Source organism: Aulostomus chinensis, chromosome 3 (genome assembly GCF_037954235.1).
Source record: "Aulostomus chinensis isolate RoL2024-O1b breed Wild chromosome 3, RoL_Achi_v1.0, whole genome shotgun sequence".
NCBI lineage: Eukaryota > Metazoa > Chordata > Actinopteri > Syngnathiformes > Aulostomidae > Aulostomus > Aulostomus chinensis.
In genome coordinates this window covers 18325223-18596469 of record NC_141322.1, presented here as the reverse complement: position 1 = coordinate 18596469, position 271247 = coordinate 18325223, and the positions used below count along the sequence as shown (strand labels likewise).

Here is a 271247-nt window from a genome sequence, read left to right as displayed (position 1 = left end):
AGATCAAATACAGGTGAGATTGATTCATACAGTTATATACAATATGTGGATTGTGTCAGTCAGTCAATCAACTGATCGATCAGAATGTAAAAAACCATGGATTTGACAAAATTCTTTATCCAAGCACTGAGGACGGACGTCTTGCTGGACATATTGTGTGGCAATAAGAATTACATTACATTTCTTCAATGTAATAAATAAAATATAAATCAGTTCTGTTTAAATCAAACATGCAGGTATGACGACCAGAGGGCTGGCTCAGAAGCAGTAACATTTCAGATATTTATCAATAAAAGAATCAATAAAGGCTTACGTACAGTCCACGAAGAACAGACTGAAAAAAGGAAAACAGAAAAAAGGAGAAATAACTCACAAGCAAAGGCAAAAAGAGACATTCAAGTATGTCCAATAAATAAAATCTGAAGGAGGCAGGCCGGTACATCCAAAACAGGGGCTGGTCTGGACAGAGGAAAGAGAAAACCAGGACTGGAGGACAGGATCAGAACAACATCCAACCAAAGGGACATTTAAATAGTTTAAAGGGAAAGAGGGAAAACAGCAGGAGAAAAACAAAAGAGGTGGTTAGGGAGCCACTGTTGGGACATCAACTCTTGGTAGTATCCCACCTGGTTTGTTATGCTCACTGTAATATGGCATACTATCACAATGATTGCCTCAGAATAAATTATAATTTCTCACTTTTCAATTTCTACAACCTCATCTCATAAATAACAAAAGGACACAGTCAGAACACTTCATTTTTTTGACGTACTCCTGTACTTGTCCAGTTCCTTCTTTTGCTTCAACACACCTTAGAAAGTTGGTGATGGGTTACTGTGACGACATGAATTTTCATGAAATTCCATCACTATGTAGTAGTGGCCAACTGTGATATTTCTCCAGGGAACATCAAACTGTGTAAACGGACACCACACGGTCAGATCCTTCCCAGCTTTCACACATCTGGTGAGAGTCCCAGTGTGAAGATATCTAAAAGCTGAAGTCAGCCCCCCCCCCCCCTAAAAAAAAAACAACGCACCGTGACAAAACAAAATTGCACTGTGTTGTCTTAAAATGATGTACCACAACATCACCAAGTAGTATTTTGTGCTAAATGAGTCTTCTCTATGCAGGAAGTGATATTTGGATCACCGTGCAGCACTGGTCTGCTACTTCATCCAAAATACAAATGTCATCAGTTTTACAGGACAGCTGCGCTCTCCTGCGTGCGTTGGGGTGTGAAGGCTCGCTCCTTTGGTTTTGCTCACCTTGGTGGTGGTATTCACTCTCCCAGTACCTTCTAGTCTAGCCAACAACACAACACATGAAAAAATAATCATGAACTTGAACGCACTCACAGATAGGATGTACTGTATACCTTTGCCAAGGAGGCTTTGCTGGTACATAATATGAAAATAGTTTAATTTTGGAAGATATCAACTCTATAGGTCCAGAATGTGATCAAATGGATTTCTAAAATCAAAATCGTTGCAAACCATTTCACATGGACTCAGGGGGTACAACATAGCCAGAAATACCTCTAATAGTTACAGCCTGCCAATTTCCTAGACATTTCTTCAGGATCCAGGATGCAAAATTTGATCCAAATCGCCTCTGACCTCTAATCACATGTTCCTTGTAATATTAAATATATTTCCACTAAATTTTGTGAAAATCCATCCATTTGTTTTTGAGATATCCTACAAACACAAACACACACAAACTGGTGATTACATTACCTCCTTGACGGAGGTAATTAATCACACATGAGGGGACAACAAGGCAATATGACAAGCTGATCTGGCCTTTAACACCAGATGCATCTCCAGCTTCATCTGTTTTCTTCGTTTTGTGTTGTTGAGGCCAGGCTCCAGACAGGCCACCCCTGTGCACTGCATCACACTGGGATGGATGACTTACCAGCTCGAGGCCTCATTAGATGGAGATGTACATGTGGCGAATAGCTAACAGTGCTACGCTAATATGACAAATCACAGAGCTGTCAGCATGCACGTCAAACAGCAGATGTTCTCAGACGAAGCCCAGTCAAGGATAATACTGTTAATATGTACATATGATCAGCAGATTTCCCCTCTTTTTATTGGTTGAATGTGAAGCTTTGCAACTTGACGTGCCGGGATTTATCTTCACATGCAACTACTGTGAATTTGAAAAATACTTTTAGGGGGAAAACTAATGCTGCCTGGATTTAGTTTCACATGAATGCACGTATTCCCCCAGGCATCGGGGAGTTAATGAATTTGCTACACTGATCTATGGTGTGTTGGAACTTGCTTTAGGCGCACGCTTAAGTCAAAAAAGGCAATACAGATTTCCTCACTGTCTGCCACTGCAATGCTCTCATCATTCAAACCATATTTTAATAGCAACAACAGGTAACCGCAAATCTGCTTTGCATAAAATCATGAAACTGGAACTTTGGCTGTGGTTTTGTTAAAGTATTTCTTATGCGTGTTGCTTGTTTTAATTCACATCAAAGAGCAACAAAAGCCACACTTCACCAAGGAAAAGTTAAAGAAGATTTCCCCACAGATGTCTTCCTCTTTTTTACATGCTATTCGTGGAAGCTCTGTGTCGTCTCCGAGACTGGGCGGATAGAGGGTTGTTTTTTTCTATCAAAAAAATGTAAATAAAATAACATGATGGGTATGCCTGTTCTATCCAAGTAGTTCTCAAAAGTATGCTATTAGATAGCTGTAAAAAAAAAAAAAACAGAAAAAATAACAGAAAAAAAAGTGCCTCGTGTTTTCAGAGAAGCCAGAAGTGACGACAGGAAAGCAGTCAATTTGTGTATGTTTCTATGGTCTGACTGCCTTCGATATGCGATAACTGCTGCCATGTTGACCTGGCATCGCAGGATCATCACAAATATAATTACTGTGTGGCGGTATTTCATTTATGTGGGCCAGGACCCTGGTACTGTAGGTATTGGCTCGCTAGAATGACAGCGGCACTATAGAACAGAATCATCATTCAGTTATTATCAGTCGCACCCGTGCTAACTTGTTACCTGTCAAAATGGCTGCTGCTGCTGCTGCTGAGCTCCTCTCAAATTACATTTCAATTTAAACCCAAATTTTGTGTGCTGTCTTAATTCAGTGATTAGATTGGGTCAGGTTGGGTTACGTTAGATCAGATGAGATTAGATTAGAAAGTCTTCACTGTCCCCGAAGTGCAATTTGGTTTGCAGCAGTTTTCAATACAACCAACAAACAATCAACAACAGAAATAATACAAGAAATACACATACTGTGGATATAAGTTGAAAATATATAAAACCTTCTAAAAGTCCCAAAAATCCTTTTTGATTAAAAACAAATTGATTCAAAGATCTCATTGCTGATGGGACAGAAGGCTTAAGAAACCTTGATGCGGCCCCTTGAGAAATTATACATCTGCTGCCAGGTAGAAGCTGAAATTCATCTTGGAAGGGTGGCTCTGCTCCGATGACCCCTGAACTCTTGCCCTGACCTGGAAAGTATGAGGTCTCTAAAGTCAGAGCCGATCCTGACAGGACCAGGCAACTAGATATGTTACAAATGTTACTAAGCACTCTGACAATGTCTGACTAGATATTGGTTTGATATGATCGATAGCACGATAGCTTTTCTGCCATGTGATTAAAAATTTAAAAACAAACCATAAAAGGTGAGTAATCTTATTCAGTGACAGGTTTAGTCGAATACAACACCAGACATCTCATGTACTGTCAATTATCTTTAAAGACTTGGTAATATGATACGACTCTGGAAAGTACACTACATTTAAATATTGACTGAAACCCTCGGTAGAATACCTGCTAATGGATTTAATCTGCAGCATAATACCCGAAAACGGGAAACAGAAAGTCTCCCCGGGATCCAGTTGCTACATCGTGCCATCCTACTAATGTAAGCCTGTAATTACAGCTCACAGAGCATCCACTAATTGAACATTCCTAGTTTCCAAACCCATCAGAATGTCTCAGCTGAGTGCTGGAAGGGGATAGTGTTTGTTCAAACTCCAGTTTAAATGATCTGATATGAATCAGCTTTTAAACCCATTCAACATGAAGTACAAAACATTCAACAAGTGTGTATTACGGTGCATCGGTTCTAGTGATTGTTGGTTCATTTGTCGTTTGTCTTGTTTTAAACAGCTTCTTGGTATATACCACCCCCATACACACATAAATATGCTGCAGTGCTTCCTTTGCTTTTGCAGACATCGCTTGGCTTTACCTTAAAATGTTATGATTTAAAAGAGGGGCCATGCAGACACACACGCGCACACACACACACACTACTCAAGATATTTTTTCAATATTGACTTCAGTCAGGACAAGCCAAAGTAAAGCTCCATTATATTATCTTTGGCTGAATTAAATCACTTCTCCTGACGCAGTAAGTTGAAATGAGAAGCCTGACTGGCCTTGACATTTATAATTTCATTGATGTCTGACATATGATGAGGCACGACATAGAACAGGAGAGAAAAAAAAAAAAGAACGGTAGCAAAAAGATCTTTTCATAATTTTCATCCATGAAAAATGTGATAATACATAATTACGTCTGACAAAAACCTGCGGCGATTCGTGTGATAAATGTCAAACAACAGCACCGTTTCAGCAGTCGCTTCTTTTTCTACAGGGAGGCAAAGCAAATTGTTTAGTAAAAACTATAGATGCCATGTGGAAAGAGTTATTAATGTAAAGTGATTTAACTGGCTAACAGCTCTGAGGATGGAGTCTTCCAAACCACTAGAAAATTTGATCACAGCACATCAGCGTCGCTGGATATTCATGTGACTGAAAACACTCGTGATATGGTTCAACACGAACGCAACTGCATGACATTTCATCGGTTTCATAACTTAATGAACATATGATACAACAAACGTTGCATTTACATGTCTGCGATGTAAACAATAGCTGTGCTGCTCCTGGAAGTCTGAATAAATATCTGAGTGTCAACAGGGACTGATAATGGAGAGTTTACCCATCATTGTTTTTCAATCCATTATCTCCTGATGTGGAAAAAATACACGTTAACAAAACTTATCCTCGCTGTTATTATTTCAAATTGCACTCTGTTATCATCCATGAATTGATTGCTAGGTATTTCATTCATAGACCAACCAATGAAGCAATTAATATTGTATGAAGGTTTGTTTATGTCAGTAATGTTTGTATTCGGATGTTTCAATCTGCCGTGAATTGCAGGTGGAGAGTAAGAAAGAACAGAGAGAATTCACATGTCCATCAAAGAGAAAAAGACCTTTCTGCATTCCAGAAACGTCCAGATCCAGATCGCCTCCAAGAAAAAGTCTCTTGTTTCTTGGAACATTATCTGTCTTTTCAAATTTAAGCAAAAATCTTGCAATTTGACAAGCTTGGTGATTATCTCCTTGGAAAAGGTCAAATCGACCTCTGTTAGATATGGCACATTTACATGATGGACAAAAGTGCAGAAATACAACACAAAATAGTCTCTTGATATATTTTGATAAACATAGATGTTTATTTTCCTGTCTTTTTCCACCAAGTTATATGCTGATGTACTTTATTTAGTTTAATCAATATGTGTCTGATTGGGCCTTGAAGTTGGAGTAAAATTGATTGAAACTCACAGGAATTTTTTCTCTGTGTGCTGATTCCTGTCTGTCTAGTTTTGAACATAACAACATTAAAGAGATTATTCCCTAATAATTATTCCCTAATTCCCTAACCATGCAAACCTTAGAGTCCAAAGCTGTTGCATAAAAAGATATTCTGAGTTTACAAAAATCAGCATTTCTCAAGGAAGTTGTCATGGTGGCCATTTTCATATGAAGTACGTTCTTTTACATACTCAATATTACACACTTCGTAACATATATGCACGTCAAGGGAACAATACAGCCAAAGTGCAGCGGTGCAGCCCACTTAGAGCCTTTGTGGCTTACGTGATTGACAATAATGAGGACTGTCATGGCTGCAACCTGTGTGCTGTCAGATGTTAGTTTGAATACACCATTTCTTTTGCCACAGATAAAACTGAACCTGCACAGACAGAGTGTCTTTCCCTTCAAGGTCAGCATCTCCTCTGAGGGCACACTGCTATCCATGAAACAGTTGCTTTGCATTTCTTGTCTGTTCTGAGAATTTCACTTGATGTTATTTTCAAGCTGAAGTTGTCAGAAGTGAGGCCTTTTTTTTCTTCTCTTGTTCCTCTGACAGCACAGAGCACCCTTCGCAGGCGAAGTACTGCAGAATGAAGTGGCACACATATGTACTGTTTGTGAAGCTTGCAAAGCATTTTCTGCAGTATAAGAACAAAATGTAAGGATCATTCACAGCATCTTAAAACTGGAAAACAACAAAATGTTGCATATTCTTTTACACATTCTTGTCTTGGTTCATTTGTGTCCTTATGTAACTGAAATGAAAGCTAGCAAGGCTGTCACAGTTTTTTACATAATTCTTACTTTCCAGTCTCAGATTTCCTGGTTTCAGTCATGGTCCCAATTAGCAGTTTAAATTTTGATGAGGACTTGGCTAAAAGGGGGAACAGCATCTGGTAAAGTCTTGTCATTTGTTATACCTCCTTTATTCAACCTTGTGACCTCAAGTGGTAAGTTAACATTGACACAATGTTTCAGGCTTTTACATGCCAAATTTAAAAAAAACTAAGGTGTGTATATGTATGACATGTTAGCCCCCAATTTTGTCTGATAGGTAGGAAGCAAGACCTTATGCAGATCACTACTGCAATTTTTGTGAATAGCTGTCACCCAGGCCTGCAAAGTCAGTACAATAGGTACACAATACACATCAAAGGAAGGATTTACAAACTGTCATCAGGCTTTGCTTCCTGTCTGTAAGACGTTTGAAGTTATAGACATATTTATTTTTTAGTAATTGAAAACTGTACGAAACAGGCTTTTGTTTTGTCATTTTTTAGCCGTTTATTTCACCCGATCATTGCATTTAAAAGAGATTATATCGTTTCCCGATATATACACGTCACACATATTGAGGTTCGGCTTCTGGTTCAAACAAGCAAAAGATCTGTTATTAGTTCCTGAGGTGTCTTTTTGCCTCAAATCACTGATATTATATATATCTGGTACAGACCAAGAAATTATGTAAAGAATGTGTTGTAACGTAAGTGTGTCATAAATCTGGAACACGCACTCAGCGGAAGGCGTCAAATGACGCTAGAAAAGGTACATCCTGTTTATGTATGTTTCGAGCGGGACAATTTTGCTGATGACTAGTGCAACTAAAAGTTTTACAACTCTTGAGAACCTGCTTAATGCTTCTCAGCCATGGAGTTAAAAATTGAAGCAGATTTGCCTCCCGCTTTAGCGTCACTAAAAGTAAGTTTATTTATTTTAAAGGTATCCGTTTGGCTGTGTGGTTGGCTCATGTTATGCTAGCCGTAAGCCAATGGAGCGAGTCTTTAGCTAAGGGGTAACATTAGCTTGAAAGCACAAGCTTAAAATTCCCATTGTCAAGCAGAGAAATGTTGAGCTAGTTCTCCTGCTAACATATAATTGGTGTGTTATCGAACTTCCTATGTAACTTTGGGTCGTGAACATAAATTTAAGAATGTAGATTTGTGTGGTTTACGTACCACGTTTATGTCGGTAATAAAAGAAAGAAAGAAGCTGTAGTTGCCAGAATAATACTTGTCAACCAGTGTTCATGTCGATCATAGTACGAGATCTAAAATTGATATGCTGTCCGTTCAGATTGTTTAACATCGATGTTAAAACGTACTAATATTAAATAAAGGAACAACGGTATGTAGGTAACGCTCCCATGGAAACAAACAGACTTCAGGACAGTACAACTGATGTACCATGACAGTTAAAGTGCTAAATGTTGACCCACATTCCACCATATTTACAGATGCTCACATGAGAAAGTCCTTGTTCCACTTAGGTGCACATTTGCTCATATTGAATACTCTTGTTGCGATTGACGCTGTCCTAGCTGTTTTGGGGATTTTGTTAGATAAATGTGAAATTTATTACAGTAATTAACATGGCACTTTGTGTTTAGAGCAACGACAATAAACATAAATGCACAAATGCATTAACCCTGAATGTATTCCACAGGAGTTTATATTAACTGTAGGTGTGCATGGGTGTGTGTGTTCTGTGATTAACAGTCCTGTGGTGTGATGAGTTTAGAAAAACTATGAAAAAATCCTCCCTTCCCATTTAGTCCAAAATTCACCATGGCCATCAAAACACCTTATGTGGAGTTAACTTGTTGAAGGATGGTGGTATTCAAGTTACACAGACTCTCAGAATCTTTGCAAGGGCTCATTAAAGCTCCTCTGGTGGCTCATGTTGGCCCGCCATCTTGCCAAGAAACAATATGCTGGGCTTCCTTTAATTTGTCATCGATCAGTGAGATATTGTGCAAAACTCTTTGCTAATTTTCCTGATGAAAGGAAGCCGGCAAATCATCAAGTAATGTTTTGATTACAATTGTGGAGTTACATTGACATAAATATCATTTTAGTTTTAAAATGTTTGAATAAAGTACAGGATTTTTGATAGTTTTTTCATCATTTGATCTTTATTTTTGAGTACATCCTGCCTGTCCTGCTCTAAACAGATGCATGTATTATTACCAAGATGTATGTGTCAGGTAATGACAGTCAACTGCTGAGTTATCTCCTGTGTAACCTTGGAACCTTGTGTTTCTCATCTAGTCTTTTGACACCCTGCTACGTTGCCCCATATGTTTTGACTTCCTCAGTATTTCGATGATGACAAAATGCTCTCACAACTGTAAGTAGTACCATTTAACAGTTATGATTCTAATTATTCAACACCTCACAACTATCCCTGCAAAATGGCAGCAATGAACCTGGCTAGATTTTCTTTTTATGTTTTCAGGCAGTTTTATCTAATATGTAATTAATTATAGTATTGTTTTACAACATTGATGCAAGAAAGGAGGTGATTTACATGTTGATTAGGGATTTAACAACCTATTAATATTGTTGTTTACTTTATTCCACAGTTTGCTCCTTGTGCATCAGACGATTTTTCTCTTACAAGTTGCAATGTCCGGTTTGCAATATCGTACGTATGATACAATAACACAACAGTGATTCATATTCAATTGTGTCATCTTGTCATCATCAATTCATTTTATGAAGAGAGCAAGATTTGACCTATTTGTCCTTTTTTATAGCAAGCAACGGAACAAGATCTGAGAAATAATCGTTTATTGGATGAATTGGTGGTAAACTTTCAAGCTGCACGGTAATCAGTCATTCATTAGCTTGCATATGACGAGTAAGCACACTCACTCAGTCACTCAGGTCTTAAAAGTGCCAGAACTTCTTCTCTGCTAATAGTTGTCTGATAGGGTTCAGCAGCACTTGCTTGTAAAAGAAGGAGGCATGACTCAGTTGGGGATTCGTGATACTGGATATAGTTAGTCTGTGTCGATATTAACTGTGTAGAACGTGGATGTCATGAACCGATCTCAAGGATCGGTACGGAGCCCGTCTAGGAATCGTCTTGAGGGATCTCATCGCTTGTAGCAAGAAATATGAGTGATCTTTTGTTATGCTTTGAAAAAAAAGCACCAATCAGTCCACTCTCACTCAACACAGCAGGACACCGACACTCATCTCTGAACTGGGACACATTGCATTAGCAACAGGAGAAAGTGAAGATGTACAGACATCATCAGAGGAACATGCTGAGTGTCTCTACAGCCACTGGCATCAAAGGCCAGATTTCCCTCGTAGGAAATAGTGAAAGGTCAATGTGGATGTCCCTATCGCAGAGCTATTTCTGTCAGGTATATACACGACATTGGTTTTAATAGCTTAAATTTAGGCTGCCTTGACGTGTGCACATTGGCGGACACTCAGTGATGAAGGATCAGAATGGGATTGGGGGTAAAGTAACTGGATTTTGTCATCCCTAGTATGAAAACAAGTTTTTGATATTGACATGTTATCTAATGCAATTTAAATAGCTTATCTTTATTTCCAAAGTCTTTGTAAACGCCCATAAATGATATATTCACCGCGTTGTCTCCTTGTGATGAACAACTGTTGATTAGCAATGAAGAAGAAAAATAAGCGAAACTGACCAATTGTTTTTACAGAATGACCAATATCTACCGGTACTGATAATGTGCTGATATTATTGTGCATCCCTTCATTCAACAAACATAGAAGTAGGATGATTTGGTATATGTTTTCAATTCGGAGTTCATCTAGTTGTCAGCAAACAAAGACGCTTTATGCAAACTGAGTAGCTATTAATTCAGGTAGAACACAGAGGTCACATTCAGCTGTCACATCATAATAAAGTGATGCATCAGTGAGCTTCTAATATCCAGCCACATTCATACAAATGTTTTAGAGAACTGCTCTATTTTTCCTGATCACTGTCACAGCTCCCTCTACTTCTCCTGTGTCTTCCTGGTGTCGTAAGTATTTAGGAAGATGAGTTTTCCGCGCTGCATCCTCTTTTTTTTTCTTCTTTTTTTTAAATTTTAAACAGAGCAGAGCCCCTTTCTGCTGTCTTAACTGTGTAACCATTTGCAATAAATGGCCTGTTATTTCATGCAAATGTCCATGACTGAACTGCCTCGTTGCTCCTTAATGAGCGATGGCATTTTTATTCCAAATTGAATAAGCCAAGTATTTTTATGGCTTTCTGCCGGTCAGCACACATAGAGAAATGGTTTCATGCAATTCATTTTGTTGCAGTCATCTTGATTGTACAATAGTTAGTTTAGGGTAATTTATTTCTAGTGCTTTTTCCCCCTGAAGATCTATCGTAGTGGAATATTGAAAATGGCAGATTAGGAAATAAGACACAATCCTGTAGCATGAACGCAGGTGCACATCTTTAGAGTTTGTATCATTGTTCTGAGAATTCAAGACAATTATTACTTCAGTGATTTCAGGGGCTCCCACAGTTATTGATAAGATTACAGTCTCAATACAAGGAGACGATCTTCAGTTTATTTCAATTTAGCAACGTTAGAGAAACACTTGTAATTGCCTTCCAGTAATCTACTTTTGAATTAAGGATTTTCTGCAAATCCAGTGAGGGATTTTCTTTTCATTAGTGGAGGTCATCCAACATTGTATTGTTGTTATGTGTGTTATGTAGCTTTAGGGCGGATATTTATTTTTTATTATCAAAGCTGACTGTAGGCATTGAGAGAAGTAGCCGTTGCATGTCTAAAGGAAATTCACTGGGACTTAAACAATTTATTGCTGTCTTTTTTTTTTTTCACCACTCAAACAATGCAGGGAAACCTTCTTGCATTTGAGCATGTTATTATTGGGAGCACTGGCCACCCGGGTGCCATTTAAAGAATAATGAGGCAAAAATACAAACCTAAAGGCTGTTACATATAAGCTGGTAAAATACTTACATATGAAAAAAGCAAACTTCACCTCTCACCTCGAAAATAAATTATTGGAAAACATAAAGAATTTAAAATCGGATTGAGTGGTGCTCGTAGGGAAGGGGAATATCTCTTTAGGGTCTTTGTGAAGGACTGAAAGCATGTCATCATAGCTGTGTGTAGAGACAGTAATGGACTCAATAAAGCCCTCATATAAAGCTAAATATGGAAAGCAGAACATTGCACACCTCATTGGTTCCATTTTATTGCCACGTAATGGCTCTGCTGCATTTTGTTTGCTTTCCACATTTCTAAGACTGAAGACAAAGTGGCTACTTTTTCCCTTCTCAGTCAAAGAAAAAGGAGGAAGGTATTGAGTGCAGTCTGTAGTCGAAGTGCAGCTGTGAACATAATCTGTTTGTACCTAATTCCTTTTCATGGGCTCGATGTTCTTTAGAAAACCCTGATTTTGTACATTTGCATTTGAAACTGATAAAATATTTAAATAGCGCTGTAGCTGCATATATAAATTGCATACAGCATGTGTTTTCTCTCACTTACCTTTTGTTCCTCTTTTTTTTTTAACCCAGGCAGAAATTGTCAAAAGTCCATTTTGACTCTCCTCCGATGTCACCAAAGACCCCAGCCTCAGTTGTCAAGAGAAAAACTCCCAGAGACAGGGGCCAGAAGTCTAACAGCTCTACTTTGACTCACTTTTTCCAGATGAAACCTAAAACATCTCCCACTAAAGACACCCAGCAGGATGGTTTAGCTGCTTGCTATGTTCATTTGGGGAAGCTAGCTACTGCACGTACGCACAATGCAAATGATACTGACCTACTTTCAGTAAATACTCAACCTCCAGTCAAAGTGAAGGAAGAGCCAATGGATGTGGGGGAGAGCTTGGACAGTGGACATCAATCGGCTCATTCCTCCTCCCCATCAAAAGACATAAAGCCTGTAATCAAAGGTAAGCCCTTTGCACTGATAAAGGTGAAGGAAGCATCAGTCAGTATTGATGTGTTCACTGCATCTAATTAGATTTATTCTCAGAAAGAGTCTCTCTCCAGTAGCCTCCCACAGAATCTCCACAAGGGAGAGCTATTAAGTCACTTGTATATCTGCCAAACTTCCACACCTAAGTGGAAGAGGAATAAAAATTAACTGCCGTGGAGAAAACTCGTTGAGCACAGCCTGGATGGAGTCAGAGCTGGTGTGGTAATAACTATTCTAGCAACAGACAGACATGCATCGGGATGCATATTAATATATGTTCAGTGCCAGTTACAGAACTTGCTTTTATTGTTTTCATTTGGCTTCTGTGTCACACATACACACACAAACACACACACATAAAATAAAACCAGAATGGGACCCCTACCGTCCTAGTAACCACGTCCTCACCTTTAATTTTGCATCACAGTTTTTTGATTTATCACCTTGTGTATGAATGTCTCTTATCTTTTTTGCAGTGCCGTGCCCTGTGTGTTCTGTAAATGTGTCTCAGCAGTTTATCAACAAGCATCTAGATGTCTGTCTCTCCAGAGGAGAGAAGATGGAAAGCTTGAGGAGGTAAGATTGCCTCTCACATCGTAGAGAAGTCATGATATATAGGCTGGTTGCTGAACGTAAAATTATTTAATAGATTTTCCTCAAAGATTGTTGCTTCCAATTCAAGTGAAATATGTAAAAACTATGAATTATGGGTTTAGCAGCAGTAATTTCTTTGTCCATTTTGCTCACAAGGGTTGCCACATCTAGACTGTTAAATGGAAATCTATTAAACTCGCTAGAAAAGCAATAATTAATAATTGCACTGTGTCTGTGTAAGGGTTGGATGACGTGTTGGTTGGATCCAGTGACGTGGGGAATGGGGATTGTCTGACAGTAATGTGTATAAAATTGACTTTTGATTGATCTTTGCCACAGTTTTTCTCCTATGCCCAGCAGTTTTGCTAAGCCTGGGTGTACTCAACATATCCCGGATTTACAGGGTGGCAGTCTGCAGACAGAAATCCTGATATAGGTCTTTGTAATCTGTTAGCCCAGATTTAGTTTTGACTGTTGTGTTTAAAGACATCTTTTAGGAACATTCTGATATTGCTTGTACTACAAATCTTCACAAAAATATACAAACTGCACACAGTGGAATTAAGGGAGTTCCTACAGTCTGTTCTTTCCACTACCTGAAATTTTTCCACAGTATGTAATCGTATGTGTGCTTTTGGGATGTGTGAGAATTTGTCACAACTTAGAAACTAAACTTAGACACTAAAGACTTTTGCCTTTTTTTTTTAGAATTGTTGCAATGGTTACAAGAAGTATATCGTTACATCCACGTGTGTACATCCTCTCCTACTTCGGTCATCTTTGGTTTGATGATGACTCCTACTCCTTCTTTCATTTGTTATGAGTCCTTTGGTGGTTGTTAAGTCCCACGCAAGATTAGATGATGATGGTGTGTTTTTACAATTTCCAGATGTGACACTGAAACCTACCAGGTCACTTTGAATATGTGCTCGAGGCCAATTATTGGAAAGGCATGAAGTTGTGGTCGGTGGTGCATTGATATTTTACATTTAAAAAGATTGAGTTTTTTTCAACATTCTAATATTGTGCAACATGCATTCCGAAATTTCAGTCCCTCGTTTTTTGAGAAACTAATGTAGTAGGTGTAATGTTGTAACGTACCTACAGAGGGAGATAGTAATCTGTGCCATAGACTGGATCACCAGGCTAACACATTTTTCTGTGTTATGACTGAGTGCATGCAAGTCCAATTTCAGACCTCCAGGAAATGTTCTGGTGCTGAGGTGCTGACGCGCATGTTTCACACTGTTCTACTGATCTACTTTGAAAATAATGAAATTCAAAGTGCAAAAGACACAACATCTTAACAACCTCTCAGGTCTACTCATCACTTTTTATGACATTCTGAAGCAGCGGCAGGCCGTCATTGCGTAAGTAGCGGGAAAATTCTGTCCATAGATCTTCAGTTCTGCCTGAAGCTACAATCCTAGAAGGAGCCTCCAGTGACGTTGTTAACCAGCCTGCAGAGCCTGACCTTTGTCAGTGTTTTACCAGCCAATGTAAGGAGTCATATTTCCCCCAGTTGTTGCTGCAAACAGATTTATCATGTGGCCATGAACAAATGATCTGTTCATGTGAAGAACTGGCTTCCCGAGGTGATGGTCAGGGATGAGATTCTTTAAAAAAAAGAGTCATAGGCATCTGTGCGTGGAAGATGATCAGCAGAACATGTAGATTGTGCTACTTTTATGTTCTCGACATGATAGAGATGATCACCATAGCCCCCGTGTTGCCTCAGAGCTTGCTGCAACAACTTGCTTTTTGCACACAATGATGGCCCCTGTTGTCATGACCCTGGAGGCTGCTGCATGTCCCAGATCCCCTGCCAGTTAACTGTGTGTTGCTGCAAAGCGGAATCTTAGTCCTGATGAAGGAGGAGCTGTGTACAGATCTCAGAAGCCCTCTGATTCGTTTACCAAGGACTGTGTTGGCCTGTGGCAATGCCTTACTTGACGTATCACTCGGCAACACACACATCCGCACATGTTTACATATTTGGTTGTGGACATTCGATTCTTGTTTGACCTTTGCATTTTTCTTTTTCAGGGTGATTAATAACTTGGCCAGCAATTTGAATTTCACTTAATGATTTGTCATATTTATGTACGGGCATCACTGGACTGGAGTAGACCTTCGTGTCACAATGATAAATGGCAGAGGCTTTTAATATTCTGGCCTTACTGTGTGTAGCCTGCCAGTCTGTACAGGAAGGCCTCTTCTTGCTACCAACCTTAATAATTCAGGTGATCTGTATTCTAAACAAAATGGAAACAGTATAACTGGAATATTTTAAGCTTTTAGTTTCTGGTTGTACCTGAATATATTAATTATTTACCTGGTTAAAAAAATCCTGTCTCACATCCCATAATGTTTTGTCATCTCAAGCTAAGTTATGTACGATAATAAATATAATCAAGTTACATACATCCTTCTCTGATTTTGTTGTTCAATGCTATCAATGTATCTACTGCAGCCATAGGAGTTTATTCCAGTAGCGCACAGAAATACAGAAAACCAGGAATGAACTGGGCTGTTTGTCTGTTACAGCTCCATTAGCAAAGCGAGGCGTCCGATGGCGAAGGTGGTGTACAACCTGCTTTCCCTGCAGGAACTCAAGAGGAGGCTGAAAGAGTGTCATCTTTCAGTGCAAGGGTCTCGAGAACAGATGATCAAAAGACACAAGGAGTTTTTCCACCTTTACAACGCCCAGTGTGACTCCCTAAACCCTAAATCAGGTGAGGGATGGTGCAGCGTACTGTAAGGGCGGGACTATATTCAACTTACATATTTGCTATCTGTTATACTGTAGGGCACTGTGAAATCTGTGGTTTTAGGTCTTGCTGCAGGGGAACGAGGGTCAGGTTTTAAAAATGACTGTGCCATTATAGTGCTTTGTGTATTTAGAACCACATAAAGCTGGTGTAAAGGCCCCTGCACCAGAACGTGTGAGGCTCTCTGCTCTGATTCTAATTCTGGGTGTATCTGTTGCTCGGTGCAAGAGCAGGTCTATGCTGCGCTGGCAGAGCGTCGTGAGAGTGTCCCGGTATCTACATGTTGAAAAATATCAAACTTGGGTGCTGTACTCTGTGACAGCGTGTCCAAAAGCAAGTAATTGGTCAGCGGGGAATCACAGATCACAGCAATGGCAGTGGAGGAAAAGATTATTCTGGCTGTGTTCAGCCTGAATAAAACAGGGAAGCGATTGTCATGAAGCTATAGCCGCTGAACAAGCCGAAACTCCTCCAACTACAGTCTTGTCCCGAGGATTTCATGAACATATACACACACGCGCGCGCACTTTGCTGCTCACTTCAGAATACCAAGTACAAACAACCAGTGCTTGAGTCTCTTGTCTTTTCTTCTGCTGATGGAAAATTTAGGGAAACGTTCTGGCACGTGTCTAGGTCATGTAGCGGATGGCCATTTGAGCTGTGCTTGGCACCCAGCGGCGAGCTCGGTGCACACCGCATCTTATGTGTATTGGCCTTAATGATGACACAGGGTGTTAATTTATACAACATCTCGATGTTCTGCAACGGATGGCCCAGATGCAAACGAGACAGCGTCAGTGTTGTAAATGAGCTGTTCCCATCATCCCTTTCACATCACCCTTGATCGCTCTTATTACTTCCACTGGTGGGTCAGACGTGCACCAAACTGTTCCCCCGTTCTGTCTCAGTCTACTTTTATACAGATATCAAGGCCTAAAAGCTGCACAATATCCCCATATTTAAATCCTGTTTTTTCTCAAAGCAGGGGTCAGTCAACAGAAGCACCATGAATACAATGGTGGTAGAAAATCTGCATTGTTTTTTTTTTTTTCTCCTTTCTGTTTTCGGCACTGTGAAAAACTTGGCTAGGTGAGGTGGCAAAAGCCTGATTTTCTTTTTATGATGCATCCACGTTGGAGCAAATTCTGCAATGCCCCTTTTTTGTAGTTTTTTTATTGTTCAATTCCTTCTGCAATGTGGAGGTCAGGGGTCGCTAGTTTAGGTGGACTGCTGCTCACTGCGTTGATGACTTGTACAGTGTGTCACTGCGGTGAATGAAAACAATCTCAGAATGAAAACTCCTTTCAGATGTGTATGTTCTTACGTGTTATGAGATCACTGCAACAAGCAATATTTTCCCTTTTTAATGTTAAATACCTTTCTTGTCAAGCTGTGAACATACAGTATGTCACCCTCACGTTACAATTCTTAGGTTGCATCCTCTTAAATGCTTCAGTTTTGGACGGTGATCTTTCGCGAGCCAAAACGTTTATGCTCTCAAAGACCAAATTGATTAAACAGGCAGTATTTTGGATCTCAGGAGATAGAAAGAAGTCTGTCTGCTCTGTCAACAGCTGAAGAAATTGCCAAAGAGGTGGAAGCCAATGAGAAGATGAGAAATCAGCTGCAGGGGAGAGCCAAACCTGTGAGTGCTAACTTCTTAATGGAATATCTTTTTTTATTTAACTGAACCCTGTGGATTCCCTGACCTCTTGTGGGGCAGTGGAAATTCATTCAGTGTGCTTTTAGAAAAAAAAAAAAGGTTTTCTGCTAATGTTTTTGTGATATTTTGCCACTGATGATTATTAATGTGAACGCGTTGTTTTATCATTTCAAATCTGTTGCAGGTCGTGGTTATATCAAAAACTGCAACTGAGACGGAGATTGATGAGTGGCAGTCAAATTATAGTAAGTCTTTTTTTTTTTTTTGTTGGACACTGATTTTTTTTAACTATTAATGTGTTCATGCATTAAGGCTATGACAGCTTAAGACACCCATATGCTCTGCTGCTGCCTGCCTTAGCAAGAGACTTGACAGTCTGATATGTAGCATGTAATTATGTGATAAGATACAATGACCGGATCACGCTGACTGATGAGGTAAACTGGAAACACAAAGGTTGTTCCATTTCAGTACAGCTGCTCAACACACCAGTCCTAGCAGATCACTTCCATTTGAATCAGCTGACGTAGCTACCCTAACCGAGGGAGTCCCGAGGAACCTGCCATCTCTGTTTTTGTAAGGCCAATCTTTATTTAATTCTGTCTGCAATGACATGGTCTTTCTGGCAAATGAAATGTCAAAAACCCCACAGAATTCACGTATCGCTATGGTCTTCCCTTAGAGTCTCTGCTCTTCTACAGCTCACCATACAGTCAGTATGGTGAGCCGAGAACCATATCAGTGTCAGAACCGTAGCCACAGAGAGTCTACACAGCTTTTGGAGACAGCTGAGTTGACTATGTGGCCTTATCCACCAGTCGCAATTGGTTCTTTTGAGATGTGGTTTTGGAAAAAGGATGAAATGTATTCCATGAGCCAACCTCTCAGGACTTTGTATCGGAGTTACATTTTCCCATGTACATTGTTTTAAAGTCTGTATTTACAGTTGGCGTCACAGATCCACAGACCCACTCCACTCTGCACTCTGTCAACCTGCTGTATGTGCTCAGTGTTTTTAAAACCACACGCAGAAGGCAACATACCATAGTGAACTGCAGTAAATGTAAAAGGCTGATAGCTCAGAGAGAAGCCCCACTTCTCTTCGAGATATGGATTTATTTTTTTAAGCCCAGAAAATTGACCACTTTTGTGTTTACTGTAAAGGACTTGACATTTTCTCCTTTTTTGTGCTGTCCATTATTTTACTGCACATGGAAAAGCTAATATCATTGAACACTTTGATGTGCTTTTCCTCCGGAGTGGTACTCACTCACTTGACGTGAGGAGGGCTTCTCTTTTGAGTCCTCCTGACAGAGTGTGTAATGATGAATCACTACTTCCAAAGATAGCTAATCAATTGCAGCAGGAAATACAGCAAGTCTCTCTGGCATTTTCTTTGAGTCAGCTTTTTAGAGAGATGTTCCAATAACAAACCCTTGTCTTTTCTACTTTACTTTAATTTCACCTCATTGTAGTCTTTTTTTTTTTGGTTGTCATTGACTCTGTGCACTGCCTCTTGTTTGAAAAGGTCAATACAAATAGAAGATGTCATGTCATCCCTCATACCCTCGAGTTAAGATAGGACTTGATTTAATCATGTTTTCCCCTAAGCAATTCCCAAGCAAGCGCGATAAGTATTGAAATTGTGACTTTGCTCTTTCTCCTCTTCAAGACTTGTGCTTTATTGATAGGTTTTCCGAACATTAGCACCTTTATTTTGAAGGCGATTCACCTCTTCTGAAGAACGTGTCTGAGTATTTGAATCTTATCTTTGAATACTTCAAATAGAACAATGAAGCTCTGACCACAAATCTTCCAGTCACTTTAAATGTTTAATGATTAGATATGTTTGTTCTCTGAGGCGTATTTTCTCCATTCCTTCTTGCCAGCTGGTTCAGTTTGAAAATCCACAGGTAAAGACCAGAATCTTGCTTGGAGGAAGTAAAAAGATACCTATGTTTGACTGAGATATGGTGACATCACTTGTGATATTAGAAGGAATGCTAATTTTTACGTTATTCTCCAAAAAACTAAAAGGATACTGGTGAGATTTTTTTTTTTTTTTTTTTTTGCGAGGAGGTAGGACAGTGCTGCAGCACCACTATATTTAATTTGAAATGGTAGTTTGACACACACAATTGGCTTTTAACACATATTAGGCCTACCTGTGATTTGAAAACTGCACGGAGGCCATATTGGGATTTTGATTAAATTCTGATTAATCGTGCAGCCCTAATGGTAAACAATATTGTGAAGAGGTGGACTCCTCTGGAAACTCAATAGGCACCATTCACAATATTGCAGATGTTTGTTCCTCACATAAAAGGATTGCAATTTTGAATGTTAACTGTGTCACCCTAGTCATAATTGCAACTCTTATTGAGTCTTCTGTTGGGAGCCAGACTCATTTCTACTACAGCTCATTACTAGAAACAGAAATGAGCAGAAGTGATGTGTCTACAGCGAATAATTTAGAGGTGGGGGGTGCAATGAAAATGTAAAACATTGTCTGTTGGTATATTTTGTGACAATGTGTCAGTCAGAGCTTCTTTTGTCCTGTTCAATGAACTGAGAGACGTCCAGGTTCCCTCTAGACTTGGGTCACTCTGGCAGCGCAGCATGAGAAAATGTTTTTCCCATGAACAGTCATGTTGAAATGGTTGAATGAAATTAAAAAAAAAAAAAAGACTTGTTGGAAATAACTATAGTTCTATCTCCGAAAGTGTTCAAAAAAAAATGGATGTGACTCACAGGAGGTGGGTTCTATAAATAGCTGCGCTGCTGTGATAACCTCTAGATTTATCAGAGGAGGATGTGGATGACTCATGCTGCCAGCATGGTGAATGAGCAGACTGGAAGGTGACAAGAGACAGCTCACTAAAATCTACTAGGAACCTGCAGCCTTTTGTTCATGTGTCAGAATGTTAATTTATTAATAGAATCAGATGTTGTTATCCCAAAAATTGTCCCTAATCTGAATTGACTTGAAAGACACAAGCTGGAATTCCTGCTCTGCATAAACGTCCTCTTAGGTCCTTGTATTTCCATCCCAGCTATCACTTCAGTGCGGAATAACATTGTCTTATGACTGGACATCATTGCTGATGAATAGATTCTCCACTACCTGTGTTCAGATTCATGACCAAGGACACATCAATAAAAAAATGCATACACACTGTTCTGTTGTCAGATGAATAAATCGGTGTATAAAAAAAATACCATCTGTTTTATAAATCTTAATCGTCATGGCACGTGCACGAGTCTCACACACAGTCTCTCCACTCACGCTAAAGTCTATAAGAGAGGTTAACACACCTCATTAGTCAATTTCCATGTAAGTAGTTGTTGCTTCACATTCATTCTGTAGATATGAAAACGGATGAGGAAAAATGCAATTTCACCAAGTGTGAAATGGAAATGCTGGTTTGTGAGGAGAGGAGTTAAATTTGTTTCGTGGACTTCGCTGTGCTACACAATCAACATGAAATATGTAGAGTGGTTAAAGGTGAGTGAAGCAATCAGTTCAGTTAGTTCTGAACTCCAGAATCTGGAAGAGGGGAAAAAAAACAAAAACAGATGGTGTGACGTCAAGCTGGAGGCGTAGAAGCACATCGGTGGGCATAATTCAAGTGTGTGAGCCTCAGGTTGGGTTGGGGGGGGGGGGGGGGGGGAAGAGACAAGCTCTCTCTAAAATGTGCAGCAGAATGTCAGGAGGAACAAAATTAAGCACATTTTGGCCCTTTATAACACTTACAATGACTGCTCATTGATCACAGTCAGAACAGAAATACTTTCACTCACAGTACAGGATTAATAATCATGTACAAGTAGAAATAAGCAACTGAACAGAATATTAAGGACACTTAGTATGTTGAGGTAATATTGGATGTCACATAAGTCCCTGCTGTCGTGTACTTTTCTACGTAAGTGTAGCAGTACAGTACCACACGTGAAGGATGTATGGAGGTATTTGCTCAGCAGGATATCACCAGCAGGGATGGATAATTGTATGTGTCACATTTGTCTCATACAGTGTGGTGTCAGTGATGGAGTATCTGCAGTAGGAGTTGTAATCTGACTTTATTACTGCAGTGAATACATTTGCTGGTAATTGTTAGCTATGCTGCAGACTCGTCTGTTCAAGAGGATTTTGGCGTGTGTATGGATCTTATTTGTGGGCTGAGTTCTCTTTTTTGATGCTACTTAAAAAAATAAAGTACCCCTGAATTTGTTAGTATTTGTAACCTGTTGTCGAAGTTACTACATTAAGAAAATCCATTGTGCCTGTCAGCAGTGCTGTACTGTTTGTATGCAAACCTTATGGCCTCATGTGATGTAGTTTTGCATCACATTGCACAGATCTCACCACCGTTACAGAAGATTGAATGGGTTACAACCTCTATGGCCTCCCGACACGATACCCTGGATGCTATTTTTGTTTCCTTTTTTTTCTGCAGGGAAGCAGCACAGCAGTGACTTCAGCCGTCTGATTGCACAGGTCCGGGGGCGCTTGGATACCGCCAGGCAGACTCAAGTCAAGGAGGAAGTCATTGATGAAGGACGCGGTGCACATGAAACACACTCCACTGGTACGGCACACCTTGATTCCTTCCTCACAGAATTACGTATACACACAGCACAGGAAACGTTTAAAGCCCTCTCTCGAGCATTAATCACCTGCTGCGACAAGTTTACCTGGTGTCCTCTGTATCTTTCACGAAGATTCCTTTAGTAAAACTCATTCATCATGTGAGACAAATATATAAATTCTGCCTCGTAATGCAGTTTGACAGGGTTATCATGTCTCTGGGGGTAGATTTGTCAACAACTGTAATTAATGTGTAAATTCATGTGTTGTGGGAAAAGAGTGAAAATGCAACAGTATGCAGTATCTAGTGTAAACACAGCAGGAATGTGCTGTAGGTTTGGGAAAGCTAAGAGGATCCTTGTCATGTCATATACTATAATGGTTCTTTGCAGTCTTAAATATCAGTAACATTGTCGTGTGAGTCTCATGATTTCAGTCATGTCCTCATACTAATAGACTAAGTTACCCTGCATGTGAATTCATTTGTACGCCACAAAAACACATACAAAAATAAGGAAATCCTGCTCCATATTTTAGCGGCAAGGTCAATTTGATGTTACAAACAGGACCTTAAATCAGCCAAGGGAAATAGCTTGTCGGGGGGAATTCACTGTGTGCATACACCTTGTGACAGAACATTTCTCTACCCATCCATGTTTCCTGGATGTCTCCCATGATAACATTTCTTTCTCCTGCTTCACATCAAACTGCAGAATCAAAGAGTTGCATAGATATCAAAGTAGAAGAGGCGGAGGTCGATGAGGAGCCGTCGGTGAGAGGGGTGCTGTTGTCATCCAGCCCTACTAGTAGTGATGTGTCCATCAGCAGGTGAGTTAGGACATCTGGATTTACTACAGGTGGGAGTCAAGGTCGGCTCTCTTTGTGATAGAAGACATATTTGTTTTCATATAGTTTGGATCTGATTAGTTTCACTGATGATCAAAGATGACTTTTAGCCTTGATCGCCCTTCAGAGTGCTTTCTCCTCTTAAGTGCCCTAATTCACAGAAGTCCTTCCAATGTCCACGGATGTTATTCAGTATCTGAAACGTGTTGCATCCGCATGACAGCAATGAATTAAACTGTGTGATTCGTTTATCACTCTCCTAACATTTCTTATGATTCCCATCATGGTCATGTCAGTCATCAGGTATCTGATGCAAACACTGAAGGGAGAAGGGAGACATCCATCTTGGACGGCTTCAGCCTCAGAAGTCAGATCTTCAGTTATAATCTACATGAAATATTTTATCGAGCAACAACAAAAAAAAAGTGAAAGTGGTGCAATACAACCATTAATTTCAGGGATTAAGCTACACACTGTAGGGACTTAAAAGCGATCTATAAGATGTCAAAACTAGATCCCTTGTCATGTTCTGCTGAATGTCTTTTTCCTTTAACTTTTGCTGTCTATTTCCCGTTTCAAATTAAACTGTGAAACGTAACTTTTTTTCAGTGACAAGTCAGTTGTGTGTATTATAACATAAAAGCACGTTACTGAGCATTAACCGTCTTTTTCTTTCTGTAATTTAGCAGAAAGCTCAAAAATTCTTCTCTCTAAGCTTTTTGTCTGGAGTTGGTCCATTGTGCTCAGTCACACATGCAAAGGACAGAGAAGCTCAGCAAACATCAGTCACTGCAAAAAACATCGAAGAACCTTCAGTTCATTTTTTTCATCATATTCAGCGAAGGTGGTGTGAAATAACGCCTGCATGCTGCACAGTACTCCAGGTCTCACGGTCTCATATAGCCGCTAGGCTCACGATGTCCCAGACATCGGCCCTCGCCCTTCTGCCCTTCAGATCAGCACTGATCTCATGCATGGAATCCTACTGACAGAAATCTAATCCCTGGATGAGATTAGATAAAATTAATAAAAAACAAACAAAACCAATGAGGGTATGTTCACTAGTCAGTCTTGCGGGTCTAAAATATATTTGCATGACCTCCAAAAATGGTCACGAAATGTGACTGATTGTGGGAATCTGGAGCTCTGCCATGAAAATGTAAATCCTGTGTAAAAATGACAAGGTTGTTTCTTTCTGCCTTTCAGTTCACTTTCAGACATCTTTGGCCCAGAGCCCACCAGTGACTACGAGTAAGTGATTTAGCTATTTGCAGTCTTCATTTTACAGACAGTGTATATGTTAGCATAACTGTGCCAGCAGGGCCAGTAGCCAGTCGTCCAGTGGTAGCCAACAAGGTGTCTGTGAGCACCTGGTAGCCCACAGGGTACAAATGAGATGCCCACAGAAGACATTCTAAAAAAGGCACTACAGAGCTTAGTCTTAATTTTTTTTTTTCAATAAGTGACACTTTTATATTTTAATATGGAATACAGGAAGTATGAATATGGAATACAACAAGTTTAACATGCATGGAACATTTTGAAAATGTCAATCTGTTTTCATAAACAGTGACTTTTCTGTGTTTAAATGGTGTTGATGTGACAGCATCGACCCAGGAAGATGGGTATCTTCCCCTGGGTGCCATGTTTACATCTCAGGGTATTGGAGGTTGGGCTGATAAAGAATAGTTTGACCTGGGATTGGGCGTCAATTGAACCCTTCGCTGAAGACGAAACCTAGATGTTATCTTTTGCTAAGTGTTAAAAGGAGTAGTCAATGCTCTTCCCCTTTGCTCTCATCATTGTTTTCTTTAACTTGGTTTCTAACGAGGTCCAGAGGATATAACGATGTATTGGGCTCATCATGCCTGAGCAGAAATATTCTGCAGAGAGATGCAAACCCACTAGTGAACTGCATCTCACCTCGCTTGTCTTGCTACCTTTCCAGCATGTGCATCAATGATTTGTGAAAAGGGTGATTTTAGCCATCAGGTGTGCCATAAATCACTGCACGTGGAGCCTAAATGAGGGCCCAACCTGGAGTCTTTCAGGTGCATATTTACAACCTCCAGGGGGGTTGTCTGTAGTTGTCTGCCTTTCCTGGTTTCATGTAGCTGTATGTACTACAGGTAGGAGTTTGGAAATGTAAGAAGCACAAGGGCTGAAGAAGCCTGTTATAATGATAAACTCATAGATGTCACTGACTGACAGCAGGAGAGGAAATCTGCTCTTGACACTTATTGTTTGACCTCTGAAGAAGGGTTTTCCCCCAGTGGAGGCGTGCAACTGTAGGCTTTAGCTTGAAGTCAGGCAGAGCAATGAGGAATAGTCTTGGAATTAGCGGGTGTCAAAAATCTGGCATTTCAGTCTCTCCATTTGAAGTCACATTCTGGGCCTTAACATTGAAGAGCCAAACAACTGAGTCTGGAAACCTATCTGTTTTTAAAGCCAGTTCTCTTTTCAAGAAGCTTTATATATAGCTAAATACCTGTACAGGTAGTTTGTATTGATTGAAATATTACAACATTTGTTCAAATTAGTATCATATTGCATATATTGCATCAGTAAAAAGTGACTTTCTTTGTCCCTTGCATTACCTTTTCAGACGTTTGTGACGCAGAGCCCCTGAAAGTAATTTTAGTACCACGGTTGCGGTATGTTTTCAGTAAACCCGAGAACTGGACGTGACAAGATTTCCTTGTAAATCATGATGAATTAGCTCATGAGCTGTTGGATGAGCAGTGGGAACTGTTTGAGGCCTCCAGCCAGTGTTACCCTGTGCCCTAGTCAACCTTGTTCAGAAGAGGTCGGTGGGTCTGTGGATCACTACATTGATATTCTTGGAGCATTTTTTTTTAATATGAATTTGAAAATTCTACCTGTGTGTGTGTGTGTGTGTGTGTGTGTGTTTGTGTGTGTGTGTGTGTGTGTGTGTGTGTGTAAGTGGTGTTATGCTGATTTTTATCTTTTTTATGTAGGATTTAAGTTAGAAATGAGAAATCCCCTTTTTCGGGTGTAGGGCCTGGGTTTATCGTGTGATCTGTGTAAAGCCAAATTAAGGTTCTTGCTTATTTAAAGAAAAAGACAAAGTCTAAACATCTGATAGATTGTCATTGTTGCTGTTTTTTCTACAGTTCCTGCTTTTCTGATTGAAAAAAAAAATCCTCTCTTCTCTGCAGTATTATCATTGCTTATTAAGAGGTGCTTTACTGTGGCATTAATACCGTAGTAAAATCAGAACAGCCTGCAGCTCCGTTTCTCCTTAAGCCTGCTTTCGTAATTGTTGGTTTGTACTGAGAACTTTAAGTTGTCCCTCTGGGACCTGAACTGTTTTGCACAGCTTGAGAAATTGTTGGCAGTGATGCATGTCCTCCTCTGGTTTTGGTCTTCCCTCAGTTGACAAGTACCCACCAGTTTTCATTGGGATTTAAATCGAGTGAGGAAGGGGGCCATGCCATTATTCGGTTATCCTTGAGGCTTTTGCTGGCTAGCTGGGCAGTGGAGCTTTGTCCTGGTCCTCTGGAATGCTGCAGGCTTAATGAATTTTATGACTGTGTAATGTAACCCTTGTTTCAAATTTTATCAATGAGTGTGTTTATGTGTGTAGGTTTTAGAGGATGGCTGCTGTTACTAAAAACAAATGTTAGTTAGCAGGCCATGCTAGCTACCATTTAAAAGCCTGCTAACGTAAACTTTTTTTCCTCTTCGTTACGGCCTGTGTTGTGTCTGTGTTAATATTTCACAAAAATTCTATGTTCATGGACAAAAAGTGGAGTTATGACTAAGAAATCAACTTCTATTGTGACCAAAATCAACTGCTCCTGTGACACTAGCCAACCTAATTGTTCCAGAATTAGAGTTTGATCAGTTCTGACACTAGCTTAGACGTTAGCTTGCATAGAGTATAAGCTGATGGTGCACTCATGGAAATGGATACAGCTGGAGTGCGTGTTATTGTTTATCAGTGACTTTGTCAAAGTTCAGTGTTCCTGGAGGGTGAGTGATTCACGTGGATGACCTAGCGTAACATTCATGCTGTGGAATAGAGTTGGAGTTCAGCCATAATACAAGATGTTGACACGTTACACAAGTCAGTGTGAAAGGGACATTACTGAAAGGGTGGGATCAGAATTAGCACTGTCAAGTCTCTGACGCAGGCATTCTTGCAATTGAACTCATTGCAAATGTAATGGAGTGAATCTGTGCAAAACAGGTGGAACTCTCTTGCAACCCCCTGCCAACCTGTGCTGGTCATTAATCAGGCCTGAATCTCCATATACCGACTGTCAAAGATGGCAGGTCTATTGTTTTGGTCACACTTGCATGGTTGCCAACTGTCGACTTACCAGCTAGCTAATATATCTTACATCTCCCTGATACTTCTACAAGACACATGTGGACTTCTGACCCAAATTCCAGTGCTGGAATTTTGTTTTTCCTGTCCATACAGTTATGATAAAGAGATACAGGACCTTGTCACTGGCTGGAGGCTGATATCCATCTTTAGTGTAATCAGCTTGAAGAGAGCATTTCGTGTGAAGCCTTAAGGGGTTCCACATGTGAGACACTGGTTTTAGGGCTCCTCTGTGGTTTCTCTGTTATGTTATCTGGAGGTTTTCTCTGGGGGGGATCGGAGTGTCCCCCCAGGTTATGTCCAGTGATTCAGTTATTGTGCTGTAACCTAAAACTAGATGCTCAGTTGCAGAGCAACAGCGTTGATGTGGCAATAGCTAGCGTGTAAGGAAATACAAGCTTACTTAGAGACGTGGAGGTCTTCAAACCATATGTGTTTCTGTCGTAAAAGTAAAATTTCACCCTTAATAAATATGTGTGAGAGGAGAACACTAACTCACTCCTATAAATAAATATGAAGAAAATGTGTCAGCACTCGTTCACTTGAAATTGATCCCATTCAGTGTCAGGCTGATGCAAAAAAAAAAACCTCGTCCAAGTCAGTGACAATCTAGTTTAAGTTGACCTCATTTTTAAAAACGGTAGACGTATCAACACTGCAGAGGGGAAAAAAAAACTTCCAATGTTCTGGAAAGAATTCTGACTTTTCAGCCGCCCACGTTACTGGAAGGGTGAGAAGTTATTTGCTGTCACTGTGCTGGCTGGACAGGTGTTATTGCAAGAACCTTAAGTTCACAAAAACATGATTTATTCTTTAATAGGTTGGTAGTGTCAGTTATGGAAGTGGGTTGTCCTGTGTGAGGAACCGCTAAGTCTTGAGGAACCTGTTGTTGAAGAGATAGTCAAATACTTTTATATCGCCCAACAGCTTTTATGCTCCTTGGCGTCTGCAGCATTCTGCATAATTTATCATGTCCACTGGCCAAAGTAAAGGCTCTTTCATGTTTATTGCCTGAATAAAAATCTAGTTAGAGAGGAAACGGCAAGAAAATAGGCAATTAGATATGTGCCAGAGCTATTATTTAGTCTCAGTACACGTAATCCACAGAAATGTTCTTTGTTTAGTAATTATTTGTCACCGCTCTCTGAAAGGTTCCCTTTGCTGTTTGTAGTTTTGCTGAATTTTGTTGCTATGAGTGATTGAAATACAGGAAAGTGCTGGATTCAGATCTGTTCATTGGTGATTTAGCTATTTTTGCAATTTGATTGAGGTGAAATGCATTGTTGATGTTTCTCTGCCTTTCCTTTCCTAAATGACTAAAGACATGTCTTTGAAAACGTTCTTTTATAGACTCACTGACAAGGTGGGTGTTAGAAACCAGGCTTCCAGCTCCAGAGACTCGAAGGCAGCTGCTTCGCCATCCGTCCGAAAACGCCGTAGAACATGAGGAGAATGGCGATGGCAAACGGAGGAGACGGAGATGTGATGTCGTCGATATCCAGGAGCGTTAGACTGAATTTGAAGTAGCTGGAGAGGGAAACCTTAGACTCGTGATTAATGATGAGCTGTGTCCAGGTAACCTCAGGATGATGTCACTATTTAATGTATTTTGTTTTCTTTTGCTGCTTGAGGTTTTTATCTTTTTTTCTTCCCATAAAACCGTCTTCACACCAAAAACTGAGGTGTTTTTTTTTTTTTTTTGCATAGATACCTTTATTAACAGTAAACAGACAGGAAAGGGGGTGGGGGGGGGGGGGGGGGGACATGCAGCGAAGGATCTCCAGCTGGGATTTGAACTGTTGAACTGGGGTCAGCTGCATTTGTGACATGCACTCTAACCGCCCGACCACCTGAGTGAGTCAATGACATTTTACATTGCTTCATTCGCAGGAGTTTAGTCACTCGATACTTTGTTTATCTTCAGCGGGAGTCTGCTGATGTGCTGGCGCTCGCTGATATGGCATCGCTGCTGCTGTTGTACTTCAACTGTTTACGTACATTTTAAGCATCTTTTATGCAAGAATCAGGAATTGTAGACATTTAATTTACTTTAAACCAATTCTTGGTCAGAAGTTCAATATTCTAAACTGAGTATGCTGAGATGCAAAGATGCATCATTCACCACACGGTGCCATGTGATGGCGCTGTGATACTTGTGACCTCCCTGCCACCCGACCCAAACCAGCCCACATTTGTGTCTATTTGTGTGTTGACATTTTCACTTGTACTGTAATCACGCGAACATTTCCCTTCACCTTTGGTGTGAAAACAGCTTTGTCCCACAGTGTTTGAATCTGTTTATGTTTAAGATGGAGTGGTCCACCTTCTTTGAACTGAAATAAACCATCTTGTACTGATCTTATTTTTGTGTATTTTGTGTGGATGATGATTTTTGCACACCCATGACATTTGGGGACTTGTGAGTAGTTACTGATTAAACAGCTGAACAAGTGATCCCCAAAAAGCTCTGAGATTTGAGTTATTGTCTGGCTCAACTCAGATTAGAGTTTAATCTCTCGGGATTCCACTATCCTTTTGTTTATAAATTGATTGTTTTCTTTGAAAGAAAAGTAACCAGCCTCATTTTAATTCAATGAACCCAATGCTGGTGGAAAGCCTAGGGTCATAGCAAGCAGGTACTTTAGTAAAAATAGTGTTTGTTTGTGTTTATGTGTGTGGATTAGGGGAGTGTGTAGGGACCTCGAACTCGATTCAAAGCAGAGATTGCCTGCAGCCTGTTTGGGACACACACTCACACACACACACACACACACACAACTGAAATGAGCACCTCTGATTCACTAAAACCTGTCCCACATAGTGAAGCTGTTGGTTCCCCTGCAGTGACAATAGCAGTGAAGGTGTGTGTGACACAGGCAGTGGCGACAGTTAAAGATGTGTGTAAAATCAGGAATTCACGTCATCTGTACCTGGTTAGGGCCATACCTGCACTTCGAGCTCAGCAAACCCAAATAACCTTAACCTTGGGCAAATAATCTGAAAGTCCTACTGAAGGTTGAATCCTGAGGCAAAGTTCAGACATGTCCTGCACGACCTTATGTGACCTTGTCTGTCACTGACACCTCGGCCTTCAGGGCCAATGTTGAAAGGATTTTCTGATACAGGGATCACCCAGAGGTAAGTATAACAACTAATATCTACAGTATTTGCTACTGGCTGTTTCTTTTACTAAATTTGAAATGTTTAGTTCTTTTTACAATAACTTGAAAAATGATTTGCTTTGAATTTTGTACTGAGATTTATTTCTACAATTCCACAGTTTTTTCTGGCAGACCCGTTTGTCTGAAGCGTCGCACAGCGCAAGCAAGAATTTAGACTGGAGGGAAAGCCTCAGTAAGTACAACGAAACACTTTAAGTTCATGTCAAAAAAGGACAGATGTGATATGGTTGGAGCCTTTTGGTGTGTGGGTGTGTGTGTGTGTGAGAGAGACTCAATTGAAACAAACACTCAGGACAAATGACTTGCAAATTGTCTTGTGTGCTTCCTGCTAACGATGGATAGATAGACAACACCTAGAGAGATGTGTCTGGTCGACTCATCCCCTGAAGTCTGACTGCTGGTTTTATCGTAGTGTACTGGCTTAATGTCAGAGTTGTGGCTGCTGATACATTCGTGTCCCCGGGCAGTTAGGATCCTGAAATATCACCAAAACCAGTAGGGAAGAATGACATGAAGTACAAAAAAAACGCTCCGAACATAAGCAGGTATTCCATTAGGACCCTGGTCCTCGTGTGGCTTATTTCACCAGCACATTTTCTTTTCTAAACTTGCGATACATCCAAGACTTCAATTAGGCACAGAGATCTAATCTGATCAAGATGAGACTGAGAGTCTCCGTCAAACTTTCCTGCGGTAATATTTATGTAAATCAATAGTTTGTAACGTCATTGTTCCCAGTGGATGGCAATTAACTGCCTGGTGGGATGACACACCAACAGCACTTCATGTATTGACTTTAATACACTCAAGGAGACAGATGAAGGAAAATGTGTGAAGTCCAGAATAATTCTATAATTAAATGAATCAAATCAGACCGAGGTCATAATAACTATCCTTCTAGGATTTATTATGTCTCCACTATTTTATTCTATCCAGAGAAAAATGTTCCCATATTTTCTTTGACATCTCACTATTCTGGAAGGACACTTTTACAGCTTGTACACTGAACTTAGGCACTAGTGATCTATTGGACTGCTGGCAGCATTCTTGTTCACGAATGGTTTCACCGCTAAAATGACAATGAAAAGTTTGAAGATGGCTCAGGAGGGGACTTGTCCGGTCTCAGCTTCGGGGGTTTTTGAGCTTTTTGACGGATGCTAAACTTTCCTAATCTCTCATTTACTTGTGTGGAAGACCGACGATGAAAAAAAACAACCAAATTATAGATGATACATTTAAGATTTGATCAAATATGTCATGTTCTTGTGGTTAAAAAAAAAAAGTTAACGAAGGAACACAAAATCGACATCGTGCATCAACAACCAGAAATGTTCACCAGTGTTGTAATCCATTGCATCTCCTCCTCGTGGCGTGAATTAGATTATTGACTGCTGCTTGTGGAATGTCGTCGCATTCCTCCATGAGAGCTGTGCAGAGTTCACAGATATTCTCCAGATGCAGGCCAGAGGTTCACTGTCAGGAATCATTTGCTACAAAAGTGCAAAAGTTGTCGTCAGAGAACTTCTGGCTTCTTGATAAGTAGACACGATGGCGGAGGTCCATTATTGACCTGCGCACCGTAGATGTAGAGTTTCATTAAATGATGTATTTGCTTTTAATTGTTAAATATGGTTAATTTCATCAAGCGTTATCACTGGCTGGAGGGTGATATCTATCTGTAGTGTATTAAGGAAAGTCAATGTAACAATAAAATCTAATCGACTAAAATGTAATTAAAACTAGAGATATCATTGACTGAACTTAACAATAATCAAATTTATCTAAAATAATAATTTAGCCATAAGTTTCAGGCCAAATTTAAATCAGAATCAGCTCCCCTGAAACTTCTGAAGGCTCAGTCAGTTTTCAATGACTGGAAACTAAATTAAGGTTAAAAATAAACAAAGGTTTCTTTGCAGTTGAATACTCAAACTAAAACTTGACTTGTGATGATTAAACACGATGAAAACCAACAAGGACATTTAAGACAGAACGAACCAGTTTGTGGTTTGAACTTTGTAAGAAATGATGTGGTTCTGTCCCTTCGTCTTTCTGCTCTGATGTCCGTAACTCCACCGACAGCTCCTCGCCCCCTTAAATATGAAAGATATTTGAATACATTTATGATGGGTATGATGTCTGAAAAAACATCCGTCGCTGAGCACTTTAAAGCCAACAATTCATTTCATAAGATGGTAATTATGGCGTCTAATGGAGAAATCCGTTTTTTCAAATAATTTCACAGGTTTACGGTTGGTATCGATTGCGTTTCATTACCTGGCCAGATGGGAGCGCGGTGATTGAGTTCATTTGTTCCGAAGATAAGAGTTGAATCCCATTTGTGGTCTAATTCCTACACCAACATATTCCGCCGTTTATACGGGTTGGCTGCATTAAAGCAAAACCTTGGAAAAAAAGTCAGTCAGGCCGTGATGATGATATCAGTCTGGTGTTGCAGCTTTTAGAGGAAGAGCAACCTGATTGTTCCAGAATTAGAGTTTGATCAGTTCTGATTTGACATCAGGTTTTTGATAACTGTAAAGGTTTTATTTTTTCCTGTTTAATATTCGGGTGTCTTTGTATCAGTTTGAACAGATGGACCAGTTAATTTCCTGTGTCAGTTGTTCAGAGATTTCAGGGGGGGGGCAGCAGATTGAACAGGCCCAATATTGAGATATTTGCATACACACTGGAGGGTCTGGTATGTGTTAACTCAGCCTTCTCTCAAAAACACCTTCTTGGTTGAAAAAAGAAGATCGTTGTAGTTAAAGTGTATTAGCACAGGAAGTTAATACACTTTAAATTCATTTTGTCACTAGAATAAATACATAAAATTGACTTTGACATGACCGAATACTGTAGGTCCGCAGGTAATGTCCTTTATCTGCTCTCCTTACCTTTTTTTTTTTTTTTTTTTCTTTTTTCTTGTGTGCCCATTGAATATAATGAACCCTCTGGGAGGAGTAAAAGTTTATTGAATTACAAGACCATATTATTCAGTATGGCTTCTTTGACATTGTGAGACGTGAAGGGGTTTGTGCAGCGGCAGCGGGCTCGGTAATGATGAGGGAGGGGGTGAGAGAGCGAGAGAGACGGAGAGCATCTGGAAAAACACAAGCATCTTACCAAACTTCTTTATCACTGGGAAAGACCATCCATCTGCACGTGTGAGGTTCTTCTGTGCGTTGACCTTCTTGTGACGGATGGCAAGCACGAAGCGAAATATCAGGGATCAATACAACCACAAATCACCTTTGTTCCTTTTATGCCCGGAGCGCTGAGTGTGACCCAGTCGCACGCGTGCACACGTTCATGTGCGCGTTAGAATGACCAAGGTTAATAACCTGTTGAGGCGTGTGGAAAGAACAGGTTAATTTGAGGTGAAATACATTTTCACAACTTTTACTACTTCTTATAATTCATTTTGAAACGAGATCCTCGTCACGCTTTTTCAATCTGAGTACGTGACGTCCTCCCTGCTTCTAGCCAGCTGCTGCAAAGTACCGAAGTTGATTCTTGATTCAGAGAGTCCAAGACTGAGGGGTGGGGGGATCATGGGTTTTTTGTTGTTGTTGTTTTTTAGCAAGTGGTCCCTTCAAAGGGATCTGATTGGTCAACAAGACAATTAGGGTGCATTCAAAATAGCATATCAGGCGTCTACGATCCTGACTAAAAAACAACGTCTCGACAGAATGATGAGTTTCTTGTCAGTTTTAATTTATTTGGTGGTGCATGACGACTCTGAATTTGGACAGGAAGTAGAAGGTCAAACACGAACAAACATGGACTGATGCTGAATATTTTATCAGATAATCTCCAGTTGTGACTTTTTGAAGTTATGACGTCATTCTTTTTTCACTTAAATCTGACTTTTGGGCGCCAAGACTAGACATCCTCTCTAGCTCACTCCTGGGTGGGACAGCTGGGTCGCAGGGGGTGTAGCTGACATTGGGTGAAAGGCGGGGTGGGGGGGGGGGGGGTTCACCCTGGAGGGGTCACCAGCCGTCACAGGGCCAAAGGGGTTCAATATCTTGCTCAAGGACACTTCGACATGGTCACGGGGGGAAGTGAGGATCGAACCAGCGACCCTTCGGTTGCTAGAGCGGCCACTCTACCTCCGAGCCATGCCGCGTCCCAATGTAATGTACTTTAAAATAGCATCAGAAGTGAAATGATCCCGCTTGATCGGCAGACATTAAAAGGATGAATACAAGTCCCATCAGTCAACGCAGCAGTCGTTCATCTCAGTGTTTGTGTTCTCCATTATCCTCCCTACGTGAGTCAGTTAGCACACAGTCGTCCCAGCTTTATCTGGGAGCAGTCGCTGCTCTAAAATCATTGCAATTATGGTTTTGACAAAACATCTACTGCCGAAGACGCTTCCTCAATGTATATTTACACGTGTATCCTTCAATACTGAACTATTGTCATCATAATACTCAGAATTAAGCTCAGTTTAATACATATAATAGTATTTTGGCACCTTCCCCTGTTTTATTCACCCTGTTTCGGTTACTGAGTGGGTTGCGTGTAATATGATATCCCCCTTAACCACCACATTTAAATATTATTCTGTCTGCATGCTCCGATGTGCAGAATTAATACCACCATTGTCCTCAGTCTTGAGCTTCTCAATTTATTGGCTTTTTAATTATGTAGAATTGCTTCCAGTCTGTCTTTACACCTGCAGAGGAAGTCAGTAGATTTTTCACAGGATCAGTTTGAAGCCCATTTCAGTCCTTTGAGCTTCTTATTTAAAATAGGAGGGAGGATTGCGTTGAAAATGGAGCTGTCCTACATTTTAGTTTCTAAGTTTTGTTCTTTTTCTGTTTCATGGCTTATTTTGACTCAAGGGAAAGAAGAAGGGAAACCACTGGAAGGAGAAGTGGGTTTCCAACAGCTGTCAGTTTTATGAGTGGATTATGAAGTCGACTTATATGATCAACATCTGCAAATGAGGAAAAATGTTGCTTCCCTTCCTGTGTTTTCATGCCAGGGTTGTTATGGACTGACTTGGTGTTCTCATCGGGTACATGTAGAACCCGCAGCATCGTTACGCTTCCCTTTGGCCTGAGCCACCACGGTTCTCTCGCACTGCCTGGAAGGAGTTGCAAAAGAATTTGTAATTTGACAATTTCATTTCCATCCCTGCCTGCCTCTCAGCTCTCGAGACATGCTGGCATGCATACAGCTGTTGGTCAAAAAGTCTTTGAAAAATCTGTGATATAAGGCTTTCATATATTTAACATGCCTTCATCCCCCCCCCCCCCTCCCTAATGAGGTTAAATGAAGATAAATATTAGGAAACACAGCTGGAGATTAACAACGCCGCTCTGCCACATCTCCTCCCACATCTCCTCCCACTCCTATAGGGGACTTTTGTTTTTGTCTCATGATTTGTTTGTCCAAACACTCGGATGGATGATTAAGGCATGAATTTGTTTTTATCAAGCAAAGAAGGATTAACGACTCTGGAGATGTTGTGAAATTGGTCGTGATGATTTGTTATTTAAATGCTGCAGCCTACCTGAGTATTGTTGCTGATCACGTCCATCCCGGCGTCACCACGGTGTCCCCGTCTTCTGGTGCCTCCTTCCAGCAGGATAATTCCTTCCACCATCTCACAAAGCCCAAATCATCTCAAACTCTTTTTTTTTTTCACCATGACACTGAGCTCGCTGTGCTCCAGTGGCCTCCACAGTCACCACATCTCTGTCCGATAGAGCACCTTTGGGATGCGGTGGGACAGGAGAATGGCGTCATGGATGTGCGGCCAACAAATCTGCAGCAACTGGGTGACGCTATTGTGTCAATTTGGACCAAAATATCTGAGGATTGTTTCCACCTCCTTGTTGAAAGTATGTCAGGAAGAATTGAGGTAATTCTGAGGGCAAAGGTGGGCCCAGCCTGGTACGAACAAGGTCTACCTAATAAAGTGGCTGGTGAGTGTATATAAACACATATGAATCATAAACTGAAATAATTTAAAGATTTTTTTGGAATGTTTTTGCCATGTGTGTAGTTCCTGAATGTTAAACGTGTGATATCTGCAATGATGAGTCCAAATTTACCACTAAAAAGTATCATAGTATCGGCCGATGTACCCTGATATCAAATATTTCCAGCCAACATCAGACTGTGCTCATCCTATTCTGATCTAATCTCCACCAGGTGGATTTTAAAGAGTAAAAAGCTGCTGATTTCTTTATCCTATTTGGATTGACCGGTTCATTTAGGGTTGTTTTTTTTTTTTTTTTTGCATCAAATGTGGATATTGAAGATTCAGGTGATGATGTAACATCTAAGAATAAAATAAGAGATTGAATGTTATCGGCTACAATCTTTTAGCAGCTGTGGTGATTCCTCTGGTGCGTTAATTATCTTGATGAACAATCTTCAAATGAACTGTGATTGCGTCTGGAAAATGTAACTTTGAAGGCATTTTCTTATGAGTTTATCTTGTAAAAGGTCAGAAGAGCCAATTTGTGTTTGATGAGTCCCAGTGGGATGTTTTATTTTCTTAGAATTTGTCCTCTTAATACTTTTGTTTTTCTAACATACTCCAGCAGCGTAATCCCTTTCTATTCCATTATTGTAAGGATGAAGGCAAGCAGCAAGGCATGTTAAATCTACTGATGTTTCCCTCCATCTCCAATATCCTCCCAGAGGGCATAATTTAATTTGCTCTCTTCTTGTCTGTCGATGTGCCACAAACAAATTCATTTGTCTTCATTGATAGTTGTCCAAGACTCGGCTGGATGCAGGACTCACGCAGCTGCTGGGTGGTGGCGAAAACTGTCAAATGATTAAAATCAATTTATTTCAGGATTGTTATAATAAACAGAAAAGGTAAAAACAATTTTTTTTTTAAAAAAAGTGTTAAGAATCTTGCTTCATCAACAGGTGGAGAACAAAGATGATGAGATGGAAATGGAGTTACATGAATCTTTACCACCCTCTTTGAATGATCTCTGTCAGAGTGTGAAATGTGTCTTAATCAAGGCCGATCGCAGCACTTTTAGGTACCGAGGAGATTTTAAATAACATATTAGGACGGGAAGAAAGGAGACAGCTGCGGCTCAATAGGTTCAGAACATTGTCTGTGTAATCACAACCGCTTGTAAATAAAGTGCTCCTTGGAGACAGCACACGGCGTTCATGCTGTCAAATCTATTATCTGCAATAAGCCTGTCACTGGTGGGGGACAAACCACATAAGGGTGCGAATTGACACATACACACACACACACGTACAGTAGCTGGTGTGTGTATTTATATTCATGTTACAGGTCGTTCAAGAAACATTTCAAGCAGGAGAAATTCAGCCGTCATGGAGTGCCAAGATTGATGCTTCACACTGACAGACGTCATTTCCATCCTCCCTTTGCAGATGCTTCGCCCTGATTGCTCCTACAACGCTGCTGGAACGTTCTCCCGCCGCCCAGCTTACATGTAGTATTTATAACAATGAATTCCTTCCCTGTTAGGAAAAAATGAGACATTTCTCTTCTGCAGATGTATAATGCATGGCTGTGAGAATTGCCATGCTGCTTATCTAGAAGATTTACTTTCAATATTTATTAAAAATGAATAACATCAAAGATGAATATAATAGCAATAAATTTATGAAGGAGCTACTCCACCACTGCCGATTTCCCCACCGTGGGACGAGTAAAGGATTATCTTATACTGTAGCCAGTTCACAGTTTTATTCTCTCATAACAGTTGATTACTGTTAAATATTGTTTTGAACATTTCGTATACAAATAGTTGTTTGGGCTTCTATGATCATCAAACGACACTCTACTGAAGAACATTTGTATTCTCTGTTGGTCTCTCTTAGCATTAAATCTGCTTTCAAATGAGGTTAATTTGTCTTCCCTGGTGGTGTTTTAATTCCTACAAACTCTCCCCAGAGAAACCTCCTTTGACTGTAGCGCCTGCACCGTTTTAATTAAGGTGCACAAGGCTACAGTGCTGTGGGATTCCTGGATGGGCTGAACTACGACGACGGCAATTTATTATCTGACTTCCTGTTGTGTGATACGCCGATTCCTCTATGGTACAAGAAGCCTCTGGGCTGACTGAAGTAGTCTGAGTAGAAAAGAGCCTAAATATACCATATACAGGCTCCAGCCTCCAAGGAATACAAGAAACACTTCAGAAATACAAAATTCTGTGTGGGAAGCAATAAACATAAATCAGTATTACAACAAATCAAATCTGACCTCAAATGAAAAAGGCTGTGGTTGTCGTAGTCACAACACAACTAAGCTACAAAGGAAGTTTTGTTTTATATTATTTATACTTTAGGTACTCTTTTCATGGAAATTTTAAGCAAATGCCCCTAATTAGCTTAAGTCGTCTGGCTGGCAGAACAGGAAGGAGATGATGAATGTCGTCCTTGCTCAGGTGTTAGAGGTACGGCGTACTTGCAGGAGTAGCAAATGAAGTTTCATTGTATAGGAGCCTGCAGCATGACTGATATTAGAAAAACACTCATTGTAGTGGAGAATGAGGGAACAGTAGCATATTTTATTTCAGAATAAATTGCTCAGGGTACACTTACAACTTTGACTTTGTTGATATCGGTTGTATAATTGCGGTATCCATGATGCTAAGAGAACATGGAAGTTTCTCATTCCTGGAGACTGTGGACAATCATGACCTTTTCCTTTAGCGTTATTGCTACAGCTTCAAAACCTGATCGGACAGCAAACATTTCATAAAGATTTTTAACATCATTTTAATATTTGTTTGTATTTCTTTGCATATCTTTGTGTCAACCCGTTTAGTAGAAAATTAATTAATTAAAAAAAAAAAAAGCTACAACACCCTAACATTATCCCTGCAGTACAGTACAGGTTAGCCTGCAACCTTCCTCTCTATCCGACATTGGTAAACCAACAATCAGCTGCTTTTAGCTGCACGGTTACAATTCAGTTGAAAGAAGAAAGCACTCGCTCCTCTGTCTGTTTGGCAAATGCAGCTATTTGCTTTCATCTTGTTTGGGGTGGGTAATATTGTGGTATACAGTGTTAGTTACTGAATTATATAAATATATATGAACAACGGGCAGCATGGTTCAGAGGTTGAGTGGCCGTCTAACAGCTGAAGGGTCAGGGGTTCGATCCTCACTTCCCCCGGTGACCATGTCGAAGTGTCCTTGAGCAAGATACTGAACCCCAAATTGCTCCTGATGACCCTGCGATTGACTGGTGACCCGTCCAGGGTGAACGACGTCTCTCGGCCAATGTAAGCGGGGATACCCTTAACCTTTAACAGAATGAGTGGTATAGAAAATGGATTGATGGATGACTGGTTGATGGATGGATGGATGGATATACAGTATATGAGCAGTTTTGGAAATATCTTATGAATGCAGGATTGAACAAAAAAATAGAATAAACACCAAGGTAGAAAAAAATTATTCCATTCTTTTGGGAGGCCAAAAATAGTGTTGTAATATCCTCCTATCTGCTCTCCACAGTATCTGAACCTCGGTGGAGCTAATTACTGTAGGACCTCACATCACACCGGCCTGTTGCAGTCTACAGTGGCAGCTCCAAACAAAGTCTGTCACTGTGCCTCTAAAGTGGCCTCAATGACTCACACAGGTTACAGGATAAAATGCTTCTTCAGTTAAATTGCTGCGTAGAAAATTCCTGGCTGTGACGCAAGTTATTTTGCTAAACCATGATGACTGCTTTCCTTTTTGGAGTCAGGTCTGTGTGCAGGGGTATGTATGCCAGGGTTCTTTGTCTACATGCTTAGGATGGATGATATCACTCCTCCTCGGCACAGTCTAGCACACCCTGCACCATCGAGGCACAGTAATGGAATAGCTTAGAAATCAGCCCCACTCATCCATCACTGCAGGCTCTGGGGAAACGTCTTAACCGTACTATCTTCAAAAAAAAATGAATGACCAGTTATGTCTTTAAGGTCCTTGTCTTCCATATGAGGAAGTCATATATCTGCTTCTGTGTCATTGCTCTAAGCTGGTTTTTATTTTAGTCTTGTCTTGTGTCAGCTATTGTGACCAACCCAGAGAAACCTTTGACCTCTATTCCAGTGTGTTCTACTGCTATTGAGTGATTGCATATGAAGAATCTAATAAAGCTGCACAAGAATTTACTTTGGTGCAACATATTAGGATTCCAAATAGATTTCCATTTTTGGGCATCAATATTGGCTTTTTTGTACACATCTCTGTGAACGTGTGATATCATATATTAATAATAATAAAAATCAAAATTAATAACGACTTTCCTTACATTGGCTCTTTAATTTTGCTGCATAATTCTAGCGTATAGAGGGAGGTTTTTTTCCGTATCTTTTCCATTTTGAAGTGCCATTTTAATCAAGCTGTGTTGAACCACATTTTGATAGCATGTCAAAACACGTTAAAAAAAAGATTTTCCACTGCGCTAACAGGCTCTCGAAGAAAAAATATTTTCCACCTCTTATACTCACAGCCTCTAATGTCTGAATGACAGTCCAAGGAATGAATAAGAACCATCAGCTGTTTCTGTTAAAAAGAACTCAGCGCGTGCTCTCCATATTTGAACGGTTACATTCAAGCAAGATTATTAATCTGTAGGTTGCATTTTGTAGATTGTAATATAGTTTTGTACATTCAGACATCATATATTTAATCATGTGCAATCATTTTTGTCAGTCTTTTGAACCTGTAATACACAAATTCAGTATATATGATGCGTTATTAAATCATTGAGCAGAAATTTACTTGGTGGGTCCCGAGAGGCCACCTTTACGAACACAATTATTTGTAAATTGTATGATCGTGGCAGCTGAGATCACGACTGCACAAAATGATCTCAAGCTGAGAAACAAACGCCTTTGAGATAAGAGAAAGAGAACGTTGCTCCTGACAAACTCTTTAAGAAAATAAATATTTAATGGGATAAATGAAATTGATTCAGTTGGATTTCTCACCATTTGGCTCATCTATGTAAAAAAGATGCACTCCTTTTACACAGTGTTATTTCTGTTTTAATCAGAATGATATTCCTGGCAATAATTTATTCAGTCCAGTGATGCATGTGACTGCTCCAGACGAGACTAGTGAATGTTTGTAGTGCTGCTTAACGCGGATAAGACAGGAAATTGAATAACAAAGTAGAAGGGCACTCAGAGTGTGCCGACCTCCCCCAGGTCTTATTATATGCAAAGTAGTAATTGAAGCATAAACAGAAATTATCCATTATCTTAAAAGAAAACAAAAGAGAGTTGTCCCCCTTAAGAGGTTTTTTAGATTCAAAAGATTGTATAACCCCTCATTCCTTAACATGGTTTGTTCTACTTCCTGGTACAAGAATGTGTGGAACAATCCCTGGAAGTGTGCGCACAAAGGAGAAGTTTGCCCTGGGGATTTCTGGCAGAGAGCCCCTCTTTGACTCTCTCTGTCAAAAAGGAAAGTGTCATGGTTGAGGTTAAACAAGAACATTTCCACAACGTCTTTCTGTTAGAAGGCAACGTGTGCTGGAGTTAGCCACTGGAATTTATTTGATTTAAACAAAGATGTATACAAATGGAAAATGCTGGTGGGAACAATTCACAGCAATCCCCTCCCCACTACTTCTACTGTAAATTACATCCGTGCTCACACTGTTTCTGAGAACAAGTACAACCATTTATTTTTTGACAAAATAAAAGCCAGTATTTTGTGCTTTGCCAGAGCAATCAGGCTAGGAAGAGATGCCCAACAAATTGCGAATTAGAGCCTTTTTTAATTGAAAGGATAAATAATGTGGACTTGAACGAGGAAGCGCGAGATGAGTGGATGCAGCGCTGAAGTAACTCTCAGCCACACAAAAGCAGGTGAGCCTCTTAATTGTTCCCACTCAAATCATTAATGTCGAAATTCCACTATCAATAAACCAACAGATGTTCAAGCTCCAGGTTGCATTTGCTCCCCTGTCAGAGCTCTTCAGTACCATCCATAGTTACAACAATATTAGCAAAACTTGTCAAAGAAGGTGCGAGATACATATGGTGGATCAAATATGGTCAATGTTAAGCCCAAAACGTGTTTTTCTTCTCAGTGATTTATTATATACTGACATAAAGAGATTTTTAGATACTCATTATTAGTGACGATGGCAGCGGCTCTACCGGATGCAAAGAGCGACCTGCCGGCAGCCTGCTACCGTTGCATCTGGTTGCTCAGAAGCTGTTAACTTTGCTTTTAGCCTCGTTTAGACTCAAGGAGGATGTGGGAACATTTTGTTGGTCAAAGGTCAGGGTCAGTGCAACAGGCAGACATTCCTGAGGTGATCCTGTTTACCGGTGCTCAAGCCCACCCAAGTTTCATCTCAGCAACCCCCCCCCCCCCCCCAAAAAAAGCAGAGGTTGCCACATTCACTTTGACTGCTTACAAGAAATAAATAGACTTAGTTTGTTTTTTTCATCACTTCATGCTATAATTAATTAGAGGCATTGTACCACTGGATCCCTGGTGGGGAAACACTACCCACAGGAAGTAGTTGCTGCTAATAGCATATCAATGAATGTTGTGAACTGTTGTTTGCAGTATGGAAGATTATTATTGGCTAATATTTGCTCTCTGAATGAGCTGCTGACGTATTATCATTATTCATATTTTGCATTTATTCTTCATCTGATATAATGATGAATTTTTATAGATTTTATATACGACACTGTTTATCCATTTAGATTGATATGCAGGTTTTTCCATCTTCAGCCAAGAAATCGTGTTACTTGACAGAAGTGATCAAATATTAACTTAGAATAATTTCATACATTTGTATGGATTCAGTGAAGTCGGTCTACCTTTTATTATATTAATATTCTGTTTCATTGTTATGTTTGATTTTTGGTTTGCAGCACTGAGAGACGATGGGATGATTGAGAGGAGGAGGAGGAGGAGAGAGGGAGAGAGAGAACAAATTGAGAAAGCGAACAAGTAGTTCAGAAAATAGTGATAACAGTTTGTTTTACCATGGAATTTGTTGACAATATTATCTTATGTGTGGTATTATATTACATTATTATCATTAGAGAGACAGAGAGAGAGAAAGAGAGAGAGAGGGGACGAGTGAGGGCAGGAAGTAGCAGGTATGAAAGTGGCCAAATAATTAAATCAAGAGTGTTATGCTGACAAAACATTAAAAAAAAAGAAGTGTTAAGCAGAATTAACTTTTTTTTTTTGAAAGGCACCAAAACCGCCCCTGAAGTGAAGGAAAAGTGATGTGAAATTAATCTCCGTGCACATTAGACGCTTGGCTGTTTTAGTAAATCAGATGTTTGACACTAATACATTGTGAGCTTAATCCTCAGTCTTCCTCATAACGTGGTGAGAGACGACTGACCAATAAAATAAGTTTCACTTGCTAAGGGGATTATGTTTTGTTTCAACTAAATAAGATTATGATCCCCTGAATCCATTCTCTTTGGTGTTGGCTGGTCAGAAGTTCACTTTCGTGAATATCACCCACCATCTAAAAATAACATTATTACACTCAAACAGCTGCTGGAGCATGAAGCTGGAAACTCAGGTGCAGTACCAAGCGTCCTTTGTTGGAACAAGTTCTTTAAATCAACGTACACCAAAAACAAGAAACCGTTCTTATTTCCGAATGGAAGTCATGTGGATCGGAGGAGTTTTAGTAGATCACTTGTCAATTTACTCTCATTTTTATGGCCATCTTTGATGTTTGAATAGAGACTGTCCTCCCTAGACAGGGTTATAAATAAAACTGACAAAAAAAACCTATATTGACATTTAAATGACAGCAGGTGCCATATTTATAACCAGGAAAGTGTTCGATCGGATGACATCAACATCACGCCAAAATATTTGTGTACTTATGTGGGTTGGGTTGCCTCAGACAAAATCAGTCCCATGTTTGAGTCTCATTGTTGCTGCTGGGTATTGCTACTGACTTCCTGATTTAATTTGGTTCACAAGGTCCCGACTTGATGACTAGTTACTAGTGCTGCTGCTGATGGGACCGTCTAATACGGATTACTGGACTTAGTGTGTCCACACGCATGCACACATGGTTAGAGACACATGCATATGATGTACAGACAAACTGACACACACATACACACACACACACACACACACATACACACACACACACACACACACACACACACACACACACACACACACCCAGCTACCAAAAGTCAAGTCTTTGGAAGTTGGAGGCAAGATTAAATATAAATCTTTCTTTCCCCCACCTGAAGATAGCAGGTTACTCTATCCCATGTTTTAGCTTTTCTATCAAATTGTTTTGGTCCAATGGTTGAAATGGCAGACAAACAGTGGTAGCAACTCGCTGGCTGTCGCTGTATATATATATATATATAAATATATATACACACACACACACACACACACACACACACACACACACACACACACACATACACACACACACACACACACACACACACATGCATTTCAGTTCCTTCACACGTCCTCCACAACCTTGTATTTCCAACACAGAGAAATTTTATGGTAATGCCATCAAAGTTGCACCACGATTTTTTAAACAGAACAGGAAAATCCCTCTCCAGGTGGATATGTAGCCTGAGGGCCGAGGACAATGACAGTCATCCTCCTCTGTGGTTGCAAGCCCTTGTCATTGCCTCATAATTAGATTCACGGTAGCAGGATATCTAAATCTTGCCCAGATACAACAATGCTATTTTCCTATTGGCTGTTTGGTAGCTATATTTTATTTGATTAGCTGGTGTGAGGTAAGGAGGGCCATCTGAACTCTATGGAAGGGATTTTCTTTTCAGCCCCTAAACTATATCTGATGATACAGGAAGTCATGTCATCATTGATTTCCATTGCTGGGGGATATCTGTGTCCAGGCAGCTGGTGTGTTAGTTAACAGTTGAATAACTGCTAGCTAATTTCAGCAGCTATTCTGATGCCTGTTTTGTTAGGAAATTTGTGCCTATTAATAATAGGCACATCCTCTCTATTGTGAAGCTATTTCCTTATATTTTATCCAGAAACACTGATCTCTCACACACACACACACACACACACACACACACACACACACACACACACACACACACACACACACACACACACACAAGCTTTTATTTAGAATAAAATAATCATATTTGTGTCATTTATCAGATAAGACCACATCCCCACCCTAACCCCCACCGCCGCACCAAAATCTCAATCTGAACTCTGTTAAAACTTGAGATATACATATATATGTATATATATACTGTATACTGTATATAATATGTATGTATGTATGTATGTATAGATAGATAGATAGATGTGTGTGTGTGTGTGTGTGTTTTTAGTGTCTATTATGAATTACAACTCATTTGTGCGCACCGGTTCATTTCAATTAGTGCTATAGACATGATTTGGTGGTATGTGCTAATAAGTTCATTAAGGTGTGCTCTTGATCTACTCAGGAACATGACTCATTACAAAGCAGCTGGGACGGTGACATGTGGACACAGTTGGATCAGAGTGTTCTGGCAGTTAAGCTCAGCACCTTGTTATCTTTGACTCAGTGCTCTTAAACGTATTTTACAACTGACTGTTTCAGCCTAGTAAATCTGATGATACTGTAAATGTCAAGCAGCTCATAAAATCTAGACTTGTGTCTTCTCCAACCATAAATTTACTCCTCCAACTGACTGAATGGTTTTTCTCCAAAGGTCCTTGCAGCTCTCCCCAGGGTACTGGTTGAAATATATTCAATATATCAAAAGAAATCTTTTGTAATTCATGCATACAAATAATTATGTTGAGAGTGGAATTAAAATTAATCTTAAATTATTAGCTCCAATAGGACAACATAACCAACTGCTTTTATCGGTATTTCCTTTTTCCTTTTCCTTTTTCCTTTATCAGTCAGCCTCGTCCACTGGTGACCTGTCCAGGGTGAACCCTGCCTCTCGCCCGTAGACGCTGGGATAGGCTCCAGCCCCCCCGTGACCCTTAACAGGAATAAGCGGAAGACAATGGATGGATGGATGGATGGATGGATCAGCCTCGTCCCCTCTTGATGTCTTTGGACTGTGGGAGGAAGCTGGAGTACCAGGACAGAACCCACACAGGCACAGGGAGAACATGCAGACTCCAGCCGGGGCTTGAAACTGGAACCTTCTAGCAGTGAGGCAACAATGCTAATCACTGCTTGTATCAGCATGTGTTGTTTTAATAGAATTTGACATTCTCAGTAATATTTCTATGCAAGGCAGCACGGTGGTGCAGTGGTTCGCACTGTCGCCTCACAGCGAGAAGGTTCTGGGTTTGAGTCCTGGCTCGGGTACGGGATCTTTCTGTGTGGAGTCTGCATGTTCTCCCTGTGCCTGCGTGTGTTCTCATTTCTCAAATTTTAAAGACTTAACTACTAATCAGTTAATCATGATAATAAATGGCAGATTAATCAGTCATTAAAATAATTTTTGGACGCATCACTATTTGATTAAATGACGCTCATAAATTACATCATTAGAATCATTCAGGATTCATTTTTCCACTAAACATACGTAGCTTTCTCCATCAAGTGTTTTATATACTGCTGAGTGTGCAGCTTTGTTCCTCAGGTGACTATTTTCATTTTTTATCAATGAATATTTCTCACAATAATTCTGGTCATAATACAAGAGCTGACGCAGAGTTCACGCAGCTCAAATGGACCTTGTCAAACTCTTCCAAAGGAGGAGAGCTCAAGATTGCTCTGATTGCAGTTATGTAACTATTTGCCCTCATTTGAATATCGATTTGTCCACCGGGTTTTCCTTCTGTGCTTAAGTGTTGATTTTTTTTTTTAAATCAACTTGTAGAACAATAAATGTACTTTTTAAACAAGGAAGTGATTCTAAGTTGTTTTTCATTATCCCGATGAAATTGAGCTCTTCTGCTGTAGGAAAGCAAAATAAACCAAAGTCTTTAACTACAGCTTCAAAATGCGCAGGCACATTCCCCAGAAAGGAGCACGTCTGGGCTCGCTGACGGCAGCGTCTAAGTGCTCTGATAAATTGCCGTGACTTAGTGCCTGGTGGCGAACATCATCTGACACTGTGAGTTACTGAGTTACACGTGAAACGGTCTATTACTGGATATATATATATATATATATATATATATATATATATATATATATATATATATATATATATATATATATATATATATATATATTACACTCAGAGATGCACTTCACTTTTTCAGGTGTATATAATAATGTATAATCTTAACTCCAGAGCGTCCCTCCCAGAATACAGAAAGACACACACACACACACACACACACACACACACACACACACACACACACACACACACACACACACACACACACACAGGAACAAACAGTCCAACGGTCAGCAGTTAACTGGTGTATTTGGAGGTAATGGTCCGAGAGGCGAGTGCTAATTATCCTGGCTCACGTACAGCTCAGTGCCATGACTGCACGTCTCGATAAAAAATGTAAAGTTCAATGACAAAGTGTCCCTTCTTCTTCTATGTCTAATGTAGTATGATAATCTCAAAAGCACTCACTTCACCTCATGCTTATATAAGCTGTAGCTTGTTCACAGCACTTCATTTTGAAGTCACAATACAGAGGAAGTGTGGTCTGTTCTTTTAAATACATCCTTTACTGTTGTAAACAAGGCTAGGATGTAAAGGTGAGTACGTTCAATGACCAAGGAGAAATTCGGCATAAATGAAGGGCTTGTTTTGCTTCTCATAAACCAAATTTTTGTGTGTAAAGCTTCCATTTTCATAAACTCTCCTGGTGACCAAATGTAAAACAAGACAAAAAATTTGAAAAAGAATATTTAGCAATATTAAATTGGATAGAACTCTTAAAGACTCATGCAACCCCTGCAGCAAGTTTGGTGAACATGAATCCGATCATTTTTATATCATCTTGCTAATAATCAGACAGAAAGATCTCTTTACCCCGTTGATGGAAATTTAAATGATGAATGCATCAACGGCTTTCAATGTTCCATGTTGTGTTAAAGGTGACTCTGCATATACAAAGATGTCAGATTGTGTTTTTCATGTGTTTATTACAACTTGATATTAAGCACATTTAGACATTTTGACATTTATTAGAAGTTGTATCTTATCTGCATCCAGTTGTTATTTAAGTTGTTTAGATGCAAATGGTAAATGCTTCAACAGTATAAACCGTTTGCTTTAAATGCCACAGTGCGCTAGAACGGTTGGGCAATGTTTACGGCTGGTTTGGCAGGTACTTGTGTCTGCACCCGCCTCCATATATAGACACTGCTGAGGCTCTGATATATTGTTCATACGTGTTTACCTCCCTCACACACACTGATGTCCTTGGCTGAAGCTCTGTCTAACCTGTGTCAACTATCCAAACAAACCTCTGCCCATCGGTCTGCCTGTTAGCCCATTATCACACGGCCATTCTGTGTTTGCTCCCATCAAGACCTTGAATTACAAGGTCAAGGGATCATGAAAGAATCACTTGTGTTCTAATTTTATCTTTTATTATCCTTTTCTCTGTCGGATTGAGGCTGGAGCATTTCTCTGGAAGTACGGACTGAACTCATCACGCTCATATTTAGATTTGTCAAGCATGAAATGACATTAGGCAAATAAAAAACGGGGAAGAAGAACAGAAATGTAACCGTTATCCCAGTTTTTAGTGAAAACTATTGTAGCCGAATATGAGGCAAAGCTAGTGAACCCATTAGAGGAGCAGTAATTAGAGTTGGCAATGAGAGGGTTGTTATTCTGATGAGGGCAGCTTGTTGATGAATGGCACAAGCCAAGCCAGGGAAATATCCGGGGAAGAGCAGAGCCGGGTAAGAATCTAAAGGTGGAGTCACCGCCATGCAGAAATGGAGGAGACTGGGAGAGACACAGCAGACAGAACAGTTAGAGGAGACTCAGAGTTACAGGCAACACCTCAAAGTGCAGCTTGATGGTAGAGACAGACAAAGCGGGTGGCTGTATGATCTGCCAGGCTGGACGTGGCGAGGCGGCATGCGAAAGTGTCTTGATAGATGCGGTGCAGATGCTGGGGTTCTGCTTTGGCTACAGCACACGTTTCCACTCCAGCAATCAAGGCCAAAGACAGAGAGAAAGAAGGAGAGACAATGGGGGGGGGGGGCAACAGATTAGAGAGAAAACAAGGAAGAAGAAGAGAGCATGGCAGAGGAGACAGGACGAATATAAACATCATATATATCAAATAATCATCCGCCTTCACAGAGCACAACCACACTCACCACAACAGATCAAAGCGAACAGAGAACAAACGAGGCGAGACTACATTTTTAATCTACTCTACTTTTACGCTTGGAATATCATTCCATATTTGAATAATTACACATTTCTTTCTTTTTTTTTTTTTTTTTGAGTGACAAAAATCGGGGCTTGTTGAGTTTATTCAGTGATTTAGTTTTTACGTGCTCCTGAAGATATTATTCATCTGCCTGCCTTGCAATAATGGCTTTTCATTCCCACTCTGAAGGTCTTGTTTTGCTTCCACATCATTCCAGAGTAGCTAGGTAGACGTAAACACAAAAACACTGACAACACTCAGGCCCACGGCTCTGAGTGTTCGGACGGGAACTATTGTATATCCAGTCACTTGTATGCATTAGACAGTCATTTCTCAATCATCAACATAACACGATGTTCATGGACAGAAAGAGATGATGTCGATTATTTATAGCGATGCTCGACTTGATTTATCACACCGGTAAAAGCGAAAGGGAGTGTTGTATACTGGTCATAAAACAATAATAAGCTCAGCATCCTTTGCTTTTATAAGCTAACATAATGTGAATGTCAAACATGCAGCTGATTCTTTCTGACGTGATCGCCACGGACAAAGTGAATGACATCAATACGCTTCTAATCACAATGGTCTATCAAGCCTCTGATCTTTTTGTTGCATGTCTCATATAATGTTTTTTTTTCTTTCCTCTTCCCAGCAAACAGCTCAAAGATGATTTGTGTGATTCTATCGCACGTACATAAGAAACATCAGGTTATTGTTGCTGAACTCACTGTCACTTCCTTCAAATGCCCCTCAGAGTTGGCAAACTCACATGTCAATAACAATCCCCTATCAGCACCAGGAGATCATATCCTGTTATTCTTTTGGAGGCAGATGTCCTGGCAGTGCGGAAACTCAGGAGGCTTCGGTAATGAAGTGGGAGGGTATTCTCTCAGACGTGAGGCCCACCTGAAGAACTCAGAGGAGAACGAGATATTGCATCTGCCAAGTTGCTGCTCCTGCAACTCTGAGTGAGATATGTCTCAAGCTGGTGTGATGTATGACTTAAGTTCTTGTTTACGCTGACAACTTTAAAGCTGCTAAAATGTGCGGCCGTAAACGAAGAAGTCACCAAACTTTAGATGACGTCAGACTGAGAAGACATCGTTCATTCACTTTTTTGCATGCACCTCATGACGGAGGATCAAAAGAGGAAAATAGTAGGCTGAGAACTTCATGTACTGAAAGATTACATAAGCTCTGGGAGCCGGGAGTATTAGCGTGCGAAACCTTTGTCTCGTACTTCATCAGGGGCTTGCGTCCGAACCTTGTCTCTAATTAGATCTGTCAACTCAAAGCCCCAATATCTGTGGGAACGGCAGAAAGAACTGCTGAGCTACTGGAATCACTGTGTGTGTGTGTGTGGGGGGGGGGGGGGGGGGGGCACAGAGGTGCAACACTGGTTTCAGCTGCTGGATGAGTGGGGGGAGGTATGGATTATTTTTATATGTATTTATTTATTGGGTTATGATACTGAATGTAATCACCGCAAAATCCCAGCAAACGTATTTGTGACAAAAATGACTAAGAGTTACTTAAACAAACAGCAGCTGGACTTTTAATTTCAGCAACTAATACACACTGTTGAATACAATATTGATTTGACCCCAATTTTTCTGGTTTTCGTCGTGTCGACTGTCACTCATTAATCACATCTTTCGAATCAAATCTCAATACTTTAATACTTCTCAACATTACATATCTTCAGTCCTAATTAAAAATCATCTTTTTCATCTGGAACCCTGAACTGTGCCTGACCTTCTGTAAATCTCTTTCAGTATTTTCATGAATATATTCACCGGTGGTGTCATTAGTATCAGGATGATCCTACTCTGACATCATTTTTTCCATCTGTAATCTTTCTTACTCCATGACAGTTAATCCTCGCCGCATCTATCAGCCTTGTCATCTTCATTTTCTTCATGGCAGGAAAAACCTTCCATATGCCTCTCTGCTTAAGCGTTCAAGTGTTCGAGCCCTCTTCTGTCTGAGCTTCCCATCTTCTGTGGTTTGCTGAAATGTCAAGATGTAATTCATGCTGTTAACCTGCTCACCTGAATTCCTCAGCCAAACTTGTCTAAGTCCTCATACTACACACTGAGATATTATTATTATCTATAGACCAAACCGCAGTCTATAGTGGGCTTGTGTCATAATTCAGAAAATTTAAAGACTGACCGTGAAGATGGGACCTATTGAGGCCAGGCTAATCCAGCACCACCTCTACAAATGGATAAGATTTAAGTTTTATCCTCATGGAGACCAGAACCAATGGTGCATTCATTCACTCCCATTGCTCTTAAAGTCAACATTTTCCAGGTTTATCCCTGAGAAAGCTGCCCTCAAACCCTCAAAAAAAAGAAGGAAGGGAAACAAATTTCGACATGTATCTTTGACATATGCTGGACACAATGTACCAGATTTATGTAAAATTATCATAAGTGTAGTGAGCCATGAGCTTGAAACTAAATATGAATCAGGAAAGCTAGATAATGTGACAATAAGAAATATTTCTTTTTCTTCAGAATAATTCAAATGATCATCCAAATTTTTTTCCATATCTGCAGCGATGTGTCATGGACCCATCAGGACCATGTCCAGTTTAGCTGTGGACATTTGGACAAATAGTTGGCATCCTTCATGGACTCTGGTTCTGTTCTTTGAGATCCCTCAGTGTCTTAGTTTCTTGTTTATGGTTTGAATTTTGATCGCTGAAGTCAGCTCCTGCTTTGTTGCAAACCCCCCCCCCCCCCCCCCCCACCAAAAAAAAAAATCCTCCAGTACAAACCACACCTCCCTTTCTGGTCTGTTCTCCAAACACTGATGGACAGTAGACACATTTATTGCAGCCCATGACTCCTCCAGCTGAGGGTTTGTTTTCCTGTAAGAAATGGAAATCCCTGTTCTGACTTCAAAAGACCGGTGTAGACAAAAAGCAGAATTCCTCAGAGGCTGAGTATGAGTTATATAGAAGTACATACAAAATGGACGCACAGCAAGTGAGGAACCTGCAATACCTGCTTCATAGACTGGAGATAAAGTGACGCCAAAGTGACTCCATTGCACCGTCTGTCCACTAATCAGTCAGTGGTAACAGGGAGCGCGCGCAGGTGTCCGTCTTTCGAACTTGAGGAATGAGACAGAAAGATCAAGTGAGTAAGACATATGGTGCCCTGCACTTCCTTGGATACCAGTTGGGAATCTTGGTGTCCCTGGTTATGTTACTGACCTTCGTCAGCTGGTTAGCATCGATTCCATCCAGGTTTGGGAGTTCCTTTTCAGTGATGTGCTGGGCCGCCTTCCTTCACCACCAGAACCAGATCCTCATTCCACACAGTGATGCAGTTCTGATGCTCTCAGTTGTGCTCCGGCAGCACTGTAGCATATTCTGTTGGAGCGTTGGTTCTGCAGATCTGTGGTCTGTTAGCTGGGATCAGACATATGGAAATCTGGTCAGATTGTTCTAGCTGTGCTTAACCTGTAATGCTCCTGGGAACATTTTTATCTGCCTTTGGGAAATTCACTTTTTTTCAAAGAAATTTGAGGTCCGTGCGGTTTTATGACTGCAGCTTCAATGATCACACCCTCCGGGTACACCATCTGTTGCTTGTTAATACTGTCATGTAGCTTCTGCAGGACAGTGTGGTTCAGCCAAATGTTTGTGATGGGTGTCACACACTGAGGTGTAGTCTGATCTCATTTCTCTTGTTGGTTACAGACGTGGAGTTGGCAGGAAATGCTCGTCTGTGCAGGTTAGCCTTTAGCCTGCTGGGTCCTCTGCCATCTGCCTCTTTGCTCTGATGGAATGGCAAATCCGATGGGCTTTGAGTGCCAGGAGATATGAAAGTTGCATCAATTTTTTTGAGCAGATTAAAAGCAAGATTGGAAAACAGACCAGCAATGACAACAATACTAACAAAGTAAAATTAACAGAGATTGACCTGGACTATTCTGTATGGAGCCTGTATTTGGGTCAACGCATCCAGGTGTAACGGCCATCCTCCCAGGAGAGACCCAGAATGTCATTGATCCTGTTCACTGGACCAGGGAGGTTGACCACTCTCAGAGAGGTCAGTTAAAGCCATATGTGAAGCTTCTAGCCACTTGGGCGCATCTGAAAAATCTAAATTTGGCTCCAGTCGTGTCTGTGATGAGTACTTAAGTCATTCTAAGGAACCTCTACCTTCACATCTGTGCAAGCATCCCTCTACATCTGAAAGCAACACCGTAGATTGTGAAATACTGAAAGCTTAAAACGCAGGTTGTCAGGCTGGACCGCATTTGGAAGGACTGAGACACAGACCATGCCAACTTTTTCTGAAATATTTAGTCTAGAAATGAATTGAAATGACTCTGGAAGATTCATCCCTGAAAACATCACACAGTTTATCTTTAACAAGACTCCCAAAACTTCAACCTAAATCCAGCTGTTCTTAATATCCACACTACTCAGTACGGATTGCGCATCATGAAAAAAGTCAGATTAGTCTTATTTGACATATTTGAGTAACTTGACACAAAGTTGTGTATCAGCAGGCTTACTTACTTAGTCGAATTGTTCATCTTTCTACATCCTGCACCAGCGAAAATGGCCTAAGACTTGAATCACTCGGTCATGAAATAAATGTCTGGACTCACTTTTCTCTGCTATTATGATAAAACCCTGGAAAACACATCACGTTAATCTGTGTTCTCATCTGCCATGAAACCTTGAGCATTTATGAATCCACTTGTTATTTTGTTATTTTTTTTTTTCATTCACAACCCTATCCAGTTCCATCATAACCCACTTGCTGGCTCATTTCATGTGGCTCACCAAAAATGTAGTTAATGAGGTCAGAAAATATTTTCATTTCAGCTTGGTTAAGTCACATCATTAGTTTTAATCAATCATTATTATTCTTTTTTTTTCCATTCTCTCTTATACTTTCCAGGTAGTGCTAAATCATCTTGTTACTGCTTTCAAATTCCAGTGGAATCTTCCATTTTCCAAACCCAAAGCCACAAGGCGGGGGGGGGGGGGGGGTGGTCGACTCTCTGGCGAAGGTAGAACCAGAAGCCTTTCCAAAAGAGTTTGCATCTGCGTGAAGCTGGAAATTGAAGGAGCTGCACAGTAGCAGAGCGGTCTCACATTTCAGTACCTCCAACTCTGATTATTTGTTTATCTTTTGCCGGGAGGAATTTCTCAAAATGTCTTGTGTTTTTTGTTGTTGTTGTTGTTGTTTTTTTGACGGTTACGTGTCACAGTTTTTATTTTGTTCAAATTGCCTCTGTTGATAATTTAGTCTCTAAATTCCACGGGTCTTTTGGCAGCAAAAGTGTAGCGAGGACGATAGCACAGCGAAGCTGATCAAGTTTATGTTGCATGCATTTGTATTTATTCCAGTGGATCAGAGGGTAACAGCACACCAGTGTTGTCTATCAGTATCTGGATAATATGCCTCTTAAAAGAACAAGCTTTCGTATGTCGTCTTTGACTTTTTGATTGAATCCTCAGCACAAGAGACATCCTAAAACTAAAAGCAAGCCAGTCGTGAATCCCGTCTAGGATTTCTTTTGTCACGGACAATAAAAAGCACATGTTGACAGCACCCAGAGTGATTTTTTAAGACATGTGTGCAGAGCTGCTGCTGCTGGTCTTCTCCTAAAAAGCATCTGGCTTGAATATTCTTTGTTCAACAGACTCATCCTCCCATTTGTAATCAGTATATCAGTGTGTGTTGTGTGTGTGTGTGTGTGTGCGCGCGCATGTGTGTGTTGCCTCGGCGATGTCACAGTTGAGTCAATTCCCTTGAAAAATATCATTAATCATGAAAAAGGTTCTGCTAACATTCTTTTAAATGTCCGATTATATTCATATATGATGTATTTTTACTTGAATTCAGCTCTAAAATGAAAGAGCAACTGTGTCCATGAATATTTCAGAAATGAATTAATTCACTTTGGCAGTAGATTTAAACATCTTAACTCAACCTTTGCATCGCAATGATTTTGGTAATTAGGTTGTTTTTGGTTTTTAACCATTCATCATCCCAAACAGATGTCAGAATACCTTCAGGGCAGAAAAAAAGAGTTTTGTTTGTTCCCAAAATTTTTACCACAATAGGAAAATATCTCAATTAGGGTAAACAGATTTTGTTTTATCACCGGCCTCGCAGGAACTGCTCTCTCTGTCTGTCTGTCTGTCTGTCTGTCTGTCTGTCTGTCTGTCCCTTAAAAAAACATGGAATTCTATTCTAAGTTACTTTTGATGATGAAAATCTCAGATTTTGATCGAATGAAGAAGAAGACAAAGATGTGGAGACTGATAATGGCTCTGCCTCCTCTCAAGTGCTACTGATGATGCTACTACACGGCTTACATGTCCACCTAGTGGCGGTGACGGGTAAGACTATTTACTGTGTGAGCTGAGACATATAACAAGAGCTTGAGTGCTGTACTGCTGCCCATATCCCTTCTTACCAGTGGGGAAGATGGAGCTTTCACTATCTGCAGCATCTATTTACAATTTTTCCCTTAATTTTTGTTTTTGAAGGTAAATAGTTTCTCAGCAATATCCCTCCATTTATATTTACTTTATTTTTTTATTTATTTTTTTTTACAGGGGTTTATTTCCTTCACCTGTGATTTGGTTGACCAGACCAGTGAGACCTTTTCTTCTATCGTTCCCTAATTCGATAGAATTCTCTAATTCTGTTTTTTTTTTTTCCTGGTCTTTGTGCCAATGCTTTATTTTTGCGCCCATATTAAAATGTTTCATGTTTTTTAAAAGCTGAGGCAACATCTCTGGACTATTTCATCCTCTGTTTTATGGGTGATTGAGGAATCAATGACGACGAGAATCGTATTGTGCCACTGAGGAAACATGTTTTGAAGTGCACTGTCTTAACCCTCCGTGTTGCCACCTGTCAGGACGCAAGGAAGACATTGCCACTCTTCCAGTTAACTGTTCCAGCGATTGCAGACAACACGACGGCGGCAATGGAGAGAATTTCCAACGAAAGTGACTTTTGGCAGTTCAACGGATCCTGGCAGAACACGAGTGTCATTAACGGAACCGCTGGGCTGAATCAGACAAACCCTCTGAAGCGTAATGAGGAGGTGGCGAAGGTAGAGGTGACTGTGCTCGCCCTGGTGCTCTTTCTGGCGCTGACAGGGAACTTGTGCGTCCTGCTGGCCATCCACACCGCCAAACACAGCCAGTCTCGTATGTATTACTTCATGAAACACCTGAGTATCGCCGATCTTGTTGTGGCGATATTTCAAGTTCTCCCTCAACTTATCTGGGACATTACATTTCGATTCTATGGACCGGACATTTTGTGCCGGTTTGTGAAATACCTGCAAGTCGTTGGGATGTTCGCCTCCACTTACATGTTAGTTCTGATGTCCGTAGACAGGTGTTTGGCCATATGTCAGCCTCTCCGCTCTTTGCACAAGAGGAAGGACCGTTTCTATGTTGTGTTCTCATGGGTCCTAAGTATGATCTTCAGTATCCCGCAGATGTTCATTTTCTCCCTGAGAGAGGTTGGGGCTGTCGGATCAAGAGTCTATGACTGCTGGGGGGACTTCGTAATGCCATGGGGAGCCAAAGCTTACATCACATGGATCAGTCTTACCATATATATCATCCCAGTGGCCATACTGAGCATTTGCTACGGCTTGATAAGTTTTAAAATATGGCAAAATTTTAAAATGAAAACCAGGCGGGAGCAGTGTATAAGCCTGACGCCCAAAACCTCCAAAGACAACACGCTGGCTCGGGTGAGCAGCATCAAACTCATCTCCAAGGCGAAGATAACTACAGTCAAAATGACTTTTGTCATAGTCGTGGCTTACATCGTCTGCTGGACGCCCTTTTTCTCTGTTCAGATGTGGTCTGCCTGGGATCCAGCGGCGCCCCGTGAGGGTAGGTTGGGTTTTGATATACCAAGGACGAGCAGGCGCTGCGTAAGGGCAGATGTGCTGAATACACATCTTTAAACCACACAATACCCACATTTGCACTACATTTCCTGCTTATATTTCCACGTAGATATATTTTTTGTTGTTTTTGTTTCTTTGGTTGGTTGTTTTTTTTTTAAAGTTTTGTACCATTTGGAATCTTTCTCGCTATGTGCTATGCGAGCTTTACGCACGACGCTGTGAATGAGCTCACTGAACTGTGGCAAACTGAGACAACAAAACCCGATTTTGATGTGTGTTTACTCAGTTTGCGTGTGTGTTTTCATCGTCTGCGTGGGTCAGACACCAGGTTGGCTCAATGAGAGCCGCTGTTTGTGTGAGGTTAAGGGATGTAATCATCAAAACTCATTGTTGCACGCTGCTCTGAGGTGTCTATCAGCACCTAATACGATTAATAAACACATTGCACAACTTGCTATCACTTCAAAAATGCCAAACAGGGGTTTTAAACTAACTACTTAACACTGTATATTTTCTGAATTGATGACGTGTAATAATTCTGATCGTTGTCATAAGGGCTATTCGTTCCATAACTGATTATAAACACCCATTTCTCTTGTGGCCAAATGATGCTCTCAGCCTGCGTATCTATTTGGCAACAAAAGATAAGTGACTGGCCACTTAGTGCTCGAGCAGCAAGCAGAATCCTCCAAGTTTCCCTCCTCGCGCTGCAGAGAGCCACTGACGGCTAATCATTAATCAAATTAGTGTGCACCAGCGCGCGCCCGTTGTTTGTGCCTGTGGGGTACGCTGAAGTGCATCTTTGACATTTGGCAACAATAGGCTACTAAGCAGACATCGGCTGTATAATAGTCGTCGATCATGCAGGGCCACACCCAGGCAACCACGGAGGCCTGTTCTTATGTACAATTTGTTCTTACACACTGTAGGACCTGTTTTCATCCACGATTTAGTCTCATAGGCAGGAAGCAAAACCCGATGGTAGTTTGTAAGTTCGTGCTCCTGACAGCTACCTCTTGTAAAATTAAAGTTTTTGCAAGCCTGGGTGATTGGCAAAAAGTATAGAAGAGGCGTCAAAGGGCGTTGCTCCCCTCCTGTCAGACTAAATTGAGGGATAAAGAGGGAATTGTTTGGAAGAACACGTTTAAGCATTTAATGAATTAAGTCGGTTATAATGTTTGTACCCTCATTAGAAACGACTGGTATTTCTCTTCTGTGAGAGGTGATGATGTGTCAGTTTGTCATTCTGATCCAAACAGATCCATTAATTTGAAGACCTGAAGCTTTTACCACCAGGTGATTTCAAAGCTGCCAATGACCGGAAATGTTTGGCTACTGGAATTTCCTCAAACAAGATGTAAACAAACAAAATTTAAAAAAACAAAACAAAAAACAGACTAAACTTACAATAGAAATGCTAAAAATAAAACAGGAATGTCAGGAAGTTTCTCGGTGAGGAGACAGAGAACATGCTTTGATGTGCCAGGCCATTCTTCTTCTTCTTCTTCTTCTTCTTCTTCTTCTTCTTCTTCTTCTTCTTCTTCTTCTTCTTCTTCTTTCTTGTTTCTGTGGGTTTGCAGGTTCCAGCTGACTGATTTGGGCTGTGCTGTTCACACCACGCCTCTGACACTTTGGACATGAGCCATTAGAAAATAATGCGCCAACACTGACATCTTGCAAGAAAATGCACACTGCTTAATGCGCTGATGAAAAATTGGCTGTGAGGTTACAATGAATGAGAAATTATGTGAGCCAAGGCACACACACACACACAAAAACTGCTGAATTTTGCTCTGTTTGTCGAGGCTGCATCGATGCAGAGGGTGGAGCCACTGATGGCTTTGGTCCACGTGAACGACACTGAGAGGGGTTATAATTGACGGTTACACGTGGCAGTGTTTGTGTACAAAAGATACTGCCACCTGTGTGTGTGTGTGTGTGTGTGTGTGTGTGTGTGTGTGTGTGTGTGTGTGTGTGTGTGTGTGTAATGTGCCCATTAGAGTCAGGCTCAACAAAGTGACTTCAGACCAGAGAGCACTGATAGATAGATAGACAGATAGATAGACAGATAGATAGAAAGATAGATTGATAGATAGATAGATAGATACTGTAGATGGATAAAAACTCATAATTAAATATATTGTGTGAAACTAAATGTAATAAGACCACCATCATAAAATTGGAAAAGACTCCATTGTTCGTTACACTGGTTGCCATTTAAATTCACCCCTGCAGGCATCTTTTTTTCTATTTTAACCACCAATCAAGCTGGCATCTTAACATAAAATGGAAGTTTACTTCTTAAGGTTTGTTTTTTAAAAAGGTCACTCTCGATGGCTACATGATCTACAAGCAGCTTTTTCTTTTCTGAACGCATAAATTCTCCACCAAACGAAATTAAACAAAACACGAGCGATGCGGGAAACTTTTTGGGAGCGTAAGAAACAGGAGGTAAAATCAATGTCAGAGTGCTAAAATGTTAGTGTGCTGTTTGTTTGAAATGTTTGACATTTGAAATATTCCCAAATCAGAGGCATCTTTTTAAAAGTATGGGCGAAGTTTAAGTCCTGGTGCAATGTATCATTTTCCAGTGTTGATGTACCATGTAGGAGCACATTAGACCTACAGTATCACTGCTATTTTTGGAAGTGTCAGAGAACAGCAAATGCATGTCTAAAAACCCCATTTATCTACAAATAATGATCCAAGTGACATCACTGCTACCTGCTGTTTTCACATTTCACAACCAGACAGCTTTTATAATGTAGAAGACAAAAGCAACTGAAGGTTAAACCCAGACTTAGACTGCACACATGCGTGCACCCACACACACACACACACACACACACACACACACACACACACACACACACACACACACACACACACACACACACACACACACACACACACACACACAAACGCCTGCTGAGCCTTGTGCCCCTGATGGTGACTCACACTCTGTGTACTATTGATTTGCTTTAAGTACCTGATGGGAGGAAACTCAGTCTTAGTTCCTAAGTGTTACTTTAAAAAAAAGTTACTCCCTATCAAGTCCTTAGATAAATGTATGAGGAAGTTCTCTGCCAAGAAAAATAACTCCAAACAATTTTACTTCTCCAGTTTGGGTTGGAACAGTGTGAAATAGTTGAGGTACTTTGTCATGACTGTTTCAGAAAATACTGTGGGGGTTTTTTTCTGCAGTGTCAGTTGAAGAAGTACACAAATCCTTTGAGAGTAGCTGTAACCATTTAAATATACTACTCTGGTAAAAGTAAAATTCTTTGTTTAAAAAAAAGGAATTTTGAATCTAAGTTTCTGAACTTACGTTAGAGAAGTGTTTAACTTTGAGTTTATTTCAGTATGAATTTCAGAATTCAATCATGAGACAGTCTGATTAAGCCCTTTTGAAGTATACAGTTAAAGTACTGCACATCTACTACTACTACTAACTATAATCATGTTCATAAGGTTATATGCTAAATCCTTAACTAGTCACTGAAGTTGACAGATAAATATAGTGGAGTCCAACGTGTAATAGTTCCTTTGTTATGTAGTGGAGTCAAGACTCTCCTAAAATGCCAATACTCTACAAGATGGTACTCTGTGGATAAAAAATACCTCCACTAATGATTGCCATTCAAAGGTAAAAACATTCTTAAATGTCTAATTTTAAGTTTTTTTTTTTAATTTTATGGTATAATGGTGAGTTTCTCTGTCCAACTGCAGTATTTATACTGAGGATAAGTAGTAATAAGTGCACAGTATGACAACAAGTAAAATTGGACTATTAAATATCAGATCTCTGATGCCAAAAACTGAATTGGTAAATGAACTCAGTAAAACTTGTAAACAGTATACCACTGCAACTAATCTCGAAGGAAAAATCAACCTTCACGGGACTGTAGTAAAAATTTTCCGTACTGGCTGTATCTTCCCAATCAACTAAACATTGACTGAGCAATTTGCATGCCTGGGAAGTAAAACCTCAGCCCTCAGCTCATACATCATCACAAAAGATTATTGGGATTCAGGAATGCACAGCCTTGTGAATGCAAAGGTATCCCTTGGAGGTGACGCCAGGAAACAAGACCGTCACCCCTTGCAGTGTGAGACACACGTCATTGATGAGATCAGAGGACAGTGGGGTGAGGACCAAGGTTTTATTCATCTTGGGCAGAAAAGTTGGAGTTGAGTTTGTGTGGATGTCACTCAGCCGTGTGTTTTGTGCTCTACGGATGCCCCCGGCCATCAAAATCTCGAGTTGCCACTTCTCAGTTGAGCCGTTTACCGCTTGTTGATTTTTTGCACGTCAGGACATTTTTATGTTGTGAGGGAGACAGAATGTGTTGTTGATAATGATGTCCTGTGACAGAAGTAGCATCAATGGAAGATTGGTCTTTCTTTTCATTTGCTGCGTGATCAAATGTTCCCTGGTGTAACTCACTAAAGATGGTTTGATGATTATTCTGAATCAGATCCAGGATCTGCACCTTCATCCACGCTGCTCACACACAACAAGTTGTTCTTTTGTACATTTGTCTGTGGGGATCTACATTCTCTTTCTCATGTCTGCAGGTTTCTATTATAATCACTGCTGTCTGTGCCACATCTCTACTTGCTTTTATGGGCAACACTCCATTAATTTGCATTCATATCAAAATAGTGACACTGCATTCGAAGGGTTACTTACTGAATCATCTTCACACAGTTGATCTCGTGTTTTGGTCTCAAACCTTTTAATGGCTGATGATCAATTCTTATTAATCATACCAGTGACTGTCATGGCCTTTCAGATGTAATTTATGCTCTGCAATTTTGGAGTTGGAGCTGGGGAACTGCCATTATAGAGACAACAGGAGAACAGAAGACAAGCAGACAGACTCGGAGAACCAGGAGTAATCATTACACAGAGGTTAAATACAGGATGCCAGCCTTATACATGAGTTTGAAACTCATTTGCAAAATGTCAGCTGGACGGTGGACTTGACGTTACGTAAATGTCATCCAGTTTTGGCGTTGCCAGCGACCTGCTGTGATGTGTCACCGTGTTTCTATAGTGTCCATTTTATAGTGATTGCAGGGAATTTGCTTGATTTGAAAGACTTGTTTTTGCTCCTCTCAAGCGTCACTTCCACTGCAGTCTCCTTCACGGAGGAATTATATATATATATATACATTGAATTTTATTGACAGTTTATGGTCTATAGCTTTATACTTTTACTTGTTTTAAAACTAAATATGAAGATCAACCTCCTAACATGTTCATTTTGACAACTTAAACTTTCCCTTATAAAAAAAAAATCACTGTGTTGTCTTGTGTTATTGGTATAGTGTTGTTGGAGTGTATTATTCATGTTCATTAGTACTCTAGTCCTCGGTCTGATCTTCAGCTGCAAGTCATTCACTAATCTTTCCCGGGTTTCCCATCTCTCGCTATTCTTTCAAATAAATGTTGAAAATACTGGTAAACAAACAAAATTGTACTTAATAACCTGCTAACATGAAGTTTAATAGTCGACTAACAGTATATCTCTAAGTTTTATAGCAGTACACTTCAAACTGTACATTTGTGAATGAAAAAGCAGGCAAGAGGTATTTTTGCACAACGGTTGCTGATATCTGAAAAAAAACAGTGTCGCTCAAAATGTACTTCTTTTACTTAAAAAGTATTCAAAGATATATTTTTATAACTTAAAGTAGTGCCGTGCACCAGTATGTCGATAAAAGTAGGAGACTCTGGAACTTGGTAATTCTGGGATCTAATACTTTGAGAGAGAAAAAAGGTTTGAATGTAAAAAGTAAAAAATGTAAAAGTATTAGGATTATTTTTTGTGCATTGTGAATATCTGCAGCACAGTTTTGTAGTAACGGATCAGACATTTTCGGTCTAAAATAACAACAAATAAAAACAAATGTGCAAAAATGTATAAAAGTGAGTTCTTTGAGATAAGCATTCAACCACCAAGGAGGGTTATTTATCTATTTATCTGTGTGCAACGGCCATAATAACTGTATCAATGTCTCCTGCAGCCATGCCCTTCATCATCTCCATGCTGCTGGCCAGCCTCAACAGCTGTTGCAACCCCTGGATCTACATGTGCTTTGCGGGGCACTTGTTCCAGGATCTGAGGCAGAACTTCCTGTGCTGCTCTGCACGCTACCTCAAGTCCTCCCAAAGTCACTGTGAGTGTGACTTTGACTCCAGTCACAAGAGCAACTCCTCAACCTTCGTCATTAAGAGCAGCAGCATTCAAAGGAGCTTCACGCAGACTTCCAGCACGTGAAGCAACCGACCCACGTCCTGTCCCTGGAGGCCCCACCCACCCTGCCTTTCACCACATGCCACCACCCTCATAGGTCTCATCCACCCCTGCCTTCAAGATCAGAGAGGGGGAAATAAAACCTTAATACTTTACAGTGTAAAGTATGAAGTGGAACAGAAAAAAAAAGCTGTACATAATATTTTGGTGCAATATTTTGTTAATGAATATTTTCCAGAGATTGAACTGAACTGAGCAAGTAACTGAATTCTTTTGCTTCATCATTTGATGTTTTTTTTTATTTGCCCATTTGTTGTACCTTGTTGTTTCTGGTTGAGATGTACAGTACATATTTACATATTCGCAGGGGAAAGTAAAAGATGTGAGAATATTAACATGGTTTTAAATCAATCTGTTATTGCCACCAGCAAGAATTATGGATCTTGTTTGTCTGTGTTATGACGAGAATTACTTATCTGTTATAGATACTCTGTGCCATGTTGCTACATTTGTACTCTGTTCCATACATGTAAACTGTAAATGTGAGAAGTGTCACTGGTAATGATTTTTAAAAATCTTCTGAAACAAATAAAGCGTCAAGAGAAACAATGTGAAGAGGGACTATGTTTGTATTCACACCAAGCAAACACTCACATTTTTTTTTGCTTCTCCTGAGCAGTGGAGAGAAATCTTAAGTGATTGTCTTTTATTGTCCATTTTAACACTGAACATCCTGTTCCACTGCAGACTCAAAATGCATTATTCACTCGAGCTCTCGAGCTCTGGAGACTGTGCAGACTGCTGGAGTGAATTGAAGGGACATGTGTTTGTGGAGGTATCTTGAGGCCAGTTGCTGCATGCTTGCTGCATAATTCTGCAGAATGTGAGAGTAAAGGTACAAGTCATGAATTTACTGCTGTTACAGAGTTCCCTGTTGGAAGTCTGAGGCTGCTCCTTTGTTCTTCCATTTATGATTTCTTAAAACATTTCAAGCATTTGAATCCCTGAGGTCAGCTGTGACTCATTTGGTTTTTCCTTGATTTTAATCAAAGCACAGCAATTCCCTGTTAATGACAATTTAAACAACCAGCACAATAAAGCTGCAGTAAGATCTCAAGAGTATGTCAAGGACTTAAACTTTGAAATCAGTGAGACTGGTAATGACTCTAAATTTCATTTGATGCTTGAATTTAATTTGGCTAATTTATTTCTATTTTGTCTCTGCAAAATCACACATATTATAATGTATTATATTATATTATCCATCCATCCTTCCGCTTATCCTGTTAGGGTCATGGGAGGCTGGAGCCTATCCCAGCAGCCCTCAGGTGAGAGGCGGGGTTCACCCTGGACAGGTCACCAGTCCATCACATAGAGACACACAACCATTCACACTCACAGTCACACCTACAGTCAATTTAGAGTATCAATCAGCCTCGTCCTCTCTTGATGTCTTTGGACTGTAGGAGGAAGCTGGAGTACCAGAGAGAACCCACGCAGGAACAGGGAGAACATGCAGACTCACACAGAGAGATCCTGTGATGGAATTATATTATTCTATTCTATTCTATTCTATTCTATTCTATTCTATTCTATTATGTAGGTACAGTTATAAATATTATATATATATATATATATATATTTATTTATTTATATATATTTGACCTCAACAACAATACTGCCACTGTAACTGAGATTTTTATTTCAGAATTTCTTTGTTCCTTAGATGTCTTTAAAAGTCATAAACTAGAGACATAGCAGATCTAATCAAAGCCATGATCAGGATCAGGATCAAAGTTCCATCTCAAATTACAGCATAGATTACTTTCACATGTTCTACATATTAACTGTTTCTGCATCATTCCTGAGCTTAGAAATCTAAAAATAACTCAATTAGTATTACAGGTCAAATCTTTAGTCTATAATGTGTGTGTGTGTGTGTGTGTGTGTGTGTGTGTGTGTGTGTGTGTGTGTGTGGAATCTGCCTTCATGTTCATGTAACTTATTGTCTTCTTCTGAGCTGAACAGCAATTAAAGCTCCCATCGTCGTTGAATTAAAAACCGCTGAATAAATAATCCTCACTAATCACAGAGTTCATTAATCACAGTGCTACATGACGAGAGTGAGCTAATTCTGCTGCGGCGAACTCTTTTTGTAGATTAATGGTCTTGAATCTATCAAGGTTACACAGAAATTGACGAACGTAGTGGACAACAGCAGCCTCTAGTGGTCCACTGGCTGACTGACGGCATCAATAACAGGGATTTATATGCAAATGTCTCATTTATTGTCTCACATTTTCCACAACAGGGAATGGGTTCCTTCAATCATGGTTCCATTTAGAATACTAGCCCACATTTCTGCGTGTTTTAAATGTAAATTATTGCAGTCAGGGATGTGTCATTGACGGTAGATGTCGCCTAAAGCACAGGAAACCTGAAGAATCACACTGAAAAAAAGATGTACGTTGATTCCGGCTGGAACCTGACTATTCAGGTTATGAACAGAATTTATTTTTGGTGAAATGTTGTGACAGGTTCCGAATGTGATGCACAAACCAGAACGTTGGTAGAAAAGGGGTAATAATATATTTTTAATCACTGTACAAGTTGTGAAATGTTTATAACTTCATCATTAGAAAGTGTCCAACAATTCGTTACTACACATTCAAAATGACAAAAAAAAAATCGCTTTATACTTTCAAACCAACTATTTTTCTTGCTTTAGTAGTCAGGTTCAGACTTATTTGGTAAAATTCCACTCGCTTACTAAAGGAAGTAGTAGATCTACGTTATTGGTTCCAAACACATCGCTCACATCCACAAGTCTCCAAAAAAAAGGTTTTACTGATTACGACGTTGTCTCAAGATGAAATAAATCAGTATATGTTTTTGAACACAGAATTAGGACAACGTGTGGCAAAAAAAAGAAGGAAACTACAATGGTAGAAAACACTTTCATTTACTTTCTTTCTGTTAGCGAGAAGTTTAGTCTCATGTATGTTTCTGAAGTTCAATCAATATGAAGTTAAAAATAAATCAGGCGCAGCAACATACAACGTGAATATAACTGAGAAGGAGCAAATTTAATGCATGCGGGCAGGCAGCCAGGCAGCCAGGCAGCCAGGCAGCGACGTCCACAGGTGCAGCAGCATGTGGGAGTTCATTTCACTTGATGAATGAGTAGTCTGAGATTTCTTTGCAGTATAAACAAATGAGGGCAGACGGATCATCCTCATGGCAGGCGGCCCTCCTCTCCCTCAGTGAGGAGCAATGAGCCCTCCAGGATTGCCAGAGCTGTCAGAGAACCATCCTGTCCACTGCAGCTGTCACAGAGCTTCTGGTGGCACACCGGCCATGTCAGGACTCAGAGCTCTCTGAGCTTTAGGACCGGAGGGTGGGGAACAGTGAGAGGGAAGGTAGAGGAGAGACAGGGAGCAAGCAAGAGGCCTGAACTTTGGGTGTATAAAAAGATACCGCACTTCATCCCATCATACTATCAACACCGCTGAGTGAGTTCCTAGACTTCTTTACGCAGTGCCACGCGCACACTACTGAAGACTTTGCCCAGAGCTTCGAAGAAGGGATCACAGAAGGTCTGAATGATGAGGGAGTAGATGCGGCTGATGCACTGAGACTCAATCAGGCAGCTCTTGATGCAGGGAACCACAGCCCAGATGTGGCAGAAGGAGATGCAGGCAAACAGGAAGCCCCAGAGCAGAGCCACTGGGATACCAAAGACAGCAGACAGAATACGGTAGCACCAGTATTTGGACACAGTGAAGGTGGTGTAGCTGAGCTTCCATACGCCATCCAGGCTGTGTGTACCATCAGGCTCGGCGATGACATCCTCAAACTCCACCTAATAAGAAATTTTCAAGAAGCTTTCATCATTATACATCCCGAAGGGCGCACTGGTATTAAATGTAAAGGTTTATGGCAGAGTGTGTCAAATTTATGCAGGGAAGCCAATTATCTGTTGCAGAACACAGAATAAAAATGCTAATACACTACTTTTACAGAAGAGCTTTTAGCACTTTCTTGTGATGGTTTTTTTTAAAGTTTTAGTCTGACATTGTTGAGTATCAAATAAAATGATTTGGTCCTTAAGACAGCAAAAGGCTGTGGCATCTTGACAAAAGTGTACAAAAAGCATTCAAGTAATATATAAATACCAGTGAAGGGAAATATAGCTACAATATGTGCAGGGGGAAATGAATACATTAAGATATATGCAGCATGTGCAGCACTTCGCGAGTGTAAGTATACAGCATAGTTGAGCTATAAGAACATATTGATATATATGAGCTATATATATGACACAGGAGTCAAATCTGACTATGCTATAGGCTGCAGATATGTACAGCGGTGCGACACACAGATGGGAGGAAGCCAAAGTTTCCCTCATGTAAAATGCATGAGAGCAACTGTACATTTGGCTCAATTTGTTTTCAATTTTCTGTATTGGCCAGCTGGTATTATAGAAAAAGCTGCATTCTCAGCTATAAAATGTTAATTAGCTTGTCAGTAATCACAGCAGGCAGATGCTCTGCACATCTGAAATATGTTCTTTTCTTCCTGAACACAGGATAGGATCAGTATGGGACGTAATGAGTGTGTGTCCGTTTCACATAACAGCCTGAGATGATCCTCTGAATGAATGGCTGGGCATGAACCGCTTTATATTTTCTCTGCTCTGGTGTCTTTCTGCTCTGAGGAGCATTGCTACAGTCAGATCGTGCATAACACAACACCGGTGTTCTTTCCAGCAGTAATAGATGGACTTGAGTGTGATCCAAAGATCTGATTCTAATCTAATAGACCATTTTCTCATATATTTTAGCAGTCTGCTCTTTTTATGGTAAGATAAATAAAATAAAAACAGAAATGCAAACAGAAGATGATTTCATATCTCAGAAATGTGTCACTTATCTCCAGACCAAACAGTAAGGTTAAAAAAACTTGTCTTTCTAAGCCTCTTTATTAAGATTCATGTTTATCTATCTCACATCAGCTGTGATAGCAGACATGAGCAGGCCTGGGTGTGTTATTCCCAAGTGAACCATGCAGACACTGAGCATATGCTCCACTCATAAGAGATGATTTACATTCTCAGGAGCCAAGTTTACATGAAATCCTCTCAGTCAAACTAAATCTCATCCATACATATATTCACTTCTCACCTTTGGGAAAATCGTGGCTGGTGATTCATAGTGACAAGCACAGAATAAATACTCTTCAAAACTAAATAAAACTTGATAGCACAGTATATCAGTTTCACACATGATTCCAAAAATAAACATTATATTATGCACAGGTGACAGGAATAGCTTGGGAGCTGTGACAGGGGGGTGGGGGGTGGTGGGGTTTTCCAGCCACTGTAATAACCTGTTCTCTTATCTCTGTTTCTTTAGCAGCAACTTTATGCATTTTCTCCACATGCATCCATACATGCTAAAACTGGGATTATAATCTCAATCCAAGCAGTGACAGGGTGGTGTCTCCATGCAGCACAAACCTTCACCACGTCCTCATTGATCTGTTTGGGGTCTCTGTTAATGAGATCGATCTCCTTGGTGTGGCTGTCCTTGGCAATCTTCTCCTCATTGATGTTGTACTGGTACTGATCCGCCATGGTGGGCTACAGGACCTGGACGGGCCGGAGACACTGAGACTAAACCTTCCTGGATCAAACTGCACACACAGACCCCCTCGGTTCACTTGTGAACCCCTGTATCACCACTGTGACGCTCCTGCTGACATGCCAGTGGACAGCTGCTGCAGACGTCCTGGTAAAAATGGAGGCTTGACCCCCACCCTGCACACACACACACACACACACACACACACACACACACACACACACACACAAACACACGCACGCACGCACGCACGCACGCACGCACGCACGCACGCATACGCATGCACGGTAACTGAAAGTGTACACACAAACACACAATGTAACACACAGACAGAGAAGGCATGCCTTAATGAAGAGCCCAGGGTTGTGTCACATTTCACATTGAGTTGTGGGGCTGGCTGGGCAGGGTTTACACCGCGGCACGAACTTCCACCACAGAGTGAAGCTTAGTACCACACTAACACACCCTCCTGCTCCGGGTAGATTTGGAATGCAGAGTTGTGTGTCTTAATATTGACTCTAATTTGCGAATAACGAGAGTTATTAGGGTTGTATTTGCTTTTATTTTCTCTTTAAATTTCTTGTTTAGCTGTACCATGCAGGCATCACTCAAAGATTTTTGGTACTTTTAACGTCACTGATGCATTGACTTTGACACTGATTCCTGAACAATTCTTCTCTTTTCCATTTTAACACATTTGAAGAGTAATATCAAGTTATGTTGAAGCGGCTTTACAAATCTTTGGTTTGAGTTTGGATTTGTACATTTCAACGCGCAGTCTGTCAAATTGTGGTTTAACAATCCATCTATTTTAACTTTTCTTTTTTGTAGTTCTCAGTGATTTGGCATTTTTCCATTCAAAGCCATTTTGCAACATCAAAAGATAGGTTGTAGGGGGTACTGATATTTGGTGTTTTTCAATTTTCTATCATCTTGAATTAATTGGGTCTTCGCCATAACCCTATATTGATTGGATCTTTTTTTTCAAACTCTCATTTAAACACCCCACCCTCACTGTACTGCCTGTCCGCAAATGAATGTGTGAACTGCTGCAGCAGGTCAGTCGGGAGGATCTTAGGTAAGAAGAGACCCAAGCTTGAAGTGTGTGCACGCCTCTGTCCCGCACCCCTTGTTGGAGGCCCACATGAGATCTAAAACACACACAGCAATTTTTCAAGTTTTGTGTGTAAAGTTTACAGGGCAATTTAGATTCTCACAGAGAGCTGATTTAACCCAGACCTCTTGACTCCCGAGCGTTCTTGCGAAGCCCTGGTATACTGATGTCCCTCTGCTGAAGTCATTACACTCCAAATGTTCTTTCTTCTGCTGATGCTATAAAAGGTCAGAGTTACTGATTGTATCAAGACAGTTAAGCCTCAGCTGGCGGATCGGTATTTATTTTTAAAAAATTGTCATGAAATATAACCATTTTCTGTTTATGTGCTCCAGTTGATTTGTTTGTCTTTTTGGTGCGAGTTCAAACACTGTTGCAAGCAGTTTTATTACATCTTAAAACTATTATAAATAGAAATGTATCTTTTGTTCCAATTGAGCTGGAGGGGAAGCAGAATTATACACTAAAGATGGATGGTATGCAAGACTAACTTCAGTGCTACAACCATAATACACCAAACTAAACGCGCACAGGGAAACCTTTTCAAAAAAGAGACAGAAAAAGCGCTAGTTCTTTAATCTAAAGGTAATCTCTGAAGCATCACAAACTGAGCTGCTTTCACACAAAAAAATGCCAAATGGATGATAATTGGCCTTGACTGGAATTGAAAAGACAAAGCTAGCTTCAGTGTGATTGAATAGAATCTCTATGGGAGGAGGAAGGTAAAACGAGGGTCATTACGGTCACGTAAGAGACAAAAAATAGATTTATTGTCACCATGAGTACAAGGGTTACACCACTCTGTTCCGTTAATGTAGCCTCACAAGCTGTGACTATAATTCCCCAGCTAGAATAACTATTATTCACATTAAAATCCACCTCACTGAAGAAGAGCGAATAAGTTCATCATGGATAGAGCAAGTGAGATTAATGGAAAATTGACCCTGTGGTTTGTGAGCTGCTTCTCTCCACTCATGAGCGTTGAAATCAAATCTGGCCTTTCTGAGCCACTGCAAATGTTTCAGATTTTAGCATCTAGAATGGAACTAAATAAAACATAATAGTGGCCAAAAATACAACTCTGATTTAGTATTTCTAAAGCTGTGCAGTTGTTGCTATCAGTCATTGCTTTTCATATCCGCAGTTGCGTGATCAAATTCAGTGTCATGCTACTAAAAAAGAAGAGGTGGAGCTAAGGAGAAACAAGGCCTCAGCTGGATGTAAGCAGGGGTGTGGCTGCATACTTCAGCCCCTATTTACCATCTAATATCATGGTCTCATCCGTTTGGAGGACTCCTGTGAGAATCCCTCCTTGTTCCCTGTCTTTACGTCTGTGTTTAAGAAGAGCACAGGAAGTGTGACTTTAGAGAATGGATTGGCATTCTCTGGTTCCCTGGTGACCCAGACAGGGCAGGGAGCACGGGTGGGGGGTGGGTGGGTGGAATGGGATCAGAGTGCATGTGATCAGGACCCAACCCAATTAGAGGAGTATTCTCGGCATTGCGGTAGAGGGAGTAGAGGCCAGCGGAGGCAGATGGACAGAAATAGCTCAGCTGAGAGTCATGGTGGGCATACCTTCGTCTCCAAGGGTGTTTATCTGAGCCTGCACCAGTTCCTGTCTTCCATTTAATGCAGACAGACACGCAGGCCCAAATTTAGAGCCGTATAGATGCTGTTGGAGGTGTGGATATCAATAAATGGAGTTTCAAGCTTGAAAAAATGTGGAAAATGATTTTATGCTTTTTCTAGTTTATTTTATTTGCAGGACAATCAAAAACAAACACGACATAGGAATCCATTGAATTTCATTTATCATATTTACAGTGTCATCACACAGGAGCACCTCCATCATCATAAACGACATTAATATGACATGTTTTTGCATTCATCCTACATGCATCCTCACAGTTGTATCGAAACCTCTTTACATCATCTTCAACAACACAAATGGACAACCTGACATAAAGCTAAGCAAATATGACAACCAGTAGGCAGAGGTGTTTATCGGTCTCGATGCAGATCATAATGCACCTTCATGGAATTAGCCTGCAGTTCATCCTTGTCTCCGTCTCTCAAACAGCTCTCGTTCCCTCTTCATCTTCACCCAGATGAACAGTGATTCTACTGCAGCACTTGCCAGCGCTGGTGAAGAAGGGGCTGACGAGAATATTGAGGACGCTGCCCCACACAGTCTGGACCCAGTGCATGTTGATAAGAAGGAGCTGCACGCAGGGCATAATAACCCTGGAGAAATTCAGATAAGTGGACAAAACATGAGCTCAGCGTAACAAAATAAGAGAAAATAACTTGATAACACACTAAAATAATGAACCAGCGAAAAACCATGTTTGATATTTAAATGTTCTTTGCTTGGTTATAACACAAAATCAAATATAACTAAATGAGTTAATCATGTCGTATAAAAATGAATATGAGAACCATAAGACAAGTTTAAAATGAAATAAAAATGAAAAAGAAATGTGGAAGTAAATACAAATTCACATCTCATTGAATGAATGCCATTTATTTAATACATTGGACGCATTAAATAGCATCTTATTATTGAATTATCATTGCTGGATTCATTTTTGTGTTTTTTAGGATTTATGCAGGTTCAGTCCTCTGTACTGGTCTACTTCATCCGTAGTGTAACAGAGTCCTATTTACCTACCAGATGTGGAGGCAGCTGAGCACAGCAAACAGGAGCCCTGCAGTCAGTGAGAGCGGCACCGCCAGCAGGAGGGTGATGACGCGGTAGCACCACAGCCTGGTCACCTCGAACAGGGCGTGACTCCACAGCCACACTTTATCAAAGCTCCGCACTGAGGGAGGCTCCGCAATCACATCCTCAAACGTGACCTCAACACAAACACACACACACACACACACACACACACACACACACACACACACACACACACACACACACAGAAAAATGCACAGACTTTATATGAGCTGTGAGCATTATTGCAATGTCATGACATAGTGTGCAGGAAGAAGACCAGAGGTTCTCCAGGAGAGGACTTTTTTTATTGCAAACATTTCTTTAAAAATATTTGATTTAACATTTAATAGGAACCATAATAGAACTGTGTGAATATCTGTGTCCACCTGAGGTCAGTATTGTGCAACACATTGATACTCAAATCTTATACCACATGAGTGTATTTGCCAGGAACAAAAGTCAAATAAAGCTTTTACTTTTTACTTGCTTCAGAGATGACAGGTGTCACTTTCTAGGTAGCATTTCTAATTATTCATCTCCAAAAGAAATCTCCTCTGTAAGCTAAATCCATGCAGATACTGGGCTCCAGGTTCTACATGCTGTCAGAGAGAATAGAGTGAACTATTCAAAGCATGTGTTGTTTATTTATTCTACTGTTCTGCCTGGTTCTCTGTCTCACACTTGAAATGATGTACTGTGCCTCAGCTGGTGTCCCCTGCTCTGTGTTCTTTGTTAAGGTTCATGTGTGTTGATATAAAGCCTGCCAATGGTCACATGATTAGTTACCTTTAGATTCTTGTTGACTCTTTTGGGGTCCCTGTCATGGATCTGAGGTCTTGTGCCACCATGGGTGGAATCCAGACCTTCAGATTGTACTCCCAACGTCACGTCCATGCGTTCCCTTGCAGCTTTCTTGTTTTTAAATTCCAGTTCACCAAGTTGAGCCTGTTTGGCTGGTCTTGTCTTAAGAAAGTTGGAGGATGTGCAAGGCGTAGCTGTAGCTGGAGGACGACTATTAGCAAGACTAGCCTCGCTGCGAGCTTGTCACTGACACCCAGGTGGAACATAGCGAACCACTGACTGCCTGGCCCCTGCTTGAGGAATGCCTTTATTGAGTTTAATATCTGGCTGAGTGCTACTTAAACCTTCAAAAAGAGACTTCAAAAAGATGTATCACTCCCTGACACACAGGGAAAAATGCAGATGTACACACACACACACACACACACACACACACACACACACACACACACACACACACACTCTTTAAAACAATGTATTAATGTATCCACACATTAATTACCACCTAGACCACTTGAATAAACCCCAAATGGAAGACAACCTTGAACACAATGTAATAATAATGATGCATAGCTATAATTTAGAATATCCTTTTGACGTTGACCTTTTTTTTGGGGGGGGGGGGCACTTGGGAGTTAGGTGGTCCCGTGAGATATTTTTCATTTGGTCCTTGGCCTGAAAACGTTTGACAAACATTGATCTCAAACAATGTAGCAGATCAGCAGCCAAGAGCAGACCATTGAGATGCTGCCTGACAGAAGGTTCACACCACACCGTGGGGGTGCGGCCATTCATCTGCCTGAACTGCTTAATACTATTGTGTCAGTATCCACCAACATGTCTGAGAAATTATTCTAGCCCCTTGTTGAGTCTGTGCACAAAACATTTAGGCGGTTCAGAGGGTAAAAATGGTTTGAGTAAAATCTATTCACTAATGTAGCTGGTGAGTCTATCGCAGGGTTGGGAAGACCTAACAAATGGACTCCTGTAAAAGATGTTACCAATTCCTCAGCAATCATTTGCACTTTGACTTGCTGCCTATCATTTTTTTATGAGTTGAATTGGTTGTGTTCACTTTTGAAATGATCTTAAACTACGTTGGCCAGAAAAAGAGTTGGTATCGGCGGCCTGCTAGCATTTAGCTGGGCTAGAGCGCCCACCCGCTTCCCCCTCTTATGTTGCCGGACACACCGTTTCCTCTTGCCCACTGCTCACCCTACTCTGCTGCACCCCTGTCTTCCGAGAGTTGATTTCAGCTTCGGTGAGTGGTTTTACGTTACAGAACATAACTATTTTGCATTGTAGGCCATATCAAGTCTCATATTAGGATCTATTTTTGCTTCATCCAAAAAATGTGCAACGAATCAAATAACCGAAAATTAAATAACACAAACTGATGCAATGTCTTGAGACAGCCTTATTTGATCTTTAGGTTGATATAATTTACTTTTTATTGCATCCCCGCCATACTATTCATTCAAGTTTGATTTGAGCCTTGATTTTACCTCAGTCTAAAATGTCAACATGGTTAAAAAAATCAATTCATAAGTTTTTATTTAAGAGAGATGAACTTAGGAGATGTTTGCAAGAAACTGATAAAAGTCCCTTTGCTTTAGAATTATTTTTTCCCGAACATACAGTGGGATATGTGACTTTTGAGGGTTTTTTTCTGTTGGAAAAGATACTATTTCAAAATTTCGATGGATTCTACGTATTGAGAGAGAGAACATGTAGTCCTGAAACTACAGTTCGAATATCACCCTTAGAATGTTCCAGCCAGGAAAAAAGAAGTCTTGACCCACGGAGTTAGATCAAATTGGGCCCCCTAGCAATTTCTCTGTATTTTGCACACGTGTTCCACTCTGTCTCTGGATGACTTTCCTGAATATGATCAGGATACTGTCCGAAAAATGATCCTTCAAGCGCCTTCCTCTCTGGAGTTATGATACGATTTGCGTCAGGCTCCAAGCTCCCCAAAGGCCACCCTTAAGGGTCCTTGAGAAGGATATCAAACACTAATTTGCTTCTGCTGAGGCACCTTGAACAATGCCCTGCAACGGCAGTGTTGACAAATGTGCGTATGAAGAGTGGACTGAGGCAGCAAAGAGGTCAAGTCAAGTCAATTTTATTTTTATTGCAGCAAATCACAACACTTTGCAAGTAGAGCAGGTCCAGCACCACACGCCTTCAATGAATTTACAACCAAAAATTCTTGATGAGCAAGCACATCCTGCAACAGCGGTGATGAAATCCTTCCTTTTAACAGGCAGGAACAACGAGCAGATCCAGGCTCAATGGGGACGGCCATCTGCTTTTACCAGTTGGGGGGGGGGGGGGGCAGGAAAGCAGGGCAGAGACAGAGACAGACAATGGAGAAAGACAGATATACAGAAGGAAAGAGAGGGGCAGAGATAAAGAGGGAGAGAAAGGGGAAGCGAATGATGGACAGATTGGGACGTGAGCAGGTGATGCTAAGGTTGGCAGCTTGAGCCTCTTCAGGTCTGTAGCCTCCTCCAGCAGCAGCAGCAGTCAGGGATCAGGGAAGTGGGGAAGCACAAAGGCTCCGGAGAAGAAGACAAGTTAGTTACACATACGTGTATAAGAGGACAGAGAGGAGAGACAGGAGGAGAGAAAAACCCAGTGCACCATGGGAGATCCCCCAGCAGTCTAAGCCTACAGCAGCATATCTAAGGGCTAGACTAAGGTAGCCCTAACTATAAGCTTTATCAAAAAGGAAGGTCTTAAGTCTGCTCTTAAACATAGAGAGGGTGTCCCTCACTGGGACTGGGAGACATATGATATTATTATCATGGCCAATATAGTGGAACACCATAGCTGACTGTAGCTGACAGAGCTGTTTACCAATTGCCTTCTCCAGAATTTGGGAGAGATCAGGAAGATTTGATACTGGTCTGAAAGTGGCCAAACCTTCTTGCTCCAGGTTGTTTTCTGAGAAGGGGTTTAAATACTGCTATTCTCAAGGACTGTGGAGCGTAACCAGAAACAGTGACACATTGATTATACTGTATCTAAGAGAGAGGGGCTAACTTGAAGTCAAGAGTCTCTATGCAGCTTAGTTGGGATGGGGTCTAGGAGACAGGTGGATGATTTAGAGGGGGAAATTATTGTACTAAGTTCATGAAGGTCAATGGGAGAAAAACTATTCAGGTGTTTGTCTGGGCCTACAGCTGCCTCTAAGCTTTCTGGGGTTAAAGATGACGTGGTGGCAGCTGATGGCAAGAATTTTCTCCCTAATAAGTAGAATTTTGTCACCAAGAGAAAAGCTTTAACAACCACTAAAGAGAGGGTGTCATGTAGGTGAGGGGTATTTGTTGCTGGGGCTGCTACATAAACACTATTGGATTTGAAATGATATGTAGAATATCTAGTTCTAAGAAAAAGTCCGCTCCAGCAGTGTTGTTAGTACCACCAGAGAGAAAGAGAGCACTGGTGCTCATCATAATCATCTTAAAGAACCACAGAACAGATATTTAATACTTAAAAAAACAAATTTCTAATGTTGTGGGCATCAACGTTGTAGTTTCCACATAGTTTTAATGTGTAAAATTGCTGTAGTGAACATGAACTGTCAAGCATGCACCTGCACCATCACCACACACCCTTCACCAAAATTCAGATGGATGATAACTATTAAGAGGGAGAACATGCTGTCATGAATCTACAGTAAAGCTATATGAACATATAACCTCATGCTCTCATTTGTGTTTTCTCATGCACAGCAAACTTCCCTCCTTCACCCATCAAACTCTGTTTCCTCTTTGAACCATCACACGGATGTAATTGTGCAGAAATACTGCACATATTTCATGTACTTCTTCCTTGTAGCTAGCACTTGTTAACCCACTGTCTATGTACGCTGGTCACCAATACACCGCCAGTCATTTAACACTCCACAGACAGATCTGACTCCAACATCTTATGTACCTAGAGACTTTCTTCACATTTTGAAAAGAACATGAGCAGACACTTGGCAAACAACACATATCTCACTGTTGGTCGTAAATTCTCTGAAGCCCCTTGTCACAGACAAACAAGGCGGAGGTCAGAAAGGACAAGATTGATTGTGGGTAAATGGCACCCTCTGGTGGTAATGATCTGTCTGTGCTTATTTTTGGACGCAGCTTCACTATTAAATTGAATCATTTCCACCCACATGTGTCCATCTAAGTCATTTTCTCAGAGTGCTGCACTTATACCAAATGACATAAGTTCCAAATGGCTCTGATGAGCTGATGATGAACGAGGTGTGTGGAAACTATGATGATGAAGAGCTGTGTTGTGATTGTGTCTGAGGCCAGTAGATCCTATTCTGATCAGGTGCTAATTTAGTTTCACCCGACACGTCAACTGGTTTTTAAGAACAATCATTGTAATCCAAAGGGATTTCGAGAAATGGTCAGACAGAAACGACCACAGGCGCGGCTGCCAGTTACAATGTGGCAGGATTAATGAGACGGGAGGAAATTCAGGCAAAACAGGCAACACAAAGGAAACTTGCTGCTTTGCATTTATATTAAAGTCTGTAAATGCAGGGAATCTGTCAAGGATAACTGAGCGGTAGTTGCTAAAAAAATTATTTTCCCTGTAACAGGCCGAAAAGATTTTTTGCTACAGCAGTTAAAACATGTCAACCCCCCCCCCCCCCCCCCCACATACTGTATAGTTTCTTGTGGCCGTAAGCAGTAGACTATTCAAATACTGAAGTTAATCAGTTTCACCACTACCAATATGACACTAGTACACAGCATGTCGTCTTGAAACTGTCAAGCTATGCACAGATTTTACAGCACAGCGATGATTCTGGATGGGTCGTGTGTTTCATGAGCGTTTAGGACACAAGTCCTGCTGAAGCGGACTGTGGTTTTGTTCGTTATACGATCCTTTTTTGTAAACCTTAGTAAACAACAACCTCAATGTCATTTGCTCCATGTTCCTTTATCCGCTTTCTTGTTCAAGCAATCAGCATTTTCTGGCTGGACACACCCTGAAGACTCGCGTCTCTTTTTCAACAATGTCGTCATAAATAAATCTTACTTATGCTGTATCTGAATTCATATGAGGCCTTTAACATGTGTAGACTTGGAAATTGTTTCTGTGTTCGCACCTGTTGGTTCCATTGATATTAAATTACTCATGTAACACAAGACAACAATCAGAAATATGCAGCATAATCAGAGATCTTCGCTCTGGCTGCCCTCTAAAAGCAATATTAGGAGTACCCAATCACTTTATAGGTACTAAACAGGTCTTTTTCAATCGAAAATTAGAAGAAAGCAACAAATTTCTCTCTTGAACAGATTGATTAAAGCTTGCTTCATTTATCCACACGTAAGTTGAACTCTGAAATCATCGCTGTCCTTACTGCATCTTCAATCATTTTCAATTCAGCATGATATCTGAAATCATGTTGGAAATTACTAATATCAATGGATTTTATGACTCAATTGGGGCTGTGAAGCAAAGAGTAACTCCCTTTAAAATACTACCTCAAAACTCTGCCCATGATAATAATATCATTACCGTGCAGCCATTATGGCATAATCAATAAATTATGAGAGAATCTTTGACACATTATCATATTGTGACAAAAAAAAATGCTCCCAAAAAGGCAGAAATTATTTAATTTCATTTTAACAGAATTTGGAAACTGACATAAAACAATGAACAACAAAGTGTACCTTCAACACAAATGGTAGAAATCTGTTTATAACACCAGCTACTTTAGTGAGAATGTTGATATTTGGTGCCAATGTATTAATATCATGTAGCAAAAAGAAATATTGTGATATATATATATATATATATATATATATATATATATATATATATATATGAGTTTCATGATGTTATTACATCAACTTGATGTTTTGTCAGAAGTTGGTTCATCACTATATGAACACAAGGTTCATGGAATCTCTGAACATCACCTTGCCATGATGTTTCTACTGCACAGTGTACATATTTGCCAGCTGAGATCTCCTCAATTCTGAAATGCAGTGTCTGATAATGTACTTTTACTACTTGGCGGAAACGAAAGTGCGCAATTCAGAGTATTAGCTCAACAGCCACAGTTATGTAAGTGTGATATTGCAGCTGGTTACAGTCGTGCAGCAAAATGTTGTTTGAGGTTATTTGCTGTGACCACACGTTTCGGTCGTTTTCCTAGGGTTGTGATGGACTAATACAAACAGCAGTAGCCATAAAATAGCACTTTGCTGCCCCTCTCAGAGCTATATCAGCGGCCAATAATGATTTCCATTGTCAACTCTGCCTGGCTGTACCCATGTCACTGTTATCCTCATTAGCAGGGAATCGTGCTACCTACCTACCTACCCTTCGCCGCATGTTACCAAGCCTGAACGTATTGACCTTGTGTTACCACTCTGCATGAGAAAAGAAGGCACAAGCAAGAATTAGTAGACTCCAATCAGGATCTAAAGCTTCCATCCAGCCGAAAGGTCCTTGTTGCTATGTGAATCATCGGCTCACTCGATTTCCATGACGACAGGGTTAGATGACATTCACCGTCTATCAGCATATCTGTTGCACACAGGAACTCGACGGTATTGTCCCTCAGATTCATGAGCGTTCCTCACAGTCTGGAGACCACCATGTTAAAGCTGTGATAGGATGATTTATTTATATGTGGGAGTCACGGTTCTGTTTATCAAGTGACAACACTGCCAGGCAACATTTACATCCAGTATTATAATATTTAAGAGAGTGGGTTATCGGAATGAATAAAATAACACTGTTGAACCAACCCATACTCATTTGGAATAAAACCAGTCCCTGATTAAATAGTTACATTTCAGATTCATACATGTAAAAAGACACAACACATTTCCCATGAACATTACATTTAAATCTGACATTTTTAATAAAGTGTTGTTTTTTTTGTTTGTCGCAATTTCTGTTGCAGTACAGCACCTAGACTTGAACAGCCCTCCTGTATGTAGTACTGCAAATAGACAACAAAAGACAATGGACACTTAAAAATATGAGGTAAAAATGTCTGAGGAGATTAAAGGCTTCACAGTCAGTGTGTTAGTATGGTATTCCGTGACATATCCTGCTCAGATTCTAAGCATTCTCCTCAGGTATTTGTCCAGGGATCTTAACTCCATGGTCCATAGTGTTTCTGGGACTTGTGTTGACACAGCTGGAGCGAGTTTCAGCTGTGCTACTGGTTCTCTGGATGAACTGGAGGAAGTTCTCTTGCAGTGAGCCCTCATGGCTTGAAGCCCCAAACTCCACAGGCTGGGTCAGGCAGCAGCGTCGAAACTTTACAAGCTCCTCTCTGATCTGCCTGTTCAGCAGGCCGTAGAAGAAGGGGTTGACTGCAAAAGAGGAGAAGGCGAGCCAGTTGACTGCCTCTTCTAAATCCCCGGGACTCTGCATGGAGCCAGTCAGAGACATTTGCAAGTGAAAGACGAAGTAGGGCAGCCAACAAACCAAAAACTGACCCACAATGAAGACCAAGGTGAGGGCAGCCTTGCCTCCACTGAAGGCTCTCTCTGGAGACAGTCTCTGGGGCAGAGTACGGGTGGTGACAATCATAGTGGTCTGGCTGTTGATAGAGTCTGAGCGGTTCTTAGCTGGACTTGTATTCGCCCATGTTGGCACAGCTGGGACTTGCTGTAGGGCAGCTGAACGGGCTACCTTGTACACAGCACAATAAACCGCAAAGATAATCACTGCAGGAACCAGGAAACAAACCACGCTGAAGAGCACAGCAAATACTTTTCTTAGACGACTGTGGCTGGCGTGGAGAGAGCAGTGAGCTGCAGCAATAGAGCTCTGGTTCCCATAAGCTGGCCATCCAAACAAGGTGACCAGAGCTAGGATGACTGATTTAACCCAGATAAGGAGCATCACGCCGATAGCGAGGTTGATGGTCATCTTGACTTCATAACGCATTGGATGTACAATATAGAAGTAACGCTCCACACTGATGGCCGTGATGGTAAGAATGGACAAACAGATGAGAAAAACATTAAGAAAGATGTAAACCTGACACTCCAGGATAGTGAACACCACAGTACCAAAAAATGGTGAACTGGATATTATACCCAGAGGCATAAGGAGAATAGCACACAGGAGGTCCACTGCACAAAGGTGACACACAAAAGCAAACCTCTTCAGGTGAGGAGCACGGGCAATGGCGACCATCACACCGATGTTGGCCAACAAAGCAATGAGGTTAAGGGTCACCATACAGAACAACCCAAAAAGGTCTTTAAGCTGAGATTGGGAGCTTGTGACTACACCCACATCGGCAGGGACTGTAGGTGGTGGCTCCCAAAGGACAGTTGTTAGATTCGGCACTGACTGACCATTCGAGGATATCATGGGACCAGACTTCTCAGCCATTATTCTGTCACAACTTGCTCCATTTGTATCTCAGTTGTCATCATGACTGGATGTCCTGTGTTGAAAAGATAGAAACTGTTTAGAATATATGTACATAAATATGTACATATACTATATATATATATATATATATATATATATATATATATATATGTAGTAAGTGAATAGGAAACTGTTCTCAGTACATAACTCTAAGTAGTCATGTATACATAAGGAGGTCTTGCACTGTTTGTATAGGAGAAGATAACAACTGTGAGGACACTAATGGGCTGCCACCAGTGATCGCGGTTGAGTGGATGTTCTTGGACATTCTGTCTCTCAATCTGGATGTGAGTTTGTACATAATATTTTTTGCATAAGAGCTGAGTTGGCGACGACTGTCACCTTCTTTTGGAACGCTGCACTCTGGCAATCAAAGTTTTCACACTGCATTTTCAAGATTTTTGTCACTTTGTATGATATTATACTGTTGAAAGATGAGTGAAATTATTTTATTGGATATAAATACAAATGCCAAATATACTCAGCCACAAACAATTGTTGAACCCTTCTCAGTAATGCAATATGGGTGCCCCAGGAAATGAGATGTTCGAACATTTTCAACAATGGACTAAAATAAGAGGTAAATCCATCGAGGTAAAAAAGAACGTCAGTAAAAGGGAGTATTTAATAGTGTTTTAAAAACAAAACAAAACAAGATGGCTGCTAAAGGAAGTTAGCAACCAAGAAATAAAAGGATCCCTTTAATAGCGAACATGTGGGACAAAAACATGTTTTTCTTGAAACAAATTTCAACAAGTCAGTTTGGTGTATTAATTCACATGGTGCGTCTCTCCAACAACTGTAAATAAATGTATTAAACTAGCAGGAAGAAGTATCTGCTAACATTTCAAATTATATGAAAATAACTCATCCAATATGGCTGCCACAGAAGGTCAACCAACGGTGACCAGAAACGATAGAGATCTAGTTTAGACTGTATCAAAAAAGCGGCAAGTTACACAGTGAAAGAGTTTGGAAGTTACAGCAAAGACGTGAATGGGATGTTGGGATGCTGAGCATGGCGGCAGTGGCAGTTGCAGGAAAAAAGCATACGGTCTGTAAATGATATACTTCATACCAATCATACATTTTACATTTTTGATAAAAATGTAATTAATCCCTCAATGTTGGACATTCAGAACTTTAAAAAAAAAAAATCTATCATCCAATGTGGCTGCCACAGGAAGTTAGCAACAGCAATCAAAACCAGGACTGAGTTTTATATCTTATGGAAAAATGCAAAGCTTGGCTGAATGAGGCAAAACGGTTCCCGGGTTACATTGCAGACATGAACAGCTTGAACCATAAATTATGGTTCGGCTCATTAATTATTAACACTCTCATATCTTCATAAGATGTAAAACTGATTATTGATGGAAGTAAAATAATCCAGTGGATCTCAAAGCCTCAAAATAGAAAATAAATTCAACATTAATAGCAGAGACTGAATAATGACTTACCCATGATCCACTGCCTGTATTTGAGGCACAGGTCAGACCAAACAGGTTAATCAGGTTTCTTACTTGCCAAAGCTGCATTTGAAATGCCGGATGATGTTTATATAGATCCAAGACAGAGATAGCAAGGCTTTCCTTCCACAGTCAGTGTTGCAGCTGTACATCCATGACATCAGGCCCGGTTCTCCGGCAAAGACACTCCAAAGGTCCAGACTCATCACATATGTATATTTCCAATTAAAGTGCCACTGATCTCTGATTGCACTCTTGGCTTTAGATGGTAAATGATGCGTCCTTCTCTCCTCACCCCTCCTTCTGTGACACTCTCATTTCTGTCCTGTGCTGTGTATGGCAGTGACAGTCACACATTGTATTTTGTGTGATTGTGATGGTTTTCCCCCCTTCTTCTTCTTTCAAATAGACACACACTCCACTGTCCCCCTCCAGAGCGCTCTCTTCCCTAGGTCCTAATTGCCTCCATTTTAGAGGGCACATGTTCTCGAAATAATAAGAAACTGAAGCATCAGTGGAGCTGCCCAACAAATAATACTTGAGGAATTAAATGTGTGTGAAATAAACTGCACTGTAGAAAAAATGCATAATTATACGGTATAGTCTATATATTTTTGTATATAATGAACAACAATCCCTTTATATACATCCATCCATTTGCTATACCGCTTATCTGTTGAGGGTGGCAGAGGGGTTGGAGCCTATCCCAGCAAACACTGACATTGGACAAGAGGCAGAGTTCACCCTGGATGGGTCACCAGTCCGTCACAGGACCATCAGGAGTTCGGTATGTTGCTCAAGGATTCTTCAACATGGTCACTGGGGGGAAGTAGGGATTGAACCAGCGACCCTTCGGTTTGCTAGACGGCCACTTTTCCTCTGAGCCATGCCTCCCTGTATCTAAATATGACTGTCCTGCACAGTTCTTTTCTTATTAATTATAGCTCAGTACAGCAGGAGCACAAAGTAGGCGACATTAACATATTTCAGGTTACACAGCAAACGCAAACAGATCTTCAAAACAAAGCGGAAACACATCCATCTTACCAATCTATTTTGGACATGAGAAACAATCATGCTAATGTTTCAGCCTGGTGATGTTCACTGGGGAATGACAGAAACTGGACGTCATGTCATTTATACAGGGACCTGTCAGGCATTTGGCTTCAAGAGTCACACATTAAGTTCATTCAATTTCAAATTGACTCACCGATACAATGGTGACTAAAAATACGTGAAATGGCAGATATCTCACTCAGAAGTTCTGAAGTGATGGATTCTGTGATAGCTTTGCATCTGTAACTGAAGTCGTCATTTGGTCCAGCTGGCTTCTAAACGTTGAGGCAACGTTTCTCACTGAGAAAGGAGTTTTGGTTACGTGAGGCATGTTCTTGTTGCGTTCTTCTCGCACTAATAGCTGAAGGAAGCAGTGATATTGTGTAGTAACTGTACATCAATCACACTGATTAAGGAACCTTCAATTCTTAAAATAAGATTCAACTGAATTAAATGTATACAGCACCATATAACAGAATGTAGGGCAGGTTACATAGTGCACATCTAGACTCTTAAATAATTTCTTATAATTAAAAACTTTGGTCTATCCATCTGACATTATTTTCAGAGATACCTTTTAATAAAAAAAAAGGAAAACACAAAGAGTATGTTGATTTCTTGATCCATCCACCACCACCACCTTTTTTCTCTGTAACATTACTGATTAATTAATAAATCTTACAGCTCGCTGTGATTCCATATTATATGAAAAACAATCCATTGCATCTATTTTTCGGAATACTGGAAAAATAAACTTTTCAAGGAAAGACACTGCAAAAACTTAAAGAGGAAAACTTCCGTTTATTGACCAATCGATGGGTCATGTTGTCATAGTGCAAAATGCTAAGGCAGTTTCATTCCAGTAGGGTGTTGCTCATCCTACTTATCTAAAGGACAAACTCTTACACAGCGCTTTGCGTAACAGCGACACTTTCAGGCTGTTTTCTTAGCAGCTCAATAAAAGACCATTCTGTCATTGCAAGACAAGTTTATAGTCGCATCAACACTTGGAATAAATGCAGCATGTAAGCTACACAAATGACAAGCAAAACAGAACATAAGGTGCTGAATGTAAGAACAACAAACCTGTGCAAATACTTAAGAGGCCATTTAGACATCTACTGAAGAGCACTTGTAAATCATACAACCAAGAGATTTGTACATTCGTCAAAGAAAAGTGACATTAGTATTTTAAGGGTTTTGACTGAAGTATGATCTTATACTCAGGAGTAATCACATCTGTTAGAATAAAGAGAGTTATACATTGAATGATAAAAATAAAAGCAAATTCAAGCATTTTAGGAAGCCCTGTTTCTTCTTTCCTTGAGCTGAATACGTTCTACATGTGCAGCTCCAGCAGGTAGCGAAGGCGGCACTGGCTCTCCTTGTAGATGAGATACTCGCTGTTGCTGAAGTGGCTGTCAGAGAACTGGCGCTGCGCGATGGCCTTACCCTGTGGCACAGCCACCTTCTTGTCCTCCAGGGTTACAAGGATGTCCTTAGAGGGATCTGAAAACAGAATTACCACACAAGGGCTGCTGAACAACAGGCTTTAAAGCAACAGAACAGCATTTTTGTCTCCACTGACTCCACCATGGAATCCACTGTTGTTTCAATCATTCATATAAAAATAAGATGCACTATCTAGAATCTGAAGACACTATGAGACACCCACTTTTGACTGTACCACTGCTCTCAGACCAGCTGGTGTGTTATTCCAAGAAAATGTAACCATATAAATATGAAAGCTTTTCAGCCCTCAACCATCTGACTGGCTTCAGTGCCTGCGATGAGGCCGTACAGTCCCAGGTAAGGCTTCCCACAGCACCAATCAAGCTACCAACACATCAGTCAACTCTGGTCTGATCAGATCAAACCAGTCGTTCCTAAAAGAGCTTTTAAAACAGCAACAGTCACTATGATCGCATATTGACTGAGTTACTTTAGTAATTTATCGTGAGATATTTCTGGAGGAATTTAGTTAGAAAACTAAATTCTTAATCATTTTTTCAAACCTAAAATCTCATATTGGTGGTTTACACAACAAAGGATTTATCTTTAAAGGGTACAATGATGCCTGGTCTGTTTCTAAAAGCTTATTAACACTATAACTTCTACTAGTGGTTCGATCCATCCACGAACTGGAAAACCCAATGTTCACACACACATACTCAGAAATAGTTCTTGTGACTAGTTTACAAATGAAGCAGTGCAATCCCTTTTTCAGTTTGGTAGACATCCTAACCAGTCATCGATATGGGGTACATCGTCATATAGACAGGCATTATGTAGACGCTGAATAAAACCTGCAGTGCGGTTGAAGTACTGTACCTGGTTCCACTGATCCTCGAGCCACCACACTATCATACCCAGCAGGAGCCTTCTTCAGGGAGCTGTTGTCTTTGGTGATAGTACATTCTTTTCCCAAGGCTACCTCGCTCAGAAACATCACTCCAGTATTTTTAGAGGGGCGCACTAAAAACATGGACGAGTTGTTTTTTGTTTTTTTTTTAAACATTGTTGTAACTGCAATCTGTATATTTGTCTCATTTCCCCGTCTGTTCATGCAGCCTCACCATAACATGCAGATTTGCAGTTTTCTGATGCAAAATAGATTCCACAGCCAACACGTCCACCTGAATGAGGCATTATCCTCAGGCCGCTCTTCAGAATAGCAGCCACCACTGCTATGTTTGTACCGTGCCAGAGCAGACGGCGGTTCTCCAGATTTTCATGCTCTTTAAACCGCTCTCCCTGCAATGTGCAGCACATGCGTTAGCTCACAGGACTTCTCTCTTCTCTAACACAGTACATACGCTGACTGCTGGACCTACCTCCTTCTCTCGGTTGACTTCCCAGACATCGATGATCTTTGGTTTATGATAATCATCTGAAGTTTCTTCCAAGTAGTTTTCTATGATCTTCAAGTAAGAAAAACTCAATAAAAATTGGTGGACAGCTGCTTTGTATTTAACAAACTTAATCATCAACAGTGATGAAGCAGTACCTTGAATGTTTCTGTGTTCTTCTCCATCAGAGTGAGGCTGCACTTGAGGGAACTATAGTCCTGGTCTAGAGGGTGGGGGACCGTCTCTATCATCTCTTCCTGAGCTCTCTCGGTTTCTGACTTCAGTGTTTGAGCAAACTCAATATCGGCCAGCACCTTGGGAGGGAACATGAAAGGAAGGTAAACTCACTGGAAGGACAGCTCAGTACAACTTCCAACTCCCAGCAAATCTTACCATAAGCATCTCCTTCTTCTGGTCCACAATCTCTTTATTGTCGATTGTAGGTGGTCTGTTGCGGCCAAAGTTATGTGGGATTGTAGTGAAGAATTTAGACGACAGTTCTTCCAGACGTGCTTTTTTGCTTCTTTGGTTCATTGCTGCTTCAATCTCTTCCAGCACTTCAAAGCCCTTTGCAATCTGCATCTTGCTGAGTTTGCCTAAAGGCATCTTCTTGATGTCTGCATAACATTGATGCAAACAGAACCAGAAAACCAATTGTGAATAGTTGGTACAAGTCATCTTTGTTTTTGCTCCAAAAAGAATGCATTTAGATTTGTTCATGCAGTGACCATCTTCAGAAAAACCGGAGACACCGGTAAGACATTATTAGCATCCCTCAACAGAGATACGCTTTGTAAATGCAGACCTCAACCTTGTGTCTGTTCAATCATTTACACGTCACATTCTGCTGGCCTTGTCCAACTACCGTATTTTCCGCACTATAACGCATCGGATTATAAGGCGCACCCTCAATAAATGGTCTATTTTAAAACTTTTTTATATATAGGGCGCACCGCAATATAAGGCGCATAGAATATAAACGACTGCAGTGGCTGGGGTTACGCTATGCATCCACTAGATGAAGCTGCGCAAAAGGGAACGTCAACAAAACAATCAGAGAAGTCAGTCGGTCAAACTTTAATAGAATACAAACCAACGTTCTGACAACTCCGTTCACTCCCAAAACAAGTTAGTGCATTCACAAACGTGGAGGGGAACTTTTCCCTGATTCAGTAAACACGTAAAAGAAACAGTCTGATACCGCTACGGTAAATCAAACATGAGCGCAATCACAATATCGTAACTCTCGAAATAGTAAAAAACAATAACAATACAACAATAACTAAATAACGCAACGTTGTTCAAATGTTAATGTCCATATTCACAATATCTCCCAGCCTCGTTCAGTTGTAAACACGTGAAAGAAACACGTAAAATTCACTCTTTCAGTTCATTCCTCATCCACGAATCCATCGAAATCTTCCTCTTCAGTGTCCGAGTTGAACAGTTGGGCGAGTACGGCATCCAACGTGCCCGGTTCCGTCTCGTCAAAGTCGTCATTATCCGAGTCAGTTTTGCTGTTGTTGTATGGCAGTTCAGTGACAATACCGTTTTTACCGCCGTTACTTCGGCGACGCCGCCTGACTACGGTAGCCATAATGAACCAATATTTATCCATACATAAGACGCATCGGGTTATAAGGCGCACTGTCGGTTTTTGAGAAAATTCAAGGTTTTGGGTGCGCCTTATAGTGTGGAAAATACGGTAGTTTTCAAGAACACTGATGCGCACGTTGCATGAGGCAGTGTGTATTGAAGGCTATTTTACTGACACACCCACCTAAGTTCATACATTCCATTGCCTCCTTGAACATGTCGTTGCTGAAAATAAGCTCAATGAGCTTCCTTGTAGCGTCATCGAGGGTGCAAGGTAGGACGTTCTTGCAGACTTTGACAGTCTTCCCATCCACACTGTCCACCTGCAACATGACAAAATCAAAGATTTAAAAGGTTTTCACTGTTGCTGATTAAACTAGTTACGGTTCTACAATATGTTGTGTTTAAGGTACGACATATTTTGGAGGCCAATGAAGAAGTTAGCATCGCCAGCGATTCCCTGAACTAAAAAGTCAGAGAGATTTCTTGTTTTGGATTATTGGAGAGCATTAGTTTTAAGAAAAAAAACAAGTTTATGAGACTTGCACATTCAGTTCAGCAAGATGACCATCGCAAATGAACGCCGCTTTTATGATTTTCCAAGCATGCAGTCAAATCACTGCATGTATAAATAACTACACACACCCTACACCACTCACGTCACTGCAGTTCAACTTTGTACTGCTTCTCACTTGAAGGCCCTGATTTTTAGCGCCGCTAACTCTTTAAAAAAAAACAAAATCATGTCGACTTTGAGGTGAGTGAACAAGACTTCAAACAGCAAGCTTATTTCCAGGTTTAAAGACCCGTTCTTTGACTACTCTACGGTGCCTCTAAAGCTTATGGACATTGCTCTGTGAGCCAGTTCAATTTACATTTACATCACCTTGACCTCGACATCTTGATCTCCATCCACCTCAATCAAGGTGTACTTCCCCGGGTGAGACACAAAATTCACCCGATCGCTCCAGTTGTTCTTTGTCTTGTCCTTGAACTTTTTCTCAAAATCCTTGACAGCCTTCTCCACCTCATCAAAGGTATTAAGCTTGGATTGTCCCACTTCCCCCTGAATCAAAAGTGAGGCAGAATAAAATATGCACGAATGTGATTTTAAGAAAAGTCAGAAAATGATGATGATGATAATAATAATGAAATTCAACGTATTCATTAGTAAATTACTTTGCATAAATGTAACTTTAAAGGACATGAATAATAGCAATTCCAAATCTATCTACTTACTGAACTTTTTTTCAAAAAGCAAACATTTAGAATAAAATGTGACTGTGTCTAAGTTCAGTACCTGCTTATATATGAGACAGGAACAGAACTGAATTCAATAAAATCCATTTACTGATGTCAGAATGTGTTGCTTGCACAGGGGAAAACTTACCACTCTACCCCATCTGTTCCATGAATAGTATTTTTTGTTTAATTTAATAACTTGAATGACATAAAACTTATTATTATTGTGTCCAATGTTGGTCTGATTGAGCATGCAGTCGTAGTCCTCGTGTACCTGATGGAGACAAAGCAGAGAATAATTCAAAACATGACTTCATTTGTCATGATGTGAACAAATAACGCCTGCTCTCTTACCTCTCCAGAGCCTGACAGTGAGCAGTGCTCATCCACCTTCCTGTTGCCTTTCACCTGTGGCCCTGCAGCCAAAAGGGCCTCCTTTGTAGAGGTGTAGGCATCTTTAGGCTTCGCTTCCTCAGGCTCCTCTTTCACCTTCTTACCACCTGCCTTGACAGCGGAAGCAGCTCGTCTCTTTGGTGGCATGGCGCTGGCTGAACCCTGCACAGAAGCCTGCCATGTTGGATATCTGGGCATGATGCCTGGACAAGCTCAGACATGTCTACACTGGCCTGTCAGTCCTCTCTGGCTTCTCGTCAAAACAAATGAATGAATCCGTTGAATATGTATTAAGTGCGTAACTACCAGCACTGAGCTGCTGGATACCACCGTAAATCCAACTAACATTTATATAATAGAAGTTTTGTTCTGAAATGAAGAAGCCAACGCCCTGAAACATTTCTCCCTAAGAGAAGAGCTGAATCTCCTCAGCTGACAACTCACCTTGAGATTTGGCTGGAGTCAGACAGGAGTGCAGGGGGACTGCGAAGCAGGAAGGCACATAGATTGACTGTTTGGGTGGAGCTGTTGTTGGGCTACCGGGAGGTAACTCTTTGGCTCAGGTTTATGGGAAGTTGGCCGTGTTTACTTTCGGAGGAAGAGGCGGAGCTGAACTGTTATTCCTCCCACTGCTGCTGGAGTCCTGCATGGGACATCAGACCTCCGCGAGCTAGCTAACAGCTGAAGAATTACTGCCACCTAGCGGCTGTTAGCGACTGCCCCGGTGAGTGTTCCGGTTTTAAACGTTTTAAATGAAGTTATTAACAGATAACACGAATTATACTGACACGTGTTTCACGGTTTTAACGTTTTTAAAATCACATTTTAACACATAAGCAACCACTGTATCATGAGGTGAAAGGTCTTCCACGCCAAAGGGAGACCAGTTCCCTGCGCATAACTCTGAGCCTATCATAACCTGGAGAACTGAGAGCCTTCACCGACAATACAATACTCTGTGTACTTTAATAATAATAATAATAATAATAATAATAATAATAATAATAATAATAATAATAAATTATGGGTCTAAGTCATTAACAACTGGGCTCCATCTTAAAACTACAATTTCCCCAGTGTATACAATGGAGAAATGGAGCAGTGGTAGAATGAGTTTCTTGAAAAAGACTTAAACAGCTAAGAAAAAGTGTTAAAATGCAAGTTGAGGTCATGCATTTTGAATTCCACAGCTGTGAAAGTACATAACCAGCAAGTGTCTTATTAAATGTGACATGTTATTTTATATAATGAAGCATCAGTATGCAACAGCATATTACAGCTGCCTTAAGTAGCGCTAGTTTGAATTACAGAGACAAGAGAGAGGGGAGAGAAGAAGATGGTAATTAGTTCTAATACACAAACCTGTTTTTTTTTTCTCGTCTGTGGGGTTTTTTGTGAGGTACTGAAATTAATGAATGTGTGAAGATTATAGTTGGAAAAATTACTTTTTGCTGTAGCTGTTAAACTTATAGGATTCTGACATGTGCTCCAAGTGTCTATGCTTTTGTAATGATGTGGGTGACTAAAAATGTTCAAAACTAAAATGGTTCAACGTTAATGCTCTTGTATTTGAAAATGTGGTGTTAAATCTTAATCTTTTGTAACTTGTATCGCCCCACCTAAATATTTAGTCACAATGATGACTTAATAAAAAAAAGTTTGCCATCAATAATGTCATTCCTCCAATTAAATAACAAACAATCCCAGCTCAACTTTCTCTGCAGCTGTAGCAGTAAATTTACCTGGGTAACATAATGAGAGTTATTTCATGGTAGAAAATGAGTAGAACTGATAAAGTAGATCCGTACTTCCTCCACATGCTGGTTCTCTATTCCAGCAAACCCCAATCCTGCCCGCCTTCATGCTCTCATGTGCAAGATGAGCCCAAACAATGTGGACACAAGATGGCAGTATTAAATCACTGCTTCGATTCTGTTCTTTAAAGTGTCATGTACACAAGGGTCCTGGCTGCTGTGTGCAGTTGTAGGACAGCTTTGGTGGATTTGATCCCACATCAGCAGAGGATGATATCTGTGCTGGTAATTTTCATGCCGCGACTGTCTGGTCTTTCCAGATTCCGTAGATTGAAGCTGATACACGTCTCACTGCTCCAGTTTAATCCCACCAAGATCATTCTTTTTAACAGTCAAACAACATGACTATCGTGCACTTCCTCTCAGGATAGATTTACAGACACATTATTTTAAGGCTGTCACTTGGGAGGAGGAGCAGGTTCTCCATTAATCACAGGGTTGATGGCTTGATCCCTAGCTCTTCCTGCCCACGCATCACTGGAACCTCAGAGCTACATCAGTCCAAACCATTTCTCCTGATTTTTAGGTGGTTGCAGCAGCAGGCAAGGGTGGAAATGACATGTAATACGATGGCAGAGTTATGTGCGTGACCAAGATGATGATGATGGTTATGCAGTGTATATCTGTGTTTACATTTGGTCAAACGGACGACTCAACAAAATCATTTTTTCACGTCTTATCCTCTGGAATTTGTGTCTCATGACGCAAAGAAATAGACTACATCCTTTTGTTTTGTATTAATAAAAAACACATTTTATTTACATAAATTACAAGAAAGCACAAACTGGTTCACCAAAATCTACATTAAAAACATCTTGTATATATTACATTTAACAGATTTACTATAATTTACTCCATTGTTGCAAGTAGAATCTTCAATAAAAACAAGGGCAATACTGTATGTAGCTTTATTGGCATCTCGTTAAAAATCGCTTTGAGTCAAAGAACAAAATAAAATAATTGGGACATTGTACTCACAGCACTTTGAGGACAACAAAGTCAGGACGATCATCCTCTGTAATATCTGAGACACCTGATTCAGGACTAGTGATTATATAACTCTGTTTACAATGCTTGGCAGAAAAACTCAGCTGATCCTCACAAGGAGGACGTTGTGGAGTCCACCACCTCTCGTCCATTACACACCGTTGGAACAATATTGGAGGCTGACGCTAAAAATATAAAAAGGAAATTCTGAGATATTCAGATTATACAAATAAATAAAGATAAAGCATGTAACCTGTCACAATTCAGAGTAAAACTAGGGGTCATACATTAAGATTTGATTTCATCAGGGAAATTTCTTGAAAGCTCAAATACACTTCTGAACTCCTGTAAATGTGTGACAGGGAGCAGTGCAACAGGATTGCTGAATCCAGTCAACCGGTATAATCATCACATTTCTACTGATTCTATTAATTACTGTAAAAAAAAATACTCCTAGCTATATTAACCTAGAATTGTAGCTTGTTCCCATAATTTGTTCCTGATTCAGTCAAAGCACCTCAGTCAGGTTTTCTCTGTATTATCTTACGTTAGACAGCTTTCGGATTTCTTGATGGGGTAAAGCTGTCTTTTTTTGGCAACAAGGAAACTAGGGCTGAGCAATTTTTAGGATTCTGTGAGATATATCAATATTTTGTTTCCCCAGAGAGTATCAATACATTAAGCCCCATTCAAATCCCCTGTGTTCCGCACTTTGCAGGAAGAGCAATTAGGTCTGCCGACCGCTAGTGTCGCTGTAGAGCATTTCTAGTTACCCAGACACATCATTAGGTAAGAGATGAGAGATTAAACAGAATGGTGGTGAGCATTGATCCCTGGAATTTTTCATGTGTCTGGGGATCAACTCAAGCTCCCCGATCACACTGAGGATCAATGTGAGCAACATCAGTTCTGCAGGATGTGACCACACACCTGTTCAACACCTGGGAGAATAGCAAGGTACATGACTTATTAAAAGAATCAGCAGCAATTTATATAAATTTAGTTTTAATATTTTCGTGGGTTTACAACTCAACCGCTGGGCTACCGTCGCCATATCTTACCTCTGCCGCACTGTTGTTAGCTAGCTAGCCTGCGCGGTGCGATGGCGCGTAGGGGCAGAGTACATACGTCATCACTGTCAGTGCTATGATTGGCTGCGTAGTCTAGGTGAACCGTATCACATCACTCACCGAGTCTATGCGCGGCATAGATTTTCTTGTGCGCTGAGAATGTGCGAGCGGTGCGCGATTGCCCATCTTCTTTACTGAGGTCGCAGAAAATTACGAAGTCCATTGCCTACTTTATTTGTCAGGATTTGAGACCTTATTGGGTGGTGGAAAACAGGTTCTAGGCGCATGGTGAATGGATGGAGCCCCTCTATGATACAGTCACCTGCGAATTGAGTTATTGGCTGCCATGGTTTAGTTTTAGTTAACCTGGTGGCTAGACTGGCTAGTGGCTACCTCATATGTTCAGTATCAAGCTAAAAAAGCTGCCAAAACAGGCCACTTGCTGCACTTAAACTCTCCATTGCTCACTTTCCTTTTCAAAAGCTTGCAAGCTACAATTTGCGCTCAGTTTCAATAAATGAAACAAATTTTCTCACCACATCTTTGATTCATTTTGTCCAGCATTTGCAAGCTGCCAGTCAGAGCCATATGTTGTGTAATTGAAGCTTTCAGTTCAATTAATTCAATCCAAGTCAATGGAACACTCACAAGATGTCACCAAAGTCACTTTGTCCCTTTAAAATCTTTCATAAAAGGATGGAAGTGTATTGAATTGTATCGTGAGCTGAATATCGTGTATCGTATCTTGAGATTAGTGTATCGCTACAGCCCAAAAGGAAATAAACTAAGCCAATGTGTGAACAAATATCTTACATTACTTAAATAGTGTTAGACGAACCAAACACAGCTGACAAACAACTTACAGTGTCAGTGCAGCAATTCCTTGGAACCTTTTGCAATGTGACCGAAAAAACTGAATACATTAACGCCTGTTGGATATCTCAGAAATTGTATCAGTTACTGCATATTTCCTGTCTGTGAATGTTTGTAATTATTATGCATCTTAATATTTTTTCCTTTTGCAGTGGTTGTTTGCTCTCATCCGTATAATTTTGGCATCACTGCAAGTGAGGATGCTCTTCAATGGTTTTTCAAGAATTTAAAAAGGTCGAATGAATGAACATATTGTTAAGTTACATTCATGTCAAGTCGTGATAATGGCAGTAAGAGTGAGGTACATCCTCATGTGCTTTTTGCAGGTGATAGGGGAGATTGTTGTACCTTGAGAGAAGCTGGAGCCTGGGCCAGTGGTGACACTGAAGCGGGTAGTGGCCACCCTGAGGGTGCTGACATTCTTCTGGGGCTGGAACAGGATTATGTGGACCTTGGGAGCGAAGAGGCAGCCCAGCACCACTGACCCACTCAGACTGACAGAGATACACATGGTGGTGGTCTGTACCTGGAGCAGGAAAGAGAGGTGAGCAATTCATTTGGTAGTCTGGATTGTTCAGTCACAGTCCAGTGTGGACTGCTTCATTCAGATTTTTTTGGTGTTGGACTAGTCAATTAAGTTTAGAGCTTCCGACTTGAGTTTTGATCTTTTGGATTGGTTTTTTTGTTTAACTCTGTGTGTCTTTTGCAGATTATATTCCCAGTCTTACATTGGTCAAGCACTTTGTTGTTAGTTCCTGCTTTATTTTGAAATCACTTCCCTCTTGTGTGCTGGTTGCTTTACTTCCCGCTTTGTGTTTCCCTCTTTTTTAGATGATCAGCTGTGTTTTGTCCATAGTATCATTCGGCTTTTTTGTTCTAACACTTATATCTTGTTGCTTCATGAGTTCTGTTGTGGTTTAGTTCAGTTGTTTGTGTCAGTTCTTGTCATGTATGCTTTAGTTCGTCCACTTCACCTGTTACTTTTTCAGTGAAGTCTATTATTTATTTCCTGGATTCCTTCTTATTTCCTTCTTTATATATATATATATATATATATATATATATATATATATATATATATATATCTTTAATAAATATCCATGTCAGAGATTTAACTCGCTGCTGACTGCATCTACCTCCTCGCTTCATTAGATGTAAAGACTAGGCAAGCATTAACAGTGTATTACTCTCTATAACTGGTGGATTGCGAAGCGATAGTAAATTGTTATCATTCATTTTCCTTTACAGCACATAGTAGGTGTTTATCTTGAGGTACACTCGATGTCTCAGTGGTAATTCATTTAGATTTTCAGTGACATTTTAAGTGTTGTTTGCTCACCCATGGAGCTGATCTTGCTCTGTTGAGAAGATCCACACAGCCAAAGAATACATTCACGCCCCATGAGTGCTGACATTTTGTTAAGGTGCATTTTACTGTCCAAAATATTTGGTATAATAATAAAAAGATTAAAAATTCAGGAAGGAAACGATAAAGACATCTTTAAAAATTCACAATCAAAGCCAGGTGCAAGCTGAGGAGGAATGAAGCCGTTATCATCTGGGACTGCTAAGAGAGGTGTTAAACGCACTGTTTATTTACTTGTCAATCAAATTCTTGAACCTCGCTCCATTTTCTCCTCACACCATTCTCACGTGTTGCCACATGTCATCGCACCTTCATTTCATTTCCAGTGCTCTCCCAGCATTCGTTTTGTTACGTCTGGATATGAGGATGCAGATAAGCATTGGGGGCTGAGTGGCAGGCGCGTCTCTTTCCAAGAAACAGCACATGGCGGCCAATATACCCTGAATATTGTTAATGTTGATATTAAACTAATGTGGGCATCAAGTATTGTCCTTTGTGCACTGTTAAGCAACAAATATGACAACTTAGTTAAAATCATCAGGTATGAATGTAAGAAATATCAGTTTCTAGCACTGATAGTATCTTATAAGTACTCATCCATTGATGATACATTATATTGTTGAGTCTAGGACATTTATTCGATCACATTTTACTGAGAATATATTTATGTGTCTAACGTAGTCATAGTGTACTGAGAAATGTACAATTCTATTCTAAAAACATCTCCATCTGGTGATCTGCTGTGGGCTTTTATGTTCCATGAATTCAAAATTAGGATTCACCACATGCAATCTCTGGTGTACCGTGCACATACTAACAGGCTCAGTCTCTGGGTCGAAATTTTATTTCATGCTAATCTACCGTCACTACCACAGGGTATGAATGAATACAACAGTAACTGTACAATACTGATGGTATACAATGGCTAAATGCCCTCTGCTTACTTCAGAATAAAACTAGGGGACAGACGTGCCAAGGAATGACCTGTTAAGTGGATTTAATAATTCACAAGTGTTGCATTGGAAGAGCTGTGGACAAGGAACCTGTCTATGCGGTAATATTCTACCAGATGTCTCCTGCTCAGGTCCAAAGGACAGCATGCAAAGCATGGCTGCTATAGCTTTTACTTGTCTGTTCTTGCTAATGTTTTACCATGGTAACCTCTATATGATGATGTGGTTCTGTCTGTTGGCAGGATTACGCAAAAGCTGCCCAGTCGATGAAATCTGATTGTGGGTTAGAGCATGGGTCAAGAAAGATCTCCTTGCTGCTGCTGCTGCATTCAAACAGTGGCCCATGATATGTTAATTTGAACACAAATATATTTATGATGTTTCATGAATTTATCTAGAAGTATTACACTGACTCTTCAAGTTCCTTTTTGCACATTGTTATCCCTGTAACTAGAAATGCAATCCAACAACAAAAAGAAATCACAAAAACTCCTGCAAAGGGCACATTTGATTACTGCATAACTCTGACCTTGTTCTGTTTTTTAGGGCCTGTAATGTAATGAATGTCATAACTTTACCAAGTCATTGCTCTAAACATAACTATACTGCGTTTACGGGGAAAAACTTGGCCGCAAAGAAAGGATATTTCGGAATCTGGTGCTTCATGGTGATATATGGGATCGTATCATTATTCAGATATTACTGGCGGGTTTATCAAAGTCATGATTTCGGTATCATGACAACATTATTGCTTGTATATGATTTCACCTAGCGTGAAGGTGTGGTATGTTTCTGTCTCTGCTGCAGGTAACTGTTGTGTGGTGTCAGACTCACGCTACAATGGTCATATCTACAGTCTTCATTTTCAGGTATGTCCCATTCCCTCTTCTTCTGATGCTTGGGACTATGTCACGATCTTTTGTTGCTGAGCTTTTACCATTTCACATAGTCACGCACAATTAAGCCTGTGTTGTGTGTTTTGTTTATATAAGGAATTGGGTTTCGGCTGCTGCAGGTCAACTATGCATTCATATTTCACCTTTTCCTTGCTGTTGTTCAGTAGAAAAGAAAGGAAAGAGCTTCCCAGTTTTAGTTGGATGTGGTTAAACATTCCTAGCCGCAGATTACATAAGGATATATTTGAAGTATGGCTACAGGTCTGCATGTTATTCATAATTTGGCTTCCTCTGGACTTAAAGGGGACCCACTATCCTCATTACCGTCTTACTTTACTCTGCCAGATTAGTTGCATGATTCAGATTTAATAGTGTGCTGCTCAGGTGCATTTTTGTGTCCAAATCCATTCTGACCTGAATGGCAGCACTGAGATTATGCTCTTGTGTCACATAACTGTTTTACATCATTAATATCGTCAGCCAGAAATGAAAGAATCAGAACCCAAAGCAGAAAACACAGAGATGCAGAAACAATAGACAATAATAGCCACAGTGTCTGCAGGAGTATTGTGAAATAAATGTATTGCCAAGTTGTCACGAACACTGTTCAGCTCATCTGACAGATATCATAAGTGGCAGGCTCTAACAATTCAACGGGCAGATGATGCAACTCTGCTGCATGTCATATTTAATTGATGTCTCTTTAAAATGAGGGCTCCGAGGCATGGATAACTCATTTTGTTAAAACTCCTCTCTCCTTATGTTTCCTCTTTACCTCCTTTATTTGCATCTCAGGAGGAGGGGACTGAGACACAATGGCAGAGGAAAGGAACAGAGAGAGTACAAAGAGAGAAATGATGAAGGGGCAACGTTTCTTTTAATTAGAAAGAAACTTTGGGATCTGAGTGTTCAGAGCAGATCCAAGCCTGAATTTTCCCTCAGAGCAAGTGCTTGTACATACATTTGTGTCATAATTTAAATTGCTGGCTGTAATTAATATGAACATACAACATTGTAACACTATGATAGAAAATAAACGATGGATCAGCCCAGGAGATCCCTTTGGTTATACCAAAATGAATTATTAAGGAAAGTACAAATGTTTGTAAGTCTCATAGGGTGGTTTGCACTTAATTGAGTTTTTAATTTAGTTTATTGGCCTGTTTATAATCAGTATGATGTGAGCTATGGGTTTTGTTCAGCTACTCTAAACATGCCGCATTGTCAAGGGGATATAATTGGCTGTTGATGAGCCAGAGAGGGAGGACACTTAGGGTGTATTTGTGCAACTGAACTTATCATATTATGTGTTCTCTGTGACACTATATTCTACCTGTAAATTTTATTATTGCTATTAATGAACGGTCTATTGCTGCCTTCTTGCCCTGGCCCATATATGTTTGCTTTTGCTTTATTGGCTGGACCTGTTAGTGATTTGAGTATTTCACATGTGGAATGAAAGAAACAAACAAAACTAACGTGCTGGATTGTACCATAGTAATTGTACTTTCCTGTACAAATGCTAAATTGCTGGGCGGATTCCTGTATTCCCTGTAAGGATTATGAATCCCCTAGAGAGGGATTTCCTGGTGCAGCACTACAAGAGCTGACGCCTGAATTCTGTCTAGTGTGTGTAATACAATAACATCAACGGCCAAAGGTGATCAGCAGATGTAAGACAGGTCAGTTCCACAACAGCTCTCGAAAGGATCAATTAATGTGATGAGCAGCTGCTGACAAGACTTTTCTGTCTCACACTTGCGTCTGTAGCCTTCAGTGTTTTCAGAGAGGTGCTAGGATGGGGTGTTTAATCAGTTGTGTTTGCTGTTGAGATGAGATGACCAGCACTGGCACATGAGGAGAGTCCTCTCCTTCGGGGAGCACAGAACATGTTCAATATTTCATGTTGTAATCAAATGTGTTATTCATGGTTCAGTAGATTGTATTTAGTTTACTTTAACATTTAATGACAGACCAAAATCATATTTGGATTTTTTTTTTTTAGCTGGTTTGTGGCAGCAATTTGAGATGCGGTGTTAAACCAGGAGAACACTAGTAGTATGTCCCTGACTGTGAAAACTAGAGACATTGTGCCAACTCGGTTGCGTCAGTAATTATTTATTGGTCAAAGGAGAGTTTTGTGTCTATCTGATGAACACGCTCTGGCTGTGAATTGCTTGTTTTGCCTGGAGGGCCTGGAGGAGGGGTTCCTCTGAGCATCACCAGAGTCCCAGGACGGAGGGCACAGCTGGGACTCACCCTTGTCTTTCACACTCCATTCCACACAACTACGCAAAGGGACATACAGGGACATCCAGTTCCCTTTTCAACATCATGGTCTTGCCTGCCGTCTCCATGTTTCAGCAGAGACAGTTGTATCAGGGGATTCATCTGTCTATTTCTCCCTTCTGCCTCTCTCATGCTGCAATGTGTTTGGATCTCAGAGGGATTAACCCCCGCAACACAGGTCATTGTTTTCTCAGATGTTAAATTCTTTGTATGAGGGCATCATGCTAGATTGAGTAGTGTACAACCAGGTATTTAGGTGGGGATTGGTTTACTGTAGGTGTGGAAAAGATAAGTTAGCATCTTTGTCTTCCATCTATTTCCCTTGTTGACAATCTAATGCACATTTGACTGTGTGCCTTCTGTTCATACAACACCAAGACAACCTTGTGACAGCACACCATACTACCCCTAGACCTCAGGTTTTGTTTTGGAACATTGACCGTGTATTAAAAGTAAATGCAGCAACTGTTTTGAAGCATCAGACATTTTTTTATTTTAGCCACTGCCATCGTAGCTTTTTGAAGCCTGAGGTGACCGCACTGAAGTTGAGCTGGTAAGAGCTGTAGTGAGGGATGGATCTAACCGAGACATAGAGAGGGTATCATGGAGGTGGCTTGTCAGTAGCCACACCTGAAAGCATACTCTACTTTATTGTTTATTTTACTTTAAATGGGACCCTCATTTACTAAATGAAGATGATGCTGTGTTGAAGAAACACTTGGCACAAATGATTAAAACCGTGAACTCATTAAGAGCGTGTTTACTGATAGTGTGAGACCCCAGGGGGCCTCTGACTGAGCTCACGCTTGTTGGTCTTGGGGTGTTGTCTGTGTGTCTCCTTGTCAAAAGCCTATTTGCGCTAAGCTGGAGGTCATCAGGAAAGTGGAGAGAGCTGGCCACTGCCTCCATAGAGACTATTCAGGATCTGCTTTCCCAACAATTGGAGGCTCAATCTCCCTACTAGATTGTGGATACTTGACCTGAGCCCAGCAGGATACACATGCACCTGATTGTCCAAAATTTAGAAACCATATTTGTGTTTGGGTTGGGTTCATGAAGAAACAAAGGTCTCCTTTGCATTGTCTTCATTGTTAAGGCCTATGTGCTCCATCCAACTTTTATGTAGTCCATGTTTTTCTGTCACATTTAAAATATTTAGCTTTAACAGCAAATTATTAGCAAATTAAGGGAGTTGACTTCTAACCTTGAATAAGCAATTAGTTAAGAATCAAGCCACAAGCAACATAGGAACAAATGTTAGCTGAATCAGTAACTGACATTTGTTTGTGTTTTCAGGCATTTAAAATCCCAGTCCAACCCTAGGAGAAGTCATTATCTGCTCTGTACACTGCCCAGAGTTCTGTATAGACCTAAAGCTATCTGAACAAATTATTTAAGCTGGGAGGAGAAACATAAGCAATAGGTTATAAACTTTTCAACATGACTGCATGTAGATACTCATTATGGAGGTATTACCACTTTAGAAACTTTGCAACTCACCCTGTAGTCACTGGCAGTAACGTAGAAAATGGGTTGGAAAGCCAGCCAGATGATGCAGGTTGTGTACATGGTGAACCCAATGAACTTGGCTTCGTTGAAGTTCTCAGGGCATTTGCGGGTCTTGAAGGCGTAAACCGTGCAGAGGATAATGAGGATGCAGTTGTAGGTGAGAGACATGAGCATGCTGGAGTCCTTGCTGTTACACTTAAGGGTGACCACATCTCTCCTCTCTGGGCTTACTTCCTTTCTTACCCCTGGAGCTTCCACCAGCAACCAGACCACTACCACTACCAGTTGGCAGGAGATCAGAGCACCACAGATGGCAACCTGGGAGGCTGGGCTGATAAATCGAGGCCGCTGAGCACCATCTTTAACCCCGCTAAAGATTCGAGCGATGCGATTTGTCTTGGTCAGTAGGGCTGAGTAGCAGACAGCAAAGGAGGTGCCTAAGCCTAGCCGGCGCAGTGTACAAACTGCTGTGGAAGGTTTTGCGATGTAGATGAAGGTCATGGTATAACACATCAGCACTCCAAGAAGGAGAATGTAGGAAAGCTCGCGTCCACTGGCCTTCACCACGGGGGTCTCATTGTGTTTGAGGAAGAGGCCAATGACAAAGAGTGTACACATCATCCCTAGACAGGAGATGGTGACAGGTCCAATGGCCCAGGCATCTTCCCAGCGGATGTAGTCCTCAGGCAGGTCGTAGCAACCTGTCAGATTTGCCAGCGGCCACTGTCCAAAGCTACAGTCAGCACATGTGAACTCATCTTGCAAGTACTGGAAGGGCTGACAAGGGATACAGATCCAGCAGCACACATCCCCTGGCTGCATGCTCTTCACCTCGTTCTTCCTGCAGGGGTCACTACACTGGGAGGTAGGTGCAACCTGGCCAGCCCAGGGGATTAGGGTGGTGTTCAGGGTGAGACTCTGAGCCCAGTAACCGACCTTACGATAGACGTAGCGTCCTCCTTCTTTGTGGTAGTGGAAAATGTTGTATCGGCCAAGGCTGTCGCCAAAGGCATCAAAACGAACTACATTCTCTGTGTCTGGTGGGCGAAATGGTGCTGATGGGAAAAAGAAATGAAGAGAGCATTACAATGTGTTAAAATCGAACAAAAGAGAAACCATAACACGTAAGTGGCTTCATGGGACACAGAAACATATAGGAAGGCACATTTAAGAGTCTAGAACACTAGAATGGAATTCCAGGTATATTATTTAAAGTAATGCTGTTTATGAAATGAATTAAGATATTAACTACTTTTCCAACATTGTCTAAATTACCACTAATGATCTTGTCTAAGTTCTTAAGGTCTTTCCAGTCATCAGTCAGTGATTTATATAGAGACCGCATTTTTTTTGTATTGAAAATGAATGATATACAGGTATCATACAGAAAGTTCAAACTGTATACTGTATGAGTTTTCAATCAACTTCTATTTATGAATAAATAAATTGCACATTAAATCAATACCTTCAGCTGCTATTCAAAGATATGTAGAATTACTCTCGCACTAGTTCAACAATTTATATGAATTGGTACAATGGAACTAAATTAAAAGGGCCACATTTGGTATACATGAAGATGCTTGAGGGGTGCTTGAATATCAAATTAAGATGAGTGAAAATTATTAAAATCAGTAAGATTATCTTTTAAACAGTAGTTCTTAAAGGTTTTACTCACCCTCAAACTTGACCTTGAGAATGTAGTCTCGGTAAAACTTTCTGCCATTGCCAGGTTTAAGAGCGTCGCAGACCCTGGTGGAGTTGGGGCATAAGGCCTGCCTCATGTTGTGCAAGGCAGTGGCCATTGCATAAACAGCATTCACTACAAACATGATCTTGGACTCAGGTTGAAACGGAACCTCGCGCAGCGAGTGCTTCCCACAGCCCAGATCATGGAGGCTGCACTGGAATTGGTTCTCCCAAAACTCTCTGAACCAGGGGTTTCTGGTGTTGTTGTACGGGTGCAAGGCAGTGAAGTAATCATTAAACTGTGAGATTTGATAGGATGCCAGTTCAATGGTGAATGCTCCATCAGCAACAGCTTCACTGCCTCTCACCACGCTTTCCTGTGCTCCCCAGCCGTCACTGGCCACCCAGGTGAAGGTGACGTTCATGCGGTTGGCCGCCACCAGCAGCTCGCGGGCATCTTCACTGCGAGTGAACAGGATGACCACCTTGGCGTTGGACTTCTGCTGCAGAGAGCGGATCACGTTCTCGTAACTCCAGCGGCTCATAGATCGGCTCACCTTGGCTGAAGTAGCAATGCAGATCTGATGGGCACGAGCCTCCTGCTGGAAGGCATCGATGCCAGTCTCGCCATAGTCACCTTCTGACGCCACTGTTGATACATAGGTCCAGTTGAAGTAGCGCAGAATCTCAGCCATGGCCTTTGCCTGGTAGAAGTCAGGGGGGACGGTGCGGGCGAAATAGTCATAGCGGGTCTTGTCACTTAGTTTGGCACTGGTGGAAGCATAGCTGATCTGAGGGATCTGGAAGAGTCGTAGCAGGTTGGCCACCTGGAGGAAGGAAGAGACACCATGTTGAGTATGTTTATTCATCAGTGATTACACAATATCAGTAACCCTTCATTAACAGTAACACAAATATGCAATCTGGTTTGCTTTATTTAGTCAGAATTGTGGTAATTAACTGATTACAGTTGTCACAGAAAACACACACCTGCTAGCTGTGGGAATTGTTTTAATTGTTCATCATTGAATGAATTAATGAAATTGGCTACACTACATGTTTTTCCCCTGCAGATGCAATTAGTTTCACTCCATTCAGTCTGACGTCTCTTGTCTGCATCCCTACCGGGCCACAGCTTAACTATCCTGCCGGTTGAGTGGCGAGATCCCGAATTTACCAGATGAGAGAGCTGCCTGCCTGAGTCATAATATCTAATTTGTTTAGCTGTTAATTTTACAGATAAACACATACAGAACACTGAGTGGCTATGGCAGCTCGTCACAGCAACGAGGGTTTGGAAAGTGAAAGAGAATCCAAAGAGGGGATGAAACTGCATTTAGGGAGTGATGTATGAACACAGTGTGCTAAAACAGCAACTGTATCAGCAAGTATAAGCTCAAAAAGAAAAAAAAAATCTGTCTTTTATTCACAAATAATAAATCATGTTCATATTAGCCTGTATTATTTACACTGAATAAATGATGTCTATTTTTCACAAACAATATTGTACCAGTAAGTGGCCAAGAGTTGTTTTTGAAAACATTTCAAGTTCTTATACTTCTAGCATATGTGAGGTTTACTGCGTGCATTTATTTCTGCTCATGTTTCATATGTATATTTACATTGAAATAAATATCTATCCACTTTTATATTGCTGTCAACATCATGTCAGCGAATTGGGCATTTGAGCCGCTTTAAGATATGACCATATTGCCAGTAGAGCCCCTGAAATAAGTAATATAACCCAAGTTATTTGCTAAGTAGTTTGCCAAGATTCTACAGTTTCCAGTTGTCTGGGGTGAACGTAGTCCCGAAAACAGAAATATGTGACTCACTTTTGAAAGTTGATTCAGAATTTTACAGATTTCTGTAAAGCTCAAGCTTTTGCTTGAGGCACCTCCGCGGAGGCCTAAGGGGAGTGAGTCTGATTAGTGAAAAGAATGTCAACACATATCTGGTTGACTTTAATGTTGTCTCTCTCACACCAGCACACTAACACCGCAGCATCCTGAGCGTCAATGAATCATTCAGGAGGAAAATTGTAATGTATTCACTTTGAATTCAAGTTTTCATGCTTACTGTATACTGTCACATTATAGCAGCTCAGAAAAACATGTATCTAACTGTAAAACTGAGGCTTTTCATGTCCTTGTGACTAAACTGTGTTCGAATTTGAGCCCACACGGCAAATATTTCATAGTGAACAGTCTTTCATACATCTTTACAGCCTTCCCTGCATAGTTGCTGTCGTGTGTAAATGAAAGTATTCATATGTGGTGGAAAATTGGGAGTAGAGACTTCCCAGAAAATCGATTCTGGCTCTAATTCACACGTGACCCCTTCCAGGGAAAATACTGGAACATGTCAGGGAAATTGTGCTCGTGCGAATGAGGCTTGAGAACACAGATTGACTAAAAAAGCGGGCGCGCTGGAACATTACAGTAAATCTGGTGTGATGTGCCTTGGTAGACTTTAATCATGAGATCTTTATTATTCTGCAGGATCAGAGGGATGAATGTTAAATGAGCCAATGGCAGTGATTTCCAGACCTCAAGATTTATTGGAATTAATGAGCAAATTTTTCATTAAAATTAAATGCAACAGCACAATCAAGAACTATGGCCTCTGATTTTTAATCGCCACTCAAAGATTATCACACAGAGGGAACTAATTTAACGGTTCCAGACGTATCTGTCTCGTCTAAGGTGTAGCAACTTGAAAACTGAAATGAAAATCTAGATTGTTGAAACGCACGAGTGAACATTTCATATCAATTCAAAGGTTTGTCTCCCCCACTGAGATTTCCAGGTCAGCTGGAGAACGCAGACAGGCTAATAATTACATTTCTACATAAATTTCCTCTCTCTTTAAACAGCTTTGACATTCTTTCACAACATGTGGTGAAACAGCTGTCAGCGGTGTGCTTGCGCTCTTAGGAATAAATCCGACGGTGATTTATTGTGGCAAGAAATACATAAGCAGTATCTGACAAGTAATTTCCACATTATTTCTTGATATTTTTTTACTTCATCCCTTCATATAGTTTCACGTGAATTTTCATAAAATTGATACAAATATTACAAATACATAAATACACACTATTTCTAACCTGTGAGGTAACTTCTGCATGTTGCTGGCTATGAGTATTCTACTTGTCACAACAACAGATAAAGTGGAACCTGAAAAGAAGGAAAGAAAGCGAACATGAACCATTCAAAGCCTGTTCTGTTTCCTTGTGGGTGATTCGTTAGATAGATGCTGACTGAACTGTGGGAGGCTTTAAATAAGTTAATAACTACCCATAAGTTGCTGTGGAAGACATTTCCGTTCACTTGAAGAAGTGTGGACACATCCTAGTTCCCGTTAGTGTGTTTTTACACAAAGGCAGTCGGAAAGGCTGAGGGGGCTCCTGGAGGGAAGTTACAGAATGTTCTGGTGGGATTTGAATCCAGGCCAGTAAGACTACAAGTGATTCATAAGCGGTCTCGTTGTTCTAGACAAAGCAGACACAGAACACATGTGGCTACATGAATAAATCAGTAGATGTACTTTTAAGTTTAGGTAGGGCGTAGTATTCATTCACATATTAGACAGGGGAGCCCTTGAAAATTGTAGTAACGAGGGGGTTTTTGGAAAGGAAACCAAAATGCTAAAATTAGTGCTGGGTTCAAATCCCGGACGAGGCCCCATTTCTTCTGTTCAACCCTTGGTTGACTCTGTTGGGGTGAACCAAAACATGGCTGGAGCTGCTCCACTGAGAGCACTAGGGGCCTGACGGCAGATGTCTGGCAGCATTTTTTGGTTTAAATATACGACAACATATCAATGTTCATCATATGCAAGGATATACACCCACACAGCACTGTTGGTAATTATGGTTGTGTAGTTGCTATCCCTGACGTTTATGCACGAGTCAAAGGTGTCGTTGCAACTTCACCTAAATTGGCACCTAGTAGTGTTATTGTTATGTTTGTAGCCACCTTTAAACTGGCGGGCTGCTGATATGATCTAAACTCTAAAGTTGATGATGATACAGTAGAGTTGCTCTGTGTGTGTCATGTTTAATAAAAAGGTATCAATGTAACTGCTTGTGACCTTTTTTTTTAAATGTAGACATCTATATTCTTAAAAATGCTCCAGATCAGTGAGTTCCATTTTTGTATAATTTGCAGGTCCGGCAAAATATCTCTTCAAAACCAGGCAAAATCAGTATTAGATATGTAATATCCCAGGATGAGTCCAAATTGAATGGAATCAGATCATATCAGGATCTTGTGAGTCAGAATCAAATCAAAGGAAATCAGTAGCAGTACCCATCCCTGTATTGGATGCATTCCAAAGTCTTATGGATTGTTCCTCAATGTAAATTCTATCACGGTGAACTTGAAACCCTTCATCCACATTAGGTGACACGGCGTAATTTATTTTTAAGTCATAATTGTCTTTAAACGCGTATCAAAATCAAAATGAGACCAAAAATATTCATTCTGTTGAAATTTCTCTCTGTGAATGAGTAACTCTCTGCAGGGTATTAAAGGGAGCTCTTTGCCAGTTTAGTAATCCGCTTACATGTGGATTCTGGAAGATTACAAAGCACAAACGTGTCACTAATAGAATGAGCTTTTTGGACGCCATTATATAAGTGCTTATATAGCTTGTATCAAAAGCTAAGACCCCTCCACCTGCAAGAGCCTGACACCTCTTCATAATTTGTAGACTGTGAACAGATATCAAAGAACATGAGCGCTATGGAGAACACGATCGAGATGATGGCATCTTTTTGTTTGCTTCAGTTCTTCTATAATCATTTTTGATAGATTATTTGATTTTTTTTACATCCTAATATGAGCGATCTCTTCCTGTGGGGAGCCACCTACTAAGCCAAAACTACATAATGTTTTTTTGTTGTTGTTGTTGTTGTCTTGTCAGAAATCTCTTCTTTTGTTTCAAAGAAGTATGAGATTTTAGAGTTTAAGATGAGTAGAGAACAAGGAAAGCAGATGTAAAGACCTTGAAGACTGAGACCACATGACGCCACAAAAGCTGTGCCAAAACTGGAAGGATTATATGTTTATAAAGACTTCTGTGGGGAGTTTTTAATCCTGCAGATTTGCAAGATAAATTGTTACGTCCCATTTTTTTTTAAGGATGTTTGCAACTCGCAGTAACTCAATACACTGGAAAAGTTAGTGGATGTAATTTTAGCACAGTTCAGTTTTGATATTGGCAATGAAAAATGAGTTTGTATCTTAAAGTTGATTTACACTCATTTAAAAAACACAAGATACTGTGCTTTTTTCTTTCTTTTGAAAAGATAAATTTATGTAATCCCAGGTAATCTTTAAGACAGTTAAAGCAAACAACAATCTTGTTAGCAACTCTTTTCCAGTGAAGTTGCAAAGTGGGCAGAGCTGCCACCTCAAGAAACTATTCCTATTAATTTTCCAAACACGGAATTTAACACAGTATTACTGAATGCAGGTATATGAACACTAATATTGAATATTCCAACAACATTTCTGATCAAATTTCAATATGGCACTTGACACGACAAATAGCCATGACAATTTTTCGTACATTTACATTTTTACTGAACCCGTAATTACTCTAGTGATCAGTCAAAGCTCATATTTCTCTAATTAATTTCTCTAGTTTCATTTTTGAATGACATTTTTGGAGAATGAAAACAGATGTGCTCCAAAAATACCATTTCACATCAGAATACAAGACTCAAAGTGAAGTACTTCATAAATATCTACAGTTATTCGATAAAATATTTGCACCCTACAGGAAATCCTACTGTCTCTCATACGTTTGTACTGCAACTTAAATCATCTTGTATAAGACATGATTTAAAGTCATTAGGAAAATTAAGACTGCAGCCTCTATAGTGCAATGAGAGCATGCAGGACCTGGTTGCTGCTCTTGACACAGCAACATGATTATTCTTCTCAGCTGTCATATACTGTTTCCATACGAATACCCCGAGGCTCCAGTGAACACCATGACCTAAAATAATTCCGACTGCCCAAGTAAGATGTCAAAACACAGTTGTATAACACAGTAAAAAGCTTTTTATACTTGGTATAAGTTAACTTGGTTACATCACATCAAATCTAGAAGTATCTTGGCATTTTAAAAATAGCGGTGTTATGTTTAGCATGATTTAAAATCTTTTTGCACATCTTTGCAATGTCTAGATCACCTGTATTCAGAACCATGTCTGCCGCATCAACTTCATATTATTTGTGAACAAACCGCTGAATGAGTAAGAAACTTTAAAGAGAAGAGGAAAAAGAGAAGGAAAGGTGGAAGAAAGGATTGTGGGAAGTGTCACAGTAAACAAATAACTGAGCCAGAAATACAGAGCACAGAAATAGAGAGAGGGAGAGAGAGAGAGAGAGAGAGAGAGAGGGAGAGAGAGAGAGAGCGAGTCTCCTAGTCCAGGAAATATCAGGCCTACTTTGTAGAGTTGTCATGATTTTTTTTCTACATGAAAAGCCCATCTGCTCTTCCCAGTAGACTGTCTCAGTGTGCTTCTACAGCAATAACACTGTATTCACAGGGCAGCAGTCCTTAGCTCCACTTAGCATCACACATACAAGGCCCAGCGCAGAGCTCAGAAAAATACACACATACAATACACAAGGAGTGGACATTTGTTGATTTCTTAATTAAAAGCTAAAACACAGTGAAACTCTGAAAACTCTGGAACTTTTTGATCTGATAGCAAACCCCCCCCCCCTCCAACAAACACACACACACACACACACACACACACACACACACACACACACACGCTGGGTAATATGAATCTCATTTATGCGACGCAAGTCTTTCAGAGCCCCAAAGTGCTGCAGCCACTACAACACATGCTACAGTTTCTCCTCTGATCAGAATTGAAACAGTCAATCCTACTTGCTCAGCCTCCACATCATCCCGTCACTTGTGCACGCTGTAAAAGGAGTTTCTCATTCCTTTGAACACATTGCAAATGTTTTGACATATTTATGCAAATGATTCTGTGAGCTGTTTCCTTACGCACCCTTCAGCCAAAGCATTAAAATCACTAACAGGTTTTGTATAATGTAACAGCTCTGCAATGAATCCCCTTCATGAGGATCATCATGTTCTGTTTTTATTGGATCTGTTTGAGATGGAGGGGTGTTGATTTATTTTAATGGTCATTCTGAAGGCTGTTATATTTTGTCTTTGCAGGGTGCTGATATATTATGCAATATGAAACCTGTCAGTATCAGTAAAAAAAAAATTCTTTTTGCTGTCCAGACAGTAAAAGCATTAATGTGAATCCTGTCCAATCTCTTGAGATTTCCCACGCAGCTAATGAGTACCTGTGAATTGAAATATTGTAATTTCAATCACTGTCATCAAGTCTGAAGATGTTTAGCAGGTTTCAGACTTTTTCAAGTCACTCATCATTTTGTGCTGTTGCAGGAAATGAACCTACGTTTTTGCAAATATTAAGGATGCTTTTCGGAAGGGTGTTATTTTTTTCTCCTCTGACTGGGCATTATTATATTTAAATAATAGGAAGTGATTTACTAAAGGGTAGCACGGTGGTTCAGTGGTCAGCACAGCTGCCTCACAGCAAGACGGTTCTGGGTTCGAGCCCTGGCTCCAGCACAGGATCTTTCTGTGTGAGTCTCCATGTTCTCCCTGTTCCTGTGTGGGTTCTCTCTGGTACTCCAGCTTCCTCCCACAGTCCAAAGACATCAAGAGGGGACGAGGCTGATTGATACTCTAAATTGACCGTAGGTGTGACTGTGAGTGTGAATGGCTGTCTATGTGTGTTGGTCCTGTGATGGACTTGTGACCCGTCCAGGGTGAAGCCCTCCTCTCGCCCGCAGGCAGCTAGGATAGGCTCCAGCCCCCCCGTGACCCTTAACAGGACAAGCAGTTGAAAATGGATGAATTGATGGATGTGATTTATTACCAATAATCACTGTTGTGCTCATTTGTGCTCATCATGTTCATTCCCTCAAGAAACCAACCAAACCAAAGGGGAGATTCCGATTAGTCATGTGTGATAGGGGCAACATTCAATTCAGTATGTGGGAAGAACGTGATATGTATTGCAACTGCATAAATAGTGGGCTCCGTCATTCCACTGAATAATCCAATCACGTGAATTATTTACGATTTCAGGAGCACATTCTTTACTTTTACTCCATGAATAATGAATTTTCTCTGCATGGCTTTCCTGATAAGTTTCATCATTATTGTTCTTTCCGCCATGAATTCTGGCATGTGCTTATCCATGTTCAAATCCTTTTGTATGACTCATGTATGCTCCAGAGATTGGCACTGTCTACCTGCACAAAGATATTTCTATAAATAGGGTTGCTTCTGGTTGATAGAAATGAGAATCTTGAGCTTCCTTATTATTCTGCTCACACAGTTTAGTCTGCAAATGTCAAGCAGTGTGTTCATATCAGGATCTTTTTCTTTAAAAACCAGCATGCATCCTTGCGAGTGTGTCATCTCCTCCCTCATTAGTCTGTGAAAATAATCAGTTCTCTCAAAATGTGCAAAAAAGAAGATGAAGTAATTAATTCACGAAGGTACCATTACACGAGCTGTAGATGTCGTTTTTTTTTTTTCTTCTTTTTGCAGATTGGTGCAAGACTTTTTCAGTATGTGCTCTTTTTGGAGTGTTTGACATTCCAGCAGTGTTGTTCTTCTAATGCACCCTGGTCATTATGATGTTTTGCCTGGGGGATGCTCTCGTACTCGTGAGTCATATTTAGCAGCACAGACTGCGATGAGCGTTACAGAAGTAGAGTCCCTTGCATGTATTAATCAGAAGCCGGCCCTCAGGCTAGATGTTCCTGGACTGTAATTGTAGAATATATCATACATCTCTGATTTGCCCATGTCTGTTAAACACTGAAGAGCAGCAAGGTTGTTATTCCTCGATGAAGGAACGACACTAAAAATACACACTACGGGTGTGCAGTGACTGTCTTGGATACTGGAAGTGATTTAAGTCATTTTTGCATTCAGTATTTATATGCAAAATTTGCACGCCAGCTTTTCACAGGCGAGTGAAGATGCTGAACGGTCGTAACACGTCGTTACAAAGTTATTTCTCCCCTTGTCTGTGAAGATAGACCCCAGGGAGGATGTTCTTGGCAAAGTCTTGCATCCCATTAATGGGAGATTCATTGGAACTGTCCAGATGGCATCACGGATGCCTTTGTGACAGCTTAAGTTGCAGCAACCTTTCATTGTCAAATGGTTTAATGCCATGATGACATGTGATGCACTCACATTGCTTCCATATCTGCCTGTCACTGTCTCAGTGTTTGCGTGAAACATGATCTCTCATTGATCCTTTTACATCTTCTGTGCAAGCACACCTCTGCCAAACCACCAGACTGCCTGGCTGTAACCACAGATGGGGAAGGAACTAGCCTCCAAGTGTCAGAGAATTGCGCCTCCACACTTAACTCAGTCTGTGCCTATGTAACGCCAGCATGGCTAGGCCTCCAGCCAGATCCACCCCCATATCTGTGATTGTCACACCACAACCCCAGCAGCACAGCAACATGCTCCTTCGCTGTGACAGTTTTAGACAGCACTCAGTGTCCTCAGCACCTGTCACTTCACCATGTTCCACCATGTCTCCATGGAGATAACCATCTTTAAACTAATAGTTAAGTTATAACTTCGTTTTCCTTGCCTTAGGGGCAACATAAACACGTCTGACTTGAACACAGAGACACAGGAGCCTCGAACACAGCCCAATCCATTCACTCACAGGACTGAGATTATGAACAAACATGCATGTGGAGGGGGTCGCAACTTTGTGAGGACACACTATCTTCTAGCAGCAGCCAGCAGCAGGAGGAAATACCACATATCCACATGCTACTAATGCATATTTTTGTGTAAAAACACAGTCCCTAAAATATGAGGAGAGTTGCATATGGCACAATGACTAAGTCACATTCTCCTTGTGCTGCAAGTAGTAGTTCGCCCTTATTTTAAGGTAACACCCTCTCCAATGTCAGTTAAAGGGCATGAGACTCCAGGATGAGTGCACACATGCAAGTCACACAAAAGTTGAGAGAGAAGTCAAGAATGCCCCGAGGAAATCAAACACAAAACATCACAGGCTCCGAACACAAAAACCTTCAGTGGGGAAGGTGCTGCTGCAGGAAGTGAACAGCAAACTGGCTGCCATATTTATTAGCATGGATGCAAAATAGCAAAAAACAAGAATATGCATGAAATGGTCCTGGATGTTCACGAATGCAGTACCCAGAATAAAGTGCAACAACTTCATACTTCAATGTTAATAAAGGGTAAAATTTGTGTTTATCTACCTGTAACCCGCTGTGGTTGAACCTTACATCTCTAGACTCTGACCCCCTTTCCAGAATGTTGTGAGCTGTACCATCAGGGCCATGCTTTCAAAAATAATAAATATAATTACTAAAAATATTACACATGATTAAAGAATATACTATCTATTATATATATATATATATATATATATATATATATATATATATATTTATATATATATATATTATTTATATATATTTATATATATATATATATATTTATATATATATGTACATCACGAATGCTTTATAGAAAATTGTTATATTGTAGACCTAATTAAAATCTTTTAATATCAAGCACCTGCAGAACTGAAGCAGCTACTAGTTGTTCTCCCACACACCTCAGCACCCACATCTGCACAAGTGTGTGTAAACTTTAAACATCAATCCAAAACAGAAAAGCATCGGTGAATATCAGAATCTTTGTGGCAACCGCGTAACTGAGTTTTCAGAGGAAATTTCCGCTGGTTGCTTTAACTGTGCAACAGTAGAGATGTAAGCTAAAAACCAGCGCAGAGAAAATTAACTAAATAATAGAAAAAGAAAATGTTCATTTAAGCAGTGTAAATAGCAGTGTTCAGCCCGTCAAAGAGTACATAGCTAAAGGAGTTAGATGTTTTTTGTAGCAGTGGTGCAGTCTCTCATTCCTTTATGAGAATTTAATCTATTTCTAAATTGTCACCTGTATAATGTGACCGTAGGAATAGTTGCAGATATTTCCTTTTCACAAGAGCTAAATATTTGCCAGCTCCTGACTGTGCACCTCTTGTTACTATCAAAGAGCACATTCCATTTGATAAAGCTTGAAATGTTACAATGATTAAGTAAGCTGAAGAACGGAAGGTGTATGAGCACATGAGAAGTTCCAGAGTGACCTACAGGCTCATTGTCCACCACCATTGGATGCCCAGTAACCAGCCGTGAGAAAGAGCGAGCACTGGCAAGCCTCCCGATTCAAATGCATTACGGTACAATGAAGAGGGTTATTCATGGTGAGAAAGGGAATTTTGTCCTGTGGCGCACTGAGAAGCTAGGGCAGACCTCAGGCTTGTTATAGTACATCCATAAATTACCACAAGACAAGGCCATTCTCGAAGGAACCCAGATAGAGGATTCCTCTAAAATTACAGCTCGTTCATCAAATCCTTTATTTCCAAACTGTCCCTTTCACTATGAGTCCATTTATAGGTGCTCTGAATCCTCCTGTTACATCATGTCCCAGGAGCTATCTACCTGTGTAATGCATCAACGTGCTGCTGCGCTGCATGTTGGTAAGCATGGACACTCAAACATTTGTTCTGCAACTCCAGGAAACTGCAGTTTTTGCTGAGCTGCAGAGAAATTATGAGGAATGAACCTCTTTTTATAGTCGCCTATTAATTTTACACCAGCCGACAAAGTATGGAAAGATGTCTGCAGAGGTTGTAGGTTTCCATGGTCAATCCAGGAAACGTGTTTGTGGCAGCGGATGGATGCTGAAGCAGTTTCACCCTGATCTATTTACTGTTGATAAAGTTGTCCTGATGTGTCCTCTGTCAGCTGCTTGACTGACTACTCTAAGATTATCACCTTGTGATCAAGATTACAATTTCACTGTGACCTTTGACCCTGGGTATATTCATCAAAAGTTCATCACGTTATCATTTTGTTCTCCCAAACATTTATGTCCGATTTTTTTGTAGGTAAAAATATGTTTTGTGACGAAGAGTAGGGCTGCACAATAATATCTGCACATCATCAGAACCAGCAGATATTGGTCTTTTTTTTTTCAATATAACTCATTTGGTTTCGTGACTGATATTAATATCAGCCTAGCAAATCAGGATTCGTGTCTGATGAAGCAACAATAAACACTGGACTCTTAAAAATGTTCCAGAAATACCAAAAAAATAAAAAATAAACTAAGAGTCTTTTTCAGTATGAACAAAATGTTAATATCATATAGACTTGTTTAGTATACAGATAATATCTACATTAGCAAGCACTGGCTATCAGCCACATCACTTGTAAAACATCAGCATATAAAATATCAGCAAAACCTCCAATATTTTGCATCTGTAACTTTCGGGACAAAAGAGTGCATAGCTAAAGGAGTTTGATTTATTTTACATTTCAAGAAATTCCCTCAAGGCATTAATGAGAGAGAGAGAGAGAGAGAGAGAGAGAGAGAGAGAGAGAGAGACGTTATGTACAGAAAACATTGTATGTCTCCTCGTCTGTCACCGCGAGGACGCGTGAATATTGCCACAAACAGCCAATTGTCCAAAGACTTCCAGGCCCTGTCTGCTTTATCAGTTGTTATTTGTGGATGGGCTACTTCCCTTTTGAACACAGATATCCGACACATAGGACAGCCTGTCTCAAGTGAGGCGAAGCATGGATGATACAGTGAAGTTAATGCTTTCAGGCATATGTATTTGTGCATATTTACAAACTCATCCCCACGTGACTCACTATCTTTTTTAAATTCTTGACTGTGAGTTGAAATTATATTGATGAGGCAGCTGAATATTTGGAGACACAATTAGCAGAGCTTTTCAGTGCATTGAGTAAGCCGAAAGTAACGCCGCCGCCGCTGCTGCTGCCACCGCTGCTGGGAGTAATCATGCCGTCACTAGTCATCCTGTCAGCACATCCCCAGCACAACATCTGTAGCTTGTCTGCCTCTGACAGGGCCACCGCTGAAGTGTGAATTACCAGGAAAGAGATCTTCTAAATTAGATCATCCAAGCATATGGGCATACAGGTAAACAGATCCTCTTGCGGAAGCGATACTCATTAAGTTGCCGTGTTAACATCTCGGAATGGGTAATTGCACATGGTACTTAAGTCTGAATGGACAGACATATGATCATCCATCATGGTCTTTTGTTGTGCTCCCACCTTTCTCAGTCCTCCTCTTGAGCCCACGCTAACGGCTCATACTTACATACAGTGTTTACAACATTGGATGGCGTTTAAAACAAACGTGATTATCATTAGCACATTTACTTGTACAACCATCTCCCACCCAGACACGTTCATGTCGATTTACCTGAATGGAGACATCACTGTAGGAGCCTCCTATTACTCCAGAGATGGCCAGAGGGACGTCATCATGGATGGCGTAGGAACCATCGGGGCACGTGTACTCACTGTCATCCACTTTGGTGAGGGAGGCCCTGACAAACTCCAGAGATTGCTCTAAAGCGTAGGTGTCCTTAGAGCATGTGTCCAATATATGAGCTCCCAAACTGATCCCAGGCAGGATCCGCTCATCCTTGTTGATTTCATCGAGAGCCAGCAGCATGGCCTCCAGTCTCTGGATCCCTCTCTGAGCATTGATCTTCCCACAGTCCTCTGCCCCCTCGCCCTTCTGGTGCACAGGAAACAGGCCGCCAATCATCAAATCTCCCTCGAGTGTGATCTCTCTTTTTGAGTCAGTGTTATAACCTACCACAGGCAGACCCTGGGGAGCCTGGGCAAAGAGAGAGACACATAAGAAGAGCAGGCTGAGATGGGGCAGCAAGAGGGGTCGGGGCACAGGGCGCACCCCTAACACAGGGGATTTCCCCAATGACATATCCCCTGGAGAAACAAGGTCGTTGTCCTGCCTGTGGTTGTTTTTCTGGTCAGCTTTTGATGACGAGGACACTGAAGAGAAGAACAGTAAGGCGCAGCGGCACCAGATCTCAAAGCAGCAGTTTTTTTATTCTGACAGAGGCCATTTAAAGTATCAGTGCCATCATCGTGGTCGGCCGCTTCTTCAGAGCGTTGGTAGATTACAGCCTGCAGATCAAACAGAGAGAAATTCAGTCACAGCCTTTGAGATGCACTACAATGATTCCTTTGTCTCTCATACTTTGTGTCTGCCACGGACTGACAGCAATACTACAAGTGAGTAAATATTTGTATCCTTCAATGTTTATCGGTGACGGATGTGATTGGAAATACAGAAAAAAAAAATCGGCATTTATTTCGTTTTACACAGATGATTAAAGGCCAGGTGTGATGCCACACTGCAAGAACCAAAAGCTTTTCAAATGTGTGCATTATGTGGAAGAAATACTGCAATATTCAAGGAGTACACCATATACTTTAGGGGCATATTACGAATAAAGTTCTGACATAAGGCCATAAGACAATACAAGCATCCCTCTAAATTGTTTTCCTCAGTAGACACACTGTTCGAGGTTTCATTTAAAGTGTCCCAAGTTTTATATTTTGAATTTTACTTTTTCCCTCATCCTCATCATTTCGTGTTGTTGCCCTCAAGTTTCGTCCCCCTCACGGCGAATGATGTTTTTACATTTTCTTTGCAATCACATTTTCAGCCTCAGATGTTTTTGCTCTACCAAAGGGCTGTGACTGGCATGCAAGAATTGAAGTGCTTTTTTGAATTTATATACCGTGTCTACTCAGGCAACTCTGTAAAAAAAAAAAAAAGAATACAAAGAGGAATCACAAAGAGAGGCTACCTGCGTAATCTCACTGATACGACAGCGGCTTTGCTCGGACCCGGGTCATCGATTAAAACATCCAGGAGCATGCGTCTACAGTGCATCGCTCAAAATGATTCTTCAGACAAGAATGTATCAGTGCAACTTTCCCTGTAGCTTTTTCCCATCCACACATGCAGACAGACATGCTGAGGGTATAAGGGTTGACATGAGCTGTCCATGGTGCAGAGAGAGCGTGAAGCTCTATTTGTTGGAAACTTCCAGTAGTTTCCAACATTTTTCATTAACTACACTGCAGATTTTCATCAAATATGGCATTGCTTTTGTTGTTTTTGAATCAGAGGGAATTATTTAAGCTGTTTTTATTGCAGTCTAATACATAACACATTGGCTACTGTTTATTTAACAACATATACAATGACACATCGTGCCGTTAAAATGTAGACAAGTAAAATAAGATACCATATAGATGCAAATGAACTTGAATCCTTGCTTTCTCTCTCTTTTACTCTCTCTTTCTCTCTCTTTTTTTTCAGGGATTGGGGATAGAGCCTCAAATTAGCTCTTGAAACAAGGCTCCCAGATGTGCACATGGCCCTGTACAGTCTTCACCGTTAAATCATGCCTCAAAGGAATTCTTCATAAATCACATTAACTAGACACAGAGTCTTGCAAAACACAATTGACAACAAAAAATAAAATAAAACCCCAGTCAAGTCAAATGCGATTACACATTCATTCAGATTGAGTTCATGTGAGCTGTAAACATATTCACTTGATCTGAAATGTGGTACATTATTTATTTCTCATATGAACTGAGATGTAACTCCCAAATAATGTCAGAATTTGTTATCCCCAGAATAAGCGTGACTCATGCCGAGATAAACAGTGCATGAGGGGGTTTCAGTTCTCTTTGACAAAGGCAGCAGCTTCAACCTTGGTGTCGGCTCTCTGGTGAGTTTTACAGGTGTTGGCTCTGGTATGTGCTCATTTCCTCTAATGATGCTGTAATACGGAGCAGCAAGGTTAGAGGCTAGGGTCAGCCGCGCTATAGATTTCTCTAGCTAGAACAGCGATGAGAGACTCACGACTGAGATCTGTTCAGCCAGTGTGTTAAGGGAAGAGGTTTTAATTTTTTTTACTTACAGAAGGTTTTCGTGGCGCATGATGCTACAGCCAGCGAGTTATCATAGAAACAACACTACTGGCACAGCATGCCTGTTACCTACCTCCTGTTTTTCTCTCTTCACTCTCAACTGTTTTCCCTCCAGGTGAAAAACAACCTGCTTGCATTTCCCCCACGCGGTTCAGTGTTTTGCTCACTGGTTCTCTCGGACCTTGAGCTGGCCTAACTGTGGTCAGTCCATCAATTTGTTGACCTCCTCACATTGACTTGTTTCTCAGCCAAAATTCAACCACATATCAATGTCTGACCCTGTCGGAGGGCAGGTTGTCTGCTGTGAGGATGGACTCTGCGCTACTTTGAAAGAGAAACAAACCGGTGTCTTTAGCTCTAACCAAAGTGTTTGTGGATTATTCAGCACATGCAGCTGGACGAACGTGCTTGAGATTTTGGGAACAGATATTTTGAGAGAGTGTTGTTGTTCATTTGTTGCCTTTAATTTTAAGCTAAAACTATACATAGCTGGCTCTTCCTGCATGTTTTAAGTCACAAATACAGGAGTCAACACATTTAGGCTGAAGACACCTCTTTGTGCGTCACTGAAAGATAAAAAGCACATTTTTTTTGAGTGAAGTATTGCTTGATCACATCTTATCATACAAAAGCCATATTATAAAAACAACAAGATTTGGTTTGTGCAGGCCTTCGGCACTGTGACCTCCTGAGCCAAGCTAATGGTCTCCTGACTGAATGTAGTCATGTAGAAGTAGACGTACTCCATTCAGTAATGACCTGAAAGTTTAGGAATCACTAAAAATGAACATGCTTTTCCTCCATTGTTATGAACTCATATTGAAAAATTGCTTGAAAAAGAAAAAAGAGAGCGCAATCATGTCCGAAAAAAAGGCTGCCTTTCACCATGCGACCTGCCCCAAAATGTCGTGGGTTCTGCTATTGCGACACCTTGTTTTGTGAAAATTGGTTTTGTATTTTATTTTATATGTAATCCTGCAGACAAACAAAGCACGCTGGCAACCTCCTCGGCGAAGGTAATAACACAATATTGGAATACTGAGGCGATTGTATCAGTAGAGTGCTGAACCACATCGAGCTTTAATGGGACACTTCCACACGAGGAGTTAAAGCCAATCTGATTCATGCATCAGCTAGCAAGAGCAGAGATGGAGGGTTATTGTTCAGTCCCCTCAAATCCTGCAGGCTTAATTAAGCAGGAGGTTGAAAGTGAGTGAAGTTTATTGGAGTTAATTATTGAGCCAGAATGATTTGTCTCATATCCATTGTCTCAACAAATCAAGAGAGTGACGCACAGTAATTAAATGTATTGAAGGAAGATTATGAAACCCAAGAAAGGGGATATTATTGTTCTGATGTGTGTGTTTCATTGATAACAATGTTTTAAAGTGACGTACCAATTAAACAACATAAAGCTCTCAACAGGACTGCAGACTGCAGACAACATTCTTTTGGGGTTTCCTCTGTTTCTCTGTCTCTTTCTGTATCTCTTTACTCTCTCTCTTGCCCTGTTGTTTCCATGGAAACGTGCTAGTAGGTGGAGAGGGTGAAGAGGAAGTGGAATACAGACCAGGACAAGTGGGCCTGTCTGGTCATGCATGGTGCTTGGTCTTCTGGGAGAACTGGGATGCATGCACTGTGAACTGACCAAACTCGGGTAGGAGCGTTTCATGTCCTGCCTTTTAAAGAGCCTTTTCTTGCATTGATTTCAAGCTCAAAACCCATCTCTCTTCATCAAAATTACATGTTTAGCTGTTTTTCCAAGAGAATAAAGTAAATCCATTCATGTCTTAAACTAGCTAAGACTCTCCACATTTGCCTTCATTTAGTATGATCTATTAATATTCCAGTAGCCCCTGCCTCTGTTCAGCGCACCCCCCTCCTCTCTGCCACTCGCTCACAGCTTGATGCTTGCTTACCTGCTCAACGTAGCTTCTGCTTAATAAACACATTAACCTCTGACAGGTTTACTGCTGGTAATATAGATGTAATTCAGCTGTACAAACCAAAAACTGATTCAGAGGAGTAAAAGAAAAAATATCTAAGTGTGGGTGAGAATTTGCAGTGGGGTTCAAACTAAGGTTCGCAGACAGGCACCGGGCCCGTTCCATGTCAGTGGGAAGGCCTATCAGTAGGGGTTCATTTGGACAACTGTGAAACCAGTAATCCCCCTTAAGTGTGGACCAGTTCAACCGTGCCCAGACTCGGCTGAAGAGGCCATGACCCAGTTGAGAATCAACAACTGTGGCAGACAACGCCATCCAACCAGCAGCGCATCTCTGCCAGTTCGAAGGCTCCTGTAACCACTTGTGTTCGCACTATTGGACGCAGCATAGTTCGCATGCAAAGTATATGCAATTTTTTAAGTAGAAACAAGCTGAAGATAGATTAAGAAAGCAGTAGTAATATGTAGCGGTCCAGATCATAGGAAGCTCCTGCTGTGTTGCTCAAATGGGCATTCTCATGGGATTAAGTAGCGATGCGTTTTGGTTCGCCTGATTTTTTTGAACGGGAAAACACTTCAAGTTTCCTAACTCATCAACTGAGTTGGACTAAAGCAAACTGCCTATGTCTTGAATACATGTATTTGAGACCGTCCTTGGCACACTACAGTTCCAAGAGAGAAATATTTAGTTAGACTGCTTTTTTTAAAGCCTGCTACGTCTTGTAGGGAATGAAAAACACCACACTGACATGATATCAAGGTTAGAGCTTGATTTTCACAGGAAGTTAACTTTTAAAAAAATGATGCACACCCCCCCCCCCCCCATGAAAAGAACGGCTGACTAAAATAAACCTGTTTCAAACCACTAATGTTTTTATTGCTATAATATCTTTGATATATTAGTATCATACCAGCCATCATTTCATGAAGAAGTATTTCCTCAGAGACTCCTTTGGCGCAAACACTGCAGTCTTTTAATAAGATATAAGATGTGACATGTTGCATTACTTTTTATGAACTGTGGGAGGAACAAAATAAGTGTGTGGATGTCAGACCTTCCATTTGCTCGTTCAGCAGCTTGTCAACAAGTGGAAGTCCACTGCAACAGCCTCCGCAAATGGGCCGAGTCACCACTTCCCTCGAACACAAAAGCAACAGCAGACAAGAGAAAGAATGTGCAATTAAGAACATTTCTAGAGTTGAGGGAGGGAGGCGATGCTTCAGCTCTACAATGTGTGAAACACCACTGCACGAGCCAAATTGCCAAGGAAACTACACATCGGAGATGTAGACTGTCTAAATGTGTTTATTATGAATAGATTTCTGCAGTTAAAATGCCTCCAATAACACTGGTGAAGCACTTAAGCACACAGCCACAAGAGAGAATGGCGACAAAAGGATTTCTGGCTGTCACATTGTCAGTCTCCTCCCTGATAGTGAATTCCCACAGGAGGCGTCCATCTCAACTGTGGACCGCCTTTGTCTTTGCTGACATCACTCTGCTGTCCATCCTGTTATGATTAATAAAATATTAATATTCTGTTGTGATGAAGAAAAAACAAACAAAAATCACCGTGATCACATCGTTGAAATACTTCGGAAACAAAAGGGAGTAATTCTGTTGCTTGTGATAACAGCAGTAACGTAAAACTGTATTTTGTCTTTTTTTTTATCAGTTCTATTTAAAACTTTGTAAAGAAATAAGATTTGGCAAGAAAAAGAGGATGAGTTGTCCAGTTTTGGCAGACTTGGAAACAGAAAAACCCAAATTACTTTACACACTCAACCTATATTTGAGCAATTTGTCAATGATAAGTCATGAGCAGAAGAAGTCGGCAGTTTTCAATTTAATTTCATGTCTATTTACTTATTTCAGTTACACCAAATGGGAATATTACTATTCCTCCTGTTGCTGTCACTGCACTATGATGAGCTTAGCTTTGTTTCGATTATTTTAGATAAGACTACTTTAGCTGAAAGCATGCAGACACATGAAAAGCTTGACTTGCTTTGACAAAATGTAACAATATCGAAATATGTTAATGAGTCCTCTGTCCATTATAACTTTAAACTGTTGTATACGGAGTCTTTGATGTTCTCTTGACAAGATGAGAGCACTATTGAGTCCAAGACTACTTCGATGAGCTTAGTCCAGATTGTGCGTTAAGGACAAATATTCAGAGCGTTATTTTCACTTCAGATGAAAAAAACCCGCCCAAGATTCTGTCTACACTCGTCTCTCCTCGCTCTCCTTCCATGCAGCCATCCCTGTTTCTTTCTCCAGATGGCCTTTTTTAATTCAAGAGCATAAAACCTGCCAGCAGCTTACACACTTCAAACCAGTCTGTGTGAAGGAACGATGGGAGGGGTGGGTGAGGAATACAAAAAAAAAAAAAAAAATGAAAAGAGTAGCAGATGCGAGAGGGCAGAGATAAGATAAAGGAGAGAGGATGATGGTGGTGTGGGCAATAGAGAAGAGCAGGGTGTGGTTAGGAAGATGCTATCCAGGCAGATTTTTATTATGACACAGGTTTGCCCCAGGAGTGGAGAGTGGAGAGCAGCATTAATATGGTAATATCCACCCAGGTGATATCTAGAGCTCAGGAGTGGAGGTCATCCACTCTATATGCAGCCAGCAGGAGGAGGAGGGGGAGGGAGGGAGGAAGCAAAGGTAATGGGAGTCAGGCTTCCCTAAAATCACATTTCCAGCTGATGAGGAGGCGGGGTCCCGGCTGAAGATGGTCTTACAATGGAAGATTAGAGTCTAGCGAGGTCACACACACCTCATTCTTCCACTGTGACTCCCTATTAGTAAAATATTGAATGTTTAATCGTAACTGTTGGAGACATTATTTCATAATAATTTGTGTTACATACAACATCAAACAACACAAATACAAACATGTTAAAAGGTTAAAAAAAGGTTAATAAATAAGTATAAGTCCATCCATCCATTGTCTTCCGCTTATTCCTGTTAAGGGTGGCGGGGGGGCTGGAGCCTATCCCAGCGGCTACGGGTGAGAGGAGGGGTTCACCCTGGACGGGTCACCAGTCCATCACAGGGCCAACACATAGAGACAGACAACCATTCACACTCACAGTCACACCTACGGTCAATTTAGAGTATCAATCAGCCTCGTCCCCTCTTGATGTCTTTGGACTGTGGGAGGAAGCTGGAGTACCAGAGAGAACCCACACAGGAACAGGGAGAACATGGAGACTCCACACAGAAAGATCCTGTGCTGGAGCTGGGACTCGAACCCGGAACCTTCTTGCTGTGAGGGGACAGTGCTGACCACTGCACCTCCGTGCCGCCTAAGTATAAGTCCATGACACCAATTTAGATAGTTAAAATGAGCTTTGTTGAGAATAACTTGTGTGAGAAAGTGTAAAGCTGAAAGCGCTTAACATGAGGATATTTTATTTTGAAAGCACACTTGGCACTGTTACATGAGGAAATGTGGGTAAACCGCGCTCACAGGGTCGGACACATTGTTAGAGTTTACCAAACAGACAATCTACACGACGTTCCAGAGGCGCACACGGTAACTGCACTTTGTTTTCTGGGTTTCATTTTTGGTTTGTTTTCAATGTGATCAGGTCAGTATTCTGTTCATTCTTTGGTGCTGCATCAGCCTCACACAGACTTTTATGCTTAAATCCACAGTTTTCACAGATTTAATGTGTCATCGTTGGAGAGGGAGGAGAATTAAAAGATAAATCTGGACGTCAGAATGATTCGTGGCCATTTTTGAAGAACAGGTGTAGCTACGTTACTGTTGGACCTCCATTCCTGCGACGTCTCAGCGACGCCCCTGTCTCAAATCTATTAAAACCACATCAGTGAGCCACACCGCTGTACCGGGAGCGCTGCTACTCAAGTTTATCCATCAGAGTACACTGGATACTTTCAAATCATATATTTTTCTCCCAGAGCCATGGAGCACCTCCCTCACTCATTCCAACCATGACAAGGACAACAATGACACGATGTGTGTTTCCATCGTCAGCCGTCCTCCTTTTTAAACTCATGTTTTAAAGGATGGATGCAAATCCATCAAATATGCAGGTGCTCGTGCATGAATAAAAAATGCTGGCTTTTCTTAAATTTTACAGCCAAACCGCCAACCTTTTGCCAGATAACGGTGGGAAATTGGAAGCTTCTGCATATTCTGTGGATTTTGGCTGGTTTTTTTCATTAATTTATGCAATTGCACAGAAAAGATTTGTTTGAAAGGGTGAGTTTGTTCACTTTCGCCCAAGACTACTGCAGAAGCATCAACAGTTCTACATGGATTATCTTTGAGAAGCGTTTAGAGGCCAATAGATTCGGAGCCAGTTACAGCAGGATGATGGACTGGATCAATGATAAGCAGTGAGGTTACAGCTAAAGAATGAAGTGCCTCTCTGAAACAAAACGCTAACCTTTTCTAATAAGGTCATTTATATAATTAGCAGCTCAGGAGAGAGGTAGACCTTGAAATTTAAATTATATCAGCTCGGGCAATTTGAGCTTGTTATTTTGAAAGCGTGATTGAGACGAGACCGCAAATAAACAGAAAGCGAGCCTCAGACTGGCCTCCTGACCGTCAGGCTCCTGCTGCTCACTCTTACGAACAGCGCCGTACCTCCATCTCCTCCTCCTCCTCCTCCTCCTGCTCCAGCAGCTCTCCCACCTGTAAAGGGGGGATTCCCTTGCTTGTATTCAACCCTCCCTCCAGCTCCCAGGAGCCTCGTTCTGCCTCCCTCATCAAACATTCAGCCCTTCTCTTTGTCTCCCAGAGATCATTACTGCCAGACCTATGATTGGGCTCAACTCAGTGATGGATGGAGGCCACTTCTGGTTCTGGAGGGCTACTCCTGCTTTTTATTGTGTTTTTGCATTATTCATAAACACACCACCACACTGTTAAAAAAATACTGATGGCTTTTTTTTTGGGGGGGGGGTGTATGTAATGGCTGCTTGATGTGTGTGAGGAAATTGGAGTTCCACAGTGAATACGACAAGGTGAGAGCAAGCCTTTGCTGCTTTTTTGTTTGTCTGTGAATCCCATAAAGTCAGCATTTGAAAGATGAGCACATACACATTACTATACTCACTTGTACTCTGAAAGCTACAAATTCTTGAGCTGATGCAGCTTTGGAAGGCGACGCTGTTTTGATGTAAGACGCCTCACAGCTTGTAGAGGTTGAAGGAAGTATATCGAGGGTTAGAACAGCAAAGGTCCATTTGTCACTTGTTCAGCTCACGTCACAGACGTTCGTCCCTGTGAGGATGAGGCGTCAAGCTGCAGGTCGTCACCGGTTCAATCAGGGTCGCAGCTGCTGCTTTTTATGCAAAGCTCCTCCTTCAGGAACAAGAGTTTCCTCTCTTACCGAATCTAAATATGAATGATTTCATTTGCAAAAAGTAAAGTCTCATTCATTTCATTCATCTTATTCATTTCAGACAGCACATTGAAACAACATAAGCTAAACAGGGCGCTTCCCAGACGCTCTGCTGGATGATTGGTGATAGAAGAAGGACCAAACCAAGCCTATAACCTCTGCTGGAATCAGCGTTTGCCCCTCACACTACCACGCGCTTACGGCTGCACGATTTTGAAGCAGCACCAAATGGTTTTGACTGGTACTGCTCTACCTGTGACAATATCAGAGGGAGGAACTACATGGTTTGGTACTTGTGAGTGTGTACTGTATCACACAAAGTTTTCTTTGTTTTAAATGGTATTTTGAGGCACAATTAGGCGACCCTCGAATACAAAATCCTGCAATGGGAATATTTCATTAAACCACCACTTTTCAATTCAATTCTGATTCATCATGCAGCCTTAGTTTAGCTTAATTTCAGGACATTATTTGCGTGTCACGTTTCTTTTCGGGCACGAAGTGATCAGTACAACAACACCGCTTCCTCAAACCCTGACAGTAAATAAACAGCAGGAAACTGGTTTTATCTTCCCAATGAGTTGTGGTTATGAGATGACGACCAAGATAGGAACTTTAAAAAAAAAAAAAGTTTTCTACAGTTTTAAGATCCCTAAAGATTTTTAAAATCGTCAGTGTGATAGTCGATAAGGGACGAAATCCTAGCCGAATAGCAGAAGACGAGATGAAGCCAGACTGTAACTGTGTTTCATCCACATGACCGGACACATCCTGAGTAATCTTTATTAACTCTTCCTGGGGCTCCTAATCTCCTTAACATAATTGATTATTTTAGTAAGGAAGTTCATTGTTGCTCACATTATTGACGTCGCTCCCTCAGGAACCCCTCGCACACGCAGAAAGAGAGTTTAATATGAGTGAGGCATCGACTCTCGGTCGTCGCAAATTATTAATTAATTGAACGCTTCGCTCTACTATCACTCAAGTCCGCCTTTAAATCTTTCTACTTGAGTAGAATCAACTCGAGATCATCTGACGGGTCATGATTTTATCAAGACTGCACCGTCTGAACGCTGACACGTGGTGTATATATATATATATATATATATATATATATATATATATATATATATATCCTTATTCCCATTCAGTTTGTCTGCAAGTGCTCATCTGGGATTTAATCTAGGATTGCTTCCTGGCTTGTTTTTAATCCTTCAAGGTCACTTTACCTTCACCTTGGAGGGAATATGCTCCCAGGTGTGTCTAATTAACACTCTCAACTTACAGAATACAAATTAGAACATAAATAGCTACATTTATAATAGTGGGGGGCATTAATTATTCAATTCAGCAGATGTTGTGGGCATTAGGGTGTATAGTATAGACGTTAGAGGCATTATGTTGGAGGCTCATTTCGCCCGAGTGTCTTATAAGAAGTCAGACGTCAAACATAAAGATCCAGCAAGAAAAAGTGGATACAAATCCTTGATTACTGTGTTAAAACCTTCATATTTCAAAATAAAATTCCTCTAACGATGGAAGCGAGTCCTCTTACAGCATGGAGCCAGCAGTAACAGGTGAAAGGGGACGGAGCCGTGAAGAGACCGCCGCCCCCTTAGTTATGATGAGGGCAGCGGTCTCCTCCAAGCTTCTGAATCTTTTAAAACCATCAGCTGCGAGGCTCTCGTTGCGTAAAAGGAGGGTTTGGTTAATAATAATAAAAAAAAAACGTGAGAAACGAAGACATATGAAGCGTCTAACAATGAAACGGGGAATGCGTGTTGACTCAACTGATTGTTGTGGTTTTGTTGAGCTGGACGCGCAGCACAACAAATTCCCAGTGGGAGACAAGCGGCTCCAGTATGGAGTGACACTACATATCACAGCTCGGGGCTCTTCCGCCTCCGTCTGAATGTGTCAGGAGTTCTGCTTAAATCACTGAGTTCCATGACGTGAGCTGATAGTCAGATTATAACAAATCAAGACTGGAAAGTGAGAGAAAAATGACATTTGTGTTCATCCCTCGCACAGAATGAAACGCGATAATGGCTCTGTGGAAACCGGGCTTCAACTCCGTGACACGCAAACTTTTGAAGGGACTCTCTTTAAGTGATGTTCGGGACTTTTCGAAATGGCGTCAAGTGTTTGATTGAATGAGACTGATTAGGAGACGTGGAGGTGGCGCAGCGCTGCTCCAGTAGTTGTTTTCTCCCGCGTGTGGACGCTTGTGCAGCAAGTAGACAGGATGGAGATATGGCAGATCGTCACATGGTGATTTTTTTTTGTACATTACAATTATTCAAGCTTATAACCCCCCCCACCCCCCCAAAAAAGAAGAAAAAGACACGCACACTATAATTTCCCGGACTTTAGAAAATATTTTAAACGCCAGAAGTGTTACAAGTCTCATTAGGATGCAGCTTTGACAACATAAACCTATGCATCACTTCGTTAACCGAAACCGATCTACTTTTGATGATTCGCGGTCTCTACAGACCAGGTGGGGAAAACTTCACTAAAAAGCAGCCTCAGGCGCTCCAAAAAAAAAAAAGAAGGAAAAAAAGAAAAGGACAGAAAGACGCATATCCTACCTGTGCAGGTTCCTCAGTTTCCCAGCGCTGCCGTGCGGGTGAATGGGATGGGTTCTCCCTGCGTATATCCTTTACACCAGTGAGAGTTTCCAGACTAAAACCTTCGCAGGAGCTGATGGAGGAAGAGGAGGAGGCGGCAGAAGTTTTGGTACAGCGGGCCAGGAGCTGTCCTCGGTGCTGAAGAGACAACCAGCATTGCACGACGAGCCGGCGGATCTCCGTGATCCTGCTGTCACATCTCCTGAACACGCTCAGGATGTGAACTCGCACATGGAACTGACACCCACTTCATTCAGCGGATATTCAGGGGAAAAAAGGGCGTTTTTTGGAGCATCAAGTGAGATAATAAAGCTAAATCTAAAAGAAAGGAGGGGGGGAAAACGAAATGATCTTATTGATATTCTGCTCTAACGCACAAAAAAGTTGATAATCTACCTGTTACTCGAGTAAACTATAAAAATCTCGAGTAAAACGTTTTAGAGAATATCAGCTGACAAGCGGCTGCTGCAGATAAACGCACCAAGCAGAAGCTGTGGACTCTTGAAGCGTAAAGAAAGGCGCTCCCAGCTAGAAGAGTCATGGAGATAGTCTGCCTCATCGCTAATGCATGGCACACTAACATGGTGTGTTTCTCTTTACTACAAATGTCCAAATGCTTTGTTCTGGTTTGAGAGCCCGCAGCTTCAGACCGCATGTGAATAACAACAAGGAGAAGCTCCAAGAGTCGCCCCCTATTTGTTCAGGGTGTCAGGGCGGCGGTATATTAAATAAGGAACCTTTGGAGACTGCTTATCTTCATTTTATTTGGGATCTGCAAACACGTTGTGACACGGCTAGGGAGAGTGTGAGGTCAGTCCCAGATGGCACTGATGCGCGCAGGGGACATGCGCTCTGAGAGCGACGTGCGTTTCCTCTCCTGCCAAAAAAGCAGCTCCAGACACGCAACGGGCGGCATATAAAATAATGTTGATACGTGTCGTTCTGTTTCTCCATCTAATGAGATTAATATTTAACATCACGGGATGGCAATAATCTCCGTGCCCTGAACGCAGCATGACACCCCAGTGGGCTTCACTATTAATTAAATCAGTTGCTGACCCAGTGTGTCATCACTGTCTCTCCCGGACTGATTTTCATTTTTGCCTTCGGACAAAGGTTGGGGTGCCAGGATTAAAAGTGCAAGTGCAACAGACGTGCGGTGAGGGCATCTGTCCCTGGAGACACGTCACACCTCCGTGGGCGCTAATCCCTCCGTGGGCTGAGATATTTGAAAGTTTGATCACTTTTCCAATGAACTGCTTCAATAGTGGTGAATCGTTCTATCACGCAAACACGCAGATAGTTGACATATGTCAAAGTAGATTTTTTGGGGGGGGGGGTTGAGGGTGGGGGGGGGGGTGATGATCAATAGAATAATTATAGAAGTGGGAAATTTACCCCACGTGTTTATATATACATTTAACACATTCACTCCATGTAGTTAAGATAATTTCATTTTACTTTAATAAGAGCTGTGAACCCTAACCTGAGTCAGACAGAGACCTGCACAAGAAGAGCCACTGGAACTCTGATAAAATCATCTGTTCCATTGTTCTCCTCCCTGTTGTAATCAGACGTTCTAGTGACACATTTTAAGTGACATGATCATTTTATAGCTCATAAAAACCGAGGAGTCTAAATATAAGGGTGACATGAGTACAACATCTCACTGAGATGTCTGATAGATGAGAAACGGAGTTCGAAATAAGACTTCAGTCTGAAGAATACAGACCAAAAACTTGATCTTGACATGACTGATTGTAAACTAAATAACTGACACTTGTGATGGTGCAGTTAATTTAAGAGCCACTGCCTTTCATGAGGCCTGTTTTGCCTAAAATTGAAACGTCTTCTTGATCAAGTGTGGATCTGAGAGTGCAGCACACCGGCAGCTGTTGTGGTCAGAGATGTGCTAATCAGTTTGTGAGACCTGGTGATCATTTTATCTAAGCGTGAGGGTCACCTGACAATCACTGGGGTTGGAGGGGTCATTCTATCAGATGAGCTCAACAATTTGTCAGTTTGATTGCTTCTGATGAGGATCGGGGAGTGAGAGCGTCTCCCTGTGTTAGCTTAGCATTGGCGCTGCTTCTCTCGTTAGGTCCTTTTGACCGGCCAAACCGTGTGAACCTCCTTTTTAGTCCAACTTTCCTACAGGGAACTTTTAGATGTTCTTATTCAGTGGTGTCCTTTTCCTCCCTCCTGACAGTGAGTTTGCTGCCCAGTAGTTACACATCAATACCAACTTCAAAACGCGTCACTACTGACTTGTTAAGGCAAGTATCAGATTCAGGCAGCCTAGAAAAATCAGGCTTCTCTGAGGTCACGTTTACTTCCTAAAAAACCTTCCGGAGTCCAACATGCCCCAAAACACAGGAGGTGTATCTGCTAAATATATCAAGAGATCATCTGTAAAGGTGAAATATGGAATGAAACACTACCATATGACCGTGATCCTCTGTGTTAATAACCTCTGCTTTAACCACTACGAACTAAACAGAGCAGAGCAGGAACAGTACCAGTACCTCTTAGTTCTCACTCTAGAACCTTCAGTGAAAGTAGCAGAGGAGCTTTTCTCCTTGGACGACGGCGTTAGGCAGCTGCTTCCATGACGTTACGTCAAGGAAGAAGCTGCAGAATCGTGTTTTCCGCCACGTTACCGTTTCCCATGGTGTGAAATGAGAAAGAAAACATTCACATTTATAGGTCACCATGCTCATTAAGAACATTCATGCCCTCCAAATATCAATAGATGGTTATTTGACAATGTCACAGCTCTCATTCCAACACTGGGCCTCCTGCCTTGGTGACAAAATCTGAATAGGATCAAATGTTATATATTATTCGTAAAAATGTTCATTCTTGTCATTTGTATTGTTCTGCACGTTGATTACACATTTTCAGCGCGTGGAAGGGGAAATTCTCCCCCACAGGAACGTCTGCACTCAACAACGCTGTGCTTAACGTGCATAAAAAAACAGATTTGCCCTCCAGCGTATGTTTCGTCTTCATCCAGATTTGTAAAGCATCTACTTTTATAAAAGATGACGTGGACCGGATGTCATGACATTGTGAAACCATAAAAAGCCAACTAAACCGATCAGTTCTTGGGTTTTCGACAGTAGTTTGTGATCTGGCAACACAAAGCCTCTTACCTGCGTACAGCCGGGTACAGGTCAGCAGTCTAGCTAGTCAGAATGTTAGCGGCTACGTGCAGGAAAACTCATTTTCTTTAGCCAGGTAAACACCTTAGTCATCATACTGTCAAGTCAAGTCAAAAAAAAAAGTGGAATGTTAGCATACATGGAAAAGTGGCCCACCAGCACAGGTATGATGGGGAGCTGAGTGAGTTTTCGACAATCTCACCACACCCGCATACAGCGTTTACTTCACATTCTTCAGTTCAGAAATTCTCCCAAATTCCTGTCAAGTGAACTTCTCATTTAATTTGTGTCTTTTATAACAGACAAACAGAAACAACCATCGCTGTACATTATTTCCAACTATCAATTCCAACAAACGAACTTGTCACAACTCGTCTGTGGAAGTGAGTGAACTTTGGCTACAACATGACAGACAGACCTGCAGAGCAGTTCTAACCAACTACAGAAAAAGAATATGTTTGGTTTGGTTTTGTTTTTTTTTTTAAAAAAAGGACAGATTTACATTGAATTGTTCTGTACAGCGTCCCGGCGAAAAGTTGTCTTTAAATTGCATTAATTAGATAAATCCAGGCTCAGGCAGTGTCATGTCTTTTTCTGTGCCTTAGATTTCTGAATTACCCTGTTTGATAGAAAGACAAGTTAAAATCGGCTAGAATGTTAATAACTTTAGCTCCTGCACATTTTCACCCGCTGATCACAACGTATCAAGACATCTTCAAAACAACCACGAACACATCAAAAGTGGGACACGATATCAACCGTCATTCATGGATAAAACGATACTCTGTGATGATCCTGGATCAGCTCATCTCCCAGAGTGTCACTTCTTAACTTGGAACAGGAACGATGACTCGAACAGGATTACAGTCAGAAAGGAATGATTGAATTAAACAATTATAACATTTGCTGCACGCGGTGAACACTGAAAATTAGGGTTTTACTCAAAGACTTTGGGTTGCTCTGTCCTGCGGAAGTTGAAATAAAACATCAGGATTTATTCCTTTAAAAACGAGATTAATGAAAAGGTACAGGCTTCGAGTAGAGAAGGAGAAGGTGCAAAAATGTGATGTGTTGTTGTGGCATGAACAGCTTTAGATTACATGACAGATAACCAGCAACAACAACTCTGGAGCATGCCGGTGTTACATGGCTACATCCCTTATCTCCCCAGCATCCTCACTCCTTTCCATCCCCTAAAGGCTCTTTCTCTTCAGCCGGCAGTTTAACAGTTTCTTTTTCTCCGTCCTCACCCCCAGGGACCCTCTCCTCCTCCTCTGCCTCCTCCTCTGCCTCCTCCTCTTCTCCGTCCTCCTTCTCCTCCCTCTCCCCTCCTCCCTCCCCCTGTGCCTCCTGATCCATGTCGAGCTCTTCGAAGGACGAGCCGCTGCCCATAGACTCGTCTGAGCCTCTGTCGCTATGGCCCCTGTGCTTAATGTCTTCGTTTGCATCCATTACGTCCCTGAGAGGCAGGGAGGAGGCGAGGGAGGCGGCTGTGGAGGCGGCCAGGGACGTCTCCCTGCTGTCCCAGGGCACGCCGCCGCTCACCGAGCTCACGTCGCTGTGAGAGTCTGCACCTGCAGCAAGACCACAACCAGACACGGACACAGGTTAGGCTACGTGTCAACACAGATAGCACAAATGAAAGATTATTACACATGAAGAAAAAAATACTATGTGAGAAAGCTACAGAGCCCCTGAGGGGACAAAGAGAGGGAGAAGAGAAATGCAAGATGCTGGAGGGGCAGCGAGCAGGACATCGTGCTGCATCAGCTAGCTCTCCATGTGTCCACTGACAGCATCTTTCAACAAATATGAGTGGACCAGTGAGGAGACCAAAATATTCCTGCCTCTCATCCATGAAAAAATACGCATAATAATAATAATAATAATGTGAACGTTACCAGGGCGACCACTTGTTTTGTTTCCACTGTGTAACTCTGCTTCTACATGTTATTACAGCCGTGTTGCGATGCCCATACAACTGTTTTCCCACAGAGCAGAAAAAAGTGTAATTTTAGTGGAAAATGTGAAAAAGAGGTCAGAGTAGTTTGAATCCTATGTGTCTCTAAGTAAAGATCACTTCGAAAATAAAAGAAAGAGTGCCCAATCTTTCTTTCTCTTCCCTGCGCATGAGCACGCTGCCGCAGTTTTATCAGAGTATCCTCAAAACAGTGGGTTAGAATATGTCAGTGTTCATAAAAGTATTAGAACTGAGGTGAACCTCCATGAACCTTCAGGTCCTGACAAGAAGAAACACTCTAAATCAGGAAATCCCTGAAATTCTCTCTGATGATTAAAAAAAAAAAAAAAAAACACCTCGTGCTGTTTGGGTTAAAGATGCCAAAACAACAACAACAAAAAAAACCTAAATTGAGATAAAAGAGACAAATTAAAGATATGAAACGTTTCTCTGCCAAATAACAACTGAAAACAGGCACATCACACCTCCGTCCTACACATCTATTAGTCAGTCAGCTTTGGGCTTCCAGAGGAGACTTCAGCAGATAAAGAACGTGTGATGAAGGAGAAAAACAAACTTCAGGACTGAATAACAACACCTGTTGAACAGCCAAATAAAATCCATCCTTCTGCTGTAGGATTTCATACTTTGCAGCTTTTTTATTTTTCAATATGATCCTCCATTATCTTTTTGGGGTTTTTTTGTAAATGAAAAATCTAAGTGGTCTCGCAGGACACTTAAACGACTATTGTCCAAGCCATTTTCCTTATGCCTTCACACTCCAAAGAAATTTCATCTACACATCAAAGTCTGTTTGCGCTAAAAGTGTCATCGGGGACCAAAATGCAATAAACAGAGAGTCTCCGCGCTCCTTGCTGAGGTCAGTGTTTCCGTTTCATTCATTTCAATCTCAACATCACTCAGCAATCTAATTATCACATCCAGCAGATCTGATCCTGCCTCCACTGCACACCATCATATATGAGAAGTCCACTTAGGTTATTTATAATAGCTATGGAAGGTCTGAAAATATCCTGTTGATTAACTAGCGGACCAAACACAACCCTGAGCGACGGCGGACTTCCTGGTGTGAATGGGATTTGACGCAGGGGTATTGCTTTAAGATGAGGAGCTTATTCTTCCTGATTTAGATTTCATTTCCATGTTGCTATTAAGGGATGTTCCCAGAGAGACCAGATCGAAAATACCAGGAACTTTACAGGAAATAATGGGTCTGTTTAGGATAATTGGGTGGACAGCACCCAAAGGAGGACACCCTGGACAACTTTCAGCCCCTCTACAACTGCAGGCAAGCCTTGAAATCGGTAGCCCTGGCTGGTTGAAGCCAGCTGTGCCTCTGAACGTCTTTTAGATAACATTTGCCGAAATTAGTTGCTAAATTGGGCCCACTGGGATTATTAGCAGAGGATCAAGGTCTTGTTCTTCAAACTGTTAGAAACAGAGGAGAGGACTTTTAAGGAGGTGGTGAGACACAGACAGGGTGAAGGCATGAGGAGAATTAGGGATGCTGCTGAGAGAGCTGTGACAGAAATACAAAAACAGGAGTTAAGAAGGAATAAAGTCCATGGATTGTCTTGTTTACAAGTGCAGGCTGGGAGGAATGAGATGTTTGGGATACGTAGGTTTGCTCCAAAGATGCTCATATATTTTGTTGCTAAGTGATTAAGGGCAAAAATAGGACTGTTAACATGATGTAGTAATACTACAAGAGTTCTTTTGCAGCAGCCTCATCATACAGGTGACATTTTTAGATAGTTAAGAGTCTCAGTGTCTCAGGTGATAATTGTTTAGATTGTGGATACACTCGTACAACCCCTTCTTCTCAAGCAGTGTAGTGAGTCTCCCTGCTTTGGTAGTGAAATTAAAGCACATGCTCATTTCATTTGTATGTTTGCTACTTAAGCTGCATCTTTTACAACTTCATGTGATACAAAAGTCTGGCCTGCTTCATCGCCTGAAAACATTAACTAGCTTCCCGTAGTCCTTACAGTGTGTGAGGTCCCTGGATGATCATAAAGGCGTTTCTGAGGGCTTACTGCTCTCAGCCCTGCAGCAGCTCCAGAGTTTACGGTCAGAGCGCTCTACATAACCTGAGCGGAGGAGGTGAAGGATGAGACGTCGAAGACAATCTCCCAGGTGGTGGAGTGGGATTTCTACAACTGGCTTGTCAGACGAAGCTTAGCTTTACCTGATTGATCGGCTCTCACAGTGGAAGCTTAACTGTCTCTGGAACCAAAGAACCAAACACACCACCTGAAAACAGCTCCTGAAGCTCTAAAACCCAAGTAATACACTGAGATTAATTCAAAAACATGGCACAGATTCTTTTCCATGTTTTACAGACACCTAATGTTATTGGTATCCATAATATATTCATTCATACGATTGCTTCAATAGACCTTAGGACTGCAGAAACTTTGTTGAAAACATCAACAAAGAAAATTTTTCAAAGTTGAGCTTAAAAAAAGGTCACACAGGAAAATTGTTTTGTATTGCATTTTTGACGTGGGACATTGCAAAACTGCAGTATGGAGTTGAAGTAACACTCAAGCTCCGCGTGCCACCAACAGACACAAACGCTTCCTCTCGGCCCTCGCCGGAACAATAAAAGAGGGTCAGGGTGTTTAAAAAAAACCACTGTTGCATTCCGTAAACATGTCAGAGTTCTTAAAGAACGTGTAGTCACTACCAGCTGCCAGACCACCTCTCCTAAGATATAAGACTTTTAAAATTGTGTTTTAAATAAAGCAGTGAAAATCTTCAAGAGGCAGAACCATATAGTACTCTTGTTGTTACAATGAAGTTGCTAGGCAACCAGAAGCAAGTCCGTGAAGATCATTGTGAGTGTGTGTGTTTGTGTGTGTGTGTTTTTAACATTTCTATTTCTGCACATATTAAACAAAGGAAGTTCAATGTGTTAATTAGTGAGTTTTACAGGTGCTGGTGGGCCTATATTTTTTAAGTTTGGACACATCCAGACTTGCTGCTTCTACACTTGATAGAAAGTGAACTACAATTTCATTGTTCAAAGCAGATAAAAAGAACAGATAGAAAAGCGTTGTTCACTTGATTTTCCTGCACAATCCACATCTATAGACACTGTCAACAGGGTGTTTCTGCTCCTCATCATTTTAGCTCATCATCCATCACGTTTGCCTGAAGCTCTACTATGCTTAAAGCCTTGTGGCAATCTGCAAAATTACTTCCACTTAAGTTGTGCGTTTCTTTAATGACCAAATCGCACTATTCCAGATGGTTATAAGTGTGGGCTTTAAAAAAATAAAAGATAAAAAGTTTAGTGGACGTGTGTGTGTGTGTGTGTGTGTGTGTGTGTGTGTGTGTGTGTGTGTGCGTGTGCGTGTAGGTGGTTTATTAGCAGGATATCTCAGAAAATTAATACGCTGATTTTGACGTCTAGTTTAAAGTTGTGAAGATCTCAGTTCTTCACGATGACTCCAGCGCAGTTGGAAGGTTCTCAGGTCAGGCCACTGCGCTTTGACCCAAACATGTCCAGCTCTCTCCTCCTCTCCTTCTCTGTTCATGGTGGACTGCTCCGTCGGATGTAAATCAGCCCACCTCGCCCAACTCTGTCCCATCAGACCAACACTGTTGTCTCCATCTATTGATTTGTACCATGATAAAGTCAATACCAGTGTGGACATACAGGTCCAGCAGGTAATAAGAGTAATAGCAGCTGAGAGGACACACACTCACAGTGACAGAGCAATTACACAGTTCCATATATTCACATGTTGTCAGTGATCAAGGCCGGAAGGGCCAACTTAGTAAAAGTCTCCACTTTGTCCTCTTTTATGGCCTCCGACACAAGCAGAAAGAGTCATGTGATGAATCTGGTGAAACTTTTATTTGTTCCTCAGTGAAACAAATATGTCTCACAGTGTCTTCGATGAGCTTGTATCCCAGAGCTTTTAAGCTCCATCGTAAATTCCATCACAATGTGACCGTTCTTCAGTTCTGTGTCCCAGAACTTAATATACTGTCAACAATAACATGGACACACGCCTGCCAGCACAGTACACCGCACGCCACCACCTACAGCGTAAGAGTGCACACTACAGAGATCATGTTGGAGAGAAACACACTTTGATTGATACCTTGATACGCTGATTATTTCCTGACGAGGGCTCACAACGTTACCTGTGATGTCGGTTCCTCTATCCTCATCAGAGTCCTCGTCTTTCACATCAGTTTTGACCTCGTCCTTCATCTCTGGAACGAAGAAATCGGTCTGGCGGGACAGTGGCACCATGTAGTTGATGACATCAGTAGTACAGATCTCAATCATTGGGAAGGCGCTCAGCTTCCTCTCCTGGTGACATGGAGGAAAACAAGAGAAAATATGACATCACCGAAGAGTAGTTGTGGAAGAAGTGCACTGTTTCTTGACTTAAGGTACTTGAAATAGTATTCTACTAAAAGTCTCCTTTCAAAATTCTGCTTAAGTAAAAGTAGAGATGACTCTGACATTGAGTTCACTTCAGTATCAAAAGTAAAGGAAACACTTGATTTCTGTGTGTATTCCTGCCTGGGAGCGTTAACTCCTCAGGTCACTGACCTCTAAAGGTCACGTTAAAGTTGGGCTGCTCTGACTGTGTCCTGATGGAGATGGCCAGCAGCATCTTCATCAGCTTTTGTCATGTTTTCTAAATTAGTATAAGTAGCTAGTTAATGATGGGCACAGATAAACAAAGCAAAGTAAAATATATAATATATTCTTTGAAACGTACTGTAGTGTGATGCAAATACAAATACTCAAGCACAGACACCTCCAGATAGTACTCAAGTACAGTAGTTAAGTACAAATATTTAAATACTTTCCAGCACTGCAGAAGAGTGGTTCTGTGTGAAGATGATACTTTTTCATAAATGACAATCATGTCAGGAATGGAAGAATAAGTACTATAACTATGAAATAAACTGTTACTGGGGTAGAAATCCTGCCATACAGCGGCTCTGCTATGTTGCTATGCACACTGCTCTAATTTAACACACGTAGAATGACAGAACGTATTCATCTTTGGGGGATTTTTCATGGCAGAAATGTTCTCTGGTGATCATCAGAGAGTAATAACATGCTGAGTGAGACGTAGGGCCAGCCTGCACAATATCGAACCCACACCTGGAATCTGAAGCTGCAAAATGGAATTCAGTCGTTATTATCTTTTCGATACGCGGCCGTGTTTTCAGACAGACACATTCCAGCTCTGTGAAATAGTACTTACTTCCCTTGCCAAGCGCAATAGCAGTCACCTTTCACGCATAACCAGGAGAAACCTGACCAACATTAAAAACTGTAAAATGATTTATTTAGCACGGAACATCTGCACCTGCAGTATGCTGCAAACTTGTTTCCATTAATTGCTTGTTTCTTTTGACCGTCATGTTTTATTGTACCGGATTGCTTCGAGTAGCTTTCATGCCAAACGTTCATCTCACTTACAGCAAAGATCTTGACCAACCGCTGCTAAAACTCAACTGTCAACTCTGCCCATATATACTCTCTCAGACAGAATATCTGATAGAAACATGTAGCTTCAAAATGCCCTCACTTTGCTCACATAACACAATATAAGCCCTCCCATGTTGAGTCCATTAAAGTTGTATTACCATCCACATTTATGTGTCTAAATTTACACTCTCTCGCGGTGTGTAGATTGTGGAGACTTTATAAATATTATACCAGATTTTATCTAAAGAGGACATTAGCCCTGCATAATTTTTTCCTTTATGCTTTTATATAGTTCTCAGGAGACAGCAGGGAAGTGAGCACTAAGGGGCCATCAGAGTACGGCAGGGAGGAGGTTGAGGAGGAGGAGGCACAGGCGAGCTGCGCACGAAGGATTCATATAATATGACGGTTTTGCAGAGTGACAGGTGAAAGTTTTATTGGGAGACACCCACGTGGATTAAATGACATAACCAAGGTCCATTTAGGTGGAGTTACCAATCGTTCAGGAGGTTTCATGCTAATAAGCAATGTTAGCTGAAGGGGGTGAACACAGCCAACATTATTTCAACATCAGCATGTAAACGTTGACACTGTGAGCTTGTTAGCATGCTACGTCAGCATTTAGCTCTAAATGCAACTACGCACTAAGTGTTGCCATGATATACAGTAGCGGACCTTGATAAGTTCCTTTTTTTGGCAAAGTATAGTCAAACTTTATTTAGCGAAATGGCCTGGACATCAGTCTTGCCCTGAAAGAGTATTGATGCACTTTTTTTAGACTACTTGCACGGTATTTCTGCTTGTTAAAGTAAAAATCCAAACTTGAAGAAAATGCCACTCAAATACTATCAGACTGTGCGGAGGTACAAGAAAAAATAAAGAACAGAGTAAATGAAAACACATCCTCACGCTTGCAGTCTATGCAATAAAGAAAGAAAGAAAGGATTTTTCTTTATTCATCAACTTGTAAAAGCAGGTTTTCCCATTAAAGGCATAAACGCCTGTATTCCAGTGAGTTAGCGAGCCAGTTCCCAAGCTCCCAAATATGGGGCCACTGTAAATGTTATTTACACCAGAGGGTTCTTTCTCTTTGCAAAGTCAAAATGTCTGCTATGGAAAGTGTCTGTTCCCATCTGAAGGTTTCATTTCTGTCAAGCTGCCTCTTGATTGCATTGGCTTCTACATTTGTGTTACACTTGCCTTTGTTTGAGTTCTCCTGTGGTTTCCTGAACTTACCATGACCTACATGGCCTTGTTAACAGATGGATCGCTCCCTCTTTACTGCACAATATAACTCCTTTATATGAACTTTTATGTTCACACCAGTCTGTCCCTGGCTCTGTTAACGTTTTCCAAAACTCATAAATCTCTCATTTTAAGTGAATGTTCAGACATGCAATATTGCCATGTGCTGTGCGACGGAACAGCATCTTCTGGGCTGTTCAGGGAGGGTGAGTAGTGTGTTGGAGGTTTTACCAGCAGTCACCTGACTTGCTCTCCTCTGGGTCAGGGTGATCCGGGCTGATTGATTGGTTTTAATCTAATTTTCTGCAAAATAAGACTGTAGGAGCTGGTATGAATCACCTGGCTGCTGCACACAGGGGCTCCAGCCCTGGGGCTGCCTATGCAAATGAGTACCCATCTCCTTGAACCTGTCTCCATAATGAGCAGAAAATCTAGACAAAGACAGTTCACTATACTATACTATACACACACGTCGCCAAGGGATCCTGTCACAGATAAGAGGAGGGAAACAATATGAGGAAGATGTGTACCAATATATGGGTGCATTACTGACAGTGAAGTTTACCTTATTAAAGCAGTAACTTGTTCATAATGATGGTATTATCTCTGTAAGAGCTGTCAACACTGGCATCACGAGGGACTGCAGGTTTTCATTTCGACCACATACTGTATGACATTACATGAGGAGATTTAACTGATTAACACACCATCAGCCAGAGTGGAGGAACTCATGATGACTCCAAATTAACTTTGTTAGAAATGAAAAGCTGCAGCTTTCTGAGCAGAGTAGCAGCTCAGAAAATGAAGAAGGGAAAGGTCTGCACTAAGTCTGTGTATTTGGCAAGACAGCCTGAAAACTTATAGGAAAGCCCTTCGTAAAACTAGAGCTGCCTACTATTCGCCATTAATTGAGGAACACAAGAACAACCCGGGGTTCTCTTCAGCAGTGTAGCCAGACTGACAGACAGCCACAGCTCTTCTGAGCCAACTATTCCTGTTTCCTGGCGAGCAATGACTTCATGAACTTTTTTAATTCACAAAATTCTACTAATTAGAGAGAAAATTCTTCTCCCCCTGCCATCAGCTGCCACCACGTCATCTTTAACCTCAGAAAGCTTAGAGGCAGCTGTAGGCCCAGACAAACACCTGAATAGTTTTTCTCCCATTGACCTTCATGAACTTAGTACAATAATTTCCCCCTCTAAATCATCCACCTGTCTCCTAGACCCCATCCCAACTAAGCTGCATAGAGACTCTTGACTTCAAGTTAGCCCCTCTCTCTTAGATATGATTGGTGTGTCACTGTTTCTGGTTGCGTCCCACACTCCTTTAAAGTAGCAGTGATTAAACCCCCTCTCAAAAAACAACTTGGATCCAGAAGTTCTGGCCACCTACAGACCAGTATCAAATCTTCCTTTTCTCTCCAAAATTCTGGAGAAAGCAGTTGCTAAACAGCTCTGTGACGTTCTCCACAGCAACAGCTTATTAGAGGATTTCCAGTCAGGTTTCACGGTTCATCATAGCACAGAGTCAAAGTAACCAATGACCTCCGACGAGCATCAGATGAGGGACTCGTCTCTGTGCTGGTCTTACTAGATCTCAGTGTAGCTTTTGATACCACTGACCACCATATCCTTCTACAGAGACTGGAACATGTCATTGGCATTAAAGGAACGCTAAACTGGTTTAGATCATATTTACTAGGTTGATCTCAGTTTGTACTTGCTAATGATTATTCCCCTGAAACCCATACAGTCAGCTATGGTGTTCCACAAGGGTCTGTGCTTGGACCAGTCCTCTTCACTCTGTATCTGCATCCACTAGGTCACATAATAATGAAACACTCAATTAATTTTCACTGTTATGTAGACAACACGCAGCTGTACTTATCAATGCATCACATGAAACAAATCAGCTGACTAAAGCGGAGGCCTGTCTAAAGGAAATAAAACATGGATTTTCTTTTATTAAACTCTGACACAACTGAAGTTATTGTGCTGGGCCAAAAACACCTTCGGAACAGCCTATCTGATGAGATAGGTACCCTCGTTGGAATCACCCTGGCCCCCAGCACTACTGTAAGGAACCTGGGAGTTCTCTTTGATCAAGATCTGTCCTTTAACTCCCACATTTAGCAAATCTCCAGGACACCTTCTCTCATATACATAACATTGCAAAGATCAGACACATCCTGTCTCAAAAGATGCAGAAAAACTATTCCAGACTGGATTACTGCAATTCCCTCCTATCAGGCTGCACCAATAAGTCCCCAAAGACTCTCCAGCTGGTCCAAAACGCTGCTGCCTGAGTGTTGGCTAGAAGAGACCAGATCTCCTTTGGCTTCTCTGCACTGGCTCCCTGTCAAATTCAGAATAGAATTCAAAATTCTTCTTCTAACATACAAAGCCCTCAACAATCAGGCCCCTTCATATCTGACAGAGCTCATCGTCCCCCATTATCCAGCTAGAACCCTTGGCTCCCAGGATGCGGTGTTACTTGAGGTTCCTTGAGTCTCTAAAAGTAGAATGGGAGTCAGGGCCTTCAGCTATCAGGCTGTCCTCCTGTGGAACCTTAAAAAGCTTATAGTTAGGGCTGCCTTAGTCTAGCCCTTAGAGCCCCTAGCTGCAGCTGTAGGCTTAGACTGCTGGGGGATCTCCCATGGTGCACTGGGTTTTTCTCTCCTCCTGTCTCTCCTCTCTGTCCTCTTATACACGTATGTGTAACTAACTTGTCTTCTTCTCCGGAGCCTTTGTGCTTCCCCACTTCCCTGATCCCTGACTGCTGCTGCTGCTGGAGGAGGCTACAGACTTGAAGAGGCTCAAGCTGCCAACCTTAGCATCACCTGCTTACGTCCCAATCTGTCCATCAGTCTCTTCCCCTTTCTCTCCCTCTTTATCTCTGCCCCTCTCTTTCCTTCTGTATATCTGTCTTTCTCCATTGTCTGTCTCTGTCCCACTCTCCTGCTTTCTCCCCCCAACTGGTCAAACCAGACGGTCGTCCACATTGAGCCTGGATCAGCTCAACGCTCCTGTTAAAAGGAAAGTTTTCATCACCGCAGCTCATGAAGAATGTTGGGTGTAAATACATTGAAGAATGTGGTGCTGGACCTGCTCTACTTGCAAAGTATGATGAGATAACTTTTGTTGGGATTTGGCGCTATACAAAATTGACTTGACTTGACTATTGTCAAACACTGTTACACAGATGACATGCAGAGCTTGTGTAGGCAGGTCATGCAGTCTAATTGTTTTAATTCTCACATACTCTGCTAGTAACAGTAAAGACTGGTGCAGGACAGGGTCCTAAACACACGGATAAGTTAGCATCGCTCCTCCTCTCAGAGTCAGTGGGGTTTGGATTGAATAATTTGGATTGTGGTTTACACGAGCTGAGGATATTTTAACATTTTGTTCTGAACTAGCATTGAAGTGCGTCAGTAGAGACCACACCCATGAACACTGAAGCATTTATGCATCCTAAATATGTGATCGCTAACGAGTGGCTAATCAAAACTACAGATGTTGAGAACTCCAAAGTGGAAGAAAAAGCACTAAGCTAGTTTGGTTGACGCTGAAGCCGTGCACCTGTGATGCAGTCCATCCATTGCCTAGTGTGAGCTTTTTACTCTTAACTACCGCATTTACACTTTTAAAATAATACAACTTGTAAAAATGTGTCTTGCTGAACATGCAAGTCTTATAAACTTTAAATTGCCAATAATCTAAAATTTCTTTGGGCTAAAAGAAAAAGCATGGCCATGGTAACTTCCTGATAGGCTAAAAAAAATACGTCACCCTCACAACATCTACAGTGTTTCTGGAGGGGTGGAACCAAGTGGGTCAATGAAGAACCCAGTTCGTTTCACTGCAGATCTGAATCTGTGGTTGGTTCATACAAACAAAATTTTTATGGCTTTGGTAACGTTAGAAATCTGACTGACAAAATGTCCACAGGTGACAGCTGGGAGCATCAAACCGCTCCCAAACATTTAGCATGTTTTTGAGAGACTAGAAAGATAGGCAGGCATAGCAACACTAGCTAAGGAGAGCAGAGCTAAGCTAATGGCCAGTTCATATAAATCATCAATAGAAACATTTTTTATGTCATGTTGTCACCTGCTAATTCTAAGCTTCCAGAATTACATCCTTGTATTTAATCAGTCTGAATCTTCTCTGAACGCCAAGCAAGCAAACACAATTTTACTCATAGGATCTATCACCTAACATTTTATGATTAATTTACCCAGCTAGCCAAGCCACTTCTGTATTGATATGGGCTTCCTCAGTGTATGGACGTCATTTATGAAAGCGGCTGTGTTGGCTCAGTGGATAAGTGACTCTAAAACAAGATGTATTGCAGGAGTAGGGGGGCAGTCCACTGGGCCTGTCCGTCCTCTCTATTCTCTCCACTGTGTCTGCCACATTGTGTCTTCCTCCATCAACTGAAGAGCTGGATTATAATCCTGAGGAGGGGAGATGCAGCTCAGACGTTCACCAATTAGAACAGCAGACACTGCTGCTTGCTGACAGCATCTCTACTGTGACCTATTAATTCTGACTGAAAAGCTCTTCGTTGTCAAAGATATGCAGCAAATTATGGCTTTCAACTGTAATGAAGCTATAAATAAAAACTGTTATGAAGTAAATCAAATTTAAGTGACTGATCTGTTCATTCAAATGCATTTACATTATGGACGTGATGATATAGAGCACTTTTTGTGCACTCACAAACAATTAGTGTGATGAAATTTACAGCGATAAAACAACTCAGATTCATGATGTTTCTTCTTTTTGTTTGTTTGCTTTCTTGACTTCCCCCATTTTTTCCACCCAAATTTGTGCATTGCCACTTTGCCCTGCCAAGCTGTTGTGGTTGCTGCCCCCCCCCCCCCCCCCCCCATTAGCTCCAGGGAGCACTGCAGACAAGCACATCTTGCTCCATCCTATGTGGAGATGCCAGCTGTATCTTTTGAAGAAGATTTAATTGCATGTGTCATGTTAGGATCATATTCTTTCCCCTAGTTCCACTAATCGCTTTACAGGCATCCAACTGACCAGAGGAGGCAGTAGTGCAACAACCGGGAGACGCATCAGCCAGACCAGCCACGGGAAGAAAAACCAGTGGCCCCATGTTGGCTAGCCACCAAGTGCTTCAGTACCTGGTGGATATCAAAGCCCGCCTCCATCCTGAGATAGATCTGTGATTGCTTCCTATCAAAGGCTACTTTTACTGTGATGTAACTGTGCAATCGGTCATGTGAAGCTGTAGCTCCTTCCCTTCTGGTGACCTGCAATCACCTGTGATGACATTGTCGGGTAAGCATAGCTGACCTGGATATGAAGCATCTGGAGCGTAAAGTGCGTACCATCTAAAATGATCTGATGCAGCCCTCTCCTCTCCTTACTGGTCAGTAAAATAGTGACTCTCCACTTGACGTTCAGACAAACTAACATGGCAGCTACAACTCTTAGAAATCTTCTCTGGGACCGAAACGTTTCCAGAAGGAATTAGATCATCTATCAAACTGCTGCAGAGACTTCAGAGTGAAAAAACACAGTTAGCCTCACTGGTCTCAGAGCAGATTTACTAACAGATACTGTTTGGATTACTGACCACACACTGGTAACCTAAAGAGTGCTACTCATGGGCTGTACCCCGTGACAGCATTAGACTGCAGTCTTTGATGCCCAGAGGTCAGAGGGTTGAATTTTGTCTTAGATTATTTATATGATGAAGATGAGCAGAGTGAAGCAGGTCTCATCCTACCCACCAGTAATCCATATTTCCTCTCACCAGGGAAATGAAATATGAAATGCGAGATTAACCACCCCATCATAATCAAAACTCGCTCCTGGCTTTAATGTTTTAATTATGGGACAAGCAAGATGTCTTCCCAGTGCCCCTCCTGATCTCAGCCTCCACGGTCACGTCTGATTGGGTGTCATCTATTTCCCTTATAGCCTATCATAAAGGCAACATGCATCCACTTAACCTTGCATCTGTATCTAGGAGCTGCTGGGACTGAAATGTGTTCTCCTGCAGGATACAGAGGCAGATGAGGCTGAACTTTCCAAAAACAGGTCAGTCCTCCCCTACTTGCTGCCTCAGAGCAGACTCAGCATTTAGGATGATCATTGTTATTCTCTCAAGACTGATGCAGAGCAAAGAATCAGCAAGTGAACAACCAGTTGGTACAAGACACACAAAAAATTTACCTTTTCCTGACCTTTAAATTATGTCCTTTTACGAGATGCTTCGCTTTCAGTCCAGTTATGTAATCTTAATCTTAATATTTAACAACCTTGCAGCACAATTGTGTCACGTTTAATTTGAGAAAAACAGAGAATTTTAAATGAATGTTTTTGTAATGTGATCATACACTTTATTTCCTCTTGGAAATCACACTGCCTTTATTCTGAAGACAACAATCTCAATTCTAATTTGTTGTAGTGATGCGAATTAAATTGGCCATTTTTAGTTTCCCTCTGTTAAATTCTGATGTCATGGCAGTCTTTGGGTCCGTGGGACATTACTTCTGTCACCCGGAGTGTCACAGAGGAAAATTTCTTTTTGGGCTAAATAAACCCATCATGTCAAAGAACAAGAACGTGCCACTGTCATGGCTGCAAATCATGTGTGAAAAGTGAATTTTGTGGCTGCAATGAGTTTTTCTGAGAACAGTTTAACATGTTCTCCCACTCAATAACACAAAGTTAGAAGAAGTGAAACATAATTTGCTCATCTGCCCCATGATTCGGACGTGGAGCGAAGCAATTTACCATTTTCCGTTGTCCTGCTCTCTTTTCATGTGGCACAGAAAATAATTCATTTTTTTTCCACAAGAAAATCTTTTAAAATATTTGCAAGAAAATCTTTTAAAATAAAAAAAAATTTACTTTAAAAACTTAAATACGAGCTTTAAGTAATGTGTGCTTTTATTTTACCTTCAAAAATATTAAATAAGTTTCTCTAAATAGTTCATCTGGATGTGTTTTTTCTTCATTCATATTTAAAAATCCCCAACATATAAACTCCATTAGAAAAATGTCCCGGCCGTAATGCTGCAGCACATTTACGATATAGACCCCAGCAGAGAATTAAGATGGAGAAAACTAATAATGGTCACGTAATCTGTAAAAGTATGAAAATATTTTTATAGCAATCTGAAGTCCTATCCTGCAGCCATATTCAAATGGACTTCTAAAAATGAATGGGCTCTTCTTTGGATCATTTCTCACTCCTCCACCAATTTTAAATGATGTTAATAGTTTTTTCTTCAATAAATCTGCCAACAGCCTTGAGAGAAGTAACTAGCGCAATAACAACAAATAGAGTATTTTACTCTGAACACAAAGTAAATGTGTGTGTGAGGAATAGTGGCCTGGAAAGTCTTGGAAAGAATCTGCTCCCTTTTCAAAGACGTCTTTCAACATTATGAAAACTAGCAACATGAAAAAAAAAAAAAAAGCAGTTCCAAACTATCAGAAATGTGTTAAGAAAGCGACACGGACAGAAGCAGGAGATTTTTTCTTGGGTCCAACAGCGCGGAGTCATTCTTCAGCCTCGCTGAAATGAGCCGAACTCTCACAGCTCTCCTCTGTCATTGACCTTTTACCCTCTTCGAAAGACACGGGCAATAATTTCCAACTGAATCAATAAAAGTATTAGCATCCCTCACCATGCAGCCTCCATGGGAATAGCACTGTTGTCATTGTAACAATCAAGATGAGTTTCATAATCTTTGAGTTTTCTCAGGTGACAGCTAGAACCTCCACTGCATTAAAGCGGGCTTTAGGAGCCACACACAGATCAGGTCTTTCACTGCTGCCTCGAAGTGGTGCTACAGCAACAACAAATCCTTCTAGATTAAAAAAAATTACCACTCCACTGCTAAATGTTCCCATAATTGGCATGTTAATTAAACAGCGATGTAGCTGGATGTCAGGGTTGTACGTCAGAAATTGCTCGAAAGTCTGTGTGTGTTTGTGTGTGTGTGTGTGTGTGGGGGGGGGGGGTGAGGGGATGGAGACACAGATATAGGGAGGGTCTCATGGGTCTTTGTAGTGTCTTTGACCTCTCTGGCAGCTGCTCTGTGAATACACAGCATCCCTCCTCCTCCTCCTCCTCCAATAGAGTCACCAATAAGAGAAAAGTAAGCATAGATAACAACACCCCTGGAGCTTGATTTACTGCATCACTTAACTCTGAAATATAAACATGGCCACAGCAGAAGTGGGCCAGCTAACTCTCCACTGTAGAGTTTCAGCCTTTCACACCTCTCAGGAGCAGATGATTAACAACGGTACAAACAATCGTCCACCTCCAGATGTGTCATGAAAGACATGGCATCAAGACGCCGTTTTTCAAAGATCCGCTCGGTTCCTCTCTTCTCATCTCAGTGTTGGCTGCTGGCCAGAAACTGGAGTGAGGAAACACCGGAGCGTCACACTTTCAAATGGACAGTGGTAAAAGAAAAAAAGAGTGTCAAGGAGCAAACTACAGCACTGGAGATCAAATCAACCCAGGTGGAAGGGACATTTTTATTTGGCTCTGTTCCATGTGCCTTCAGTGATGCACTATTGTTTGTCAGAGGCATTAAAAAACCCGTCTGTAACCCTTCTTCTCACATCCGCATGAATGTAGCCACGCTGGCAGAATGGCTCCAAGGATGCCATGCAGGGTATGTTGGTCAGTTACTTTGGTCCAGAAATAATTCACCATCTGTTGAATGAATGAAGTTGGGATGGATATCAAAAGTGCTTACTTGGTGAATGTAAATTACATTTGGTGATCCCCTCACGTCTACTCCAGCACCACTACACATCCAAGTTTACACTAATGACCTTACTGGAGAGACGGGCAGTCATGGCTGCAAGAGAATGAATAACAACCAGCAGGTTGTCTGAAGTCGTCAAGGAGACAGTGGAAGGAATTCCACCGAAATTGGGGAAACTTTGATATACTCTTCTTCAGTCTGTCCATGAAGAGGTTTGATGCATCAGAAATCGGGGAGGGCGGGGGACCCGCGAAGAGCTGCAGTCCAGTTCAAAGATCAGGTGAAGGAAGCTAAAGACAAGTGGTGTAATTGTATAAAATGAAAAGACATTTCTCTACTCCATCAGCACAATGTTTTTGCTGGGATAGTTGTGTTGGATCCATCCAGTTTTATGACTGAAGTAAATCACTCTACATCTACTTGCAGCACCCTAATATCTCAGTTGTTCCAACGTTTTTCTTGACTCCTCTAACCCACAATGACCCCGATACTCACTTCTTTGCTTTTATTTACTTTTTATGTCGGTGTGTACAGGAAAGACTTGATTAAATGACTCAAAAGTTTCTCCACTCAATACTTGGCTACTCTACTGTTCTCAGGAGAGATCCAGAGGTGCTTGAGTATGTAAGATTTGACTTTTACCTTCTAAGTCAGGTGTAGTGGGTTCAGTTTCAAAGGCTGCTGCAGTAGTCTCAGTCGACACAGATGATTTGCTGGTGGAAAGTACAGTGAGCAGGACCTTCAGGCAGTGAAGGACACGCTTCAGATTTCAAAAGGTCCTTATCAGCAAAAGTGAAGCAGGAGGAAGAGTGGGGCTCTGTCGCATGGAGCTCGGAGGAAGACAGAGGTCCCGCATCTACCAAGGCGGCTGGGTCAGCAAAAGCTAGGAGAGGACTGCAACCACTGCTTTTTCGCCAAATGGATTCTCTATGAGGTGCCATCCTGAGGTCGGACTTTACCACTAAACCATGTGGCACTTCTACTGTGGCAGCAGTTCATAGCCCACCTGCTGGAGGACATGTGAGGACCTCCAGAATGTTGTATCTCTTCGGGCCGCTGCAGGGGAGTAGGGATCAGGGGCAAGGACTGCTGGATTTGCAGCAACCAGGAGCTGGGCCAGAAACATGAGTGTGGTAGGAGATCATCCTCTGCATCGATAACATCTACTGCTTCGGTGTTGCGCTCCTTCCATTAAGGGGCGGGGGCTCCTGGCATGTCTGCTGATGAGGTTTGAGGCAGGAAGAGGAGGGAAAGCTGCTGCTGCCTCTGCAATCATGGGACTTCCGAGGGGTTGGGGGATGGGGGTTATATATGCGGTGTTCGTGAAGGCCAAGGAGGGGTTTTTATTTGAATGATAGGCAGGATCTTGTCATATACCATGTTAGTCATTTGATCTTTTTTTAATCACACTAAATAAAGACATATAAAATAGAGAAAACACCCTCACACCCTCCTGAATTTGAAACTATAAAGGATCAGTTTTACATTCCAATAAATATACTGCATCTGTGTGGTACTTGCCACATGAATCTGAAACCCTTCTACCCACAACCTTCTGACGACTTCTCTACTTTAACAACAATCACACCTACTTCACATAGGAGTTGCTCAAGTGTAGAGAGGTGAGAAAGTAACTTCTCTCATAAGCTCTTCTTTCATCCCCAAACAACTACTTCTGGCATTTTTTTTTGTTGTTGTTGTGCATAGAAGCGAGTATGACGGCATGGATACCTACAGGGAGAGGCTGTCTGAAATTTACCCCAAAAGTCAACGTGCCTTACCCTTCTCTACGATGGAAAGCTTTTCACCATTCAGGTTGGAAAAGCTATAAATATATTTGTCTTCGTAGGTGTTGGGTTGACACTTCTGTTACAGTATCAGAGAACAGAAAATGTCTTTTTTTTTTTTTTAGGAAAATCCTTTTGGAATGAAAACATGGCCATTCCTAGAGCAGACCTATCATTCATCACAGAGAGAGGCTTCTATTATTGAAGAGGCTGAGACAACACCATGTCTTCCATCAACCTTGTAGTCACACAGGTTTGAGGGAAAGCAGGATAAAGTAAGCAGACTGGTCCGAAAACGTAATTATGACACTTCTCAATGGATCGAATTGAGCATCGCTGGTTGATTATACCTAAAAGGCCATCGATTGATGGATTTCTCCTAAAGTCTTCATCCTGAGATGGAACAAGCTGTTGTCTTGCCTTCACTAAAAATCACTGACACTCCCCCCCACGGGGGAGACGTGAAATGTGGCCGAGGGGTGGTGATGAATAATGAAAGTGGGAGATGTTCTTGCAGCCCTGTATTCACAGTGACAATCTTCAACTATCACGGACCCCACGGCAAGATGAAGAAAGACTCTGGCCCTCGGCTGTGGATGTAAGCCACTTCATCACACTGGGTGATGTACAGAACACACACTCGCGAGCACACACACACACACACACGCCCGTTCATACACAGAAGCATCTATTTATAGGGGGATTATTTCTCACTCTTGTCCCCAGGCACACCAAAAGGAAAATTAATACAAAAGCTGGGCGATTCATGGTGACAATTGGTGACAATTCCCTCACTTCTCCCTCCCCCCTGGTCTATCTACTCCCCCTGCACCCATCCAGCCACAGTCCACTCTCCTCACACCCACCATAACCTCCTCTCCTCCTTGCACTGTGGAAAGGGACAAAACACTACTTCACACCTTTGCAGAGGTGTCCAATTCAGACTGTCCCTTATGATCACACACTTCCCCATAACTGAGTATTTTCATTCTGCTTGCAATGGAGCTATTTTCTGCAGCCATCTGAGCAAGCCCAGGCCTCTTCCATCGCCTCTCATGCCCTGGTGGGAGTGCACAAAGTTGGTTTGAGATGGAGGCAGCTGGAATGTGAGGACCGAAAATGGGTTTGCTATAAAAGCTGTGGTCCTTGAAGACCAAGAAGCAGTACAATAGGTTTGTTGCAAACTCTCCATGCACCCTTGCAATCAATAAGCAGATACTTGATGAGCTACAAGTATAGTGAACCCGTCAGCAGGTGCTTTTGTCTCCAGAGATCCTCCGCAATTGATCTGGTGAGCTGGGATGACGTGAGTGGCAATAACAGCAGCTCGACTATCTTTGGATAGAACCTCACACATGGGGGCTTTAGAACAACGACAAACAGAATGCATGTTCTGTGATGATCCCTGACGATCTGTGTGTTGTTCGGATCGTCAGTAAACGGTAAAAAGGTTTACATAGTGCATGTGGTGTTGCTTCATTCACACTCACAATCATACACTGATGGAGGAGCCAACTAGCTCATTAGGAGTTATTAGAGCTTCAGTGTTTTGTTTTGTGTTTGATCACTAGATGAACACTTCCTAAGCCTCGCTTCCCTTCTTGTACTTACAATGTTTACATGCACCCCACCTCTTCTCCCCTGCACACACTATGTGACTAATTCCAGTAATCTCCACACACTCCATGTGATTTGTACTTTTGTTACAGATTTTGAAAGTGGTGTCTTTTATTTGTCATGGGCTAAGAGCCAGGTTGTGACGATGCAACAGCCCAAGTGATTATTTTAGAACCCAAAAGTTTACTTCTGTTTCGCCTGCAGAGCTTCCCGTGTCCTGTCAATTTTATAACTGCTGTTTCTTAGTTTTTTTGTGCTTAAATTTACCACAATATCGGCTGCCTCGGCTTTACTGCACTCACGGGGATGTTTACGGAATTACTGAAAGCAGCCTCTCTAATCTGTGAAGCAGATCGTAAAACCAATACCATCGACACAAAATAAAAACCCAAATTGGAACCCAGGATTTGTGGGCGGACGGGTGCTTCACTTCAAACATTTTCTCTGTCTGAACCTGGACTGTATGTAAGACCTTTTGCTCCTGAATACATGTTGTATATTTGTTTATACTGCTGTAAGTTGAACGCAGCTCTGAATGGCAGGTGCACTCCTAAACTCCCTGAGGTGAAGCAGACGCGACTTCTGCATTATTTCACGATTACATGATTGAGCTGCAGCGGTGCACACCTGGAAGTGTGCCGATTATTGCACATTGCACACACATCGATTATTGTGTGCGGCCAAATTCAAAGTTTACCGACAACAAATTCTTAGCTGTTAGAAACATACACGCTGAAAACGAAAAGTTTTGACAGAGATTTGGAATGTAAAATGAGGCAGAACTGTTTGGGTTATTTTGGTAAATAGTTGCTAAAGATACACAATGAATATGAATACATAGAACTTTCTTGAATAGAACGGGTTTTAACCCTGATGTCATCTGTATCATTATTACCTGTGCTGCATCCTGGACCTCACATGGTTCTGGTGATTCTGATTGGCTGAGCAACCACAGTCTACTGTAGCAGAATGGTAGCGGACTGAGCCAGACGTTCCTCAGGTACCGTCACAGCACGATGGAGGAACATCTGGCTCCTGAAAATAGCGCTCTGCTGACTAGACCTGGTCTATGCGCTCCATCATGATAGCTGTGGAAGTCACACACTCATGGGTGCGCTGATGGGTACATTTGCTATTTCAACAATATCAGCGCTGACAGCTGCATCAGGTGAATACTTGCAGTGACACTTACACAGGTTGCAGATGCCAGTGTTAGATCCCGATTCCCTCCAGAGCTCTAACAGGGGGGGGCTAATACTCACTACAAAGCAACGGTAGCTTTTGAGAGGTTTGCAGTCAGCTAATCAAAACTCCGTGAACTAAATACAAGGAAAGGAAGATCTAGAGATACACATATATGAGTAGTGATTAACTTTAGAAAAGCAGACAGATTCTCTATTCTAATTGAGATCTTAATCTAAGAGTCTAATGGTAGGGGTATTCACATCTGTATTCTAATGAGATACAATTAGGAGGAGGAGATACGGAGGGTAACTGGGAGATTGAGGAGACTTGACATCATTTTTCTCCTGCAGGCCTCAAACGCTTAAAGCACCAAAAGTATATACCGCATAATGAGTCTCTACTCACTGTCACCCCTTTGCTCCAGTAAACCTGGAGGCATTTAGTGGTGCCAAGATATTATTGGTGAATCATTGCCGACCTGTCAAGTGACGAGGGCTTAAATCTATACGGATCTGGCATTTTGTTTCAGTGTAAAGTTTCAGTGGCATAATGAGGTTCTACAAAAACACAGAACCTTGAGCAGCTCATTACAGAATTGTCTCTCTATGCTCCTCTGGCATCCTCGCAAAGATCTGCACAGTCAATCATTTCTTAAACTGCATTTTTTTTCCAGGTATTAATTAAAAATGGCAAAAAAAAAAGAAAGAAAGAAAGAAAGTAGCAGCATTTGAAAAGCACTGACTCCAAAGATTAAAAAAAATGTGGAATGATTAATGCAGCAGTAATGAATCTGTCAACTGTTCAGCGAGATTGAGCCAAATAATGAAATGACAGTTAATCAGATAACAGTGAGTAATAAAGAAAAGACCTGCAAGTAATAGAAGAGAAGGCCGATCTTTCTTTGCACACAAAAATGAATAAACAGGTTGAATTCTACTGACTGGGATTCACCCGCCGTATCTGATAAATGTGAAGAACAACTCTAAATCTCTCGAGCGTGCTGGACGTTCATCTGAAGAAAAAAAAATCTGGAGAACAAGTCTGAGGGCTTTTCCAGCAGGATCGGGTCACGTCGATGGATCCACACCGCAACTTAAAAACCTTTTTTTTTAACATTTTTTTCCTAATTTATTTATATATCCACATGTGAGTGCATAATTCGTAGTCTGCTGGCATGATCTTTACTTATTTTCATGTAAATATATCTATTCTTTTGTCATCTTACACTTAAAAGTGCTTCATTCCAATTATTTAATTTTATTTATGCATTTCATGATTTCTGTCATTCTATATTGTTTGAGTTTTTGAGGGGACTAATCAAGCAAATTTTAAAAGGTGTTGATTGAAAAAAAAATTATTGAATTATAAAGGTCTTTAACTTTTCTAATATCTGTTGGGACGTTTGAACCGTCCTCTCTAGTAGACTATGTGTGAGACTGAGACACAAAGCCAGGAGGACAACAGCTTGCGCTTGTATGTCCAGAATCATCTCCAACCACATCAGCTCACAGAATATCCCGTTCGAATCGTGATGTGTTATTTCTTTAAGGACATTTGAGTTGACGGACTCATAAAGAAAACCGTGGATAATTTCAGCAATCTCCTGAGTCCTGAGAAGGGTCAAAAACCGTGACCAGGGGCGGAGAGAGTCAGTGACCTCCTCGCTGACTTGTAAAAATTAAATAAGATGAAATGGAGTGAGCTGAGAGAAATTAATTTTGGTGACTGAGCAGATGATTTGATACTGATCTGTGTGGAGAAGTGTTATTTCTATGTGTGATCTAGCCAAGCTGAGCTGGACTCAAGTGCTCTATCCCACAGTGAGATTACCGGGAGACGTCTGCAAATGGCTGTCTTCACCTGTGGCGGTCACAAACTGCAGTATAAATCCCAAAGTAGCACCAGAAGCCTCCACACTCACCACTCGAGAGCACTCACAGGTTTGGGCTCACGTAGTTTTATCATATTACCGACACAGTTTGTCACGTGTGTGAGTAAAGAAGGAAGTAAAGCATAAGAAGTGGAAAAGCAGAATAGAAGAAACGAGACCTTTTGATGCTGCTGTTTCATGATTTAGTATGAATGGTGCAACCAGGAGTAAAAATCTAGCACGGGATGCTGGTGTAGCTGAGGAACACTCATCCATTCATTATCAAATGTTAAAAGTTCAAGCTTATTTTTACAGTCAAGTCTAAGAATTTTATTGGACCCAGGGAGCTCATAACCCAGTATTTGTTTTTTAACCACATATTATGATGACACTCCTGGGTTATAACATCAGGTAACGGGAAAGATTTATTTGCAGGTTTCAAGAGAATTTCCAAATCTCAGAAAGGAGTCTTTAATGACTTAATTTGGGTGATTTTGTACAACTTCAATCAAAATGCATTTGTCTTCTATGTCAAAAAAAAAAACCCTCACAATATTTCCAGGTTTTGATGGACACTCTTAACCACAGGATAAGGCAGTGACCTTTGACAGAGCTACAATCACTGGGAGTGAAACAAAGACGAGAAGAGGGAACAAACTAATTTCCCAACTAATGGCCGACCAAAGATGCCAATTATTTACGCCCCCCCAGCCCCAAAAGACCAAAGACCGGGGTCCATTGTCAGTTATAAAACAGAGGCAGTACGGTCTGAGTATCCGGAGCTCCAGTCATGCTGTCCATGGGGCAAGAGCCATATTTAAACCACCGGCCCCCTTTATTATGGCTGTCAGCATGGTATAAAGGCAGCCTAATGGTTACAATTAAGCAGCCCTTCTGCTGACAGAGCTCCTATCTGAGAGCCAAATCTGAGCCCTCTTAGCCCGATCCTGCCCTAATAACTGTGTTTTAACCGCACAGTGAGTGAGAAACCCAGACCAGAAGAGGTAAAGTGGTGGAGAACAAATGTGTGTAAATGGAGACGATAACGCAGAAGGAATCTTGGTTTTAGACAAGCAGCAGAATAATGTGCATTTATCACCAATAATGTACTGTAATTTAATTAACTTTGACTGTAAGACCTGATCTGCACTTTTATAGTTTGGTGCATGTGGTCCTGGGATATGGTTATTTACTGTAATTATGCAGTATCTGTCTGGAAACTTTGCTGCCTGACTTTTTCACCTTTTTCTTTTTTTTCTTCTTTAATCAGCGTAAGCAGCAGAAACACTCACTGCCAGGAATAAAAAAAACGTGTTTTTTCTGATGAGACGAAAAAAAAAATTTTGTTTTTGTTTTTTAATTTTGTACTCAAAAACTGATCGAATCAAAGGTACTGGATATTCTCTCTTCAAAGCACAGTCACAGTCAAGACTTCAACAGCAAGGTAGATGTATTCAGACTTTTTTAACCTCTTGTGAAAATAGACCATCATTTTTTATCTAAATGAGTCCATCAACATGATTTGTTTCCCTTTTTGATGCTACAGTTTGAGTTATTTAATATTTCAGATGGGCGACTGCATGGATATTGGCAATCGGAGGCACACCAGCCATCTGGAGAAGTGGGAGTTTTTCCTGGTGGACCAGTGGACCTGCGAGCTGGTGAAAAGTCTAAAAATGCCCAAGTGAAATTTAAAAAAACAAACAAAACAAACATATAGTTTGATCCTTCATTAGGCTCATCAGCTCATCCTGGACAGATGTGAGTTAGGCAGGTTTAAATTCATATTTCATTTCTCAGTCCATCTTTCCTCCCCTGCTAGCTTACGACTGGCACACTTTGCTTCTCACACACCACTTTCACGAGCCGATCCAAGAATTAAATAAGGGTAAATAAATAAGGGTATAAACAAATGAAAATTCACTCTGTGTGGCTAGGCTTTTAATGCACTTATCTCATGAGCTCAAGTTAATTATTCTCAAAATGATTAAAATTTAAGGAGGTTCTCTCAGGATGTTTACTGCAATGAGCCGGTCAAACTATCACAGTAGAGCTAAACCAGATGGACAATGTTATTGATCAGTTATTGACGAGGAAACGGCACCAAAAATTAGGTCTGGGCTTCAGGAGTTGTGCTCTAGGGTTTCGTTAACGAGGATGCTACTAAATAAACCACACAAATATACTGCTCTCACGTGAAAACTCCATGAAGCGAGACTGTTTTTAACCTCTAAAAATTTGAGCTCAAAATACTTTACTCTGGAATTGTTAATATAGTCAGAAGCAGTAGTTCACTACTAAAATTATTTGCTACAAAAGAAAATGCGCCCATGAATCAACACATGAAAGTCCATTAAATAACATTTGATTTGAAACATAAAAAAACAATGCGCAGATTGCACAAAACTACCATCCCTTTTGTCATCAGGTCTCTCTCTCTTTTCTTTTTTTTTACACTTTTCTCTCCTCTCTCTCAAAAGAACACACCATCTTGCGCCAGGGGGCACAGAAGTCCGTCCCTCCTGCCTTCCTAAAACCCATTCAATTAGGGCACGCCTCATTGAATCTGAATTACTATTTAAATAGGGGACAAAATCCTTGTGTTAGTGCAAACCCCTTCATCAAAAGTACTCATTCCACTACCAATCAGTCCAAAGTGTCTTTCTAACCACTGTCACTCCACCTCTGATGGGTAACGACCCGTTTCACTGACTGACCCTCTTTAACTTACTGTGCTATCCCTTCTGTCACTCACTGAACTTTCTCCGTTTGTGTAACGTCCTGACATTAGAAGATACTGCTTTGCTCTTTTAAACCCCTTAAAAACATTGTAAACACAAAAGTATACCGAGGATGGCACATTACGTCAAAAATATTCAGCATTTCCAAATGCAAAGGCAATTTATCAAGGTGATACCACCCGGGAAGAATAAACGCAGATGTGACACTTGTTGGATAGATGGTTGTCCATCTGGTGCAGTGTTGTGTCGAACGGAAAAACATATCTTTAAGGTCTTTCATGTCAACAAATTAATAGCAGCAGCTGGCCGAAAGGAGCTGTGCAACTCTGCTCAGTCAAAATGTCAGTATGGGTGTAAATCTTGGACCAGTGATACAATATAAACAGATATCACAAAGTTACACCAGTTCAATGTGACCTGATTCAGGTACCTGCTATCAATGAGACAAAAAAATGCTCAGCAACACAATCAATTACCAATTTCTGCATTTATGATGTTGTATCGTTGGTAATTAAATCACAGAATAGACTGCCCCCCCCCCCAAACAACAGGTGTCATCAGTCTGCATATATTCTGTTTGTATAATATGTTGGTCCTTTCACCAGTGAATCAAATGTTTTCCAGCGTACAGCGACGGAGCTTTGAAGCGAGTGAAACAATAACAATAAGGTTTTGTTCATCTACAGTAGGCAAGGCCATTTCAAATGAAATGTGCTGCAGTGTTGCATAGTTCCGCTTTAGCGCATCTGAAAGTGAGACAGGGCCTCAGACAAACCTGCAGCTTGTCAGCTTCAATTCTAATGTTTTCTAGCAGGGCTGACAGGAACATAAATGATAGAAAAGTCAGCAAAGACTGCTTTCAGTGAAACACATGGCATCGGCTTCCATGTAGGACACTGCTGCACAGGAATGTGAGGAAAACGGAGGCCTTCAACAATTCTCTGCATATTCTGTTATGGATGACAGCTGCTCAAAATAACACAGCCCCCAAAGTGCTTAAGTGGAACATGAGGTGGTACAACACACTACTGCTGTTTTACAAAAGCAGACGTCATCATTTTCAGCGTAAAGAACATTTGGGGAACAAATGAGGTGCTGATGTCACTGCAACTCCTATAAATATCAATGAGAAACTTCCAGAAAAGAGTATTCAAGTATTTTTTGAAAATTTGGAAAGTTCAGAAACTTCTGATGCAGAGCGGTGTGTGTGTGTTTGTGTGTGTGTGTGTGTGTGGGGGGGGGGGTCCATCAGGGCTGGTCTTTCACACAAATCTTAAACTACAATCTCTTTGCTCTGGTCTTCTCTTGGAGCCCAGACAGGTATGTACATCCTGTCAACAGCCTGCCAACTTTCAGTTATGTGATTTAGTCAGTTGTGGGCATCTGACTTAATTGAGCTTGTTGCCAGGGCAACTGCCTCTGCCAAAGAGGTTCTTTTCCATGGAGACCGGATACTTTGATAATCGGAGGGATTGCAGAAGGCATGGAGGGGGTGGGGGGAGTGACTGCCTTGAGTGACTGTCTTTTCAAGCACGGGAGTTCTACACTCCAAAGAACAAAAAGGGAAAAGACGGAGGAATGCCACCAGTGATACTGGAGGTTATTGAAATATCTTTCCGTCACTTGTTCACTTTGAACGAGATGTCACCATCTCCTCTGTGTGTTTTCTTTCATTCAAAGTATAGCCTGTGATTATGGGTTGTGTTTAATGACATGTTCAGTGTTTTTATAGCTCACATGGCTATCGCTAATAAGTGAAGCACAATACGGAGAGCTTGAAAACACATTGGAAGATGAGCTGTGGAGGTGAAAATCTTCTTATGACTCTGGATCTGAAAGGTAGAGACAGGACAGAGGGAGAGAAGGGTGAGGCAGGCCTACAAGGTTACCAGTCTGTGGTTATTAAATAGGAATCGTCACTATTGGCCACGAAGATGGCAATAATTGAATTCTAACAGACAAATTTATAGATATTTTACAGCTACAAGATCGAGTGACTGCTAGGAGCTGTTTGTGTAGCATAATCCTTCCTTATACCTATAGATGAGCAATTCACCATCCTGATATCTTTGTTGTGCCTTTAGCAAAGAGCGAATCCCCATTTTGCATGTTCAAAAATGGTAAGAAATGTAATTTCATCTAGTAAACCAAGTTACACGGATACGATTCTTCTGGCTAATGGCTTTCATCCTCAGTCTCTTAAAAAAGGTTTGCCCCCAAGTCAACTACATCCCGTTAATCGGATTTGTGACAGAAATGAAAATGTGACGTGATAAAACATGTTACAGATGATTCACAAGACTGCGCGACTGCTGCCAAAAACCATGAATTATATAAGGAACCTTTCAAAAAACTTTGGACCACAGAGAGTTTTCCTGCAACTTTGGCACAGTTTTTGAAAATGTATTTCTATTTAAACATTGTTTTCCTTCCTTCCTAACAATAGCAAATTAATATTAAAAAATGTTATGTGTTGCCAGCTGATGGCTCAATTTTATTCCCCCTATTTTCAATGCTTTTGCCTGTCTTATTCAGTTTTGTGGTTTGACCCCTTTGTTTTTGCACATCAAGTTTCTCTGTGTATGAAATAATCTTGACAGCTGCTTCAGTTGTTATGCAACTCTACTGATTACATCATTACAAATCTTCAGTTAACTGCATCTTTATTGAAAAATCTACAGGGCCCTGCCAGACATTTACACGGGGCATTAAATTCCCCTGAAATAGGCAAAAATCTTTTGCAATCATTTTTAAATCCAGACTTCTAAGACTGTAACCTCTGCTAAAGCACCAGGTGCCATTATTTAAGCATCTGAAATTGTACCGGCAGACAGCAATCACAGTGCCCATAGGCAGAGAAACACAGAAAAGGACCTTATACGCTATGCAAATGAATACCTCAATGAAGGAAATGTAAATTTGTCCCCTGTTCGCCCCATAAACCGAAGCAACTATTTATCTTCGTTTTCAGCTCAATACTGTATGTAGAAGTTCCCTAGACATGAAAATATGGAGAACAATAAGCTCCCAACGAGTCTCAGGGGACGGAGGATCCATGTGAAAGTATTCTTCATGGCTGAGGTGCTGCTGGTGACAGGAGGGCGATGAATGAAGGCTCGCGAGGTTGCTCTGTTCTCAACGAATGACAGAGTGGCAGCAAACTGAGAGCACGTTGGATCGTTGCTCATCGCCTGATTACGACTGTCATGCACAGTGACAAGATATAGAACGGCACCAAAGGCACCCAGCCAAGGAACGTATCCCAAACGATTGTGTGAAGGTTCTAAGAAACTCTATTTATAGTACATCCACTCCAATTAGCAGGCATGAGGAAAAGGAAAGCGACCCACCCACACACACACACGCACGCACGCACGCACACACACAGATTCAAGCCATGTCAGTGGCCGATGTTATTTCAGCTGTTTCTGCCTTATTAAGCACTGATATATGCAGAAAAACTATGCAATAGTAGCATATTCAGCCCATGTATCATTGTCAACATGACAACACACACTGGTTGAATGAACCCAGGTCTCTTTCACTTCTAGTGTAGTTTGAGAAACTGATATAGAATAGCTTAAAGGATATGTCCCTTTTTCTTCCCTTATTTTTCCCAGACACGACTCAGGGCTATATGTTAAAGGAGCACTATCCACTGTGTTAAAGGTCTAATAATAGGCCCATCCAGTCTGAAGATGTCAAATCAAATGGGAATGCCCCAAAGTTAGAGTTTACTTAGTACAACTTGTCTTCTTCGTGTTGAAGTCCTTCGCCTACAGCTCAAACACTGAGCAAAAACAAAATAGCAATTTCCTACTAAAAAGACTCAATTCAGAGGACACCCCCACGACTCTGACAAGCCAAATCTCACATTTAGATGTTAAGAACTGTGGACTTTTTCTTTCTTTTTTTTTTTTTAACCAATTCAGAGGCGCTGTCTAGGGATGGGAATTGATACAATTTTTATGATTCCGATTCCATTTTAGATTCTGCTTAACAATTTGGTTCTTTATTGATTCTCTTATCGATTCTCATTTGGTTGGTTAGTTACCTGCAGTATTACCAGCAGGACATGCTAAAGTTGCCGCTGCTGCTGGGTTGAGATTCACTCTAGAGCAGATCAGAAACTCAACATTCATTCAAAGTTATCACATGCTGTGTGTGCAAATGTTTCTGCATAGTGGTAGCATTTCCTCCCTTAGATGAAATATCCACTTTGCAAGTTGCCCTGTTGTCATCCTTTCTCATGAAATGTAACCAAACTTTCAAGCGTTTGTGCTGCTTGGGTGCCATGTTTCCTGCTGGCTGCACTGGTGAATGACGTCTTTTCACATGTTGCGTAGCTTGTGTAAGCAAAACAACATGCGTGGCGACATCATTTGCAGCCACTTGAAGCGATAAGGGAACCGGTTTTAAAATTGGCAAATGTTTCCAAGGAACTGAAACACCGGGAACAGGTTCACAACAAGAATCTGTTTTCGATTGCCATGCCTAGCGCTGTCATCCTTCCTGGTCTTCAGCAGATCTCATGAAGATTCTGCTCCTCCAGGCTTGAACGTGCTACATTCCATATCCACCAACACATATAGGAGACCATAAATAGACACACAGGAGGGCAAAGAGAGGTAAAATATCTCGTGGCCGTCCTCCTCTACATGCCAACATGAGCTTTTCGCTCCTCTGCTCGTGCGGTTCTCTTCACTGCACTCGGGTGCATCTCATCACCTCCTGCCATCCTCTTCTGCAAACCACTCAGCGCCATGAAGAAGATGTTGATGTTATTTCACACCCTGGCCTGCTCTGCCTCATTCCTCTGAGCGACAGCTTCCTGAATGGCATTAATAAATTGATTCGCCCTGTTAGTTGTCTTCACTTCACAGCGCACGGAGGAACAGGCTCTCACTCGGCATTTATAAGGGACCTCAGGTCGGGGGGGGGGGGGGGGGAGATTTGCCTGAAGAGTCTTAACAGCTGAGAAATTCCCACTGTGTGGCACAAGCTTGTACACTACATTAAGTTCTCGTTACTCTGCTGTAGTGATGCTTCACACAATCATGTTCATACAGTACCAGTTATTCTTCCTTTCTGATGCAGACTCTGATACTTGGAACATAAATATTGGCTTATGTGTTGAATAATTTAAGTACAAATAGATATTATACTCCTACTACTGACCCTGTATGGGTGCATCACATGACTTCGGTCTGATTAAACTCTTCTTTGCAGTGACGTAGCATGTTTTATCACCTACCTTTGACAGTCACCCTTCATTACTCCAGTCTTAATTGTGTGTGTGTGTGTGTGTGTGTGTGTGTGTGTGTGTGTGTGTGTGCGCGCGTGCACTTAACTTTATAGTTAGGGAACCAAATGTCAAGTTATAACATGAATTTTAATCATTTGTATCTCTCAGTAGGCTCACAGGGCTGCTTAGTCTTCCTGTTAAACATTAACCTTTCGTCATCTTTCTGATGTTCTCAGTCTAAAAGAGGAAAAACAAGACAGCAAGTGTGGGTGTGGGCACGGGAAGGCAGGCTGGCGGTGGTTGTAGCTGTGGGCGTGGTGAGGGATGTGCCTATAAGACTGTGATCCATAACCTGTGGCGTGTTAATACATCACATTTTCCCCTCAGATGAAAAGCCCTCTCCTTTCCCACTCTCTTCCCACAGCGACGTGATTGAGCAGGGATGCCAGGGCCCAACGCTTCTTAAAGGAACATGCCAGTGTTTTGGGGTTTTTTTTTTGCTCACGTCTTTGCATATTACTCAGATGTTATCCCGAGGCTACTATCTGCGTTCCTGGTTGTATTCTGAGCCATCACTTCAGTCCTTTTAGCTGTTCAACCCATGACATTTCATTCAAATTAATATTAAATAAACAGCCGCTAGAGCAACATGCAATGCCACTGATCAGGGAGATACCACGCTGAGGAGGAGGCTGTTTTATCAATGCTGACCTTGACCTTTCTGCCCAAGCGTCAAAAGTCAATACGTTTACATGATGTTGGTAAAGCTGATTGATTCTGTTAGTCTGATTAAAATGGACTTTTACAATTCAGGTAAACATGTCGGTTTACGATTCCTCAAAGCCGAACAAACAACCACATTTTATATGTGGTCGGGCAAATAATTACTCTGGCATGTATGAGTGAAGTTGAACAGTCTCACTCTTACAAAAAAAAAAAAAAAAACCCAAAAACCAACCAATTTCTGGACACAAAAAAAAACGACTTTATGCCTGTTCTTGTTTGTATTTAAGGAGTTTTTTGTTTTTTGTTTAACTGTGAAGTTAAGTCAGCTGTTTGAAGGCAGCATGCAGTTTGCTGCTGGTGAACTTGAAATACAGGAGAACCAGAAGAAAGTCTGACAGACGCTTGCTGTAAGTGTGCATACCTCCACCTGCTGCTGAATATGCGTGCGTTGGTATTTCAGACACGGTGCGCGTGAATAAAGCTCATTGTCTAAATGATAACAACAGTATCATGCTGTTCAATAGAGACAGTAAAAACCTAATAACATCACAGCCGGAGCCCATTTCCACACCGTGACCCTGCTGACCACAACACGGCCAGCTTTGATGGTGGAGCTGTAGCGGTGCGAGGTACAGCTTTTATTGTGCTCTCAGGAACAAGGCCCTCTTTGTCCCTTATGTTGCTCCGCAGTGAAAGTCCAGCATTACATAACATGCATGTGCCTCAGTTTGAAGATCATTGATATTTGTGTTATACTCTAAATGACACTCACCACTCACACCTTTTTTTTTAAACATTCTTCTTTTCTGCAGGAAGCCATTTATTGTCCGCCTGAATAGCGTTTAAGATCCGCAAAAAAGGGAACAAATGCATAAACCATGACAGAAGCTGCTGCTGTCTGAGGAGGAGATCTATAGGTATGAGAGCCATCAGTGTGACGCCACTGTGGGACAGTCTCAAACATGCTAATGTGGCATTTGGGTTCGGAAGGGAAATGTGATGGGAGATAATGGAAATGAACACAGAGCATTCAGGACCCTTATTATCACTGTGATAAGCAGATCTTCTTCTCTCCTCTTCTCTCACCTGTTTCACAGGCCGTCAATCTCTCTTCAACCAGAGAAAACTGTAAAATGGCTGAATGTGTGTCCATCTACTGGGTGAAGTAATTAGCCGCTGATGCTGAACTGATCAATGAGCTGAGAGAATAGGTTCATATATATTCACAACACAACAAAGAGCAAGCCTTGAAATTAGCCTTGGTGTTTTTGTTATTGCAGACATGACAATGCATCAATAACACAAAAGTCACCCTCAAATTGACTCAGAACCAAACTGACATTAACCGACATTGCATCCAAATGTATCATAGCTGCAGCATAAGCGCTATGTCGTATGTTAGCGGCCGCCCTAGAATGGGCCACCTTGGCAGGTGAAGCTGGTCAGGTCAGGTACACACAGTGCCAGTATGAACCTGATTGCACTTTCTAATGACTCTAGTCTAGTCTGAGCAAGGGTACAAAGGGCTAAGTAGTTAGCTTAAAGAAGTGGCGTATTCTGATCTAGCTGCATTATTGAGTTAGTTACAAACAAGTACAGTTATTGTAGGATTTTACGACTCGTCAGTGTCAGTGACAGAGTGTCAGTGTGATTGACAACACATCTCCAGCTTCCAGTGAGTGATACCAGCTCAGCTCTTAGCACAGTGTTTCACATCATTAGTAATAAAACACACAGAATGTAGTTCGGTCACAACATGATAGAAAAGGTTTCAGGATGTGATGTGTGTGTGGCTTTGCTCTGTAACATATAAACAGGATTGTAAATGGAATATCCAATAAGAAACACAAGTAAACACTGAAATAAAATATTGTCTTATTAAGGTCCGAAGCACAATGACTGTCGTCCATGTAAATACAGTTGTTAACTGCATCTCAAATCACTGCACCTTTACAGTTCCCTCTGTTATCAACACCACTCTCTTTTTCAGGTTCAGACCTTCACAACTGTAGACTCCTTCTGGTTGACTAATTAGCGCCACGGGACACGAAAGTGCAGGGGGACTGAAGATTAGCTCATCAGCACCGTTGAGAAGTCCAGCTGAGCAGCAAGTCGCCCAAGTACCGCAGTTTGTTGTTTTACTTTGCTCAGTGAGACCATCATGTTGCCGCAGCCCTGCACTAACCGCTCAGATACGCTGGTCTCCAGTTACCGGTCATATAATGAAAAACGGAACGCCACTCCCCCGCAAACATCGGTACAGATGGAGCGCAATGACAAAAATCATGCAACAGCCCAAAAGATGTTTGACTCCTCATCAACTATTGCATTTTCAGCTTGAAGCAATCGAAACCTCAACCACTGCACTCACACATTTGGTTTTGAAGCCACAAACAATGCGATGCTAATTTAGGAAATGCCTCTAAGTGGTTGATAAAACCCTCCTCAACCCTGAACATATGGAACGGATAATAATAGACAAAAGCAGGTGATGATGATGATGATGATGGTGATGGTGATGATGATGGACTATTCTGCAGCCTCACTTAGACAAAGCTGTTACCACAGCACCTCAGGGAAGATGGAACTCTGATGGGAACCGGGCTGTCCAGTGTTCTCTGAGAACATGTGTGGACCACAGGGGGCGGCTGCGAATGGATGCTGTTTAAGTCACTCTTTAACTTCTATTGATCACACTTCTGAGTGCAACCGCCACTCTTCCAACCTCTCTTCACATCTCCAATCCTGCTCAACCAATTGGCGCATTAATCCCAATCTGCAATAGCTGCCGTAACGCAGATTGTATTAGCTGTTGAGTGATCAAATTAAGCGCCAGCACGTTTACCCACCTCCGCAATCAGTGGCACTTTCCGATGCAGACAACTACATGCTTACAATCAATTTTCTAGCCTAATCTAATTGAGCAGCACACACAGCTCCGGGCCTTTTCTTTCTTTTCTTATTTCCTGCGCATATGGTAACATGGAAAATATGAGCTCTTCTGCTACACTATAACACATACACCGGTGTGCGTGCGCACACACACACACACACACACACAAATGGATGCACACATATATAACCCAATTTACATGTTTTTCTATCCATACGCACCCTCACGCCCATGCCTCACGACAACCACGAATAAATAACTCTCCTGCCTCTCCCTGACGCTCGCTGCTTTCTGGTTAAGAGTCAGTAAAGATGTGGAGCGTCATGCAGGAAATGATGTTGACACAGTCTTTTAATCAACACCAATTATCTCTCCAGCTTGCCTTTAGCGACTTCACAAATCAGGTGAGATGCAAAAGAGCACCACAGTGAGGTGGGCGGAGAACACGCACCCATGCTCACCGTGGGTTGAAAAATAACTGAAGAATGAAAGAGAACATCATGATTGTAACTTAAATTTAGCCGTTTATGGCTCCATCTAAACAGCAGTTAATCTTCCATGAAAATATACAGATTTTTAAAAATAATTTAAACTGTTAAATACTGCTGTTGTTGTCTTTACTGCTACAATTCAACAGCACAGCACAGAAAAGTAAAGTAAATCCATTTTCTACTGTTTATCCTGTTCAGGGTCATGTCTTTGGACTGTGGGAGGAAGCCAGAGTACCCAGAGAGAACCCACACAGGTACAGGGAGAACATGGAGACTCCACACAGAAAGATCCCGAGCTGGAGCCGGGAATTGAACCTGGAGCCTTCTTGCTGTGAGGCGACAGTGCTGACCACTGCACCACCGTGACGCCATAAAGTATATCAGCTGTTGATTATTCATCAATGTCATGTTTAATGTTGTAACAGTAAGTAACAATATGGCATTATTGCGTTGTCATTTTTTTAAATATTTAAAATAACCACATATGGTTTATTCTTGAAAATAATGTGACACATGTATAGTGTTGACATTTAAGTTCAATGTTTTAATGACTTCCGTCTTTGATCATTCATCAGAGCAAATATTTAATCACATGGATAGACAACATTTGTCCCACAGGGGGAGGGAGAACCCACCAAATCAATATTTGCACCCATGAAGCATTTCTCCAGGCTTCACTGAACAAACCACTGATGTCTCATCTCTTTTAATGAGGGATGGCTCACTGGGCATCTTTAACATATATAGAGCGTTCCCAGTGCAGCTCCAGACCACTGCTGTGACATACAGCCGGAGTGTGCCGTCCACAGGGAGATGCAAAACCAGGTTGAGCATCCAAACACACCGAGTCACGTGTACAAAAAGGTGCAAAATACAGAGGCAGATCACTGTTATGTCTTATAGCATGTAACCTATTTTGTTAAATGTTTTTTCAGATCACAAAGCAAAGCCTAACAGACAAGAAATAATTATCTCAGTTTCTTTGCAACATCATCAAATCAAAGAAAGTGGTGGTGCTTTGGCCTTGTTGGAGTGTTCCTTGAGTAGAAGGTGAAAAGGACATGAACTCTCAAGAGCACAGGCACTACAAGCAGTTCTGGAATCTTGTGCAAGTCGAACTTTCACAGCGGAACCAATTATGTTGTTAAAGTATCATTGCAGTGCATATACAGCCTGTTGATGGGTAATATTGCCTTGCAGGTTCAGCTGCAAACAGGCTTTCCGTGCAGACAATCACGGACACGGGGCCGCATTTGATCACCATCCTCATTTTTTTCCACACTTGCAGAAAATGAACTGAGTTTCAGAGGCTGATGGTGGGTAAACAAATCAAACTGGCCAGACTTGCTAGGGTTCTTCTCTGAGGGGTTTGTGTGTCTTTATAAACGTTCTTCTGGGTTCTATTCATACAAGACATGCAGGTTAGGTGAACTGAAAGCTCACTGTCGCCTGGAGGAGGGAATGAGAGTGTGACTGTATATCTAAATGTGTGTTAGTCATGCTGCCGAGTGACCTGGGCAGGATGTATCCAGCCTCTTAAACCAGTCACACTCTTGAAAGCCACAGCAATCTCCAATGCAGACCGCTGCCTCATTTATCACTATTTGCCTGCAGTCACTGTCACTCAAACACCATGTGGGGAACCCCCCCTCCCCCATCCTTTTCTGTTGTACTCCATTCACTTACTGCTATATGATTCTGTTGTATAAATCTACTGCAACCTCTTATTTAACCACTAGACGGTACAAATCCTTCATACTGGACTTTTAATATGTTTCCTCTTCATGGAACAGTCACTCGTACTCAAAATTCTATCAAGATATAGCAACATGCACAACTCCAGCATGTGCGTGCAGCACAGATGAGATGTGGTGTCTGCCTTGTGCTCAGGATGAATGTATGGAAAAGGAAAGAACAGAGATACACAGACAAACAAGTGCACCAACAAACACTGTTGGAGAGAGGTATAAGTACATGCCTGCTTAATTAAAAGGTACTGTACTCTACTACCTGCTCTCTGAGACAGAGACTCCACATCATCAGCGTCTGAAAAAGCCCACAGTGGGTTCATGGAAGGCTGAAATTGCCACGGCTTCCTCAGAATCATCACTAAAGAATCAATATGACAGATGTATTTTTCAGGTCAGGTGTTGTTGCAGCAGGAGCTACAGCTTTGAGAAGCAATCAGCCAGATATGTGGTCTTGGATTGGTGTCCCATATTGTGTCAGAAAGTTCAACAAACACTACTTTGAGTAGAGGCAAAAAAAAAAAAAGGCTCCTGTACGTATGTGTCATTTTGAAAGGTACCCTTTTTTCCATGAATCTGTACACATCAGATGGTATGATGTGACTTACTCACCTTTCAGTGTCATTTTCTTATGTCTTTTTTAAGTCTTTTTTGATATTATTTCCCTGAAGATTAGTCTCATAAAAGTGTGATGACATTTCTTTTACTCACAGAGACTGTGAGAATGAAGAACAGTGAAGAGAACAATGGATTGCACAGTCACCTGGGGGAGAGCAGAAAAGGTACAGTGGCGAAAAGGTACCCGACAATTATTTTCATGAGACAACACAGAATCCATTGCCAGAACTTCCCCCACTGCGGCTCTGTAATTCCCCTTACAGAGGAGCTGTTTATTCTGGAACGAGATACTTTGGGTGATTGACATTTTTAAGAAATCCTCCTTTATCTTATACTGGCCCTTAAAGTAGTCATCAGATTCACCAGCCATTTAACCCCCCACCCCCCCAAAAAAAAGAAAAAGCTCAGGAAGCCACTAAAGAAGTGGCTTCCTGCAGGACGTCAGAGGTGAGTACAGGCTGAATTTCGCCAGGGATTCTGTGTTTTATTTGAACATCGGGGTCCCTGTTACATCCCAGACATCTCCCAACTAAAAATCCATGTTGCCTTGAAGGGGAGTTTTACAGATAAGGAGCAAGGAAACAGTGACACAGAACACATTGTCAACGTGTTCCAGACACCTGCCTGCAATCCTCATGTCACACTTGAATTCCCTGCTCAATGGCAGCGGGAGATGAAAATACTCCGGCGCTGCTCTCAGGGTTTACTTCAGTGTATCTACATATGTGTCTTCTCCTCGGAGAGGGAGTTCTTCTCCGTTGGAAGCCCCATCATTCAAAGAAAAAGATGTCACGTTCTGCTCAGGAGAGATAGTCTGTTTACTGTTAACCAGAATTTAAAACAGGATGTATTTGCGGTGTTAAAGTTGTATCATGAAAGTTTATTTCACTAAATATTTCATTAATTAAGAGTTACTATTCTTCATACATTCATTTTCATGTTAAGAATTTATTTAAAATCAGTTTTCGTGATGTTTGTTGTTGCAGAATTATGTGAAGGGGCAATATGCTCTGATACTAGATTCAGCATCTGTGATTACAGAAGGCACTTGAACATGAGGAATTTCATCGTCTCATTTTTTTCCCCCACTGTGAGATGCATCTGACACACACCTCCATTATTATTCTCTTTATTACCTCCACCATGTCATATTTTTGCTGCGGTTTGTTTGCCTGCTCCAGGAGGGGTGGAGCGCAGGCCAAGGAAGAGCACATTACATTTTGAAACCGATCTGGATCACAAGGCAGATCGGGATTTGTTTTTTTTTTTTCCCCCCATTCTTTAACAATGACAGATTTGGACATTTTCATTTTTGGCCTTTCGGTGTGTTTTGAATTCACAAAGACGTCTTTGTGAGGGTATATTTGCATCATTCGCACAAGTTGGGGCCGAAGGATTATTTCAGTTAATCCACCCCCTTGAGTATTTGGCTCTGAAAAGAGAGGAATACTGCCGTATCTGCTGCTGAAATCCTACAGTTTACATACAATGAATAAGGCGGAAGTGAAGGTGTTTAAACTTTGATTCAAGGGCGTCTATCAAACTTACCCAACATGCCCATGTTAACTTTAGCCAGACTTGTTGTGGTGATGCCTTTGCATCATTGGGAACAGGAAGAGCTAGAGGAAGGAAGAAAAGGAAGAATTTCCACAGCACCTAGTGCACCTGAATAGAACCAATGTTGGAAAATTAGAATTCCCCATATAATGCTCCTTTCCTCTGCTGTGGTTGTGGAACCAACAGTGTGTGTCAGTATAGGAATTAAACTTTGGTATGCATCTAACAGAAATCAAACACACAAACAAAGAAATAACTACAATAAAATCAAGAGAGAGAGAATCAAAAATGGCACTACATTTTAGAAAATGTCAACAGCTGCTCTATTTTGACACCTCAGCCCCTGTTCTCCTCCTGTGTCTCCGTTGCCAGAGGGCTGTGGATTATGGGCCGTATGTTCCTCCTAGAGGGGTCTCTCTCGGTAATCTGGCAGCTGTTTAATATTTGCTCACCCACAGTGGAAAGGCAGTGTGGCCTTTTCACTGCAGGACAGCCAGAGAGGTAGAATGACTGACGGATTGAGGGTTCTGGAGTCATGTGTTCCACGGGACAATAGGCTACTGAGCTGCAGGGCAGGGCGACACGTGAGAGGGAAATCAACAATCGCGGGCCAAGATAGAGACCTTTGATTAAAATGAGAATTGGTTTGTGGAGAACATGGAGAAATGAAATACGTCTTCATTACAGTGAGAGCAGATGTGTAAGGACTCTGGGAAGAGGCTTTCTGTAAAGGAGGCATGACGTGCTTAAGGTGATAAAAGGGCTGGGTATTTTTTAATCTCTCAGGCTTGATCCTCTTGATATCATTCTAAATGAAATGAAACTGCACACTTCTGAAGTTAAGACATACAGAGCAGTCTTGCTGTCAACAGGTATATACAGTTATTGGTTCAGAAAGAGCTTAATGTGGTACTGCATGCACAGACATCTCAGCACATATAAAGTAAGTGGCAGTCACAATAAATCACTAACAGGGGTGTCTTTTATGAAAGTCTCTACGCTTCTCATCCCTCTCCCAGTCCGTGTTGAAGATGAATATCGTCTCTTGTCCTCCAGTAAGAATAAGACCGAGACCCAAAGTCTGCTACTTCCAACAGGCAGATTTGGTTAGACTGACACAAAAGTTCATGTGAAGAATTACTTTTTAAAGGCCATGAACTTCAGTTTAAAGGCCAAGATGTACATGCCGACTAAGCTGGATGTAATAAGCTGAAATCAAGTCAATAAACCTCACTCAGCTATCTGACGAACAAGCTGCCTGACACACACAACAGGATTTAGAGGGAGCATGTGTACGTGTGTGTGTGTGTGTGTGTGGGGGGGGGGGGGGGGGGGGTAACAGTGCTGGGAAAAGACGGATTTGCTGTCCAGATGGGCTGATGACCAGATACCCCTCAGGATGCTCCAAACTCCTAGCGTCTTTCTTCCATTTTAAGCACACTCACGCCTCACTCTATACAACAGGACAAGGGTGCACGCAGGCACACACGGACAGACAAACACACACACACAAATTCATACATACCATTATTAGATTCAGACAGGTCAGAGCGCAGTTTTAATCACGTCGCTGCAGTTGTTAAAAAAAACACCTTTCAAGACTTAAAAAAGAATTTGAAGGAATTGTAAAAGAAATCCATGTGCAACTTTGTAAAAATTTGGTTTTATAGTTACAAAAAGAAATGTCCTTGTGGGATAAAAGTTTATGTTGCCAGGGCAACCATTATTCTCATATCAATAGGCTGAGTGGGTCAGATAGATGTGAGAAGCCGATTTACCCCTGAGCTTAATGGAAATATTTTTTTTAATACATATTAGGGAGGACTGACAAAAATACACACTTGACCAACGGTGTGTGACGGCGAGCTGGAGGAAGAGTCCCAGAGCCAAGAGTACGAGGACAGTTCTGCTTGAAGTCTTCCTCCTTTTCTATATTGGCTTGAGAGTAGGGCTCGGCAATAAATCATACACTAATCAAAATCAGGCTTAAGAAAGATTACCATTACCCGAATAAGGCTCACCAATTTATCGAATCTGATTGAAATCACAATATGACCTTTGCTAAAGGCAGAATGTGAAGGATTGTGGCGCTGACTGCAAATCCTACTCCAAGAAAATGTCTTCGGTACAGAATCGGGGGGGGGGGGGGGGGATTACACAATGATTAGTTTGATATCAATTCAATATGAACAAAGAAACAAGGATGGTGATTCTGTCTGATGGAGAATAAACTGCAAAATCAGTCAAAATTACTACAGTCAGATATGTTTTTTCCCAAATCTTTTAGCCCTGAAAACAAAACTATAATTCAGTCTGCTAGAACTGGAAATTTAAGTGAAAATGAGTCAAAAATCGAAATGAAGAATCTGAAAGACCTGCCTCGTCCCGCATTGACCCACTCCACTTCGTCTCAGATTGGCCGGTAGTGGTCAAGTTGCTGGGAAAGTGGAGTCACTGAACTGGCAGTGGCTGGACGGGTGAGAAACATCTACTCTGAGGAAATACAGGCACGAGTGGTGAGGTTCAAGTACTTGGCCTGACAGTGTCAGCAAAAAATGAATAGGAAGTCAAGATATGCCGGGGAATGTTTCCTGTGACGGCCTGACAGATAGACAGCACGGCACAGGAGGGCAATATTCCCATGATGTAAGAACCCAGAAGCAGCAGTATATCAGAGCTCCATACGCATCTCCTGAGACTGACACAACAAAGCTTCTGAATCTGTTCTACAATGGGACATCATATTTCTGACTGGATTTTCCTGGGAGCTGATGTTAATGAGTTACACCACAAGCTGATTTTCTTCTCATGAATCTTGGCTCCCGAAGTTGTCATGACGGTTCCCTTTGGTGGCCTATAGAAGTGCACTGTTTAGAAGTCAAATAAATGAACGAGCAAACTGAAACGGAGTGATGGAATGAACCAACAAAAATATGGTAATACAGAATATCATATACTGCATATAGAAACTGCCTTCTTGAATACTGGCAACAGATGAATTTATATTTGTAATATATTTCTTGCATTATAATGGATTTATTCTAGAGTGGTATACATAATTTGAACTTATTATTTTACGCAGATCACAATTGTAATATTTTAGCCACCTATGTGTTTTGGAGGGGATGCGTAATTTGTGCACAAACAGATATCAAGATACAGAAAATTAAGCATGGAGTTGTAGTGAGTTCTGTGGGGCAACTATGAAGTCACACACTAACGTAGAGCCTCCTACGCACTCCATCAGTGTGCGCTGCTACATGAACGATTTAGTATGCAGACTGCTCACACTCAAGTATACTGAAGCAAGACCAGCCAGACGGTTTCACCCAGCCAGTTTGCTCCCTCACATCTCCGAAAAACGTCACAGCAAATTTCCAAACAGGAGCGACTGCTTGTTCCCATCGCTGCACAATTAACACACAGACATGATAGTATCAATCACATCATCAAACTCCTGGAGAGTAAGAGAGAGAAACCACTTTTCCTACAATGGGAAACTATTTCTTTGACAGACAATTTACATTTTTGTCGGAAAAATCAGCATTCGCCCCACTGAAGTCTCAATTGTGTTTTCCTCTGGCAGGGCGGAAAAACAGCAGTTCTCTGTGAGCATGGCGCTTCAGGCAGGATTCGCATTTTTTGGGGGGACTAGATCAGTGGTTAGAGAAAGCTTAGACATATCATAGCCCACTCTGTGCAATAGAGAAAAGGAAAAAGTGATGAGACTGTCATCAGCATCACTGGAGTCTAAATATAGCCTCGTGCATCCACAGCCTAGTGTGTCCTCCGCAGACTGTTAAACAGCAAACTGAGAGGAGAAGAAAGCATAACTGTAAACGCAGAACCATTTGTTGGTCAGAAGCTGCCACTTGATTGTTGCTCTCTCTTATGTGAAGGTGATTATTTTTGAGAGCCCCCAAGAAACTAGAACTGTGTGTTAACCAATAAAAATGTAATGGAGGGAACAATGCTGGGGGAATGGCAGCATTAATAATGAAGGAGACTTATCTTGCTCTCAACTACAGCCTGCATTTTAAAGCAGACACACACACAGAGCATACAGGCGTGTGCCTCCGAACGAAAAAAAATAATTTCACCGCACAAGCAATCAGTCACAGAGACGCACACTCTCTAATGATCTCACACCTCACTTATTGACTCTCATTTCACCTTCTGCCTTTTGATGTCATCACAGCCACTACTCCTGCCGTACTGCGCCATCCCGCACAGAAACCACTGAACAGAGAGCAGTTAGGGGAGTCTGTGCCCTGAGCCTAGGAGGCATTAAAGATGTAGAGGGGCTGAAGAGGATCAAAGCAGGTGCAATCCTGCCACGCCTTCATTTCCCATTCGGCTTCTCACTGCCTGACAAGGGAGCGGGGAGGGTAAGTGTAGGACCGTTAAGCCTCACCGTAGCTGATGATGTTGCACATGACAACATCGGGGCTGTGGTCTTACTTGGAAACCGTGATGATGGTCAGAAGATCTCTGAGGTGTTTCATCGCATTCTCATTTCTTATATAGTTTGTCTGGTGTCCTTTCACCTGTATTAATATGTGGGATGACGCTCCCTGCTCTTTCAGGCAAAGAACTACATTTATTCATAGAAGCACTGAAGTGCCATCAGCCAGCTCGCAGGCAAGCAGTGTGGTCTGTTAGCCACGAGTGAGATTCTAATTTTGAGAATTTTGGACCATCCACTTGTGTGGGATGTGTGCATGAAGCAATGCAAAGACAAGAAACGGCACGGGACAGAATGGCCGAAACGACAACTTAGCCCTTTTGCTAACAGTGTTGCTTTTCCTAGAAGGCTGTTCATCAGTGTCTCCAAAATCCACAACAACAGTTCTTGGTTTTAAACTTACGAAGCATATTCAAAAAATAAAATATTCAAAGGGGCGGGGGGTATTACAGAATGTCAGAGATCGTGGACTTGACTGCATACAGAGATATGTGGAAACTAGCCGTAATGCTAAAATGTGCAACAAGCAATATAAAAGTTTAAAATTGTAATTGTGTGTTAAGACTTGTATTTCAACATCACTTCAACTTTAGATTTTTGTCGGTTGGACTGCTAACCAGAAGCGGAGTCAAACCCTGCGAGCTGATGATCTAACGATTACATTTAGCATCTCTACTTTTTCACCTGCGTTCTCCACGTTCTCTCCAATCGCGACTCACCACATTCACACTGCAAAGGAGCGTCGGTGTTGGTGTTCTGCACGTGTGCCACCCGATTTAAACTCAATTAAAGTTTGTGGCGGTTTTGTAAAACAATTTTAACAGCTGCGTACGCCACCAACTGGACAGCATAAGCACCGGTACGCTTTTTTTCTGCCAAAATTTGGGGCGGTGGATGTGTAAGTCTGTAGATGTGGGCGGATGATGGCACTTATGCCAAACCCACCAACGCAGACCCAAATGAACACCTGACACTGAAACCATAAGTTGGTCCTCATTCTTTTCCTCGTTCTCTTTTAGTCCACTATTCCTTCTCTCTTCCTCCTTCCGCGACTCCAGCCCTCTGTCCTCTTCTCACAAATTTTCCACTTCTCACATTTTCTTCACTCCTTCACTGAACTTCTGATTTTCTCTCCTTTCTCACTCTCCCCATTTTCTCTCCTCGTATTGTTGTACTTCCTCTCCTGCTCCTAAGGTTTTCTCCTGTCCTTTTCACCTCTCTCCCACTTTCTCTCGCTCTCCCTGTCTTATGGTTCCTAGCTTGTTAGTCACTGTCTGGCTCTGCTGTGATTGGTCGGTTGGATGTCAAGAGCTTGCACTTTCTAAGACTCTTATGAATAGTTACGTTTTATAATATATCAGTACTTGTAACTTTTTCCACTTAGTTGAAGGTTTTTTTCTTTGTACTGTCTAGTCTTGACTGTACCCTCTCCAACTAGCGACCAACCAAAATTATTAAAAAAAAAAAAAAAGGTGTTACAGATTATCTCTTATTCTGTACAACATAGTGGGTGAAGAAGGCAGGACAAGAGAAAGGAAGAGGAACCTCTGAACAATGCTTCAACAAGATCATCCAGTAACCTTGAACCAAAAGCACCCTGAAAGTCTCTGAGATAGTCCCAGGTCCCAGAGGCTTGTTTGAGTCTGGTGTCGCGATACTGCAGATGAAACCACACACACACACACACACACACACACACACACACACACACACACACACACACACACACACACACACACACACACACAAAAAGAGTGCATAACAAATAAATCCTCAACCTGAACTCCGCTCAGTCAGTCAGATGACAGAAGAAGAGCAAAGCAGCGTGTGGGAGGATTCCTTTACCCAACCCTGAGAGGAAAAGACTTCATAACTATATTACATGATTTAGGATCATTATTAACAAGAGGGATGTGTGTGTGTGTGTGTGTGAGAGAGAGAGAGAGAGAGAGAGAGAGAGAGAGAGAGAGAGAGAGAGAGAGAGACGCTTTTTATGGTACAAAATGGAAAAAATTCACAGTCAGCAGTGATATATGAATCCTTACACTGTCAGTAAGTGTGAATGTGAGATTACACTCCTCCACTTCCATCAGATGGCATCTTCCTCTCGGCAGCCAGAGAGGGGAGTTTGCCAAACAGGGGACTGAGGGCTGGAGCCGGAGTCAGCGAGGTGAGTAGATCACCACAATGTAAACTGGGTGACAATTTTGGAGTGCACTTCCCTTGTGGAGAGGATGAGGATGGAGCTGTGAATGGATTTTGAAGACAGTTGAAGGTAACATTGATGAATTTTAGGTTTAACTGACATTAAGGTGCTTTCACGCTGACATTCAAGGGTTAGTTCGTTCAAGGGGGAATTTGTATTCTTAATATTATTAAGAGGCATTTCCCTTAATCCTTAATCTTTTACTTTACTGAAATCCACATTCAGCTGCCCTTCTAGCCAACAACCAAACAAATGAATGCACAAGGCCATTCAAAGCCTTTATGAATCAATTATAATTTAATACAAGACACACGAGACAATCAATATACAATAGTGATTTGATTCACTTAACAAAAATGGGATTTTCATACACTGATACCACCTTGTCTTGACAATATAAACCCCCCCAGTCCAGGGGTAGGGAACCATGTGCCATGGAGAGCCGTGTGTATGCAGGTTTTCCTTCCAACCAGACACTTTAAAAGGTGATTCCACTGATTAACACACCTTCAGCCACAGAAGAGTGTTAATCAGTGGAATCACCTGTTAAAGTGTTTGGTTGGAAGGAAAACCTGCATACACACGGCTCTCCATGGCACATGGTTCCCCACCCCTGCCCCAGTCTCTATACCGTCATTGATAGGTTCAGACCTTATTGATTTTTGGGTCTTTATGGAACTGGGTCTCAATCCCCACCCGTAATCCTGCTGGTTGACTGACAGACTACTGTACAGCCAATCTAAATGGTCTTCATTCACACGTCCTTTCAAGCTTACGCACATGCAAACACACACACAGAGACACTCAGACACACACAGCCAGCCAGTTCTTCAAGAGCATGTTGGGGGTCAGTGTCTTGCTCAAGGACTACACTGACTGACACAGAGAAATAAAAGATGTGGAATAGCAGGAGCACAGCATGTTCTAGAAACCTTTAACAATTGATGGTTTGATGAAAGTAAATGTTGAGGACTGTACGGAAGACTGCAAGCAATAAAATGCCACAGTTCATCATAATTTTGTAAACAGAAACTGGGACTGCAAAGAGATATTTATATTCAGTCACAGTACCATCTAGCGAGCCAAGGTGTCTTGTTTACTGAGAGGATGCACACCTTAAACCAGTGCCGTTCCACAAGCTAACCCCTAATGGGGGCATTGCATGAAATATAAATGCTGTGGATGGACAAAATTAATTTTCCATATTTAATTTAACAAATAATAACATCAAAGATGCTGGAAATGAGTGTCTGGTGAATAAACCATGAACAATATGGAGGTGAGAATCAGTGCTCAGCAGCAGGAGAACAGGAAGGTGCCACTGACTGAACAGCTAACAACCTACACAGGAGCTCCCAGCTTTTAGGAACACCATCACAAAACACCAAAGATGGTCTTGTTGTTTACACAGATGATTACCTGGGCTGTATATCATGGGACTTTGTATAATTTAGTGTAGCTGTCTAGAAATCTCTGTAACTTTTGTTGATGAATGATTCAACTTCTTAGGGAACATTCAAACTGGATGGGACTGCGAGTTTTGATGGAAGACATTCAGGTGGATGACAACACACCTATTAAAAAGGAACAACTTGTAGGAATCCAAACAAACTAATGTTTCATATTCCAAACTTCAAACCTACAGGTAACAAAATTCTAAAAACATTTTAAACAAACATGCAAATGCTATTGTTTTTTTTTTGTTTTTTTTAGCAAAACCCAGAAGGTAAAGCTCTCGCTTCGTGCTCCGTGCCTCATTAGGGTTGAAGCTTGGTGGTTAAACAAAGCAAGCGAAAATATTCAACTTTACTTCCATACTTGCTGCAGTCAGGAAGGAATGTTACACGACTATTGGGTCTAGCAGGCTGCAGTTTGCCGTCGAGGGTCTTCCATCAGTTACAACCACCAAAACAATTAATTAAATTTAAAAAAAAATAGAAAATGTGGTGATACATTTACATTTATCTACATTTCATAGATATGAGGCTTGTACAGCAACAAAATAGTTGCACAATAGATTTATGTAATACAAACTCAGAAGTTTATCTCTGGGCACTTTTCATCTAGAGCAGGTCAAAGCCATGCTTTAGCCCCCACCAACCCCCGGTGAGCAGCAGAGGTGAGGAAGAACTCCCCTTCAAATAAATGGATGACTAAATGGACTGGAGCTATCGGCTTCACAGCTAGTTTCTGTATGCAAAGACTGGTGTCTGAGGCAGCAGCCAGAAAAACAGCCCGATCATTGTTCACTTATTCTTTAGGAGCTGAAAAAGGTGCTTTCACCAAGATCAAACAGGGCTTGCCTAAATCCTTTCAATATAGCGTGACAGCTACATCTTTATCCTTTCATTTCTCCTTCTTTCACCATCGGCCTTTTTTACCCGAGAGATGATACAATCCCAAGCATCCTGTTCTAATACACCCACTGCTTTCATTTGACATGAGAACTACTGACCTCAAATTACAAAGTTATCAGACATTCAACTGATACCATAAATTAACTGATACCCCCATTATCAGCTGCATAGCTTTTAAGCTACTGTTACACCTTCCAGTGTGGGTGTGTTTTGCATGGACGTGATAAGGAAAGGTGAGCCAGCGAGGAAATGTTGGGAGTGGAGAAAGCGTTCGAGTGAAAAGAGAAAGTTATGCACTTAACCTGCTCTCCGATATGTGAAATGTGAAGCACTGTGGAAGGCCAGAAGGCGTGTAAAAACATTTAACTGCTGACGGCTGGGCACCGGGCCAGACAGTAATTCCTCTTGACCAGTCTGGTCTCTCCAGTCTCGTTGGGGGCAGTGGTTTGCATAATTTTTCAGGGAAGTTTAAGCCTTAAAGCTATACAAAATTATGCTTTATTTTCTTTTCTTTGGGGGGGCAGATTAAGGTTAGAGACACAGGTTTGGTATAAAAAAGTTTGCAGTTTGATCCCATCCTGGACTGTTGCTGAAGTGCCAGGGAGTGCGAGTTTGTGTTTGCGGCAATCAGATGGTTTAAGTCCTAATTTCCTCAAGGAATTGAGAAAGAATCAATTAAAAGTTAAAAAAAAGAGGGCAATTAGCATCATGATTTAAAGAAGAAAACCAATACAGATCTTTGTAGCCTGCAGCTTTAGGCTGACTTTACAGTGTGAAACCTTCATCTTCTTTAGAAGGCGTCGCAATTACATCCAAAATAATCAACTAGTTATTCAACACACTTGGTGCAACAGTAAAGAGTAGCGAGCTAGATCAACTCTTGCATTGTTTTTGCAGATTTCATCAAGTAGAAAAGAGATCATGTCATAGGAACTACATTTTCTGATAACAAATCCACTTTATCCAGTCTGCCCAGATCTAACCATCGAACAAAGCTAGCAAGAAGCTGGCAAACAAGCACAGCAATTCACAAGTAGAGAGCTGCATATTACACTCAGGTTTTGGTCAAGGCCAAACCAGGTTTAAGGGAGATTATTACTAAAGTGGTGCAAAACTTCTTCTTAAGACTCAAATTTTGGATACTCTAGCTGCTCGCTAACACTTCAGCAATACCATCTTCAGAAAGTTATATGATGTGTTCTTTCCATTGGCCCCAAGAAGCCAGCACAGTAAATGAATCAATTCAGGCTTATACACAGTAGAAGATAAACATGTCAGAAGATTGAGTCACATCTGCTGCAGATGTTACAAAACTACACCACATTAGTGTCTCTCAAATTTCCTCATACTATACTATTTATACCTTTTCAATTAATCATACATGATCCACGCACATTTCTAGCACATTCACATTGCAACCCCCCCCCCCCCCCAACCAAGCCTGTCTAAACCATGCTCCATTATTCATTAGCCTTGCTATAGCTGGCATGCATAGTGCACTCTCACCACTCCGCGACTCAAGCTGGATGTTGGTGTGTTATTGTCCATCTGCTGAACAGGAGCAGCTTAACGACCTGTCAGAGCACTCCGGTTGACCCGTGAACTGCGGCGAGCACTTCTCGCCTTATAGCGGACAAATGTGAGCAAATAAAGAACTGGTGCTTTCTCTACAGTGACAACAGTTCGTTTGACAGACAGAGCACAGACACTCGTCACCATTATGTAAGCACTAGAGCCTATAGAGGGAATACGACTACACTTTAACACCAGGGAATGTTATTTCTATGCCCTCAGACCGTTAAGTTTTTGACAGTGAAAACATGAAGAATTTGTTCTGTCCCCTGATGTGGGATGCTTCAGTAAACGTAGTTCTGCTGGTAAACGATAACTGATAATATTTGGGTAAAAAGTGTAACAGTTGTAGTTTCACTATCCCTCCCTGGTGCAGTAAGAACACTGGAGGCATTCTTTTCTGACCTTTCGCGTCAAGTACAGTAAGTAGTTCAACTCCCAGTTGCAGTACTTTCAGCTAAACAAAGGCATTGTTCACCACATGTAAAAGTCAATGAGGCATTGTTGCTGTACAAGCAACAAGGTGTTGAATGTGGGTGTTAGGCCCCTGACGCACTGAATCTTTGTGGTGTGTTGGGCACGATAGCTTTGGTTTGCCCCTGTCTGCGGCTTTCCAGACAATCGCGCATGTGGAATGACAGAAATCACTCTGACTGCCTGGTCTCCTTGAAGGACACGAAGGATCCCCACAAAGTGACATGAAAGCCTTGCCACCACTTCACATTTTGGTGTACCTGCATCCACAACAGACCACAAGTATTACGCTCACAATAGGGTACTTGTGTCAGCGCCATGTTGAATCAAGCAGAACTATAAATCAGCCGTCATGCACATAGAAGGCCTCCCCTAAATGGATCCGTTTGAGTAAATGTCAGCAGCAAATGTCAATAGCGTTCTGAGGCCTGTCCTAAGGACATGGAACCTAGCATGTAGGCCACGGGACTCAGACGTACCTTGGGTTGTGACTACTTAATCTTTTCATCTATTCTTAATATGCTTTATGGGCCTCATCTGCTCATGTAATGAATTAAACAACACATGAGTGAGGGTCTCTTGACAAGCAAGACACAGAAAGGAGAACAGTTGATGACATACATTTAACTATGAGCAGGAGAAGAGTGAAACAAGTCTTTTTTTTAACAAATGTAAACAAAAGTCCTCTCCAATAACAGGAACAATTAAACATCATTAAACTTGGTAGGATGAAAGTTAAACTTCCAGCAGTATCTTTTCATCCTCATGCCAAAGTAATCCAAATGTCGTCATGCTAAGTTGTTTTGAAAACAAGTCACTGACATCATGTGTTAAGCCTTTTCAGCTTCCTGCAATGTCTTTGCCTGTGAAACTCCAGTAGTGTAATGTGGATTCAAAAAAAAACAAAAACAAAAACTTCAACCGACCTCCTTTGTTTCGAGTGTAAAATCGGGGATAAAAATAAGGAAATAATAAAAGCTAATACTCTACACACAGAAGACACATTTTGAGGAATACAGAAATGGAATGTGTCAAGTGATTACTGGCGAAAGAATTCTACTTGTGACTTTACCTCGATGTAGGAGGCAAGCCTGGGGTAGACCCGGTACGGCCCCAGTATGTGGGACAGAGGCGTGGTGCAGGGGAAGCTGGTGGTCACTGCGTGGCTCACTTCAGGCAGGGAAAACACTTTGAAGCCAAACTTCTCATAGAGCTTCTGTAGTTCCTCATTTGGCTTCTCTTCACCCTCGCACAGGACGCTGCCTACGACGTAGCGACACTTGTCCGATGGTCTCTGAGAGGACAAAAACACAGACAAGCACCATTTATCATGATGTCAAGAATGGAGAATTAAATTTTTTTTTTTGTAGTAATTCAAGGATGTTGGTGGGAGAGGTTTCTTTATTTTAATGATGAATTATTATCCAGGTGATGGCTGGAGGCTCTTGCATCTGCATGCTGAACTGGACTGACTGAAGCAATTATGTTTAGCTATGACTCAATATGTAAAGCTGATATATAAACTGCATCAGCACAAAACTGGAAAGTGTGCATGTATAAATAGAAATGCTTGATTTCAACTACAGGAGACGTTGTGCCTTTACATAGTCTTTAGTGTCAGTGAACCAGAGAGCTGCCAGCTGTGGAGAGTGCATAAGTGTAGTTAGCTTGGTCTCAGATGTAACAAATTCAAATGCATCTCAGCTGAGAAACATGTGAGTTAAGTGTACCACAAAACCCTTGTTCTATAATACGTGGTCATATAGTCACTGCTGATATTTGGGAAATGATAATCACAATCCAAATCCTGCCAATTTCCACAACTCAGCTCTTTGACGACATGCCATGTAACTTTCTGCCTGTTCTACTTATTAAACGTGTTTTGCTTTCCACATCTTTCACCTTATTCCAGCAGCTTCACATGAATAGTCATAATTCTACTCAGTATTATGTTCTATGCAGGCTGAGCAACACAATAGCCCTCTAAGAACCGGCACTGGTCATCTCGCCTGACAAGTAATGTGTGTTCGTGTGTGTGTGGATGTGGGTGGGTGGGTGGATAGGGGGGAGGGGGCTCCCTTCCTTCCCTACCATTATGTCTCATAATGTTTCCACACATTTGAATGCAGATGTGACAGAAAGCGAATTGCAATCACTGACCGAGTTGCCAGTCAGAAGAAGATCTGACAGCAGATTTCCCACTCACGTCTGTTTGCAGACTGTCTGAGCAGCATCACAGTTTCACAGTAACCTTTATTTGTGCGTTTGTATCTTACTTTAACCAAAAAATCCCTCTTTCTAACTGCCAGCCATTTTATAAATCATCCCAGAGTATTTGAAATCTCCAACTACATCTGCAAATGTCAATGGAAGTGAGCAATAATGGCAAACAATCCAATTATTGAATCTGATCATTTGATTTCCTGTGTTAATATGTGGTGTTCTATTATCCCTTAAAAAATCGTCCTAATAACAAGCACATTTTCTGTACAATTCAATCGTGATCTGGTAAAATTATTTCTAAAGACGATTCAGGGAGCACATAACTCTGCCAAGGAGCCTGCATGGACACAGAACAGCAGCATAATATCATCAGAATCCATTCATACATTTTCCTTCCAACAGCAGAAAATTCGTTTTCCAGATTTTTTTGTCCTACATATCAGCCATTACATTTTAAAAATGGGGGGGGGGGGGGGGTCCTCTCTCCTTGGTGGAGGTGATCATTTATTCTTGTAGATAAACAGATGATATCTATAAAATTATACATTACTAACATAGAGAACAGTAACAGAGGGAGTGAGCAAACCAACAAATCCCTCAAGCTTCCACAATTCACTAGAAAGATAAATGATGCTCACTGTGCCAGACTAATTCTACATTTCTACAATTTTGTTTAGCAGACACTTTTCTCCAAAAGCGACATGCAACACAAGCAAGAATTTAGACTGGAGGGGAAAACCTTATATTGAGGACAACAACGTTCTTCAAGTTTGATTGGGCGCAGGTGCTGCCATCTTGTGGCAGAAAAAGTGCCGAGATTTTTTTTTTTCTGAACATAATGTAACCATAACTGGCCGCAATAATTTAACATCCACAATATCTTTCAACATTCAACACATTCAAAAGTCAACATTGTCACCCTGGAGGGCAAAGAGGAGATGGGTCAGATTTAAGTGCCTAGGTGTTCCCTAAAGAGTTGAGTCTTGTAATGTCCCTTAAAAATAAAAAGGGACTCTCGTTGTATGGAGTTGGGTAGTTCATTCCACCATTTGTGGACAACAGAGGAGAAGAGTCAGGCTAGAAATTTAGAGCCATGCTGGGCTGGGAGCACCAGCCGTCTCTCACAGGCAGAGCATAGCGGCGAGAGGGAGTGTAGACCTTGCTGAGGGATTCCAGGTAAGCAGGAGCCGTTCTTGTCATCGTTTTGTAAGCCAGAAGAAGAGCTTCGAATTTGATTCGAGCTGCCACTGGAAGCCAGTCTAGCAACATTAACAGGGGGTGACGTACAGTTTTGGGCAAGTTAAAGACCAGACATGCTGCTGCATTCTGGATTATCTGTGGAGGTTTAAATGTACACGCAGGGAGGCCTGCTAGGAGAGAGTTGCAGTGGTCGATCTGTGAAATCACAAGGAACTGTACCAGAAGCTGTGTGGCTGGTTGTGTCAGGTAGGGTCTGATCCTCCTGATGTTATAGAGGGCATAGTGATATGACACAGCAATTAAGGCCACATGTACCCCTAAAGGTCAGCCGGTCATCAATCATAACACCCAGATTTCTAGCAGAGTTTGTGGGCACGGGTTGATTTGAATCGAGCAGAACACTGATCTGTGGTTGAACGGAGGGACACGCTGGAAAGACAATGAGCTCAGTTCTGTCAGGTCCATTCACGTCAAGAAACACAAGAGATGATAATGAGCTTGATTTGTTTATTATAGTACAAATTGGCGGTAAGGCTCTGTTCAGAGGAGTCCCCTGATCATTTTTCATGAGCACCATGAAACAGGGGACCAGCAGCGTGAGGGAAGGTTCTCCAAGTTTAAGACTGGAAGAGCAAACATACCCCCGTGAACAGAGCAGCAACATGACATGGAACGAACTATGACATGTATACACGACAAGGTGGAGCTGGGGAGGTGGAGGGTAGCAAGTTGCGAGCAGGAGCAACTGTAGCAGCAGATAGCAGCAGCAGCAGATAGCAGATAGCAGCAGATAACAGATAGCAGCAGCAGATAACAGCAGAACCAACAGATCCTGAGATGCTGAGTGCAGAGAGTGTGGTGAGGTGAATTTGATGGTTCACCATATCAAAGGTCAGCAGACAAGTCCAGCAGCGGTAGGACAGAGGACTCACCAGCAGCTCTAGCCAGTCGCAGTGATTCTGTGACTGACAGGAGTCCTGGAATGGTCACGCCTAAAGCCAAATAGATAGGAATCAGTCAGGTTGTTCTTCTGCAGATGCTCAGAAACTTGGTTGAAGACTGTGCACTCAAGTATTTTGGACAAGAATGGCAGAAGTGAGACCGGCCTATAATTTTCAACCAGGGCTGGGTTGAGATTAGGCTTTTTTGAGCAGCAGAGTGACCCGAGCTTGCTTACACCAGTTTCCAAGGAGGAATTGTCAGCATGTGTGACTGAAGGTTTGACTGTGGATAAGATGGTCTGCAGGATGCTGGTAGGTATTGGAACAAGAGGACAGGTTGTAGGTTTTGAGTTAAGGAGAAGTCTGGAGACCTCATCTTTGCTCAGAGGAGCAAAAGAGCAGAGTGAGGCAGCAGTAGCAGATTGGAGCAGACTGAGCTGGTAAGGCTCAAAGAACTGGTTGCTGATGGTGGCCACCTTCCCAGTGAAGGAGGAGGTAAACATGTCCAGAGTCAGTGCTGTGGAGGGCTGAGGGGCTGGAGGAGAGAGTAAGGAGTTAAACACCATAAACTGTTTTCATGTGTCAGAAACAGCACAGATCTTGTTCTGATAAAATGCTTGCTTTGCAGACTGTAGGCAGGAAGTGAAGGATGCAAGTTCTTGTTGGTAGGAAGACAAATCAGTGGGTTCTTGGGATTTACGCCACTTTCTTTTTGCTGCTCTGAGTCCTGTTCTTTAGACACCAAGGGGCAGAGTTTGTTCAGAGAGGATTCTAGAAAGGAACAGAGTATTTCTGTAGCCTCATTAACAGACAGTAAAGAGAAATGTGTGTGGTCAGGCATGGTAGCGCACACCTTATCCGACAGTTGTGTTGCTCTCAGGGACTTCAGGTTTCTGCGGAAGGAAACCATCTGTGGGGGTTAGGGATTTTTTACGATTCTGATTCTGCTTAACGATTTGTTTCTTTATTGATTCTCGTATCGATTCTCATTTGGAAAAAAAGAGAAAAGGTCGATTGGCAAAAACTTTGTTTAGTTTGGAAGTAACATGACCTTACAAACGCAAACATGATAGGCAGTGTTAGTTGGTTAGTTACCTGCAATACTAACAGCAGAGGACGTGCAAATGTTGCCACTGCTGCTGGGTTGAGATTCACTCTGGAGCAGATCAAAAACTCAACATTCATTCAAAGTTATCACATGCTGTGTGTGCAAATGTTTCTGCATAGTGGTAGCATTTCCTCCCTTAGATGAAATATCCACTTTGCAAGCATTGCAAGTTGCCCTGTGCCCGCATTGTTTCCTGCTGGCTGCACTGGTGAATGACATCGCCACACATGTTGTGAAGCTTGCGTAATGACGTCATTCGTGCCCACTTGAATCGATAAGGGAATCGTTTGCAAAATGGGCAAACGATTCCAAGGAATTGAAACACTGGCAACCGGTTCTCAACAAGAACCGGTTTTCGATCCCCATCCCTGGTGGGGATGCAAAAAGGTGGCAGAGAATTGCACCAAGAAATGGTCTGAAAGGTGTAGTGGGGTAACCGTCACATCTGCTGTGGAGTAGTTACGACTCAGTACCGAGTCAAGGATTTTGCTAGCTTTGTGAGTGAGAGGAGAAAGAGCCAGTTTGAGGTCAAAAGAGGAGAGGAGTGACAGAAAGTCATTCAACTGTGTCTTGTCAATGTGAGTGTTCATGTCTCCCCTGACAGTCGGTGGTGTGCCTCATGAGGGATGTCAGAGAGAAACGTGTCCATTTCTGAGACAAAACTATCCAGATTGCCCCCTGGTGGGCAGTACTTAACCAGAATAAATGCTTTAATAGGTGCAGTAATCTTTAAAGCATGATATTCAAAAGCTGTGTTGTTCGGGGGACAGGGTTTGGTACAAGTTCAATTGTTTGGAATTAGCATGCCTGTACCACCTCCTCATCCAGTAGAGCAAGGTGTATGACAGTGTAGCAGACAGAGAGAGCAGCTGGTGTAGCTGTGTTTTCTGGGCGGATCCATGTCTCAGTCAGGGCTAGGACCTGAATATCTGAGAGTTTCATCAGTGAACTGATGAAGTCTGTCTTAGTGACTGCGGTCCGACAGTTCCAGAGACCAAAGGTAATGGAGGGTGGTCAAGGAAAACATTTCTGGAGTGTAGAAACGTTTTGCAGAGTTCTCTTTCTATGAATGGTGCATCTTTTTCTGTACCTATTAATCATTGGGATATGTATAAAGCAGATGGTGCGTTAGACTGGTTGGATAGTGAACAGACAGACAGTAGCCGGTGTCCTTGTGCAGGTAGACTCGCATGTCTTTACCCTGTGTGGGCTGATGCTCCAGCGCAGCTTGAGCAGATATAGACCCGAGTGAGTCACAGCTGTTGCCAACTTAAGCGATCACGCCCGGCTGAACTGCCCCTGTCTGATTTCACCTGGGCTATCAATAGAGGGTGTAACCCGCATCAGCTGACCTCACTTATTGATGCAGAGAGAGGCCAAAACTCCAGTGCTAAGCTCTTGACAACCAAAGAATCAAAAACAACCAAAGCAGATATCAACTCACCCCGGCTGGTTCAACCTTCCTCTCAAGTGAGTTTTAAAACTTGCTTGCTTGTCATTATTGCACAGAAATGACTGAAAACTTAAGTAGTTCCAAAATAAGCATGGGATGAATGTGGGATTTGTAGTTAATGAGTTAAACATGCAAAACCCCCTATTATGGTCCTTAAAGACCTGCTGCTGGTGTGTGCTGTGTGACAGTGGTCGTCTGTGGAGGGCTGGCGCTGAGGGGGCACAGATGGGATCCAGTAACACTCATCGTCATGTCCCTGGCATCTTCGCTTAATTATCACATCTAAATGACACAACCCTCTCCTCTTTTCCATCTCATTTCTCACATTCTGGGCTATTTTTTGACAGCATTGTGCTGCTACTACACTGCACTGTCTCCCTTTGTTCAGACAGTAGCCCTGGTGCAGTAATTTGGCGTTGTTGGCTGCCAGCAAGACTCTCTTGACTGAGCCAAATCTATTTGATCGGCGAACCCTGTAACACACAGTGACTCTTAATATCTGCATCATGTGGCTAATAATAATGAGTGATGGTGGTTGTTCAGCCTGAGCAGATAATCTTTACTGTCACCTGACAGAGACCCTTGGCAGCATATTCAACAGTGAGTCAGAGAACACAGATCACCTGCTTTTGACAGTGAATTATTCATTCAAGGCAGCACGAGATATCCTAGATGTGTTTTCTATGCAGCAATGAGTTATTGCTAACACAGACAGTCACAATGGCTGTGTTAGCAATGTCAGAGTAAGTTATTACAGCAGTGCTGCAATGAATCCATTAAAAAGCCAAGTAACAGTTTTATTGTGGAAAAGTGATAGTGGGCTCAATATTTAGAACAGGATGACAGGTTCTAATAAAATCATTACTGAGATGAAAGCAATTCATAATTCTTTTCATGATGGAACCTGTAGTACTGCTCATTACTACTCAACACAGACCTCACGCTGCCACAGCAGCAGTGATTCATAAACACAGTAAAACAAGCTCCAGGTCTTTGTTGTTACACATATTTATTATCACTCATGTTGGAAATTATTTATCATGCAAACACTAAATCACACAGAATGATGCATCGGCTCTATTGTGTGTCAGGCATTAAAACGGCATCTTTTATTCTGTTATCCATCAAATTTGTGCCCTCAGAGTTCCTCAGGTGCCATGATATGTAGAGGGTGAAGCTGGTGAGACAACAAAACTCCTCAAACATTTTAAAACCAAAATCCTTTAAAAATTGCAGTAGACTATATTTAGGATTTTGATGGACTGTGCAGACCTTCTACCCTGTAAATGACAACGCAAATGCTTATGTTTCTGCCAGTGGACTTAAGTTTATCAAAGTTTATTAAAAAGGCTCGGTGTCCATTATGACCCTGCCACATTATAGTATAGCCGGGCGTTAGCAGCATATTATCTCTAGCTCAGGCTACATTAGCTTGCAATGCTGCTACTCTCAATTGTGTGCAACGCTTATGCAAAAATTGAAAGTTCAGATTTTAGCTCATTAGACAACCTCGTCTGTTCCTCAATGAGCATTTCTCTCCAGTTACTATAGTGCAATACCCTTGTATATAATAGACATGCACCAGTGTCTAATTACCACGTGTGGCAGCAGAGGTCACTTTTGCCTCTACTCAACAAAAAGTGTAATTGCCTTATCTTTGTAACCTTTGAGCCTTTTTTTGTCCTAAACACTTGTATTTTAGATATTCTTGTCTAAACTGATTTATGTGAAGTGGTTGGTCTGCAAGGCCCTCTTTCTTTCATGATTTCATCATATATATTGCCTGTCAACACACTCTCCTTACTCCCTGTCAGCGCTGGTGTATGACAATACACAACAATATCCATTCAAACACTGAGGGGACAACTGTCCTCCCACAGCCTTCACTTCCAGTATCTTTCCCATCTAGCTATCTCTCATGCTCTGCTCTGATAGATTAGAGTGTGTTAGCCAAACCCGTAGTTCACTAATGATATCATTCAGGGCTGGAGCTATCATTCACATCCCACACAGAGGCAATAACAAACAGCAGCCCTGACTGCATCTCTTTTCTGTTTCCTTCCAGATAACACACCCCAGACGCTACAGGCAATTAAGAAAGACAGGAACACCACTCCATATACTTGACTTGCCTCATATCCCTCACCACAGTCTGTGTCTGAAATTTTAACCCCCCAAAAAAAGGAAGAGAATCACGAAAACTGTACCGTAAATTCGACTGCTGCAAGAGCAACGTTTGTAAAGATTCCATTTCTTACAGGTAGCAGAGGGGCGCCTGCTGTGGCTTTTGATTGAGAACTGTGAGGCTTTTACCTCACCAAGAGAACAATGACATGTTGTTTGGGACCATGCAGAAGAAAACCAATTCAGCGAGCACAAACTGAAAAATCCACGGTTATCGCAATGGAGCAATCAGGTTTTACAAAAACATTTTTATCTGACTACTTCTCTGCTGATTTCATGTTCAGCCAACAGCTGTTTTCCTACGTGTCCCTATGCTAAAAAAGCCTGGTTAATAAGACAAAAGACGCATGCAGCCCACTTTGGTTGAGTGTATGACCCATGGGATTCTAAGATGGCTTCCCCTCACAAATGGTGCCATTCACATCTACCTGATTTCCTTAAGCCTGGTCTCCTAGGACCTGTTGGAAGAAAAAGTAATTTCAAGAGCAATTCTTTGCTTGAGGCTACAAGGGCCTTTTTTGATGGATGAGGGCTCTCCAACAATAAAAAGGTACAGCTGACAGAGGTAATTCTTTATTAGTTGACACGTGATGAGGATTTACTCTCTTCATCTTTCCTGCTCTTGGCCTCTTCCTGCCTATCAGCACTTTGGATGTGGAGTTCTGAGTGCTAGCGCATTATAATTGGTCCTAGCTTATGTATTAGCACTGGCAGAGGGGAGGGGGTTGGGGGGTCCATTAGGGCCAGATATGGGTAGCAAGTTTCCAGTCAATTTCCAAAAGTTTTCAATGGGCTTTGCAACCTGTGAATTAAGGATTTTTAACCTTTTTTTCAGCTTATGACAATACAAAATGTTCATATTTATGTATCTATATGACAAGGAAAATACAGTTAGTCTAAATGACCTCAGAATATTCAGTCTATCCCTGTTGGCAGTCAAGTAACCATAGGGTCAGCAGTTCAATCCTCACTTCCCCCCGGTGGCCATGCAGAAGTGTCCTTGAGCAAGATACTGAACCTCTAATTGGTCCTGATGATGAGGTGCATTTTGCATCATCAGAGCATGAATGTGGCGACACTGAAGAGCACTTTGAATTTTGCTACAGTAGAAAGGTGTTCTATGACTTTGGTCCATTAATTTTTCCATTATTTCCCATGGAAATCTGTCCATCCCTTACTGTAAGAGTGCAGCCAAGTCTCTGCCTAAGCAAAGGAGAAAAGAAAAGATCAGAAGAGTGTTCCGCGCTCTGCCTGACGAAGAAACATCTACATGCTCATTAAAACAACCGCCAAGAGACCAATCAACCAAATGTGAACTAAATTATCAGTGTGAGGATGATTAACATTAAAAAAGAGCTTAACATTCGCTCCTTCTTTAAATGAACTGCATAAAACGTGAATACAACAATAGCAACACTGCAGAGGCGTAAAAATACTACATTTATTTCTGTTTACGTCTACCTTGCAGTGGGAAACTCGCTGGGTGTATTCAGCATTTGTTATAAACAAAGAGCCAGCAGTTACATATTTGCCCTTCATGCTCTTGTTGTCATACTGGGTGCTGTGATTGTACAAAGGTCCTTCACTGCACTGCTGTCAATAGTCCTGAAAAATTCGGAACCTCTCTAGACCTCTACGCTGTCCTCGCAGCGACGTCCGCAGCAGAGCATGACAAGCAGCTAATGCAGCATTCATAAAGAGCACATCAAGTTTGTGAAAAGCGGATAACAGCCAAAACTCATTTCATCTACACTACAGATGCACTGGATAAACATAGTGTGCGAACACACACACACACACACACACACACACACACACACACAAAAACAAAAACACCGCTGTCTCTGCTGGAGAGCTCTTGCTTTCTGCTCAGTGGTTCAGAGTTTGATTGTCTTTCTATATCTGGAGCACCGAGACAGATGGTGTTTAGGGCAATTCCATGTACAAGCAAAGAACCTGACACATGGGGAGCAAGACTACAGGATTAACTGTCTCTCATCTCATCTGTCTTTTGGTTCGTCGTGTCTGAGTGATAACCTGTCTTGGCTGAGTGCAGGCCAGCCACCTCCCCTCCCCACCACACACACACACACACACACACACACACACACACCAATAGATGAGGCAGCAGAGATGAGGAGGGAGCAGGAAAGAAATTGAAACTAATCAGGCTGCACAGTACTGAGACCACAGGTATGCTGCCATACAGTAAGCAAGCTTACCCACACTAATGTTGTTAAAGTAAACCGATCACCATGGTAACAGCGATGGTACAAAGCAAGAGTAAACCCCTGATTCAGGGCGCATAAATATGCTATGGCTGCGGCGATATAACTAAAGCTACAAGGTAACGGAGGAGGGCGGGGCCTCAGACATTGAAGACACCCTGTGCAGACGTGTCCTGAGTCGCCCGATCACAATTGGACAAGTAAAAACCTCCATTATTTCTATCCACAAGGACCAAATGTGTTGCTTTGACTGGAATATTTATCCATTAGTATGTCTACCACAAGGAACACACAAAGGTATATAGCTCAGATTGTTCAAACTGTAACTTGGAAGTTTTAATTCTATTAAAGCAAATAGAGAGAGAGAGGACACATTCCTGCTCCCGCTGTTGAAAGAAGGTGGCCATGTGTGACCAAGAGCACCTCCAAACGTGGCTTGAATGACCAGATCTCATCGTGTCTTGAGGGTGTTCACACTTGTACTTGAAAACTGACCACGTGTGATGGGAACACGCCAGATGCAAGTTAACGCCAGGTCTGAACAGGTCCAAAAAAGATTGCACACTCACGACAGAGATGAGGTACGGGTCCGAATGGGTCCTTGAGTCAGGCCCCTCTGGAAATCTCCTTTTCTGCCTCTCTCTTTCACCAAGTGCATCTTTGTCCCTTTAGGCTGTGCTCAGACTTAGCTGGTAATTACACATGGCATCCTGGGAGCTCTGGCATGTATAATTACTGGCAATGATAAGCAGCCTGCTGGAGGCAGGACACAGTTTTCCTTCACAACAGTTGCGGGGCTGGTTCCTCACTCCTCGGCCAGCTGGACACTGTGTGGCTCCCCTTCATCCAGATGTCACAAAGCACGGAGATAATCTTCTCTAATTGTAGATATGAATTCACTTTTGCTTCCTTTCTGTACTCACGTTCAACATTTTCTCCTTTGCCTTGCTCAGATCAATATTAGACTTAAATGCGTATATCATGACACAGGGAATACATGGAATGATGGACCTTTATGTTGTACCAACTCATCTCAACATTTCAGTTTGTAGAGTCATGAAAGAAAAAAAAGTGCATCCTTGAAACACTAAAGATTGTGTTCAAGGATGAAAAAGCAGTGAAACCCCCCCCCACCATTTAATAGCTTCTGCCTGGACTGCTGCAGTGTGTGTCTCACTATAGAGATGTCCATAAACATTAACAGGGTGCTTTACTATGGGGATGTCCACATTCTTGCATAATATTGGCTTGAAGACCTGTGGGACCAGACTTCAGAGTATCAGCATATTTATTTCACATTTTATATCCACATTTTAAAAGTGGCAACTACTCGCCAGAAGCCCCCCTTTCATGTTGTTGCTGTCGACAGACATACAAGCGGCAGTAAAATGCTAATAAATTTGACTGGGAGTGCAGTGGTGCTCGGCGCTCTGATCAGAAATTCCGATTGATGAATTGGAGTACTGCGAGGCTCTCAAGGTGAGTCAGACTCCAACCAATTTATATCCCTCTTCCAAGGCAGTTCCGCACCTCGCCTCATCTCTCACTGCCACTCCCATAGACGTCTAACACATGACATTTTATTTTCTCCTGCCTGTCACGGGGAGCAGTGAGTGGGTTTGCTTCAGAAGCGAGACACAAAGTGGGAATTCAGTAGATCATAGACGAACCAAACAGCAGCTCTAGTTGAGATCCGATAGCAACACAACATATTCACTGTGTCGCAGCAGCTACGTTTGCTGCTTCGTCCTACCATGTATCAGGCTCAATGCCAAACACATGACAGAACACACGTCAAACTCTGTCCATGTTTGAGCTCCTCACGCTGCCATGGTAACCGTCATGACAAAGAGATCACGACGGGGGGCTGTCACTCCTTTCAAATAATCAACCAGATTCATAACATGTTTTCTTATTAATTCATTGAAACTGATGGCAAACACCAATTTTGGCTGTGACAAGCATTCCAAATATTTCAGTTCACGTGGGTTTGGATGAATATTGGGTTTTTTTGTTTTGTTTACAAATGAACAGATAAATATAAGTCAAAAATCAATGACAGCAAATGAATTTTTAAAAAGTGAGCCAAATATGACCTACAAAGCATCTCAGGGCCTGAGAAACATCATTGTTATATCATCACAAAGCCTCTGAGAGTGTTCGATGATGCACACGGTCTTCTTCTTCTAATTTCTGGCTGACCAGATGTAGCCGAGGTGTATTGCTGCCCTCTACTGGTTAGAGCATTTACAAGCGACGTCCACACATAGGGTCATCCGGCTGATTGATTTGAATTATTTTACAATTTTACTTTCATCAATTAATCCGATATTTTTCTTATAGTGTGCCAACTGGCCTCTGAGACTTTACTTTTGCCTGAATAAATGTTGCTTTGTGGAGCCTTGCAGTCTACACAGAAGCTCTCATACACCACAAAATAACTAGCTGCAGCTAAAACATTCAGTTAATGCCTTTTGTATTTTATTGTCTTGGTGATTTTAAAGAATATCTAAAGTCACTGTCCAGTTGGCCGCCCCTACATTACAGTGACTGACCTTTATGAGCCGCAGAGCTAGATGTCTCAATCCCTCCCCTCTGGCTTGTGTGGGAATAAATTATGGCAATTGCAAGAACACATGCAAACACACACATGCTTGAATGCACATACAACAGCAAAAGGAGCAAGTAGATTTTGTCCTAATTGGTTTGTGTGGTCTCAAATGTCCCAGCAGCGTGAGGTGGGTATCAAGTAACCCCCCTTTACCATTGGAGTCCTCTAGACTATCACACAGTCCAGTCTGTTTTATAACCTGAACCCGAGGTGGAAGTAGATGAGAGAGACTCTGCATTACTTCAGGAGTAGATATGAAATACACAGGTGTAGTAAACAAGTAATACAGTCAAACCTGCAGGCTTAAATCCTATTTTACTCTCACAAGATGACACTCATTTTTGAATGAGCTAATATTAAAGAGGATGAGCTATACTACTTTTATCAAGGTAATAAACTGAGCAGAAAGATCAATGTTGTTCTACCTTCCGCGCGCAGTCTCACACACACACGCGCACACACACGCGCGCACACACGCACGCACGCGCGCACTCATACACACACACACACACACACACACACACAGTGATAATACTGCCATCCAGTGGCCATCCTTGCACAGGAAGCAGGTTTGTGTAAAGATGATGAATATTTCATTTCCAAACATTCAGCAGCCTTTCAGAATGTTGACAGTGAATAAACAGAAGGTGCTAGACAATTATTTTAAATGTAAACTTTGGCTATGACTGCATATCTCAGGTTTTATCGCATTTTTAAAGTCACCTCATGACTAAAGACACAAATTTCACAATTCCTTAAATTGAAAATCAGCTCTCTGGGAGACATTAAAGACACTATACATTGATGGAGATCCACATATTCCTTTGCCTTTGTGAAATCTGAACAGAATAAATGGCCTCATTGTCTTAATGTTCTAATGCACAAATTTGTTTACAGACAGGAAGCAAAGCCTGATTATCACTCCTTGTTCCCCACATCTATTGTGTACCTCTAGCAACTGGCAATCATCCAGTTTTGCAAATACTTTATCTCTACAAGGGTTCACAGATCCACTGGTGTAAACAATACAAATATGGAATTGCTGTGCAAATGTACTCAGTATCCAATGTATGAATAATGTAAAACTCTTAAAACTAAATTGTGAGGGTCCATTTGATGTATCAGAGCTGACTTTTGACACCCGGGTCGAACAGGAAGTGGGTATAATCCGTAGTGCATATTGGTGGTGCGAGGGCACGATGCTGCTGGTATTTTTGAGTTTACATCTGTGGTGGGCGGTGAGTAAACAGACTCTTGACCTTTTGGAAACTAAAAGGGTGAACAAATTCTCATCTAACAAAGCAAACAGAAAGTAGCAAGAGATTACGGACCTTTAAGCCCCAGTGATAAATGGGAGGATAAGAAATGGCTACTTGCTTTTTGCACAATGGGTGCGATTACCACACTATTTTTCAAATTTGTATCACTTTTTCTTTTTTTTATTCATTTTCTTTAACCATCAGAATGACAGGGTTGAGCGCTGTTTAAGTGAAAATCCCCACTTCTAGTTGGGAGCTCACGTGTGATCGAGCTTTGTTTTGGGCAGCTAAACTTCACACCAATTAAATTATTGTTTATATTTAGATATTTCACTCAGTTCTGTGTTTGCTCGCGCATGTCCAGAGGGATCCGCACATCTTTAGATTATGCAGGAAGAAACCAGAAGAAAAAGTACATGCGGAATGATTTCACTGCAGAGAATTCAGAACAGCTTGTACTGGTTCCTTGTGAGCCCCCACAAATGGTGACACCAGCAGAAAAGTTTGAAAACTCCCAAATTAGTCTCTTGCTATGACTTTCCGTTGGTATGAGTCACAGTCAAGGTTTCCATTAAAAGCCTTAAAGGGCACAGCAAAATTGTCAGAGGTGCGTATGAGCCACATGCTCGATTCCGTACAGAATAAGTAAATGATTATTGAGCTCCATAGCTGGGCATGAGTCAATGATGTAGCTACAATGATACATGCAACGCTCTTATTTTTAGTGTCTGAACTCAACAGATGAGGACAACACCACGGTCTGCATGTGCACCTTTTCCTTTACAGTCTGGGTCACAGCACTCTGCAATGCTCCAGGGATGTGATGCACCAAAATGCTTTTCTCTTTTTTGGTTAAATCATCATATTGTTAGTCAAGGGGCTTAACTGACACCAAGATAACAAATAAGAGCGCTCAAATGTCAGTAAACCCGACAAGACCACAAAAACCTGGTGTTGGAGTTCTGGGAAAAGCTATAACTGTAATACAACATATTCTGTCTGTGAAACTTTACCATCTTGCTTTCCATGTACGTGTGTGTGTGTGTGTGTGTGTGTGTGTGTTTGTATGCTGCTCCCAAATCAGCTGGGAAACCACTGAACATTTCCATCTAACAAACAGCTGTTGTGCAGAAATGTCTTGCTGACTAAAAACAACTCGTGATGAATGTGGATGCAACTGCATTTTTCAGTTGCTTGTTTTGGATAAGAATCCAGAGTGACAAAAGTAAATTCAAGCTTTTTACATCTGGGATGTCAATCAGAGAGGACAAGGCAGAATGTAACTTCATCTTCGTAAGAAGCAAAAGTGCACAGCTTTCTGTCAGCTGTCTTCAGACTCATGTCAAGAGGCTGCGTTTGCCCTTCTGGGTCTGGTTACTGTCTTTGAGTGAGTCAAGTGCTGAAGAACCCTGGAGCCACAGATAAGAGGGGAAAAAAATATCAACAGTGCAACGTGGCATTGAACAGCTGACCGGCTTCATCATTCAGTCTCAGCTCCTTCGAAAAAAAAAAAGAAAAAAAAACCCACTGCTAGACTCTTTAACCCCCTAGAGGACATGCATGCAGATTCACTCTGTATTTTATACTTGCATGTCATGTCTGTCTCCAGAAACCTTCAGACAGGGCCGTTGCTACGTAAAAAGACATTTAAAAAATCATCATATACTCACTGAAATGTTCAAGTGAGCTTTTTAGACATGACATGAAAAGACATGTTTGACAATATGTTTGTTTGGTTTCTTTTTGGGCAGCAGAAATCCCTGAACTTACTGGTTCAAGCACCACAAGTGTGAATGTTGTTTGGTATCACTTCCCTCCTCTCAGGCAGGATAAATAAGGCCTTAATTGTTTCTAAAGATGAAATGGTACAAGAACTACTATGGAAGAGTCAGTTTAATCAAAAATCCATTACATTTTGGCTGTGATTGGATAGGCCACTTAGTGCACGTGTGTGACACATTTGTGCACTTTAACCACCTCTAGGGATATCAGTGGTCTTGAGTCATGGGCACCTTTATTTGGGGGTCCTGGACTGAAAGTAATGGCAGAGCCCTGCTTGCTGTAGAGGTTAAAAGTGATATCTCTGGGTGTGACAGGACACGCAATTGAAGACCCCACCTTGTATTCAGGGACTCTGACAATCAAAACAATCAGTTAAATCAACAGGAAAGTCCAATTGAGACTTAAAACACAGAATTTTAAGTTTAAAATACTTCATATTTGAGTGCTTGAATGACCTTTCAGACTCTGGCCATGTCAAGCAACAACATGTCTCAGCGGTGTTGACATCTTATCTAGAAACAAAGTACACCGGTATTTGTGGTTATGTCATTGGGTTCAAGTGTAAATGCAGGTGCTCTTGTCACCAGTCCAGGGGTCTCACCTGTTTGGGGTCATCATAGAAGACACCGATGGAGCTCTGCTTGGGCCCGATGCTGCAGCTCTCTGTGTAGGCTGCACCGCAGTCCTTGTATGATCCCTCTTTGAACTTATAAGCGATGGTTACATTTCTGACAGGAGGTGGTCCGGTTTTTATAACCACGTCACACAGGAGCCCCGAGTAGACCAGGAAGCCCCCCACTGTCACCACCAAACACACCAGCAGGAAGACAATGAGGAGCACCAGAATTAAATCAGACATGATCTCTCAATGCGGAAAGTTACAGCTGGTGCCAGCGTTAATTAGCAAAATTTGTCCCAGTCTAAACGTCCCCCTCCGGGTAGAAACACCGACACTGTGGACCAGCAGCTTCTACCAACAAAACAATATGACGTGTAAATAGAAGAGAACGTATCAAATTTACTGTCCCTGACGCAATAACCTGCAACCAAAAAGGACACGCTGGTTCAAGTTGACAGAGAAGACAGTTTGTTTGCGGTATTTCCCCACAGTTGGATTTGCTTCCTGGATAGACCATTCGTCTCTACACCGGGGGGGGAGCGGTAATTTACTTATTAAATTCTGTCTTTGTATACATAAAGTACGCAGTTGAAATTACAAATGTACACTTAAATAGAAAATGCAAATATGATTTATTCCATTTATTAAATGTTTTTTCTCTGATGTTAATTTTGTGTTCACAAATGCGGCACCGCCACCCCTTCATCGTATATATGGCTCAGCCGTAGACTGTATGGGTTCATCTACAAAGACCATACAGAAATATGATTTGGAGCGTCCAGCGGAGGCGGTCGTACTTTGACCCTTCACTTTAACCGTTTTACAGTGCAGCCTTGTTTCCTGCTAAACTTTATTTGCTTCCTATGTCCCTTGCGGTGATGAAGTCCTACAATGAGTCAATATTGCTATCGTATCTGGCCGATTGATAATGTATTCTTTCAAGAAATTCAAGAAAATGTGGGAAAAAAATTGTTAATTGCATACATCACGACGCATGTGGGAGAGACCCACTGCAAACACAAATGTGTTTATGCACAATTCCCAACTCTTAACTTAAACCTTTCATGCGTTAAGCATGACTGTAGCAGTGTAATATCCTACTTAATACTCCGAGCTTGTGAGTTACTTATGCAACAGCCCAAATTAATGAAATGGCACTAGATTACGTCATCAGTCCATGTTTATATCTGACATCCAGTTGAGGGAAACAGGAAAGATCAACTTTTGTGTATAAACACGAAAGCAATAGGAAAAGTGCAAAAGTATACATGCTGAATTTCACCATTTCCTCAACTTTAACGGGGAATAGAAGCTCTTAAGTGGTCCCAATTTATTCGTTGAAAACAAAATGATTGGATCCTTAAAGGGTTATTGGCAATATATGGAATTTGACTATTTCTTTTATTCACGGTATATTGTGCACTGCCGTTTTTTTTCTTAATGTTACGGAATCTTAACCTGGATATCTTTAAAGTTAGATATTTAGTGGGGCTTCCCTCGTTAGAAGAAGCTGTTATTAAACCAAGATGAAATGGGTAATATTTGAGAACAGACACATTGTATTACCTTCGCAATGTGTTAGGTTACATTTCTTTAGAAGATGTAGATCTAGAGGATTGAAATGGAATATTAAATCACCAAAATAAAGACATCCCTGTGAACTGAGATGAACTCACACCACCAAAACATTTCAACTATGCGATCAATCCAATCCATAAAGCACCCAAATCAGTAGCTTTTATGAACTTAAGCAACAGATATTTTCATTTCCTGTTACATTCTCATGTGAAGTGATTTGCTTGAACTCTTCTCATGTAGCTGCAGCTTAACAAGGCACCACTTGTCTTAACAAGTGGGTGAAAGATCTTTAGAGGAATGACTTTTCCTGAATCAGGTTTTTTCTTCCAAATGTTAACCCAAGCCATGTTTTTACACGTTTATTGTCGAGTCTCTGGGACCTCGGAGAATCACAGACACTGCTGGCCTTCATTTACAGTTTACGCCAATCAGTGCCCTCCCTCTATGGGATTGAAGAGGAACAAAGACCTGAGTGTTTTCTCTCTTTGGCATTCTTTCCTCAGGCTTTTTCTGAGATTCTGCTGCTTATGAGGAAAAATAAATAATGTCATCATTTGAGATTTAATTTTGGTATCAAAACTAACGGTTAGTAGTTGTGCTTTAATATGATTACTTATGGGGGAAATGGGGAGAGATATTCCAGTGAGTTTCTTGGTATATGGGTGTGTCCAGAGTGTGCACAGCTCCATGCAATATGTCAAAAAATAATAAAAACGTCTGCTACACAATAACTTGGTCCTTTTTTTTTGTTGTTTTTGCCTCAGGCTCCAAATCTTCACAAGTGGCATGAAAAACAGCCTGGTAGTTTTTGTGTAATCCTGCTAACAAACAGAGGACAAAAAAAATCATAAACTCTATTGCAGAGGTAATAGCCTTAAAAAAAAAAAAAAAAAATTTATTTTCCGGGAAACACAAACACATTTTCTGACAGGCTGATGTTAAAACACCAAATTATTAAGCATGTTTTGTATTAAACTTTAAAGGACAGAATGTATCACATGAATGTCTTAAGGAGCTTGTAGTGTTTTGCCCCATTCACAAGAAGTTAAAGGCAACTAAACTGTTTACAACTTCAAGAAGGTGAATCAAACACTGGCTTCAGACTCACAAAAGTAACTGTTTGCTGTTCTGTTACTTCGAAAGTGTCAGTCAGAGTCGTCACTTTTATCCTGATCTGGAACTTCTTCTCTGTTGCTCTTCCTGCGTCTGTCAGAGTCACTGTCCTCGTCCTGGAGGAGAGCACACAGGAGACGTCGACAAACAGAACAATGGAGTCTTAATAAAAAGGATTAAATGTTATTGGAAAATTGAATCAGAATCACTTGGTCCAGAAGTTGAACCGTTATCTTATCAAGACTTAAAACAAACCAGTGAATCATCAGCAGTGACACAAGGCTGTTTGGCTGCCTGTATCATTATTATTATTATTATTATGATTATGATTATGATGATGCCATTTTGTCACAAAAGCAGTTCTCCCTCTTAGTAGATGCTATCTGGGAGCACCTCGGTTATTTGTGTTCTGTGAGATTAAAGACTCGTCAACAACACTAAAGTCCAGTAATGACAGTCTGATCACTACAGGGACTCCAGATGTGGTCGTCTGCACTGTTTGAACTGGTGCAAGTATGTATATATGTGTATGTATGTTTATATGCTGTTACTCTAAATTTTGTTTGTGATGCAGGGTTTTGTGCATCAATCTATGCAGATAAAAGTGGACTTAATTGGTATTTTGTGCTGAATCCCAGGAAAATAATAGTAAAAAAATAAATGAATAACAATCACTTATCAGTATAAGACAAATGACACGAGCTTAACGTGTCAACCAGGTCACTCCTGGGTTAGACATCTCAGTAGCAGATAGTTTCTTTCAGCCCCTTAATCTCCAAATCCCCCCACAGTTCGCAACAATTACCTCATCATTCGTGTGTGCAATCAAAACAATGTACTCAGTTATTAAGTTTTGTCAACGCTGAATATGTTAAACTCCACGTGATGGTGTCTTTAACTGTGACAGAATCAAACCCTTTTATTTCCCAAAACGCAGTTCAGTTAAACTAGAGTGGTCAACTGGTGTTCATATGTGATCAGTGCAAACAAACAAGGGAACGACCCCAGCAAATATTCAGGAAATGTCAGGTACCTCTTCCTCCAACTGATCCTGAGCAGGGGAACGCTGCTCCTCCTCCTCCTCTTCTTCTTCACTTTCTTGTGACCGCTGAGAAAGAATCTCCTCCCCCTGCAGAATACAGTATTTATTAACTATTGCTTTAACTAAGGTCATGACTCCAACATGAGACAAATCAATTCAGCGTTTATACCTTCAGGTTGCGATTCTTTAGGTTGCCCATCCAGAAGGCCTCCTGGCAGTTGTTGAGAGCCAGCATGGCCTTCACTCTGTACAAAAACAGCTCCAGACTCTTCTTCAGGGCTGGTACGTGGTTGGTTAAGCTCATGTCCTGATGAATCTAAACGTACACACATTATGATGAGGCTTGTCAGTTAGTTCATCAGCACCTGGGGAGGATCATATGTGCTGTCCAGACGATTTATCTGATAGGACGCCGACACTTTTGTATCAACAAGTGATCGCATTGCTGCATTTTCACAAGTGTAACAGCAATGAACAGAAAAACAGCAAGAAATCGGAGCAGATGTCGAGTTATGTCTCCTGAAAAATACCTTAGAATGTCCACACATGTGATGGAGCTGGCGGGTGCTGAGCTGGAACGTCTTCAGAAGGCTTTGGACATCCTCCTTTGAGAGAGAAATATCACAACCACCGCAAAGGCAGCACTACATTTGACAAATTCCTTTTTACCCATAAAATGAAGCACATGGATAACCACTATTTCTCGGTGACAGCCAGCTCATGATGTAGCAGCTGTAACAGAGATACTTCAAGTGTACCTTGTGCCTTTTGAAACTGTAGTCAAGTAGTGGCATCCCCAGCTTCAGGAAAGACTCCAGGAAAAGGCGACCGTACTACCAATGAATAAATTGTGATATGAAGTCATAGCAGGATGATGATGATGATGATGATGATAACTCAACCATGTAGAGAGAACTCACCTTGAGGCACACACTGACCACAGGCCTGGAGTCAAACACCTGAGTGACAAGGTTAAGCAGGTGAGCTTCATTTACTCACAAAAAAGATGAGGGGCGAATAAAGAAAAGAAACTGACTGATACTTGCTTATAAACTACTGTTGATAAATTAACTGAACAGAATCCTGGTACAGGTGAGGTCCAAGGTCAGTTTTTTTTAAGACAGCTAAAGGATCATGATGACGTACCTTGACCAGGTTGACCAGGACATGAAAGTCTCTTACTGCCAGGTTCCACGTCAACAACTTCTCACTCTGAGCCTGAAAGACAAACAAGGTTGTGTTTTTATGTCTACACAGCCTGCTGAAAGACTATTGCACACCCAAACAGCTGTAGAGGACGGAAAGTTGAACTGATAACGAAACTGGCATTTGCATAGTTACAGTAGCTTCAGAAGACTGACAGAGTGTTGTGTTTCTTTGTCAGAATCAGTGGATGATTTGTTGCATTGTTGTATATGGTCTTAAGTGTCACGTCACATGTCAATCATCTGTTGAACAGAAAATCTGAGCAAAAACCTCTTTATGTCAATCACATTGGAGCGGACAGCAGTGTTGCAATTGCTTCGGTAGATTTAATTACGACATTATTTTGCATGAATTCAAATGCAGAAAAATTCAGCTAAACCAAAATTTGAGAGTCCATATAAAGTGGGAGTGAAAGCCCCTCAGACTCAGACTCTTTAGATTTAGCCGTCAATCAAGTATATTGAAGAACACGGGAGAGTGACACCGAGTTCCAGACCTCAGCGTTGTCACACAGTTTTCCTGGTGGAATCTTTCGCACAGCTTTTTCCAGCTCTGCCATCAAAACTTTATAGAACACCAGAAACGTCTGCCTGCAGAATGAAAATGAATAAAAATAGTGGTTTAAGAATGAATGAATGAGTTTTGCTCCAAGACAACCACAGTAAGTCTCTCTTTAGGGGTCTTCTACCTGTTGAGGGTGGGCCAGGATGTGGAGCTCTCGTCTTTTGAGGCGTTGAGGATCTCAGGTATTCCTTCACCAGCTATTTCCTCCACTGCCTTCAGAATATCACTAACATGCTCCAAGTAGATGCTGCAGATTTGTATCATTACAACATGAAATTATAATTTTTTTCCCTCTCTCACTTTGCAAGAATGTTGTGTAAGGCCAGAAGACACACCTCAGGAGAGTGTGCAAGGCTTCATTGAATTTGCTCCCTCGTTCCTTCTCTCCACTGGCTGTCACCCACTGTTGGCTCAGGAAACGTCGTGCGAGGGAGGCTAGGGAAGAGAAAAACTTACCATTATCACCACAGTCCACGGAGTGGAAGGGACGCAGATTTAAATGAAAGAGCATGCAACGTCTGGAACAAAATGCCCACCTGTAACTGTGTGTAACGGTAACCTTGAACATATGTTGCTGCTGCAGTGTTACTACTGACAGCGATCATTTTAGTTTTCCTTCCATGATGGCCACCAATAATCGTGTCTTTTTGATTTGCTTATAAATGTATAAACTTCCCATCAAACAGCATACTTCCTTGTTTGAACAAAATAGAGTGATTCTGTCTCCAGATATTTTGAATGTGCAACACAGTTTTCCCCTTGACTGTGAGACCCTTATAACCTGTTCAAATGGACTGCAAAAATGAAAAGTGAGAGCTTCTGCGACATGCTTGCACTGCTGAAGCAGGATGTGTGGCCTTGATGTAACACTGACCAGTCTGCTCTCTGTAAGCAGCGGGCTTCCCTCCTTTCTCCGATACCGTGGATAAAAGCTGGGAGAGACTCAGCGCTGTGCTGAGATTCGGCATCGTGCTGCTGAAGTTTAGCAGGTACTCAAAGCTGTGTCTTAACAGAGCAAAAACAAGACATCAATTGTTAGTTCCATCACCGCACATTAAACAAATAAAACCAACATGCAGAGATCACTGTAGAATATTTTGACTTTTTTTTTTTAAAAAGGTACCATATATAGTGAAATTAGTTACTGTTGTACTTTTAAAATGTCTTTTGTTTAGATTTTTAGTCACTGCAAAACAGTCTGCTATTGTTATATGTTCAACATTGGTAAAGTGTAATGGATTTTAAAGAGAAAGATACAATACACAGCAGGATCATCTACTTGTTATTACTAACTTGACAAGCTGCTCCAGGTTCAGCTCAGCCCCTCCTTCTTTGAGTCTTCCAGCTAAAACTCCTAGAGCCTTTTTCAGTAAGTTCCGCTGGCCTGGCTGGCTAAATCCAGACCTGACAAATAACACACACCGACACACACGTTAGTAAAACACCTTTCTCAGCAGATTCAAAGATTTGTTCTCTGATGAGAGTGTGTGAGGTGTTCCTCCTCCTCACCAGCTGAGGGTGGTATTTAGGACCCGCAGGAGCAGCTGGAAGCCTGATGACATCAGCTGGTGCTCCTGAGTATCGGTAGCAGGTCCATCCACAACACCGTTGTTTTCAGACAGCAACGTCTTCAAGACACACACACACACACACACACACGCACACGCACACGCACACGCACACGCACACGCACACACACACGCACACGCACACGCACACGCACACACACACACACAAAAGCATGTATACAAGAGAGGTGAAGGCTATGTAGCTTTCTCTCATATCTCCAAACAGTTTCAGATGTGTTACCTGAAAATGGCTGTGGCAGTTCTCCAGGTGAGAGCAGAGGTCCGGTAGCAGCTGAATGCAGAAGGAGGCAACATCCACAGGACTCCGCTGCTGGAGGTGGGAGAAGCCAACACTCTTGTCGGCTCTTCCCTGCACAACGAGGATTACTTGAGGTTTGCCTCATTTTTACGTTTCAACAGCTGTAACCACAACTACGGCCACTCAATGCTTCTTGATGGTTTATCAGGAGTCAGATTCTTGCAGAGGATTACACGTGCCCCCGCCCCCCTGGGAGAAAGTCTTAAGGTAGTAGTGGCCCCAAGAACATCTGCACACATGTACAAGCAGTACTCACCAACTTGAAGGCCTGATAAAATAGGTTTGGTTTCACAGCTCTGTCCCTGTCTTTTCAATCTAAACATACTTGGATGTTGGCTGTCAAGTCTGTATCCTTCAGGCCTTCAGGAGTCTCAGAAAGCAATAATGGATGTGACAGTATGTTGTAACGTTCCAGTAAGCTGTCACTGTACCTTCAGGAAAGGGGCTCTCTTTGCAGGCGCAGCCTTGAGACAGAACTCCAATTTGCGAAGCATATCCTCCAGCAGGAAAACCAGCTCAGCAGGACCCAGCAGAACCTCTTCCCGCACCTTCAGAATGTAGGATCATCACAGGAGATTGTTACTGCATCTATGTGCTGCATGAAATCACTACTTCTTTTAAACTAACTCCTGTTGTTCCTCATCTTTACTTTGGTGTTGAGCTCTGAGTCCAACAAGGAGCGGGAAAGCAAACCGCACTGTAGCACATTGAGCACATCCATGTCCAGCTCCCTGAAGAACTGTCGGTAGGACACCAGACTGATCCCTTGCCGGGTCTCCTTTTCTGTCTCCTTTTCTTGCTGCTCCTTCAACACAGGCACAATAATCCCTTTAAGCTCAATTACAGAAACACAAATCTAAGCGAGAGGTCAAAGTTTACCTGCAGAGTTTCATCTGCCTCTGTCCCCTCCTCAAGCTGGAAGCTGCTTTCTGAGGAATTCTTCGTAGCAGAGGCCTTCCTCTTCTTTCCTGAGCCATCTTAATGACATGTAAAGAGTTTATTAACCTCTTTTGCCTAATCAGGAGTAAATTAAAACATCCCTCCATAGGGTGGCGTTACCTCTCTTTGCCTTATTCAATGGAGCAGCAAGTATAATCACATCTGTACTCTCTCCATCAAAGTTAGCAACAGGTGGAACATAGCCGGGCGTTCCTGAATGGAAAAGTGTTGATTTTAGCAGCGTTCACGCCACAGTACAGGATGGGGAGATTCTGAGGGTTAGCTGCACACCTGCCAGAGCTCTCTCCAACAGCGTCTGGAGGTAGGTGATGTTCTGCAGACGAGTCATCACTCTCATCTTCATCTCTATCTCTTTTTGTTTACAGAATGCATTTATGACCTATCATAACATACAAATAACACCAAACCTTAGTCACAACATGCATTTATGGCAAATTTCTTCTGTGCATTTAGGTATTGTTTTGTTGATATGCAGTTACCTCTCTGAACCAGTTGATGGCGTAAAAGAGCAAATTACAAAGGAACTCCCGCTCAGCTTTAGACAGACTCTCTATTTTGTCAACAACATCCATGTCTGTTAGGATCAGAGGGCAGCCTGCAATCCAGACAGAATTTATTTAACTGGATAAGTAACAAGAATAAACTTTTAAGAGTAATCAGTGAGCTCCTCCCCCTCCTCCTCCTCACCCAGCAGGGCATCAATCTCATCAAGATCACCCTGGTTCTGTTTCTCCTCACACAACCGCAACAGACGAAAAAATGGAGACAAACAGAGAGGAGACACTCTCCTGCTGAAAAAGAGGAAAACAGAACCGTTGTCTCACATTGTGTTTAAAATTTCAACATTACTACAAGTGCTTCAATATTTTGAGGTCAGTAGTTCAATGAAGTGAAAGGAGGATGACTGACTTGTCAGCTTTCTTAGTTGGCTGCTCCCCTTTGAACTGAAGGTCTCTGGCCAGTAGAGGCATCAGGTTGATGGCGATGTGTCCTTGACCTTCGTCCTCATCCAGGTTGTACATCACACGCGCTGGAAAGGGAAAGGAACTGAGACATACAGGCAGGCAGGAGGGGTAAGTGATTTAGTCCAGAAATGTAATACTGCCAGCTCTCAGTTACAAACCCTGTTATTTCTGGTTCCAGATCCACGACATAGTCATTCTGGAAGTTATCCAAGACTCTCTGTCCAATCTTTTCCTGTTAGGAAGAGGAAAATAACAGATGATAGAGAAATGTAATCAAAATGGTAAATGGACACACAATTATGAAGCGAGATAAATAATTATGTCTGATAGACCCACCTGCACCTGAGGGTCCAGGGTGGAGCCCAGTATCAGGTTGGCCAGTTCATCATAGTAGAGAGCTGCTGCCTCGGGGGAACTTTCACTACTCGACAGCACCAGGTCCAACAGGGCGGTCACCTGCAGCGACACACACACACAAGCCAATAAAAAAGCAATGAAAAACATATCATCCTCAAATTTGACTTCTCAATTAAAATGTTACATTTTGCAGATTGACACAATGAATTATTTTTCTCACTTGACAGCTGAGTTGATATATGTTAATAATAATAACCAAATTGCTGCAAAACATTTGCAGTACAAACAACAATGTGCCATCCAAATACAGACGCAGAAACCGCCGGTTATACTGGTGAATAAAAACAGATGAGGATGTTCCTCCACACCCACCGTCATAATGCCATTCTATAAAACCTGTTTTTTTTTTAATACATGTTTTTTATGGGTGTGGTAGGTTTAAAATAGACATAAAAACACTTGCTCACTTAAAACCTGAAGTAATGGTATTTATTTAGACAATTGTAGTTATCCATTCTGAAACTGATCGTTTGTAAAAAAAAAACAAAAAAACAACACTCAATAAAGTCTATAAAGCAGTGAAAGCCTGAACAAAGAGGCATGTGAATGCCTCATTGAAATAATGGATTCACAATACCAATTCAAAGACGACTGAACTTAAATTATTCTACTGCACACAGACTGTTTACTCCAAACATTCCAATAGGTTTATACATACCTGGCTGAATGTCTCCTGGGGGAAAGACCCGTTCTGCGTCTCCTTCGTTTTAGAACTGATTGGGGTCAGAAAACAGGTTTGAGACAAAGAAATGAAAGAATGAAGACTCAATGAACAGAAGAAAAAACTGCTCCTGTGTTACCCGAGGCTTCCCATGCTGCCCACAATCATGACCGCACCGATGATGCCGATACGCTTGTACTTGGGCACAGTGCTAGAGAGCTGTTTACGGATCACGATGTGCATGTCGTCCTGATGGGATGAGTGAGGGAGAATGGTCAAATGAGGACAGTTCAAACGAAAAGTTTCAACAAAAAGAGGGTGTGACTGCACACCTGGATGTGAGATCCTTGCTGTTCCCCAAATGCCAGTCTGCTCAGAAGGTGGAAGAGTTTCCGGATCTGCTGGGGCGTCAGGTTGTCCATGTAGTCCAAGATTCCCTGCATAAAACATCACCGTTGATTAGAGACGACAGGCAAACACAACGGTCAGAGTTAGAGGAGGGGATGTCTGTTGTTAGCATTAGCGAGAGCAGCATTTAGAAGGATCACCTTAACAAACACAGCATACAGGGCCATTTGAGAAGGTTTTTCAGTAACCAGACCGCACAGCAGCTCCAGAGCTGTGTCCACCTCCCCACCCACACCGCTGCAGACATGGGTCACCAAAGAGCCAACCACCTCCTACAATATCCAATAATAGAGTCAAAATCATTCATGAACAGCCCAAAAAAAATGGACATGACAATGCATTAAATCAATAAGAATCCAAAATTGACCTGTTGGCAGTAAGAGTCAAATGCAGTGAATGAATGTCGGTACATGTGTCCACCAAAAGGCACAACACAGGGGTCCGGCGAGCGCAACAGACTCTGAGCCAGTGCCAGGATGGAGGAGAAATACCCTCGCAGCACCTACAGAGATAAACCACATCCGTCAGTCAACATATCTTCAACATATCTACAACACACACACACACTCACACACACACACACACACACACACACACACACACACATATACACTGCCATGTACATCAGTAGACTGACTCGCCTGTGTGTTGTCTCTGAATGTCTTTTGCAGCAGGGTCTCCTGGATCTGCCCAGTCCGCACTTTGACCTTCAGCAACCTCTCAGCCCCCCGACGGCTCTGGTTGGCATTGATGGAGTGGAGGGTGAACAGAACCAGCAGATCTATGACCTGACATGACAGGGGGGATGTGTTTGTTACGCAATGATTCAGCACAAGTTCTCCATTTACATTAACAAGTTTAGCACCCTGAACTCAGGAGGTCTCACCTTGTGGTCCTCCACAGATTCTATTGCCTGCAAAAGACAGTAAGTAACGATGAAGCTGCTGTTTTTACAGAACTCTGAAATAGTGTCAGCATTTATAAACCACGTGAAGAAAGAGAGGGTTAACCTTGAGCCAGGCCTCAGAGATGGTCTTCTGGAACCTCACAGCTGACTTGATTCCATCTACCACCAGTGCAACAACGTCCTGGCTGCTGCCAGCTGAAGGTGCAGAACTGGACCTGATCCAGAACAGCTGTGATCACATCATCCGATTCCCTCGTCAACTTTCATTTTTATTCAACAGGAGTCTCTGACAACTTACCTGGCTGTTCCTTTGCCCTTCAGGCAGTTCTGGGATGCTTGTAGCACCGGGGGAAGAACGCACTGCTCCAGCTCCAGCTTCTCACGAAGGCTACACACCACCTGACAAACACACACCACATCACCACAGGTTTGGACTTTTCAGAACACAAAAGTCAGGAAGACAGAGTTCCTGAGGAACAAGTTTAGTTTAAGATGTCCTTTTTAAGACAACATCAAAAAGACTTTCAAGCACATCACATGAATATGAAGGCAAAGAAATATACAGGAAAGGACACTGAAAGATGGAATAAGTTCCAAAGTGATGCCTGCTTGCTGGTTGACCTACAAAATACATGATCTCTGATGAACTCCATTGAAATGTAGACGTAGCATCCTAATACAAAACCTTTTCAATACATTTTTAATATGTGAAAATAAATATCTGTATATATCTGTATATTCACATTTAAGATATTCTAAGCTCCAGAGGTGACCCTTAATAAGCAGGTATTAGCAAAATGATATGTTATTACATGTTAAGTGCTACCACAATGACCCGTGGCCCTCACCTCATTTGCATCAGAGCCTGAGATGGAGTGCAGGATGAACTTGACCACCACTGGCAGGTCTTCCAGTTGTACAGCCGCCAGAGTGGCCATCACTGCTTCACGCACCTGAGACAGCAGTAAAGGGGACACTGTGATTACTGGTGCTTCAGCAGGATTAGCAGAAAGAGCTGAGGTGTGACAGGCATTCTGTACTTGACAAAAGCAGAATGTTGGCCTACCTCTGTGAGTAATGAGGAGCTGAGGCTCAGACTGGAGAGGGCATCCAGGATGGGCACAGTCAGCTGGGTGTTCTCCTTCAGTAAAAAACTACAAGAGAAGGTGGTGAGAGTGAGAGGTGACAGCAATGCGAGCGACACCATGACCACACAGTTAGAGGACATACTTGAGCTCCCTCGCTATGTCATTGTGCTGCGAGTCCTCCAGTATCTCTGGTAGACTGGTGATGATGTCACGCTGGACGTCCACCGGAGCCACAGATATGAGCTCCATGAGTTTGGCTGCTAGCTCCTGCAATGAACAAACCAGACATTAACAGCAGTGGCTGGAATGTAATTTGGAATGAAGAGTGTAATCGAGTGAACTCAACACATCATCAGAGAAATGACTACCTTGGTGTCCACAATTGTGTCTAACCACTTCAGCTGGTTGATAATAACGCGTGGAATACTGAGTCCTCCATCATCAGCGCTACAAGGAGACAGAAGAAGAGAACGTTTAAGATCATTCAGACGGTGGAACCATTTATGTATAAATGAAATTAAAATACTAACCCATCCAACATAAATTCGGGGAGTTTCTCAAGCAAGGTGTTAATAATCAAAGTCTGTATGAATGAGAAAAGCAGATTATTAAGACTTGGGGGTACATATATAATGTGTAATCTTCCATTGTGCACAGTTTATACCTGTAGCATCTCAATTCCCAACAGCATGCGCAGAAGACTTTCCTGGAAAGAGCTGACACGACTACAACATAGAGGAAAAGACGTGTATTATTAAAAAATAAATCAGAATACAGAGTGCAGGAACTACTCGTTGAGAAAATCTTCATGAGCAAGACAGAGCTATTCTACACAGTTTATTCGCTACCATTCATTGTGCTCAGCTAATATATATATATATATATCTGTCTTGTCTAGATCACGGGAGAATGAAGAATAACTACATGTCCAGAAAAATTGTTCCTTTAAAGAACAGTTACCTGAGGTCTCCACCAGCCACTCGAGGAACACATGGAAGGAGACAATTCCTAAACCTCTCAGGATCCTCGATATGAGACTCCATTCCAGAGATGAATTCCTGCACAATCTGAACAAAATAATAACAACAACAACAACAGGAGTAAGTGGTCCCTAACTAGACTGTTTTACTGTTGTAATGGTGGCATGGTGGCATACTCACACCAGGGTATCTGGGACTCTTCTGTAGCTTTTGCTGTATCCTTTTTTGGAAAACCACCTGGTCAACAGCTGGAGGGAAAAGATGAGGATACATGTTAACTATAAAAATCCTTACTCTGTGTGCGCGTGTGTGTGTGTGTGTGTGTGTGTGTGTGTGTGGGTCAGTGTACCATCATGTTGTGCTTTCATTTACTAAAAACTTGGACTGACAGCTTACCAATTTCATTGGGAATGCCACCTTGTTTCAAAGTGACACCGGCTTCTCTTAGAAACACACCAAACACACCCTGGACAGTCTCCTCTGGAGCAGCCTCCTTTGGCTGCCGACCACCGACCCGACTCTTCTTTGCTTCTATTGAGAGAAGTAAAAAAAAATAATAATAATTTCATAATGAAGAAGTTATATGTTGTACCAATTCACTGGACATCAGGCCAGCTCGAGAGACACAGATGGAAACGTGCAGTTACTAACACACAAGTGTGAAGTGTTGTGTACAATTACACGTACGTACTAGCATTAGCAGGAGCTGCTGTGTCTCCTCTGTCCACAGAGGACCGTCGCTTTTTCCCCATCATCTAAAGGAAAACAAGTCAAATGTTTCACAGCAAGAGCGAGCTAGCAACCACTGACATATAAGCTAACGTCAATCATTCAATAGTAGCAAAATAAACTTGTCGTACTTCACGTATGTGGAGGTTAATGTTATATCGAAGCTCTGTTGGTGGCTGTCCGAGTCACTCGGGGGGGGGGGGGGGGGGGGTAAAAGTAAAAATACTGCGTGTAGGACGGCGAATACACGAACCCCAGTTACAAAACATAAATCCGCGCCACTGTGCAGTGACGTCATGAACCATAGCAAGGGATCATCTGCATGGAGTTGATCTAAAAATGATTGTATGTGTAAATAAAACAAAATCTACATAAATGCATCTGAGAATATATCCGACTTTCATACACATCTCTCTCGGAGGCGACTCTGAGCACTTAAATCTCAGTTGGGCGATGTACAGCGGAGCTTCGTTTACAACAACTATGGAATAGTTTTAGGCGGTCTCTAAACTTCAAGAAGTGCGTGGCATGTTTAAATGTGAAGTTTGCTCATTGTTGGGCGGGGTTAAAACGCGATCGACTTGCGAATTGGTAATTTCACTTTACGGGATACGCTGAATGAGTAAACACGCATCCCCCTTGTACGTAACTATGCAAACACATCGAAGAGTGAAAAACTAACTAAGCTGCTTCACTTCTTCCTTCATCCGTCTTGGTCTTTATAACCGTTCAGTCCTGCTGCACAGTAACAGTCCTGAAACTCTGAGACTGGGAGATTCATATTTATTATCATCATCATCATTATTATTATTATTATTATTATTATTGTTGTTGTTGTTGTTGTTGTTGTTGTTGTTGTTGTTGTTGTTATTATCAGAAGCAGCAGCAGCAGTAGCAGTTGTAGTTGTAGTACGAGTAGTAGAGGTAGGAGAGGGGGAGGAGGAGCAGTGGTAGTGTACTTTTTGTGTTTTTACACATTGCAAATATAATGACCACATGTACATCTCCATACTAATAAAGAATACATAAGTAAAATTTCAACTTACTGAGCTGAAATTAGATTTATTGTAATTATCATTTCAAATTGTTCAAGTAAATATGACTGTCAGTGAGATGAAATAATTGTCCGGGTCAGAGTATCGGCTGATATAAACTTATTGCAGATAATTTATGTTTGCATATGAGCTCGTAAATACCAAGAAATAGCATCACCTTATGTGAAAAACATGTCCTTATCATCAGTACTTTAATCATTAAATGTATACAAAGGTTTTAATTCAATGTGCCATTCAGCTAATGGTCATTGTTGAGTTAAATTGTTTTTATGATTAATTTCAATGGGATATTATGAGCTAGTTTGAGTCAAGCTGTTGCTGATCATTTTATTTCAACGTATGCAAATATTCGAATTAGTCTGACTCTATTTGAGCTGACCAGCTCTTTGTAACTGCCTTTTTCTTGCAGAACTGAGCGTCCACACTGATGCGCGCAAACAGAAGCGTCCCTGAGCTTGCAGGCAGTGAACTATCTTGATATCTTTGCTGTGTCTCAAAGGTTGGAGCTCTCCGGGGATAAATAGTGGGCTCCAGGGGGGACTGAGGAAGTCTCTCTGGTGTCTCATTCGACCTGTCAGGTGTCTCGCTACTCAGGTAGACTAGCAATGGCGAAGAAATTTTACCAGCTGACGGCCAAACTCCTAACCGGAGAAGTGTTTAACTTCTCCTCGCTCCAGGGTAAAGTGGTCCTGATAGAGAACGTCGCGTCTCTCTGAGGTACGACCTCCAGGGATTACACCCAGATGAACGAGCTCCACGAGCGGTACGCCAGCAAGGGGCTCGTGATTCTGGGGGTTCCCTGCAACCAGTTCGGCCATCAGGTGAGAACCAGAAGCTCAAACCGTTACTGCGTTGTACGGCATGTATATGACGTTAATGTTCTACTTTAGAAATATTATAAATATTACACCAACGTCACGCTTGATTTGCCAAACCTCGGTTTCAGGTTTTCCTGACGTGGTCTGAGTTAGCTAAACTCGCATGTATGGGATGGACGCAGTAATATCATGATAAAAGCGCACCGAAGGTTCAAGGACACGTTTCATGTGCGTAGTAAACTTGTAGACAAGAGGAAATGGCGCAAATGTCGGGTTACCTAGCAATAACACAAAAATAGTAACTTAATATGGGTTTGGAAGCGGTTCCTTCCCCGTGTAACAGGTTCATGAGGGTACAATCAGGTAGTTCATGATCATTAGTTACTGATTAATGTTACTTAAGGGTTTAGATAACTGTTAGAAGCTGGAAGTCAGTCCATCGGGAGTCGCAGTTACTGGGGGATACACACACATACACACACGCAACGATGTTGCAATTCAATAATTTCGAGGTCATTTTAAATAAATAAAAAAAAACTTGTGGTAAGAAAAGACGCTATTTAGAGGAAAGCATATTTGTTGGCCATAAATTAAATTGAGGAAACAAGTTACATCTTTCGTCAAGAAATTATTTAAACGGAATCATACGTCACGGTCCCAAATGAAGTAAATTAAGTGAATAAATGACACATTGTGGCAATGTTATATCATTTTTTTTGCCACAAAAAAGGAATCAGGTTTTTTTTTTTTTAACCATGTCTTTTCCACTGTTTGCAGATCCCCAGTAAAATCCAAATGTTTGTGCGTTAATAGATTTCCAGATGTATCACAAGATTGCAAAGCATATAATCATCCGTGGGCAGCTTATATTTCTTGAAATCATCAACCTAAAATTAACTAATTCATATTTGGATTGCAATGCTGGATAGAGGTTATCAGTGGTGGAAGTTATCAGGTAACCTGAGTGCATACTGAAGGATTTATCATCGACCCTGACAGGAGAACTGCAGGAATGAAGAAATCCTCATGTCTCTGAAGTACGTCCGTCCTGGTAATGGCTTTGAGCCAAAGTTTCAGCTCCTGGAGAAGGTGGACGTGAACGGGAAGGATGCCCATCCTCTCTTTATGTTCCTGAGGGAGAGTCTCCCATTCCCCAGCGACGACCCCTCCTCCCTGATGACCGACCCCAAGTGCATCATCTGGAGCCCGGTCTGCAGGAACGACGTGTCCTGGAACTTTGAGAAGTTCCTCATCGGGGCCGACGGAGTTCCGTTCAAGCGCTACAGCCGCAGGTTCCTCACCAGTGACATCGAGGGAGACATCAAGAAGCTGCTCAACCAGGCAAACTAATGAGTCAACCATTTGAACCAGTCAGTCAGGTTACAGCCACCTGTGCTCTCAGTACTCAATACCTGAACCTGTTCTATTACTACATGAAGACATCCTCTGAAACCAAGCTAACTGTGAGGAGGTTATCTGATGAAATGTAACAGACGGGATGTTTCAGCAGTATTGCATGCATGCATAGCACAGCTGTGGTTTGATGTGTTTGAGGACCAATAAATGTTTTTTTCCTTTTTACCTAAAAACGTCTCTGCCTGTAAGTGAATCATACCTGCATGTTTCCCCCCTGCATACACTGGTAACGGCCCAGTCAGCACGAATGAAATAAATACATAAATACTGCAATGTCTCAGCTCACAGTCCAGAAACAAGACAATAACATCATTACCCATCAGCCACTTCTCCCGGCATGCAATTAGTTCAAACAAACCACCTTGTTGAGGCTTCCAGTCTTTATTGTATTTTGAATTCAAATATTTTTTTTTTCAGTTTTAAAAACGAAAATGTAGATATTGGCATGATAAATATGAGGACATGAATTTATACAGCTATTTAAAATAGTGCGATTATTTACATCTGTTTGGAATTAGTCATCATAATGTATTTTAAACTGGGACCAAAACAAGATTCATTGCATTTAGCGGCTGAATTGTTTCTAAAGATTACAGATATGACAGAGCTTTTATAGTTGAAGCATGAATGATTATATTTAGGTAGTCATCTCTGAGCGACGCTAACATGGAGTGAAGATCTATTCGATATTCATCATCGGCACCGGTTTGCTCTCACTACATGACCCTTGAGACAGAGCAGAAGTGTGTTATACTCAGCCACGCTCATACAATACACAGCGTAACAGCGCTCAATGGGATCGTCTTGTCCGTAGGCTACAATAAAATATTGTAATGCTATTAACGACTTAATGTTTTTAATCTAGCATTATAGTTGGACAGATTCTCTCCTGCCACTGTCTGATCACGTTGCAGGCTGTTTCTTAAAGGAAAATGACAATTTTCTTTTTTAGGAGGTATTCTTGTCATCCCCTACAGAGCCAGACAAGAAGATAAAGACCCAGAGACTGGCTAGTTAGCTCAGCATAATGAATGGTAGTGGATGGGCTATGTAGCATAGCTCCATCAAATACATTTTTCTTTGCCTGCATTAAATAGGACTACACTCGTGAAATAATGTGTTTAAAAAGAAAAATGTTGTATTTTTAGCATTGATATATAGCTAAAACTACACAGTGATTTCACACATCACCCTAAAAACTCAGGCCAATGTTGTTAAAATTTTGTTAACGACTTGAGGGGCGACTGTTATTGCTAATCATGGCTAACATTTTAAGAGAGGATGAAGAATATTTCTTCTGGACAAACGAAGATTGTGAAGCAGAATACACACAGAAACTACACGTTTTGGAAGCAAGATGAAGGCATGCTAACCTGTCCCTCCACTACCATTCATTGTGTTAAGCTAACTAGCAATCAGCAGGTCTCTATGGTAGAGAAGGGTATCTGTGTCATTGTCTGGCTCTGGGGAGGACGGGTTAATAAGTATATCTCCTAAAAAGATAGTGTATTCCTTTAAGATTAGGAGCAAGTTTCATGAATAAAGCACCACTTTTCTACTACTTTATTTTTCTTCAGTCAGTGTGCTTTAAAGATATCAAAAGCCATTTCAATACAGAGCTGCGTTACTGTACAAGACTAATAAGGATGAGCTGTTTGCAGGTGAGCTAGGGGTCCAATCAGGCAGCAAAAGATGCTTAAAAAGACACATTAAAAAGGATCTGGAAGTGTATGACGGACCATAACCCATGCTAAGGCCAAACCACACACTTCTGTAATATCTAGATACACCAGAAGCAGGTAGATAAATGAATTCAAAGTGCCTCCTTTTTTAGTCAGGTTGCAGGAATCAAAAGGCCGCTTTTGCATTGTGATTACAAAACCAAAAAACAAGAGGAAATCAAAAATCTTAGCAGGAAGAGACTCCGCTCATATCTTTAGGGGTCAGAGCTCACACGCTGCGTGTGAAGTAACACAAAGTGATGGCTGAACAGGAGCGAGGCCCAAGAAAGAAAACAGCTTTTGCCACACCTCATGTCACGTTAGAACCTGGAAACGAGACATCTCCTTCTGTAGTTTAGATTGCGACAGATCCAGCAGGCCAGGACCTGCCACAGCGAGGAGGCAGAAAGTCACTGAATTCTCTCAATAAACCTGGCATATATTAACCCCCGCATAGCAAGATTATCAGATACATCTAGGCACAAAGCCAGTACCCTGCACTAACAGTTTTGTCTTAAATAGCTGGGAACGCTTTGGTTGAACATGTGCATTTGGCTTAAAAAAAAAAAAAAAATTCTGCCTGCTCTTTGTGTGGCGGCAGACACACGAGTTTATCTACACATTGGTGGGTGCTGCTAACATTCTGTTCATCCAGTGAGAAGAAAAGATAAATCCGTTTATATTCCTCTTAGTTCCAGACTAGGAAGTCTCTCAGGTCCCTCTTGTGACAAGGCTGTTGGCTCTAAGCTGACCACATACAAGACAAAAAGATGAAATAAAAAGACGTGGTGAAGGTGTGGGGGGGTTAATAATGTTCTGTTTCACGTCACATCAGGGAAGGGGACGGGGACGGGGCTCCTCAGTTTGTGTCCATGTGGTCGTCACCAGCCTCGGGGGCTCCTCCCAGCGAGGCCGAAGGCTGAGGTTTGGAGGGAGCTTCTTCTTCTCTGCGTTGGTAGAACAGCACGTAGGCTGCTTTAGTCTGCCATGTGAAGACAAGGGTAGGATTACTTCACAACACCCGATACCCGAGCAGAGAGCCAAGAAGCATGACAAAGTAATTTCGAACTTTTTTTTCTTGTACTCGGAAGAATTGAAGCTCACCACAATCTGGTCCTCTGAGGACGATGAAACACTGCTGTCATCGAAGTAATACCACTTTCCATCCACTTTGTTCTTGCCGTACGCCGTGTCTGTCAAGGAGAAGGAAGCCAGGTGTTATTGTGTTTACACAGGAAGAGCCAAAAATCTTCACTATAAAAGGCACAAAGCAAATATTGATAAAATGAACAATGTTGAGGAATTAATCTTTAACTTTTAACAGTACCCATGGCAACAGTCCACAGCCCATCGGTCCATAACTTTTGTGTGTATTTCACAGGCTTAAACTGACAGCACTTATTTTAAGCAATTAAAAAAAAAAACATTTTAGTGGCTGGGGAAATGAAGGAGAAAGTGACTCACAGTGACCTCCTCCCATCCCTCCGTAGTGGTTGGACACTGCGATGAGGTCGTAAGTGTAAGGAGCGGCTTTAGGGTCGCACACAAACTCGGACATGTTCAAATCCCTGATGAATCAATAAAAGTGAGCTCAGTGACAGGACACAGAAAAACACGCATGAAAAAAAAAAAAAGGCCAAGAAGTAAAAAACTTAAAGCCACAAAGGAGTGATTCAACGACTGTGTAAAACTAATCCTGGTAAGCATGACTCAGCTTTTTTTTTTCCTTCCCCTTTGCTTCCTGGTTTCAGGCAGATTAAGTTCCTCAACAGTGCAGCAGTTGTGCCACATAATCCAAAAAAACTTCTCCAATTCTAACTGCTAATTCAGATGTTTTTATGCCAGCTGAAAAAAAAAAAGAGCACAAGTTGGTGACTCATATAGAACCACTTTAGTTAGTGGTGTAAGTTACACATTCCAAACAGGTAAGGAAACATTTTATTGTTCTTTGTCATATGATGTCATTTGTCCAAGTGGATTTCTCAGAAGTACAAAAAAAACATTTCCTCATGGGGACGTCTAGACAGTATCAGGGGTCAGTCCCTGACTACAGCTCCCTCTGGTGGACACATCACACTAATCAGGAAGCAGGCTTTCCTCACCACACTCTTCAAGTAGACTGTGATTTAGCCACTCTTGAGTCACAACAGAACAGCTTTTACAGTTTAAATGAGTTATTATATAACAATGCAAATTAGACAGGATATCCCAGAACAGGTTCGCTCTACCGTCTGTTTTGTTATTTTGCTTAATGAGAATGTGCAGGCGTGTTCACGAGGGAGACAATTTGTTCTGCGGTTTCATTTCAGCGCACTGATGAAACACTTTTCATGTTAGCCATCTTTTTTCAACTGAGGTCACATTGGACTTTAAATTTGAATTTTCAGTTGATTAGGAGGTCTCACAGGCTGCATAAGAACTGTCTTAAACACTGGTCCTCTTCCTTGTTCAACGTCTGTAGCCAGACAACTTGCAGAAACCCCTTCGATGTCAGCACCCATGTGTTTAAACCAAAGCCAAAGCTAGATTGTTGTATCACACGCAAGTACACAGTCACAACGGAAGTTTGGATTTCAATTAACTGTTCAGTAAGCATGTGGAACTTGTTAACAGAAACCACAAGTACTGTCCTCAAACTGTGGACTGGATGAGAACCCCTGCCTTCATACCTGATGGGAAAGTCCACCACTGTGTCCAGTTTGTCCCTCCAACATCGGTTGTAAGAGAAGCGCTTTAGGTGAACGACCAGGATGCGAGGCAGCGACCACAGGTCAAACTTTTTTGTGGCTTGTTGGTGTTTCTTGCATGTGGGACAGTACCTGTGATTTAAAAAAAAAGAAGAAAAAAAAGAAACCATGAGGAATGCACGACGATGCATTTGCAGTAAAAAAGCTGGACGTGGAATAAGGCCGTAGTGAACGTTTACCAAGGATCATGTTCTCCCAGTGTCTCCATGGTTGTGAAGAGCTCGATGCAGTCCCTCAGAGCTACAGTAGCCTTCTTTTTTTGGGGTTGGAGCATGCTCTCGTGCTTCTCATATGCCTGCAGAATAAATGATATTTGAAGGTCAAGCAATGTATTGTTACAGATCCGGTAAGTGGACTGAGTGTTGACGGTGAAGCCACTGACCTCCGCTTCCTGCTCATCGTAACACAGCTTCTTGGACTCTGTGTCCCAGTCGATGGCCACGGTGGAATGGGCTGCAGACATAAGAGACGTGAGCACCCATGTCCACAAACACACACCATGGATTAAATCATAAAACTATGAATGCAACAGCAAATTTAAAAACAAACAAACAAACAAAAGAAAAGAAAACACTAACGATTAAGTTTGAGGACATTCCCATCACAAGGCAGAGGGCTGATGTTGGCTGTCCCGTAAGAGTTGACGATGCTGAAAGTGAAGAGCTTGGCTGGTGAAGAGCACGGCCTGGCCCCGTCAACTTTAGAGCCGTTCTCCAAGTCTGAGGTCTCCTCTTCCTCCTCTTCAGACTGGCCGTTCTCTGGATCTGGACTCACCTGGTGGTCCATGGCCTCCTCTTCACCTGGACAGAGACACACAATGATTAAAGTTCACTGCATATGATTCACAAAGCTACTTTTTTTGTTGGTTTTTTTGCCCCCAAATTTTGGTGGCATGGGTTAGAAAATAAAATGATAAATGGTATTATTTCACAGGTTCATATTAAGGTAAAATAAACAAAATACATCAGATTAAGCCGCTCTTTGATGGAATGTGTGTAATCTAAGGAATGAAAAACACCTTTACTGGGAGGGTCATGTTAAAACTTGACCCTACCAGTAAAGGTGACTCCTGCCTACCATCATAGAGCCCATTTGTGTCATTGCAGGCCCCTGAGTGGTTGCTGCCATTACTGGAGCTGGCGCTGCAGGAGGCTCCGTCCGACAAGGGGCTGCCACAGCCACCCAGGCCTGCAGTGAGACTGGATGACGTGGCACATTCTGGCGCCTGGCTGCAGCTGGCGAAGGTGGCCGACGCTGAGGCTCTGCTTTCGCTGTTGGGGCTCGGGGAGTGTTTTACATAGCGGCTGCAACAGGGGACAGAGGAAATATGTTTGAAACACTGAAAAACTCAGAGCTCACTTTTCCAATTACCAGTGACTTCGGTTCCACTGGATTTACATTTGAAAAATGCACTGAATATGCAAATTGGATTGAAACACAACTTGTGCTGCTACTGCATCCATTAATCTGCCTCTACAATTCCTTATCTCTTCACGCAGCCTACATACACAGTGTTACTGCGCCATCTTCGCACCTTTGCCTTCCACACAGTATGTTCTCACCTAATCCTCTCCAAGATCTTGTCATAAAGAACGTCTGCTATGAGGTTTTGTCTGGGCACAGTGATGAGTAAAGGCTGGCCAAACAGCATGGTGCTTGTGGAGCTTCCGGCATGTTTGGAATGTCGCTCCCTGAAATATACAGGAAGGTTCATCCTCTCGCTGTCTTCCTCCTGCACCTCATACCTGCAGAAAGCAGCACCACACCACTGTAAGACAATACAGGAAACCACAGGAGCAAACCTCAGACAGCGTAAGGTCTGGTTAAGGGCAAGGCTTACACAAAGATGTCATCTTTTTCCATTATTTGGTTTAAACCATCATCCCGCCGATAAACTTTGTGGAACCTATGATTGTAAACGTCAGCCACCACCATCTAAAAAAGAAAAACAAAAAAAAAAGAAGGCAGAGACTTAGCAGATGATTTCAGTTGAAGCTGAGAGAAAAGCTCTTAAGGTGAATTCAGGTGACTGTCTCACGTTTTCCGGAGGGATCCCGCAGAGTCTGGACAAGGCGCTGCACAAGTCTGTCACTGTACCCAGTTTGGGGACGATAACACGATACTGTCACACAAAGACAAAAAAAAGAAAAACACACACACACAGATCTCAGATAGTGAACTACTTTGTTAAATATGACACAAAGACAGCTCTGTGCTGACTTGGAATTCTACCTTAGGTTTTAGTCTCACCTGCGTGGGTCTGGACTGAGGGTCTGACCGAACCAGGAAGATCTCCATGGTACGATCCTTTTTCATGGGCAGAGGCAGTGTGAGGTAGCAGAAAGGGTCAAAGGTCACAGACACCTTAGAACACTCCGGACAAACCAAAGTGGATTTGAAGAGGCCGTGAAAAATATCAACTATTATGGAGTCATTGCGTAGGCGGTGGTTAGTCCAGGCCTCCTTTGCAACAATCTGGAATTCAGCGACAAAACAACACAAGTCTGGATTTAATTTCATGTATCAGAACACAACATAACCAGTAACATTCAATTTTCTGATGGACTGTACCTCATCCGGACGGCCCTCTGCATCCCTCAGGGCCAGGTAAGGCTTCTTCTTGACGCGGTTCAGATCTTCATGGAGTCCGTCCAGTAAGAAGGCCAAAAGCTCTTGGGAGTCTTGCTGTTGGTAGCCTGAAAACTGAGGAGCGAAGCGTCCAACCTGGGTCTGCAAACAAAAACATTGATTTTTTTTTTTCCAATCAGGAGTTGTTGTTTTTTTTCCACTGGAAGGAGCAAACAAATTGTAATCTAACAGAACTCACTTTAAAGGTTCGTGGGGCCACAAAACTGCTGCGACTCAGCCACATCTGCTTCACTAGATCAGCGTAAGCCTCTGCGATCTCGCCCCTCATCCCTAGTGGATTCTCTCGGTTAATCTCCTCCTCGTACTGATCATTGAGGAAGTATTCTGTGAGCGGAGATGCGTTGCTCAGGCACTGGTAAACACAGGACCAAAAGCAGATCGTGTGAGTGGAAGTAAACCAATGCAGGTAACATTTAAACTTCTCCTTTTCTGCTCAACTCAGCTGTTTGGTGCAAGGTACTGTAGAACTGTAGTAATTTTTACCTGCAGGGCCGAGTTCATGAAACATGTGTTGCCTAAGTTACTGAGACCACACAGGCCGGGCTGGGACTGGGACTCTCTGTAGTTGTAGGACGAGCTGTAAGAATTGTAGCCCCCCAGTCTGTCGGAAAAGCAGGTGATGTACCAGAATAAGACCAAAAATGTTTGTCAGAAATAACTAACAAAAAAGCACTTCAATGCTGACTAGTGAAAAGGAAAGTGTGCATAGGTCTTAAGAGTGATGGGAGGGTGTATGAGCAACAAATACACGCTTGCCTGTTGCCAGAGGAGCTGTTGTTCAGCGTGTAGCCTGGGCTACAGCTGTCTCCGTTGGTTACTGTTGAGGAGATACTGGCTGATGAGTTGGAGGACAGTTTTGGGGAGGTAGTGAAGGACCTGGATGGGGTTGAACTAGATCTGGTGAGCAAAAACACATTTCAGAGCAGGAAATCATGTCAAACTCTCAATGTTGTAAGAACACTGATATTTCTCTCGAGTCTAAAACAAATATCTTTATGACGAGAACATCAATACAGTTCCAAAAACAACAAGAAGGTTTACTTGGCTTACTTGGAATGGGAGGCTTGTCTGGGCCACGTGCCATCCTCATTCTTACGCTCGATCACAAGCACCTGATAGAAAACAAGTTGAGGGAAACCTAGACTGAGTGTGAGTCTGACACCGTTGGTGAGTTGGCTTGTGGAATTACAACAAAAAGATTTAAGTCTTTCTTAAACTTTCTGTAGTCATCCAGAGGATAATTAAGGCGTTTCATGCATTTGTTACTGCAACTCGTGACTGATACCAGTGTATTTGACCGGCTCATGAGGGGATCCCTTACATCGGACTCCTTCCTCAACTGTCCACATTCAGCTTCGTTAGGTTCTATAGAGGGTACTCAGAAAGTGCGTACCTCCACAAAGAGGCTATGACATCATCAAATAAGGTTCCGGATCAATTGCAAAATCAATTGATTGTTCTGTTGGTTCCATCATCCACCAAATTCCACCATAATCCAGCCACAACTTTTAGAGTTACAGTCAAACAAACAAGCTCAAGCTCAAGATCACATGACCTCTTTAGTGCAGGTGCCAAAGCTTTTAAAAACATGCACGCACGTGCACGCGCGCACACACACACACACACACACACACACACACACACACACACACACAGGTGTCTGTAAAGATGGGAAGAAATATCTTAAAAAAATAGAAGCCTCCGAACATGTCAACACTTGCTTTAGCAGCGATATCATGGTGGCAGAAAACAGCCTCCTATCAAACACTCAAAGCAAAGCTGTGAGCACAAGATAACCGTGAGCCAGTTGGTAGACAACTACAGCAACAGAACCAGATGGGACACAGTCCATACTCCCATTACAGAGTCATTTAATACAGTGGTGAATAGATGGTAATGAAGAGGTTTTTGTGGTCCTGTCCAATTCTAAAGTCTCAAGTGGATTTATATTTCCTCTCTGTCTTTGCTAATATGAAAGATGATGGCAGATGGATTTATGAATATGGATATAACATAGGAGCATGAACATGTGCAGTCTAATCCAGTATCATGATATTCAAATGGCTACCTCCTTCATGATAAAATCTAATGTAACCATCTAAGCTTACCAATTACAAACCAGTTTGTTATCTTCAATATTACACACTATTTGGTGACAGAGCTACGTCTTGTACTGCATTAGACTGGGAGATGCTCAAGCTGGTTTCTACAATGCCTGTGAATTATTTATACACGGTGAGTACTTGTACACTGCTGAGCTGTGGTGTTCTTCAATAGAAATGAGGAGGACGAGTCTATCAGTGATCTGAAGGTTATTTGAGGAAACAGCTCAACACTACCTGCCCCTGGAAGAGACCAGCATCCTGTACAGTGCTGTCTGGCTTGTTCAGCTGCTCGTAGGTGTTGCTCATGTACTTGTTCCAGAGCCTCGTCTCCTTCTCTGATGGGATATCGAAGAGCGTCCTCATCTCTTTCTCAATGGTGTCTGACGGAAAGAAAAAAAAAAAACGATGAAAACACCCTTAATAGATGTGCAAACATTCACAGTGACTGAGAAGCCATGTAGACTCTTACCTATTGTATCGGCTTTACTGAAATGACGTGTGACCACATTGTCCATGTTATCATTCTCACACAGGTTCAGCTCCAGCAGATAGACCTCCACTTTACAGTGCTTGACAAACATGCCATGTTCAACAACCTGGGAAAGAAAATTAGAAAACATTTGCTGCAGGAGTCAATTCCACAAGTAAATCACAAACCAAACTTTCAACAACATTACCTTCCTGACGATGGGTCTCTGGCCCTCCAGGCATCCATACCAGCTGACAAGTTTATTCCATGCCTCGGTGGGTACGAGGACATAGTCCAGCTCATCTATGAGGTGCTCTTTCAAGGCCTGAGTTTCCTGGTCTTTAATGGGAAAAGCAGTTTGGGGTGAGAAAGACGGCGTCTTTAAACGTATTCAATAGAAAAATCCGAAGAGATATTTTTTTCTTTCAAAATAGTTTTACCTGAGAACAGCCCAGAATTATCGATTGGTCCTGGATAGAGACTACGTTCTCCAACATTGTACATGTCCCAGCTGTCAAAGCCCACATACTTCTTCCACTGTTTGAACCAGCGACTGTCTATCAGGTACCTACAGAAAACAAATACCAGACACTCTCTAGCAGATCCTATCAGATAGTGACCATTCTTTTCCTCAACATTAATGACCATGGGTTGTATGAGTAATTTGATCTAATATCATGATGAGCACTGCATAGGACTTAAAGACACAGCCTTAGAACATTATGCAACACCACACTGACTAGGCATTTGCAGATATAGTAACAGCAGGCTAGTTTGACTTGATCTCTTCCCTGGCAACAATCTCCTTTGGTTAATAAGCTTGTAAGCAGGAATTTACACACCAACATAGGGCTGTTTATACAATCACTGACGCAACAAGAGCAATGGAAAGGCATCTCTAACAAAAAAGACATGTATAATCTTTCCCCTTTAATTCACATATTCATGCAACAACAGTGGTGTGTCATTATGGGAATTCATACTGTTGATATATTGAGTTAAGTGTCCTTAAAAAGCACTTATGTCAACATATTAGCAGAGGCCTGACAAATGCAAAGATGACATATTTAGAATCTGATCTCATATTTGATGATGTGAGGCTTCTTTAATAACATTTGGTTTCATTATGCGGGGCCCTGGAAGTCTTTACAATCTGAGACAACAATAAACATCAGCTAACACAAGGTAACTTTGCCGGTCAGTACGGGCTATGACAGGTCACTCCCAGGTAAAAACATCAGCTCAGAATATTCCTGTCAACGTGCCTGTTTACTGGTCCTGGTTAACGTTCCTCAAGCAACGGAGCGGGTTGACAGGGAGGAGAACCAGTGATCCGAGGCCTGTACTATCATCCAACAAGCCACTATATCAGCCAACGGCACTTAGCGTTGACTGATCAACTAAACACAGATTAGCTTAGCTGGTCGTGTTAAATATGATACACGAGCCACCAATAGAGATTGATTGGTAGCTAATGACCAAACTGTTAAGATATATCTTTCACTGGGAACTACTAGCCAGTTAAAACCAAATCGGGTTATTTAGCAACTAGCATGCTAACTTGTTAAACATTAGCTTGCTCCCCAAACAGTCTGTAGCACAGCAGATTTCGGTTTCAGAATTGTCTGTCAGCGTCGTTAGCTTTCCTCCTTTAGCAAGTTAGCATTTCCTGTTTCTTATTGGCTAATGGTTAGCTGGCTAGCGCTAACTTGGCTAACCTAAGCAATGTTGGCTATTGCCGATTCTTACCATTCGTCACCCTTTCTTAAGGTTGTTTTTAAAAGTGACCCGATAGTCTGTTTTTGATTCTCCGTTGAAGGAGTTGGCATTTGTGCAGCCACCGGCTCCGAATCGGAGTCTGCCGCGCCACCCGATTCGGGTCCGCCTCCCTCGGCCATCATGCAGTGAATGTGCCGGTATCGTGAACGCGCGGATGGAAGTGGCACGGGCGAGGAAAACCTTCTTCTTCTACGGTTGGTGCAAAGCCGAGGGGAGCTGCTGGTGCGCGCTAGTGAAGATGCTTGGTCATCACCTCTGACAGGCCAGCTGGTGTCTAGATTCTTTATAGTTTATCAGTTTTTAACATCTTTATTTTGCTTTTTTAAATTAATTTTAAACTGATTCAAGAATGTTACCTTAAAGCAACCCTAGCATTTCAATTTTTCAACTTCTGTTGAGTTTCAAAGCAGTTGGCATTCATTCAGTTGCGTTATCTCTGCTTCCTCTTGAGGCGACTTTATCAATATGATTCTGCATTAAATCATAACTTGGTCATGTGCAGCGTAATAAATCAACGCAGGAATTTAGTCAAAACAAGCTTTATACTGTACAAAACACAGGAGAGTTACAATATAAAATAAACTGTCTACAGGATTCAGAAACATTTCAAACTAAAACTACTAATCAGCTCAGTCTCCACTTCCAAACAGCAGCCCATCTATATGTGATCTAATCAAGGAATGATTGTGAAATTATAAGTAAAAATGTGTCTCATCCTATTGCAGGTATATATGACAATGAGTTTCAGCAACACAAGCTGTGCGTGGAAAAATCTGTACTGGGTAGGTCATATTCTGTTACCTATTACTTTATGGAGGTATAAGTTACAAGCTAATAAGAATGCATTTCAGTAAGCAAAAAGCCACACCATTTCTCCAAGAAATTCCCAGACAGTAATGGAAAGTTAATATGCATGAAAAGACAAAGACTTCAAATGACGGGAATGTAAACTTTGCATAACATGAAGACATTTGTCCAATCATCTGTTTGAACCAAAAACAAATCCCTGCATTGATCAAAAATCCATGTGAATGCTCCCTGTAGGGAATGATTGGGCCATCAGAAGATCCCACTTGGCAGCTCCTTGCTAAACATGCCATCAAAGTCCAGCTCCCTACTCATCAGCTCCTCCTCTACGCTCTCTAGCGCCCACTGGTGGTCAGTCAGTTCCAGTGCCTCCCACTCAGCCTGAAATAAAGGACAAATCCGACATGCTGTAATTTTTTTCATAAAAAAAATAAAGAGATGGTCCCAGTTGACAGGCATTTTATTTCATGTGATTATTTTCTATTATTTCTGTATAGTTTAAGTCTATTTTTCCTTTTTTTCCCAGTTATGCTTAAAACAAATGACAAAATAACAATGAGTCATTTCCTTCTGTGACACAATGTTCATCTCTGCTGAAACCGCAATAGAGATGTGGTAACCTAAATTAGGTTCTGACTATTGACATTTTCTTCTTCTTCTATGCATTAAATTAGCTTAAGGAGCACTGTTAGACCGTGTTTATGTTCTGGAACACTTCAGTAGATGAGTAAAATAACAGTACTGTTTTCTTGAGTAACCAGCACTTTTTTTTTTTAATTAATTAGAAGAAATTTAAAATCCTCTGTTCATGAGTCATCATTAGAAAGGGGATATGCATACGAGGTAACACCCAAAGCCCCCTGTCATCCCACGAGGACTCTGTATACCTTGAAAGCTTTATTGGTATCTGCAGGCATGGCCATGGCGGCGCCGCTCATCTGCTCCTGCATGATCCTCGACTGATCTGCACCTGGGAAGATCACAGCGCATGGCAAATGTCATCAAACCTGCGCTTGTGCAAAGTGAACTTATTTATAAATACCTGTGGCAGAAAAGACTGGCTAGTGCTTGTGAGGACATGTTTTTGTTTTATTAAAGTGAACAGCGAGATGAACTAAACCTACCATTGTCTTGGCCCAGGATTAATGAGTACATGCTTCTTAGTCCAAACACGTTCAGGAAATACCATGATGCTGAGCTCACCCTGGGGATAAATGTACACACTAACATTAAAAAAGATGATGACAAGAAGACGTTTCTTTCCATTAGTTATCATTAATAGTGCTGAATATCACAGTGTTATAAGCCTACCAGGAAGCATCCAGCGACAGCAGTTCGATGCCTTGTTGCAGCATCGGCTTGAAGCGCAGGGTGAGAGGGAAGGGAACCTTAGCTGGAGGTAAAAGGAGGGCAGAGAGAAGTCACAGGTGAATTTGCACATTGATGATCTTATGTGAAAGTATAAATAATTTGTGGGTGATGCAACACGCTGTAAGATCTGTGAATGACATCATTACTCGTTACGAATCCCGAGAAGGTCCAGTTGATCCAGCCTCCGATGAGGATCATGGGAAGCACGTTGGTGACATTTCCCTTCATCATGTCTGTCAGCATGCTGGGATCTGGGAAAACACGTCGGAACGGAACTTTTATTCAAAGTGCATTTTACATTGTTTTTAATACAATTCATTTTACACTGTGTTAGCAGAACAACTACTGTAATGGAATGTACTGTGAATGTAGGCTTTATGCTTTCTACTGTCTGGAAAGAATGAGAAGACAGGTCACAATGGTAAAAACTATTTCCTTTGGAATATTTCTGTAACGACTCTTTGATTTATCTACTAATCCATAATGATTTAACTTGACATCATTTAGATGACATTCTGGGAATATTTGGAGGATTATGAGACAGGAGACTGAGATTAATTCATCAATTAATTCAATTACCAGTCATCGGAGAAGGCGGAACAACCTTTCTTTTAGTCTTCTTGAAAAATCCATCTTCTTGATTATTGAAGTAGAACTTCCTCATTAAAAAGGACTAAAAACAAAGAGATTATTGTCAGTGCAGCTGCACACAATATTTGTTGTTTTTAATCTTGAAAATTACTAGAGACCTCAAACGTGTGTGCAAAAATGAATGTAAACTATAACGCCTACTTGTTTGGGAATGTATTTTCCATTTTCTCTGAGTATTCTGCTCCGGATCAGCACCTGGCTGGAAATAGAAATGTAACATTTAAATGAATTCAAATCAGTTGCATATATCTTTCCATACCCAACCAACAACAGAACTCACCTGTCAGACACCTGCTCTAACGTTAACTTCTTGTCACTCTGAAGAAGAATGGAGACATAGTGCCGAATCACCCCGACAAGAAAGGTGATGAAGACTATGGGCAACACCACCCACAGTCGGATGTTGGAGTCCAGCAGAAGCTCCGGCTCAGCCATTCAGCCTGCTAGCTCGACTGGAGGACGGAGCACACAAAGCGAGCGTCAGACGGGTACAGTCGGCAGATGGTTGGCAGGATTAAGACGGCTTTTGGTTGACCCTTCAAAAAATATATCAACACGCAGACTGATGCGAGGACTGCTCATAGTAACTCTGATAATTAGAGGGTAAAGCTAACATTACGCTGTGACGAAGGGATGGGCTGTCATTCAATGTAGGTAGCTAGCAGACAGCGTCATTCTAATAGGTAACAAGCTAATCAATAAAATACAAATAAAAACGATCTAAGCTTACAAAGTTAGGATAATCTGTTTTTAATAAGCAAGATTTAATGAAGGCTGAGAGGGCGACAGGATAATAGTGTTGACGCTGGTGGTACGCCAACGTTAACATTAGCCAGCTGGCTACCTTGCTTCCGTCCTTCCTTCCTTGTTGCCGTGTCACGGTCGCTTGAATCTGGTCAGTCCAGTCGCGTTATTGCAGAAATACCACTTCTAATATTTTTCAATCTTTGAAAGGCGCGATGTGTAGCACATGCACGTACAATATTTAACAATTCACATCTACTACCGCGGTCATTGCGCTGCGGGATGGGAACAGCTTTCTGCTTCTGCAGTACGCTTGCATCACACTCGCTGGAACTGCAGTGCCCCCCTGCGGTGATAAAGGAGAACAGCCAGGCTATATGTTAGCTGCTGTCACCAGTTTTAGTTGATGTTAAAGTGTTTTGTCACTTTTCAAAAGTATTATTTATACATATTAAACATATCCCAGTATAATATATAATATTAAATGGGCAAAGCTATTTTCTGTTTCACTTTTCCAAACCAGTGCATTACAAAAACCTACGGCAGTTTTCTTTAGTGTTAAATACAAAAATCTTTCCCTATACTGCAGAATTCAGTAGTTATTATTTTTTCATTTATACATACATACATACATACATACATACATACATATGAGATTCATTAAGGCTTGCCACAAAGAAACCAAGGTAATTTTTCACCGACTAAAACAAGATTAAAATAATTACCATTTTCCTTGACTGGTCACTTCAGTGTACTTCACTGTTTCTGTGGCTTTAACAAAGAAGTCTTAGGGTTTACTTGAGGTTTTCACCCTGCAGAGACAGAATTATCCCACATGGTGGCAGCAGCCTGAAAGATTGGCTGCAGTCATCAGATATGGACCACTGGGGGTTAATAAGATGTTAGTTAGTCAGTTATTTGGATTTTCATATTCAGAGTAAAATGTCCGGCTATCTGTGGATGCTCCAGGAGTGGAGTCTTTGATCCCTGCAGTCACAGGTACGGTCGTATCTCTGATGACAGGTGTTTTCCAACCTCTACCAACGTGATGTCCATGAGGTGATGAACACAAATACCAATTAATTCTTGAAAATTCTGCTTTTGTTTGTTGAATAGACAACTTTTGCCTTCACTCTCAGCGGTATAAGTGAAAGCAGGTTGAAGCAGCATATCAGCAGCCTCCACTGTTGCTCCTGCTGTCAACACGTCAGGCGAGCTGAGTTAGCAGGAGAAGCTTCTTTATGTGTGTGACTAAATCGGCTAAATACTGTATATGGAATGCACCACTTGTTTTAAATGTACTTCTTTTTTTTTTTTTTTTTTTAATCTGCAGCAGCCCGTGACGCCTCCACATGCTAGTAGTATGAGCCGTCAGGATTTACCAGACTGGCCCGTAACAGCATATGTGGAAATAAAGATCTTTAGTCATTTGTAATAATTGCAGATGCATTGCATTTGTCCCATGTGAATCATTATCCCTGTGATTTGAACGCCTGCCTGCCCGCCTCCTCCCTGCTGTCAATCACATCGGCCAATATGGCCCCTGCTGCTCTGGTCTGCATGCCTGTCTGCAGGGATTTGTGATCCACGAGTGGCCCACATTTACAAAGTTACAGATCTATTTCCAACAGACCTGCTTTACAGTGAGCTGTCACTTCAGTCATGACCGTACATTTTGTGAGGCAGGAGTGTCCTGCTGCATGTGATCATGCAGTGATGCGTAGTACGATACAGAGTAGGTAAAACCAATATCTCCTATTTCCTTACAGTCATGGAAAAGTCATGGAATTTGAAAGTAGAGATTTTCCAGCCCTGAAAATTTTAGAAAAGTCATGGAAATTTGTTTCGTAAATACTTGACTATTAACTCGCTATTAGGTTAACACTGATCAATACCTGTTTATCGGGTGGCTTGTGATTGATGTTAATCAAATATATAAATTTTGACTTAGACGCAATGCAAAATCTTTTCATAAACAGACATCTCGAAGTATTGTCATGAAAATATTCCAAAATAGTTTCATAGAATTGGAGGAAATGTGGACGAGCCCCGCATTAAACGTAGAGCATAACCAGAGCAGCCTTGAAACTGCGGCAACAGTGACCTCAAGGAGGAAAGAATGACTGGAAGAAGCTGGTTCGCTTCCTTTGACGGCGATGTGGTTCCACACCAAAGAGGCTCTGCTGCGACCTTGACAAGGTGAGGTTGGTGAAACAACAGGCGCTCTGCGAGTCACTATGAATATGCACAGCGATGCCATCTGTTCTTCCTTTTCAATACAAAATGGAGCTTTTAATATGCAAAGAAGAGGTTCAGATTGTCTGGGTGTCACTTAGCAATTTTAAGTTCTGTTCAAAACTCAAGCAGGAGACTGTGATTTTTTAAAATAAACATTGAAGTTAGATTTTAAGATCATCTTCATAAAGTCCAGAACCATTCCTGAACCTCCTGCACCTCTATGTAAGAAATCCTACCAGCTTCAACAGTGTAAATACATTTGTTTAATCTCACGTGGGACGATAGTTTTGTTCCGATTTCCGGCACAATTTCTGATGTCATCAAACTCCTCTTTTATTCTCTTCCCACAGAAACTTGGACCGAGCAATCAAAAATTATCTTACGTGATATGAGGAGACAAATTTTGCAAATGACAGAAGGGGAGGAAGACAGGAAGTCTGGGGCGCCACCAACAGGGCATCTCAGTAAGGAGCACACCTGGACCTCTCCCGGTTTTCATCTCCAGCTCCTAACAGATGGAACGAACATGTCAGCCCACATCTCTCTCCCTCACAAAGCAATTAGTAGTGTTACCTGAGGCCTACCTGTGTCCAGTCTGTCTGCTCTAATAACCGTCTTCACACGTCCCCACAGGCGTCTCTCGGGATGAATATTAACAGAAGCTTCTATCAACCGTCCAACACCCTCAAGAACAGTGTGTGGTTTTTGTACGATTCACTTAGAAAACCAACTTCTCCTCCTGTAGTCTGAAAACAATGACAGATTATCCTCAGTGACAAAATAACCACGTACAAATTGAAACTGTATTTAAAAAAAAAACAAAACCCAGAGCAGTCACAGAGAGAGGAAAAACCTTGCAGGTATAAAGAGATTTTTTTTCTTTTGGAGGCCATAGAACATGACTTGTTCCCGCAATAAGATTCATTCTTATTCAAAAAAATAAGAAGTAAATTAACTAAACTGAGGCGACAAGATGTACCTTGTGTATATTTGATATATCGGTGCTGTTACGTAAATACATGAAAATATACATGTATATTCACTTAGGTGCTGGTGGGGGTCTCTGCACAACAGGAGAGTCAAAAGATGGAGCAACTGGAGATCTGGTTTAAGGATCTAGTGGTGCTGATGAACTCAAGCAGGCAAAGATGGCAGGATGAAAAGGAAGAAAATGAATCACTAAAGAAGAGGGTGCTCAGCCAGCAGCAAGACAAGGAGGTGCTGCTGGAAAAATCGAATCGATGAAAAAGAAAAAGATCAGCCAACAGGACTATGTGAGTAAACTACGTCTGCTTCAAAGGGACACGCTAGCCATGAAGGAGAAGAACATGGCTGAGTACAGAAAGCTGGCTGAAAAAAAGTGGAGGAACAAGCAATGGAAATTGAAGTGGAAGAGAGAGAGTGGAAAGAGGAGCGACTCAATCTGCAGAACAAGAACGAGGTCCTGGCCCAATAACATTTTAAACATCTGATAGGCACCAAACATATCTGATTATTTAGATTTAATACTAAATTCTTTGATTCACCCTAAGCCATGAACGGAGAACATACTGATTTAGTCTCTCTCTCTTTTCAGGAATATGCCTTTTAAGGCACAAACAAAAGGAGGAGACATGGAAGAGGAAGAAGAAGGAGGAGAAAAAGAGACAGAAGGCAAAGGCGAAAGAAGAAAAGAGGCTCAAAAAGGAGAAGAAGAAGAGGCAGAAGGCAAAAAAGGAGGAAGACAAGACAAAGGACGAATCAAAATGGCTGTACTGGTTGTGGGCAAGGTGAGTAAAGTTGAACTCACAGATGAATATTCATCCTCCAGTCCAGCAAAAGGAAGAAAAATTACTTGAGTAACGAATGTATGGTCTTTTGACACATCGGAAAATATTACACATTCTAGTAAATCCTTTTAAATACACTTATTTGGAGAATGTTTCTGAAGTATCATTGCGTTCTCTGCTCAGTCACAGAGAGGAAGTGAGAGAGGTGAGTGAGAGGATAATTCCATCATGTCAGAAATGTGTTTTCTTGGGACCGTATTTGAGATAAACGGGGTGGTAGCCCTGAAACGAATCTTCCATCTCCCATGAGTTTCTGCATCAGTCTCAATCACCAAGAGCTGAAATGGTGGATTATCAGGTTCCCGCTTCTGTCACTGCAGGAGTGGGATGTTTACAGGAGCAGCATCCGGTGATTTTGCCCGCCATCTGAAGGTGTTTCGTTTTCTAGTGAATGGTAGCAAGTGTGAGAGAGAAAAAGAACACGTGAAGTTGAGACCCTGAACATGACATGAAACAGTTGCAACAGCAACCCAGTGATGTCATCGACCCTGCACGACCCCCTGCAAACTGATCAAAATATCCAGTTAATATAGAGATGGTTATTGCAATTATTTTGATGAAAGAGGGTCGTTATAGTTTATTATGACTAAAAAAATCAAGACGGCCACCTGTGGAGTACCTCGATATATATGATTTTGACAGGTGTTGTTTTTTTTAATGTAAGACCCCATGTGTCCAGATTATCTAAAGTGACAGCTGAGGAATTTTCTGTAGTTGCGAATTGCATGGAACTGGAGAACAGGTTCAATACCAGTGTGGGGGAGAGGAGGGCTGACGGGTACACGTCGACGGAAGGAGATTTTCTACCACAGGTCATGTTTTTTTTAACAACCTGTCAGTATACCTGAGCTGCCTCCATTGGCTTTGAATGAATAGACAGCTGAATGAGACAATCCTTCAGAGAAATGTTCAAAGTACACGGTCTTCGGTGAGAAGTCCAAGGATGTTAATTTAAACATTGTCTCGATCTTCAAGCTTGGAGCCTCCAGTTCTTTTTTGCTTGCTAACTCCATTTTATCAACAGTCTTCAGCGTTCCTATAGTTCATTGTAGTGTGATTTATTGTCATTCTTAAAGAATGATTCATTTTCTTCCAGCAACTTCTCCTGTTGTGCAGAGACCTCCACTTGCATCTGTCCAAGTCTGAGAGAACAGTAAACATGTAAAGGAGGGTGAAAATACTGCTATTTAGATACAGATTTAATATACATGTATATTTTCATGTATTTATGTGATAGTACAAATATATCAATGGGCATGGTGGCATTTCTATTCACTCTGTATGCTGTCCTGCAGAACATCTGGTGAAGTAGTTGAAGTTGGTTCTGTGCCTGGGAGCTAAAAGTCAAGTGTCTGAGATCAAAGTCAAACTTGGCAGATCGGAGACAAACTCTTTCAGCATCATGTGCTACTGAACAGCTTGCATAGGAATCAATGAGGCTGCACCTCTTTCTTTATCCATACTGCATATGTACCCTGTTGCTTGCGTGCTTTTACTCAAAAATGTTATTGCTGCTATTATCTGACCAATGAGAGTGTATTGACGGGAGGTGAAAGGACATCTGGAAATAATGGGGTGGTTTGTCTTCACTAAAGAACCAAAACAGTTATTCAAAGATTGAATGTCACACTGATGGTGCAGCTCCAGATCCCAATCCATAGGTTGCACTGAATCAACTGTGAACCACATAATATGAATGACGTAACATGAGACAGGTCACTGACGCACTCACAGAGTTCAAATAAATTGCTTTGGAATACATTTAGATTTAATGAATTGGTGAAGATTATAGAAAAATGATTAATGATTGAAAAATGTACGTTCATTCAACTGGACATATCCAGGTAAAATACTGTATTTAGCGACAGGGGTGGACGAGGTGTAAGTTGTCCCATCAGTTTAGTTAATTTATTTCTTATTTTTAGAAAAAGCTATGTGTTTTGGCTAAGAATTAAACTTATTGTAGGACCAACGGTAAAGTGTCTCAGAGCGTTTGCACAGTATCTATCGTAGCACAGACATAGTATCATCCTCTGTAAGTGAACTGACATCAGTCATGGACCAACTTGAAAGGAAACTCAGTTCTTTTTCTGTTCACACATTCTGGAGCTTGGATTTTGGACTGCTTTGGATTATGGGTGATTTTCTTTTAGAGCAAATTGGTTGCTTCTTAATTTGCCTTTTTTCAAGTGTTGAACTTCCTGGTGCATGTGATTGGTCTACAGAAAGCCTCACAGGCTGTAATACCATGGCAAAGGATGAAGTGACCCGTGAGCGCTTTGTGTTCACAATGCACAGATTATAGCGAACCCTAACACGGAAAGGCGAGTTGGTCTGAGCGGGGCTCCCCTCGAAGGGGTCTCGCTTCATTTTACATATGTGCAAAGAATGCTGACTCACGGGTCTGAGTTCACTTTGAGGGCTGAAAGGGAACCAGTGAGAAAAAGCCCTCGGTTTTTATCTTTACATTGTCAGTTCTTTTGAAAGAAGACCCAGATCTCTTTGTGGTTCAGCTCTAGAGGCAGCAAACATGTTATGTCATGGCAGTGAACTCAGAGTTTATAATGCACAGGTTAAGTGAACCGACCTGAGACCGCCTCCTGAGCTGGTCTCACTTCGAGTCACTTCAGTTCCCTTTAAGGGATGCAAGTTCCATTTGAGGACTGCAGGGGCCCCACATGTAAGAACACCCGTATTTCCAAGTGTTCTTACCTCACCTGGTGACTCTCTGACCTGATCCTGACTGAGTCTGATCAGCACTCTGGAACACTTCTGTCACGCTTCATCTCTCAGCCGGCGCCATGTGACTATCATTGGCTGCTTTCCTCTTTCCTGGGGTTTGATGGCTGCCATGTTGCACCCGCTCTCTGCTTCAGTAGGGATGCCAGTGTTTTTGAAGATGCCTCGCAGAATCTTGGCTGGGTTTTGTACATTCCATTTATTTTGCTATTTGAGGAAAGAACTGAGAGAAAGCCTGAGGATGAGGATGGTGTGTGACAGCTTCACTGATAAGAGCCGCTCCTGCCACCTACGCTCATGGCTACATGGTCTTTAGTTTTTTTTAATATGTGTACGGAAAAATATGTACTTTTATTCCTCATCCTCCACAGGAATTAATTGAATATGAAAATAAAAATAAATAGAATTAAAAAAATGAGAAAATATTACTAGAAGTGAATGGATACAAAAATAGCTATTTAACTGCGGATATTCATGCTTCATTGGGGGCTGGTATAATTTTTAGTGGGGATAATAACAAGAAAATCTAAATCTAAAATCTTTGATGGTTTCACATAGGAGTTTTTTTTAAAAATATATATAAAATATCCATCTTGTTGCAAACAAGCAGGTTGATTGTTCATTCTTTATAAACTGACATGATCATTCAGTACGTTGTATGTCTCTCTATTATAATGAGTGTGGATTCACCATGTAATTAATTGTCAGATCACATCTGCTCTCCAGCCTGCTCATATCTGTAAATCTGTGCTACCGTTGCTGCTTACATCAGCAGCCTGGTTCACACCGCCAGCCCTGCCGCGGAGGATGTCCTCCCGCCGGCTGTGGAGGGAGAGAGGCAGGGGATTACCATCAACCTGTCAGACACAATAGTACCACCAGAGAAAAAAATAAGACTGGTTTTCAATCTGTTTTACGTGAAGAAATCAACCGTCACAATCAGGACTCCCACGTCACATCAGGTGGGTCTGGAGGTGGGGGTGCTAGGTCACCTGTTGATTGACAGCTACAGTACAGTGTAGCTTCCCTAAGCCTGTAGTAGCAGATTGAGGGCTTTGGACCCCCCCCCCCCCCCCCCCCAATTAATAACGGAGCACAAAATGAACTGTACTCGCAGTCTCACAAGGACACTTGTGAATGCCTTCTCAGTTTTTCAGCGTTGCACTGGCTCGGCTTACCAGAATCTGTGTCAGTTGACTAAGCTCATTTACATAACAGGCAGCGGACACATTTGAGCTGACTAAAATGGTACAGCATGAGACTGATTATACTTTATGTCCCAAATTTATAGAGAATGAACTAACAATTGTGTTCTAGCTGATATATTCTCACAAGAGAGAAAATTTGTGTTGGATAGCGACAAAGAACGGTGTTCGAGGGGTCCTGGGCTCATGAAATAGCTGGGAAACTTATTTGGAAATAGGAGTGACCGAGCCAGAAATGAAGCCAGAAAGTTTTGGAAAAGTCATGAAAAGTCACTTTACAAATACCTGTAAATACATATGTTACAACTGAATCATTACTCTACCATAATAAAAATATACAAGGAATATCGTACACAGACGTTTCAGAGAAAGAAAGACGACCTCAACGTTGTTGGCGAAGTCATAAAAAAAGGGTTGGTAAATGTGGGTATGAACCCTGGCGTTACAGGACGAAACAACGACGATCCCCTCTTTGTTCTCTTTCATGCACCTCTGTGGACATGGAAGCATGGAAGCAAGTTTATTAGGTCTGTCCAGGCTGGCACAGTATTCAGCAGGTAGATGCACGCACATCCAAGTCTGAGAGTCGCAGACTCGAGCAAAAGTTTTCCGAAGGAGAACATCATTCCATGATTGAATCCATGATGGGAGCGATGAAAACAGTGAGCAGACTTTGTGCAGCTCCAGCTTTGCTAGATAGGCTTTTTTGTCGTCGTTGTTGTTTCCTCCATTTGGGCTCCTGTTCATCACGTGATTGGCCTGGAAAACTTGAATTGAGCAGGTATATATTTTTCACGTATTTGAATGTTTTGTTTTTGTTTTAATGTGTCGGGTTTTTGTTGTTTAATTGTTTTTTTCTTGTGACACACAGTTGGAATTTTTTTTTTTCCTTTCTTTTAAATTTTTTGTAATCCACCCATGCTGGAATCCATGAAAACCCCAGTCCTCATCAAAGTGTACTTCAACCGCAGGATCAGTAACTATTGTTTTACCACACATTCAGGTGGGCAAATGACCCGATGAAGTATATTCATTGTTTATGAGCATCACGGGAATTGCGTGAATCCTGCCTGTTCAAACATGGACTCCATGTACTCCAGGGGACATACTGTACAGTATTGTGTTTGCTATGTGAAATGTTTGTGTTCTTTTCCTCGGGGATCTAAAGGGGAATACATCTAAGACAATACTTAGAACAAATGCATGCTAAGAGAAGGAACCATACTGGTGAGACGCTTGTCTCATGCAGGCAAGCCGTTAAAAATCTGTCAAGCTGTCCAAACACAAGACAACTGAATTCCATAACTGAGGAACGTATAATCCACATGCATTGTTTAGAAAGATTCCAGAGGCATCATTTAGTATTAGTGCCAATCAAAATAGGGATTTTACTTTATTGTATCTCCCATTCTAGGGCCTCTGAGACACATTCTGCTATTTTATTCTATCAGATTGTCTTATTAACTAACATAAGGACATGGTGTTGGTCAAAATACATCATCAGTGTTTAGTGGATTAGCAAAATGTGATGAGCGGTGTTGTAGAATTTGATGAAGGTAAAGAGGCTACAGTTTTTACTAGTGGCTCCAGGGATGGTGTTCATGATCCAGTTTGGAGTGTTGTGTTGTGACAAGATGACAATGATAATCTCAAAATATAAGTCAAAATTATTAGCAAAGAAGGTCAAAGGTTGGATACATTGAGACAGAAATGGAAATTCTTATTTTGATCTGTGGCAAAACTGAACAAAATGGTTAAAACTCAAGATAACCTGCGTGTTAAAAGATTTGCTTTTTTTATGTTGGCGTATTTCAATTTGATCCTAAATTTTTTTTAATTAGTTAATTAAAAAAAAAACGTTAAGAGAACTGAAAGATTTGAAATATTTTTATACTTATACATACCGCTGACCTCAAACACATAGGATGGGCAGGTGGTTTAGGAATGTGTTTATGTGTGTTGGAGAGGGGACGCTTTGTGAACCTCTTCTGTAAAAACTCACCACGATTATTGAAGTCTGCAGAGAATAACAAACAACATTCCCCTGGTATGACAGATGTCTCCGCTAGATAAATACTTCAGAAAAACCCTGATTACTCTCACTCGCTGCAGCGTTATGTAACAGTTACAGTTGCTGACAATACGATGTTTTGCTGCTGACTGATGTGTCTTCTTGCATGTCAAAACTTATTAATATTCTGTGGCAGGAAATGGTATGACGAACTCTTCTGATCCCATTTTATTAATGGATTATTTATTTATGTTACAATATCCTTTTTCTTGTTCTTTTTAATCATATGTATGTATATATATATATATATTTGTAGTGACTTAGGTTTAGATTGTTCCTTCCACAGAAATGTGGAATGTATATATTTTATGAAATCATTGGGTTCTTCTTACCTCTTCAATAGAACATCCTCAAGGTCTCCTGACATCACATCTTCGGGTAAACTGAAATTTTCACTAATTCATTATTCTAGTCCATGATTTTGATTCGCTAATTAGCATAAAGTTTAAACGTCACGTTGTATTTTGTCAACAAATATGTAAATAGGTTATTTAGTGGTTTACTTTTAATAATGATTCAGAGTTTCTGCATCTGTGTTATTGATTCTACAGTCAGTCACTTTACAAGTATTTGGAGTTTGAAATAAAATCCTCCGGAACGTTGCAATGTCCTCAATTCAACGGCATCAAATGCATGTGAAACCCTGGATTTTCAGAGAAATCCTTTATGTCTCCAAAAACTTTGGAAGCTATTAGTGAAAAACAACATCCCATCATCAGCAAATAAACACAGTTTATATTCTGTCTTCAAATGTTGACATTTATTTCTTTACATTCAAATTTGTTTTTGTCATAGTTCAATCTCCATCACCACAATAAAACCTGTGTCGTATTGTAAAATACAAATTTCGTCAGTTTGTCACGATAACAGCATGTGGACATATTACTGAGATTGTCATAACTCAGTGTTTTCTGTTTACGTATATCAACCCGACCAAAACAAAAAACATCAAACTTTGAGAAATAAGTTAATTGGATTTATGATATAAAATGTAACTTGATGTCGGAGGCATGTTTCCGCAGCGTTCCTAGAAATTAAGTTGAGGTTAAATAATGTTCTAAATTTTCACAGATCTTCCAGTCATCAATCTCCGTGAATTCTGTTTGAGATACATTAAGAGTCAATACAATTTGATGGATCATAAGGAAGCGAAATTGACTGAACTGGAGAATTGTATTTGGAACTGAAACGTTAAGTTACATAAGCAACTGAATCCCGGTTGTCTTTATTTCACTTGAATCACGGCAAAACTGTATAATCTTTTTTCAAATTTAGTCAGTGTCAAAATTAAGATGGCTCCTACTGAATTAAAAAGAAAAATATAGCAGCGTAGTGTTGTATTTTACATAAGTGGCCCCTGCTGCTACAAGTGCTAAATTACAGAATGCTGCCGCAGTCAGACTCAGAAGGTGGATTTTACATTTTTAGAAAGTTGTACTTCCATAAACCGTGCAAATATATAACTCACCCTTTCATTGCGAACACTCAAACCTGTCAACTCAGGAATTAACATTGAAAAGTGGCTGCATTCATTTAAGTTGTTTAATGGATGACTTACAGAGATGATTATTGGAATGGAGCCATCGAAATTGTTTACATCTTTGTTTCTCCTGCTTTGACATAACTGCTTAAACGTGAAACCGACCCTGCAGTTGCAGGATCATTAATATCCACATCATTCCGGTAAATTCATCTAGACCTACAGACATCGATCATCTTGTTTATCAGTGCACACAAACCTGACATTTGATTTGTTAAAGGCCGTCAGAGATGTTCCCACGACAACGCCGCTATGAGTCACACATTCATAAAGAATGAATAAACCTTCACACAACGGCCTGTGGTCCTACATAAAGCTGCATCTCACTCAAACCGGCTCTCAGGTAATTGCATAACCACATCATTTCCACAGCATGACTATTTCTTGCTCATCCATGAGTGTGTGTGTGGGGGGGCATATTACTTTAGACAATTACACAGTGACTGACTGGCACATCCTCACCACATGATGAATGCACCAGAGAGATCGAGCTCAATTAAGTTGGATTGCAGCATCTTCCAGCATGGCTCAGCAAAATCAGCTGAATGAGTTTAGTGGTCTGTGATGAGATCTTTTCTTCCTGTTTCTCCTAATTATGAGCACGGTGGGGGCCGTGGTGCTGTGTCGGATGGACAGGAAGCTACAAACCTTGTGAGAGGAGCTCCTTAGCAAAGACCGTCATCGAAAACGGAGCAGTCAAATAAAAGTTAGAACAGGTGAGGAACGGATTCCCAGATTTTTTAGGAAATAAGATGATCATATAGTTAAGGAATCAAAGGTTGGTGCAATTTGTCTTTGAAACGCTCAAATCCACTTATGTGTTTACCTCAGCTTGTACAGTTTTAAGCTCTTTTACTGTTCTGTAGGTTTGCCTGAGCTCTCAGACGTTACAGGCACCCATTGTTTCCAGAAAGCCATTTAAAGCTGTTAAAGGAAGTCTGTGTTGCTTTGATGATAATGTTTATGTGTATTTATCTTCCTACAAGGATATAATTACTGCGCACCAACACATTTCTTTGATAAACAGAAAGCCAACAGACCTGACATGTTAACACGCAAGGACAGTCACAAAATTTACAAAATTATAACTCGAAAAAAAGAATTAGGAAATGCAAAGCCAGTCCGCAATAAATGTGCACAGATCAAAAAGAAGAAGAAATTTGACCTTTGACCTCTGCCAGAGTGAATGGAGGGAAAGAATTGCATTTACTCTGGTCATGTCTCTGTGGGAAAATTAATCTAATTTCAAATGAATGGCTATCAGAAACAGTAAAATGATAGCATCCTTGAAGTCAGTACAACATTAGCATGATGAGGAGAGACGCTTAGATTATCAGTCAAAGTAGAAAACAGCTGTCCTCAGAAACACCGTCTGCCTTCAGGATGACGACCTTTTAGCTTCTTTTTAGCGACAGTCTTTTTAAAGACGCAGGAATGCTTCAAATTCTGTATCCTCTGACCTATTTTATCCCACACAACCCTTCTTTTTTTAATATTTGAAGCCGGTGTGAACCACAGACTCTTATTCCAGTCATAGCTGTGAAGTCAAAACCCTTTGAGATGAAGGATGTTAAATCACGCTAACATATTTCTGTGTTTCATTCTTACGTCGCTATGGGCTTCTTGCTAGTTTGGTCACGTGCCTGCGATACCTTGTCGTCTTCTGGGTCACTACATCACAATTTAATCTGACTGGTGTGCCAAGGTGAGACGCACGCCCACAATATGAAGAGAACAACAACAACAGGGAGAGAGTTCACACAGCTGAATGAAAACACTGTGCTTCCGGTGCCAGATGTCCTCTGTATTCGCCCTCTCCTCCTCCTCATTAGCTGACAGCTCCAAATTAGCATAGCAGCATGTTATTCTGAGATGAGTAACACACAAAGTTCGCTGCTGAGGAATTGAGACTCAAGTTGATGCTCTTGAGATTCTCGACATAGTAAACATCTGTTGAGCCCCTCTGATGACCTCTGGGCTGCACTGTCATCATTCTCTGTGGGCAGCCGCCCCCCACTGGGGGGGGGCCCTTCCAGCAGATGCAGAGCCAAGGGGTTAAATGTCCTCTGCTTTGGGGTGTGTGTGTGTGTGTGTGTGTGTGTGTGTGTGTGTGTGTGTGTGTGTTTGGGGCGGGGGTGGGTGGGTTGTCCTTTAATGAAAAAAAATGAGACAAATTGTTCGGTGGCTTGCAGGTTTGGTTAGTTTATCAAAAAAAGAAGTCATGTAATATTTAAGTCTTTCCACTCTAATATCCGCATAACGGTCTAATTATACTCCAGAGGTGTGTTTCTGGAAGGAGAGAGAAAAGACTTCCCGGTGAGTTGTGACATCACATCTACCAGTGACCTAGAAAAGACGCGCACATTGGGTATACGTACGGTGTGCGTAAGCATGGAGAGGTTTCACGCTCAAGCGTAGTTGATTGCGTTGCTCAAAAAAGACGTTGCAATTGGATCGATTTGCCTTCCGTGAGCTATTTTTGGATCCAATTAAAGGAAAAGCCACCGAGTGAATAAAATAAATGGTTTGTGTGTGTGTGTGTGTGTGTGTGTGTGTGTGGTCTCATTGTCTTGTGCGCGTCCATTACACCGTGTAAATCACAGTAACATATCTACGTAGCTTTTTTTTTATACATCGTCTAATGATAACGGGCTTTTATTGGTCGCCATTGTCACCAAACGATTTAAGGGGGCGCGCGCGTGCCAATCAAGGGAAGACAGGGGGAAGCGTGTGTGTCTGTGTGTGTGTGTGTGTGAGGGGAAAAGAAGGGGGCGGGGGGCTATCGTGTGTCCCCGCGCGCTCCGGCTCCACCACAAACACAACAATAATTTGATTGGAGTCGCCGTGCGTGCGAGAGGCGGAACCCGGGATACTCTTCACATCCCACTTTTGAGAAGATTACGAGGGACAATTCAGTGGAAAACACATGACATTAACGCGGCGGTTTGGGGGGAAGGCGGACGGACTTAGCGGGACAGAGGCAGGACGACACGCCACGGGTCCAGCGGAGGAGAGAGCTGTGTGGAGATATTTGGAGTTGGAGGAGGACCGCTACACTTCTCCGGTAAGACATGCTGGAACGGTAACCTTGCTTAGCCCGTATAATGTGTCACAATTACTTGACGTATTTTCACCCGTCATGGTGAAATTAGTATTTTTCCCCCCAAAAGCATATATATATATTATATATATATATATATATATATATATATATATATATATATATATATATATATATATATGACGCTCTTTGTGCACGCATGAGCACCATCGACCTGCTTCTATAGGCTCATCTCCGAGCAGAAGAGCGACCTGCTTGCAGCTGGGAAACGTTCATACAGTGGCGAATGAGTGAGATCAAACTTGAAGGTCTTTCTTAGCGAAATTTCTATTTCAACGTTTCACAAGGACACCGCTTCTCGCTGTAGCACACACAAACCCGACTTCTTTACAGTGCAAAAATCTTCATTCCTAATCATTTTATTGCCGCCCTCCGCAGCTGGCTCCCCCCACGTCACAGCTTGGCTACAGGTGCTGTCAGCGTGATCATCTTGCAGGGACTGGATCTGGCTGGAGAGATCCACGCCGGTTATTAATCATATTCAAAGATTTTTTTTTTAATTTGCAGGGGTGTTGTCTGTGTCTTTTAGATATTTGGGAGCTCAGGCCAGCCAATCAGACATTTAAAGCCCCCCCCAAAAAAGTGGAAGTGGGAAAGAATGTGCTTCAGTTGGGTTAAGTAACCGGGCTTTCAGGATATTTGTTTGAACCAGAATTGGTTTCGGGACGCAGTATCTCTTCTCTGAAAGACACATTAATGGCAGATCCTTCGTTTCTGATTTTTAAATGTTATGCAGCTCAACCGTTGGGTTAGCAGTCGTCTGTATTAGAATGGTCATGCGGTTGCACTTTGCGCAAAAAAAAGGGCATCAATTTGCAGAATTGTCTTCTGTATAACTTTGCAATGTTCAGGTTTAAAAGCTTTGTCGTCTGTTTCATCGTTGTCCTACAGTGGCTGCTAAATCCCTCTACGCTGGTTTACAGTCACCCCAAGGTAGAGATTTGCAGGTGCTGTTAGGATCTTGAGATAGTCATAGCTTTTAAACCAGGGGGAATTCGATGGAAGTGTGTGGAACTGTAGAGGTTGTGGTCAAGTGTTCAGGAAGCTGTTCTCATATTGTTTCTTTTGTTAGGGACCATGCAAGTGAACATATTGTCAGAGAGAGCTGAGGCTGATGTGTTACACACAGAGTTTCTAGCAGATGCTAATTTGCATCTCTTGTTGTTTACGTATGCAGTCTGACTAAAATGCATTGTGTTCGATAAAATGAAATGGAAATATTTGAATATTACACTGGACTTCAACGAGATCCGCATGCGAGATGGCACCGGTCACTACAAAACAACACACCGTGGCATTTAAACAAGATGAAATCCACATCATCAAACATTCTGTTCCTAAATTGAAAATGGGAGGCTTGACATTGATGAATGTTGCCAAGGTTTTGTTCAGTCTTGAAAATGGACTGACCCTGGTGTCACAGTTACCGCCTCTATTGTGTGACAAAGAACTCCTTTTGAACCGTGACACGCTGTTAACTCTGCCGTCTTATCTATCTGACACTCTTCCTCACTTCTCCAGCAACCCCTCGCCTCCTCTGATGTCTCCTTCCGTCCTGCTCATAAACCAAACCCAAATCTTTTTGTTTTATTGGTCAGATCGTAATCACATAACTCATCTATTTATTTGATATTTAACCCCCCCAAAAATGTGATTGCACTTTTTCCATCCAATAGAGGTTGAATAGTCATCTCTTCTCTCTTGGACTGACAGTCACACACCATCGATCAAACTAATGTTGCGTAATTTGACAGACCTGCAATAAAACCTCCCGTCTTGAGGGTTATCATGTTCAGTTTTTATTCAATCTGTTTGAGAGCGATTGTCAGATTTATTTGAACGGTCATTGTGGAGGCTGCGCTATCAAAGCTATGTAAGTTCTATAAATGAGCTGGTAGATACCGGATGAAAGTGGACTACCTGTTTGAACTGACAAAAAAAAAATCCGCTCAGCTCGTGTTCATCGATAACATCACGGAGCGCAGGCGATCTTCTCGAAATTCCTTTTCTTTTTGATGATTTTTTTGAAGCCATGCAAGTCTTATGTAAACACCTGCTTTGGAAAATACTGTAACTCATGACCCAACATTTGAAATCACTCACAAGTTCTCCTTACTCAGCCTCTGCCTTACGCCCTCCCTGTTCATCCATTATAAAAACAAATTTAGATGTATTTAGTGCCTTTCAAGACACCCGAGTACACGTTAAGATAAAAAGATAAAACCAACATGAACACATGCACAAGTGCAAGCCCTGTAGGTGGACCTGCCCTGGAACACAGGACCCAAATTTTACTTGTGTTTTTTATTGACATCATATTATTTTCATGGTCTTTGTAAGATCGATATGGCAGCTGAATAGAAGCGGTGTCATTAATTATCAAACAGTCAGCGCTATGATTATTGGCAGTGAAGGATATATATATTTTTTCAATGCTACATTAATATTTTTTCTCTATGAAAAGCAACACATGCAAGACGTTTCGAGCGTTAACGGTTAACCTGATTCCTCCAAAGGCTGTAGGATGACTCGTACGTCTGAACTCCCTTCAAAAAGCCTGACGTCAGCGTGGTTTCTGGAGGTATCCTCAGCAGCCCAGTCCTTCACTCCTCCATGATGAGTCACCTCCAGGGCTGCAGGTGAATGCTGGACTTGACAGGAGGGAGCTCGTGTCTGGTCAGCTTTCACCGCTGCTGATGGTGACTGATGGACGACTCTCTCTGGCCTGTCACGAGTCCGCGTTCACCCTCTCACTCCTTCACCGTTAAACCAAATATGATTGAACTGATCCAGCATCTTCATTTGGCATGCGATTAAAACTCTGTTAGCTCATCCCAGGTGTTATTTTTTTTTCAAGTACATGTATTTGAAAGCATGTGTGTGGAAAAAATGCTGCAAATGTTACGACCTCAGTGTATCAGTTAGCAGGAAGTGTGAGAATGGGGAGTGCAGTCCATCCATTTTCTTCTGCTTATCCTGTTAAGGGTCACGGGGGGGGGGGGGGGGGGCTATCCCAGCAGCCCTTGGGCGAGAGGACAGGTCACCAGTCCATCACATAGGGACAAACAACCATTCACACTCACAGCCACACCTACGGTCAATTTAGAGTATCAATCAGCCTCGTCCCCTCTTGATGTCTTTGGACTGTGGGAGGAAGCTGGAGTACCAGAGAGACATGCAGACTCCACACAGAAAGATCCTGTGCTGGAGCTGGGACTCGAACCTGGAACCTTCTTGATGTGAGGCGACAGCGCTGACCACTGCACCACTTTGCCGCCCGGGGAGTGCAGTATATAGCATAAAAGCTTTGCTACAGTGGGTAAAAATCCCAAGTCTCCTTGGTTTATCCTTCTCTTTCTGACTCAGGCTCGCGCTTGAGAATGTCGATGGCTTCTCCCTTCTTCATTATTAGATTGGACACTGAGCCACGGATTCACCGCTCTCCTATGTCATTTTTTCAAAGCTCTGTGCCCATGTGAAATGTTCTCTTATCCTGAGGCAGTATTGGTTTACCTTTGCAGGAATGAAAAGAAAACATAAAGGGATTCTTCAGTCTTAGAGAGAATTGCAGTCGACTGTGAGGAGAAACCACTCTGCTGGGATTTTTGTCAGTCATATAAACTATGACAGAAGGTGAGCCTCTGGCTGGCCTTGAGGTTTCTCAGCGATGGGATTTTACTTTTTTTAAAAGTGGTAAACAGAATAATTTGTCTTGGGTCATATATTTGAATCCATATCATACTTCTTTGAGCTGCCACTTAATATAATTGTACGATATGAAATATCATAGCTTTCTATAACTCTGTTCTTTAATGATGTTCCTTATCTAACAAAACTTTGAAAGCAGACTTATAAAATGCGCTATAAGCTATCAGTTATCAATCTGAAAGTTGTGGGTGTAATATCTCCTTTTAAGGGTGTTATCTGAATTTAGACTGGTCAGTTTGTGACATCTGAGCCATGCTGAGTGATAGCAGAGGTCATTAGCTTCAGATAATGGATTGGTTAGATGTGCCCTGAGTAGGAGAAAATTACTCTCAATACTGTGTTGTCCAGCAATCATTGTTAGATGGAGGAGACTCACAGATACAGGCATTGTTAGCACAGCCGATCATGGAATCGAACATTTATATTTACTGAAATACATTTACTTATTTGTTTTATCCCTTCTTTATTGGTAGGTAATTTCAATAATGTATCTCTTTGATGGAGTTTGCAGATTGATTTGATGCTGGTTGGGATGGATTGACTTTCCAAAGTCGGAGCAGAGAGAAACTAGAATTATTGCATTGAGGTTGGGTGCCTTATTGTAAATAAGATATATTAAAATGTGTGTTTGGTTTTACCCAAATAGGCTATAACCTAACTAATGCAATTTCCCTACATTAGTTTATGGATTAGTCTGTTCAACAGGTGCCCAACATCTACAAACATGGTGTCTAACAGTACAGTCCTTACCCACCACAAAATACATGTGTGTAGGGGATGTTTGTGCCAGATGTCATGAAATTTCCTCCAAGTATTCCTGCGTTCATGAGAATGGGATGGCCTCCCATCAAATGTCAATGTGACAACTCCAATCTTTTCATGTCATTCTTGAGTCCAAGTGGACGTTTGTGCCAAATCGGAGGAAATTCCCTTCCCCTGCATTCCCGGCGGGATATGGCATAAAGGAGAATGCATGTATGTACTTGCATAGAAACCCAAAAACATGAAGTCTATTTGCAGAAGCGTGTAAAAGCCCACCTCACCACCCCAAAGTCAGTTCCACTGAGCCTTAAACAGCTCATTATCCACTGCAAAGCCTTTGTGCCAGTAGTCATAAAAGAGGAATGATAGCAAAGCCCTACGTTGATCTGCTTACAGCAGGGTGGCTGCAGTGCTCAGGAGTTCCACGCCAGCAGATTTGGATTTGGACTTCGGTGGTGGCATGTGACAGTCAGCAGTGCAGCATCACATCACACGCCGTGTGAGCTGTACTTCCAGCTGGATGAAACACTCACCCCCATGATGCACTCTGGTTTTCTCTCTTCCCTTGTGATGATGAGGAAACAGAAGAAAGACAAGTGTCAGGAGCCAGCAGAGGGTGGCACTTTGTTTTGAGGCACATGACAGAGAGAGAGGACAGATCTGGCTTTATGCTGGATCGCATCCTTTCCTATTGTTCTAAGCAATATACTGGAGTACAGTTTCCTGAGAGAAGCTTTTCAGTCCCAACACAAGCTACTTTTGGAGCCACAATGCAAACTGTCTACTACGTATGAGTAATTAGTTGAAATAAAAAAATATATGCTGTCTTTTCTAGACCATGTAAAACCTGCTTAGGTCTAAAATATTGTTGTGTTTTGTGTGATTGATGAGCAGATTGATCTTCTCAATCCATAAAAACATGTTCTTTTTATTTTTCATTATAATTAAACATTGGAGAAGGGTTGTTCATCTTTTGGATATTCCAGTTACTGTCATCTTTAATAATTCTGACACTAACATTTTAAATTCATGAAGCCATATAAGAAATAGGTACTTTTTTTTCTTTTTTTTCCAATAAATAATCCGACATGACAGCTACAGGAAATAAGCGACATTTAAAGTTTCATCGGATGTGGTGAAGCAGTTTTTGAGTTAACAGGGATGGGGGGGGGGGGGGGGGGGGCTTTAGGAAAGGCCACACAACTTCAAATTAATATATTTTATGTGTATTTTGAAGTCATACTTTGTTTTCCAACTGCCTTCTTGTACCTCCTTGTGACAACTCAGTGACCTCCTGTGGCTCGCTGGCTTGTAACCTCCACACAGACATCGTTGCATTGCTGTAACTGCCATTCCTGTCACTCTGCATTGAGTTTGCCTTTGATAAAGGGAGAAAGGTCATGCATTTTCCCTTAGTCACTCTAGGACACAAAATATTTGTAGCTCAAGTCTCTGATGCCATGTTTCTTAATAAGAGTGGATTATAATGTGCCTGGATGTTTGTGGGACTTTTGAAATGTGCATGTGACTTCTGCAGCCGTCAGGGGAGGGACACAAAAAAGAGCTTGATGCAGTTTAGTGATGTGATCCAACAAATTGCCGTGGAGGTTAAAAACTGAGATGGCAAAAAAACAAAAAAAAATCCATAAAAGAGCAGGAAGCACAAGTCAGGGCAGAAAGGAAATGCACCACCAGTGATAGAAGGGAGTTACAGGTGAGGAGTGGGTGGAGGTGGCCAGGTTCGGAGAGAATGGAGGGACCGTCTGAGGGCATCTGGTGGACAGCTAGAGGATGACAGGTTAGGGGAGTTGGGGGGGGGGGGGTGAGGTGTGCTGGACCGTTCTGTAGGAGTGAACAGGAGCTGAGTACAAAGGCAGGAGAACAATGAGGGCGTGTTCTTGTGTCACAAGTCAACACTGCTCATGTCTCAGCGAAATGAAAATGCACTGATGATATCAATATTGACTTGAATTTTTCAACTCCTGTGAAGATTTTTCTATTTAAACTGCCCTGTTTTAGTTTTATTGTCCATCTGGTAAGCTACTTTGAATTCAACTTGACTTGGTAATACACCTGTGGGTACAAGCGACCCGCTTCTGATTTGGGGGGCAACAAGGGAAATAATCTATGACTGTGCAAACAGGAAACAAAAAGACCCAAGGAATCAGGTGTTCTGTTTTGACTCAGTCATGGGTGTGATATTTTTGCAAACAGATTAGACACTCAGGAACTGACTAGAAATACTGACACCAAGAGAAAACAAAGCACAACAAGTATGCAACGTCACAACTTAAGAGACAGAAGGTCACTCTTGAGTCCAGACTGAAAATCAACAGCCAGCAGTGTCAATGCTGGAACGTGGCATCAAACTAAAGGAAGTAGGACGTGGGTCCTTTGTTCGCACACATCATTTTCTCCCCCCCAAAACTGTATTGTATCATAAATATCATGCGGTAGTGGACTAAAACACCTGCCAGGTTCGTCGCCGCCGTGTTTGCTGACACTGACAAAATTGGTCGAGCACACGTCACGTTCGCCCTCCTCAATCGGTTCTGAATCTTTATCTCAGCACCTTTTGTGAAGACCAATGCAAAAAGAATCCTTCTGTATCTGCTTCCAGCCATCTTATTTTTTTCATAGTAATATTTATGAACACCACAAGACGATTAATGATCATTCCATGCACGCTTAGAGATGATGTTGATGATTCACTTCAGCCTCTTGCATCTTTGCACAACCCCGCAGATGCAATTTGACAGATGTGAATGGATTTACTTCGCGTATTACTCGAGTAAGTCCTGTTGTCAGCTTATTCCTCTGGATTTTATGACCGTCACATCATTCACAATGTTTGAAATTAAAAGGTTTTCCTATCTTATAAAAACTGCACGCAAAAAAAAACTTTCATCAAGAAGGAAGATAGCGATACTAGCGACGCAAAATTAAATATACATCAATAATGAGGGAAAAATGGGTCATATGGAATATTATTTTGGACAACTTTAGGCAACACAAATTCTCACTTGTTCCCAGAGCAATCTGAAAAATGAATAATCGCTTTGGAACCTAACTTTTAAGAGCCCTAGTTTTGAAATGTATTGTGTTATCTACAATGTTTCTTGTATGTTTTCTGTGCTTATCTGCCTGGCTGTTGTGCTGCAATCAAACTCCACACTCTGCGTCTGTGAGTTGGTCCTACTAAATATCCTATTGATCACTCTTAAATCTCTGCTTCCACTAATTGTTTCCATCCCTCGACCCTTCGATTTCCCGCATTGTCCTCCCAAAAGGTCTCTGTAGGCGCATTTTTCAGTGTGATGATGCAGCTGCTCTTCTGTCTCTGCTTGTCTTTGGGGTGCTTGGTGTGAGAGTTGAGCCAGAGTGACAGAAAGTGTTGTGTGGTTCTATAAATAGGTCACATTTCCAGTGACTCATCAGGCTGGTGCTCCGACGTAGATGTGTCGGAAGACACTATAGATGATCCAGATGCCTTATACCTCACTTTTTTCCTACACTGTGGTGCTGGCATGCCCTTCAAACACAGCTGTCCTCCAGAGACACTAAAGTGGGACAAGAAACTGTCAATCAAGAATTAGGGGTTTGGGTCCAGGTTGTTATGTGCACACTCATGTGTGGTGGTTTGATTTGGTGATGTTTGTGTTTTCGAAATGTTCTGTATGTGTGACTGTTGTGCTGTTTTTTACCAAACATAGAAGAGGGGTTGTACCTTGGCAGAGGAAGAAAGGCCAATAACAGGTCAATTATTTTTCCCCGTTATTGCGACAGGATTGGGACAATCGTGTGTGTGTGTGTGTGTGTGTGTGTGTGTGTGTGTGTGTGTGTGTGTGTGTGTGTTGATGTGAGGCCCAAGAACTGTTTCATCAACAACGTCTCATGCAATTCCCATTTCCAATGTCTGAGCATCTGTTCCTAGAGAAATGTAGGTTACGAAATTATCCAGGGATATTGGAGGGAAAATCGCTGCAATATTTTTCCCAATCCGAACATGCAGTATAATCTTGACTGTAGACGCTTGACGTGGGATATATCATACCTTTCATAGTGGGTATTTAGACATAGTTCCTCATTCATGTAACAGTCTCTGACGTATGTATCTCCCAGCAGCTTATAGACACCCTGGAGATGAGGGGCATCTTAGAGGCTGACATACAAATCTCTCGTCAGAAGTTAATCTCTTATTCTCCCTGCTGGCTAATCACAGCGGCACTGATGGAGGGAGAGGGAGAGGGAGAGGGAGAGAGAGAGAGAGAGACGTCAGAAAAATATTGTAAGGAAAGAGAAACAGAGGATACAGATGCTTGGGGGTCCAGCAGTGTATAATTAAAACCTTCAGCACAGTTATTATGATCCTCATTCTGTTAATGTTGTTTTGTGAAAAAATGTTATTTTCAAAGTCACCATCTTTTATTTGCATTATCTAGTTCACACACACACACACACACACACACACACACACACACACACACACACACACACACACACACACACACATTTTAAGAGAGTTTTTTATTTTTTGGTCATACCATAACTCTTGACCAGTAAGAAAAATCATACCATTGTTGCCATCCAAAATGAATACATTTGAGATCGCAGGATGTCGCCACGATTTCGGAGAAACTTTGACAGTGTTTGACATGTTTTGATAAAATGTTCTTTACATGTGCTCAACATGTCACCGCATATTATTTTTAACACATGAAACAATGAGAGCAGAGAACAGTCTCGTTTCTAATCCCAAACAAACACCTTCATTTTCCCTCTCTAGCTGTTTATGATGTTGCTTTATTTCACAACTACGGGACATGTTCTCATAATTACACTGCATATGTGTTTGTATGTCGTGGTGCATGCTCACCCTGGTGTGAAGAACCACAATACAGACAGATGGTACTTTGACGCATTTGCTGAATGTTTACTATTTACTCTAAGCAGCTGCTGTGTTCCATGGCGCGCGCTTACACACCCACACACACACACACACACACACACACACACACACACACATACACATACACACACAGTAGCACTTAAACACAGCTTTGTGTGTGATGTGATGCGGGGTTATGGCGTGGCGATTCACTCCTCTGTAGCTATTTTTATACAGGAGCAAGGGTGTATGGAGCGACCTGAGCGCTCTGATCCTGATTTCCTGCTTGAGTGAGATGGGCCCTAATCTGATCGACTCCACCATCCAGACTGTCAGAGGTCTCGAGTCTCAGCCCCACTATTTCACAATAAAATGATTTCTGATAGATCTATTAGCTGCTCATCTGTCAAATTGTGGCCATGTGTAATCTTTTAATCTGCTCATGGACAGAAAGGAAGGATGAGGACTTTGCATTTAATGCTGTCTGTCATTTTTCCATTAATGCAACTATAACAAAATAGGAGAGACAAGTTTTGGCAGCTGTAAAAATCCTGAGGGTTTTCGTTAGTTTGCCAGAATATTCCTGCTGGAAGAGTTTTGTTGCCTTGATGATTTCACTCAGGCTTTTTGATGACATTTTAAACATTCCAGCTTTTATTCCAATGAACTCAAGGACCTGCACGTAAGAGGAAAAGAATGACAAATCAGTGATCATCCACACAGACTTCTAGAGATTAAGAGTCTCTTTAAATTACGCTGGAGACTTGATTAAGTGAGCTTATGCGATAGAAGGGCTATGAGAATGTCATCAAGCAGAAGTAGTACAGTTTGAGATTACTCATTGCATAAACTGTGCACACAAAGACACTCATTTTATTATCCACCAAATGAATAACAAACAAATGCCCTCTTGCATAGCAATTAGCACAGATGAATCAGCATGCACAGGCTTTTTTGGTTCAGGTATCAGTTCAGGAATAACAATCAGTGAACCTTTCCAAGCTCTGTTTGCCTCCTTGTGCGGTGGCGTCTCTCAACTGAACTGCTTACGTCAGAACAAGCGAAAATAAGGCGCATGTACTCGCCGTCTTTTGGCAGACTAATGTGATGTTTTGAATGAAGGCATAAATAAACATAGCCCGGGCCGATGGCATGAAAAAAGACTCATTTACTCCCCCAAAACCATCACAATGTGACATTAACTCCTCGCTCACTTGCATACGGATGTCTGGAAATCAGTGAGGAAGCACTGGATTTCTGTGATGAAACTCTTTTGTGAAATTATCTGATGTTTTATTTTACATTAAGCTTTGTAAGATTTTGATTATTTTTGATTTCTTGTTGTTGTGTTGATAAAAATGTTGCTTGGAATTATTTCTCCATCAGTTTCATTGGTTTTTACTGAGACAGTCAGACCGTGGAGGAGCAGTAGGACTCATTCTGTCAGCCTGTCTGTGTTTTGCTGGGTTGTATTGTGCATGTAGGAAAATAATCAGTGCCAATTTTAATTGTTCTTAACACATTTGCACGAGCCCCTTTTACGCAACCTATTAAAGACAATGCTTGCTGTTCTGTCAATGTAAAGATGCTCATATGGAATGGTGGGATAGGGATGGCAGGAAAACTCTGGCAGGAAAACTACTGTAGATGGCGAAGCTGTTGAGTTATGCATCACCCATCTGATTGCAGAACCTTGAAATACTATATAAAGTCCCATGCTGGTGCAACATTATACCATTATTGTCATTTGACAGTGATATTTTAGAATCACTGTCTAAAAGTAGTTCAGAGCTTAGCCTCAGCTTGCTAGCTCAAACCTCAGCCTTAGCCTCCCACCCAATTGCCACAGTGACATGGGTGGTTCAATCCGCTTCACTCACTTGCTTGTAGTTGTTGCTAAGCCTGTTTGATCCAGTATTATGATTCCAGGCCAGTCAGTGGTTTGGTTTGAGTAATGAAATTTGATGAAAGTTGCTTTTTTGAGTCATGCAATTGTTTGTTGTTGGTTTTTGTTGGTTTTGTTTTTTTCACCATCCTACCACACAAATAATCATGAATCGGTGAAAGCATATGAGGGCCGGTTGCATCTGTCTCTCAAGAGCCATTCATAACATGAATATAAATAACATCAGGCCGTGCTATATCTTTATTTAGCAAATGATTCCTGATATCAGCATCAGTATTCAAGCAGCTAGACAAGCAGTCTAAAAATAAGACTGAAATGAATGTGTTTTCATATATTTTTGGTCAAGGATGGCATGTCGTGCCTTTGGTATTGAACACAATGATTGTAGGAGCGATGACTCTACCAGTCAGGTCAGCTGTTTCAAGCTCCCCTGCTCCAGACCATTGAGGAAGCACCCTTGTAGCCGGCCAACCCATCCAGCTTTGTCCTTGAATGGCTCCCCCCCCAGCTTCCTAGCGATTTGTAGACCATCTGAGTGGCAGCGTGTTCTGTGCGGTGATTTGTCCCATATGAGGGGCCCTACCCCTGCCATTGCTACCGTCAGCAACTCTGCTACAACTGCGCATGAATAAATGATAATGGCATTTGCTGAATCCAAGGTGGCGTCTTTTCAATTAGAGCCGAGTGAAATACCTTTTCAGCCTCTCGAGTGGCCTAGCAAACTACAGCCAAGGGGGCCCCGGCAGTATAATGATGCCTGGCACAATAGTACCACTGTTCTCCAACCCGTTCCCAGGAAACCGCACAACATGTGCCATTGTGCACTGTGCTTTGCTGCCCAACCACGTTGCCCGGCTTTAGCCAGAGACACGGAGAGTGAAGTGAAGCTCACAGCAACGTGGTTGGTAAGACAGGTTCAGAAGACTGCTAGATGAAGACTAGGGTTTATTCACCTCACACTATGTCTGATGTGTTAAAATACTACCACAAAAAGCTACATTTAAGGGCAGGCTGTGAAGCGGAAGAAGCCTGGGGGAACAAGGACAGCTGAGTGGTTACAAAGAATGGTAGTACAGAAAACCCTGAGCATTGTTGCTGTATGCTGAACCTTCCACAGTAAAAGAGGGAAACAAGGGAAAAGTGACAGGCAAAAAAAAAAATGGTGCCACAAAGATGGCTAGAACTGGTTTGTAGCTGGTCCTAGCTGGTTCCTCTCTTTATATCACCATTTGTGTGTGTTCCTTCTTTATGGCCCCCAACGTGCTCGCCATTATAGTCCTCACTGCTGTTTATGCCACAGAGCAAAGGAGATCATTCAGAGGCAGCCAGCATCAACAGCATCCAGGAGATACATGTCACAGGGGCCTTTCTGGGCCCCACAAGCCAGCAGGAATCCCAGGAAATAGAGGCCTGACGCAAAGCCCAGTGTGTCACATTTCACTAAAAACTCTCCTTCCTCTAAGCGTAGACCTGTCAGTTGATGTGTCAATTATGCATGGGGGTTTGCCAAAACATCTATTCATGGCCAACTCCATATTTGACCACTAAAGTTAGTTTTTTATGAGACTGAAGTGGTGCCTGCAGGTATTGGCATCAGTATACCTGCCAACCTTGGAAAATGTAATGGTAATTGCCCATATTTTTTCTCCCACAGATCCCTGGAGGAAATTAAGAAGTTTTCTTTGGAGCGCATTTCTACAACTTCATCCCAGACACCAGAGCAGATATGAGTGAGGATAAACCAGCTGAGACTGTGGAAACTGCTCCCGCGGAGGGGAACGCCATTCCCAACGGGAGAGGCCATGAACCTGGAGAGGAGATCACGGCATCGGCCAAAACACCACCTGCAGATGGCAGCGAAACGTGAGTATACACCGACTTACCATGCTGTATGGTGATTGTAACACAAGGAATTTGATCAGTTGTAGTTGGTGCAAGCTGGCAAACATCAGACAAGCAGGGGTAATTAGGTGCTTATGTATTAAGAACTAAGTTAAAAAGAGCCATAAATATTATAAAATGAAATGAAGTAGAATAAAAATATTCAATTTTTGTAATAATTGAATGACCAGTCAAATTTTTTTTTTTAAAAAAGGACCCATTCCAATTCTTCCTTTCATCCATTTTCTATACCTTTCTTAAGCATTATCATATCCTTTAAGGGCCTATCCCAGCTGACATTGGGCGAGAGGCGGGGTTCACCCTGGATGGGTCGCCAGTCCGTCGCAGCCATTCCAATTCTGTTAAACCCCAGTAAAACTCTTCTTGGATATACTTGTAGTTTGTGGTCGTTTTCAGCTATGCTGACAGAAATGGGTTATTTTTTGTTTCAAAACCATTGTGAATGAAAAGGAAAATTGCCCTCCAGGAACCAGGAGTATACAGCAGTTGTTACGTTCCTTTAGTGGAACACATACAACTTGTCAATCTAAAGCGAAGTGGTGATCTTTAGAACAAATGTGGCCCCTTGGAGACACTTCATCTGGCACTGGGGATTACAGGAACAACTCTGTACTGTTGCCGTAACCGTAATTTACCGTCACATATGTCTTCCATCATGAATGACATCACGCTGAACCTTGTTAGCAGAGGATGACGTGAAGTGAAGTTTCTCTACAAGAGATGACTTCCATCAGCGTGGGAGAGTTGACCTGGTCGTACCAAAACAAGATATAATGTACAACATTTAGTTGGAGTTCCATGTGCGTCAGCTGCAAGGATTTGTTAAATATATCCCGGATTAAAGGCATCAATCAGCTGCCTCGTTGCCATAGTAACCACAATTTAATCCTTTTTTGAAAGCAAATATAACAATAATAATAATAATAATAATAATAATAATGATGATGATGATGATCATACATTTTATTTATAGGCGCCTTTTAGAGCACTCCAGGTCACCATACGAAAACAGCAACAATATAACTGTTATTGAGCAAAAACACTGAGCCCCCTCCCCTCTCTCCTCACTGATTGTATTCTTATTTGTGCTGGATAATTGAGTGAGCTAAATACCTAATTATCATGTCCCTGTTTGTGTCATATTGAGGCCTGTAATAGATGGTTCAATTAAAATGTCTTTCAGTCGGCTATAGATGGCTCTGTCATTGTATTATTTTCCTTATTTCATCATGACTAAGAGTGTCATTTTTCTATTTTGTGCTCACGTTGGGTGATGGATGGCATCTCTCTACACTGCTTGTAGGGAAACTGTAGCCAATAGCGTCCAGAATGTTAGGTATGTATGTTAGATGTTTAAAATTCAGTGTCCTACTTGTTTGTTTGCCTTGTTAGTTGAACAGATTTACTCCGGAGTCTCTTCTATTTAAAAAAAAAGACATGCATTTATGAAAATAAAATTTGAAAAAAAGTCTCCAGGCGGATCTCATCCTTTGTTGTTACATGACATTCTCACTTTGCTCATGAACCCTCCAATGAATGTAAATGTATGACTGGACGAGTGCAACTTGCTATTCTGCCTGCCATGTGGAGTCTATTTGGTACCCTGCCATGCTTGAACAGCACACACTGTGACAAAATTACACTCTAAAACGGGTGCAACATGATAGTACATCTGCCTTGATTGAGTTTGTCTTTTGTGCTGTTACTTGATGTTCTCACGGCTGTATTTCTCCCCTTAAGTCCCCACAGAACTGAGAATGCAGAGGCCAATTTCCCCGAGAGTCAGGAGTTCACATCAGGCGCAGACGGCAAGAAAACTACACGATTTACAGATGTAAGTTCAAAACTTAACGATAGCTCGTGTTCAATACAGTATTGACACGTACTATTGGAGTAACTTGTGTTTTTTCTCTCACCTGTTTTATAGTTTGAAGGAAAAACCTCATTTGGGATGTCGGTCTTTAACTTGGGGAATGCAATCATGGGAAGTGGAATCCTAGGACTCGCATATGCTATGGCCAACACTGGAGTCATCCTGTTCTTGTAAGTCATTCATATTTATTTTATTTATTCAATATGAACTTCCTTGTTCATTGTATGACTTTATTAAATCAGTAATATGGACTCATGTTTTAAACCCTTAACTGTTTTTTGGGAGTATAGACAAGGTTGCACGGCTATATTTACATGGATGATGATCACTCGGCAAGAAAGTCAAACGATATCTTTGCAATGTGCAGCTCCATCACGTCTATTGGCTGCCATGCATATTGAATGTTGTGCTCCGCCTCATTCAAGACTGTAGCATCAGTCGAGACTTGATGGATTTGCTGCTGCTGGTGTTCCTATAGCTTTTGTAGAGATTCCGCTGTTGAATAGCTGTTCTGCTGGATAACATTTTTCACGGTTGTTAGCAGATCTGCCCCAAACAAGTAACAGCACCATCCCTGGCCCTTGCTGCATCCGTCTGCCATGTCCTGAGAAAATCTTTGTGCTTTTTGTGTCATACTACTGACAGACAAACCAAAAGATGCAGGTGAAAACTTACATTTAGCGTAAAAATACCCTATTATTTCTGTCTGATTGAGCCTCTGTATTCCACCGTGGAGGTATGTCATCTTTTCCGAGGAGCTTACCATTTCAAATGCTCTGCAGCATCATTGTCTGTCAGAGTAATGATGTCAGCAGTCTCGGGTTATTTAAAAGAAAAAAACCTGGGTATAATCCCCTGTGGTGGGAAAGATGTAGCCTGGTTATTAGCACTGCCCTTCACTGACATGATTAACCAAGGTCTCCTTATTTTCCAGAGCTTTTGCCAGCATTACACATTAAAATAGACATCAAACGAGCTCAAAAACATATTTACTCTCGAATTCAAGGTGAAGGCTAATATCATTATTATTCTCAATAGCATCACAGTGCTAAAACCTTGCCCATATCCAAACCTGCATTCTACTGTTTTACAGTTTTCTTTCGTCTTTAATTATATTTTTTTACATCCACCAATTTGTGTTTAACAGAAAGTGGAATATGCATCAAAAGTCCCCGGCTGGAACAAGAGAAGTTGTAATTTTGTGGTTTGAACCTTAAACATTTGGCTATCTGGACACCCCTGAATTTTTCACTCATGTATCATTTTGTATTTTAGAAAAGGGCAAAGTATATTCCTTAAACTCAAACTGAAGTAGATCATTCGGTGGATTGGTACACTGAGCATTTACAGTATTGAACCAGTGTTCCTGGGACTGGAAAGAAAGTGCAGCGACCGTGTTTGTTGTGGTGAAGGAAGCCAGTTTAGCATCGCGGTCCACATATCTTCTCTTAGTACATCCATGGGAATGGCTCACAATACCAGGTACAGCAGGATCAGTATTTGGTGGATTTATCTGTCAATAACCAGCCTCATTCTTGAAAGATTGCAGACTGACTAATAGCCAGATATTATATAATTTCAGCAGGGGGAGACAGGCTGATTCACAATTGATGGATCCTTCAAATACCTAATTACTCTCAGGGGTGGAATCAGTTCTTTTAATTAGCAAGGGCAAGGCAGTTGCATGATATTGAACTGAGGAGGTGGGAAAGCTTGGCATGCAGGTTTCCACACCACTCTTGCAGCTTTGTATTTGATCTGGATGTTTCTCAAAATAATCAGACTGTTTTTTTTACGGAGGGTAAATCTCACTCGTTGGCCCCGGCAACATGTTCACATCCCTTCACTGGCTCATCCTCTTTGTGCTGTTTTTTTTTTTTTTTTTTTTACACCTCTTCCTGATGGTGATAGAGGTGGCTGGTGTTGAAGTATTTTTCTGTGAAAGAGTAAAGCCGAAAGCCCCTGGAGTACTGCATTTCTGATGAAACTCAAGACGTGCGTGCTAACAACCTACTTGTAGACAGCTTGTTCATTTCACATCTCTGATCAATCCTGGGGAAAAAAAATAAAAGGCTAGCTTTATCTTAGAAAGTTAAAATATGATTCAAGGACATTTTTTGAGCTCTTTTTTTTCCAAGGCAGTCATGTCTGCAGGATTGTCCCTCGTGTTACAGAAAGCCTCTTATTTTGAGCTGAGTTGTGTGACTGTGGTTTTTCAAGCCGTCTGCTGTCTGGACCGGCTGAACCTCGTGTCACCCAACGCCAGTGTCTTTGACAGTTGGCCAGACGGAGTCAGACTCAGGTTCAATGCCAAGTAGTTTTCACAATGCAAGTCTTGGTATAGTTGGTGCATACAATCAACATAGTGTATGAAAAAATAGAATAAGAACTGTAGCTCCAAATAAAATAAAATACAGCAGAATAACGCAGTGCAAAAGAAAACATATGCAGTATATCTGTTTATAAAATGGACTTCACACATTCATATCAGGCATACATTAAAGTCAGGACATGAAATGAACTCTATTCTAGCCATTATGGTAATATTACTTTCCACTTAGTCGTGTGTAAATGTGAGCAAATGCAACAGACAGCGTGTTATCCTGCTGCAGACAGAAGGTCACATCTTTGTGTGTAATTCTGCATGAACCTGTAGCAAACCATAAAGTAGTGAGAATTACAGCCTGGGTCAGTGATATGGTTGGCAAAGGAATATTGTGTTCCACATTTCACTTCAGGCTTGTGATTGCCTCAATGCTCACATTTTTTTCTCTACTAGCGTCCTGCTCCTTCAGGCGACAGGAGACCTACATTTGCTCCAATGGCGAGCACAACAAAGAAACAGCGAAACAATGACAAAGAGGCCTGTTGCTTCGTGTGTTTGTGATATTGTTTGTCTCGTTCTGGAGCAATCAGGCTATTTAATCGACAAACAGCTCGGTTTAGATGCTGTGATTTTTAACCTCGAAGGATTTGTTGTGTGCTGACTGCAGCTGATACAAACCACGATACTTCATTTCACTCCACATCAGATACTGTGTGTCATCCTCAAAAGAAATAAGTGAGGCAGGACTGAGAAGACTCCTTCCTGTTATTTTATGTTTCTTTTTAAAGTCTTCTAGACTATTTATTATGTTAATCAAATGTTTGGGAATGTCCCCTCCTTCTGTTTCCCAAATGGACCAGTGTTTCATGCTAAAAAGATTTTTGTTTGCGGGTGCAGAGGCTTCAGCAGCAGGTCAGGCCCCAGCCTGAGGAGGAATGCAGCGGGGTGGAAAGCTGTGAGCAGAGCAACAGTGACCCAAGTGTGTCAGTCTGTCTGACTGTCAGCAGATCTGTCCTCCCACCGCCACTTGACTGACTAAATCCACCTCAAGTCAGCCCAACCTTCTACCACATTGCTTCACAAAAAAAAGAAGAAGAAAGAAACCTGTTAAATAGCCAAGAGTTCAAGTCGAGGGGAAAGACGTACTGCCTCACTGGGCCAAAAAGAGAGCGAGAAAGTTCATGTTGTCAACAGTGACAACAAAAGAGAAAGAAAATAGAAATGGTTGGAATGAGGTGGGCCGGCCAAGGGAGAGTCAGTAGATCAGGGGGCCCATTCACAAAACTTCATGTTGAGGATTTGTTCTCAATTTTGTTAATGTGGTGTTTTTTTTTTTAACCATTGCCCTTTAAAACAGGTGTCAAATCCTCATAAAACATAGAGCATATGCATCTTTGTATCTAATCAAATGGGATTGATTGATATCGCAGCATTTTCCAGTGCTGTTTGTTCATGTGGATGACAGAGTTTAGCATCATCACCAGTCTGCTTCTAAACTGAACGTGTGCTTTTCGCAACGCAAGTTAGCAATTTGCTAACAAAGTAACAAATTAATGGACTGATGACATCTAGGCCAATTAGGGGTTCAGTATCAAGGACACTGATGTGGTCTCTGGAGGAGGCGGGATCGAACCACAGCCACACATACAAACGAATGTCACTTGGATAGGTTTTAACAGAAGTGTCTAAATATCCCCACGTTTCCAAAACAATGCATTCCCCCTACCCAGAATTGACAAATGTTAAATCTTAATCTCACGATTAACATTTGGCACTCAGAAAAAAAATTCTCTATGAAATATTTTGTTGGTATTATACATAAAGTGTACAAAAGCAGATTGCAGGTACAGTACATCCTGAGGAGACAGACAGAACCTAGAGGCAGGAGATTACTGTTAACAAGGGATTTTCCTCAGTCTGTCAATCCCAGTGTTGCATTGGAGATATTTCTTTTGTAATAGTCAATCTGGCATGTGTGTGGTTGTGTACTAGGGCAAGAAGCTGAGGGGTTGACAACCTGGGCACCTCCTCAAATCACTAACAAGCCAGGGACTGTCTTAACATGTCAGAGTACAGAGTAAAAGGTGATGTTTCTTTCTATTTTTTTGTGCTCTCTTTCAGGGTTCTCCTCACAGTGGTGGCGGCTCTTTCATCATATTCAATCCATTTGCTGCTTAAGTCATCTGGCATTGTTGGTATGTGTGTGTGTGTGTGTATATGAATGCGTGTGTAATCGGACAGTCTGTATCTTCAGACACACAATAAGTCGTCGCGGAGATGCCTAATAACAGATCTTGTTTGTATAGATTTATCTATAATATGCTTATTTTGCGTCGCAGGTATACGTGCATATGAGCAGCTCGGCTACAGGGCTTTCGGAACTCCAGGGAAGATGGCGGCAGGTATTGCCATCACGCTACAGAACATCGGAGGTGAGGTCACACACATAATCTCCATAGTATTTTATTTCTGGGATAGCCTCTGTATGTGTGTGCATGCATGTCATTTGAACGCAATGGTGCTTTCATGGTTACAGTCTGCATCATCCTCTTCTCCTCACAGCCATGTCCAGTTATCTGTACATAGTCAAGTATGAGTTTCCTCTGGTCATCCAGGCTTTTCTTAAAGTGGATAAACCTGCAGGGTGAGTAGTTGATGCATGACACAACATCAAACACAGCGAACACAGACTGCAACAGATCTCTGATTTTGTTATTCAGTGTACATGATGTGAGAAATGACTGCTAGTGGAACCGTGTGCTGGAAGTAGCAACGTGTTTGTTTTTGGTTGTATCTAGTTACCTGAGCTCAAAATAGCAAGCTATATTTTAGATATCAGCCCTATGTCATTTGGAGAGTTCGGTGTCTTCTTTTGGTCACAACCATGCAGTTTAATCCAAAAGTTGTTGTTTTTTTTCTGTGCAGCCAAATTAGTGCATGTTGTTTTGATAAAGAATGGATCAATACTACACGCTTCTCCCGGTGAGTCACCACAATCTGACTTCACGGTGAGCACAGCACATATAGATTTTCACTCAGCAGCAGAGCAGCAAAAGGCATCGATTACCTTGATTAGGAGGTATGCAGCTTGTCACCTGCTAACATGAAACTTGCACAAAGGATCTATGGATTCTCAAAATAAAGAGTTATCAAAAGAATTTTGATACTGCAAAAAGTACAGAAGTCATAAAGGAACAAATTCCATATTGTGATGCAGTATAAATAAGAATTGGTGCAATATCTTGGTAACAGAAAGTCCTGTCATCACCAGACTTTGGATTCTTTGATTCCATGCACAACTGAAGCTTTGAGCAATATTTAGGAAAATTTGACCACTAGGTGGCACCAAAATAAGAAATACACCATATCGCAGTAACAATAAATCCAGTCTGTAACAAATCTGGTGCTGTAATTCACCTCCCTAATAAAATAAGATTTACACGTCTAGACCTCAAAGTTTTTAATGGTCAATAGGTGGCGCTGTGGCCACCGAATTGCGGAAATTCAAAACATACTTTTTTGAACGACTCCTTGGCTGTTTCTCCATATTATGTGTATAGATTAGGATCAAATTTATGATCATTTTGATTAACTCAAAAACAAAAAAAATGTTGGAAGTCAACAGAGGAAGTGCTGTGTATCAAGGCAAAAGTTTGTTTTGATTAAAATCGTGCATGGCTAAAATGTACTCATGTTGCCCCTGAACCACTGTACCAAACTCAGCACCAATAGATCAATCGGTGGCGCTGTGGTTAAAAACTGAGCTGAACCAAACACCTCCAACTACTCTTAGACTGTTTGAATCTTTTGGACGAAAAAGGTTGCTCATACAGTGTATACACACTATAGATTTGAATCTTTAAAATAATGTTTCTAATCCAAAAAAACACAAAAAAGTTTTAAACTGTCAAACATTTGCATTCCAGACA

General features: G+C 41.5%; 14 protein-coding genes and 2 long non-coding RNA genes across 28 annotated transcripts in view; 7 read left to right on the top strand and 9 right to left on the bottom strand.

The window, feature by feature from the left end:
* Positions 1-7199: 7199 nt before the first annotated feature.
* rad18 (RAD18 E3 ubiquitin protein ligase) lies at positions 7200-28934 on the top strand. The gene is made up of 13 exons (XM_086199261.1): positions 7200-7359; positions 8709-8787; positions 9023-9084; positions 9197-9267; positions 11977-12356; positions 12859-12958; positions 15524-15711; positions 17322-17392; positions 17595-17655; positions 21868-21999; positions 22712-22826; positions 24051-24095; positions 28549-28934. Exons 1-13 carry the CDS (start codon positions 7309-7311, stop codon positions 28643-28645), a joined length of 1452 nt encoding a protein of 483 aa, XP_086055387.1. The 5' UTR covers positions 7200-7308; the 3' UTR covers positions 28646-28934.
* Positions 28935-55994: 27060 nt separating this feature from the next.
* oxtra (oxytocin receptor a) lies at positions 55995-64472 on the top strand. Its single transcript, XM_086200752.1, has 2 exons — positions 55995-57603; positions 63654-64472. Exons 1-2 carry the CDS (start codon positions 56676-56678, stop codon positions 63905-63907), a joined length of 1182 nt encoding a protein of 393 aa, XP_086056878.1. The 5' UTR covers positions 55995-56675; the 3' UTR covers positions 63908-64472.
* Positions 64473-66423: 1951 nt separating this feature from the next.
* cav3 (caveolin 3) lies at positions 66424-69611 on the bottom strand. The gene is made up of 2 exons (XM_086200751.1): positions 69402-69611; positions 66424-67745 (listed from the first exon to the last, which is right to left on the bottom strand). Exons 1-2 carry the CDS (start codon positions 69516-69518, stop codon positions 67404-67406), a joined length of 459 nt encoding a protein of 152 aa, XP_086056877.1. The 5' UTR covers positions 69519-69611; the 3' UTR covers positions 66424-67403.
* Positions 69612-72442: 2831 nt separating this feature from the next.
* Positions 72443-74260, bottom strand: LOC147268031 (caveolin-2-like). The gene is made up of 3 exons (XM_086200750.1): positions 74151-74260; positions 73311-73498; positions 72443-72883 (listed from the first exon to the last, which is right to left on the bottom strand). The coding sequence occupies exons 1-3, from the start codon at positions 74256-74258 to the stop codon at positions 72712-72714; spliced, it is 468 nt and encodes a 155-aa protein (XP_086056876.1). The 5' UTR covers positions 74259-74260; the 3' UTR covers positions 72443-72711.
* Positions 74261-79868: 5608 nt separating this feature from the next.
* On the bottom strand, positions 79869-84381 carry gpr61l (G protein-coupled receptor 61-like). 2 transcript variants are annotated; one of them, XM_086200748.1, is made up of 3 exons: positions 84062-84381; positions 81653-82614; positions 79869-81526 (listed from the first exon to the last, which is right to left on the bottom strand). In XM_086200748.1, the coding sequence occupies exons 2-3, from the start codon at positions 82557-82559 to the stop codon at positions 81270-81272; spliced, it is 1164 nt and encodes a 387-aa protein (XP_086056874.1). In that variant the 5' UTR covers positions 82560-82614; positions 84062-84381; the 3' UTR covers positions 79869-81269. The 2 variants fall into 2 exon arrangements, with proteins under 2 accessions (XP_086056874.1, XP_086056873.1); XM_086200747.1 differs by having other exon boundaries at positions 79869-82614.
* Positions 84382-85907: 1526 nt separating this feature from the next.
* Positions 85908-91820, bottom strand: parp3 (poly (ADP-ribose) polymerase family, member 3). Of its 2 annotated transcripts, none has more exons than XM_086199260.1 (11): positions 91651-91820; positions 91168-91380; positions 90962-91087; positions 90458-90637; positions 89756-89894; positions 88369-88592; positions 88134-88289; positions 87961-88047; positions 87703-87880; positions 87458-87601; positions 85908-86635 (listed from the first exon to the last, which is right to left on the bottom strand). In XM_086199260.1, the coding sequence occupies exons 2-11, from the start codon at positions 91351-91353 to the stop codon at positions 86466-86468; spliced, it is 1590 nt and encodes a 529-aa protein (XP_086055386.1). In that variant the 5' UTR covers positions 91354-91380; positions 91651-91820; the 3' UTR covers positions 85908-86465. The 2 variants fall into 2 exon arrangements, with proteins under 2 accessions (XP_086055386.1, XP_086055385.1); XM_086199259.1 differs by having other exon boundaries at positions 91168-91368; positions 91651-91819.
* A 1878-nt stretch (positions 91821-93698) lies between these two features.
* On the bottom strand, positions 93699-131322 carry grm2a (glutamate receptor, metabotropic 2a). Of its 5 annotated transcripts, none has more exons than XM_086199254.1 (8): positions 130539-131322; positions 127660-127940; positions 123615-123697; positions 118054-118787; positions 104639-105476; positions 102955-104018; positions 96299-96476; positions 93699-94192 (listed from the first exon to the last, which is right to left on the bottom strand). In XM_086199254.1, the coding sequence occupies exons 4-8, from the start codon at positions 118579-118581 to the stop codon at positions 94119-94121; spliced, it is 2682 nt and encodes an 893-aa protein (XP_086055380.1). In that variant the 5' UTR covers positions 118582-118787; positions 123615-123697; positions 127660-127940; positions 130539-131322; the 3' UTR covers positions 93699-94118. The 5 variants fall into 5 exon arrangements, with proteins under 5 accessions (XP_086055380.1, XP_086055381.1, XP_086055383.1 ...); XM_086199255.1 differs by having other exon boundaries at positions 123615-123692; XM_086199257.1 differs by having other exon boundaries at positions 127660-127826.
* Positions 94748-120047, top strand: LOC147268028 (uncharacterized). 2 transcript variants are annotated; one of them, XR_015112096.1, is made up of 5 exons: positions 94748-94964; positions 96103-96184; positions 96277-96494; positions 99077-99138; positions 119995-120047. It is a non-coding gene; the product is annotated as an uncharacterized LOC147268028 (long non-coding RNA). The 2 variants fall into 2 exon arrangements; XR_015112097.1 differs by lacking the exon at positions 119995-120047 and adding an exon at positions 99961-101038.
* A 2472-nt stretch (positions 131323-133794) lies between the features above and the next one.
* On the bottom strand, positions 133795-202869 carry tex264a (testis expressed 264, ER-phagy receptor a). Its single transcript, XM_086199252.1, has 4 exons — positions 202356-202869; positions 185838-186059; positions 139881-140052; positions 133795-135315 (listed from the first exon to the last, which is right to left on the bottom strand). Exons 1-4 carry the CDS (start codon positions 202611-202613, stop codon positions 134918-134920), a joined length of 1050 nt encoding a protein of 349 aa, XP_086055378.1. The 5' UTR covers positions 202614-202869; the 3' UTR covers positions 133795-134917.
* A 1960-nt stretch (positions 202870-204829) lies between these two features.
* Positions 204830-217085, bottom strand: fancd2 (FA complementation group D2). Of its 3 annotated transcripts, none has more exons than XM_086199249.1 (44): positions 217010-217085; positions 216841-216904; positions 216546-216680; positions 216330-216397; positions 216130-216236; positions 215834-215894; positions 215700-215752; positions 215538-215616; positions 215312-215436; positions 215148-215235; positions 214930-215034; positions 214380-214480; positions 214185-214296; positions 214061-214087; positions 213816-213962; positions 213542-213676; positions 213315-213446; positions 213099-213203; positions 212906-213015; positions 212764-212818; positions 212025-212144; positions 211847-211920; positions 211633-211770; positions 211411-211514; positions 211203-211318; positions 210994-211102; positions 210823-210915; positions 210643-210740; positions 210413-210568; positions 210195-210311; positions 209686-209814; positions 209386-209504; positions 209170-209280; positions 208751-208881; positions 208212-208311; positions 208001-208123; positions 207809-207902; positions 207253-207324; positions 207027-207065; positions 206865-206939; positions 206637-206711; positions 206276-206422; positions 206098-206193; positions 204830-205180 (listed from the first exon to the last, which is right to left on the bottom strand). In XM_086199249.1, the coding sequence occupies exons 2-44, from the start codon at positions 216902-216904 to the stop codon at positions 205097-205099; spliced, it is 4329 nt and encodes a 1442-aa protein (XP_086055375.1). In that variant the 5' UTR covers positions 217010-217085; the 3' UTR covers positions 204830-205096. The 3 variants fall into 3 exon arrangements, with proteins under 3 accessions (XP_086055375.1, XP_086055377.1, XP_086055376.1); XM_086199251.1 differs by having other exon boundaries at positions 210413-210562; XM_086199250.1 differs by having other exon boundaries at positions 211411-211511.
* A 1358-nt stretch (positions 217086-218443) lies between these two features.
* gpx1b (glutathione peroxidase 1b) lies at positions 218444-220338 on the top strand. Its single transcript, XM_086199247.1, has 2 exons — positions 218444-218754; positions 219751-220338. The coding sequence occupies exons 1-2, from the start codon at positions 218539-218541 to the stop codon at positions 220099-220101; spliced, it is 567 nt and encodes a 188-aa protein (XP_086055373.1). The 5' UTR covers positions 218444-218538; the 3' UTR covers positions 220102-220338.
* Positions 220339-220523: 185 nt separating this feature from the next.
* On the bottom strand, positions 220524-231809 carry usp4 (ubiquitin specific peptidase 4). The gene is made up of 22 exons (XM_086199243.1): positions 231608-231809; positions 230299-230426; positions 230067-230197; positions 229859-229985; positions 229624-229769; positions 228335-228396; positions 228041-228181; positions 227768-227885; positions 227463-227636; positions 227207-227365; positions 226886-227110; positions 226674-226757; positions 226476-226570; positions 226198-226380; positions 225713-225939; positions 225214-225435; positions 225018-225088; positions 224815-224930; positions 224558-224707; positions 223353-223456; positions 222993-223081; positions 220524-222870 (listed from the first exon to the last, which is right to left on the bottom strand). Exons 1-22 carry the CDS (start codon positions 231757-231759, stop codon positions 222748-222750), a joined length of 3027 nt encoding a protein of 1008 aa, XP_086055369.1. The 5' UTR covers positions 231760-231809; the 3' UTR covers positions 220524-222747.
* Positions 231001-238417, top strand: LOC147268021 (uncharacterized). Of its 2 annotated transcripts, none has more exons than XR_015112095.1 (3): positions 231001-231043; positions 237799-237976; positions 238082-238417. It is a non-coding gene; the product is annotated as an uncharacterized LOC147268021 (long non-coding RNA). The 2 variants fall into 2 exon arrangements; XR_015112094.1 differs by lacking the exon at positions 231001-231043 and adding an exon at positions 237317-237409.
* On the bottom strand, positions 232165-235527 carry emc3 (ER membrane protein complex subunit 3). Of its 2 annotated transcripts, none has more exons than XM_086199245.1 (9): positions 235311-235527; positions 234747-235002; positions 234608-234665; positions 234395-234488; positions 233962-234066; positions 233756-233837; positions 233569-233648; positions 233332-233414; positions 232165-232825 (listed from the first exon to the last, which is right to left on the bottom strand). In XM_086199245.1, exons 2-9 carry the CDS (start codon positions 234899-234901, stop codon positions 232697-232699), a joined length of 786 nt encoding a protein of 261 aa, XP_086055371.1. In that variant the 5' UTR covers positions 234902-235002; positions 235311-235527; the 3' UTR covers positions 232165-232696. The 2 variants fall into 2 exon arrangements, with proteins under 2 accessions (XP_086055371.1, XP_086055370.1); XM_086199244.1 differs by having other exon boundaries at positions 234747-234918.
* A 177-nt stretch (positions 238418-238594) lies between the features above and the next one.
* On the top strand, positions 238595-240608 carry LOC147268020 (uncharacterized). Its single transcript, XM_086199248.1, has 3 exons — positions 238595-238889; positions 239025-239217; positions 240374-240608. The coding sequence occupies exons 1-3, from the start codon at positions 238690-238692 to the stop codon at positions 240440-240442; spliced, it is 462 nt and encodes a 153-aa protein (XP_086055374.1). The 5' UTR covers positions 238595-238689; the 3' UTR covers positions 240443-240608.
* Positions 240609-249547: 8939 nt separating this feature from the next.
* LOC147268019 (sodium-coupled neutral amino acid transporter 3-like) overlaps positions 249548-271247 on the top strand; it is a 33678-nt gene continuing 11978 nt past the window's right edge. The window contains exons 1-8 of one of the 2 annotated variants that reach the window (XM_086199241.1): positions 249548-249896; positions 262872-263080; positions 264423-264455; positions 264860-264953; positions 265047-265162; positions 269440-269513; positions 269658-269750; positions 269881-269962. In XM_086199241.1, coding sequence (XP_086055367.1) covers positions 262944-263080; positions 264423-264455; positions 264860-264953; positions 265047-265162; positions 269440-269513; positions 269658-269750; positions 269881-269962 — 629 coding nt within the window. In that variant the 5' untranslated portion in view covers positions 249548-249896; positions 262872-262943. The remainder of the gene's footprint in view (positions 249897-262871; positions 263081-264422; positions 264456-264859; positions 264954-265046; positions 265163-269439; positions 269514-269657; positions 269751-269880; positions 269963-271247) is intronic. The other variant, XM_086199242.1, reaches the window with a different exon arrangement.

Excerpts from the sequence above, each read along its gene's own strand:
- rad18 (XM_086199261.1), top strand. The coding sequence starts at position 7,309 with ATGGAGTTAAAAATTGAAGCAGATTTGCCTCCCGCTTTAGCGTCACTA. Across the intron at positions 15,712-17,321 it reads CTCCCTAAACCCTAAATCAG|CTGAAGAAATTGCCAAAGAG; the intron begins GTGAGGGATGGT and ends CTCTGTCAACAG. Across the intron at positions 22,827-24,050 it reads AGTGATGTGTCCATCAGCAG|TTCACTTTCAGACATCTTTG; the intron begins GTGAGTTAGGAC and ends TCTGCCTTTCAG.
- oxtra (XM_086200752.1), top strand. The coding sequence starts at position 56,676 with ATGGAGAGAATTTCCAACGAAAGTGACTTTTGGCAGTTCAACGGATCC. Across the intron at positions 57,604-63,653 it reads TCCAGCGGCGCCCCGTGAGG|CCATGCCCTTCATCATCTCC; the intron begins GTAGGTTGGGTT and ends TGTCTCCTGCAG.
- cav3 (XM_086200751.1), bottom strand. The coding sequence starts at position 69,518 with ATGGCGGATCAGTACCAGTACAACATCAATGAGGAGAAGATTGCCAAG. Across the intron at positions 67,746-69,401 it reads TCAATGAGGACGTGGTGAAG|GTGGAGTTTGAGGATGTCAT; the intron begins GTTTGTGCTGCA and ends ATTTCTTATTAG.
- LOC147268031 (XM_086200750.1), bottom strand. The coding sequence starts at position 74,258 with ATGGACGTGACGTTGGGAGTACAATCTGAAGGTCTGGATTCCACCCAT. Across the intron at positions 73,499-74,150 it reads GAGTCAACAAGAATCTAAAG|GTCACGTTTGAGGATGTGAT; the intron begins GTAACTAATCAT and ends GTTTGTGTTGAG. Across the intron at positions 72,884-73,310 it reads CTCAGCTGCCTCCACATCTG|GGTTATTATGCCCTGCGTGC; the intron begins GTAGGTAAATAG and ends GAATTTCTCCAG.
- gpr61l (XM_086200747.1), bottom strand. The coding sequence starts at position 82,559 with ATGGCTGAGAAGTCTGGTCCCATGATATCCTCGAATGGTCAGTCAGTG.
- parp3 (XM_086199260.1), bottom strand. The coding sequence starts at position 91,353 with ATGCCACCAAAGAGACGAGCTGCTTCCGCTGTCAAGGCAGGTGGTAAG. Across the intron at positions 91,088-91,167 it reads CACTGTCAGGCTCTGGAGAG|GTACACGAGGACTACGACTG; the intron begins GTAAGAGAGCAG and ends TGTCTCCATCAG. Across the intron at positions 86,636-87,457 it reads TCGAGGATCAGTGGAACCAG|ATCCCTCTAAGGACATCCTT; the intron begins GTACAGTACTTC and ends TTCTGTTTTCAG.
- grm2a (XM_086199254.1), bottom strand. The coding sequence starts at position 118,581 with ATGTCATTGGGGAAATCCCCTGTGTTAGGGGTGCGCCCTGTGCCCCGA. Across the intron at positions 104,019-104,638 it reads TCTCAAGGTCAAGTTTGAGG|CACCATTTCGCCCACCAGAC; the intron begins GTGAGTAAAACC and ends TTTTCCCATCAG. Across the intron at positions 94,193-96,298 it reads AGGCTCCAGCTTCTCTCAAG|CGTCAGCCTCCAATATTGTT; the intron begins GTACAACAATCT and ends TTATATTTTTAG.
- tex264a (XM_086199252.1), bottom strand. The coding sequence starts at position 202,613 with ATGTCTGATTTAATTCTGGTGCTCCTCATTGTCTTCCTGCTGGTGTGT. Across the intron at positions 140,053-185,837 it reads GGCTTGCCTCCTACATCGAG|GAGAGGAAGCTGAGCGCCTT; the intron begins GTAAAGTCACAA and ends CCATGTCACCAG. Across the intron at positions 135,316-139,880 it reads TAGAGGAACCGACATCACAG|GTGCAGACTCTCACAGCGAC; the intron begins GTAACGTTGTGA and ends GTCTTGCTGCAG.
- fancd2 (XM_086199249.1), bottom strand. The coding sequence starts at position 216,904 with ATGATGGGGAAAAAGCGACGGTCCTCTGTGGACAGAGGAGACACAGCA. Across the intron at positions 211,319-211,410 it reads TGAGATTGATGCCCTGCTGG|GCTGCCCTCTGATCCTAACA; the intron begins GTGAGGAGGAGG and ends TCTGGATTGCAG. Across the intron at positions 206,194-206,275 it reads TAAAGAATCGCAACCTGAAG|GGGGAGGAGATTCTTTCTCA; the intron begins GTATAAACGCTG and ends TGTATTCTGCAG.
- usp4 (XM_086199243.1), bottom strand. The coding sequence starts at position 231,759 with ATGATGGCCGAGGGAGGCGGACCCGAATCGGGTGGCGCGGCAGACTCC. Across the intron at positions 228,182-228,334 it reads AGACAAGCCTCCCATTCCAA|ATCTAGTTCAACCCCATCCA; the intron begins GTAAGCCAAGTA and ends TTTGCTCACCAG. Across the intron at positions 223,457-224,557 it reads GTGGTGGACTTTCCCATCAG|GGATTTGAACATGTCCGAGT; the intron begins GTATGAAGGCAG and ends TTGATTCATCAG.
- emc3 (XM_086199245.1), bottom strand. The coding sequence starts at position 234,901 with ATGGCTGAGCCGGAGCTTCTGCTGGACTCCAACATCCGACTGTGGGTG. Across the intron at positions 234,666-234,746 it reads TTAGAGCAGGTGTCTGACAG|CCAGGTGCTGATCCGGAGCA; the intron begins GTGAGTTCTGTT and ends TTCTATTTCCAG. Across the intron at positions 232,826-233,331 it reads ATACCAATAAAGCTTTCAAG|GCTGAGTGGGAGGCACTGGA; the intron begins GTATACAGAGTC and ends CCTTTATTTCAG.
- LOC147268020 (XM_086199248.1), top strand. The coding sequence starts at position 238,690 with ATGAAAAAGAAAAAGATCAGCCAACAGGACTATGTGAGTAAACTACGT. Across the intron at positions 238,890-239,024 it reads ATCTGCAGAACAAGAACGAG|GAATATGCCTTTTAAGGCAC; the intron begins GTCCTGGCCCAA and ends CTCTCTTTTCAG. Across the intron at positions 239,218-240,373 it reads CTGTACTGGTTGTGGGCAAG|CAACTTCTCCTGTTGTGCAG; the intron begins GTGAGTAAAGTT and ends ATTTTCTTCCAG.